We start from the raw sequence: 288358 nt of genomic DNA on the forward strand, positions 1-288358 counted from the left end.
AGTAAGAGAAAGGTGAAAATGTTTCATCATACCTATGATCAAGGAAGGTTCCAATGTGCAAAGGGACATCAGTATGATGGTGTGAGCATAGAAGTCTGTGCTGCCAGAATTGGGGCCTAAGTATCCTAGCAACAGTCACCAGCCCACCTGCCACACAGCCTTGGCTCTGATCTTTGGTGGCAGCAGACAACCATCTGCCCGTGGTTCCGACCCCTGGAGCAGCAGTTCACCCACAGCTCTAACCCGTAGTGCAGCAACCTGCCCACCTGTGGCTCTAATCCTCCAGCACTGGAACCCACCCATCATGTAGTGTGGCCCCCCAAAACGGCCCGAGGCCCATCCCCGCCCTACCCCAGCCTGCCATCTGGCGGCAGCTGGGGGAGCAGCCACACCGCTCACCTTCCAGATTCAGCAGGAAGGTGAGTATTGCTGCACGGCTCTGCGAAGGAGGTGGGGTGGCCTTAGAATTGTTTGTGCATGGCCACGCAGTCACACTCCTTAGAGGGAATACTGCAGTGGAGTAATATCCATTTATACCAGCGGGGCTTAATTTGGCTAGTACACATTGAACCTCTCTGGTCTGGCAACAGCCGTGATCCCATAGGACCAGATAGCTCCTGGATCAGAGAGCCCCAGTGGCAGAAGTTGTTGGTGGACAGGAGCAGAGTGAGTCTGGTGGGCCGGCAGCTTACAGAGCCAGTGGAGCCAGCAGTGGTGGGGCCCGGGAGGAGAACCCAGGGAGGAGGCAAGAGCCAGGAGGCCTGATCTTCCCTGGCCCGGCAAATGGTTCCAGACCAGGGAGGTGCAACCTGTAGCTTTTAATTCTCTTCATCTGACAGTAGGTCTCCACTTTGGGTTTTTCAGTGCAGATGTCTTAAAATGAACAACAAAGAAGAAAACAAAATGATTAAAGGTCTAGAAAACATGAGCTATGAGGGAAGACTGAAAGAATTGGGTTTGTTTAGTTTAGAAAAGAGAAGACTAAGGGCACATCATAGCTTTCAAGAATCTAAAAGGCTGTTACAAGGAGGAGAAAAATTCTTCTTAGCTTCTGATGATAGGACAAGAAGCAATGGGTTTAAATTGCAGCATGGGAGGTTTAGGTTGGACATTTGGAAAAATTTCCTGTCAGGGCAGTTAAGCACTGGAATAAATTGCCTAGGGCGGTTGTGGAATCTCCATCATTGGAGCTATTTAAAGATGACGGTAGATAAATATCAGGGATGATCTATGTGGTGGTGGTTGGTCCTACTGAGAGTGGTATAGGACTGGACTCAATGACCTCTCGAGTGCCCTTACAGTTCTAGTATTTTTTGAACATAAGAATGGCCACATTGTCTCGAACCAATAGTCCATCTAGGTCAGTATTCTGTCTTTTGACAGTGGCTAGTGCAAGATGTTTCAGGGGGCATGAACAGGCAATTTCTTGAATGATCATCCAGTCCCAACTTCTAGTAGTTGGAGGTTTAGGGACAACCGAAGTATAGAGTTGCATCTCTGACATTTTGGCTAATAAGTTCATTGTGGATAGGTCCAGCAATGGCTCATTATTTTTTTTAATCAGTTACACTTTGGGCCTTTACACCATCCATCCCCTGGCAATAATTTTGTGTTTTGATTTATTTATACAATGGCATTGTGATATTTTGTCTTCTGACCTATGCCTTTCCGAAGAGTTACTAAGATTGGATTTTTTTTTTTCTGCTACACGTTGAGCAGATGTATTCAGAGACCATCCATGAGGACTCCTAAGATCTTTCTTGGGTGGTAAAAGCTAATTTAGATCCCTATAATTTTCTGTGTATAACTTGGATTATGTTTTTTAATGTGCATTCCTTTGCATTTATCAAGATTGAATGTTATCTGCCATTTTGTTCTCCTTAACTATCTTGAGTAATTTTATATCTTCTATAAACTTGTAGGGATAACATATTAATGTATTGAAAATGATTCCTCCAAATGGAAGTGACTCCCCATAATTTGTTCCCCACAACTTAGTGTTTAGATTTATTATTAATTCTTCTTCTTCTTATTATTATTATTTGTTAAGATTGTTAAATGTTTAGATTTATGATTATTATTGTCCCTTTAGAATATAATGTATTAGGTCATGTAACTTAGAACTGTTAAGAATATAATCCTATGTAACCAGAAACAGCCCCCCCCTCTGTGCTCCAGGGCATACTCAAGCTTGTGCAAGGGGCTGCTTGAAATTGACATTGCAGAGATACATTGTAACAATGCATTGTCAAGCCACTAAATCTGCTATGGGAGCCAAGCCCTGTAATTGTCTAAGGGCATTGTTAACTTTACTTAGCAGTCAGAGAATGTTTTAAGCAATACCACCCAGAAACTTTCTGTAACTACAACTTTTATTATTATACAAAATACTGTATGAATGTATGAGAGAGTGCTTGGATGATGAATGAATGGCTCTGAGAGGTGTCAGCCTGAGAATACAGCAACAAAGGGCTGAAGAAGGCGTCAGGTGCCAGTGCAACCAAAAGGTGTCAAGTGGAGAAACTGGAGGTCCACCCGATGAGATCACTGATGAGCACCTGGCAGCCACCCTGGAGACATCAGCATGATACAGCAATTTCCATAGACTGGCATAGGAAAAAATTCCTATAAGAACTGGACTAAAAAACTATGGAATCAGAGTCCAAGGTTCTGCTGCCAGCCCACCAGGAGCTTCAGATGCGCATCTGATCAGGACTTTGCTCCCCACTACCATCACTTGTGTACAGAGTACCTGGCCAGTATTCTGTCACAAGCAACTTCCAGGCTGGTAACTATACACAGAACCTGAATGAATGGATGTATGAATGAATGGTTTATATATATATATATAAGTGTATAAGGGTTAAGTAGTGTTAGGAATAAGTAGTTAAACAACGTTGTTTGCTTCTATCTTTTCTTTATTTTTTATTATTATCTTTACAATAAATGTGGCTTTTTGCCTTATCCCCCTCATAAGATCCTGCTTGCTTTTATTTGGTACAACATTTTGGTGGAGAATGCGAAAGGGGGAATATTGGTAAAAAGCCTCAGGTATTGTGAACATTAGTGTGCACACAGCTGACTCTACAAAGAGCAGTTCTATTTTTTTTTTCTTTCTTTTTATTTTGGTTAACCAAAGCCTGCTGACCTCCAGAGGGTAGAGGCTTCACAAAAGAGCTCATAGTAAAAAGAAGCTACAATTATTGAAATAATTTAGGCTGTAAATAGAAGCTATGGTTATTCATTGAAATAATCTAGGCTGTGTAAGAAGCTACGATTATTCATTGGAATAATCTAGGCTGTGTAACTAGAAGCTACAATTATTGAAATAATTTAGGCTGTAAATAGAAGCTATGGTTATTCATTGAAATAATCTAGGCTGTGTAAGAAGCTACGATTATTCATTGGAATAATCTAGGCTGTGTAACTAGAAGCTACAATTATTGAAATAATTTAGGCTGTAAATAGAAGCTACGACTATTGTTGGAATAATCTAGGCTGTGTAAGAAGCTACGATTATTCATTGGAATAATCTAGGCTGTGTAACTAGAAGCTACAATTATTAAAATAATTTAGGCTGTAAAAAGAAGCTACGATTATTAATTAATAGTCTAGGCTGTGTCACTCGCTGCAAGGGTTCAGGGGTGATAAAGGAAACTACACAAGTATTAAAGATGTTTAAAAAAAGTCCAGGAAAAGCGGTCTCAGAGGGAGGAATAAAGTTTGAAGGAGCTCAAACCTCACCTTTTATAAAGAAATAACACTCTTTAAACAAATCCTTCAGAGATATGGGCACAAGTCCCTGGACTGGACAAGCCCTTGAAGATGTTTGTAATATTTTGGACCTAGAGGATAGATTGGCACAGTATATCCTCATGTACAGACCTTCTAATGCTGCCAAAGGATATGCAGCAGCAATTTGGCTATTATGGGAGGCATGTAATAACAGTTACCTCCACTTAGCTACCTGCAAAGAAAAAAAAAATCTCTCTCTGCAGAAAAAGCTAAACCCAAAAGAAAAAGGGAAAAGAAAACACAGATTCAGTTTGGCTCCTATAAAACCTGTAATAAGGTGTTCCTCAAATTAACTAATTATAAACATTCAAATAGGAAACTGCAAAATGTAAAAGCCTCTGCTGCAAAAGCAAAAAGTTGGAAATGTCTGTCCCTCAGTACCCAGACACAGCTAGATTCCCTTAAGGATGGGTACTGAGAGTTAAAGTAGCACTCTCAAAGTTTTCAGGAATATGCTTTAAAAAAAAAAAGGACCAGGAGGTGTGGGGTTTAGAGAACAAGGCCACCCTCCTTGCTAAACTGGTAATGGGACAAAGCCTGTGTCCATGGAAAAGGGCCATTCATCAAGAAAAAACAGGATCAGGCCCAGACAAGCAGGCAGGCAAAAGATAGATTGAAGGCCTTGTGGTAGAACTAAGAAAAAGTAGTAAGTACAGGTACTGTAAATCTAAATCCTTAAAACAATACTTACAAAAAGTAATATCTGAAACAATGCCAGTTCTCATTAAGAAATAAGAAAGTGTTTTAAGAAAGAAAAAAAAACCACAGAAAAGTTAACTCTACAGAGTCTGGAGGAAATTGAGCAGTTGTGAAAATGCTAAAATGTTATAGGAAAAGAATTCTTGGTTTCTTTGCAGCCATTCTGAAGGAAAAAGGGGCCCTTTTCCAAAAGAGTGTCTGTAAATAATCCAGGCAAATTTGACTAAAAAACTTCAAGAGGGTACTATTGGGAACTTAACTACCCCCAAATGAATAAAAGTGAATGTAATCTTTGTACAGGTATGTAAAAATAGTGTTAAAAATATTCAGAGAATATATGCATGTATCTGTGTGTAAATATAGTGTAGATAGTAGGTAAGGTTTTTAAGATCCAGAACTCCTGTTTTGTAGGTTAGTAAACTGTTTTGTATGCTTAAAATAAATTGGTTTGTTTTGTTTTTAGTAAAGCCATTTCATACCAAGTTGTTTAATAAAAGTATAGGAAAACTCAGTGAGCATAAAAGAAATAGTTATACCCGATGCAAAAATTAATATGGCTAAATAACATTATAAACAAAGAATGCACATTTTCCTGTAACATGCAATGTATATTGTAAAAGGAGGTAAAAACTGCAAACAAATCAAAATCCTGTGAAGGCTCCAGGAGCCACAACAGGTTGTAATTTCCTTTTCAGGTTGCTGTGTGAGAGAGCAGGACTTAAAGTAAAAACTCAAAACTGTAAATCTCTGGCAAAAGTTATTGTGTCCCTTTTTAAAACAAAGCTACAAACAGCTTTTAATCTAAAAGCAAGCCAGAAAGTGTCTGTGGTGCAAATGCCCTAGCTGGCAGCACAAACAAAAAAAAATGTTTGCAGGTAAATAAATAGTTTGATTAGCAAACTACCTGAGACCAGAACAAAAAGGGGTCTGCATATGGAAAAATTTCAAGATGGTTTTAAACACACTGGTCTCAAAGCTAAGTTGTCTAAATAAAAGGCATGCTATCACAGGATACTTAAACACCTATTGGTAAGATCCACAGGGCTACTTGTTATTTAATGCTAATGTTCATAATTAACCCTGTAATATGTACATGATTTTCTTTTTTTTTTTAAAAAAAAGAAAAACCTTTAAAATGTTAAAATAATCATTGGAAACACATCTCACACTTAAAACCCTCCCAGCATTATAGTAATAATGCTTCTTGGCTACTCTCTATTCATAAACCTAACACAGCAGAAACTTACTAACTTAGTCTGCTGTATAAGAGGAAAACTAAAGTACACCTCCTAAATTTAATAATTACACAGTGGGGTAATTCACCCACAAGAAGGGGTAAAAACCATTGAAACCTGTTTTGCCTACAAAACAAAAATATTTAACTATAGGAGTAATTGTAAGCAAAGAGAAATGAAAACATATTTGTAAAAGAGAAAGTATGTAAATAATAATGCCACCCCCAAAGGGGTAGAAGTATGTTCTTGTTTTGTCTTTCAGAAAATCAGGACAAGCTGGTACCAGCTAAATACCCTACAACACCATGGATGTATTGTTGCAACAAAGATTGTTTTATGTTTTGTGTTTGTCTCATGTCTGTCTGTCTAACTAGCTAGTATACTGTGTTAAAGATAATCTGCAGTAGGCAGGAAAGGTTCAATAAGCATTAAACATGTTAACTGCATTTAGAAAAACCCAGTGTAAATGGCTGTGGAGAAATCTCAGAGGAACTGAGGGTTGTTTCAGAAGAGGCAGAATCAGCCAGGGAATTGGAGCAGTCTGGCAACCAAGTAACTGAGTATGACCAGCTTGCTGGGAAGTCAGTGTATTTGGGACAGGAGTGTTCCCAGGGGAGGCACACCCAGCCAGGCCTTTTGTCTTTGAAAGAGGGAGCTTTGCATTTAAAACAACAGGGCAATGGGGCAAGACCTATGTGGCCAAAGAAGGCTGCAGATTTTTCAACCTAAAAACCCAAAATTGTCAGCGTACATTTGGGATGGATTTGTTCCTGCTACTTATGCTAACTTTCATGACCACTGTACTGCAGTTACTAAGAATGTAACAATGTTCAATGTGCAGGATTTTATACCAAAACCCTGGAAATGGTTAAAAAAAAATGTACCCAAGAGCACATTGTATGTTCAAAAGCCTTGTAACACTGGTATTTTACTGTTCGTACTTGTAATTAGTGTTGAAGCTTCTCACCTGAGAAAGGGGAATTCCAAAATTGGTGTGTGATGTAAAAAGGGAAACTGAGGCACACCACCAATTTTGTTTTCAGGGCTAAATGCAAAGATGCCTACACTATGTGGGATAAGAGCACATACATTCATGCACTGTTAATTGGGTTTCAAACTGTTGCCCAAGCTGCCCTGGATAAAATCACTATTTTCTCTCGCTCTGGGCAAGTCACCTAACCTGGATAAAAAAAGAACATTTGTTACATTACAATCAAACACATGTTGCCTCACGATACCTTCTCTTAAACAGATTAAATACAAAGTGACACTACGAGTATACCAGATATCGTAGTGTCAAAAGGGGGAGTATGTAGGGATAACATATTAATGTATTGAAAATGATTCCTCCAAATGGAAGTGACTCCCCATAATTTGTTCCCCACAACTTAGTGTTTAGATTTATTATTAATTCTTCTTCTTATTATTATTATTATTTGTTAAGATTGTTAAATGTTTAGATTTATGATTATTATTGTCCCTTTAGAATATAATGTATTAGGTCATGTAACTTAGAACTGTTAAGAATATAATCCTATGTAACCAGAAACAGCCCCCCCCTCTGTGCTCCAGGGCATACTCAAGCTTGTGCAAGGGGCTGCTTGAAATTGACATTGCAGAGATACATTGTAACAATGCATTGTCAAGCCACTAAATCTGCTATGGGAGCCAAGCCCTGTAATTGTCTAAGGGCATTGTTAACTTTACTTAGCAGTCAGAGAATGTTTTAAGCAATACCACCCAGAAACTTTCTGTAACTACAACTTTTATTATTATACAAAATACTGTATGAATGTATGAGAGAGTGCTTGGATGATGAATGAATGGCTCTGAGAGGTGCCAGCCTGAGAATACAGCAACAAAGGGCTGAAGAAGGCGTCAGGTGCCAGTGCAACCAAAAGGTGTCAAGTGGAGAAACTGGAGGTCCACCCGATGAGATCACTGATGAGCACCTGGCAGCCACCCTGGAGACATCAGCATGATACAGCAATTTCCATAGACTGGCATAGGAAAAAATTCCTATAAGAACTGGACTAAAAAACTATGGAATCAGAGTCCAAGGTTCTGCTGCCAGCCCACCAGGAGCTTCAGATGCGCATCTGATCAGGACTTTGCTCCCCACTACCATCACTTGTGTACAGAGTACCTGGCCAGTATTCTGTCACAAGCAACTTCCAGGCTGGTAACTATACACAGAACCTGAATGAATGGATGTATGAATGAATGGTTTATATATATATATATAAGTGTATAAGGGTTAAGTAGTGTTAGGAATAAGTAGTTAAACAACGTTGTTTGCTTCTATCTTTTCTTTATTTTTTATTATTATCTTTACAATAAATGTGGCTTTTTGCCTTATCCCCCTCATAAGATCCTGCTTGCTTTTATTTGGTACAACAAACTTTGCTATATCGCTATCACTTTTTCCAGATAACTTACGAATATGCTGAACAGCACAGATCCTAGTACAAAGCCTTGGGGAACCTTGCTATGTACTTCTCTCCATTGTGACAACTAGCTAGTTTTTCATACCCTTCATTTCCTGTCTTTTAAACAGTTATTTATCCCAGGCAGGATCTTCGCTTATTTCCCAGCCTTGGACACTTACGGCAGCATTTCCCTTTACAAAAGCCTTTTTGACTCTTCCCCCAACAGATCATATTAATCAGTCTGATCTGTACTGTAGCTTCAACATAGGCATGATTTGACTACTATATTTGGGGGGGTAGGGGGAGAACGACAGTGTGCATGCATATGCTAAGGTCTGTTTCACTGGCTCTCCACCCGTACCTGAAGTGGTAATGGGGCTGCTGGTGGTAGATGGGAGGCTGGATTGGCTTAACAGAGGAAGCCCCAACTGTTGTCCCGATGGTGACCTGAGCATGGGAGTTGCAGACACTCTGGTACCAGCTGCTGCTGCTGCCAAAGGGATTCTGCAGGCTGGGATCCTGTTTCCCTCTCTCCATTTCCCTGCTCTTCCCCATCCATGTTGCTCTCCCACTGTCCTCTTTCCCATCCTCCTCCCTCCTGTCCTATCTCATCCCTTTTCACCACATCCTTTCGTTGATTTCCCCACCCCATTGTCCTGTGTCTCACTGGGCACTCACCATTGTACAGGGAGGGAAAAGAGTGATGGCCATGCAGGGCACCTGTAAAAGCCAATAATGACAGGCACTAAGACCCAATGAGGGGCCGTGTCCAATTACAGCAGCCACCACTAAAAGCAGGACTATGTAGCACTTTAAAGACTAACGAGATGGTTTATTAGATGATGAGCTTTTGTGGGCCAGACCCACTTCCTCAGATCAGGGTCTGGCCCACGAAAGCTCATCATCTAATAAACCATCTCGTTAGTCTTTAAAGTGCTACATAGTCCTGTGTTTTGTTTCGGCCACACCAGACTAACACGGCTACATTTCTATCACTACACCACTAAAAGGTGAAGCATCTCTATTCTGCCAAGGAGAGTGGCCAAAAAGTGCTGGAGGGGGTGTAGTGTGGGAATGATGGAACTGCCCACCCCTCCCCCCGAACCACTCTTCCTGGCAAGCTGAACAGAGCTTGCAGAAATCCACATGGGATGGACAGTAGCGTGTGACCACATTTGCACATAGTATCCACATTTTGCCTGTTTGGGGAAGACAATGGCTCTCTGCCCCACCCTAATCATACCCATGAATTTCAACCACTTTGCCCTGAATTTAAGTTAGGCATACAGGCCTGTCGTTGCCAGGATCACCTCAGGATTGGTGTAGCATTAGCTATCCATTCACCTGGTACAGAAGCTGATTTAAGCAATAGGTTGCATACCACAGTTAGTTGTTCTTTAGGTTCATATCTGAGTTCCTTCAAAACTCTTGTGTGAATACCATCTGTTCCGGTGACTTAATTTAACCATTTGTTCCAAAACCACTTCTATTAACACCTCAGTCTGGGATAGTCGCTCAGATTTGTCACATAAAAGAATGGCTCAGGAGTGGGAATCTTCCTAAGTCCTCTGCAGTGAAGACCCATGTAAGTAAATCAGTTAGCTTTGCCTCTATAGTCTTGTCCTGAGTGTTCCAATAGCATCTTGATTATTCATTGGTCCCACTGATTGTTTGCAGGCTCCCTGCTTCTGATGTATATTTTTAAAAATTGCTGTTTAGTTTTTGTGTTTTCTGCTAATTATTCTTCACATGTTTTTTTAGCCTCCCTAATTATACTTATACACTTGACTTGCCAGAATGTATGCTCCTTTCTATTTTCCTCAGTAAAATTTACCTTCAAGTTTTAACAGCTGTCCTTTTTGTCTCTGACTGCCTCTTATCTGTTATGCCATGGTGGCATTTTTAGGTCCTTTAAAAAATGTGGTGTATGTGTTTAGTTTAAGCCTCTATTATGGTATCTTTATAATGATTCCATGAAGTTTGCAGGCATTTCATTCATATGACTATTCCTTTCTATTTCTGTTTAACTAGCCTCCTCATTTCCCTTGGCGGAAATTAAATGCAACTGTGATTGGTTTCTTTGGTATATCTTCCCCCCTCTCTCCCCCCCCCCCCCCCCCCCACACACGTGTTAAATTAATTACAGTATGGTGGTTATTACTGAACAGCTCAGCTCTTGGACCAGATCCTAAGCTCCACTTAGGACTTGATCAAGAATTGCTTCTCCTCTTGTAGGTTCCATGACTAGATGTTCCAAGAAGCAGTCATTAATGGTGTCTAGAAATTTTATTTCTACATCCCATCCTGAGGTGATGTAATCACAGTAAGTGCTTCCACAGCTTCCGTATTCCTGCTCTGTGCATCCATGTTAAGCTTTCCACAAATTCCTTCCACATTGTTTTAGGGGTGGACTTATTTTTGTTGGTTTTCACTGGCTTGATATTTCAGATAATCCCCTTGATGACTTTAACCCCTCAGGCCTGTTGACAGTTCTTCAGCTATTCTGCCAGCTTAAATTCACAGGAAATGTCCCAATCAGTTAACCTGACTTGCTTCTTCAAGTGCTGTCCCTGTGGGTATTCCATTTCAGGTGACCGTTTGTCCCAGCGCCGTTGATAGGAGGCTTTTCATTAGCCGTGCTGAACCAGGCCATGCACATGCCCCAGCTGTCTTGTGGCACCTATCTATCCCACTGAGTGTGCGCACATGGCCCGTCCTCCCTCCTCCCCTCCCAGTTCTCTCTCAACTTTACTTGACTGAAGATGGAGCTCTTGGCAGTGCATTCACTTTTTCTGGAGTTTAAAAAAATAGAAAATAGTTAATTAAGTTTTCCTTTGTTGTAGTTTCATAGCGAGTTTAAAAAATTATTCTTTGATACTTAGATTTGTTAGTTCTCCTTAGTTTATAGGTCACCCCACCTCCGGGCTCAAACATTAACCAGATTTCCCTGGCTTTAAGAGATGTGGTTCCTGCCATGTCAATATGTGAGATGCCTCAGAGAGATGCACATTCCTTCTAAGTGTATTCATTACCGCAACTTGAAGGCATGAGCCCGCTAAGAGCAGCACCTCTGCCTGAAGATGATTCTATTCAGAGAAATCACTTTTCCTAGTCTCTGAAAAAGATGACCAAAGGTCCTCCAGGAAGTGCTTATTAGCATAGTCTGAACCATCAAGGAGCATGGCTCCATCTTCCTCAGAAAAGTAGATGAAAGCCTTTTTCTCTCCAAAACAGGATCCATAAAAAATGAAAAGCGCCCCTCCCCCTCAACTGCCGATGGCTCTGAGAGTCAATGAAAATGATTCTCTCTACAACTCTGGCACCAGCCGTGCCACATATGTTAGGATTGAAAGTTTTATCCTTTTTATATTTGTATTTTTAGGTTTAATAATGTAGCAATGTAAGGTAACGCATTACTACATTTAAATTAAGCCCTTTAGTAAGATGTATATGTTTAGTAAGTAAAGAGACAGGATCTCATATTGTGTCTGTCAATGAGATTAGAGGAGTGTTGAAGGTCCAAACCTTCACTGTGAATTGTTTTAATTACAAAATTTAGTAAGGCAATTTACAATGCTGTTTGCTTTTGTTTAATATAAAACTTTGCTGTTTGTAACTCTGTGAAAGACTGTTTGTATGAATGAGATACAGTGCGAAGGTCATCGTTAGAGCCAGATGGTCAAGAGAGAAGGGGGAGAATGTGGGGTGAAGACAAACTGTAAAAGACAGACTGTGAAGAGACATATAGGCATCAGAAGAACCATTAGTGATTACCCACGGTCAAGAATTGATCAGATTGGCAGACTGACAGCTCTAAAGGTGAAGGCATCCCTAAAAACAACTGATTAACAATCCAGGACAGGATGAGCCTCTTGGAGATGTTTTGGGAATGATTAACATTAACAAGATAACAGGAACTGATCACAGACTGACACAGTGAAATCCATAGACTTCAACAGAGACAAGGTTTATAAAATCAGGGTGCCTTGCTATGGAACTTTGGGTTCGTCTTGCCACTAACTCCAGGAGCATGGGCTCTATCAACCGAGAGAGCCCAGCTCCCCCTCTGTGATCAATCTGGCTGGCTGGATTGATCCAGACTCTGGGCTGGTAACTATAATATCGTCTGGCAGGACTGTGCGTATGGTTTTTGTGTGTGAATGATTGAAAAGCATATGCAACTGTCGCATTCTCAATAAATGTGATGTACTGTCTTTTCCCCTATAAAAGATCTTGCGTGCTTTGTTTAAGCATAACATTTTTGGTGGAGAATGAGGGCATCCATCCCACTACCTCTCACCGAAAGCCAAAAAGGAGTCAAGACCTAAAACTCCACATCTTCTCCATGGAACTGGTACATATGGCACAGACAGTTAAGCTGCCACCCCCAGCACCGTCCACAAAGCAGAGTCAACACGACCAAGGATCCAGCACCAATCAAATTAGACCACACTTTCCTGTCGATAAAGTAATACAAAGGTTCCAACATCATTAGTACTACAAAATTCCTCATATATGCTGACATCACTATATCAACAGAACCACAAATACCCCTCCTTGGCACAGACAGATCACCAGTTTTAACAGTCAATCTCTCCAAGGGTATCAGCAGCACTTATGGATAACTAGTCAGAGGACCAAGATAAAGGAGTCTTCTTGCTACACCACTGAACCCCAAGGGAAAGGGGCACAGACCACACTAAAGAACAAAACAATCAAGTGAAACCATCCTTTTTCTGTCCTAGCATGGGTGTGCCCCTATGCCTTTCCCATTTCAGTGGCTTATGTTGGGCCCATGGGCACCATCTAAGGCCCAATACAACACATCCTCCTCACCACAAAGGAGAGAATTATGGTCCCCACTAAATCACTGGTAATCAACAGCACAAGAGTCCCAGGGGAAAATGGGCAATGAAGACACATCACCCACGTGTAACTAATATTCTTCCCCAGACAAAGCCATCATACCACTTCCTTCAGTGATGGAAGATGACTTCAAACAATTCCAAGATTCCAATACTTGTTTAAAAGGGTAGCTGCCAGTCAGGACATCCCCCTGGAGGAAGTCCAAGAAAACCAGCACAAATACTAAAGAGAATTATAACCCAAACCCAGTCAAAACTGATCTTTTTGGCAAAGCTGTTCTGTCTCTGAACACCTAGGCAGAGTAGATGTGCTGTGCAAATACAGTCTGCTCCTCCTTCCCCCAGTTCATTACTAGAAGTTCCAACAATACATTTAACCAAGGTTCCCTCTAAGCTGTGCGGCTGCTTAATCAGCCCCATCTAGCCAGCAGCTCAGGGCTCTGCACACGGAGCTACCTGGCTGAGGGGAGAGGCACTTCTCCCTCAGCAACAGAAGCAGTTCCCTGCTCAAATCTCTCCTTGCTGCTGATGTCCCTGAGGGAGAAGTGCCTCTATCCCAGCCAGGTAGCTCCATCCATGAAGCTCTGAGCCCCCTGGCTGTGCGGAGCTGATTAAGCAGCTGCGGGGTGCTACTACCATGCAGCTTAGAGGAACTTTGATTCAGATCTACTTACACAAGCACTACAGGTCAATACGTTTTAAATGGGGCCTTATGAGGCTTTTTACCAAACATGACTCAGGCTCGGAATTGTGTGTTTCCCTGAGGGGCTGGGGCCTCTATGACACTAAGGAACCGCACTTATGCATGACTCCAGCTAAAGTAAGTATGAAGTGCAGCTCTTACATGTTACAGCCCATCAGCAGGCATGGGGGCCAGATGGAATTAAAACCACCTTTTAAGACAGTGGTCACCAACCAGTAGATCGGGATCTACTGGTAGATCTTGGAGCCTCTGGCAGGTGATCCTGACTGGTTTGGCCAAGAGGCTATCAAGGACTGGCACTTCAGCTGCCCTTCCTCACACTGCTGCGCACCTCCTGCCCTTTGCCTTGGCAGGGCAGGGAAAGGAGAGGAGGGTGCTGATGTCAAGGTGCCCCCTCCCACTCTGTATCCTTTCTCCGTGGAGCAGAGAGGGGGCACAACAGGACTTAGGATGGAGAAAATTTGCCAGTTGCTTTTGAGAGTGGTGCAGGGCCAGGGGAGGAGTGAGCCTGCGTTAGCCCCACTGCACCATCACCCAGGAGCCACCTGAGATAAGCAGGGCCCTGCTGGAGCCCCCAGCTTGAACTCTTACCCCAATCATTAACCCCTCCTGCACTCCAAGCCCTGAGCACCCCTGCATCCAAACACTGTCTCAGAGCCTGAACCTAGAACCCTCCTCCTACATCCCAACTGCTTGCCCCAAGAGCAGCTCAGAGCCCCTCTCATACTCCAGATCCCTTAATCCAAGACCAGAGCCTGCACCCCAAGCCTCTGCCCTAGCCTGATGAAAGTGATGGAGGATGGGCAAGAGAGAGAGGATGGAGTGAGCAGGGGTGGGGCTTTGGAGAAGGGATAGGAGTGAGGCGGGACAAGGGTATTTATATTTGAGGTAGATCTGGGACTACACTTAAATTCAAAAAGTGATCTCATGCTTAAAATGGCTGGAGACCACTGTTTTAAGATGTTCTAATACTTGATTTTAAATACAGTTTGGCCCCTTCCTCATTGGTTGGCCAGTACCAATGGTAAATACGATTTCTAAAAAGAGTGTGAAGGGCAACAAATCAAAGCCAGGGCACATCATCATTCAGTGGGTGGAACCCTCCGCCTGATTCAGGTATGATGGATTTAATCAAGCACAGCAAGAAAATGGCAAATGCATTGTCGGTGGAGTTACTTAACTTTTTAGTGTGGAAAGACCAGCATCCATTTTCCTAGATTTGTATTGTGACTGTCACACATTGTACAATCATTTCTCTTTAAATGTCAAAGTTTATGAAAGTGAATGAATAAGAAGAAATACAGGAAAGGGGAAATGATTAATCACAGTCATAATCATCTGTCACCATTTCCTGTGTAAGTTTAAAAATGTCAAAATTAAATGCTTGTTTCTTGTTCAAAGCCCAAAGCACACCGAGATCTGCAGTGGAGATTTCTTTTCAGATAATGATAGTCTCACTCTTTTAATATAAACAAAAGCTAAGAATTGCTCTAAAACAGGTTTAACTTCTATTCACAAGGATTTTTTAGGCTAAGTAAACAGGTAATGTAAGGCAGTCTTTAAAAAAAATTCATTAAATTGGCGATAAAACTTCTTTCAGGTGAATTTGAACTTAGCACCCTCTTCTGCCCCAAGTAGGGTATACTGTACTTACAAAACACTTTTTACTAAGTGTGATGGGGCGGCTCTGCCCCGCACTCAAGCCCAGAGAAACCACCTGGAGCCGGGGGCGGAGAGGGCCCCACCCACACAGCCCTACTGGGCATGCTCCGAGGGGAGCCAAGGTATAAAAGGCTGCTGGCCTGCTCAGAAGGGGCAGACCATGGCCCGAGTGGGAGCTAGCACCCAGCTGCCAGAGAGGGAGTCGCCAGGACTGCTGAACGCGCTGCTGCCAGGCCCCAGCCGGGCTCGGCCCCAGCGACGGAGCCGCCGCCCGGCCCCCTGTGACCCAGGCACCGGACCAGACACTTCCGACCCCGGCGCGGACTGGGGAAGTGCCGCTACAGCCACTCGACCAACGCCAACAGGTGGGACTGCGACGGGCCGGGGGCAGGGGGTAGGAAGTGACCCAGGGCAGGGAGCTGGAAAAGCCCCTGAGGGGTCGGGGCGTTGCGGGGAGAACCCCCCGCCGAGCCAGTGGTGGGAGCCACCCGCTGCTCATAGGGCCCTGGGTCGGGGCCTGGTGGAGAGGGAGGACCCGGGCCCCCCTACCCCTCCTGCCCGGAACCCCGGCGAGTGGGGAGCTCAGCCCAAGGACTAGGCTGCAGAGCCAGCATACTTTGGGACTGGGCCAGTGGGCTGTATTTCCCCTGATACAGGGGAAGCCGACTTTGGGACTAGGCCAGTGGGCCGTATTTCCCCTAAAAGAGGGGCATTGCACTTTGGGGCTAGGCCCAGGTGAGCTGAACTATGCCCCGGATGGGGGCGGCGACCCCAAACCAGGGGGGGAGCCCCCCGACACTATGGCTGAATCAAAATACAGTAGAGTGAGGATCTTGGATACTGTGGGGAAGAGCCAGTTCTCTTCCTGAATCATAGCCAATGTTGGCAAGGTAAGACCCTACAAAGAAAGCAAGAGAGGTCTCTCTGAGAGGGGTCTGGCAGTGGTGGTTCACTACAACTCTTAGGGCGTAGATAAGGGGTTTGGAAACACTACTACTTCATACTTTTTTCTCGGGTAGGTCGAGTTGCCTCCCCATTTGACCCCCCTCATGTGCAAGAAGCAGCAAAAGGATAGTGCTTCAGTTTAGTGTAGTCTTATAGGATTCTGTAAGATTCTATTCTGTTGTACATAACATGGTATCATACTATAGAAAATTCAAACACGAGGGGAAACAGGACAGCCAGGTCCATTCCTCATCCCCACAAATCCTCAGTTCCTGTGCCTGCTAGATCTACTGACCCCCAGCACTGGTCTCACAGATAAAGCTGTTATATTGGGCAATGGGTGCCCTGCCCGCCTGGATATAGACCCACTGATCAATTACATGGTTGGTTAATCTTCCACTGCTTGGAGGGATTCTGAAATGTAAAGGCATCCCAGAAAATTGCTGTGCAGTCCTGTAAATCATCTCTTCTACAGCTCCTCTCCTGAGCATGCCACGTTGCCACTCCTTCACCTCCCTCCAAGAGCATCCCAAATGCCACAAAACCACTGTTCAAGGCAGATCGGAGTTGCTAGCAAGAAGGGGAGGAGTTGAGCAGTGAGGCTGCAGGTGGGCAAAAGGCACTGGAGGAGGGAGTGCTTGGCTGGGTGGGTGCTGAGCACCCACTAATTTTTCCCTGTGAGTGGTACCCATACTTTGTACTTATCAAAACTGCCATTTGGTTGTCTAATCACCCCCTTTTGTGAGACTCATTTGTAACTCTTCTCCATTAGTTCTGGACTTAACTAGCTTGAGTAATTTTTTATCATCTGTATATATTGTCGCCTCATTGCTCAGTGCACCTTCTCTTGTAGGTTACGTAAGAATATGCCAGTACCAAGGCATGGAGAATCCCACTATTTACCCCTCTCCATTGGGAAAACTGACTATTTATTCCAGTCTTTTCACTATTTCATGTAAAGACTCCCTTATGGAAGCCAGGACTACTGGAAACATCCTTAGATTCTATGCCGCATTTGTACACTGCCTTGATCACCCTGCCTTGCTGCCCTGATCACCAGCTCTTGTGCTAAAGGTCCACAGATCCCCAGGCAACACACCATTAGTTACTAAGACTATAAAAAGGCCCTACCTGTCAGAAGAAACTGTATGAGCCACAAACTTTTGCATTAGATCTTCCAGCTACTGACTACTGCAAGAACACTGGCTTTCCCCTGGTCTGCCCCTGAGACAGATTGACCTGTCAGCAACCCGACCACCCAGGCACACTTGAATACTGCTCCAGACTGTCCTCTGGCCCATCAAGCATTGTTGTTACTTCTCCATGAGAAAAGCTTCCCATTAATCCTATCACTGCCTACTTTACTTAAGAACCTTTGGTGAGAGGCCTCAACAAAGGCATTCTGGTAGTCTAAGTACACCATATCTATTGTATGTCTACACTACAGCGTTCTTTCGAAATACCTTATTTTGAAATAGTTAATTTGAAATAACGCATTAACACACAAAATGCATTTCAAAATAGCATTTTGCTATTTCGAAATAGCGCGTTCACACCGTGTGGACTGTGAATCGCATTTAAGGCTGGCTGGCCCAGTTCTGTCAGGCCACCAGGTCAGGACTTACTGTGTGGGGCTGCTGCCTGAAGCTAACTGTGGTCTGTGCTTAAAGGGCCTTCCCCCCTCCTGCCCCCCGGACAGCTGGTTCTCAGGTTTCGCTGCTTGCTTGTCTACCTCAGTGAGGGACAGCAAAGCATTTTGTCTCTGTGTGCTCTGGTTGCCCTCACTCGGGACATCACAGCACTCTGCAACATGGATCCAGAGCCGTCCCTGGGTGCTCTGGTGCTTCTCTTGGATGCGTTGCTGCAAGCCTGGCTAAACTTTCTGCAGGCTGCCATCTGGGAGGTCCATCGGGGGGCTGTCAGTATCCAGGAGGCCCTGCGGGAGAGCTTCCATCCTGAGGAGCACTAACAATCTCCCTGATCTGCCCCACTGGGGGCTTGTGCCTCATTCCTCCCTCATGTCCTTCCACTTACCCTCCCCCACTCCTGATGTAAAATAAAATACCCTTTTTTTCATAAACACGAACTATCTTTATTTAACAAAACTGGGGCGGGGGAATGAAACTCTGGTGAGACTGGGGAAAGGAGGTGGGAGAGGGGAGGGGAAAACCTGGGAGGGGGAAGCAAGGGGAAGAAGGGGGGGGAAGCTCAGGGCTCTGGGGTGGTGGTCTCACCAGGCCAACTGTCTCCCAGCACCGCGGATGCGGGGGCCTTGGCATCCCTGGGGGGATGGGGAGGGGGTGGAGGGAGAAGCAGGAGGGGCAGAAGGAGTCAGAGGAGTAGCAGTAGCTGGGGAGGCAGCAGGCGCTGGAGCGGTAGGAGGCAGCATGCTCAGCTGGCATGCTGGCAGATGGCACGGCCCTAGGCAAGCTGCTCCCGACGGAGCTGCAAATCTTCTTGCATCCAGTGCTGGAGGGTGCAGTGCAGGGCTCGCAGTGCCCCCAGGTGCTGCTATCGGTACCCCTCCACTGCACGGGAGGTCCTGCGGAGCCCTCGGGTACGGGAGCATGTCCCAGGCAGGGTGGTGCACCCTACACACGCGGCTGGTGTGGCTGTGGAGAAACAAGAGAAGTGGTCAGTTATCCCTGGGGGGACAGAGGGTGAAGCCCAGCTCCCCTGTGCAAGGTGAGGATGACCGTTTCCCGCACCATCAGAGCCAATGTGCTTGCACACAGGCCATGTTCGGAATGTCCTGCTATCCCCGGGAGTGGGAGCTGCCCCAAGACTGCACCCATGTCCCTGTGCTGTGTACAGTGGGGGTGAGGTGGGGGGAAGATGTCCCCTGCCTCTGTGTAGGATGGCCTTGTGGAGGGAGGGCGTCCTGCTCTGTCCCGCCCCAGGGTCAGAAGCATGTCATGTCTCTTCACACACACATGTGGCTAACAGGCCAAGGCCCCTGTGTGGCAGGCAACTGGGGCCACGTGCCCAGGGGTGTCATGGCACATGCATGCACATGCACAAATTGCTGCATGATCCGTGGTAAACAAGGCCCATGCACGCAGTCCTTGGTCTCCCTCCCCGCCCCCAATAAGGGGACAGTGATGGCACGCACATGTTGTTGCCTCCCCGGATGACATTGGTGACGGTCTGCTGGGATGGCTTCGGGGTCCTGGCTGTGTGGCACGCTCCCTCTGGGCTCCTGCAGCTCCTGGCGTTCCTCCCCCATGCCCTGGTCAGGGCCCTCTGCTCCAGGACCGATGACCCCCGGGGTGGCACAGACCATCCCGCCCCCCAGTATGCGGTCTAGGACGTCAAAATAGGGGCAAGTGTCTGCCCCTGTTTGGGAGCTTTCTCTTGTGGCCCCAGCATATGAATCAAATGAAATAAAAATATTAAGTGAATCAACATGTTCAATAGAATCGCTCTGGATAGTAATTCTATGCTCCAATAATAAGAAATTAGCAGTAGGGATATATTACCGACCACCTGACCAGGACAGCAATACTGACATTGAAATGCTAAGGGAGATTAGAGAGGCTACCAAAATAAAGAACTCTGTAATAATGGGGGATTTTAATTACCCCCATGTTGACTGGATACATGTCACCTCAGGAAGAGAAGCAGAGATAAAATTTCTCAGTGGCTTAAATGACTGCTTCTTGGAGCAGCTGGTGCAGGAACCCACAAGGGGAGAGGCAATTCTCGATTTAGTTCTGAGTGGAGCGCAGGATCAGATCCAGGATATAACTGTTACAGGACCACTTGGGAATAGTGACCATAATATAATAACATTCCTATGGTGGGAAGAACACCTCAGCAGTCCAGCACCCTGGCATTTAATTTCAAAAAGGGGAATTGCACAAAAATGAGGAGGTTTGTTAAACAGAAATTAAAAGGCACAGTGACTAGAGCCAAATCCCTGAAAGCTGCATGGAAACGTTTTAAAGACACCGTAATAGAGGCACAACTTAAATGTATACCCCAAATTAAAAAACATAGCAAGAGACCTAAAAAAGAGTCACCGTGGCTTAACCACCATGTAAAAGAAGCAGTGAGGGACAAAAAGGTATCTTTTAAGAAGTGGAAGTCCAATCCTAGTGAGATAAATAGAAAAGAGCATAAACACTGTCAAATCAAGTGTAAAAATGTAATAAGAAAAGCAAAAAAAGATTTTGAGGAACAGCTAGCCAAAAACTCAAAAAGAAATAACAAAATGTTTTTTAAGTACATTAGAAGCAGGAAGCCTGCTAAAAAATCTGTGGGTCCCCTAGATGATCGACCTATAAAAGGAGCAATCAAGGACGATAAAGCCATTGTGGAGAAACTAAATGATTTCTTTGCTTCAGTCTTCACGGCTGAGGACGTTGGGGAGATTCCTGAATCTGCACCGTCCTTTGTGGGTGATGAATCTGAGGAACTGTCCCGGATTGAAGTGTCATTAGAGGAGGTTTTGGAACAAATAGAAAAACTTAATGTTAACAAATCTCTGGGACCGGATGGCATTCATCCAAGGGTTCTAAAAGAACTCAAATGGGAAATTGCTGAGCTATTATCTGTGATTTGTAACATATCCTTTAAATCGGCTTCTGTACCTAATGACTGGAAGGTAGCCAATGTGACACCAATATTTAAAAAGGGCTGTAGAGGCGATCCTGGCAATTATAGACCGGTAAGTCTAACTTCATTACCGGGCAAATTAGTCGAAACAATAGTTAAGAATAAAATTGTGAAGCATGTAGAAGAACATAATTTGTTGGACAAAAGTCAACATGGTTTCTGTAAAGGGAAATCCTGTCTTACTAATCTGTTAGAGTTCTTTGAAGGGCTTCAAACATGCGGACAAGGGGGATCCAGTAGATATAGTATACTTAGATTTTCAGAAAGCCTTTGACAAGGTCCCTCACCAAAGGCTCTTGTGTAAATTACATGGCCATGGGATAAGAGGGAAGGTCCTTTCTTGGATTGAGAACTGGTTAAAAGACAGGAAACAAAGGGTAGGAATAAATGGTAAATTTTCAGATTGGAGAGGGGTAACTAGTGGTGTACCCCAAGGGTCAGTCCTGGGACCAATCCTTTTCAACTTATTCATAAATGATCTGGAGAAAGGGGTAAGCAGTGAGGTAGTAAAGTTTGCAGATGATACAAAACTGTTTAGGATAGTCAAGACAGAAGCAGACTGTGAGGGACTCCAAAAAGATCTCACCAAACTGAGTGATTGGACAACAAAATGGCAAATGAAATTTAATGTGGATAAGTGTAAAGTAATGCACATCGGGAAAAATAACCCCAGCTACACGTACAGTATGATGGGGGCTAATTTGGCTACGACAAATCAGGAAAGAGATCTTGGAGTTATCGTGGACAGTTCTCTGAAAACTTCCACACAGTATGCAGCGGCGGTCAAAAAGGCAAATAGGATGCTAGGAATTATTAAGAAAGGGATAGAAAATAAGACCCAGAATATCTTACTGCCCCTGTATAAAACTATGGTACGCCCACATCTTGAATACTGTGTACAGATGTGGTCTCCTCACCTCAAAAAAGATATTTTGGCCTTGGAAAGGGTTCAGAAAACGGCAACTAAAATGATTAGGGGTTTGGAACAGGTCCCATATGAGGAGAGGTTAAAGCGACTGGGACTTTTCAGTTTAGAAAAGAGGAGACTGATGGGGGATATGATAGAGGTCTATAAAATCATGAGCAGTGTGGAGAGGGCCGATAAAGAAAAGTTATTCATTAGTTCCCTAAATAGAAGAACTAGAGGACATCAAATGAAATTAATGGGGAGCAGGTTTAAAGCGAATAAAAGAAAGTTCTTCTTCACACAGTGTGTAGTCAACCTGTGGAACTCCTTGCCAGAGGAGGCTGTGAAGGCTAGGACTATAATAGAGTTTAAAGAGAAGCTAGATAATTTCATGGAGATTAGGTCCATAAAAGGCTATTAGCCAGGGGATAAAATGGTGTCCTTGCCCTCTGTCTGTCAGAGGCTGGAGAGGGATGGCAGGAGACAAATCGCTTGATCGTTGTCTTTGGTCCACCCTCTCTGGGGTACCTGGTGCTGGCCACTGTCGGTAGACAGGATACTGGGCTAGATGGACTTTTGGTCTGACCCAGTACAGCCGTTCTTATGTTATGTTCTTATGTTCATAGGCCTGCCACAGCTCCTTAATTTTCTTCCAAACCTGCTCCTGGGTACGCATGTGGCCTTTGATGGCCAGGCCGGCAGCCATCCATCTGTAGATGGCCACGTTCCTCTGACTAGTGTGGAGATCGTGGACATTGGGGCCTCCCCCCAAATTTCAATCAAGTCCACGATCTCCACACTAGACCAGGAAGGCACCCGCCTTTTTCAGCCCCTGGAAGGCTCCTGGGAGCTGGGGAACTGGGCCCGGGGAGCAGTGGAGGGCTGGTTGGCACTGGCTGCCTGGCTCATGGTGGGGCCTCTGGGTCAGGGGCAGCAACTGCTGGCTCTGTGCTGGCAGGCCTGGAGCTGGCATAGGCATTGTGGCCAGAGTCTACCCCTTTAACGGCTCCAGGGAAGGGAAAGAGGAGAGGAGTTTTCCTGGTTGTGCCCAGAGTGGCCACCAGGGCACCCTGGGAAGGGCTGGAGGCCTCCTATTTTGAATTAAGAATCTACACAGTGCTTATTTTGAATTAGCTATTTCAAATTTGGCGTTATTCCTCGTAGAATGAGGTTTACCAAATTTGAAATAAGCGCTCCACTATTTCGATTTAAATTCAAAATAGCGGTTTCGCTGTGTAGACGCTAGGAAATTTATTTCAAAATAACGGCTGTTATTTCAAAATAACTTTGCTATGTAGACATACCCTTGGATCATCCTTGTCCACGTGCTTGTTAACACCCTCTGAGAATGCTATTTGATTGTTAAGGTATGATAGCCCTTTACAAAAGCTATATTGACTCTACCCTTACATATCATGTTCATCTATGTGTCTGATAACTTTATTTTTTACTATAGTTTCAACCAATGTGCCTGGTACTGAAGTTAATAGTATTTGCCTACAAATTCCAGGATTGCCTCTGAAACCTCCTTTAAAAGTTGATGTCACATTAGCTATCCTCCAATCATCTGCTACAGAGGCTGCTTTAAGCAAAGGCTTACATACCATAGTTAGTAACATAAGACAAGTCATAGTGGATTAGACCAAAGATCCATCAAATCCAGCATTCTGTCTTCCAACAATGGCAAGTGTGAAATGCTTCAGAGAGAAAAGTGATCAAGTGCTCCATCCCCTGTCTGCCAGTTTCCAGCTTTCAGTAGTTCTACAATTTAACCTGTGAATTCCTTCAGAACTCTTGGGTGAGTAATATCTGTTCCTCATGATTTCTTGTGTAACCCTCTTTTTCCTCCCCAGGTTACTCGGGAGCAGGTCACACACACAGGTGCGCCTGGGAACCTGATGGTTTTAACATAAAAGGAGATCCTGAGTACCCCAGTGGTGATGTTGTTTAGTTGGGGAAACCCTATCCACCCCCTTGCTGCTGTCCCTTGCTCATAAAGAACATATAATGGTGATGCCTCCACCTGGCTGGCCCTGTATACACTTAATGGTGTGCCTTGGGAGCCTCCAGGAATAAAATTATTCCAGCAATAATCTGGATCATCTAGCTCCAGAACAACAATTACAAATCATACATAGTATACATCTGATAGATACAGTAGAAAGAACAGCCTTTACTTAACAACTTAAAGAAACAGAATTTAACAGAGTAACAGTGAATAACACTGACAAAGTACACAGAAAGATTTGGAACATATCTATCTGGCATTTGCACTGCCACTGTTTATCCTCTCTAGAGGGATGTAAAATTTAATTGTTGCTATTACAGGTTGAACCACTCTAATCCGGCATCCTCGGGACCTGACCCGAGCTGAATTTGCTGAAGCACAGGAGTTCAGTATTCTCTAGCAGCATTACCAACACTTCCATTGCTTATTGGGCTCTTAGAAGATATTTAGGGATAAATTAGAGCTAAATAACAGCACAGAACATAGCAAATATTATATTATTTCATAAAAAGGTTATAAAACTTTACTACTACTATTTGGTGCTCCCAGATCTGTAGATAAGTATGCTATGTTATTAATTATTATACCCAAACTTTTGAAAGATATGCAGAATATAGCTGAAATATATCAGAAGATAAATCAATTCATCCCAGCACTAGGAACAGTAAGTGAGGGAAAATGGATGACTACTATGAGAGTTTTGCCTGAACATATAATGCAGAATTGGGCACTTAACTGTGTCAATATCTTATTGCCTTTTGGTGACACAGTATAAGTAGTGGAAGTAAATATGCGTCTTTATTTATTCCTGGGAGTTCTTCTGATAATTATAAATAAATATGTCCCTTTTCTCCTTTTTATAGATAGGACAACGGGTGTTAGGAGGAATTAATTGTGAAGCCATTTTCAAAGTGCTGACACTGTGGGTTTTTCCAGTATTTTAAATTCCAGGATGCCACTTTTTATTCCAAAGATGAGGTTACACTATGAGCTTTTAGTTTGTTTTCCAAGAGTAGCGGCTTGGAGCATTTCAATGGGGACAAACAGTATCACCCTGCAACAACCAGCAAGATTCAAACATTACTTTCAGTTTGGTTGTAAACTTTTATAGGAATGTTTGCATTTGTCTCTCCCAGTCTAAAGGAACATTGCCTGTTCCCCATATAAGGAAAATGAGGCGAGAGGCAGATTACAGTCCTGCTATTGGAACCTACCAAAGATAATTTGGTAAGAATATTCACAACACTTAATAAATACAATATTAAAAATGCAAAGTTTTAAACTTGTGTATCAAGTTTAATATATTAAGAGGAAAATACTTGCTTTGTTTAAATGTTATTCTAAAAATCATGAAAATCTTTTTATTCATAATGAGCCTTTCCTGCAGCCACAGAAGTAAATAAAATTTATCACTGACAATAGAGGTAGCATAGGGGTCTTGCTTTTGTAAAAGCAATTTGAGTATGTTGGTATTGCAGCCATTAATCATGCACAAAGTCTCATTAATACACAAATAAGAAATCGTTGTGTTAACTTAAACAGTGCACTTACTATATTCAGAGTGCATTTCAAGGTGAGAGTTATCTGCAAAGATGATTTTTATAAAATCCTATTCTATCCATGAAAGCTCATGAGACCATCTACATGTTTTGTTAGTCTTTATGGTGCTGCTAGACTTATTCATTGTTTTAAGGTTTTCTTATTCAGAGAGGCTGATCTGATGGCATCTTGTAAAATTTGAGTTCCATCCAGAACTATCTACATTTCATACACTGCAGTACCTTAAAGCAGTGGTTTTCAAACTTTTTTTTTTTTGCATGACCCAATCGAAGAAAATTGTAGATACCCACTGTGACGTTATTGGGTTTTAATGTGAGCAGGCAGATCATTGTTGCGCCCGCTGTTGTGTGTTTGCCCCAAATTCTGTGCAAAGTGGACCAAGTGAGGTATCTAATGAAAGCTTATGCTATGCTAATTCTATTTGTGCTGCTCATATACATGTATGATTTCTGTATGTAAAGTTATGAATATGGGCTCTGGACTTGTATTTTAAATGTGTGCTGTTTGGGAGACAGCCACAGGCATTGACCACCTATTGTGAGGGGTGATTACTGAGGCTACGTCTACACTACAAGTTTTCTCGGCAAAAACTATGCTAATGAGGGACTCATTTGAATAGTGTCTGCCGATCCATTTTTGTTCTGGGTTTTTTGCGTAAAAACAAGCAGTATGGACATTTTCTTTTTGCACAAAAACCCCTTTTTCCACAAGATCAGTACACCTTTTTGGGGGGCATAAGGATCTTGCAGAAAAGGGATTTTTTGTGGAAAAAAGAAAATGTCTACACTGATTGTTTTTGTGCAAAAACCCCAGTGCAAAGAAGGATAGGCAGAAAATATGCAAATGAGATCGCAACTCATGCAAATGAGTCCCTTAGCATATTTTTTGCCGAGAAAACTCATAGTGTAGATGTAGCCTCAGTGAATAGCTGTGCTGCATGGACAATGGCTCTTAAGTGTTGCCAATAAACACCTGAGGAATTCTGCTGTGAACTTGCAGACCAGCAAGTACTTCATGGCTGTTTGCAAGAAAAGGGCATGGACAGAAAACTGATCACATGATCAACTAACATTTTCAGAGGTACCATCACTCAAGAAACAATGGAATTCCCTCTGCATAGGTAAGATTGTAAAAGGATAATGGGGGTTCCTCCATCTTTGTCTTCGATCCTGCCCTTCATTTCAGAAGCATCTTCACTATGTATAAAGGGCCCAGAAGGATCTGTTGACCCATCCTAACACAGGATGTACTTCAGAGACTTTTAAGAGAGCAGTGTATTATATCTCTGCTAACAGTCTGCATGAAGAACTTGGTGAATGGTGTATGTAAGGTTCTTTAACAATTCTACTCTCAACCTTTTCTTTCTTTTTATTAATAAACCTTTCGATTCTCACGGATTGACAGGGCTTGCTCTTTTGGGTAAGATCTGAGGCATTAATTGACCTGGGAATGTGGCTGGTCCTTTGGGCAGAGGCGGCAGGTTTGTATAATTTTGGTGATGTTCAGAATGGGTCTAGTCCCCCCCATGCGCCCACCCACCCGTCCTGTAAGCCGATATATAGTTTATTAAATAATGTAAAAACGGACTGGAAACTGTAAGCATTTAACAGTTTCCCTTTATTGCACAATATCACTATCGTAAGAAAAAATTATTTAACTAAGAATATCAATGGACCACTTTTTCACATCAAAGAATTTTTTTAAAATTTACTCTTTGACCCCCATTAGCCTCACCCCTGACCCCTGTTAACCACACCCCTGACTCCCATTAGCCAGGCATCTGAAGGAAACACTCTTGGGGCAAAATGGACGCATGACCAGAAGTAAAAGGTGTCATGTGACCCCCCTCTACGGACTTTTCCCACCATCCTCCTACCAATAGGGATTAGTTTGGCCCCCCACCAAATCCCCCTCATGCAAACTATCCTACAATAGGATTAACCCAATGTGTGTCACATTAACTCGAGGGCGGGGGGCGGGGAGGTAGAGAGGCTGGGGGAAGTGTTCCCTCTGGGTATGTCTACACTGCCACCCTAGTTCGAACTAGGGTGGCTAATGTAGGCATTCGAAGTTGCAAATGAAGCCCGGGATTTAAATATCCCAGGCTTCATTTGCATCTTGCCGGGCGCCGCCATTTTTAAATCCCCGTTAGTGCGGACTTGGTGCCTGCGGCTACATGCGACACAGAGTAGGTAGTTTGAATTAGGCTCTCTAATTCGAACTACCATTACTCCTCGTGGGCCGGGGCCCACTCCAGGCAGGACCAGGGGAGAGACCCAGCTCCAAATATTGGTGGAGCAAGGCCCCCGGCTCTGAATATGCTGGAGCATGGGCACCACGAGCCCATATAACTCTCCGGCCATGCCTCTGGGACCAGGAGAACCTGACTGGAGTTGGTGAGGTTGGTTTTATGACCTCTCATCTGTGGGAAGCGTGGTGCTGGTTGTGGCATAGCTAAAGCTGAAGTGTCTAAGACGACAGCTTGTGAGGCTTCTGGCTGGCCAGAGTGGTAACTAAAGTGCTCTGTGTGACTGCTTTGGTGCCTTATAAAAGAGGACCCCAGTCCTGAGCTGTAAGTAGCTCTGGTTCTAAGCAGTTCACCCAGATTTGACCCTCACCTGTTATATTACACCCATGACCCAACATAATTTGACTAGAGTGTGGGCTGCAGATGAGAGCTTTGGGATGTAGAAGGGAGCTCCAGCTTTGGGGGGAGAGATCAGGGCTGGGGCAGAAGGGGCTTACCTTGAGTGGCTCCCAGTCAGCAGTGCAGCAGAGGTGCTAAGCCAGGCTTTCTGCCTTTCCCCAAGCACCGTAGACCTTGCTGCCCCCAGTAGCAACCAGCAGCATGATCTGGTTCCCAGCCAATGGGAATGCAGAGCTAGTGCTTGGGGCAGAGGCAGTGCACAGAGCCCTGTGTGTTCTTCTCCTCCCCCCCTGGAGCTGGGCTTGCTGCCTGCTGCTTCTGCAGCGCAGCAGAGTTTGCGGCACCTGAAAGGCAGGTAGCCTGCCTTAGCACCCCTCAATGGTCACCTGGTCCCCCTGCAGCAACGAGAGGTGGTGCCTGATATTCCACACCCCAGTACTGAGTCAGGACCCACAGTTTGAAAACCACTGCCTTAAAGGAGTGTACAGTCATCATAAAACTGTGGGCTAAATGAGTGGCTCTCAATCTTTCCAGGTGACTGTACCCCTTTCAGGACTCTGATTTGTCTTGAATTACTCCAAGTTTCATCTCACTTAAAAACTACTTCCTTACAAAATCATACATCATATCAAAGTATCACAGCACACTATCACTGAAAAATTGCTTACTTTTTCATTTTTACCATTAATTATAAAATACATTGATTGGAATATAAATCCTGTACTTACATTTCAGTGTATCGCGTATAGAGTCATACGGACAAGTCATTGTCAGTGTGAAATTTTAGTTTGCACTGACTTTGTGAGTGCTTTTTATATAGCCTATCATGGCAAATCTCCAGATGGGTTGATGTATCCCTCAAAAGAGTTGTGTGTCCCCCTAGGGGTTTGCGTATCTCTGGTTGAGAAACACTGTACTAGATTATTCCCTCTGGTCAGAGTCAGAGGGGATAAACACCCGCTGGATCCCATGCAGAAACACAAGCTCTTTCCTCTATGGCCTTGTCTTTCCCAAGCCCCATGTAAGACTTTCCCTCAGGCTCTTTCAGAATCTACCATGTAAAGTCATGAGGAAATAAATTGGGAGTAGTGTTTGGGAGAAAGCTGCTCGTTAGGGGAAATCACACCTCAAATTAATGATGCCTGGGCAGCATTACTTAGAAACTATCCTCCTCCTGGGAACCACCATAAATGGGGCACCAGCTGCAGGGAGAGCACCTGTGGCAGCACATCTCAGTTGTACCTGTGCTCCCAAAAGGACAAGGAAAGGGCTGCAGCAGTAGGAAGCCAGTGTAGAACCATGAGCACTTGCTGAGGGTGTTCCTAATCTCTGGAACTCTTGTGATCTGCATAAGTCTTGGAGAACCACTGGGTTTGAGGGACCAAATCCCCAACTGGAAGCCCAGGTGTCCAAACCCTCCCTCCCCTAGGGAGCAACGCCACAGAAACACATGCTTTCCTGTCCCTATATGGTTTATTCCCATGTAAAGGATGCTCATCTAGCCCTATTCTAAAACAGTATTTATGAGACTCACAGCACACAAGTTTTTAAATAGGAGAATGTAAACATCTATGAGTCAGCAGTGTGATGCTGTTGCAAAAAAAGCAAATATGATTCTAGGATGCATTAACAGGTGTGTTATGAGCAAGACACGAGAAGTCATTCTTCCGCTCTACTCTGCACTAGTTAGGCCTCAATTGGAGTATTGTGTCCAGTTCTGGGCACCGCATTTCAAGAAAGATGTGGAGAAATTGGAGAGGGTCCAGAGAAGAGCAACGAGAATGATGAAAGGTCTAAAGAACATGACCTATGAGGGAAGGCTGAAGGAATTAGGTTTGTTTAGTTTAGAAAAGAGAAGATTGAGGGGGGACACGGTAGCAGTTTTCAGGTATCTAAAAGGGTGTCATAAGGAGGAGGGAGAAAACTTGTTCATCTTGGCCTCTGGGGATAGAACAAGAAGCAATGGGCTTAAACTGCAGCAAGGGAGGGTTAGGTTGGACATTAGGAAAAAGTTCCTAACTGACAGGGTAGTTAAACACTGGAATAAATTGCCCAGGGAGGCTGTGGAATCTCCATCTCTAAAGATATTTAAGAGTAGGTTAGATAAATGTCTATCAGGGATGGTCTAGACAGTATTTGGTCCTGCCATGGGGGCAGGGGACTGGACTCGATGACCTCTCGAGGTCTCTTCCAGTCCTAGTATCTATGATTATATGATCTAGTTGCCTTTTCCTGCATGTGTACAATTTGTGTGTGTATTTATTTATTTCCTTTGCATTTCACCTACTTACCTTGGATAGTGAAAACAAGCAGGTCATTCCCGATTTCACCTGCCCATGCTCTAATATGATGCAACTTCAGTGGGTTTCCAGAACCTAGAGGATTTGTTTAAAATAAAAGAGGTTCATTTACATTTTGAAAATCTATTAACATAACGGACCCCAGGCTGCTTCCACCGAAGTAAAACAGAAATGTACCGTACAAACATTTAAGGCAGCAACTCAGAATGGGCCAAGGGCTGTGTAATAATTATAATAATTTTCCCCTTTCCACTCGGGGTACTTTCATGTGGCCTTGTCTAATTGAAGGCTACTTAGTGTTTCTCAAATGCAGACATTCTGGATAACCTCAGCTCACTTTACACATGTAGCCCTTTTAAAATTAGTGGGATTGCTTAAGTGACAAAAAGGAGTAACAGTTGACCACATCGTTCTGTGCCTCACTTATGCCCCATTTTGCACTTTGGCTATTCTCCAGCTCATCCCACCTGGTCTCCCCATCTGTGCCACAACATCAAGGGAAGCTTGTGGGCCATATTCTGAGTCTTAGCCTCCTTTCTCTTCTGGCCTAAAGGAAAGGCTCCCATCTTAAAAAAAGGATCAATCATCTGAAATAAGAACATGTCAAACTACTTAGTAGGAATTTTAAAGGAAAAAGAGCTACTTTCTCCCAAGCCTCTGATATAACTCACTTCGGTAACTCACCAAATTACACTGGCTCCTATCCTGTTACCTTTGCTAGCATTGGTCAGCCTTATTCATTCACACCTGTTTCCACGAAACTCAATATCTAAATTATTCTGCACTTTGTTTAAAAAAACTGACTTTAAAAATATATCAGCACTCTGCCACCAAACAAGCATTGTCCTTCAGAGCACAGATTTGTTGCCACATGCTAGACTGCTACCATGTTCCTGAACTACATCTCTGTTTAATTAATAATCAGGATTAAGATTGTTTTCCAGAGAGCTACTTAAGTTATGCAAATGAGGTACTGATACAGAACTGCCTCTAGATGGCGCACACTGTCTATTTCTAGTTGTAGACCAGCATACAATTATGGTCCTGAATATTCAAAATCTACAGCCCAAAAGCCATTTTTGTCATATTTCTTGATGTGATCTAAAAAGAGTGAACAAAAGTTTGTGGAGAGGGGAAAAGAAGCGATCTTTCCCCTAAAATGTGTGTAAAAGCTTCTGATGTAGGAGAGAGAGATGGAACCCTATAAATTAAGTCCAAAGGAGGAAATGAGGAAACATTGTGTGTGTGTGTGTGTGTGTGTGTGTGTACTCACACACACACAAATATCTGTTATGTTCCAGACAGTTGCATAAAATGGCAATTCAACCAAAATATTTGTTTTCTGATGCTAAGGGAAATCAAGTCCTATGAAATACTTGCTGATGAAGTGAGGGAGATATGGAAATTGTCATTTCCCAGACATTCTCTGTTACACTCTGACCTATCAATTAAACACCATTATAAATCTTTCTTTATTACTTACCTTTCCTCTGCCGAGGAGATTTATATATTTTCCTCTTTCTCGACTGTTATCGAAGAGCAATTATTAGTGTCCTGGTCTTTGGGTGAATAATTCGGTCGTGCCGCTGTAAACAGTTGAGTTCGGGTTACTATGTGAAGCAATTTCTCTCTGCAAAACAAGAAGACAATTTGTCAAGCAAAACAGCAATTGTTAGATGTACGAGCTTGGTTTTGGGTAGCATGGGGGGGTTCTTAAAAAAACACGCTTTCCTTGTGGGCAGATTTTCACTGAACCACTGAAAAGGTGTAAATTTTTAAAAACGAAATTAGCGAGCTCTTAACTTAGCGCGGCATCTGAGCTGAAGGAAGACTCGGGGCTGATAATAATGAGCAGGGATTAGTTGTAACGAATCCTGAGAAATTTACGAAGCAACGGCCTTTGGCGAGTCAGCCTAAAAGCGATGTCTGGCGCCGACTTTCCGATGAGCTGCGGTGAATTTGCGTTACCGACAAGCGACCCCTCTCTCTCGCCTACCGGGTTGACTTTTTGCGCCTCCTTACTTTGCCTGGGCCCAGTAGGTCGCTCTGGGATAGCCGAGGAGCGGGGCAGGGATACTCAGGGCTGCCTGCTAGCCCCCCCGTCCAATACAGTCTCCCACCCGTTGCCCTCAACCCCCTTGAATGCTGAGGTCTGAGTGCGGGGAGCCAAGCCCCGAAGCCGGTATTTGCGCTCACAAATCATAAATGAGCCTCTGGCTGGCACCGCAAACACACGCAGCGGCTGCGGGGCTGGGGTGTCCTGCTACCTGCTGCCTGGCCGAGAGGCGGCGGCCCTGCGCCTGCGGCTCCCACCAGCGAGGAGCGCGGACCACCCAGATTGTCCCAAGCAGCTGCGAGCTGCCTCCGCTGCCTGCCTGGCCCGGCCTCAGGCTGCCTTTGCTGCCCCGCAAGCTCTGTCTCCCGTGCCCTGTTCCCGGGCGGCGCTCTCTGCCCGGCCTCCTCGCCACGGTCTGGCTCGGGGCTGGGAGAGGGCCCCGGGGCTGCGGCGGCCCCAGCAAAGGACAATCCCAGCCCGTGCGGGCCGAGCCCGGGGAGTTCCAGGGACTCCAAGGCATGTAAATCGAAGCAGCGGCGCTAGCCATGCCCTGCGCCTGGCCTGGGCGCTCCAGCGGGCGGCCACTCTCCGCTCCCAGTCCGCAAGCGGGCCCGAAAGCGCCAGGAAAGACCGGCCCCAGCCCGCTGCCTGCCCCGAAAGCGCCTCCACTGCTTCTGTCACCCCCTGGCCGCCACAAATCCCGCTCACCCTCGCGAAGTGCCTGAATCTCTTAGGCGGGGTGTGCCTCAAACCTCTCGGCGCCTGTGGGGCTCTATAAACGCGCGCATTAGGACTCAAGCAAATACTCCCAGCAGCTCTCAATAGTCCTGTTACCCCTACAGGCCCTGGCACAGTCATTATATACACACACAGCCCCCACGAGTCTTTGCATGTTCACACAGAGACACTTACATCTGCCCTGGGCTGTTTATTCTCCCCCCCCCCCCACACACACACATACTTCCTATATGTTTGTTACACTCTCCATCTCCCCACCACCACCCTAATTCCCTTCGCGTATCTATTGCGCACACCCATGCACCTAGTCACTACGTGCCAGAACTGAGAACTTACTCAGGAGTTAATGGGAAACACGAGGAGAAGGAAAAGACGAAGGAGAACCAATAATATTATTTAAATTGGCTTTGTTTGTTCCCTAACTTTAATCACACTCATTAGTCATATCAAAGACGCCTTTACCCCGCAAGGCAAAGCACTTTTTTGTGTGTGTGCCGGAAATACCGATGTTTTAGGAAATATTTTGAACGAGAATAGTTCCCAATTAATCGTTTTCTTGGCCAACTGTAGTCTGACGCTGCTGCAGACGACAAAATAAAAAAATGCTGACTGTTTATCTAGGTGTATAAAAGAGGCGAGGTTCTGTTCCTGCCTGTGTAATCGTGTATTTATTGCACGATAAAAACGCCAGTTTAGTAAGGAAAACTCTTGATATTAGTTTTCTCATTGTGTTGAACCGCATCAGCAATCCCCAAACTCAGAGCAGTAGCACTTGTATTCTAGTTTTCATTTACCTTTTTAATACTCCAGTCAGGATTATTCGATATTTTATTAGCGCAACAATATTTTACATTTGGGAAAATAAAATGTGAAACTCGAGAAGCATTTGTTGTGTATTTTAAATCAGTAACATTTATAAGATGCGTGTTGATATAATAATAGTTTCCAAGATGTTCCTGCTATAGAGAGTTACTTTCTTTCCGTCAAAGAGCGAGTTAGAAGTAAGAACCAGGTTTTAACTGCAGTAACAAAAAAAGATTTTAAAAGTCCCATTAGATTAAGAGAACCACTAATATAAAGCCATCAAATTTTAAATAACCAAAATAATAAAATCGCCGCCGCATCTTAGAAAATTGTTGAAGATGTTTTGAATTATCCCTATAAACCAAGCAATCAAAAGTCTGAAAGGTTTTTTTCCCCTCCCACAATAGAAAGCTAAAGAGCATATGCAGGTTTAATACAGACCCTAACAAAGTATGAAGAAAATAATGTTAAAGACTCTTCCTAAAGCGCCACATTACAGTCGTTCCCTAATTTCGAACGCTGTTTACGTTTCCATTGTCTGGTCCAACTTTTAATTAACCCATCTATTAAAAAGGGGTCACTATATCGATTTCTCAATTGTACCAGCACCGAGGAGGTTGGGGGAAGCGCCCGAAACGCTGCAAAAAGAACGATTCGGGTAAAGTACATTGTTTTTCGCACAAAACGGAAGCTTTGTTTGGGGTGGGTAAAATAAACCTTCATACAGCAAGTGAGCGATCCCATTATAAACGGAACAGCAGGCCGATCCTTTGAACCTCAGCGAGGTTAGAAGGAACAGTTGCAGGGCTGATAGATTTCTTTAAACCCCGTTGGGTTCTGGTACAGAAGATCGCTTGGTAGCGGATAGAAGCTCGAAGGGCGCCCACTGCATGGCTCGGTAGCCCCCGCCCCAGGGAGGAAAGGGTTAAGCAACCTACGTCTGACTCCCTACCACTCGCCCAGCTCGGTCGGAAGACTGACAGCTTCCAGCTGCGGCGCGCCAATCAACTCCCAGGCTGCGCGGGGCGCTGCCCAATGGCAGGGCGGCGGGCTGGGGCTGTCACTCATAGGTGAGGACTGACAGCGGGGCCGGGAGAAAAAGGAGCAGGAAAGAGCCAAGGCGCAGAGAGAGGCAGGGGAAAGGGCAGCGCCGCGAGGGATCCCGCGCCGCAGCGAGCGAGGCTCCGAAGCAGCCCGCAGGCCACGCAGCCATCCAGGCGCTTATGGGCGGGCGGCCCGGCCCCGGCGTGTTAAAGCGACCCCAGCTCCCCGCCGGCGCTCGCTCTCTCCAAGTCGGGGAGCAGGGGCTGCAGCCGCGGGCGGCGATGGAGTCTCCCAGCTGAAGGCTCCGCGCGGGGTCTGGTGCGGGGGCAGGCGGCGGCAGCGCTCGCTTCTGGGTCTCTTCCCCCGCTCCGGCCGGGCCGCGGGGCAGATGGCTGTCCGCAGCGGCAGCGCCCTGACGCCTTTCTCCATCCAGGCCATCCTCAACAAGAAGGAGGAGCGCGCTCACCCCCTGGCCGGCCGGCCGCCGGCCGCCCCCACCGCGCCCGCCTGCTGCTGGAGGCTCTTCGGCCCGCGGGCGGAGGCGGGCGCGGCGGACAAGGCGGTGCCCCGGGCGGCCCCGGCGGCGGCGGCGGGGAGGACGATGGTAGCCCCGGCGGGCTGGGACTCTGACTCGGCGCTCAGCGATGAGCACGAGGGCGGGAGGCGCTCGGAGGAGGAGGGCCCCGGGGTGCAGCAGGGCCCGCCCGGCAGCAGCGCCCGCTCCAGACAGGCCCCTGGTCGGGGTCGGGATGCTCAGCCCAGAGATCCGGAGGAAGAGCCCCCGGGACTCAGTGACAGCGAGATGTCGGCCGGCGTTTCAGGTACAGACGTGTGGGGAGTGGATGGGGCGGCCATGGACCGAGCGCGGCCCTCCAGTGGCAGGGAGGGTAGAGCCTCCCTCCGGCCCTAGTGCGGGCTGCTGAGCTGCGTGGGAGAGCGGGGACTCCCTGGGGCTTGCTGCTTTGCCCGGGTACCCCAAGCACTTGGCGAGGCTCGGGACTCGGGTGTTTGGTCCAGAGAACGCTGCGCCCTCGAGTCCCCAACTCTTGGTGGTGGCCATACCCCGGTATGACGTGGGCTGCGGAGCTGGGTGCGATCGGCCCCCTCTGGTCCCGGTCTCCCTTACGCCTCCTGTCCCCAAGGGCCAAGGACGATCGGTCCCACCAGAGAGCTCCCAGGGTGGCTTAGCTCAGGCATTTCCCAAGGAAGCGGAAGCAGAAGAGCAGTTTCTCTGGGGGGAGGTAGGTGCAGAAGGACTCGGAGAAAGCCCAGCATAGAGGGTGCTGAGCCTGTGCGCGAGTGGGACCCCTGCAAGCTCAGTCACAGTAGCTGGCCACCCGCACTGTGCTCTGGAAGTGCTGATCGGACCAAGGGATTGACCTGCCTGGGCACTGGGAGAACCTAGACAATCCCTTTGCCGAAGTAAATGTGAGGGAAGAAAAGCAGAGCAGACATAGCAGGGCTATTCCCCTCAGCCTTTGACCTTTATGGACTGGCTAATGGGGGGGAGGGAGCACACAGTTTTACTTGCTGTTTTAAGGAAATGGAAACCTGCCGAGCCTTGCATTTGGGGTCGCGCGCCCCGCTGGTGGCTGGAGGCCTCCCTGCAGATTGTGAGAAGTGACCTATTTTCTAGCTGCCTTTTTAATCCCACAGGCCTTGGATCAGAGGCGCCTTTCCCCCAGGGACTTAGTCTTAAAAAGAAGGGGCCAGACCACTGACAGCAAAGAATAATGATGCCAAAGGAGGGGGCCCCTCCGTGCCAGACAAGCCCAGGTGACAGAGGTGCAGAACAGGGCAGTGCAAGAGAGACATGCAAAACCCCAGGAGAAAGAGTCCCCGTTGCCCTCTGCACAAGGAGACCCTTCTCTCGCCCCAGGCTTCTCAGCCGTTGCTGCTCTCTGCTGTGCTCCCGAAAGACAAACGCCTGGCCACTAGTACTCCCAGGTTACTAGCGTGCGCTCAGGCCTTGGGAAAGAGACCTGTGCGGGACATGTGCTCGGAGCCCTGTCCCAGGGACGGTGGGAGCAGCACAGCAGGCGCTGTGCCACCCTGTGCCCTCCTCCCCGGATAGCTGAGTGCAGACGCTCCTCCCCTAAGTTATCCCTAGGCTGGGAAACGCAGTGTGGCCTCTTCCTGGCTGCGTCTTTTCTCACTGCCCCTGCCATGGTGAGACACTATGAAGCAAGCAGTCCAGAGTCTGAATTGTGCATCGATAAGGAGGGGGTCCGGGTGGCTTGGGAGCTGGGCCTGGCTGGGTGTGGGGGTGTGCAGGGTGGCCTACGGCCTGACTGGGTTGGGGAGGTGGAGTGCCAGATAGTCTCTCCCCCTAGCCTGCCCTGAGCTAGGCGGGGTTGGAGTGTGCAACCGTGCCGTGTGACCTTCCCCGGGAACGTGGCCTGCTTGGGCCTACGCTGCCCTCAGAGCGGTTCCTAGGAGACCTCCCGAGGGGAGGGGACGATCTCCCCTGGTCCTGCCGTCCCTGGGCTGGGGTCGGGGACTTGCTCTGGTGCAGCCTCCCTTGTCCCTGACCCTGCGGCTGTTCTCTCCCCGCAGATCGCAGCCCGCCCGACGGGGAGGACGGAGGCGGCAAGTGCGAGAAGCTGCTGGCCGGGGAGGAGGAGCCGGCGGCCCCCAAGCCGCGGAAGAAGCGCTCGCGGGCGGCCTTTTCCCACGCGCAGGTCTTCGAGCTGGAGCGGCGCTTCAACCACCAGCGCTACCTCTCGGGGCCCGAGCGCGCCGACCTGGCCGCCTCGCTCAAGCTCACCGAGACCCAGGTGAAGATCTGGTTCCAGAACCGCCGCTACAAGACCAAGAGGCGCCAGATGGCCGCGGACCTGCTGGCCTCGGCCCCGGCCGCCAAGAAGGTGGCGGTGAAAGTGCTGGTGCGGGACGATCAGAGACAGTATCACCCGGGAGAGGTGCTGCGGCCGCCCTCGCTGCTTTCCCTGCAGCCTTCCTACTACTACCCCTACTACTGCCTGCCCGGCTGGGCCCTCTCCACTTGCACCGCAGCCGCGGGGACTCAATGAGACTGGCCCGCGGGCCGCCAGGAAACTGACCAACCTCCCTTCTCCCCCATCCCAAGCAACCCCGAGTCCCAGCTGCAGGACTGAATGCACCGGACAGTATTTATTATTATTTTATTTGATTATTTTTATTATTATTGTTATTTGGGTAATTTCCCTTCCTCCCTTTCCAAATTGTGACTTTGGTAAACTCCCCTCCTCCCCACTTCAAGCCGAGGACTCTTGTAATTCGGCACAACTAGTTCATGGTATCCATGTGGTTACTCTCTCCGTGTAGACTCCTTTGTTGTTTCGCTGTATTGTTGCACCGGATTGATAGAGACCCGAATCTGGTGTGAAAGAAACGAAAAAGAAGCCCAGGTCAGAACAGAAGATCAAGACTCCCCCTTGGACTGAAAGGAAGATTGTTTTTCTGTTTGTTGGAGTCCTTGGTCTCCCACATTGTTGCAAACGGTGTGTGCCTTGTATGGTGCTGAATGTAAAGAAGCCTCTTTCAGATGTCCCATGCTCTTGTTGCCCATGTTATTCCTGTTCTCCATGGTCCATGGCAAAGGACAAATGTATCCCAAAAGGGTGAGATGTGTATCAATAAGCCAGACCTCTTTTCTCCCTCCGATCTTTCCTTGGTGGGGGCTAATGGGAGGGAGACGTGACGCGTTTTTAGCACTTTCCAGTTGTATTAAAGTTATTATTTTTTATATTCAATGTGAATATTTCTAGTCAGGCTTTTTTAAAAAAAATCGACGTAATGGGGAATTTAGTACCATTCAGTGCCTTTTCTTTTTTTTTCTTGTCTCTCTCTCTGAATCCATCAGCAAGCCTCTCCTTAAGGGAAGAGGGTTTGTGATAATTCGTGGCTTTTTCCTCTTTTAATGGCACTGTGCACTCAACTTAGATTATTTACTTTAATTGAATCGTGAATGTTTGTTTGTTTGTAAGCTCTCCGCTGTACTCTAATTTATAAACTTTAGTTTAAAACCTACTTCTGTCCGTTGAGTCCTTCCTACGTCTTAGGTAGAATTCTAAATATGCGCGGACATCTTTCGTTTAGAAATTCTCTCCTCTCCTACACGGGCGGTCCCTTTGCCATAACGTTTAATTTCCCTATGTGGAAGACAGTTTAGATTTTGGATGAATCTGAGGACCATGAATGTCAGAGCAATTGACATAGATTTGGCCAGATATATTCAGAACGGTAATCTATCTCTTTCTTTCCGAGTGTTTTATACCTTGACTAGTTAAATTACATTGGTTAGAGGGAGTATTCTGACTGCACCGCATTATAAAAGTCTCAAATATATAAATTCGGAAGTATTTGAGATTGCGAGTACAATTTGAATTTACACGAGACCCACTAAAGTGCAGTTTTTGCCGAATGTCCTTTTGTGCATTGGCTCGTTTAACAACCCAGTCAGCTCTTGAGGAAAGAGGGTGGGCAGCTTTCTATTGTTATTACGTTTGCTAGCCATAGTGAATCCTTCAGACACACAGGCCAAAATTGTTGGCTGAGGGGGAGCGTTTGTACTGAGCAAGCCGTCGGCAGCCCACTTAATAATTTCAACAGAATCATTATTCCAAGTCCACTGTATTTTTCCACTGACTCATTCCTGTGCGCGCTGCTCACGTAGCGTTCTAAGGTTACTGTGTATGTATTTGTCAATGCGTGTAAAACTGCAAGCCTGGATCGGGTAGGCGGACAACCGCCTTCCAAACTTCAAGCTCTTAATTAAACGACACAGCCCATATAAAAATGAAATAGCCCTTTGGGGCAGCCGCCCTCATTTGAACGGCTCCCCTAAAAGTTCCTGTAACAAATTATACAGACTACAACATGCTGGCAGCATCATTCTGCTAGTGTTTTATTTCCCCTGGAATTGTACACAAGGGAAAAATGCGGGGGGAGAATTTGTGGCTGCGTGAGTGGTGTGTGGGGATGACTGTGTGCTTTCCAGCTAAGGGTCATGGGTTTTCAGAGTATCAAGCGTAAATTAACCGTTTTTACGTGTAATAATTCCACCCACATTCCTATTGGAGTCGGGGACCGAATGCAAGAGAGCCGGGCTTTACTGTTTCATGCAGTAAGGTCTTTTGAAAGGCGGAGATTCTTGGACACGGGGCCGGGCACATGATAATGGGAAATTATTGCCAAGATCTCATCATCGTTTCCTATTCACCCCTGTCCGGGCTGATTAGAGAGACGCCTGTATTATGATTCGCTCAAAAAAGACTCGCTCGAAAGAACCGAAGCAGTGAAACCGATTTTGTAAACAGACCTGAACGCAACTTAATATATTCGTGCCTGTGGACTTGGGTGTGTGGGGACAGTCCCAGTGCTTTCTCCTGGCTCGTAATCCATAAAGCTAAATTGCTAATCAACCTTCCACCCCACCCCGGATTGTTATTATATTCTACAAAGGCTTCCAACATAAGTGTCTGATGTTGGGTTTATGTGCTCCCATTTAGGGCATATGCCCCACCCGCGGAATATACACAGACCTGCATACTCACACCCACGAGAGATTTATCTTCCTCCTTGAAAATACTCGGGGAAGGCCTCTCTTTTTCTGTCCCCATGGCAGGGAAAGGTTGGAATTCTCCACCGGCGAGTTCCTCGGGGGGAGGAGAGACATGGAGATCCACCGCTCGCCCCCAGCGGCTCCCCTGCTCGGAGGTACCTTTCGTCACCCCAGGGAGTAGTTTGCCTTGGCAAGTGGAGTCGGGGAGAGTTTTGTCCTTCCTTGTAAATATCATTTTTCACGAGATCTAGTTTGTAGATTTCTCACGGTAACTGCACAAATATTGCGCCCCCCAAGGAAAGCTCCAGGAGAGGCCGGCGGGGGAGCGATTTGGAAAGAGGGATGTTTTATTTCGAGTATGTCGCGGGAACGAAATTTCTTAGGCCTAAAGTATTTTCTCAGGCAAAACTCCCGTGGACTTCTGGGGTTGCACGTTCCGACTCGGAGCCCCTCTCTGCCACCTTTAAGGTCCCGAGAACTCTTAGTTCCTCTCGCCACACGCTTTAACATTTGTTTCCGATTTTCTTTTCGCGGCTTCAGTTTTTGCAGGAAGGCAGGCACAGGATTTTCTCTTCCTGCACCCAGCGTTGACTGCTAACGCTGTCAGCCCATCTCAAACGGTGTAAATGGTCAGAGCGCCATTAACGTCAGACGAGTGCTGATCATTTACACCAGAAGATCTGGCCCAAGAAGTCTATGCTAGAAACTAAAAGATGTGTTTGGGTTTCTAGGTTTTGTTTGCTTGTTTGTTTTGGGTTTCTTGTTTGTTTTTTGTAGTATTAGATTTGGTTATGAAGGGAAAGAGTTACTTTAAAACTTTATTTTGGTTATAATTTAACGTGTTTTTTACTGATTTTTTAAAATCCATACAATGTTGTAGGGAAATGTAAAATGAAAAGACAATGCAGTGTGTCTCTACAACCATAACAATTACACAAGGCTTTATTTTTGGGGAGCTGTATGATAAAGAGTCATGCTGGTTGTCTTTGTATGCAATACACCTAGTTTATGGTGCTTTTTAATACAGGTAAAATAATACCGAGGATGGTATATATGAACTTATTGTGACGTTTTGGCTTTTTTAAACATCCAGCTATCGAATAATTAAATACTAACATTTCCACCCCTTGTCTTTGATTGAATCTGCTGTTTGAGAAACAGTACATGTGTTTTAAACCAGAACAAAATGAAACTGATCATTCACAAACACCCCCCCCCCCCCCCCTCGTTTTTAAAGTAATGATTTTACGCTTTACTATGTGGAAACAATGTTCCGGCTTTTATTTTCCCTTAAAGGCCAAACTCCGTTATAAATCCAGCGTAACTTCACTGAAGTATATAGAGTTACTCTGGATTTACATCGGTGTAATTGAGAGCAGGACTGAAAATCAGTCCTACATTTCAAAACAAACTTCTTGTTGTCACCAACATTTCAGTGATTAAAGCCCGATGAAGTGTATCCGAAAGACGTGTCCTGCTTGAGATTTAATATCAAAAGCACGACATTTTGCAAAAAATACAATATAATAGTACAATAATACAATAGTGCAATCATTAGTGTGACTACATATCTATAAAGTTTCACTCGTTGACAGAAAACGGTTTTTAAATGACAACGACAGTCGTAATCAGTAAAACGAGACGCCACAACTCGAGAGATGAAAAATCAAATTAGTGTACAATCTATTATTTTATTTCTCTTTGCGTATCTCTCTCTATCCCTATTTCTGTATTGCGCATGGCCACGTGCATAACTGGATATGTTTCCCTGTGCCCATAGAAAGAGATGCAGAAGCATTCATGACAGAAGCTAATCTAACCTGCCAGCCTAAAATGCTAGCAAGAGATCAGCTCTTCTTCGACAAGAAAAAGACACTGACAACTAAATCTCTCCGTCCAACGGAGATTGTGTTTCAATCACATTGAGTCCGAGTTCTCCGCTTGGTTGGAACTCTGACCCGAGCACTGTCCCTTCGCTTATTGGGCCTGTGCTTAAGGCTTCGCTGGAAAACCTTGTGGACAAGAGACCGCACCTGCCATGCTTCCAGGGGGCTGCACGTGAACTGTGATAAGGAATTTTGGGAGCAAAGGTGATGAAAAGGTTAATGGCAGTAACGTGCCCTCTGCCGCTCTATTGACAGGCGAACGGCTAAACACACGGAGGGGGTTTCGCTGGGCTGGGAAGTGCTTTTGCAGGCAGGGAACAATGTACTCGGGGCAGGTTTGCGTTTCAGCTCAGCGGAGTCTCGGGTCACACACGCGTGTGTTTGCTAGCACGGGACAATAAACAGGGGACTTTGATTTCACCTGCGGCTCCTGCTTCCCTTGAGAAGCCTGCAGAGGGGAGACCACCTTTGTGTTGCACACTCAACGCGGCCTCTCCAGAAAGAGCGTATCACCGTTCGCTATCGCACACAGGCTCGCTGGAGTCAACATCTGCATTCCGAAGCTGAGTGAAGATGCGCCAGCGCAGATTACAAGACTGTGTTAATCTGTCCTGCCTCGGGTTCACTTGAATGGGAAAGTTGCCGGAGTGAGGACTGTAGGAGCGGTGGGTCTCCCGGATTCCAGAAACACCTCGATTTGCAGCGTCTCCCGAAGGGGGCATTTATCCGCAGCCTCGGCATGAAAGATTATAAATATGCCCTGTCACACATTGTTGAATCGGCACAACCGAGGAGTCACTGGGCGCTTGCAGCATTGAGCGCAAACGGGCTTAAATGTCGTGCTGAACATCGCCCTCACTGCAAAAGGGGGGATTGTTAACGGTTGTGGGGATAAAGCCCAGATGTAGTTTTCGTGCAGCTTATAAGTAACAAGGCACTTGGGTATCAATGCCAACCCTCCGGACACAGACTGGGGTATGGAACCAACCTGCCGGAGCAGAGGGAAGGGCACGTATCCACGTTAAGGGTTATTATTATGAGCACTATTTATCATTCCACTGCTGATTTGCACATCAGAAATAATAGCCGCCAAGTTATCGGGGCTTTTAAAATTAAATTACATTTGCCACGGGAATCTGTTGTACTAGCTGGGCGCATGTGTAAAACTTTTAAAAACAACACGGGGGGGGGGGCCTCCGCTAGTTCTAGCAGCGGGTCTCATTCAGGCACCTAGAAGCATGAGTAAACAGAGATGAACTGCGCCTTGTTCTCAGGCGCTCACCAAAAGTACACACTGCAGGACCCGCTCATTCCGGAGGGAAGGACTCTCGGCCACACGCTGCGGCCAGCCTGCCTCGTTCAAAGCCGGGACTGGCAGCAGCAGGGTCTCATCCGAACTCAGTGGTGGAGATGAAACATGGGAGGGGAACTGGTCTCCAAGATCAACTCGACCAGGGCCTGGACTGGAGCTTGGAAGTGAATGAGTAGCCCCCGCAGCACAGGTGTGATGTTTTCCACAGCAGCGGTCGCCGCGCAGTACACTGGCAGCCGCGCTCTGCGCTAGCTGATCTTGCTCGGCTTGCCAGGGGCGCTCCAGTCCCACAAAGAGCGATCGGGCCCGCAGCGCAGGATACCGCGGTGGGCTCACTCCGGCAAGGAAAGGGGGCAATCTGAGCACCGAACTCAGTTACAATCCAAAAGGAGACGGCAAATACACGGTCTCGGGGGGGGGGGGGGCGCTGTGAGAGGGGCAGGAAGGGTAGGCAGCCACCTCCTCGCCTGGGCACCAGCACCCTGTGTCCATTCGATGCGCTGTGAACGTCCACCGATTTGCTTTCACCCATGTTTCTGGCCTGGCCTGGGCACAGTGAAGCAAAACCCCCTCGCCTTTAACTTCAGGTGAGAGAGCCGGGCACACAGACCGCAGCGCACACTGCTCCGTTATCTTCCCCAGCAACCCCCGGGGCGTACAACGCTGGCCTCAGACCCCTACCAGAGAGAGCCCTCAGAGCCTTGTGCGCTGCGATCGTCTGCCAACAGTTGCCCGCAGGGAGGCGGTGTATGCCCCTGTATGCCCCTGGATGCCCCTGGAACCATCTGGGCTCACTCAGAGGAGCGCAGCCAGCCAATGGCTGGTCGTTGTGCTCGGGCCTATTCGAGTCCACGGGAGAGTCCTGCACAGCCGGTGGTGTCCGAACAGATCTAGGGATTTCGGCTGGCACAGAGTCCGCATGGGCACCTACTCCCTGCTCCTAGCTTGGAGGAAATCAGCGGCCCGCGTGTTGTACTACTCCCAAGCCGGATTGCAGGGGCCCAAGGACCCCTCACTGCCCAGACAGAATCAGGGCTACTTAGCTAGACCCTGCCCAATCTCTTCCCCCACCTCCAAAGGCTAGAGACCGTCAGTCATTTCAAGATCTCTCCTATTTCCGCCTTGCAATGATGCCTCCCACGGCCGGGCTCTGCTAGCAGTTATCTCAGCACAGAGACTGGACAGCGATATTCATTTTTTAGCCACAGTTGGGTTTCCTTGAAGATACAAGCCCCTTCCTTGCCTGGCTGGCAGACTGGGTGCCATTTCCTTGGGAACTCGCCAATATCGCCTCTTGCTTGCCTGGCAACAGAGGACAGCGGGAGAATGATCCAAGGCAAGCCCCGGTTCCTTCCCCCGGGCTCAGCACCTCTGACTTCCCCGGGCAGGGAAGTACTTGGTCTGGGAATAGCTCGGGTCTCCCATCTGAGGTGCAATGTGTTAAGCCCAAAGCCCTCTGCTCAGCCAGGAGACAGGCTTGTGACGATTTAAACCCCCTCGCCGCTGCCTCCTTACAAACCAGGGCGAAGTGACATATACACAGTTGTAGGCGACGGAGAGTTGCACTCCCGGGCGCGGTTTGTGGTTTTCATCGAAAATCTGATTCAGGAGCAGGGAGGCCAGTTGCCTTTAGGGCTCTTGCGTGACTCTCCTTATCTCCTATTTATCTCCTGCCGTTACATATACACTTGTGTGCGGGGCCTGGGAACATACCTCCCCTTCTTCGGCAGGAAGAGCTCAGATTTGGGATGGGGGGGGGGGGGGGGAGATCCCCAACAGATTTCCCCTGTCTCTCTGTTCCTGCGACTAAAATAATAAATAGCAATTGACGCCGATCAATTAGCTACCTGCAGCTGTAGAGCGCCCCTGTATTTACAGCTTGTAAGTGGCTGTAATAGACTCCGTGTGGACACCCCTGTGCCACACGTCCTATGGCCAGCCCCGGCTTGATGCCCCGCTGGCCAGACAAAGCGATCATTTATTAACGGAATGGTATAATCGGGGCAAGGTTTACAGAGCCAAACCAGGAAATGAAAACACGCTCAGAACTCCGGTGCTGGTTTTGAAACAAGGGGGCTGAGGCTGCGATCGGTACACTGCAGCCTTGTCATGGGCAGCTGATTGCAAAACAAAATGGCGATTTACAATTTAGGAAGAATATTAGTAATTAATGGCAATCACGCTAATTGCAAGGATTTCTTCGGACCCGAAATCCGAGCCAGGCAATGGCGAGGAGTCGGGAGCAGCAAACAGAAGTCTGATTTTCAGCTCCCTGCTTCTGGGGAGAGGAGCCCTAGGAGGTGGAAAATCCTGATGCAAATTTGACGAACAAAAATTAAGGGTGGCCACTGCAATAGTGGTAGTAGGAGAGAACCGATAAGTAGGGATGAAATGCTGTGGCAAGAACGATTATTTGTGACTTCTTGGTGAACAACCCAGATTTGAAAACGAAAAGAATCAAAACTAAAAAGTAAATATTTGTCCGTTGGATGGTCACTTGCCCGGAAGCTCATGTTCTAACGGAGAAGCTACCTGGTTTCCTAATCGTAATATCGAGGTAGGCTCCCTTTTCATTGGCTGCACAAGAGAATTCGCAAAAATAACGGTTGTATAGGGGCGTAACAGGCAGATGAAATTGTGGATTAGCCTTTAGACGGATCCCTGGGGGAATTGATAGTTGACTGGAGTTTTTTTAGCAAACAGAAATACGGACCAAGTCAGATCGTCTCATTTCGATTTCGAAAACGTTTAGAGAAGGAGAAGTATGTTACTTTTCCATCTGTGCAGCTATAATACACGCGGATTCCCTCCTTTCCCGCCCCCCCCCCCAAACTGGCTGGTTCTTCTTTTTTATGGGGTTGCAGAGTAATAGCAAATGAAAGAGAGAAAGATGCATTTTAGCTATTACAGAATTTCATAGAATCAAGCGTGATTTATAGTCACTAAATTAAACGTAAGAACAAAGTGGAAACAGCTGGATCTTTATACGGCTTTATATAAATATTTTCCAATAACTCGAGATGGAAAAAAAAGCTTGCCCTGATTTGCCTATTGTAAATACTAATATTTGTGTGTGTCATATCCCTTGGCATTCATTTTCATTTCCATTCACTGAGATTAGCATCTGAACTCTCAGTCTAGCTGTTTGTGCATACAACGAACAGGACGTGTTCTTTGCCTGTTTGTTCTCGTTCTACATTACAAACCAAAACCAAAAATCCTATCGATTTCCATTGCACAAACTGAAGCTCGGGCTATTGGTCTGATTTCAATGTGGGATCTTGCTTGAAAATCCATAGGAGAACTGAAGGCCTATACATTAAGAATGCGTCTATACTTGTAATGTTTCCAAAACATTCTTAAACATCAGGTTAATTGCAGTGCGATCAAGCGACCTATGTGAGGTATTTAGAGAAATGAAGGGGAGAGAAATATACAGCAATCGGACCGAAGTAATTGCATGATTAAAATAAACGAGCGTATCTCATGGTAACTGCACCTCGCTCTACTTTAAAAAATAGGTTAGTCTCTTTCTAAAAGAGACAATCATGGCTGTCGTTATTTCAGGCATATTTTCTACTAAGCGGGAGATCCTGGCGACTGAGTTTCAAACATTTTTCAATATGTTCCCGCAGAAGGAATGAGGAGGATGGGTGTGGGGGCGGAGGGTGAGGGGGAAGGGTGCCTGGCTGTAGCGCAGGGAAAGTAGTGACATTTTCTAAACGCACCTTTATTGCCACCAGTCAGAGGAAGGGGAGCGGATGTGAGCTCAGGCGATGGGGCGGGGAGGGGGAAATGAAGGTCTGTCAAAGACACCAGGTGGTGGTGATGTGCCCCGAAGAGGGCAGCTTCCCGCGTGTCCTCAGCCAGTCGGGGTCCGAGACCTTGTCTGTCTCCTTCCCTTCCTCTGTGTGGAAACCGCCCTGGAAGAAGGTGCAAGGCAGCCCGCCCTGTTAGCTACGCTGCCTGTCCCGCGAATGCTTGCCAGGATACAGCGCCCTTTCTCCCTCCTTGCAGTACTAGCTGTCCTGCGGTGTCCAGGACCCGCCCAGCCCTCCAGGTGATCCCCATCCCACAAGCGCAGGCCCTGAGCGATGCGACTGTGTCCTGTCCCAAGGGGGCGGGACACCCAAAGCTGCTGCCCAGACTGTCTGCAGCGTGGCCGGATCGAGCGCTAGAGGGGCACGTAGGAGCCCTAGAGGGGCAAGGCCACCGCCGGCCGCGCCTGGGCTGGGGGGCTGGCGCTGGCCCGGGCTTAGCTGCGCTGAGCGCCGCTCCGCAGTGAGCAAAGCCGCCCCCTCCCGCGGCCCGCCAAGCCTGTCGATTCGCAGTGTGATTTCGCACGTCAAGGGTAATTTCTTTATACAACTTAATGGGCGCGGCTTGACATCCATAATGAGCGCTAATCACTCAAATTATTTTCGCCAGCGCCCAGACATGTTCCAGTTGCGGTGACAGATCACGTTTCGCCTCTAATGACGGCCAATTACCATTTCTAATTCGCCGCCTTTTGACACCCAAATCCACCCGCCATATGTGGATAATGGGGCCATTGCAGCGGGCCGCTCTGCAGCCAGCGCACCCCTCGCTCCCCCCGCTGGGCCTGCAGCTGGGAAACCAGCCTGGAGCTGCTGCCACCGCAGGCTGAGCCGCGGCGCCAGAGGCCAGCGCGCAGTTTGCGTGGCACTGTTGTGCGCTCACCCCGCTGCGCGCCCCTTGCGCACGTGCGTGAGAAAGCGATGGGCGCGCGAGACCCCTGAGCCGCCGCGCTCCGGGCTGGGAAATACCTCTCGGCTCGTACCACTGGCAGTCACAGTGTCCCCTGCCAGTCTGCGGCTGTTCAGACTTAAGTGGAGGCGGCCCACGATAATTACCTGGGCTCACGGGGTTCTCGGCGCGGGTTTGTTTTGCTTGGGTCCCATTCCCATCCCAGCGATAAGTGAAGACTCATGGTGCCCTGCGTGCAGCAAAGGGCCTCTGGAAGCGGAGCAATTCCCCAGCATTAGACAGGCCCGGCGAGCAACAATAAAGGTGTGTGGAGGATAAACCCTGGAGTGATGGCTCGCCTTTCCTTCGGCTCCAGGCCCAGCACCGATCTGCTGCGGAGGCTTTGCTCTGTTCGCTGCCGGATGGACAGGGCTCCCTTCTGATAATCTAGAAAACCCGGACTAGGAAGTCAGCTCGAAATCGAAATTCGTTCGGATCCTTATTTTCTGAATGCACCATTATGCACTAGAGAACAAGCCATGCCCGCGTGCTTCCGGCGGGTGAGGAGAGAGAGTCCAAAACCCGAGTCAGAAACACGCTTGTCTTTCTGCTGATTAGCAGTGAGAACTCGTGGACACGGACTGTCAAAGAGCACAATAGCCCATGAAGGACTCAGCGCCACATTCCGTCATTCGCTATCCATTTTCTATTTTGCCCCTAGCTGTTAAGCGTGATCTTTGCTGGTGTGTATGTTTTTATCATATTCGTTTGTTTTGCAGTAGGCCTAGCAGCTCTAGTCATGGAGCAGGGCCCGCACACAGAACACAAACATGGCCATTGGCTCTGTTAGGCAACGATCAAAGTAAACTCAACAAACACAAAATAAAAGTGAGATCAGCCGCAGAAGTTAATGAGAGCAGGATCAGGTCCCTGCTTCAAGAGGATCAGTCTATACAGATTAGCAAACTGAAAACCACAGCAATGTGGTATCTTATAATTACACAGATCACTCACTCAGTGAAAGGTTATAAGTCGTAGACATCTTTCTAGAGACTGTAAAATATAAACAGGACCCGATCCTGCTCCTAAGTCAGTGTGAGTTTTGCCTGAATGAAGAGGGCGGGGTTCTGCCCAAGATTGCCATTTGGCTATATTTAATCTGTTTTCCCGGGGTTTCGGATTTCACTGTGTGGTTTCTGAACCCCTAACTGCCCGCGTGCATATACTGCATTTATTATTCAATATCTTAATGCCAGTAAGTGCAAAGATCTCTAAAATGACTCGATCACTTGAAAAGTTCCGTAGCAACTAAATCGCGCCAAATGTGTTTATATTTTAAACAATGTCTCTCAAGTTTAGGGGTATAGAAAGCATTAACGTTTAAGAAACTTGCCGTAACAGGAAAAATTTGAAAGTGTGGGTCCCAGTTCTTATTGTTAACACTTTTTAGACCGCAATCAGCTGAGGATATTACACTCCCACCGGGCAAAATCCTGCAATCCAGTCTCCGGCAAAATTATCTATTCACGTCAACCTCATCTCAAAAAATAGCACAGGGCCTAGCTGTACAGAAAAGAAGCCCAGACAGAGGCCAAAATAGATCGAAGAGTGAATGTGTTTCTATGTACACCGATGCATTTTAAAAAGGAGCCTACCATGTCACAGCATCGCTCGGGGTTTTTTTTTTTTAATTAAAGGATTTCGGTGTATTGCATTTGCTTCAGCGGCTGTAGCTCTTAAGGGGGGGGGGGGATTTTTGGAGCTATCGGGGCAGAGGGTAAAAAAAAGGGAAGTTTAAGTTGCTGCTTCACATTCAGCCGTCTTGCTAAATGTTTACCCGGATCGACTTTGACATTTGCTCCTTGGTGTCTCTTTTTATTGCACCCTCTTCAAAAGCACTGGTCAGAAACTTGTGAAACCATTAGAATCGCACGTTCAGTTTAGATGGAAACTAACCGAGGGCGCTACGGGAAGTGGAGAGGAGTCAGTGAGGGAAATCCATTTGACTGTAACAGCAGCGATGGATTAGAATCTCTCTGCGCCCCTGAAAGGACAACCCAGATACTCCAAAGTCACACTCAAAGAAAAGTTACGTGTACCAAAGCACCAACTACCTCCGCCTGGAATCAGCCTCTGCAATCCGGGAGCCCAGAGTGCCAGTTCCTAGATGCTGACAAACTGGATTTATAGTTTGTTTCTCCAGCTCATTCACTCTGTTTTCACATTCTTTTCCGTCACGTGACGCGAATTCCTACTTTTAGAGGTATCAAGGGTCTCATAGAGCTGAACAAACTAAAAGCCTCTTAAACATAATAGAAATCACATATATTACAGTTCATTACGCGCAGTTTTGTTGTAGAGCAGCGGGCAAACAATGACACCAGCCTTGCCTGACTCTCTGCGTATTACAATCGCGTGTGTGGACTTATGGGACTTCATTTGGGAGAAAGGAAGCAGAGGGATGTCGATTGTCAGGTCCCCCTTGAAAATAAATCCCACAGCTTCTGAATGCAAATAGAGAAATCTGGTGTTTCTCAAGCTGGGAGATGCCGGGGAGCCTGCAGTGGGCAGAGGACTTCCTCGCATAACATCTTGGGAGTTGAGACTGTTCTGAAGTTCAGCAGCAAGAAATGCCCGTTATGACATTCCGAATCACCCGGCAGTGCCCTCTACAAAGACAGAGAGAAAGAAAAGAATTTCTAGTTGTCTTCGCTTATGGAGTTCGTTTAAGTCATTCTGCATTATTTTCCTTGATTCAAAAGGGATCTAAGCATTCAGCCAAGACTCATTTACAGCGGGTGCAGGCGACAGAAATGTGCTCACAAAACAGTAGCTGATTATTGCCCGCTAAGGGAAAACCACTGTGGAAAATCCAGAATACTTGGAGTCATTATTCAACGGATTTAAGTAGTCGAAAGAAATTAAAAGCCGCATAGAAATATCGAGTCTCGATTTAGTGCCTCGTTTTGCATTGTCTATACCATCTAAATTTCAGTTGGCCCAGTTCCATAGCTCATGTGCAAGGAAATCTCCCATTGACTTCTTATAAAATCAGAAGAATGAAGATTTCCCAGATGATTATCGTAAAATGAAGATGCAAAGATCAAACAAGGCAAACTTTATATCAGACTCGTTACTATGGGGGAATTAGGTTCAGACTTATGGCAATGAGCGATGGCTATGTCCACTTATATACTTAAGGATTACAGGAATTGCTTGAGTAAAGTTTCTTCATTCCCGCAGCGATATTTTCATTAGAAGGTTTATTTCTAGTTAAACTTTCCCGGCATGTCGGAGGTGTTACTGCAATTGCCCCGAGAACTAAACAAAATACTTTCTCAGCCCTAGAGTTCGATATAAATGCGATGGAAAATCAGCCCCAGTACGTGTTAAAAATTATGGCACTTCAGGCAATTACTGCTAACTGGCTACCAGGAGCTCTGGCTTCCTGGCTCAGAAAGTTTGCGGCTCCATAGCGTCAAAAGAGGGCACGACGTGATCCTCCAGCAAGCAGTATACAGCAAGGAAGAGGCTGAAGTCAATCCCCCGGGACAGAAATCCCAGGGGTAGAGCTGTGCTAATAATAACTGATAGTTCCGTTTGCTGGCTAAACTGAAACACGGAGGGATGAGCGATAGTAAAGCCAATCCTATTTCTCAGTGGGAGAAAGGAATCTTAAGGGAGGAATAAAGCGACTTTTCTAATCCAGAACAAAATATTGCGTTTCAGTTTCTTATAACAACTTTTAGTTATATTATTAAAAGCTAAGAAAATGGGGAAACCACTTCTAAACTGGCTGAGGCTGAAGTACCTTCCTGTTTGGGACATTCAGATGGCCTGGAGACTCCGTGTCCAGTCCTCAGAACACCTCATTTGGAGCAGGAATATGAGCCTGGAATTTGTTCCCTGTTGTAAGGGAAGGCTTCCCAGGGTGCGTCTACACAATACCCTAAACTTGAAATAAGATATGCAATTTGTGCTATTCGAATTGCATATCTTATTTCAAATGTTTTGAAATTTGGCGCATCTACACAGTGCAAAATTTTGAAATAAATGAGGTTTATTGGAATGGTGAAATAGTGAGCCCGTTATTTCGAAAAATATTTTGAAATAATGGGCAGCATGTGTAGATGCAGAGTAGCTATTTGGAGATACCAGAAGTATCCCGAAATAGCCCCACAGCGTAAATGTACCTTCAGTCCCTCTCATTGAAGCTGTTTACTAAAGCAGTGACTGGATTCCTGGTGGGTCTCCGAACATCAGGCTGTAGAGTTGTTCTCCCTCTCTGACCCAATGTTTAATTCAGCAAACTAACTATGCAGGCACAAAACTTCCCCCAGCTCTACCCTGGTGATCTACCTGAGTCTCTCATTTCTAGTCTTGCTGAGAAGCCAATAAAGGAGGCTTCTTCATAGCACAGGGTGAGAAGCAATAACCTGGGTGTCTCTTAAATTACTGAAGCACCTAATGATTTGGGTGCAAATCCATTGACTTTCAGTGTGTTGTGTGCCCCTACAGCTCTTTGGCAGTTCTGAAAATCCCAACCTCAATGTTTACTCCAAATGGAGCTACCAGTTAATAAGCTGGTAGAATGTGTTTAGTCACATTAGCCAAGGCCAAGTTCTCCTTAGTCAGAAACACACACTCTTCCCTTGCATCCAAGAGAATGTCCTGCAATTGCACCTTCTGGGATTTGTCTTCCTCCGTAGATCCCCTGTCCCATGTTGGGAAATCATAGCGCCCATCCTGAAGCCCTCCTGAAGATTGGGTTCAGAAAGGAGTAACTGCAGTATCAGCAAGCACAGTCTGCAGCAGATAGACCCAGGAAGGCTCATCAGTACAGTGGGCCTGCAACAGGCTGCCTGATTGGCTGCAGAGCCTACAAGACAGCCCTTAAGCCTGCAGCTGCACCAACTATGGCTCTGATCCTAGCTACTAGGCTTGATGCCTGCTCTGACCACTAGGATCAACCACCTTCATCCCAGACAGCTAACAGACAGATGCTTTTGGACAGAAGAAGATATGTTTTTCAGGTACTTATCTTGCATACACATTATTTTTAAACTCTACAAAGAGATGGCTCCTTGGAACAAACACATTAAAACAAAAACCTTTGCATTTAGCATTCTGAAGAGCACGGACAGATATTTTCTAGAAACCTATTTCTATTTAATTTAATGGTGCTTCATTATTGTAAAGATTATTTAGTGTTTGTATATCATCTGTATTACATAGACACTCAAGAAAATACACTGTATTCCCATGTCTAAAATACTGGGAAGCAGATTTTGTTGTGTAAAATTAGTATCTGGTGGGGGTTTCTTTTTCTGTTACTTACGCATTTGGAACAAATCACTGGGATTATATTCAGGAGTGTAAAAATGATTCCCTTTAAAGTGCCTGTATTGAATAAATGGAATTCAGTGTAGGGTGACGATTAAGTGAGGATTGCAGAATTAAAAGTCCAGTTCAACATCCACTGACACCAACTGGCATATTGCCTTTGACTTCATTTGGACATAGACTGGGCCTCAGGGCCATGAAAGGGCTAGAAGGATAATGAAGTGAAACCAAGTGTTCATTGGAATGACACTTGTTAATTTCTTTTGCTTGTACTGAACTTCATGAAACAAGGACTAAAACTAAAATATGATGACTAAGAAATTGCAATATTTTTTTCCAAAATATTGTCTTTTCAGTTAATATACTTTGTTGTTCCTCTATTCTGGTAATGAAAATAGGGGACTTACTAAATACTAAAGGCTCCTTCTTCAAACAATATGGAAAAAGAGAGTGAGGATCTACCCACAGAATTTTCTTACACTTCTGTTGGTGAGAGGAGACTGTGGGGTTGAAGATTTTGGAAGACACATGTCCTCCCTAACCCTGTAGGGTCTGCATAGAAACCAGAGCTGTCCTGTAAGAAATACTCAGTTAGCCCACTCTTCTTTTGCAGGAGCCATCCTACAAATGATTGGGTACCCACTTGCAACTGCTCAGAGGGAAGCAATGTACCAGAGAACTGGACTACCTCTTAGCTAGATTTCCATGTAAGTAGCAAGGATAGTGTCATGCCCCTTGGAGCAGACAGCACTTTCCCTGTGCTGTCTGTTCCCATCTCTGTTCCTCAACTTTTGAACTAAACCAACTTCCACTACTTTGTCAAGTTGGCACTCGTCTTCTGAATTTGCCATCTTGTACGCTAGAATTTAAGCTGCTATTTAAAAATTGAAAATTTCTAGCCCTTTGTGTTACAGTGAAACACTTCAAAATGTGTAACATGCCTGAATCTGCAGGTAGCCCAAAACAATAGATGTCATAGAGGTGTTAAGTCATTCATTGCAAGGGAAGTTTATTCTGAAGCATTATGATGAAAACTTAAATAGAAACGTTAACTGTCTTTTTGCAATTTATGGTATGATGATATTCGTCCTTGCTCAGAAGGCCTATTCAAAGTCTGCTATACAACTTATAAAGCTCTGATACAGACCTGGCCAAGCTAAGTCTTTAGCATTTGAGAACCTGTTTAATAGACCAGCAACACAGTAAAATAGAATTACACTTTTGTTTGGGGAAGGGAGAATTAAAGACAATGATATAATAGCAGTAAGAGACTCTACTAGTCATCAGGAATGATTCACTAATGTACGCCTACATAGTCTGAAGCATGAAGACACAATGCATCCAGGTAGAACAGGCATATTTATGTGCTGTGACCATCATTCATGACTCATGAGCCAAGCATGTAATATCTAGCCTCCTTTGTGTAATGTATTAGGCTTCACATTAATCTATTGCACAGCTCTGTCTCCTTTGCCATTAAGTTTATCATTGAAGGTGCAATATTTACCACTGAGGAACTTGAGAAAACACATAGGCTACGTCTACACTGGCCCCTCTTCCGGAAGGGGCATGTAAATTTCACGAGTCATCGTAGGGAAATCCACGGGGGATTTAAATATCCCCCGCGGCATTTAAATAAAAATGTCCGCCGCTTTTTTCCGGCTTTTTTAAAAGCCGGAAAAAAGCGGCGGACATTTTTATTTAAATGCCGCGGGGGATATTTAAATCCCCCGCGGATTTCCCTACGACGACTCGTGAAATTTACATGCCCCTTCCGGAAGAGGGGCCAGTGTAGACGTAGCCATAGTATCCTTGCATAGGCAGCTGCTGCAGTTCATATGCTATGTAGTGAGTTGTGCCTTCAGAAAAGGACAGAGCTCTGAAGTTCTGTATACAAAGACCTTTTAAACAGTGTGAATATTTTTCTGGACAATTGCATTGAAAGGCTGTTCCCATGATTTAGACCACACATCTCTGGATAGGCTCCCATCTCTGGATAGGCTACCACAAATGGTCTGGTAGCACTTTATAGACTAACAAAACATATAGATGGTATCATGAGCTTTTGTGTTTTTTTTTTTCTATAAGGCTACATCTACACTGGCGCGTTCTCACACAAAAACTCTTTTGCAGAAGAGTTCTTCTGCAAAAGCTCTTCCAGAGGAGAGCTTCTATGCTAGCATGTGCTTTTGCGTCTTATAAAAGGTCATTCGTCAGCAGAAGTTTCCGAAATGCTGTGTGTTACCGCCCAGACATTCCTTCTCCTAGGTCTCCTCATCAATAAGGACAAATTGACACTTCAACCTACTCAAAATCTAGAGTTTATAGGAGCTTGCCTCGACTCCATCACCGCAAGAGCATACTTACCCATCTGCAGATTTCAGGCAATGCAACAACTACTAGACAAGCTCCTCTATAAGCGTTCAGTACAGGTTCTGACAGCACTCAAACTTATGGGACACATGGCCTCCACTATATACGTCATCCTTCATGCCAGACTGCAATTTCGTCCGTTGGAACACTGACTGATTACAATCTACAATCCTATGAAACACAACGTATGCAGATTGGTGCTCGTTGCCTCCACAGTCAGATCTTCTCTCCACTTGTGGACCAAAGACTGGAACTTGTTGTCAGGGACTCCATTTCATCAACCGCAACCTTGATGACATATTACCACAGATGCCTCCCTCATCAGATGGGATGCTCATGTCGGCAAACTCTCCATCCAAGGCCAAGGGTCACCCCAAGAGACTCTACTTCACATAAACCTCTTGGAGCTGAGAACTGTCACCAATGCTTGCAGACATTTCCACACGCAGATCCGCAACTGCACAGTGAGCATTCTCATGGACAACATAGCGACTATGTATTATATAATTGTCCGGGAAGTGCACGTTCCCAATCCCTATGCGTGGAGGCAATCCGTCTATGGAACTGGTGCATTGCCAATTCCAATACTTGTGGCATCTTATTTACCTGGCATCAGCAACACGATGGAGGATCTCCTCAGCAGGAATTTTGCGTTAGATCACAAGTAGGAGATCCACCTCAGAGTTCTCCATTCCCTCTTTTGCTGGTGGGGTATGCCTCTGATAGTCCTATTCGTCACTGACGACAATAAGAAATGTCACCTTTATTGTTCCAGAGCGGGCCACAATTCTCTAGGAGATGCTTTTCTCCTTGACTGGAGTGGGCCCCTCATGTACGCTTTTCTGCCTACACCTCTTATCCTGCAGAAAATCAAACTCAACGGAGCCACAGTAATATTGCTAGCACCTGCATGGGCATGACAGCATTGGTTTCCACTCCTCCTATGCTTGACGGTATACACCCCGTACTCTCTCCCGCTGATCCCGAACTTGCTAATGCAGAACCAAAGCTCTCTCCTGCGTCCACAACTATGCACCCTTTACCTCACAGCGTGGTACCTAGCTGGTTAAACACTTCCAAAACTCTGTGCTCTGATCACAGTGACTAACTTCGCTTACACAGGGACAAGGCCTTGTTCACAGTTTAGAAAAGAATTCCCATCTATGCTGCTAAAAATAGAACTCCCTTGCCCACACCAAAGTGGGAGTGCTAGAATTGTCTGGCCAATTGGCATGTTGCCCTAACTGGAGCAACTCAGATAACACAAGTTAAAATGCCAATAGCCACCTGTGGCCTGCCCACATTTGTAGCTCCCAACTTTGCTCCCGCAGTCAAGTTGCACCAATGAGAAGTGTTAAGAAAAACAGTCCTGCCTACAGTTGAAAAAGCCTGAGTATCAAAATATGCTACTCCTTATTCCCTACGTTCTTTTCCCAACCTGGTGCTGAACATGAGTGTTCATCAGTTGGATCAGGACAAGTTGAACTTGACACACATAACAAAACTAGACTCCTGTCCACACTATAATACAATAATATGTAACAGAATTAAAATGTATCTGTCCTTGAGATATGGTGCTTGTATCAGTTTTGAATGTAACAACTGTAATTGAGTGGAAATGTAACAACCTTGCTCAGATGAGTTCATAATATGTATGCCTATGCCTTAAACTGTGGAGACCCATTACTATAACATCTGTCAATCAAAGGGTAACTGTCAATCAATTGGGGAGCCATGGCTCAAGTAAGATATGTTACGTACCACACGTCTTGCATGTATAATGTTTACCTGTCTGTTCATATTTGAAATTTACCTGTTAAGTTCTATGTTAATTTGTTATGATCCCCTGACCAATAAGTTTAAAATTATGCATATGAGCATTCCAATTTGACCAATCATTTCAAAGTGGAATGCTCATGAATATTCATTAGCCCACCTTTTATAAGTCCACGCAATGGCAGTTGAAGCGTGACGTCGGGGCGTTGGGCTTAGCGTCGGGCTTAGTTAGGTTGAGCATCCCAGCCTAGGCTCTTCTCTTAAGGATAGACGGAAGGTCTATTCCTTTAGATAGGGTTAGTTAGGATAGCTATCATCGTCGAGTCTGTCCATCAGGTTCGCGTCGGTCCTCACACGTCGGCCGTCATCGAGCTTGTCCGGCGGGCGCGTCGCGACTTAGTTAGTTTTCCTTTTAGTTAGGTTAGGGTAGCTTAGAACAGGTATTTTACCATGGTCTGTTCCAGCGGCACCAAAGAGCCTGAAGAATCGTGCTTCGCGGAAGGTGAATTCAGCATTTCTTCTCAGCTCTTCATGGGACGCCTGGCTGTTCCTCTCCTGAGGCCTGAAGGACCAATGGATTGAGGTCGCCAGCTTCGACCCTGAGACATCTGTCGAGAGACTCCTGGCTGTTCCTCACCTGAGGCCCAAAAGGACCAAAGGCTCGTAGGTCGCCAGCACCTCAACAATCGTCCCTGCGCCGTAAGACTTTGTGTTTTCTTTCCTCTTTGGGACTTCCCCAAGGAGTGTATGTTCAATTATTATTTCTGTGTTAATATAGTCCTGTGGTTTTAAAATCTAACCAAATTGTAGGTTTTTTATTTCTGCGCCAGTTCCTGAGACTACCCGGTGACTAGATATGGGAGAGGGTCCGCATTTGCAATCTTCTTTAGAGTAATTAGGCTAATTGGCATTTAATTAATTAGCATACACCATTACCTTACGCGTGTCCAGGTAACAAATAATAATAATTAATAATAATATATAATAATTTTCAATACTTTCCCGCCTGTAGCTGGACCCACTCTGAAGTGAGGGAGCTGAAGTGTTCAATACCCATAGCAGCTTCTTTAGAACCTCAATGTGTTGGGAACCACAGAATGTCTTCAAAAACATTACTTTATCTATGTAATTTCACTTCATTTCAAATGTCAGGCCTAATGGTGTGTAAAGGATGGTGAACCAATGTTTATTTTACATTTCCTGATGGATTTTTTGGGGGGTGGGTGGGATGGGGCAGTTACAACCTCAAGGTTACTTAAACATTGTTTTGTTTTTAATTAAAATAAGTATAGACTGTAATTCATTGTATTCTTTTTTTAGAATACTATAACACTTTGTAATGAGAGAAAGTGCTGAAACGTTTTTGGTAGGGATTCCAAAATATATGAGATTGTTAGCGAAAACATGAGGAAAGTGTTGCAAATTGTGTTAATTAAAAAAGTCCATGTGTAGTCCCTTTGAGAGGAAATAATATCTAATAGAATTTCTATAGGGGTCTCCATTTATACTGAAAATGAGGAAGTCTGTATAATACATAACTACTAGGAATCCTTTATGAATGGTATTTCTCACGTTTCATCCTGGAAACCATTAAATAATCTGTTTTTATTATAGAGAGCCAAACATTTGGTTTAATATTTTGTTTTAGAAAAGACCACAAAATCATAGGAATACTAGCCATCTCATAATTTTTAGGGGTGTCTTAAAACCATGTATGTTTATTCCTGGCTTGAGAGTTTCCTAAAGTTACAATCTTTGATCCTTGTTCTCCAAAAAACATTACCCAAGATGCACATAAAACAGGCATTAAAGGGGTTTCCTACCCTATGTTTCTTCATTAACCATCTACCTTACCACCCACCATTGCTGTGGATTTAAGAGTCTACATAATTGAGTCCATAAATTAACAAAAACCCAGACAGCTGCCGAAATGAAGCAATAGTTGGACATTGGCTCAAATGTTCTCATATTAGCACATTAAATAAGGAAAAAGGTGCTCTTAATTACACATTACTTTATGGAAACCTGATAAATTCCTTTTGCTGACCTTACTGCAAAGTCAATGGATTTTTTTTGTGCTAGTGTTGAATTAATAGAGATAACAAAAGTGCTTGGTTGAAGGATTATTTTGAGTATCTGAGCAACATTATAAGTAGGTAGTAATGAACCTCAAGCACAACCCAAACTGCTGTTCTCCATTCTAAACTACTAGTTATTCAACATTTCAAACTGACAGCTTGTAAATGTACATTTTATTAAATGCACAGCAATAAAAATTTGTAGGTTTCTGTCACTTTGAATTTTAGTGGCTCAAAATGAGGCCTCTAGCCTTTTAAATTGAGTTTGTATAAGCACAGCTCTGAACCATTCAGCATTTTTAAACTGGTGCTTTTAAAGCTTCATTATTTACATTTGCTCACAAAATATCCTTGTCAGAACCCAGGTATGCATGTTTCATGTCACTGATGGGCTGACTGAGTGGTGTTTTTAGTTGCTTTTATATTATAGACTGTACATAGTTTTTCTCACAAAGTTGTAGAAAGTAAAAAATAAAATAAAATAAAGCAATCTGTGATGTCCAGTTTCTCTGCCTTGGAGCCAAATGAGGCTCTGCTGATCTCATTGGAACCACTTTTGTAAGTAAGGTGAAAAGGATTTGGTCCAAAGACTAACTGACTGAACTTGATATTGATGTTGAAAGTTGCAGGCTGAATGAAAATTTTGGCACATGGTAGTTAATACCACAGTACAGCAAGACGTGTTTTGGAAAAGTTCTTGTGGAATGAAACAACAGACTTTTGCTAACATTTGAATGGTGCTATCAGGTACAATAGCAGTTTTTCCTGAATGATGATTGCTGGAAATGGCCTAAAGAGTGCATACATTTATTTGCCAAGTTTTTCAAAAGAGCTTAGTTCCCACTTTGGCACCTGCCAAGTGACCAGATTTTCAAAACTGCACAGCATCCAGCACATTCCACTATTGTCAATGGCAGCTGCTGGGCATTGAGGATGAGCAAAAATCTAGCAGCTTCACTTAGGTGTCCAGATGGGAGCAGATAGTACTCTTTTGAAAATCTGGCCCTTATATACTAAATTCAGATATGGTTGTAGTGACTCCCTCGTCTTTTTGCCCTAAAACCATTGAATACATATAATTTCTCTAACACATAATAAATACAATGTTCATAAAAATGCAAAGGGGCTGATCTTTTGGATATTAAAATTTTTGCAAAAATGCTGTATGTTTATATGCATATACATACACACACACACCATAATTTTAACATACTGAAAAAAATCATTTAGCTATGGTGTAAAACCTAGTTCATGCCCAAGTGTGGACATTAATAATCCCATGAAAGATTTTGCCAGGGTAGGGTTGGTAATGGGCAGCTTGTGTAGATTCAGGGTAGCTATTTCAGGATATCTCTGGTATCCCAAAATAGCTATGCAGTGTAGACATAACCCTACACAGCTATTCCGTTATTTCAAAATAATTTCAAAACAACAGATGCCTTTTTCTGAGATCTGTAAACCACATTCTGCGAGGAATAATGCCTATTCTGAAATAGCTATTTCAAAATAAGGTGTGTGTAGACTTCTGCTATTTTGAAATAGCTCCTCACCAGGGTCATTCTAAGTTATTCCTCCCAATGCCTCCAGGGGCTCTAAATCGAGATAGCACATCTACATTAGGGAAGCCTGCCTCACACTAGTTTTGAGGCTTCCCTGCAGGGTAAATGCGCTATTTTGAAATAAGTGTGCAGTGTAGACTTACCCTCAGACATCTAACTTTGCAAATCATATTTGCTTAGGAAGTAACTACTCAAAATCCCTATTTTAATTTGTTCTATATAGCACAGAAAAATAATGGGAAATATGTCTTTAAATTCTAGCTCCCTACCATCCAAGCCAAGAAATTATACCAATTACATGGTGAGCTTTAATAATCAGAGTAAGAATTATTGTGCAAATGGTATCAATGTTGTGCAAATACAAAGTTTGTTCTTCTTCTTTGCCCTTATCTCCCAAGGGAGCATAGGTCATCAACAATTTCTTTCCAAGCCTCACAATGTTTGTTAGCAACACTGAATAGTGACAAAAATAAACATAAAATTTCAAAGCAGAGTATGACAAGTTACATACCTGCATCTAGTTATTGAATGTCTCTCCTGTCACTGACCATCTCCTGACAATGTACACTGACTTCTTTGATACTTCTGCCATCTGTGACTCATGTACTAGCATTTTGAGATGAAGCAGCTCAGCTGAAACACAGCCTCTTGGGATAGTGGAAAAACTACTGGAGCTTACTCTCCATCCCCCTACACCAGTGCACAGTGCTGAAGGAAAGGATATCAAATCAGAATGGAAACATTTCACATCCATTTCAAATTTACCTTACAGTAGGGTAAATGACCACACAAGAGATTCAGACCCATTGGGTGTCTATACTCAACGCATTTTTCCTCTCACTGACTGTCAGGATATACTGAATCCAGTGGAGTTGTTTCAGTTTGATGCATGTCAGTTAGACAAACAGATGGAGAGATAAAGCCTCAGTATTGCTTGGGAAGTATGAGGCATTACTGTCCAAACTTTTGGGGAACGGAGACTAGAGATTTAAGGAGCTATGACCCTGGTAGCAGATATTTTCCATAAGCTATGGGGTTCAACCTCAGCATACATTACATGGATTTGCTTCAGGAAAGCAGCTGCTTGGCCAAAGGTTCATTTATCCTTCCTCATCTATAGGCTATTTAAACAAAAGTGAGGTGTCTGGGGAGCTAATTAGGAAGGAACAAACCTTCGGAGTCTTTACTTTAACAACATTCAGCAAACATATGATTTACTGGACTCAAGTCAGGACTGAATTCAACAGCATGGTAGCATGCACTTGAGCAGAGATGGATTGGCTATGTATTGGGCCAGAAATAAAAAGAGTGCAAGATAGCATGTGACACTAGAGGCTGGCTGGTGGTGAGGGCTCCCACATGAGAGATGCAGAGTCTAGTCCCCATGCTGTATGTCTACAGTAAAACAATTTAAACAGAAGAGATTAAGGGATCTACACATCAGAATGCCCCAAGTGGTCTTGAGACCATCTTTAAAATCCTTTTGCCCCACATCAGGCAGAGGGGGGAAACTGAATTTGGGTCTTGAACATTCTGGCTGAATACTCGAAACACTGGATTAATAATCATAAGGTGGGTAGTGGCACCTCTTCTTCCATCCAGATATTGAGTGGGAATCAGTCTGGTAGGTAAGTTCAGAGCAAAAAGCCCCCTGGGTGAGACAGGTGCTACTTTACCTATCCTTCCCAAATTTGTGCATCACTTAGGGGTTAAGGTGGGAGACAGGTGTTTGGATGCACTGAGTGAGGCAGCAGCATGCATGATCAGAGCCTGATTCTTAGGGGCTGAGGGAACTTTTACAGTGGAAATTTTGGCACCAAGTGAGTTCAAGCAACTACAGGGTTAGGTGGCAGTTGAGCAGTGGTTTTGTGGATCACAATGACTCTTAATATTGAGACTTAGGTGCCCAAGTACCTTTGTGATTATGGAGTTTTGTCTCTATAAAAGAGGGATGATAGTTCTATGATTTCTTTCACAGGATGCTAGGCAAGTCAGTTAACTCATACCTGTTCAGTGCTCTGGATACAGAAATGATGAAGAATTGCTATTGCTGCTGTGACAGATATAGCACTTTCCTGCTATATCCTTGAGAGAGTTTTTAATAAGTATATTTGGAGTCTATTGTATTAAATTAATGGGTTATACATCTTGGCAGGGGGTTAGACTAGATGACCCTTGTGGTCCCTTCTAGCCCTGTGATTCTATGCCTTTTCGTGGGTCAGGATTGCATATAACTCCTTGTGGGTCGGTGTCTGACAGATGTGAGATTTAAGAGTTCAAACAACTATATTGAATATTGTGTCTGGAAAGAAGATACTTTTGGAACAAGAAGCCTCAAGTGTTTATCCTAAGGGTATATTAAATGGGAGATGTGCCCAAATTTCCCACTTCTGATTATGCAAAAACTTTGCCTAGCCTTTCACCTTGTAGAATGAGGATCACCAAAGCTGGAAAAAACCCTCTGTTCTTTCAATTTTCTTGACAAAGAACGCAATTGCAGTTTGGACATTCCTCAAGTTTTGTTGGAAAAAAGTCCGTTTTTCCAACAAAACTCTGTAGTGTAGATATATCCACTATATGATGAGACAGATCATGACTCCTTTGCTCTTTTCCTAATACTACTTGATTTAAATATATGTCTAAATATACAGCAATGACTGAAAATGAGGCCTAAATTGAGTAAGCTACAATTATTTAGGATAGCTCATTTAGTATGTAGAGGTGGGAGACTAGATATTGTAGGGGATTGGTATTAGCTCCTTCTTCCCTGGGTCCTCAGTTAAAATCCAGACAGGTCAGCAGTGACAGGCAGTCATTACTATTTGAAGGCTATGTGGTGACGTGTGAAATAAGTAGGTCTTAATTCAACTATTAGAAGAAAATGTGCATATAGCAAAATTAAAGATAATATTGACAAAGTACAGGGCAAAGACTGAATGGCAATGGAGACTAAACTACCTTCTCACATGGAGAACTGGTCACTCCAGGTTAAGACTAGGCACATTAGTGGAGTTTACACTTGTCTTTTCTGTTGATAGGGGTTTTCAGGACTATCAATGAAGCCCTTTTACAAGGAAAATCATATACAGTTTAAACAGAGAGTAAAATTTAAAAAAATGGAACATGTATCGCAATTAACACTGGATTGTACCATAAACAATACAAGTGAAAATAAAAACCCCAATTCAAGATCTCTCTTCTGAGATTCTTTCCTAGTGGTTGCAGAGGCATAAATAGAGTTTTGGATCATGAGGATTAGGTTTGCCTGCCAAACATGAGAAAACATTCTTTTACAAAATGTACTCAGGTTGTAAATTCCAGTACTTCTCAGTATGCCCTGTGTTATCCCCTTTGCCTTTACATTCCAGGCTTTTTGGGGTAGGCACTGACTTCATTTTGTGTGTTATGCAGCATTCTTGATGGATAGCAAATAATTAATAGAATAAAAGAGTAAAAAATGATAAAAACATTTTAGTTCCAAAGTTACCCTGAAAGGGAAACTTTGATAATAATGTCATGTATTGAAATACTTAATTAGGTTGAACAACTACGTTTTATTAGGATTTGGCGCTTGGTTCTCCGCTCAATTACACTGAAGTAAAATGTAAAAGGAGAATATCAGAGTGAAGAAAAAGCTTTTGATTTTATTCAAACTTGTTACAACTTTAAATTCCTAAGGCAACTTGGGCATTTGTAGGACATATTCTTTCCCAGAGCTACAATTTTTTTATTGTATGGACTTATTTTAAAGTATTTAAAGATGCATCGAACGCCTAAGTGTCTTTCACTTAGCTAATAATCAGAATGGAACTGTTGAGATTTGAGTCTAGTTGTGTGCTTCTTGGTGGTTGGTTTCCACAGCTGGCCCGAACATTCCCCTCTTGCAGCATGACCCTGGTGGACTGGAGCAGCCCCCCGCCACACAGTGCAGCACGACCACAGCAGGCCTTAGCAGCCACTTGCCCGCAGAGCCAATTTTTTTTGTTTTACCATTATATATTCATGATTTTGAAAAAAAATGCCTTTCTTTATGGTTGTTGTGTGAATGATCCAAACAAGGGAAGGTAGTTATAACCCTGAATCCATTGAGGCAGATTCCTGATATCTGTGTGATTTCAGGATTTAGACCTGACTATCCAGGAAGAATGGTGAGATTACAAAAAATGCTATCCAGTAAATAAAATAAAATAAAAATACTTGGGGAACACATTAAAGAATTGCACAAATGTGCCTCTTACAATGTACATGATGGCATTGTTGCCTCTTTGAATTTCAAACATACAGGCTGTGTCTAGACTGGCAAGTTTTTCCGCAAAATCATCTGCTTTTGCGGAAAAACTTGCCAGCTGTCTACACTGGCTGTTTGAATTTCCGCAAGAACACTGACGATCTCATGTAAGATTGTCAGTGTTCTTGCGGAAATACTGTGCTGCTCCCGTTCGGGCAAAAGCCCTCTTGCGCAAATCATTTGCGCAAGAGGGCCAGTGTAAACAGCACAGTACTGTTTTCTGCAAAAAAGCCCCGATCGCGAAAATGGCAATTGGGGCTTTTTTGCGGAAAAGCGCGTCTAGATTGGCCATGGACGCTTTTCCGCAAAAAGTGCTTTTGCGGAAAAGCGTCCTGTCAATCTAGATGCGATTTTCCAAAAATGCTTTAACGGAAAACTTTTCAGTTAAAAGCATTTTCAGAAAATCATGCCAGTGTAGACATAGCCACAAGGTATCTGCCTGCTATGGAAACTCAGAGGTTGAGAGAAGCAGGACAAATCCTTTATTTTGTTTGTACAGTGTTTAAAATAGTGGGTCTCTGGGCACTACCACAGTCTATATAAAAAGATTCCAGAACTGTTTCTCTGAAGCCTGAAATATCAGTTGTGTCCGTTTGAAGCAATGGAAACCCCTACAAGCGTAGCAGAGACATTTTTGTTTAGAATATCACCATGTTAAATAATCATTAGGATTCACAGTCTGCTAGCATACAATTTTTCAGCCTTTTTTTGGCTTTTTATACTTATATGATAGCACAGGCCTTTACTTAACTCATTAAAGAAAAGAATTAAAATGGATGTTTTGAGCATCTTCCTCATCCATGAAAAGATTCTCCAGTCAGAACTTAATGAGCAATGCACACAGCTGCTGGAAATGGGGATGAAGCAAAGGACTATTAGTCCCATTTTTAAACAGAACAGGCCATGCTACCACCAATTCTGAGAACCTACTCCAGGACAGTACTGTGAAGAGGGGCCAGGGTAGGATTCCTTTTGGCCTCTGACCAGAGTTGGGTGGCATGCTGGTAGAGTCCCTTCCCTGCTAGTATGTGTGTTGTTTGGGGGGTAAACCTGAGTGAGAGGCACTGGGACCTAGGACACAAGGTCGCCAATGGCTACAGCATTCAAATCTGACCCTGGCAGGGCTTCCTCCCCTCTGTCTCTCTTGCTCCCTGCACACAAGGAGGATTGAGGTCCAGCTCAGGCTCTTAGCTGCGATGCAGGGCAGACAGGTACCAAAAAGAAACAAGATCTGAGCCCAGGCCCTGGGGGAGCTGCTTCCTTTGGGGACAGAGGGGCTGCCCGTCGCCCTGGCCCGTGCCATGAATCACAGGGCCAAAAGGGGAGAGGCTCTGTTACGGCTCCAGCTCCGCAGCAGCACAGAGGGTGAGGGCGGGGCGAGAGACTTGCTTGACTTCGCCCTGGCAGCTCTAGCACCCGTCTCGTTCGGATCCGCTCCCCCGACGGCAGTAGCCTGGGGGCAGGGCTCTCCTCCCCAGGCCAAGGCTGCTTCCCGGGGCCGGCCGAAGCCGCAGGCCTCCACGCGGCCTAGGCAAGGGGCCCCCTGCCCGCCCACGGGTGAAGGGAAGCCAGCCTCGGTCCCATGACAACGGCGCCACTCGCGTAGCTTAGCAACAGCACCTCGACCAGCGCCAAGCCCGCTGCCGGCCCCAGCCCAGCTCCGCCTCTTGCGCGGAGAAGCAAGTCGATGCCACGCCCCTGAGGGGGGGGGCGGAGAATTCTCTTGCCCCGCCCCACCATCCCACCTCCTGCGCAGAGGGTAAAGAATCCCCGTAGGGCCTTGCTCGCTAGACAGAGCAGAGGGCGGGGAATCCCTTCTTACTCCGCCCACTGGGGGAAAGGAGAGGGAGGAGCCAATTGCGGCGCCCCCTGCCCTGTGACCTTTCACCCCACGGCCCTTAGTTACCGCGCAGAGCGTCAAGAAGGGACTGAACCATCAACGCTCTCAGAATTCCAGACGAAGCTATTATTGCGCAGGGACAGGGGTGGCTGGCAGGGCGCCGGGACAGATTGCCTAGCGAGCCTCCCCGTTGAGGAGCGGTCGCTGACTCCCCGCCCCATTTCTCTCTCGCTCTCCTCCCGTCCAGCCTCGCGGTGGTCTCGCCCAGACTCGGTCTTAGCGACAGCGGCCGCATCACGGGAAGATGGCGGCTCCGGCCCTTGTGCCGATACCGGCTTCGTGAGCGCGGCACCCGCATCCCGCCCCGCCGGGCGCAGGGATCATGTCGGACTCGGAAGAGGAGAGTCCGGACCGGCAGCTCAAGCTAGTAGTGTTGGGGGACGGCACCTCCGGCAAGGTCAGTGCCGGGGCCCGGCTGCTCCGGCTCCTTGGGGCCGGGCTGCACCCAGCGCTTCCCCGGGAGCTTCTCTGTCCCCTCCCGCCGCGGAATGTCCCGCCGGATGCAGCCCCCGCCCCGCCTTCTCATTCGGCCCCACTAGTCCCCGGGTAGCAGCGCGTGTGCGGATCGCCCAGCTCAAGCAGCCGAGCCGCCGCCCCCGTCGTCGCGACCTGTGGCCAGGGACTGACCCGGGGACCGGTGGCTGGCTCCTAGCAGCTGTCCTTAACCACGTCCCAGCAGGGAGACCAACCAGCTCGGACTCGAGGCCCACGGGGGGTGGCGGGGGTGGAACAATCACACCATAAGCTGTCTTGCCAGCTGGGTCTCCAAAGACCTCTGGGGGAAGCGAATTGCAGAGAGGAAGGTTCCTCGCTGTGCGCCGCAGGAGCGCAGCCCTCTGAGAAGGACAGCAGCAGGGGAGGCTGCTGTGGCCGACTGCATCTGTCATGTGGGGCGCAAGGAGTAGTGGTGCTGAGCAGCCTCCTATTCCCGTCTGTCCCAAGAGAATCGGCTCCAATGGGCAAACTAGGAATTTTAAGACTGGCTGACTAGTCCCTAATAAAGGCAAAATATGATAATGCAATCACTAATTGCCTTTGTGGTTTTTATTTTAACATTAAAGCCAATTTCCCTTATTGTTCCCACATTTTCAGCATGTTGCATGCTTTGTATTGACAGGGAATAGTTGCATCATAGAAGTTGGCAAAAGCGACAGGTTTTGGGATCTGGATAGGCATAGGGAGGAACTTGGGGTCTTGGCAAGGCATAAAGAGGGAATCTAGAGTTCTGGGACAAACACAGTAGCAGGATGTGGCTGCTGAAATAAGTTTTGTATGTTAATATTCAAATTGTATTCTTAAGGTTTCAAAACTACAACATTACTGACCAGAATGACTATCATGGTCAGAGCTGTTATTTCCGGGTATTGGAAGTCACCAGTGTGGTGTTTTATTTTGGTTCACATTTTCAAAGTTTTCTTTCTGTGAAGGCTAGGAATGTAATTAACAAGTGGAATGGTTACAGAATTGTGGATTACCTGAGATCCATAACCAGCCTTGAGCCAAATAAGGCAAAGCATAGGTGACTATGCACCACAGAGGATAAGAACTCTTATTTACTAGCAACAAAAAAGTGATCAGCGTGTACACTTGCATCTTACAAAATGATTTCTACCCATGGAAGCTTATGCCCAAATAAATCTGGTTCTCTTTAAGATGCCATGGGAGTCCTCATTTTTGCAGTGTATGTATTGTTATGCACCCATCTGAATGTGTTCATAAGATATGCCTGAAAATCTCCATCATGAATGTGAATTTCAAAAGTTCAACTTTTTCTTTGTTACTGACATTCTAGTAGGAAATTAAAGTTTGGACACAGAAACACTAGTTTACTTATGATTCAGGTGAAAAACCAAGACTTCATATAATTTGCAGGTGTTGGAAAATCTGCTTTTCATTGATAAGTATAAAAATTCTTTGTGGTGGGGGAAAAAAAGCATGTGACTAAATGCAGACTTTACTCTCGCATTTACAAAAAAAAAAAGAGTTTCTAGCTGTAGTGGTTGTAAAGAAAACCTTCTGTGCCCTGAAAGAAGTGTTATTTTTGAATCCGTGGACAAATAACTCCAAGTCACAATGTAATGAATGTATTATAAATGCTTGAGAGAGTTTTGCTTATAGCTATCCAAGTATACAAACCAAACAAAGTCCTTTTTACTGTTGCTATTCAGCATCTTATGGCAAGACCCCTTAACATATCTGGATTTACAAGCATTGGTACATTTTGATGTTGTTTTTCCCTGATTGCATCCTATATATGATTCCCTGGATCCTGTGCTGTGGCTGGAAATCCTATGAGTGACATTCAGATGTTTTTGCTTCTGTGAAAATTACATTGATGGGAGCACTTTCCTCACACTTTCTCTAGAGGGTGTTATTATAAGGGCTTCTTCAGCCATATCCAAAGGCTCAGTTGCAACTTTTGGCCTGGCAGGAAAATCTTGGAAAAGTAAAAGAGGTCTGATAGAATGAGGGGGAAAAATTACAGCAGTGAATCTAGTTAAGCCATCTCCAAATGCACCTGAAGACTAACCATTTGAGTTCCCTCTTCTGTGTTGTTACTTGTTCCTTCTGTTTCTTAAAACTGTGTGGCTACATCTACGCTGACGTGTTATCACGCAAAAACTCTTCCAAAAGAGAGCGTCTACACTGGCATATGCTTTTCCGCAAGAGAAGTGCTTTTGCGCAAGAGCATCCATGCCAGTGTAGACACTCTCTTGTGCAAGAAAGCTCTGATGGCCATTTTAACCATAGGGCTTTCTTGCACAAGAAATTCATGTTGCCTGTCTACGCTGGCCTCTTGCGCAAGAACAGTTGCGCAAAAGGACTTATTCCTGAACGGGGGTGTCAGAGTTCTGGTGCAAGAAGCCTTGATTTCATACATTAGAACGTCAGTTTACTTGCGCAAGAACACGTGGCCAGTGTAGACAGGCAGAAAGTTTTTGCGCAAGAGCAGCCGCTTTTGCGCAAGATCGCGCCAGTGTAGACACAGCCTGTGTTTATACATTTTTTCAGCTTCACCCAGCCACCCTCTTATGCATGTTTCTCATTCAGCCTCCTTTGTGCACAAACTCAGCCCACATTCACTGTGCACATTCCTCTCTCTGCAGGAACTATGCTCTTCAGTCAATGGAAATTGGAATGGGAATAGTGGCAGAAGATATTTCCTCATTCCCTCTTGAGAATCCAGAGCTTCATATTTTCTTTTTCTTCCTCTTGGACAGCAGTGGCAACACTGATTTCCTGCCCCTTGAGGATTGGTGATTCGGCCAGCTGATAAGAAGGCACCAAACTTACATGTGTCTTCTGGTGTCATGCCTGCGAGAGAGGGGGAAGATTTCAGACTCTGTGGAACTGCTGGCAGTAGCCTAAAAAGAAAACTTCAAACAGTTCTGTGACAGTTCCAGTCCATGTTTCCATTTCTCCTCCCAAGTAGTGGCCCAATTCATGAGGCAGAGAACAGTGACTTACTCCCATTCACTTGTATGTTTAAGGCTGTGATTTTTGGCACAGAAAAAATCTTATGGTAGAGGTATGGAAGGGGGCAAAAGACATGGGAAGGTCACTAAGTGTATTATTTTGCTACATAAACCTACACAAGAGTACAGTGAGACCTGGAATGGAAGGTTGGAGAGTGAGCCCACTAGCATTCAGCACACAGATTTGGCCCATCCATCCATCCCTCTGTCTCTCTATGGTATTGGGATGGGCTAAACCTGAGTGGCAAAGTGGCAGGGTAGCAAGGGAAATAGAAAAGATTCAGGATCGCTAGGGAATCTAAATCAGGTTGGATTGACAAGGAGTGGAATTGCTGCTGGAGGAGAGGATGGGCAACAGGATGATAGAAAGGGAGGAGCGAGTGATAGACATACAAAGACACAGACTAGAAGAAAAACCAAGTAATGGAGAAAATAAGGAAAGATTAAAATTTTAAACAAGTGCTAAGAAAACATTAAAATGAAAATATTAAGAAAACAGGGTAAACAATGCACCACATGAAGGGAAAAATGGTGATTAAAAAGGGTTGAAATTAATGAAACAAAATTTATGAAAGCAGATTAAACCAGATGACTGAAAAGAAATCTGAAAACAGAAGAGGAGATTTTGTGTTAGGCAAAAATACACAGTAGTATAAGGGTGCATTTACCTAGCACCCTTAGCTCAAACTAGCTTATTTTGTAATTTGGGGCTGTCTACACAGTACCAAATTTAAAAATAACTCGCTATTCTGAAATTCCCCTCAACCCTTGTGGAATGAAGGTTTCCGGGATGTCGGAATAAACTGCCTATTATTTTGAAATCTATTTCAAAATAATGGGCTGCTTTAATCAATGTGGAATAGCATTTCAAGATACTTCTGGTATCCTGATATAGCTCCGCAGTCTAGACGTATTCTGAGAGAAGACTTTTTTTTATAAGAAGGAAGAAGATGGAAAGAGAAAAAGGAGCAAAACTTAGCACCCATACAGTTTTTGTCAAAACCCTCTGGAAACTAAACCAAACTTTTTAAAGATTAGTGACATTAATATAGATTGGAAAAAACAGTATCAGTCTCTGGATGCTGCTTCTACATCTTGCTACACATTCATTGGTTTGCATGTTGAGAAATGTGACAATTGTGAAACTAACAAACACAGTAGGTGTGTTCTGCTGCTGCTTGGGAAAGATGTGTCTTTGGCTGTGTCTAGACTGCAGGATTTTTTCGAAAAAAATAGCCTTTTTTCGAAAAAACGTCACCTGCGTCTAGACTACAGCCGCGTTCTTTCGAAATTAAATAGAAAGAACGCGACTTTTCTTTTGATGGAGGCACTCCTCATTTCACGAGGAAGAATGCCTTTTTTCGAAAGTGCTCTTTTGAAAAAAGGCATTCTTGAATGCAAACATGGCTTTTTCGAAAGAGAGCATCCAGACTGCCTGGGTGCTCTCTTTCAAAAAAGCAGCTTGCTTTTTTGAAAGTACTGCTTGCAGTCTAGACGCTCTTTTTCGAAAGAGGCTTTTTCGAAAGTATCTTTCGAAAAAGCCTCTTTCGAAAGAGGCTTGCAGTCTAGGCGTAGCCTTTCTGTGGAACTAGGTCCTGGAACTATTCATAGGCAAGGAGGTCTCGGAAAAATAAAAGCCATGGGAGGGAATAGAGCAGCAGAAATCTACTTTCTCTTTCTTTACTAGGAGGATGGAGAAAGAATAAGGTAGTCTCAGCTATTCAAATGCTAGGAGGCTTCAGGGCTGAAGATAAAGTACACTACAGTTCTCTTTCTCCCTTACAGTTGGGTGGGACTTCAAATTATCTGACCTGTACTATCAATAGGTTGATACAAAAGATGGAGTACCTGAAATATGTCCTGCATAGGAATCCTAAAAGCCTCTTCCCCTACTTCAGTTCTGCAATGGGCTTCTCAACTTCATTGCTTTTTGATCTTTCTAGTGTGTCTATTTTTCCCTTCCTCTCTTTTTATTTTGAATTGGCCCATGGGTAGTGAGACTGTAGAATTTGAAAATATAGTCTTGGTGATTAACATAATTTTAGACTTCGTTGTTATTGATCTCTGAAAAAGTAAATATTGGTATACTCATCACATGACTCTTTTCAGCCAATAATGAACTAGAAATTCCTCCTTAGCTCTAAAAATGTTTAGCTTTTATTGCCTCACAACCCACCTAATACTTTATACTTATGTGGCGTTTTTCATTTCAAGATCTGAGTGTTTTATAAACATGAAATTTCACTCAACTACTATAATGTAAATTTCTATCATAGTCTCTATTTTGCAGATGGAGAAATTAACAGAGTCATATTCAGGTTGCGTACCTAGATAGTGAAAATAAATAGGTTGTCTATAAACATCTGCCATTTTTTTTCATTTAAGGGACAGTTTTTCATTCATGGGTCACAGTGGAATGGAAAGGCCATAAAATTCAAACTATAAAATGATTGGTAAATTATGAATAAACAAAATTTTAGATCAGTGCTTTTATAAGCTACATTGTTTTTCAATGAAAAGTTTTCCATATTTTAGTTACTCCATAACCATTTAAAAAACTAAGGTGTTTCCTGCCCTACAAGTTCTCTGACATTTTGTGCACTTAGCATGAAACTTAGTTATCTGGTACTGGCATAGAATGTGATCCAGATGGGATTGTTACTGTAAATAGAGAGCTGACATGATTAACTGGAAGGGTGAGATGAGAGTGGATACAAATTAATTTTTGGTTGATAATGAATTCTCAGTGGCTTTGGTAAAGTGGAAACTTTTAATATAAGACCTAATGGCTGGATCCAGAGATAACAGCCAAGTCCCATTGATTTTTCAAAAGCCAGGTTCACACTAAAGGGAAAGGTTGAATCAAGATACACAACTCCAACTCTGTTAATTATGTAGCTGCAGTCGACTTAACTTGTTTCGAGTTTCACTGTTGTCCCCATAGCAAGAGGCCAATGGGAGCAAATGCTCCCAACGGCTTTCCTTACTCCTTTCAGAAGCAGAACTAACAGCTACTGACGGAGACACCGTCTCAGTTTGGTTTAACAAATCTTAACTAGACTCACTAAATTGAACCCTTGTAAGATCAGTTGTGGCAGGGTCAATCTTCTGTTTAGTGAAGATATGGCCAAAGAGATTTAAAGTCTTAAGCCACATAGACACTTGTGAAAAATTTACCGTGTAGGACAGCCTTTGGAAAGTACCTGCTCTTTTCAAATGCCCACAAAATGCCTGGTAGGAATTCATGACTGACACTGTCTATATATCATTGCATAAACCATATGACCTAAACTATAAAGCTAACATTTGTCAGCCAACAACTTTTTTCAGACATAGTCTGATTTTTTTTGTTTGGTCTGTCTGTAAATGTATGTGTGGTTTTCTAGCTTTATTTGTCCCAGGATATGAAAAAGACAAAGTAATATCTTTTATTAGATCAAGTTCTGTTGCGAAAGAGACAAGCTTTTGAGTTGGAGAGTTGTTTTTTCAGGACAATTTATGGACAATTTCCAGCACAGGTCTTAAAACAGAGTTAGTAATTGATCTAAAATATATGCAGCCAATCCTCCCTCTCCTCTGCTTCACCTCTCACATTAAGCTGTATCTGTGTTGTAGGGAACTCTTCTCATCCATACCACACATTCTTAAAAATGCTGCTTTGGCTGTTAAACTCTTTGTGATTCTTACACTCTTTTGATTTTATTCTATGACTTATTAATTCAGCACCTTGAACTATAATTCAGATGCAGGGACTGAGCTTAATAAATATGATCAGGCATATGCATTAAGATCCAGATTTGGTCAGCTATCCCTGTCCAGCAAAGCACTTACTTAATCCTTATATTTAGGCAAGTGCTTAAATGCTTTGCTGAATTGGGGCCTAAACAGAGAGTGTCTCTCGCTCTTTAAAGAACAGACACTCTAGTTTGCAGTTATACTAGAGAGGTCATGGAATTTGGCCCAGTCTGTTACAAAATTGTTTTCCAGATTAACAAAACCTTTTGGAAGAGGCAAGTCTTGCTAAAAACAAGCTACAGAAAATTTTCATTGAGCTAAAATGGCTTTATCAACCACTGGAATGGAAAGTAATTTACCTTGATCACATAGGCTGCCAAAATTATTACCCAAAACTTTTCAAGAACCCCCTTTGAGAACAATTTTAGAATCATAGGGAGCTTTGCATTGTGGATGGACCTGAAATGGGCATGAAGACAACTTTTTCCCCATGTAGAGCACTTGAACTGCTGCTGTCAATATTCTTATGGATAAATACTTGTTCTGTGAATGAATAGAGAACTCCAGTCTTCAGGGCTGGCACTCCAACACCTTTCCTGAGCGCTGACATTCATTAAAAAAATTAAAAAAGGAGTTAGTCAATGATTTTCTGCTATAAATTCCTTTGCATTCAGGAGAGTGGAGGAAAGCTATTTAAAAGAACTTTGCTGTGCTGTTGATTACTTGTTGCTCTTATTGGTTGGCTGTTAATTGAATGTGTTGTTTATTTTTATTAACACCCCTAGAAACCTTTTGGGAATATCAAGTGTCACAGAGTGATAAAGTTAATATTTACAGTATCCTTAAAACAGGGGAGGGTTGCTTATTTACTATGGATCTAAATTAAAGTTTGGGAAAATATAAAATCGTATGATATAGACAGATTATATTCTGTTCTGCATCCCAGGTGCTAGTTGTTTTTCACTAATGAAAGGGGAAATTACAAGAGAAAAGTTCCTATTTTGTAATTAAACATTCAGTTTACAGGAAGAGAGGGCCTATATAATGCATGTCTTCACTGTGTTTATTCTTGCCTGCATCGGAGGTGGTGATGGATTTTAAAAAAAAGTTTGTGAAATGATTTCATGCTAAGTGTTAGATTACAAAATCAATGGGAAAGTGTTAGCGGTGCTCCAGTCAAAATTTTTATTTTGAATATGTACTTGAAAATAATTGCCAGGTAGCTTTGGAGGCAGATGGTTTCTCATCCTCTGTGATCCTCAGCGTTTTTACTGGCAACTCTGGTTTAAATGGCATGAATATGATTATTTAATTATAGTTTGCGGTTTTAATTTATTTTCTTAATTCTCTGAGTCCACTAAAGTAAATTACAAGATTCCCATTGATTTAGTTTTTGTATTAGCTCTAAAAATATCTTCTGAATTCAAGACCTCTATTAATGTTTGACTGTGATAGGAATATGAATGATACAATCAAGCAACTATTAAGTCTTGTTTATTTCCTTCAGAAATAACTTTCCAGATCAATATTTCCCTGTTCATGCTTTCTTCCTTAATTGTGGAGTTGTTTGGTGGTGGAAGTGCGTAAATGACTATTTGTGGAAAACAGTAGAAGCTGTTGAAGAAAAATAGCAAGCATTAAAGTGCCTTTATTTTTTAAACATTAGTAGAGTAATGTGTCTGTTTTCATTAACAGTAATATTTGTATTATTGTAATGTATGCTAACTGGATATCTTCTAATACCCATTTTTAATAACATTTGATGTCATTTAGTGTTTTATTTAAAGATTGGCTAGATTCTTATTGGTTCACTTTGGGTGTCTATCTGACAGTGCTGGGACTTTGTGAAGCTGCTATCTATTTTTATTTCCTTACAAAGATAGGCAGATTGAAATATGGCCAATTTTTCTGCAGTTTCTGTGTTTTCACATTTATAGATGTCATGATAATGAGAGAGAAATAAATGCTTGGCAATAACTTGAGACAGGATACATTCTTTTAGCAATACCACACTAATTTTTAAGGCATAACATTTTTTTCAGCTGTTCTAGGAATGCGTTTAACTGGTGTTTTCTAGTTTTTCTATCCTATTTACATTATATCATGTATACTTTTTTGCCTTGGATGAATGGATTACAACTGGTCATGAGAAAACAGAAAATACACGCTTGGTTACTTTCTGTATATTAAAGTCATTAAAAGGGCATGGTTCTTGGGGTTCATAGTAAAAATTAAGATATGTGTTATTCCAAAATGCAGCGCCGTCTACATTCACAATGATACTACTTTTGTTAAATTTAACAGTAGGAAAACAATTTCCAACATACTGTTTGACATAATACATGCAAAACTTCTTGTGTCATCTCAATAGGAATATAAATGTTTACGGGATTAGGACCAGGTTAGTCCACGTGTAGACCCTTATCCTGCAATTTATGTGCAAAAAGTGGATCCCTGCAACCATATAGAGCTGCTGTTTTTTAATCAGGACTTAAAAAAATGTTAGCCCTGTGGAGTAGGGATTATATCACTTTATGTTTGTATGGAGCAGAGCTCATCATGCTACTGGCACTCAATTAAAAATGTAATACAGTATCAGTATAATTTAAAAAAATGCTTCCTGTACATTGTGAATGTTTTACTCTTTTTTTGATTATTGCCTATTTTGCTTGCCATTATCACTTTTATCATATTAAGCTGTCTGGAATGCTTGTCTGGCTTTATTAATATTTGTTAGCTGGCATTGATTAAAAAGTTGCTTATTTTTGTTTTATCAGATTTAGGACTGTTAAAATTGGATTTGCAGCCTTTAAAATACCAAATAATTTGATATGATTCTGTTTTTAGACATCTCTAGCCACACGTTTTGCCCAAGAAGCTTTTGGGAAACAGTACAAACAGACTGTTGGACTGGACTTCTTTTTGAAAAGAATAACATTACCAGGTAAGAGACTAAAAAGACTTAAAATTGAATAGTTAAACTTGCAGAGACAAGGTCCTGAGAATGAAATACATAAAGTAAATTAGTGTTTTTCATGCAAATGTTTTTAAGCAGGACAGATCATTTGGCTATTGAGGGTTGTTTCAGATTTCTTATGCAGACTTCAAGTGAAAAAGGATTATGTATATACAGTTTATTTCTTTAAAGATAAAACATTAAGTTATTTTTCTAGAGCCATTATTAGCTATATTTTTAAAAAATACTACTTTTTTGGGATACCTATTAAGACTAACTCCTTCAAGTGCATAGTGAAATACACAACATCAATAAAATATAATTATGTATAACTAAAAATATCTTTGCCTTTTGAAATAAATCTAATTTTTTAGATAAAATACACTGAACTTGTATTTGGGTTGTGGGGGAGAAGTATAATGTACCTATGGAATTGCTGTGCTCTAATATGTGAATGCTGTTTTATGCAAGGCAGCATGAAATTGCTGGCATTTAATAGACCACTAAAATTTAAGGTCCCTCGGCACTCATAAAAATACAGTTTGAGCATTCAAGATGTTTCAGTTCACGACGGCAAAGAAACTATTTAGATGCCAGTTGCACACACTGCATGGAAAATGCAAAGAAATAATAAAAAAGAATGGTTAGTGGTTAAAGTTTGTTTCTGAACAATTGGGGGTATAAAAAGAACCATTCATTCATTGTGTCCGTTCAATTTGTAAGCATAAAAGTATTCCATTAAAAACAATTTACCCTGGTGAGCTTAATAAATGAAAGCTGGAAAAAGCACTTTTAAGTATTAAATTGCAGTCAGGTATGATATAGTTGATACAAGTTCCATCTTTATATTGGTAACATACAAGTAGCAAAGTGGAAATGAAATCTGAAGTCTTCTAGGAAAATATGCAGTTTTCTGAATGCTATGTAACAAAAATTATATTGCCAATAATTTCCAAATATTGTGATAATATTTACTAAGTGATAGAGAATGTGGCAATATAAAAAATAATCCTATCCTTCAAGATTATTTTATTGGTTGTTTTCACTGTTACACTTTTGTGTATGACTTGACTCAGATTTTTAACTCTGTGTGCTTATTCTCTGTCAAATGATAGAGTAATTTTTTATTGTCCTGCCTGCTCTTCTAAATACAAATATGCAGAATACTTACAGCAGCACTTGTAAATGGAATGTGTACGCAAATCATTCAGCGTGCATGCTGAGAACTTGTACTTTTTCAAGGCTTTTTCCAGCTGTTAAGCATACAGAAGCTATTAATACATTATTGGGTTTCTAAATATTCTTTTTGGTTGGAAAACTTGGAGAAGTATCAACCTTTTGTCCCTTTTCATAATTGTTTTCTTCCATAATTATTTTGTTTTAAAATAAACGTGTAGGTGTAAATCACACCCAAATATATAGAATAGCGACTAGTTGTGTATATTTTCTTATTTCTGTGTTTATAAAATAAAAATAAATTTTATATCAGCAGGGAGGCATTTTTACCTTTGTTTCTCACTGTATTCCTCTGTCTTTAGAGTGATAAATTTGTATGAAAGTCAGATTTGGGGGGGGAGGAGGGGACTTTTAAAGTTCAAAAAGTAACTATGGAATGGACTTCCTCAGTAGCTGGATTCCCTTAATTTATTGATTGAAAAAAATAGTTTTGCTTATGCACAGTTATTAATATTTCTCTAAAGATGAATTAATATAACTAGACAAAATATGCAACTATCACTGGAAAAACATGCAGTGGTTTATATCTGTGGTAGAACAGGTAGATAATTAACTTCAGAATTACTTATGTTTTGCTTTTAAATACAAGCAGATTTTTAAAAAATTGAAATTATAGTTTTAAAGCAAAACAGAAATTTGTACTTTTCTACCCTATAAATATATTAGGGTTTATTTAAAAAACAAATAGTAATTTAATATTAGTAGATATAAAGGAAATGTTTTGGAATGTTGTGGATATGCACTTATATTGTTATACTTTTTTAGTAACCGATATCCTTTTACAGTGAGAAGTGGACTAACATTTTATCAGTTGATGACTCAAACAAAATAACAATTTAATACACATTGCAAGTATTTTTGATTAGTTTAATTGTTGACAGTATGATTTTTAGTGTTCAGCTACTCAAATTATCTCAGTGAAATTCTTTCCAGGTAATTACTTTCCAAATACTGATTGATTTCAGTGTATTTCATGATCTAATATGTTGTAAAGTCTGGATGCAAGTGCTCTGTAGATTTTACAGCTTAAAATAGCGTATCTGCTGGCCAGAGGTGCTGCTGATGGCGCTTCTTAAGAAACATAGTCAAAATACTTTCAGGAAGATTGTGGGTGCAGTCCAGTAAACAGGATTCTACTGTGAAAAGGATTTTTTAAGACTTGAGCACAAGAAGTGGGCAGACATGTGTTTTTTAGTTTCATCATGACTGTGTATAGCACTTTAAATAAGGTTAACCAATGCACCAAGCACACCTTTTATAAAGGTCACGGTTGAATCTTCCTAGTGGCTTCATTTCAGACCAAAACTAACCTATATTCTTTATAATATATTGTCTCATTTACTCATTTTTTGAATCCCATGTATGCCATTTTCTACAAAATGTGTGTAAAACAAATGAATTAACAGAGAACCCTCCCCTTGAATTTTCTTTTTTGTCATCAGTGGACATTCTGGAGTTTCACTGGAATTCTTCAGCTATAATTGTTTACTTGTACATTAAATTTGTTGCATAGAGAAAGCATGCTACAGCTGTAAGAAGTGAGCTGTTGACGTTTTTCTTTATTATTTAACTTTATTATTGCCACTCATGTTAATAAACATTTCCTTTTTAAATTGGTCAGTAGATACAACTTAAAATGTATTCTATGACAAAAGTAAAATTAAATTTTGTTTCTATAGCTAATATTTGAATTTTAAATAGTCATATTGTTCAGATTTTTTTTCTACTGTCATAGCTATGCTAAAAAGTTGACCACAAAATAGAAACATGGAACAATCTGGCAGAAAACATATGAAGCAGTATAGGGTTAATACTAACTTATCACTCAAAATGATCAGTTTGAATTTCAGCAGTTGCTCTAGTTTAATTTAAGCCAGGAGTCACCGTAACATGAATGAGACAATCAAGCTTTATTTAGATAAACTAGCTTTTTTATTTTCTATTATATTAATAGAAGGGAAAAACTTTGTAATTTTTTAAGCTGGTAAGAGACCTAGATCATTTAGTCTGAGCTCACAAGCCAGTAACCCCTGTATTGAGCCCAATAACTTGTTTGGCTCCAACACTGGATAATAATCAATTTGGAAACTTTTTAACATAAAATTATTATTTTTAAATAAGGAGATTTTAGATATTGTATTGTTTTTAATGCATTTTCCCAAATATCTAGCATGAATGAAATGGCAAATTGGTAGTAGAATGAATACAACCAAGCTAGATATAGGACACTGTAGCATGGCTAGTTTGGGGGGCTTTCAAGTGTGTTTAGTTTGATTACCTACTGAAGAAGCATAGTTGCTTCCTAGTGCTGATTCATTAGTTTGTTTATGCTGCACATATGTTATGCAAGACTTATTTTTGTGTTATCTGTGATGACTATAGATTTATGTTCTAAGCTTTAAAAGCATCACTTAATAGTTGGTCAATGCGTTATGAAAAATTATACATTTCTTATTCAGATGAAATGTTACGTGTGAGTACTGAACATAAAGAAGCATTTCCATAAATATTCTTTGTTTTTAAAAAGGGATTTCATAATTATCAAAATAAATTAATATGTAAAGCTTGTTTTTAGTAAGCAACATGAGATTCATATACTGGATATCTGAAACATACATACCAGTTCTAAAAAAAAATTGGCTTTAAAAGTCTGAACAAAGTGAAACAAGATGTGTTATAAAAAAGTAATTGTTACACTTTGTAGCTCAAGCACAATATATCCAAGTATATATTTATCTACTGTTGCAAAGCACTAGAATAGAATAGATTTTCATTGATAAATGGGGTATTCATTTGTGTAGCTCATTTAATGCTGAAGGAAGTTTTTCTTGTAAATGCTCTGCTACTTTATGGGTGAATGGATAATATTTTGCTCAAGAACATCAAGATTTTAATATAATAATAAAAACCTAATTTAAAACTCTGTCTGTAGCACATAGTATTTTCTCTTTCCACTCTCAGGACCACCTACACCACTATTGGTATAAGTTAAGAAATTGTACATTTAAGTTTTATGACTTATGTGGAATTTGTAACTTTATAACATTTTTGTCTAGAAATAAAAATTAATTGGAAGTTATATTTTTATAAGTAAAAGTATTATTAATATATGAAGTGTAGTTTGGTGAAAATTTGCATTGAACTTTACTGTACTTTACTTTGCATTGAATCTTATGCTTACTGACATCCGTTTTGTTTTGTAGAAGTTGTCATCAGTGAACCATTAGGTTCTTTAGTGCACTGGATTTAACAACTATACAAGTGATTTAATTTGGCAGGTCTACATTGACTGTAGATGATTGTTTAACTTTCTATCATTCGTTTTGGTATTTATAATTTTAGGGTGTTGTGTGTGTGTGTGTGTGTGTAAGATGGTAAAATAACTGCTTTCTACAATATGCAATAATACATTCAAAACTGAATTTAAAGATGGTTTATTCATTTGTTTAAAAAAATAAAAAGAGGCTGAGAATTTGTAAGCTAAGGTTTATGGCTGAGTGTCTTTTTGGAGGTGGCAGGGCAGAGAAGAAAGTATTTTGTACTCTGAAAATAGAGTTGTGTTAGCATTTCCATTATAATCACTTAACTGTACAGTAGTTTTGGAAACACTTCTACCAGATCCATGTCTTGCAGTTTTAAATGCTTAAAATAGTTGAACAAGTACTCTGGAGATTAAATATGCGGTCAGATCAATATTACTAGCAATAAAGGACTATGCAACAATTGTAAAATATAGGTTTTTTTCTTAAGCTTCTTTTCAGATTGCTTAACTGAAATACATTAATAAACTCTGACTTAGAAAAACTGTATCTTATATTATCCCAGTTCTTTTCTTTTGAAGAACATTTTACAGTGAGATGTGGCTCATATCTAGCTATGTTTTCCCTTGATCTTAAGGAATATAAATTAATAGGAATTAACTTTTTTCCAGTTGATATGTTCATTTCTGTATTTTGGTGTGAGCAAATATTTATTTGCAAGAAAACATTTGTAAAAAGTATTTACTAATATGCCGGTATTGTATCAACTGATTTAATGTTACATTTTTAGTTTAGTTGAATTTAACTTCATCAAATTAGTGTCTTCAAAGAAATCAGCTTCTGCATGTTTTTTGTTTTTCAGGAAATTTGAATGTTACTCTTCAAGTGTGGGATATAGGGGGGCAAACAATAGGAGGCAAGATGTTGGATAAATATATCTATGGAGCTCAGGTATAGTAAAACAGTTATTAACTTTGCTTTCCTAATCATATTTTTTCAGGAAATGTTTTAGGTAACAAAATTAAACATCTGCTTAATTTAAAATTTATTTTAGGATTGACTTATGTGCACGTTTTATTTTTGGCTATCATGATGTTTTCGCTGGCTTAAAAAAGCAGCAAAGGTGCTAGTTTGTAGATCCCTAACAAGTCTAAAAAACAGATGTATGTTTCCATGCATTGTGGCTTGGACTGAGAAAAGAATCACAGTAAAGGCTGTTTGGGTATCCACATGGAAGGTAGATATACTGACTACTTTGAGAGCAGATACCCCCTGGGGAGGAAAATAGGAGGAGGAAATTAAGAGCAATCCTACACCATTATACAAGCAAGTAGGGTTATAAAAGGGCAAACAAAAGGAGGTAGCCACATAAATAAATATTTTTTACAGAACTTGAATACAGTGAATGTTAATTTTGCTTCAAAAGCTAATGAAGCAACTTTAAGTGACTGCTAGGACTAAAGAAAATATTGCAACAGCATATAGATGTTTGTGATGCAGTTTTGGAATGATGTGCACATGATTTTATCTTTGGCTTAATAACACCAGACCAATTACTGTATTGCAATAAGAACAACAGGCAATGTATGTGATAAAATGTATTGTTTTAATGTATTTTTTTCTGTTTGCTTCTATTTGCTGCTCTCTACTTTCACAGTAAAGGGTTGTATATGGTTCTTAGAACATGTACAAGAGCAGAAGTGTGGCATCACATGAATAAGTATAGTGCAAGGGCTGCTAAATAAAGTAGCTCTATGATTTGCAAATTGATAGGGTAAAAAAAAATCTGATCTCCTCGTTGACTTAAAATTTAGTCAGTTTTTTTTTAACTAAGTACTTGTAAGTATTACATCTGACTCTGAGCCAGCCTACTAATGTCTGTGGTTGTACAACCATGCATATCTTTTTTTTTTTTTTTTTTTTTTTAAGATTTTTCTCTCTACTATGAAAAACAGACCAACCAACAGGTGAAATTGACTGTAATGAAATAAGGAAATAGTAAACAAATTTGAAAGGAGGGAGTAAGACTCACACTTATTCTTTTATTGCTCTCACTGATAATTTTAGGAGTTTCTTGTAGCAACAATAGGTCCAAGAGTTCAGACTAAAGTGTGATTTTTTTTTTTTTTTTTTTTTAATAAAGTAGAGGGTGTTTCTTTAATCATAGTAATCTGTAATTTAGCAGCATTTATTGATGTGGTAACACTTCCATTAAAATAAGTAAGGAATGCAAGAATTACTTTTATTTGATAACTCTACATGCAACTTTCTAATTAGTGGCAATTTTCTTCTCCATCATTCTAGTAAGTGTTACTCCAAGATGCCTGTCTTCTCAGGGCTGGTCTGAAAACTTAGCATTAGTTTCCCAAACAGCCTTCTCTGAAGAGCAGATGAGACAGCATGGATCATACTGGAAGAAGCTGTAGTCTGTTCTCTTCGAGACTAAAAGTTGCTTCTGTGTAGGAAATCTTAAGATTTACTGGAAATGAAAAAGGGGCGGTCTAAATAGGTCACTATGTGGAATTTAAATGGAAGAATCCTAGAATAAATGCATAGAAAAATTCTTGGGTACAGCCAATATATTGAAGTACAAAGAAAGGCAGTAGGTAGGCAGAGCATATAGCTGCATACACCTGCAGTCCAGAACACAGCAGGCAGTTAAAATTGTTGGTGTAACTCATCTTGTAATCTACAGCTATAAGAAGTCACCTTAATTCAGATCCAAAACAAAATGCTCTTTAGAGATACGATCAGACTGTTCAGAGAGATGAAAGAATCCATTTGCACTCTGACTTGATTTGTTTTTTTCCTAAACAGGTTTTTGTACTTTGATAACTTGCTATGAGATACAGTGGAAGTCTAACTTAAAAATGCAAATGGGAATACTGTATCCTGATCAGTTGCTTTATTTGGACCTGTGTGTATATATTGGAATTAAGTAATGTGAATTGAATATTAAGATTACAGACCTGTAATCTGAAATAGAGAAAATTATTCCATCATTGAATAATGGCATTGGTCATTATAGTAAACCAAAGCTATATATTTAATTAAGATAAATATATGATGATATTCTTGATACAGAAATTTCTTAAAGAATTATTACTTTCTTAGTCTTTTGAAATATGACACTGTTCCAGTCTCCATTTAATAGAGGCACAGTAACAAAAGTATTTAAGTGCCTAAGAGTGCAGATAGACGTCTAGTAAAATTGACAGAAGTATATAAACAGATTAAATGCCAACATTATTTTTTAGCAATTGATTTAAATGCTTAAATTACCAATGTGGTCTTCAAAAGGTGGCCCTTAATTATTTTAATCTTTCCTCAAAAGTCATCCCCTCCACATCCAATCTCTTTTTTATGCATGAGTTCACAAATCCCAGATCATTAGGCATCAGATTTACAAAGGTATTTATTCATTTAAAGATGCACATAGGCATCCAATGAGATTTACAAGGCATCTATCTGCATCGTTAGGTGCCTAAATAACTTTGTAAATTTGGGCCTTAGTACCTTGTTATCTGTGAAACGAATGTATGACATAAGCAATCATATAGATATTTACACTGTATCTAGAATATTACATTAAGAGCCTATTAAGTATGCAAAAGGCAATTTCAGATCTTAAAGCAGATAATGTCATGTGTTATTTCCATAGAACTAATTAAGTACTGATAGTTTTCTTTTTGACTGAAAATTGAAGACGTGCTCCCAACCCAAATAATTTAACTATCTAGGGTTCTGATTCTGCAGCTTCTTGCACATGACTAAACTGTTGTGCTTGTTCAAGTCAAATTGACTCCCGTGTGGGTGCAGAGATCTACCTGCAGGCATAATTTTGCTTAATTGGGGCCTATGGCAGATACAGATTCCATACAAGTAATTGTAAACAATATATCCTGTACCTATATCATCTTATTATGTGATCTGGTCAGATGACAGGAAGGTATGATTAGCATTTGGATGAGGGACATCCAAAAAACTTCAGGTGCTACAGAAAATGGCATTAGTGGCTCCCTTCTTTGAGTCAGAATAGAATCAACTCTTCAGGATGGAGCTTTGGGTTATGGTATGGTTAGATTTGCCATCTTGTGGCAGTGGCATAAAACAGAACTACTGGCTTTGTGTCACTTTTTGTAGTGAGAGCGGTGTTAACCCTGGTGTTTCCAGCTTTGTCTACACTTTCACCATTAAAGTGCAGTCGCAGTAGTGCTTTAAGGCAATAGGGTGGTCATGGCATCAGCACTTGGGGGAGAGCTCTCCCAGCTCTTTAGGAAAACTTCCTTCACGAGGGGAGTAGTTCTAGTGCTTGAAACCTGTCTACACTGGCAGATTATTGCACTGAAATGTACGTGTGTGTGTGTGTGTCTGTCTGTCCATTTCTGAATGAGAGATTCAGCACAGTAACTTGCCCGTATAGAAAAGCCTTCAGTTTATCCATCTTATTTCCCATGTGTTTTCATCTGAATAAGTTTGCAATTTACTTCCCCTCTTAAAAATTGTAGTGTTGCTACTCAGAATGATGAAATACCACCTCAAAGGTGGCTGAATTTCATTAGTGACTAAAATAATTCTAGCCAACAGGTCCCAAAGCTGTTTACTTTCTGAATAAAAAATGCTAAGTAAATATTTAAAAGCCAGGTTTAAGCAACCTTTAAAAGCTTACTTAGATTTTTGTTTAATGTATTATTGTGATAATTATTAGTATAAGAAACTTTTTCCCATTGTTAACATAGACATATAAACTTATTAGAGCTTACAAAAGAAGATGCAAATAGATAAAGGTTATTAGCTTAGGATAATTGGCTGCTTTTTGTACTTTTGTGAGTTATGTACTTTGCAGCTAGTCCTTAGTGAGAATGATCTGTGATGTGAACACGGAGAGGTAGCCGTGTTAGTCTGGATCTGCAAAAGCGACAAGGAGTCCTGTAGCACCTATTGCATTGCTCCAATACATCTGTTAGTCTATAAGGTGCTACAGGACTCCCTGTCACTTTCACATCACAGAGTTGCCACTGTTAGCAGCCTTTCTGTCAGTCTCTCCAGAGACGCTGATGATTAATAGAGATAGACAGTGAACTGTCTTCGTACTTGAGAACATGGTACTCTCTGCATGTTTGTAAAAGGAAGTAGCCACTTATTGAGCATTTCTGTTCTGTGGCTAGAAGAGTTCAGTGTCTATTACTTTTAATCTGTGACTTTTTTCATGATCATTACATTTAATTTATAATTTTCAAATTAAAGTTTATTCAGCATTTGCATAATCACATCAATCATTTGGATAGGATGACAACATGATAAACATTGATAATAAAAATTTTAAAACTAAAAGTACCGCATTAATAAGTTCTTTAATCCTTTTAATATACTACTGTTATAATATTGATACTTCTTAAATGTTGGCTTTTCTAGTGATAAATTATGCATTCTGTTTAATACCCTCAGGAAATGTTCAAAATAGCATATCTTCCATTTAGGCTATGAATATGTTTTAGACCCACTCCCATCTCTGAGCTATAAAACTACAGCCCCTATCCATATCTCTAGTGTAAAATATCCTTCAGAGCAGGCATATGCTACTTCATAAATTAGCTTGTTAATAGAATAAGAGTAGTGCAGACCATATTTTCTCTAGAGAGCAGCAAATCACTTCTGCAGTACACTCAGTTTCCAGAGGAGTATTTTTGCAAATATTCTACAATTCAGAAACAAGAAGCACTGACATGTAAAGTAAAATAGGCATAAAGTCTCCATTGCCAAAGTATTGGTATGCAAGCAAGGAATATTTGTTGGAGACTAGAGAATTCACATCGTGGTATCCTCCAACAGTGCTCAGGTTTCTTTCTTTCTCATTGTGGGGAAATGTGCTATTTTTTAAAATTGTTTTTCTTTCTACATTTTTTATCCCTTAAAAATGCCTCATGTCTAAGTGTATTTCATGTGTATGTTGGGGAAATTACAATGATTGAATCTGCTCACTCTGTACTTAAAGCATTGTAAGCTTACTGAATTTGTAAAGAAAATGAAGGTTGGATCTTTGATTTCAGTAGAAAACAGAAATAAATCTTAAGTTGTGACCAGCAGCTCCATAATTGTAATGTTCCCAATCAGTTGTTGGTAGAGTATTGTGTTTTTATTGGGGCAAAAACAAAGATTACAGATTAGTTTTTAGTGTCAAGGCCCTAAAGTAGCCTGTCTTTGTCATCTAGTTCATCCCTGCCAGCCTACCTTTCAAATAATAGTAACAAAATAGAAAATCTGGGTAAGCCATTGTTGCAGTAAATCCAATTCTGTCTTCCAATACCAGACATCAATTTGTGGATATCCTGGGTTGCAACCAAAGTAAGCACCAAGAAACGAAAGGCGATAGTAAGTTCAGACATTAGCATTTGCTTCTGTTGTTTAATTAAGAAGAGGGTGGGGGGCTTATTATACTGACAGTGATCTTACAGTTCATGCATAAGGGATAACCTGGAAAGAAGTCTAGAGATTGGAGTGGAAGAAAGAGAAACAGCAGAAAGAGGTCAGTCTTGTTGGAGAGGAATGGGTGTGAGTGCGGGTGTAGGCAGGGGTGGCAGAATTGTGAAGGATCTTTGGGACAAACACCAAGAGTTTAAACTTGTTGTGTGGGACAACCTTTGTAGGGATTCAAAGAGAGGGAATGAGTGAGGAAATTACATAATTTTTAAGGCAGTGTTGGAAATGGGCTAGAAGCTGATAGTAAGGACACTGGGGAACTACAGTTGCTAACACTCACTTAGACTAAGTCTACACTGCAGGCTTCTTGCGCAAGAACTGTTTTACGCAAGAGTTCTTGCGCAAAAGGTCTTGTGCACGAGCACGTCCACACTGCCATGTGCTTTTGCACAGGAGATGTGCTTTTGTGCAAGAGCGTCCATGGCAGTGTGGATGCTCTCTTGTGGAAGAAAGCTCTGATGGCCATTTTAGCCATAGAGGTTTCTTGTGCAAGAAACCCCTGTTGCCCGTCCACACTGTCTCGTGGGGAGAGGAATAACTCTTGCTCAAGAAGCCCTCTGTTCTGACGCTTTACTCTAAAATTTACTTGTGAAAGAATGCATGTGCAGTGTAGACGCTCTGCAAGTTTTTACGCTGTTCTTGTGCAAGAAGCCTTCAGTGTAGCCATAGCCTTAGAGTTTCTTCCATGAAAACTCTGTGGTGGAGTTCATTTTCTCCTAAAGGGGAGAAGATGCTATTGTTTGTCTGGAAGCCCTTCAGAAGCACATTGTTAGTCTGAAGAGAGATCAGAGATAAACAGCCCATCAGGAGAGGTTTAACCATTTAAAAATGTTACCCTGCATTAGTTCCTACTGTGTAACTGATGTTAAAAGTTAGGAAAGTAGCTTTACTATATTCATGTTACTTCTCTTCTGCACTATGGGATATTTAGTTGGCTGGAACAATGGGAGAGAAGGGTAAAGGAGTCAATAACTGAAAAGCAAATGAAGGTGAGAGCTGATTATGGAATCCCTGGGGAAAAAAAGATGAGACAGCTTAGGCTAAAGAGTGCAGGAAAGTCAGGGATGTCAAAGCAAAATGCAGGACAATGTAACACTTTAAAGACTAACAAGATGGTTTATTAGATGATGAGCTTTCGTGGGCCAGACCCACTTCCTCAGATCAAATAGTGGAAGAAAATAGGGATGTCAAAGGACTTTTGCTACAAAGTAATGGACTTCACGGGAATAGGGTTGCCAGATGTCTCCCAAAAAATACCGGACACCTGGTATTTTTTGGTCGACCAAAAAAAAAGGGGGGGAGGGAATGCGGGATAAGCAGCGATCGCAGCCCCGCCTCCCAGCTGGGACTTCCCACCTGATAGTGCTCTGGGCACTTCAGAAGCCTTGTGGAGACAGGGGGAGTGGCTGGTACTTCCAGCCACTCTCCCTGCCCCGGCTAGACTTCTGAAGAGCCCAGAGCGGTGATCGCAGCCCCGCCTCCCAGCTGGGACTCCCAGGCTGGGAGGTGGGGCCGCCATCAGCGCTGGGAGCCTGTGATTGCACAGAACCCTGGTGGGAGTGGGGGGGGGGGGGGAGCGGCTGGGAGTCCCAACCACTTTCCCCACCCCCGCCAGACTTCTGCACAATCACAGGTTCCTAGCACCGATCGTGGCCCCACCTTTCAGTTGCTCCCCCTGCCCACGCCAGGCTTCCATCTGTGCAGCTGGAAAAATCAGAGAATACCGGACATTGCGCATGTCCGGTATTCTCTGATTTTTTTATTTTTTTTTAACTGGATGAAGAAAGCAAATACCAGACTCTTCGGTAGAATACCGGACACCTGGCAACCCTGGGAAACCTGATTAATATCTTTCTTTTGAATATTTCTCAATTAAGACATGACCTAAAGTCCATAGATATGAATGTGAGTCTGTCCATAGATTTATGCTGAGCTTTCGATCAGGCCCTTAGGCAGGGTTGACAGGTGTCCGGTATTCTACTAGACAGTCCGGTATTTATGCTCTTTGGTTAAAAAAAAAAATCAGAGAATACCGGACATGTGCAATGTCTGGTATTCTCTGATTTTTCCGGCTGCGCACCAGAAGGAAGCCTGGCGTGGGCGGGGGGAGCGGCTGGAAGGCGGGGCCATGATTGGCGCTAGGAGCCTGTGATTGCGCAGAAGCCTGGCGGGGGCAGGGGGAGTGGGAGACCATCTGGCAATCCTACCCTTAGGGTTTTGTTAGAAGCGTGCCAATATTACTTTCTTGTCTTCTACAACAGTAAAAAAAAGGATCTGTTTTTTTTCCTTAGCTGGGAGTCTAGAAGTAGCAGGCAGGCTATAAAAAATATGTGATTCACAATTAAAAAAAAAAATCAAATCTGGAAACCGGTGGTGAAAACTTGATAAGTAGCAGCTGTTTTACAATATTAACTTTCACTTTGAAAAGCTTTTGAATTTTTTAAAATAAATGTAAATATTAGACACTGATTTTCTACTATGGGTAGTGTACTATTTGCTGTTTTTCTGTACTAACTTTCCATTGTGTTTCTCTACCTACGATACAATTAATTTCTGAATAATAAAGTTTTGTGTACTACTGTGTTTTGGTTATCTCATAAAATATTTATTTAATGGAATCCTAACTGTTCAGTATGGATTGCAATAACAGTATATTTACTATTAATAGCCTCTCAGTTTTTGAAGAATCTCAAAACATAAATATAATACAAATTTAATAATAACTTACTACAATGAATTGTCATTGTATAATGTTTCAAATATTTTTTTCCCCTCAGGGTGTCCTTTTGGTATATGACATTACCAATTACCAGAGCTTTGAAAATTTAGAAGACTGGTATAATATGGTAAAGAAAGCAAATGAAGAATCAGAAATTCAGCCACTTGTGGCTTTGGTGGGCAATAAAAGTAAGTTGTTAATGCAAAAATGCTAGTTAACTGAAGTACTTCAGCTGCTTGTTTAATATAGAGAAATATCATAAAACACATCTTTAGTTACAATGGAACAACAAGTATGTTTCATGTGTTAGGTCTTTCTAAATTCTGTATTGTAAAATTGACTGTTTTTCTTTGCTAGGTGAAAAACATTTCCTAAAAGAATGTACTTCCATAATTTAAAAGCATGGAATCAAGCTTTACATGTAAAATAAGAATTTTTTTTCTGCAGCATTTTTATTTTCTTTCATACCATCTATAATTTAGAGGTGTATTATTCTCCACTGTTCTGTTGGTATTTTTTTTTTGCCATAAACTATGTACTGATGATAAAAAAGGGGTTTGTGCTTTTCTTACTCTGAAACATTAAAACTTTTCTTAAGAAATTATTTTGCATTCATAAATTCTAGTAGCTGATCTGGAGGTGTGAATTCCAAGAGAGGAGAAGGTGCTTTTGTAGTTAGCAAGCCATCTTTAACAAAGACTGTGAATGGTTTGCTAACTACAAAAACAGCTTCTCCTCTCTTGGAATTCACACCTCCAGATCAGCTACTAGAAGTGGGCCTCATCCTCCTTGATTGGATCCACCTCCTCATCTCCTGATTCTGGCCTGCATATTTATACCTGCCTCTGGAAATTTCCACTACATGTATCTGACGAAGTGGGTCTTTGTCCACGAAAGCTTATGCTCCTACACTTCAGGTATTTTAAACTGTTACATGCAACCTAAAGTAAAGTTGAGCATATACTTTCATTCCTAATCATTAGCTCTAGAATTGCTACTGCAATGCTGTAACTATATTTCTGATGTTCATTGTGAAAGACTACCTTTGTTTTTCTGGGAAGAACATAGAGAAATGCATATCTGCAATATATAAATAGCACTTCTGAAAATATAACTGTGACGTAGTGGGGGGGGTAACCTGCTAACTCTCTGGCTGCTGTCTGTAGCGCCACCGAGCAGACAAGCGATGAGTCACTATGCAAAGAGGGTATCCCAACTGGTTTGGCCAGCTGACCCCCATGGAGAGGAACAAAGGAAGGTGGAATGCTGCCCTGGCTGGGGGGCAGGGCTGGAGGAGAGTGAGTTAGTTCCGGGCTGGAAAGCAGGGAAGAAGGAACTGGGGAGGGGGCTGGGATCCCCCCATCTCAAAGGGGGTACTGAGGCCTCTTAGCCCCAGTTCCTGTAACCAGATTACATCTGTGCTATGCTGTATCCTGGAGGAGCAATAAACCACCCTCAATTCTACTGGCTGGTGGATTCTGTTTGTGCCATTTCGGGGTGCAGGAGACGGGGGGACCCCAATGTGTCGTCAAAATAACCTAGTCTGTTGTGCTGTAGCACATCAGAGCCCATAATACAGATTCTGTTGAAATCCAAATTAAAAATATTTTTCATTGATTTATATTCTACCTAGAAATTGGACTTCATACCTGGAGTTGTGCAAAGCTTGTAAAATATCTATGAGAGGATACACATAAGTAATGTTGTTTTGCTGGAATGACACCATCCTAGACAGAAAATCAGACACTGATGATTTGCTGTATCAGTTAGAGGAGAGAGCTGTACCTCAGTTATCTAGCCTGAGTCAAATTCTTTAAAGTATTGGATCTCATTAAGTACAACTAAAAGTAGAATATGGTTTTATGGATCTCGGTGCATTTTTGAATAGTAGACTGATGTTGACCAAAAAAAGGGGTTGTAGTTAATAAATATATCAGCTAGAGGAGTTGAGTACCTTTTATCTGTTTTGGAGAGCCTCTAACATATATCTGTTCTTTGGCCAGCTGGTTATGAAGATAAAGCAAAATACAACTTTCTTGTGATCCTAAAGAGTGTGGGTGCGTCTAGACTGGCATGATTTGCCTCCTGTCTACACTGGCTGCGAGAATTTGCGCAAGAACACTGACTTTGTAATGTACAAAATCAGTGCTTCTTGCAGAAATACTTTGATGCTCCCGCCCAGGCATAAGCCCTCTTGCGCAAGAATACAAGCGCAAGAGGGCCAGTGTAGATAGGAATGTTAATTTCTTGCGCAAGAAAGCCCGATGGCTAGAATGGCCATCGGAGCTTTCTTGCGCAAGAGAGCATCTATACTGGGCACGGATGCTTTTGCGCAAAGGCACATGCCAGTATAGATGCTCTCTTGCGCAAATACTTTTAACGGAAAAACTTTTCGGTTAAAAGTATTTGTGCAAAATCTTGCCAATCTAGTTGCAGCCTGTATGTATAGTGCTCTTACAGAAATCTCTTTATGTATGGCATTTCTGCAGAAGATCGGAGCAGAGAACACTACATACATTAGTCATTCTTTTTGATCCAAGTACCTTAGTGGTATTAAAGCAAGACAAGAATGAAGCATTTAGAAATTCATTACTTTTCCAAATTTTACAACTGGAAGTGGAAATAAAATCATTCTTTTATCTCAATATGTCCTGAGCACTTTACTGTACTCATGCTCCTGTTGTGAGTAAAGCAGGCACTTAAGATCAATTCTCACAGGAGAGGTATAGTTTTGATGCCTATGTCTCACAGGGTTAAAGCTAACACCAATGATGACTACCAAGTGGTTCTAAATAAATGCATAACACTCAGAATGGCTCAGCTTCTGCAATCAGTAGAGTAGATGATGATAGGATACTGTGTTGGGAGCTGTGACCTATTTGGAACATACAGAGTCATAGATTTAAAGGCACAAAGGGAGCATTATGATAATCTTATCTGGCCTCCTGCATAATATAAGGCATATACTCTTATCCAATAATTTCTGTCTCAAGACCATAATTTGTTTGAGCTACAGCATATCCTTTTCACCTAAAGAACACGAGTAATGGAGAATAAACTACATCTCTTGGTAAATTGCTGCAATGACTAATTACTCTGAAATGAAAATTGCAAAAAATGCTGAGCACCAAGCACTTTCCATTCAAGTCCGTACTTTTGAAAATCAGGCTGCTATCTAGGTGACTAAATATTGACTTAAGAGCCCAATTTTAACCTTGATTTTTGAAAATTGTGCATGTATTTAAAGGTGGTGGTGCCCCTTTTAAGTATCTTAATGTTACTTTGCTTTAAACTCCCATTTCCCATATCATTCTACATACTGATGCCACCTGTGAAAGAACAGGGATTTTTTTTTATGTCCATTAATCTACTTGTGAAAGTGTTTAACTGAAATGGAGAAATAATTCTAATTTAGATAATTTAAAAAGTGTGGAAAAGCTGGTATCTTACGTCTACATTTCCCTCCTTCATTTTAAACTCTATACATGTGCACTATGGTGGTTGAAAATAATTTTTCCAAATAAATGCCATTTTCAAATGGTGCAAGTTACTGTCAAGTTGCATAGTATATTAATGTAATTGTATACTGTAAGCATCCTAGGACAGTGTTTCTCAACCTTTTTATAAAGTACCCCTTTAAAAAAAAAAGTACGCCCAATACCTACAGTTTTCAGACATACATTTTTTCTATCATTGCAACACATTTGTTTAAACAACTTAATCGTAGCTGAGTGGGCAATTAAATGTTTGGGTGTAAAGAGTACAAAAATAATAAAACGCTGTAAAACTTAAAACAAAAATTCAGTTTTTTCCAAATTTCAGTTGTGTTGACATACCCCCTAGATTTCTCTCGAGTACCCCTAAAATTGTACTATTGTTTGAGAAATAATGTCCTACGAGATGCATGGCATAGAAGAAGACCATTAGAAAAAACAACTCTTTACTAACAAATATACTAAGAAATTCTTCCGTATTTGTACTACAAAATGATTTGGAAGTGGCAAAAGTCATCTTTTGAAATGACAAAGTGGATGAGGCATTGTCTTCAATTGGACGTGTTTCTCTTGGTGACAGATGCTTTTGAGCCACATAGAGCTCTTCTTCAGGGAAAGGTATTTCAGAACCTCACAGCTACATGCAAGATGGAACAGATTGTTTAGCATAAGTGAATACAGTGAGTAATCCTGTGGCACTTGAGAGACTAACCAAAATACATAGAATCATGAGCTTTCGTGGGTAAAACCCACTTCATCTGATGAATTAGAATGCAAATAGCAGAAACCAAGATATCTATGTACTTGCAGGTGAGGCTCGTCATTGACCAGGCAAAGTCATTTCGCATAGATTACACTTATAGGAAAGTTCAAGAAATTAAATATATTTATTTTTTAATGTAATGTGCTTGCAAAAGGGAAGTAAAAGAAGAGTTTTAAATTTGTAGGAGTTCAACTTCAAACATTATTAATTTATTGAATAATTACCATACATAGTACATTTGAACCAGAAACTTGTAAAACTTCCATTACTTTTTCTGTAACTAATTTGAATTATTTTGTGATTTGTAACAGTAATATTTTTCTTTGAACTAAAATGACAGTTGAATAAGTGACTTGATTTTAATTTTGTTGGCAAATATTTTTATGAACTCTAATCATAATAGTCATGACTTTTTTCCAGTAAAAAACAAAAATAATTTAAATCTTTGACCCAGCATATTCTGGTTTAAAACGTAGTGCATTCAGCTAATTTAAGTGTCAGGATTGTGTATGTAAAATTTGGTATCTGTACGTAATCACAAAGTATGACTTTATTTTGCACAAAAAAAATGTGCGTGTGTAGGAGCTTTGTAATGTGCCAGCTAGTTAATGTGTTTGTTCAAGCCCAGGGCAATGGTGTCAAATCTGTAGATAAATTTCAGTTCTGCAGACTTTCTCTGTAATTTGTTAGTGAAATTTCTTTGTTGAAGAATGGCTACTTTTAAATCCATGATTGAGTGACCAGGCAGGTTAAAATGTTCCCCTATGGGTTAATGTGTTACCATTTCTGATGCCTGATTTGTGCTCATTTATCCTCTGTCTTAAAGACTGTCTGGTTTGGCCAATATAATGGCAGAGGGGCATTGCTAGCACTTGATGGCTTATATTACAATAGAGAATGTGCAGTTGTATGAGCCCATTAACACTTCTGCAGTCTTAAGACAAAAAGACTGTGGGTTGAAGATTGTTGTAATAAATTGTAAATCTAGTGTGTATGTTCAGTCCATGATTTTTGGTATCTAGTAGAAATATGAGTGTTAGCTCAAATGCTTGTTTTTTGAAAGCGTTGTGTACATTTCATTTGAGGATGAGGTCGGATGTCAGACAGAGAGATCACTTTGTGAAATGTTCACCCCACTGATGATACTGGGTTAGGGCCACCATGTGGAGCTAGCCAGAGCCTTCCCATCCCCTCCCCTGCTCCCCATCCAAGGCTGGCCCAAGCTTCTTACCTACCCCCACTCTTTGGCATTGCTGCCTCAAGGCCCGCATCTTTCCCATCCAATTCTGACATTAATGCTTATCCTGCCCTCCCATTCCTCTGCACCCCACTTTTTGACAGAAGTGGGCATTTGTCCCGTTTTCTTGAGCAAACTGGGAAAATTCCCACTTTTGCCTAAAAAGTTGGGATGGCCAGGACAGGGCTTAAAAAAGGGATTGTCTTCACCAAAATGGTCACCCAAAATAGGGTGTGTTTTGTATCGTATTTTCCTGTGTGAGTTCATTTGAGAGTATAGTGATTGTCTGGTTTCACACACATAATTGCTATTGGGGAATTTAGTGCACTGTTCTCAGGCCCTCTCAGAGGTACAGAGAGGCCCACGCCACTTTCTGCTTTTGGGGTCTCTCGCCATAATAATAAAAAAAAATGAAACATGAAAATAAAGTAAGGCACCAAAAAAGAGAGATATAATTTGAATATTTTTTATTTAACAAATGCTTTTCTAGCCTGAGAGAATGTGTTATTTTGAGCCAATAGGAATGCGCATAAAAACAAATTGTTAAACTCATCAAATGCTAAAAAATTGACAAGTGTCTAATTTTTGAGGTCCCTTTTGAGCTTGAGGCCTAGGCCAAACGGCCCTCCTGGCTTCTCCCTCTGATTGGCCTTGAGTGTATTCTTGCATGAACTCATAGGGAAATGATAAAAGACAAAAACACCCATACATTATGTGCTAACTACTTACTTACACTAAATAATCTGTTACATTCAGAATATTTTCCCCAGACCTGAAGAAGAGCTCTGTGTGGCTCAAATGCTTGTTTCTGTCTCCAACAGAAGTTGGTTCAATAAAAGATATTATCATGCTCAGGCTCACCTTGTCTCTCTAATATCCTGGAACAGACATGGCTACAACTATATCTTTTGGAATGGGCAGGAAAGTTAGGTGAAACTTTTGTATCAATTGGTTTTCGTTCCCTGATTTTTGTAACAAGGTCTGTTAATAAATACTGTGTTACCCTTACTTCCAATGACCTCTATTAGTGATCTCAGATACTTCTCACTCTACAATTGGCTGCTGCAAAGAACATAGTTTTGGAGCTTGTTCTGAGTAAGTGGAACTCTTGTGCAAACTCATAATTATGATCACTGTGTATCAGACTCGTGGGGTTCTTCACTGAAATGACATCAGAAACTACACAGTGATGACTGCTAATTCCATGAAAGCTCAGTTTCCACTGTATATATAATATTACCTGGGATCCTAGTTTTTTGTGATTAAAATCCCCCAAATTCTCTGATTTTAAAAAAACCATAATCTATTTTTCCAATGATTAAAATGAAATGTTGAACTTAAATATATTCATCTGATTTAATTGGAGCCAGTGTCACATTGGTTAATCAAAAATATGGATAATCTGGAGCACTCTTGCCTCATGCTGTGCAGTGGGGCTCCTGTCAGTTCTGCATGGTAGAGCTCTGGCTTCAGCTGACAGCTTAAGCCCTAGCACCTGGGATTTGAGCTGTCAGCCCCTGTTTGGTTAATACAAAGGCTATGTCTACACTGGCAGTTCCTTGCGCAAGAACAGCTTGTGCAAGAGAATGTCCACACAGCCAGAAGCACAGTGCAAGAATGATGCCTTGCTTTGGCATCTCTTGGAGGGACCGAGAGCCACAGCTGCAACACATGGAGCTCTCACTGCAACGCCTAGGGCACCACAGCCCCTGGCTACTGGCCCTGGGCACCCTCGCTCTGCCATTCCAGGCATGGATCCAGAGGAGGACCCTGGCCACCAGTGTCCCCTCATGGCCATCATCGAGGCCGTGGAGCATCTGCACCAGGGAGCCACACTGCTCCAGCGGGAGCTGGAGACTGGGCAGCACCTGCAGGCCCTTGTGATCAATGCCACAGCTATGCTCGGGCACCCCCACCCCACCACCGACAGGTGCCTATGGAGGCACGACCCCAGCAGGGACTGGTGGGAGCACCTGGTGCTGGGACAATGGGGCGACTAGCACTGGGTGTAGAACTTCCGGATGCGCAGGGGGACCTTCCACGAGCTCTGCACCTGGCTCAACCCTGCACTCTGGAAGCAGGACACCCGCCTGTGCCCTGCCATCCCTGTGGACAAGACGGTCGTGATCGCCCTCTGGAAACTGGCCACCCCAGACAGCTACTGCACCATGGCAAACTAGTTCGGGGTAGGCAGGTCCACCCTCGGCACGGTTGTTGGGAAGGTAAGGCCTCTGGGGGCCTGCGGGCCTGCCCCGGGGGAGGGATGGGGCCATGCTGGGGAGTCTGTGGGGGTAAGCCCCACACCCAGCGGATCATGCCGTCCCTCCCTCAGGTAGTCCTGCTGGGGGGGAACCCCCAGGAGAGGGGGCCCTGGCGTGCATGGAGGGAGGGGGCATCAGAGGGAGGCGGGAGCGCTCCATGGGCCACTGTACCCACCGCGTCTCATTCTGTGCATCCCCTGTGCTCCCATGTGCCCCTCTGCAGGTCATCTGCGCCATCAATGACGTCCTGCTTCAGAGGGTCATCTGCCCCTGTGACCTGGAGGTAACCCTCACCAGCTTCGCTGCCCTGGGGTTCCCGAACTGCAGGGGAGCCGTAGACGGTATGCATGTTTCCATTCAGGTGCCGGAGCACCAGCTGGCCCGGTTCATCAACCACAAGGGCTGCTTCTCAGTGGTGCTTCAGGCCCTCGTGGACCACCTGGGCCGGTTCCAAGACATTTTTGTGGGGTGGTCTGGCCGAACCCATGATGCCCGCATATTCCGGCACTCAGGCCTGTGCCACAGGCTGGAGGAGAGGACCTACTTTCCCAGCGGGACCTAACTGTCCAGCCGTCAGCATTGCAGTGTGCATCGTGGGGGACGCGGCCCTACCCCCGATGGCTTGGCTCATGCGGCTGTACACAGGCCGACTGGACCACAGCCAGGCTGCCTTTAACACCAACCTGGACTGGGCCCGCAACCCCGTGGAGTGTGCCTTTGGGCACTTGAAGGCACGCTTGAGGTGCTTCCTGACCTGCCTGGACATGGGGGTGCAGCACGTCCCAGAGGTCATCGCGCCGTGCTGTGTCCTCCACAACATAATTAAGGGGAAGAGGGAGGCCTTCCTCCCGTGGTGGATGGCAGGTGAGGGCCAGGCCTACCAGTAGCCTCGGACGGCTGCCACCTGGCAGGCCAGCCACGACGGGGTGCAGATCTGGGAAGCCCTCTGGTTGCTGCTTGACCCGGCCCTACAGTAGGTCGCCCTTCGCCTCCAACCGCGGGGCTCCCCCCGTACCTCAACTTCCCGCTGCCATCACCAACTCTTCCCCCCACCCTTCCCTCACCTCCCAATAAATAGCATGCACTTGCATAACATGTGACGGTTGTTTATTTACAAGGGGAAGGAGGTGGGCTGTGGGGAGGGGCAAAGAGGGGGGCTATCAACTCGGAGGAGGGCCTCATGGGTGGGAGGGGCGTCCTCTCCCACCACCACGGGTGCAGGGTCCTGGTGCCCCTCATGCCAGGTCAGGACGGGGTGTATCGAGAGGTGCCGAGGTTGGGGGGCCGTGTGAGGGGACATGGGCATGCCAGGGGAGAAAAGGTAGGGGGAGCGCTGGGCACGCCAGGGAGGGCAGCGGGGGTGAGGGGGGGAGGCCAGGCCACGCTGTGCTGCGGTGCAGGGCCCGTGTGCTCCGCGATAGTGTCCAGGAGGGTTCCCATGCGGTCGCAGCACTCCAGGTACTGGCCCCACATCCGCTCCCGCCACGCCTCGTCTGCATGGATCTTAGCAGCAAGTGAGCGCTCAATGCGCTCAATAGCATAGATGTGGTGGTGGAGCAAGCGGTGGTGGTCACGGGAGTGCTGCAACGGGCCCTGGCTCCTCAGCACCGGCAGGACAGAGCTGGAGGGTCCCTCGCTGGCAGGGGTCCCACTGCAGGGGAAGCAGACGACAGCGAGACGGTCAGTGAACCCTGCCCCATGGTGTTCTGGGTGCCCTGTGCCCTCCTCCCTGCGCCACATGTGCCATGATGCCTGGGGATGGGTGTGGCCGGCGTGGGAGGATTCCCCTGGGTACAGTGAGGGGGGGGACCCGAGGCAGCCTGGGGGACACCTGGGGGGCTGCGGGGGTGGGGGCCCATTGTGCCTTCCCCTGGGGCAGCTACCATGTCCCATGGTCGGCCATGGTGGCGTGCTGTGTGCGGCACTCCTCAGGCTGTGTGGGGTCAGGACTGTTCCCTTAGGGCTGGGTTGCTCCTGGATGGAAACACACCTCGCCCCCGGGCTGGGCCCTAGAGATCCAGGAGGGCCTTGACCTCAGCGGTGCCCCAGCATGGGGCTCACCGCTTGGTGCCCCTGTGGGCCTGCTGAATGCTCTGGGGTGGCTCCTGGGTGGGACCTGCAGGACGTCACGGTGGCTGGGTGGCTGTCATGACTCCCTCTGACTGCTACTCAGGCTGCGTGTGCTGCGCGGCTCCGCAGGGTGCCTGTGCCTTTAAGGAGGGGCTGGCTAGGGGGAACTAGGGAGTTGTGTATGGAGTGTTAGAGTGGCCACCTGTGTTTTTTTTGCGGAGGCCAGTTCTTGTGCAAGAAGTCCCTGCCGTGTGTCCACACTGCCCTCTTGCGCAAGAGGGCTTACAGTTGTTAGAAAAGAGCATAGCTCTTGCTCAAGAAGCCCTGTCTTCTGACGCCGTACTGTAAATCTTCTTGCACAAGAACTCGCCAGTGTAGACAAAGCCAAAGAGCCAGATAATGGAAGCTCAGATAAACAGGGTCCTACTGTATATGTTTTTATTTTTTCACAAAATGTAAAAACCTGAAGATTCTCTGTAAAAATGCAAATTCTGCATTTTTTTTGTAGCAAATTGATTTCTTGGATTCCTGAACATCACTCATCACAAAATAACAAAAGGATATACTGGAGGAGTAGATGAGATACAATCTCCTTCCTATACACATCAGACATTCTGTAAATTGGTGTAGTTTTGAATGCACTGTTGCTACATAGGTGTTCCAAATAAGATTATTTTAATTTCAACTCACTTTAAATATTTTTTCTTCTTTAAAGACCTAATTTTTCAAGTGCGGAAGTTTGAATTTGACAGGAAAACCTGCATTTTTGTGTAAAATCCAGGTGTTTTAACTGTATGATATTTAGAATCTGATCTAGCAAAGCACTTAAACAAATAGTGAGATTACTTGTGTTCATTAAATTAGGAATGGATTGTGTGGTTTTTTTTTTTTGTTTTTTTTTTTTGTTTTTATTCTAGCCTTTTATGGCTTCTTTGGTTAATGTCTATAGAACTACTCCATTACAACAAATGTAGTTGGTTACCATCATCCAAATACCTGCCCTATAGAATGGTGTTTTTTCTAATCTGCTTTTTAGTTATCTTTTGGAGATTGTTCCAATAATACTTGTTTACAGTAGTGACATTACTCGAAGACTGCCATTAGACACAATTTTCACAGTGGTAATTCTGCATGTTTAACTGCAGTCCCATAAATTAGAAGTTTTCTTTTTGACTTCTGTGTTGAATCCAACATTTGATCATTTGGATAAGAAAGCCTTAATTTGGCCTGCCTCATACTACTTAGCCTATTATGAACTGTATGCATCCTCATTGTTGCATTTCTGTAATGACAAATTTAATGTTTTGGATATGTTGAAAAAGTTACAATATACATCTCTGTCTCTTTCTTTTTGTAAGAAGAATCTCAAATATTCATCTATTCTGCAGGATAGATAATGGGAAGAAACCCACTGTTCCATTCACTGAATTCTGATAAGGGAATCCATACAGATGAATTTAAGGAATTGATTGTTCCTGGGTTTCCTTGCAGGACTATTGTTATGAATGTGGGTATGGGTGTGGTGTTTGGGTTTTTTTAATCTAACAGTTTAAAAAAAGGTTGTTTAGCAGTGTATAAAGTTTTTCATCTAAATGTCTCCGGTATATTTTGCAGATTGGCGTCACATATAACATGTGCTCCTTTCAGCAACATATGTATTAGGCTTTTTCACCTATGGCACTTAGTTATGTATGCACAGTAGTCTGTGGTGGACACAAGTGTTTGTTTAAGGAATATCTGAATCATTAGTATTGGCAGCATTGCCTTGCTAAAAACTGTTTACGTAACTTTATTGTTTGTTTTACACTAATAGCCTGTTAGTGCAAAGACTTTAGGTAGACATTAAGATTCTCTCCATTGATATGTTAGTGTGAACTCTCTTCCCTTCTAGAATTTTGTTTTGCCTCCAGATGTGGATTCAGAATTGTGCTACCCAGAATATTGAATAGTAGATTAATATTTTCATCACATTTAAAAGAGCTACTTTTCATTTCTGACATAATCACATGTGGTAACTTTCACAGTTTCATGTATTTTCCATGGAGTAGGCTGCAGAAAGTATCTAAATTTGTCTTTTCAGTATAATACAAGATTATTAGTTGATAATCCCATGAGTTTTTCTTGTATAAGTGTCTGGAATATCTCTGCTTTATTCTGTAGAGATCAAAATTAGAAAAGATTTCATTAAAAATCTGCTTTAGTCTCTTGATATGATATGCTCCCTGTATAGTTAGATCCTACAAAGTCTTTCAAGCTTGTGTTCAGAAGCAAACCTTTAGGCAAGCAGGGTGACTTGACCTTGCATACTTTCCAGAAGATTAAACCACTCAGAAGTAAAAGAGACTGAAGAAATCCCAATGTTTAAGAGACAGTCCCTCCCTCTCTTGTCCCCCCTCCCCAGCTCACACCAATCTTTCTTTGAGAGAATTATACTAATAGTTAAATAAGAACTGGCTTTCTTATGAGTGCTTGTGTGAGTTGAGGTGCCTAAAGTTTTTCATGTGTTTTTGTTTTCCTCTTCTTACTTCTGGATTATATGTCTTCTCTGGGAAGCAGAGGAAAAGGACCTCACCCTGCAGATTAGAATGTTAGGAGCAGGAGACAGAAAAACATAATTTAGGGGACCCATCCTTCTATGAGAAAGCAGCATGGCTCTCTACAAAATATAGAGTGTCTTTTCTTCTAGTCTTCCATTTTCATGGATTTTTTTCCTTCCTCCCCACTTCCTCCTTTGCTTTCCCACACCCAGTCTCAGAGGTCTTATCAGGCTAAGTTTGAGGGCATGTTTACATTACAAACTTAAGTTGACCTATGGTAGGTTGACTAATAGTCTCCTCAGTAATTATTGTGGTAGTTCATGTCCACTCTACTTCCCCCTTCTAGTAGTGGGGCTCATCATCACCAGGAATGCTTACACTGATTTAAGAATGGCAATGTAGGGATCCCTTAAACTCCATTCATCAGAAGAAGTGGGTTGTGCCCCCAAAAGCTCATGATACCATCTATATTTTTTGTTAGTCTCTAAGGTGCTGCAAACACTATTTGTTGTTTTTAAAGTTTTTTTTTTCCTATTACAGACTAACATGGCTAACCCTCTAAAACTTTTGAATGTAGGGAGCTAAGAAGCTGGGCTATCAAGGCTGTGCAGCTCCTTTCCTGGAGCCCAGCTGCCTCCTAGCTCCCTGCTGGGAGCACAGTAACTGCCCAGACTTGCAGTGAGCCAGGCTTCCAGTGGAGGAGTGGGGAACTGGGTGCCTTGGTACAGCTAGGCTTCCAGTGGAAAGCTGAGTGCCTTGGGGCAGCCAGGCTCCCAGCGGGGAGCCTAGTGTGTTGAGCTCAGGAAACAGTTTGGCTGGGTGTGGGCAAACTGGAGTCTGAGCAGCGTTGTGTCTCCAAGTGGGGAGCCCAGAGAGTAACTGGGCTGTAGCTGGAGTCTCCACCTATCCTCTGGTGATAGCTCAAGCTGTGAGCGGCTTTCTTGTGATTTTCATGGCTCTAGCCATGACAGCCAACAACTGATTATAACCCACAGCGTCTACATAGAGTTTGGGTTGCAGTTAGAGTTGCCAGGTGTCTGGTATTGACCCGGATAGTCCGGTATTTTCACCTCCTGTATGATTAAAAAAAAACCAGAAAATACCGGACACCTAAAATGTCCGGTATTTTCTGGTTTTTTTCCCCTGCTAGGAGGTGAAAATACCGGACACCTGGCAACTCTACACACACTCAGCAACCGGGCCCAGTCCCCGAGCCCCCTCTCTCCCCGGGCCCTCGGACCCTCCCCTGCTTACCTGGTGCAGCAGGGAAGCTGTCTTCTGGCTTGATCAGGAAAATAAGATGGCCGCTGGCAAAAAGCTTCAATGGCCTTTTCTTAAAGGCACCATGTTGCTTTATTTTATTTTATTTTATTTTTTTTGCTTAATAGCTCTCGGGGTCCTTTTTTATTTTTGGCTCAACAACTTTGGTCTCCCCCCCCCCCCCTTTTTTTTCTCAACAGAATTTTTTCCCCAGTGGTTTTTTTTTTTTTTTTTTTTGGGGGGTGGTGGTGGGAGGTTGGTATTTTTAGTTAAACCATCTGGCAACCCAAGTTGCTGTAGCTACCTGGATATGAGCCCCTTGCCTCTCATCAAGGTATAGTTATTATGTCGGTGTTGTAGGGTACTTGCATTGGTGTGAGCAAAGCTGTGGTGTATTCACTGACATAATTATGTTAATACAAGATGCCCAATTAATTATTGTAACCAGGGACCACCCAAATCTGGGTCCTGCATTTGTTGCCCCTCATTAATTAAATCAGTTGCCCAATCGTATCAGCACTTCTCAAAGTTTTCTTTACTTATTCAGTAAGCAATAAAATAAAATTTCACATGTTTTTTGTGACAGCAAAATTAAATACTGAATTTGTTGTCAAATCTGCTATGACTGATAAAACAGACTTTCTGAAGCAGGAGTGTTAACAGCAGAAATAAAGAAATTGTTCAGTATAGGAATTGACTTTAGCAAAGTTTATATTGTGCTAAATATTAATCTGCACACCAGGGAATGGTGAGAGAAGCTCTGGTACTCAGCAAATATTTAAAAATAAAAAGCTGTGTTGTTTGACTTTACACTTTTACAATGATACTTTATATACTTGTAAAATACAGTATTATTACATTTTGTAAAATAAGTACATTTTGTTCAGTAAGGTCTTAGCTTTTTTTACGTTGTGATTTCACTTTCTAGCAATTCAATAAGGCACTGTAGACCTTCTAGTCATTAGCATGAGCTAGAGCGGTTCTACTGTATTTTATTTGACTGATGTTTTGTTTTATTTTACTCTGACTAGTTCTTTTATATTTTCTGTATCTGATCTATAAACAGACTCCTAAAGTGTCAAACCAACATTCTCTGTGGATATATTATAAACAAAAATTAACCCAGGCTGCATGGGAGCTACTCTCTTTTTGATTTATAGCTGCCTAGATAGTCTCAGGGCGGTGGTTATCTGTAAATTATATTGGGGGTAGGAATTATCAGGCACCAGTGTATGGTGGATGGATGAATGATTTCTACTCTTAGGGATATTAACCAGATACTCTCCCAATAAAGACTAATAACTCAGATTTTTAAACAGTCTTCATGACAGATGGGGGCATAGAGGAAAGTGCATCAACACTAATTAAGAATGTTGACTCTATGTTCACCTTACCTATGATTGATTGATCTTGGAGTGCTGTCTCTGAGCAGGAAATGATGTTTTGTTATATTGTGAAGTTAAAGGTTATATTTTAGGGTACTCTTTAACCTGCATTCACACAAAACATAATCTTATTATCTGTCTTATCTGACCACAAAAAGAAAACATTTTCCAGTTCACATATGAATGTTTGGCTTTATGGTGTTTCTGTATTCGGGCTTTCCTGATCTGCTTTGGGACCAGTTATTGCCTCAGTTTCCCATTTGTTCCCAGCTAATCAAACTTCAAAATATAGGTGTTTCTCTGAAACCTTCCTCTTCTGGGACTTTGGCTTGTTTAATATAAAGTTTGAGTGACCATGAATCTTCCACCAACTTTTCAAGCTGGCTCCTGCTCCCTGCACATTTGTTGCTCCCCAGATCGTCTGACTGGGAACTAAGGAGAGTCTATGTGTGGAGCAGTTCACACAAACCTCCTGTTCATTTGAGTTTCTCCTGACCAAATTCAGCCTGGTCTTATAACCCACAGCAGGCCTTTTCTTAGGCCAGGTCTACAATGACCCAATCTGTACCGATAAAGACTGGGATGCCAAAAACCCCACGTACCCCAGCCAGTGAGAACTATGCCAGCAAAACCCTCCAGTGTAGATGCAGCTATGGCAACAGAAGAGTGCTTCTGTTGGTGTTAGTAATGTTTCTTCTTTGAGAAGTGTCCCTGTGGATGTTCTACTGTAGGTGTTTTAGCGCCTTGCACTTATAATCAGAGATTTACAGCAGCAGTACACTGGTGGCAATGTATGTGCTGTGCCGTATCTACTACTTCCCCTGATTTTCATTAACCTATTATTTAAAAAAAGTCTTTTGGTTTTCTCTTTCTCTCCCCAGTAATTTCCCCTCACAGGATCTCCACTGTACTGGGCTCCCCTGATTTCAAAAGATCCCTCACTTGCAGGCTCTCCACTCCAGTTTGATGGCCATGCCCAGTGCATAGGGTGCTTTGGAAAAGCTCATGTCCCACAAAAATGCCCCAGTTGTGTAAAACTTTCAGCGAGGTCTCTTAAGGCATTGGACCTTCAATTAAAACTATTCCTCAGTCTCAGATCTTGTCTCCTCAAAACTCACCTACAGCAACCTCAGATCAGGATCCCTGTGCTCAGGACCCTCCAACTAAGAAAGACCATCAACAAAAAACAGTAATTGTTGCTGATGAGTGCTTTTATGAAGGGAAATCCTTCCCTGGCAAAGTCCAGCATGGCACCGTTAGCACCGTCCTCTTCAGACTGACTGGTGCTGATCACGTCTGGTACAGGCAGTCAAGACTGGGTAGAAATGGTGTTCCTAGTCTCTGTTTTCAGGGGCTGGAAATGGATGACAGGAGAGGGATCACTGTTTCTGTTCACTCCCTCGGGGGCATCTGATATTGGCCACTGTTGGAGGACAGGATACTGGACTAGATGGACCTTTGGTCTGACACAGTATGGTCGTTCTTATGTTCTAAGTCCTGAGTGTTTAAGGCTTGTAAGGCTCTTAGATTACTTAAAATCTAAGAACAAAATGGTCATTCCAGTGTCAAAGGAGCCAGCAGCACCAAAGGAACCTTCATTAGTACAGATGGTCACCAATCCGGTACCAACAGCAACAAGCTTCACCGTATTGCGCTTGCAACTTGGTGAGATCTCTAGTACCAGGCACTTGGCTTTTCAGTACCTATGCACCAGGGGTCTAGCAGACACCAACTATCTCTGCCTTGCCCTTTTCAAGATGAAGATGATGATGAGATCTTGTTCTCTCCCCATGATTCATCTCCCAAATATACAACACCACAGCCGCAAACACCTCAGATGCTAGTCTAGGTCTGGCAACAATTTCTATGGATGCCACCCATTACCCTCCCTACCACTTGGCCAGGTTGGGACTCAGGGGCCCTCTATAGTGCTCACCAATCTGCTGCTTCACAAGAAATTGCTCCACAGAAGAAAGAGCTCCCCACCCAGCTCCATTCGGACACACCTCAAAGGGACACCGAGAGCTTGGAGGATGCATAGGAGGATGACACTAAGCCTTCTACACACTGTCATCGTTAACCAGATAAGAATATCATGCCCCCATCTCCAACTATGGGAGACTATTTTAAATTGTTCAAAGACGTCTTTAAAAGAGTGGCAGATTCATTAGACATCTTTCTTGCAGAATTATCCAAAACACAGCATAATATTGACTGATATTCTTCAGGCCCCTCCTCCTTCAGAGAGAGCCTTACCAATAAATGAGGCCATAATGGAACCTGCAAGCCACCACATCCAACCCACTTTTTTCTAAGCAGACAGACTGAAAGTATTGTGTGCCAGTTAAAGGAGCTGAATTCTCCCCCCCTCCCACCCCAAATTCTCTAGTCATAGATGTGGTACATCATAAGGACAGGCAGATCTGATTCAAAACAACCCTCTATAACAAAGATTGGAAGAGATTGGATATCTTTGATAGGAAAGCATACTTGTCTGCCTCCTTGCAGTTCTGTATCATGAACTATTCTTCTCTGTTGGCAAAGTACACATACAAATAATTTGAGAAAATGAAGCCTTTTATTGATAAGTTCCCAGATTACAGCAAAGATGCATATAAGGCCAACATAGTAGAGAGATCACTTATAGCGCAAAGACAACTCTGCAAGCATCCCTTATCTTGGCTGACACTGCTGCAAGATCTGTAGGAACCGCTGTAGTTATGTACTGGATGTCCTGGCTTCACCTCTCGTGATTCTCTAAAGAGGTAATCAGAAGTAGAATATTTACCCTTTGAAGACCAGACGCTGTTCCCAGAGAATACTGATGCCTCTATGCTTACATTAAAAAAATTCAGGGCAACTCTTAAGATGCCAGGCATGTGCGTCCCTCAGTCCAGGAAAAAACAAGAGTGGTGTTATACCCAGCGATTCTGCCCATCATGTTTATAGTCAACAGCAACTAACATGTGACCAGAGATGTAGGCAGAATCAGGAACAGCCTCCATCTTCTCAACCATCTACTTCCCATCAGTCATTTTGAGATCTTGCTCAATGGTTTGACAACCCCATATGCAATGAGAGTGCCAACGTCACCACAAATTTACTTTCCACCTTCTTTCATATTATCTAGGTTGGGAGCAAATTAAAGTGATATGTGAGTGCTACAAATAATATCAAAGGATTATGCCATTCCTTTCCTATCCACCCCTCCTACTCAACCTCCTTCTTCCTCCCATGAGATCCTGTTGGAGAAACAGCACCTGCTTCAACTAAGAGCCATAGAACATATTCCCGGGGAATGGGGTTTTACTCCAGATACTTTCTGACCCTGAAAAAGACCAGAGGATGGAGGCCCATCTTGGACTTGCACCATCTAAACAAGTTCCTAAAGAAGCAACGTTTCAAAATGGTTATTTTAGCAAACGTAATTACGATACGTCAAAAAGAGGGTTGGTTGTCATCCCTTGAACTATAGATGCTTATTTCTATATTGCAATTCACCTAGCACACACAAGATTTCTGTGCTTCAATCCACACAACCAACATTACCAATATTGAGTGTTACTGTTGGGTCTGGCCATGGCTCCCAGATTTGTTTGTTTTTTTTATTTTAGGTGCTATCAGTACTGTTAGCTCATCTATGGAAGTTAGGAATCATGATTTTCCCATATCCAGATGATTGTCTAATAACTGCTCTATCGCTGCAAAAAGCAATATGAAATACAAGTCTCGCACTCAATCTCTTCAATTCCCTGGGATTCAAAATAAACAAAAGTCTCATTTACCTCTACAAAACATCTGGAGTTTATCGGTGCTGTCCTAAACTGCATACATGTGTACACCAAACTCTCACAGTATCGCTTCCTGGCTCTTACTACCCTGGCCTCTACCATCATCAACAGTCCTCAAGAGTCAGTCAAACAATGCTTGCAGCTTCTCGGACATATGTCAGCAACAACTTACGTAGTAAAATTTGGCAGACTCCATATGTGTTGCCTCCAAGGATGGCTCTGGATCTGTTTTATCCCATACAAATATCATTTAGGCAAGTCCCTCAGTGTTCCAAACAAAGTAAAATGCTCCCTTGAATAGTGGCAAAAGCCACAAAATCTATGCACCAGGGTATCTTTCCAATGCTTAACATCCACCCTTTGCATCTCTGGAGGACTTGAAGGCACATCTCAACAACCCATACCATCCAAGGCAGATGGCTGCCTCATGAGACATTATCTCAAATCAATGTGCTTGAGTTCTATGCTGTCAGATGTGCAGATGAGCATTTCCTCCTCCTTATTCACAACAGATTGATCAAGATACTTACAAAGAACACAGCATGTATGTTCTACATGAACCACCAGCGAGGAGAACAATCATACCACCTGTGTGTAGAAGTCATCAACCTATGGCAATGGTGCATAAAGCATCAAATAGAAATTTCCACCACTTACTTGCTGGGACATCAAAATATGATAGTAGGCCACCCAAGCAGACGTTTTCATCACAAATGCGAATGGCAGATTCACCCTCAGGTCATCCAATACATATTCCAGGCCTGGGGCTATCCAAAAATAGACTTATTTGTGACTCAAAACAAATCAAAATGTCCGAAATATTGCTCCAGAGCCAGAACTAGGAATGAACTCCAGGGGGTCATTCTTTTTGTCAAGTGAAACTATCCCCGACATGTACGCCTTTCCCATTATTCAGCAGAGTTCTTCAAAAAATCATATGGGACAAGGCACAAGTAATATTAATTGCACCAACTTGGCCAAGACAGACATGGTATCCTTACCTGAATCAATTTGCTATGAAACCTCCCCTTCAACTCCCTTACACTCATCATCATACCTAAGATACAGGCAAAAGCCTTCATCCTGAGATTCTGCTCCAACACCTCAAAGCTTGGTAGCTAAAGGGCTAGATACATCTGATCTATCCTTCTATGAAGAAGTAAAGCAAATAATCCTTAACAGTTGTAAACCCAGCACCAGATGTACTTACTTACAAAATTGGCATCACTTTCTTATCTAGGCAGAATCTCAATCCATTTCTTTGCATTCTGAACTTCTCTATAAGATTTTAGACAATATGCTTTCTCTAAAAAAACAGGGCCTGCCAACGCTTTGATCAAAGTACACCTGGCCATAATCTCACATGAACATAAGATAGACAACTAAATGGCATTCATGCACAATGAAACTGTTTTTTAAAGGACTGAATAACATCTTCCTTCCAATAAAGCAATGAGCACCATTATGGGATCTCAACCTTGTTCTCAGGACCCTCACAAGGGGCCCTTTGAATCCATGATCACTGGCTCATTACTACCTCTATCAATGAAGGTTGCTTTCTTCATCACCATCACAATGGTCAAAGGAGTCAGTGAAATAGTTGCTCTTATGGTGGATTCTGCCTTATACGTTAGTCCTAAAAGACACAGTCATTCTTCTTTGAGTGATGTCCCCACAGGTGCTCCACTGTTGGTGATGGTAGTCCTTGGAGCCACAAATCAGATTTTTTGAAGCAATTATCAGTTGTCAGTTTTTTTTTTTTGAAGCAGTTGTCAGCAAGTGTGAAAGGTACCTCATACCGTTTGTGCATTGGCTCCTCACGCATGTGGCCCGAACCCTTCTCGATTCCTCGTTTGCTGCCCTCGGTCGTGGACAAAGCTCATCTCTCGCCTCGGGGCGTTTCTCCATGTGCAGTTAGGTAGCATAGTTTGTTGTTTTCTTAGTTTAGAGTAGTTTATCATTCTGGTTACCTGTTTAAAAAAAATTTTTTTTTCATTGTGAGGGGAACTGCTGGGCAGTGGTGGTGCTCTGCCTGGGAAGACAGGCTGCTTGAGTTATTTCCCCCTCTACCCTTCTTGTTCTCTGTTTAACAAAAACAAAAACAAAACAAAAGTTAGAGAGAGGAAGGAAAAGGAAGGAAGGCAGCCACAGGCAGAGGACTGTCAATGATACCATGCCGAGCACACTGGGGTTCAAAAAGTGCCACTCCTGTTACAACCCTATACTGGTTTTGGATGGTCATGTATCCTGCATTTGGTGTCTCAGAGTAGCTCATGTACCCCAGAAATGTGAGTGCTGCTGTAGCCTGATGGCACGTGTTATAAAGGACAGGGAGCTTCAGCTCTGAATGATTTTATTTGAGAAGCGATTTTCTTCTTGGTGTCAACATGCACATGTCGATCCCCACACTGCTCCACTTCACTGTGTCCTTGAATATATTTTACATCTAAAGACTTGGGGTCTATCAGTTTCTTCCATCAAGTTGCATCTGGTAGCAATAATGGCCTTTCATGATGAGGTTGATGGATCATCTCTCTTTGCACACCCTACTATGAGGAGATTTCTCAGGGATCTCCTGAATCTCTAACCACTTCCTACAGGGTCCCAGAACCCTCATGGAGCTTGAATTTGATTCTCGATTGCCTTATGCGATCTCCCCCCACCCCCTTGAACCTATGGTAACATGCCCACTGCCTTTTCTTCTGTGATGAAGGTGTTGTTTTTGATCACCATAATCTCCACCAGGAGGGTCAGTGAGATAGGGGCTTTGATGGTCAACCCACCTTACACAGTCTTCTCAAAGGACAAAGTGACTTTATGGCCACATCCTACGTTTTTACCTAAAATTGGTACTTCATTCAACATCAATGAGCCCATAGTTTTGCCTGCTTTCTTTCCAAAGCCTCACGCATCCCCTGAGGGACACAATGCTTCATACTCTAGACATGCAATGGGCTTTGGCCTTTTACATAGGACTCATTTTTTCTGCAAATCTCCACATCTTTTTGTTTGTGTTGCGGAGCATTTGAGGGGTATGCTAATCTCGACCGAGCAGATTTCCAAATGGATATCGTCTTGCATAGCCTGCTGCTATTCCATCTGGAATAGGCCACTGACCTCTTCACCAAAAACACTCTCCACCCATGCAACTGCAACTTCTGCTGCTTTCTTGAACAATGTGCCCCTCAGAGACATCTACTGGCGGCCACTTGGTCATCTGACGGCACTTTTGCTAGGCATTATGCCATCATACCTCAGCTTGCAGCTCATACAGCACTGGCTGCCCTATCTTCAGCTGCCAAGCAGTGACTCAGAGTCCCACCATCCACACTGAGTGCTGCTTTGTAGTCACCAGCACCCATGGGGACATGACTTGAAGAAGAAAAGGAAGTTACTCACTCTGTGCTGTGACAACTGTTCTTTGTGAGCTGTGTTCCATGGGTACTCCATGACCCTCCTTCCCTCCTCTCTACTTGAAGACCTGGCTACTTGGACATATAGAAGGGACTGAAGGGGGAAGGGTTTGGGCTGCACATGAGGCACCAAGGCATGACTGGCACGAGGCCCCTTTCTCATATGTGCATCCCAACTGACAACTGCTTCAAAAGCTCCAATGTGTGGCTCCAGGGACTACCTGTCACCAACAGTGGAGCATCCCTAGGGGCAAACGTCTCAAAGAACAGTTATACAGGGTCTTTTCTAAGACCACACCTAAAATTCCTCCCCAAAGTTGTTTCTTCCACCTTAACCAACCATTCACCTGTGTTCTATACAAAACTTCATTCAGATGCCAGCGATGCTCATTTCCTTACCTTCAGTGTCTGCAGGGCACTAGCATTTTACTAGAAAGGACAAAACTTTCAGCAAATCTCCCAGACTTTTTCTCTGTAGCAGAGCATTTTGTAAGTCAAACCATATCTAATCAGAGACTAGCTCATCATGCACCCACTTCTTGTACTTGAAAAATGATATTCCTGCACCAGGCAAAATGCGAATACTCTCTTACCAGGGCAATGGCTATCCCTATAGCATTCCTAAACAATGTCCCAATTTCAGACATATGCAAAGCAGCAATATGGACTTTGATACACACATTTACTAAACATTATGACATACACAAATATACCAAACAGGACACACAGTTTGTCATGGCTATACTCTTTAATGTACATAGCCTCCAGAGCCCCTCCTTCCAGGCTAAGAAGTTACTGCTTAGTTGTCTCCTACAGTGGAACACCCACAGGGATGCTCCTTGTAGAAAAAGAGGTGATTATTCACCTGTGCAGTAACTGACATTCTTTTGAGATGGTTGTCCCTGTGGGTGCTCTCCAACCCTGCTTTGGAATCTGATGTAGTTCTCTGCTGTAGAGAATTACTGGAGGGATTGTTGATGACATGTCAGTTACTGCTCACAGCATTGCGAGATGGTACCACGTGCATGTTGCCATCCCAGATACTACTGCTGTAAATCTTCAGTTATAAGCTCAAATGCTGAAACATCTACAGTGGTAAACCCACAGGGATAGCCATCTCAAAGAACATCAGTTACTACCAGGTGCTTCTTTTCAGGGAGGTGGTATTACTGTACTGATGGAAAAAAGTCTTGTCTGCATATCATGTGTTTGCTCTATCTATCATCTATCTACCAGTGTTTATCACCAAAGCATGAATAATGTAGACAAGCCCCTATTCACTTGCTGCCATCGTATGACCCCTGGACTAAAAGAGAAACTAGTCAAAGGAGACTGAACCTGTGATTCCCTTAAAGGTTAAGCTTACTTGTTTATTTGACAAGTTGTGCAGATCTAGAATGCTTTAAATTTTGTTGAAATGCATCCTTACACAAACGCACAATTAATAAGCAAATCACACATTCCCTGCATGTTATTTTGTTTTGGTAATGAGTTAGCCTTTAACATCACATATGTAGTAGCCCAATCTCTGTGACACTGAAATGCTGGCTATTCCCTCTGGGCGGTGCTGTTGTCTTCCACCATGGCACTCAGCTGCGCCACTCAGCCGGGCTGCCGCGGGGGAGCAAGTGGCACAAACGGACGTTTGGGCCCCGTGCTCCCTGGCCGTGTACGTCCCCACCCTGTGGGGCCTGGCCGTGTACGTCACTGCCCCGCCCTCCCTTCACCTCCCGTCGTGGCGCTCGGCTGACTTCTGCACCACTCAGCTGGGGCACTGCGGGGAGCCCAAACGGCCGCTTGCTCCCCTGTGGCGGCCCGGCTGAGCAGCACAGAAGTCAGCCGAGCGCCATGGCAGGAGGCGAATGGGGATGGGGCGGTGACGTGAGGCGTGACGGTGGCTCCAGGCCCTGCCCCCTGGCTGTGAACATCACCGCCCCACCCCCCTTCGCCTCTCACAGTCGTGCTCAACTGACTTCTGCGCCGCTTAGCCAGGCTGCCGCATGGGAGCAAGTGGCGCAAGCGTCCATTTGGGCTCTGTGCTCCCCATGCAGCATGGGGAACGCGGAGCCCAAACGGTTGTCTGGGCTCCGCGGTCTCCTGAGTGAGAGGCAGGAGGTGGAGATGAGAAAGAGAGACAGAGAGAGAGGCAGGAGAAGGAGGAGAGCTGAGAGAGAGAGAGAGGGGAAGGCAGTAGGAGAAGAAGAGAGAGAGTGAGACGGAGCGAGAGACCAGAGGCTCAGGAGAGAAGACCGACGTGGAGGAGAGACTTGAAAATCCTATCTCGTGACAGGCTAATTGGCTAGTCTAAAAGAAACATTCGAGACAATGAATGAAAAAATGTCCAGTGAAAGTAGCTGTTTATGCAAAATTATAAAGTATTTGCAGCTCAACTTATGAATATATTCTTTGTTATGTTAAGGATGTGAGCAAATTAAAAACATATTTTTAAAACCAACTTCTTGAAATATGTTACCGAAAATGCATCAGAAGGAACACCTCAGTGGCCTGCTCCTGACCCTAATCTCTACTTGGTGCAACAAAGAGAAAGATGTTGAGGGACTGCTGGCTGACTGCCTTACCAAAGCTATCATAGGGACTACAACGGTTAGTTGCTGTTGCTGGCAGGGTGCAATATATAGAGATAATAGTTACCCTGATTTGAGCCACACCTTTTGGAGTGATTGGATGAAGTGCAGTCTGAACTTCAAGTTCATCCCTTCGTTAATTAGCCATGTATACAGCAGGCTATCATGTATCAGATAGAGGAAGTTGAGGGTATTGATGCATGGTTCTGTAATGTCTATATAGATATATTCCATGATCTGTGAAGTGGTAACAAGATAGGAAGAGGAGCATTTAGGATATATCAGATAACCTGGATGTGAGTATCAAAAGGGTAATTGGATCCTGGGCTTAATACCTATATGTTCATCTGTCTTTGCAAACATATCTGCTGTATCTGATCTCAAAGGGGAGATCAGGTTCTATGCATAGCCTCTATCCAGAGTCCTTCTTGAAGTTAGAATGGGAGACAATATCTGCTAAACCATCAAGTATACCAAACAGTGATTTCACTTACTTTTTAGTCCTTTCCAAGGTTGAAGATGATTCTAGGGTAGTTCGCTATGATGGCAGATCCCAGAGTTTTTGCAGTTTTTTGACTGTGGAGGCCCCATGATGTGGCAGCAGCCACAACAAGGAACAAAAGAACATAGGGAAGACCAAGACAAGACTAGCAGAACTCTTAAAAGTCACTGCTGAGATGCATTAACAGATTTAAGTGAAGAAGCTTGCACACTGCCCATCTGTGCTAAATTTCACTTCAGAATTTAAAAATAAATATATAGGCAGTAAAAAGAATGGAATTAAATGAGGCCCACTAGCAGACGACTACCATATTATAATTTTGTTTTCTTTCTGAGGACAGAAACTACAAACTTGATTTATTTTTTCCCCAGCTAAAATCTTTAGGTCAAAGTGTTTGTAGTGTTTTATTTGTGCATATGTTTTAGTTCCTCCAAAGAACAACAGAAATTAGATAAGTTCAAAATCTAACAAAATATTATTACTGTAAATGGGAGCTGAGAGAGTATTTTTGTAGCACTCACTGCAGTGTTAATAAATAAAAAAACCCATTATACCATACAATAATAGTTATGCTAAATGTAGAGACCATGCTATTAAAATTGCAAGTAGTAATAAATTATGTAAATTCAAAGGTTAAAAAGCTATAGGTATTGTATTTTTGTAATAATCTCTCTATATTTTAGAGTGTGTCTGTGTGTCTGTCTGCAAGTCCGTTTGTTCAAGAGCTCCTAAATGGTAAGAGCTAGGACCATCAAATTTCCTCTTCTCCTAATTTAAAGCAAAGTCAGGGTTTGGTTGTGCCAGGAGAACTAGGAGCCCTGGTAAAGGATCTTCTTTGAGAGAGATCCCTGTGAGTGCTCCACAGCAAGTGTTGGTTTGTTCCAGTGCTGTCGACCATAGTTTTCACAGCAGTGCTTGGGGGTGCTGCACCATGCTCAGCACCGATGGTGCATGGGTCCAGCACGTCACGACCGCACATGCGCAGCCTCCCTCCCTTCAGTTCCTTCTTACCATACCCAGCTTGAGACAGAGCTCAGCAGTGCTCTTTACTCATTGTAATTAATTCTGTAGATAAGTAGCTTGTTCCAGTTTTCCTTCTTCATTGACTTCCCATTTGATCCAAGTTCTTGCTCAACACCTCCTCCCTCCAAAAACAAACAAAAAACCCCCAAACTTTCCTCTCCAAAGTTTTTTCCCATTGTTGTTAGACTATCGAAGTTTCAGTTAACTGTTCAGGGTTCACCAAGTTTTAAACATTGTTCAAGCTGCAATGATGCCAGGCCCATATCTGATGGGCACTCTAAATGCATTAGGTGCCTGGGGAAATCCCATATCCGGCAGAATTGCCACCATTGTGCTAAACCGAAAGCACAAACCCACAGAGAGAGGATCTCTGCTCAAAATGATCATGCTGGAAAAATCCCAACTCCCAGTCTCTTTTGCAGGTCGGAGCAGAGAACTATTGGCAAGACACCTCAACAATCATCCACACCAGATGCCGGCACTGTGGTTACATTTGTTGGCACCAAAGCCACTGGCACTGGAGCATATATCAGCACTGATGAGGATACCAGCATCGGTACTGGCTATGGTGCAGACAACAATGGCACCGTTGACCCCAGCACCAAGGTACCTGCATCAGAGGGACTTACTCATCTCCTCCGCGTTCAATTCTCCTTTTCTTGGTACCAATACTAGACCTATAGCAGTACTGATACACCGCATGTCGGCTGTCGATTGATGATGATGATAGGGATATAACTTTTTCACCCCACTTGTCACCTGATACAGAGGTCTCCATTTCATCTGCTCATGCTAGTCTGAAACCCCCACTAGGCATGGATATCCCTCCATAGGGACCATATCTTTGGCTGCCACCACCCATGCCATACTCAACACATTGGCATTGCTGGAGCCAATGGGCCGACAACTATAGGAAAAAGCACACTAAGAAGTACACCATACAACCTGCTCCCTACCACCACGACAATCTACATCACCACAATGAATGGAAGACGAGGCACAGGAATCAGCAATTAGGACTGGATACACCACCTAATACCAACTCATCATCATCCCCCAATGAGGCAGTGATGCCACCACCAATGGCAGTGGACGATTTTACTACATTTTAAGATCCTTTTAAAAGAGTGGCAGCCAGTCTCAACATTGCCATGGAGGAAGTCATAGAGACTCAACACGAACTCGCCAACATCCTACAAACAGCCCCATTGGTGAAAATCGCCCTGCCCATAAAACTGGTGATCATGGACCTTGCAAAGATGATCTGGCAGACTTCAGCCACCATTCCGCTCACATGCAGACAGGCGGATAAAACTTAGTATGTCCCTCCTAAGGCTCCAAATTCCTTTTTACCCATCCACCCCTCAACTCTTTGGGTGGAGGAAGTGGCCCACCAGAGGAATAAACAGAAGCAAACTTGTTCTACCCTGGCTGATAGAGACAGTAAGAGATTAGACCTGTTTTGAAGGAAAGTATACATGTCATCCACTCTACAATTTAGAGTAGTGAACTATGTGGCATTACTCAGCAAATACGATTTTAACAACTATTACAAGTTTAACACTTTTATTGATGATATACCGGAGACAAAGAAACACCAATTTAAGGTGGTCATTGTGGAAGGCCACAGAATAGCTAAAACCGCTTTGCAAGCAGCTCTTGACGCTGTGGACATGGCTATAGGATCCACAGATACTGCAGTTGTCATGAGATGAGTCTAAGTGGTTCAACTCCGCAGTCTTTCCCTGTGAGATACAATCGACTGGGGAGGACCTCCCATTTGGGGGCGATAAACTTTTCCAATGAGGTCCTTCAGTCTATGAAAAACTCGAGAGCCACAGTTTGTTCTCTGGGAATACATACACCTGCAACCAGAAGAAGACAATACAGATATCAGCCATACCCCAGACCAAGGTACTCACAGTATACTTACCAGCACCAAAGGCAAATCATCACAGACAACAACAGCGTGGTTGCAATAGACAGCAATGTAGACGCATGCAAACAACTCCACAAACCAACCACGCTAGCAAAATAAGGAAATTTGAGGTTTCAGTCGAGGGACTAAAAACACTGTCACCCGCTTCTCCTCCTCCTCCTTCTCCATCATTTAATAATCATCTTCTGCCTTTTTACGCCGAATGGCAGTCTGTAACATCTGATAAATATGTTCTCCAAATGATATGATCAGGATATACCATCCCCTTTACCTCCATTCCTCCTCCCCAACCACCCACCCATCCCTCTTCAAGACCATTCTCATGATCTTATGCTGAGGCAGGAAGTCGAACACCTCCTTCAGTTGGGCACCGTAGAATCCGTCCCCCACGAATACAAAGGAAGAGGGTTTTACTCACATTACTTTCTCACACTGAAAAAGAATGGGGGTTGGTATCCAATTCTAGATCTCAGAGCCCTGAACAAATATGTAAAAAGGCAAAGATTTAAGATGGTTACACTAGCCACTATCATCCCACCACTAGAGTAAGGAAATTGTTTTTTGTCTTTCGACTTACAGGATGTTTATTTTCATGTAACGATTCATCCCGCTTACAGACACTTTCTCTGCTTTGTCCTAGGTACCAAACACTATTAGTATACGGTCCTGCCGTTTGGACTCTCCATGGCACTGAGAGTAGTCACCTAAGGAAGCAAGACCTTCTCATTTTTCCTTGCCTGGACGATTGCTTGATCAAAGCAAATTTCAAAATAGACTCACATTGCAGTCCCTCCCTGGTCAGAGTATGCTTCTACTGTCTGGGCCTGTTAATAAACAAGATGAAATCGGTGCTCACACCATTGCAGTCAATATAGTACATAGGAGCACAACTAAATGCAAAACCAACCATAGTGTCCCTAGCAGAGTAAGGGACCTAGTCAGCAAGGGTGTGTCTAGACTACATGCCTCCTTCGACGGAGGCATGTAGATTAGCCAGATCGGAAGAGGGAAATGAAGCCGCGATTAAAATAATCGCGGCTTCATTTAAATTTAAATGGCTGCCCCGATCTGCCGATCAGCTGTTTGTCGGCAGATCGGGGGAGTCTGGACGCGATGCCCCGACAAAGAAGCCTTTCTTCATCGACACAGGTAAGCCTGGTTTCACGAGGCTTACCTGTGTCGATGAAGAAAGGCTTCTTTGTCGGGGCATCGCGTCCAGACTCCCCCGATCTGCCGACAAACAGCTGATCGGCAGATCGGGGCAGCCATTTAAATTTAAATGAAGCCGCGATTATTTTAATCGCGGCTTCATTTCCCTCTTCCGATCTGGCTAATCTACATGCCTCCGTCGAAGGAGGCATGTAGTCTAGACACACCCCAAACTACTGGTCATACCTCAAGTCATGGCCCATGATTATCTTTAACTGTTGGGACACATGACATCATGTAATCCCATAGTACCAAACATGCACCGTCTCATTCATTGCCTCCAGAGATGGCTCAGGACAATATACAAACCAAACATCCACTCCTTGACCAAGACTCTTTCCATTCCCATAATGGTGAAAGGTGAGCAAATCCCCAAAATCTGTGCACAGGGATTCCTTTCCTAGTTCCAGAACCCTCTGTCATCATCACTGCAGACGCTTCCTTCATGGGATGGGGAGCGCACATGGCAAATACAGCTCAAGGTCTTTGGTCCCAGCAGAAAGGAGCCTTCAGACTCACGTGCCACCGTTTTCTTCCAGCATTGTCGGGCAGACATGTTAGAGTCTAACCGACAACATTGCATGCATGTTTATATAAAACAGGCAGGATGGTGCATGCTCCCATGCTCTCTATACAGAGGCTGTTACCCTCTGGGACTTGTGTCTCAAACATGAGATTATTATAAGTGCCTTTTGTCTTCTGGACATTCTAAACACCGCCGCAGATGCTCTTAGCAGAGCCTTACTTCAAGAGCACAAGTGACAGATGAACGACAGAGTACTGTTAACAATCTTCCATCATTGGGGTTATCCTTTGATAGACCTTTTTGCCACAAGCAACAACAAAAAGTACTCCCTATTTTGCTCTAGAGCGGGTATATGCAAAGGATCTCTGGAAAGGGCTCTGATATTCAAAAGAAGCCACCTTCTGCTGTATGCCTTGCCTCCTGCATGCCCCTTCTCAACAAAATCATATACAAAATAAGAACGGACAGACAGCCATGGTTCCTTTTCAACAGGAAGGTTGCATTTCTCCCAATCAGTCTACCACAGAGTCCAGACCTGCTATACCAACCAGGGCTCCACATTCAGTATCACCACTTACCTAGGCTTTACTTCATAGCTTGGTACCTAGATGCTCTTGGGGTTAGAACTACAATGCTCTAAACAAGTACAGAATGTGCTAATACGTAGCAGAGCCAAATCTATTAAAAAAATGTACTCCCACAAATGGGAACAATTTGTCCACTGGGACACATCCCAAAGCATTCCACCTGAGGTGGCTCCATTACCTTCCATCCTTGAATATCTCCTCCACTTGAAACAATCACATCTCTCAGTTAGCTCTATCAAGGTTCATCTGGCAGAGATTACAACCTTCCACATCAAAATTGATCACACCACCATGTTTGTCCACCCAGTGACAAAATAGTTCTCAAGGGTCTCCAGGCTCTATACCCTGACTTAGCTCCTATGACTGAACTCTGAAATTTGCACTTGGTCCTCAACGCACTCACCAAATGACCTTTTGAACCCATGGCCACATGCTCCCTACTTTACTTATTGATGAAGTCTGCCTTCTTAATGGCCATTATCTTAGCCAGGTGTGTGGGAGAAATAGCAGCAATAATGGCCAACCCCCATATACCATATTTTTAAGGTTAAAGTAATCATCCGAACGCATCCCAAATTTCTGCCTAAGATAGGTTCTTCTTTTCATATAAATCAAACAATTCACCTTCCTATATTTTTTCCAAGCCTCATGCCAATCAGTTTGAAGCAAACATGCACACCCTTGATGTCCGTAGGGCACTATCCTTTTACATACATAGAACAAGATCCTTCAGATCATCACCAAAACTGTTTGTTTCACTAGCAGAATGTAATAAGGGAAAGGCAATATCTTCCTAGCCTAGAGGTTCTTTCATTGGATTTTGGACTGAAGACTCTGCTACAAACACAGCCAAATAATTCCACTTATTTCAATATGTGCTCATTCCACCAGAACTGTGACCACATCAATGGTTTATCTTCACAAGGTTCCCATTGCGGACATATGTGCAGCACCCATGTGGGCCTCTGATCAGACATTTGCCAAACATTATGCACTCTTTCAAGGCCCTCTATCAACAACCAAAGTGGCCAAGGCTGTGTTATCTACAGTATACTTACCAGATCCGAAGTCCCTGCCTCCATAGGACATATTGCTCTGTAGTCATCTTCTGTGGAGCATCCACAGGGATGTCTCTCTCAAAGAAGAGATTACTCATCTTAGCAATAACTGACGTTCTTCGAGATGAGCGTCGTTGTGAGTGCTCCACTACCCTCCTCTTCCTCCCCTATACTATCTTATACAGGCTGTATTTCTGTCTAGAGGAAGAACTAAAGAGAGAGAGGCCGCACATGTATGGTACCAATGCATGGGATCTGCATGCCGTGGGTGCTGTGCATGAGCGGCCTCTCCAGGCACTGCAGTGCAAATGCTAGTCGATGATGCTTGGACACACTGACATCTGCTGTGGAGCACTAACAGGGACGCTCATCTCTAATGCCAATTACCGCTAAGGTGAATAACTTCCTCTTTTCCATAACATGCAAAGGGAGGGGCTGCTGTTCAGAGGGATGCAATATGAGAGTGGACATATGAGAGCTATCCTGCAGTGACCAATGGGGGCAGCTGTACCATCAAGTCAGTGTCCAGCAGGGCTGGGGCTCTACCATCTTGCCTGTGAGCACACTGAGAAAGTAGTCCCTCTGCCCCAAACCTTTTTCTTCCCTCCCAACCTGGAGGAGGTGGGGGAAGGCCCCTGTGGCTGGAGGTAGGGGCTGCGTGGTGTGTGTGAGAAAAGTTCCCTTGGCATCTGGGCTGGAGAGGGGGAGACAGGCCCATTTTGGATGGTACCTCCTGCCTGAGCCCTCCTTACCCCCCAACTCTCACTCTTGCACCCCCAGTCTTCTACACTCCCTCCACACATCCCCAAGGCTCTGTCCTGAGTCCTGCACCCCCACACCACCAGCCCCTACCCTGAAGGACATGGGCAGCGCTGGATAAGTCTGCTGGTACACAAATAAAATACTTAATGATCACGTACTATTGCCATGGATTCTGTCTGTAGTTTATTTAGCAATGTGGACATACGTTTAATAAAAAAAAAGATGCTGCATAAGCCATCGTTCAGGCTGAATGTGCTTCTGTTTTTGGTTTCAGTAGAAATGTTTTTTCTGGCTGCGTCCTTCATACTTAGGTCTTCTTACAACAAATGGAAAGCCCTTAATTGTACCTCAGGGAATAGTTAATGTACAGTGGACATATGGTGGACAAAAGCTGAGTCTAGTAAATGAAATAAAATTATAAACAGAAAATGTGTGAATGTCTGCAGTCTGACAGCTATGGAAGATATTGTGCTGTCGGACTAGCTTATTTAAAATTAATTTGCAGTTCTATCCTATTAGTAGGTTAGTGTAATCATGAAGTTTAAAATACATCAACATAACTACTAGAAATGAATTTTATATCTGTTCTACTTAATTAAAAGAAAAGCACTAAACAGTTTCTCAAAGGCACAGAGCCTGCACGTTCATTCTTTCTAAATTTTTGTCTTCCCTACCATGTGACATAAATACAGTGTGATTTCACCAATGGAGATTAGACTTCTTGCATTTATGAAAAAAGTTATAACATTTGATTGGGGGCAGCTAATCAGCATTAACCCTGAACAGCTCTTGGTCTTTATGGATTCAAGCATTATATGTGGTTGAACTGCTCTAGCAAAAGGTTAAGTATTAATGGAAAATGTTCACAGCTCTTTTACTCAAAGAAAACATGTTACTTGTAAGTTTTCTTTTGATTTTACTTTTACAGTTACATTGAATGTCTTCATTCATTTAGCCATCCATAAAGCAAATATTGTTGCACATGCAGTGGATAATAAGTCTTTTTAGGACTACTTGTGTGGTATGTCACAGATCATTAACTGCAAGTAACCACCTGACTTGAGGGAAGTCTGGAAGCATCATTACAGTGAAATAAGCTTTTATTTCAGTATCACTGCAGCACATTGATTTGTAGGAATGTCTCCATTAGCTACTGTGGAAATATATTCTCATATATTATCAGTGAAGAAAGTTGATGATAGAAGATAACCAATGTTCAAGTGTGAAAAGGACGTTAATATCAGACTTTTAGGCCAATAGGAAAAAAGAGTATTTTTTTATTCAAGACCTGGATATCAGTCAGTAAATAATTGCCTTTGTAATTATTTCTTAACCAGTGGTTAAAAATAAAGACTTGTAATAAACTATGAGGAATGGTACAGTGTTTATGCATATACTGTAACTTCATCTGATTTGTGTACACTAAATGTCTGTTTCCTATCCCTCTTCTCCTCCCCGCTATGCCCACCGCATAGTAAAGAAAATTACCATCCTGTTCAGCAACAAAAAACACAGATTTGACATGACTGAAAAATGTAAGTGGGAGATAGTTACACTCATGTTTCAGAATACCAAACTTCTAGCAATTGCATTCAATTGCATCTAAGCTTACATGAAAGAACATCTCAAATAAAAATCTTAACTGTTTAAATATTTTAAGCATACTTCCAATAAGTGGCGATTTTGTGGCAATTAAAATTAAGGTAACACCTTTTTCTGTTATCTTGCTATAGTTTACTACCATTTTGCAAAGTAAAACACAATTAACTGTTATAGCCTTAAGGAGCACAAGACAGCAGAATGGCAACAAAGCTAAAAGAAAATTGGAATTTGTTTCTGTCAGCTGCAAAATATGAACTACCGTAAGTTGTGCAGATTCAGGAAGGGGGGAGAAAGTGGAGAAGGAATAAAAAAATTAAAAAGGTTGGTAATTTGAGTTTTGTATGAGTTTTTTTTTTTAATGCAGAATTATATGAAATGGTTTACTTTTTAAAGAGAATTGCCATCACAAGCTCTGTATCAGTTAGTATGTATGTCACCAATGAGATATAGTGTGATTTATTATATAAACTTTTATTTGCTCCAGTGTGATATTTGTCCCTACTGTACACTACAAATTTTTAAATAATCTTATCATTTCAGGGTAAACTAACCTTTACAGTAAACATTTTTCAGGGTATGTTTTGAACTCTTCAAAATTTTTCTTGATTTTCTTTTACATATATTTTGTTACATGAATTGATAAGGGGCAAATTGCAGTTCATTTTTTTTACATTCTCAACGTACATGCATATCTGGTTTATTTTGTGGTTTCAGTTGCTAAGAGCCAAATTGTATAGGCAAATAGTAAATGTATTTTTGTTTTGATTTCTTTTCTTTAAAAGTGATAGACAAATCTCTCTCTCTAAATAAATAAATAAATAAATAAATAAATAAAAAAAGGGTGAACATTATTGTTCCAACCTTGAAATTTGGATCTGTATGGAGTCTCTTTGAGACTTGAACAGATCCAATTGTGGATCGGAACCTAGAGTTGTAGAGTTAAGCTTTCAATTCAGGAGCTGCACCATGTTACAATAATTCTTTGTTCCTTGTGTGTCTTACAGACCAATCTTTGATCCCTCTTACTTCAGTATACAGATTACGTGGTGTATAGTAGGGGTTCTAATGCAGGAAAAGGGGGAGGTTGTGGTGATGGTGAGTATTGGTATAGTTCCACACTCTGCTCCATCCACAGTGTACACCAAGATGAGACCTCAGTCTCAATATAGTGTGCATAACTTCAAAGTGTGATCATGAGTTCTTTTCTAAACTTTGCCTGGTTCCTCCTTGGTTGCTCTTGAATGAATCCCCTGGGTTTAATGAGTTTGGATCTCTTTGAGTGAGACTTTCATGCCCTAGTGAGTTCTCCATGTGTTGTGGGATGGGATTCTGCATAGGGGAGGCTCTGAGGCTCAGATGCGAACAAGAACTCCTCCTATCTTCTGCCTTGTTATATCACATGCCAGATGGAAGGGAAAAAGTAAGTAGTGCTGCTTGTGAATCAAACAAGAAAATATACTACTCTAGATTTTGCTAATCTCTGTAATATCATCCCTCTTCTCTTTTAACACTGCACTGAGATGATCGTGTCTTTTCACATCTCTCTGCTATTATTTCAGGATTACAAGCAGACAGTCTTATATCAGTTATGGTTTCTTTATATTTTTGAGGACATTTTCCCAATCTGAAGGGCTGGAAACTATTTTTTTTAAAGAGGGAGCTGAGATTCTTTAGTTCATGATAATCTCAAAAATAAATACCATTTCACCAAAGCTTCACAAGCTGGGCAAGTTTGATCTCTGGTGTGTAATGAATGAGGAAAAGGTCTGACTCTAATTTAAAATAATCTATTAAAACAGAAAAGAGGAACCATGCACATAGTGAAATTCCTGTTCCTTGAAGTATTAAAATATACTTTCTATATTGAAATTTCTTTATTTCTACAATTTGTTAATATATTTCTATATGTTTGGAAAATGTTACCTTATATATTTTTGGTTCTTGCGACTTTGAGTGCTCTTTGTCACATTTATGGTAAAATTCCTATTGGATATAAGTGATACTTAAACTTTGTGGTGGTCCTCTGCATGAGAGATTTCACCCTTGTTTCATGCTATTTCATATGAGAAGTAACCAGCCTGCCTCCTTCATTGTTGAGAGACTGTGATATACAGTAAACAGTCATCTGTTGTTCATTGCACAGCTTGGCCTTGTTCTCTGCATAGTTGTTGAGCTACCAATCTGAAAGACAATTTTTTTTAATCTTCATTATAGAGGTGTTAATTTGAAATAAAACCAGAGACTTAAATTACTTTAGATTACACTGATGTAATTAACAGAATTTGGCTCAGAATGATCCTTTGGATTCTTGACTCATGCTTCACATAGCCCTAGCTCATTTGCTGGGCATCATCCAATCTGTGTACCGAATGAGGCACAACTAATCCAATAATAGCATGTGGTGATGATACCTTTTGTAATAGGTATATACGTAAGGGGACAGAACTTTTGTTACTATTGCTGCTTTCTGAACGTTGGGTGTTCAACACTTCAACTTAAACATTCCTATTTGTATTAAATTATTACTTGGAAGCAAAAACCAAGATTGCTGCCTCATTGTGCTTGGTGCTATATAAACATGGGATAACAGTCCTTCCTAGTTTGAAAGAACATTACAATCTAAAGAGACTAGAAAGCTAAAAATGAGAGAAGACAGTCACAGTGAGATGAAATGATTTGCGGAAGGATTGCTTGTAGAAAAAGTAGTATGTTATCATGGAAATAAAGATTGTATCATAATACATATGCGGAAGGAGGTTGAATTAAGATTCCATGGGCAAACTTAATTTTGGCAATTTTAACTGTCACATTCCTTAACTTTTGAGTGCTCGAGTTTTCAACCTTAATTTTCTTTTAGTTTATTTATTTCCTTATGCATCTGATTGCCAGGGGCCTTTTTTTTTTTTCCTTCATCCTCTGCAGGATGGAGTGTGAATTGCCTGCTAGGATTAGCTGAGGATATCCCACGTAATCATTGCAGGGTCCTTGTGTGCTTTGGTCTCCCCTGCTCTATGCCTATGGCTCATAACAGTTTAGTCTCTTGAGGACTGAAACCCTTTAGTGTACCTCAAGTCAGTGGGCTCAGGGTAGGGGTACCCAGGTGAACTTTAATGATCTGTGATATACAGGAGGCCATGCTTTCTGACTTTAAATGGTATGAAATACTTTTTATGTCTGTGATAGAGACTTAGTTTAAAAAGTAAAATTATAGTATATATTATTTCTTTATCAACAGAAAAAAGTATTAAACATCTCTCTTTAAGAATTTGCTGAAGAGAACTCTTTGAAACTTTGCCACTACTCCATTCCTGAGGTGTTTGTAACTCAGAGGTTCTACTATAGTTGAAGTTCATAATCTTTCTGCCAAAACTTTTTCTGAAAATGAAAATGATCTGCCAAACTCTATGATGTGTGAGACAGATCACATGTAGCATGTGTTGGGGCTATATTGGCTCCTTGGTCTATGAGTGCTTTGGGTGCACTCTTTGGGTTTCAAATCCTAGCTGAGCCAAGTGGTATTGGTTTTAAAGCTTGAAAACCTCAAAAATTGTATTATAACGTTAATAGTATGAATATTCGCAGTACTTTGTACTAATACAGGAGATGTGTACTTATGTGTGAGAGCATTAAATCATCTATTGGACTGAATGATCATTAGAACGAGTAGTCAGTGTCTGTGGTAGAAACATTTCACTTAGATTCATTTAAAATATAATATTCTGGTTGTGGGTGTCAGAATCAAAATACCCTGTAATTACTGATAATGATGAAGGAGCAGGGGTAGGGAGAAGGAATCAGCATATCTTTAGCTGCTATAGAAACTCTGTGTTGTTAATGAAGATACTCTTTCAATTTATTAAGTATTGTCAATTTTATTATAATAGTATTTAGTAAATGTTCATGGTCCTCCAAAAAGATTTCTAGAAGCTAGGGATGTCATTGTGTAGATGACTGTACGATTAATTGACAAGCCTCGGCTTATCGGTTAATCTTGTTGACTACACGTATCCCAAGCAGAAACAGCCCTTTTCTGCCGGGGGGGCCAAGATCCCTGTGGATAGAGGCTGCTATGCATCTCATGGAAGTAGCGTGCATCAGAGGCAGTAGCGCAGTGTGTCAGGAGCTCCCTAGGAGTGGGACTGGGAGCACACTGGCTGCTGGTCCCACCCCAGGGGACTATCGAATAGTTGAGTAATCAGTAGGTTTTCATGCTGTTATAAAATCCCTATTAGAAGCCTTGCTTCTCAAGGTGCAAAAGGGTATTCATTTAATATATCATTGCACACATGCAGTCCCATGCTGTTTAAGGAAATCTGGATTTTACTGGAACTTGTTCATTCCACCTCTGACTTTATTAGTTGTAACTTTTGTAAAGAAAAAGGGGGGAAAAATTGAAATAACTCTTTTTGAAATAATAAACCTTAATCTTTGTCTGAGCCTATAAATTTGTACTCCACCACATTCTTCGTTTTGAATAATTGATCCTGATGGATACCCATAGTGATAAACTGTGAGGAGAAAATTGTAGTTTTATTTTTAAAGGGAATTAAATGTAGTAAAGGTATAGTCTTTGTAAAGCGAACTTTGAATTGCCAGATAGTATACCCATTACCAAATAATTAATTTTCTTATGTTGTCTTTCTAGTAATAATCAATAAACTACAGTTTAACAGGAGACTTCCAGTTTGAGAGTGGAGTCAGGCAAAACTGTTTACAGAGGACTGAATAGTTATTGGGGTAGTTGAATATTTCAAGTGGTTGATCACTAGAGCAATAATGTAGTTTTCTGAGCACAGCCAGTACTTTTTCCAACTGTTTTATAGTGATATCTTGAAGCTTAAAATGTAATCTATATGGGTAAGCCACAAAAGCCACTCTATATTAAAGTAGACTCTGACAGTAAATCAGTTGAACAGCTGGCAACAGTACTAACTCATAAACTTATTTATTAAAAAACTGAAGAGGGGAATTATATTAAAAAAAGAGAGGAATATGTTCTACCAGACCAATGGATACATCTTAAAACCTGGAAAGTGCTGTAGATTAAGGGCCCAATTTATGAACATCTGTTCTGGCATGAGAGTCTTGTGTTCTTTACAATAAAAGTGTGAAGCATGTCTCTCCCCCCATACTAATCATGCTTTTATGCAGTTCATAAAACTCCTATTCAGTCCTATGCAACTGGGCCTCTTTGCTTTATACACTTGCTAGAGTAATTACTCTGCCATTTACTGAAGAGTAAGTACAATAGCAACTTCATAATCCCATGATATGCAGTTATCCTCACTTGTTCCAGGAAGTCATATTTACATACAAAGAAGTAAATGAGCATTACATTTAAGCACATGAAGGAAAATTCAAAGGAAAATACTGAAATAATAATGTTCATGGGAGAGCAAGAGCAGCAGATACATGTTTTTGCGTAGACACAAAGTCCCTTAAAACATAAAATATTTAGAAATATATTTTCTTTGAATCATGGCATGCAATGCCTTAGACAAGGACTATTAACTTATTTTATATCTCATTCCTGTTGGTAAATTCTCACATCATGCATATTCAGGTTAATTTTCTAAACTTTGTATTTTAATGAAATCTATGCAGAACTTTTGTAACTATTGACACTCTGATTGCATTCTGTTTTTGGAGCAAACCCTGTGTCTTAGTGCATCAGTGGAATGAAGCTTTTCTTAGCTGCTCAGGTTCTACAACTCAAGAGGCCTACTTGTAATCTGATGGAGAACATCTTTTAGGCAGCCATATGGTGTTAAGCGCCTGCTTAATATTTCACTGTATCCCAGGGATGAGTAAGAGATTTTATTTTCTCTGAATGTTGGGAATACCTGTGAGGTACTGAGCATGCCCAGGGCCTCCCTCACTCAGGACACTGTGATTCATAGGGTGAAATCCTGGCCCCTTTGCAGTCATATTTGCCACTGGCTTTAGTGAAGACAAAATTTGACTTGCAGGGTGTTTTTAAAACAGTTTATTGAGAGAGTTTTTGAATGAGTTTACAGATCTGTGCTGTATGAATATAATATAATATAATTATAATATAATATAATTATAATTAAAAATAAAATAAAATAAAAAGTTTTCCTGCCGGGTGACAAAATGATATCATCATGCTCTCACACCAGAATGAAGTCATCATGCTTTCACATTCTCTGGCTGTGAAAGCGAAAGTGGCCTGAGAGGGGTGGGTGGGTGAGCATAGTGAACATGGGGCCCAGCCTGCTAGTAGTATTACAAAAGTGAGTTTTTGTTTAGAGAAATACAGTAATATACTATCAAATATCGCTGTTTGACAGGCAGTAACTGGGTTCCAGATGGATTATCTTCACACTATCCATGACATGTCATTTCTAGTAATTTTTATTACACTGAATCAAATATGCCATTACACATATTTAATAAACCAGGCATGTCAAATGATAATATTCCAAATCAATTGGACAAGGTGTGCTATGGCTTTTTGGTTTTGTTTATTTTTGTTTTTTTGCAGATTAATGTACTTTGAATAATGGTAACTAAAGTAGCTCCTTATCCGCTGTCTATTTTTTGGGTATGTTTTCAGTGCTTTAATTTTTCCATAACAACAACCACACAGAGATTTGCCATTCCTTTAAAATTTCACCTTCATATTTTAAGACCAAAAGGAACCACTGTGATCATGTAGTCAAGGGGTCTCGAACTCCTTGTCTGCAGGCCATCCCCGGCCAGAGCAGTTGCACAGCCTGGCCCAGGAGCCCCTGCAGGCCAGGGGAGGGTTGTTAATTACCATTGCCTCACCTCTCCCCCCCCCATAGTACCCTATAATCCAATGATGTAGTTTTGGGGATCACTGAGGGGCCTGGCGTGAGGCAGTAGTCGGCACCCTCCTTGTGATCCTTGCAGCAGCAGGAGCTGCAGGGAAGCGGAGCGTACTTGGTGGGTGCACTTGCTCTGCTGCGTTCCATTTCCCTGCGGCTCCTGCTGCTGCAGGGAGTGCAGGGGTGCCTGACTGCTGCTCCTGCTCTGTGCCAGGCCCTGTCTTCAAGATGACTTAGTCAGCTAGGGTGCATCTGCACAGCGGCATTATTTTGGAATAATGTCCGTTATTCCGAAATAATGCAAGCATCTACACATCAATTCTGTTATTTCAAAATAAATTTGAAATAACGGATGGCTTATTCTGACATCTGTAAGCCTCATTCTACGAGGTTATTATCTATTTTGGAATAACAGTAGTGTGGATGCTCCACTGCTGCTATTTCGAAATAGCTCCTCCCCCTGGTCATTCAAAGTAATTACTCTCTAGTGCCTGCTGGGACTCTAATTCAAGGTAGCACGTCCACATTAGGGAAGCCTACCTCGGGCTAATTTTGACACTTCCCTGTAGAGTAGATGTGCTATTTTGAAAAAAGCTATTTCATAGTATTTCTTCTGGAATAGCTTATTTCGAAATAAGTATGCAGTGTAGATGTAGCTCTCACAGTAGTAAGGATCTTCCATTTCTCTGACTGCCATGTATAGATGTGTTAGTAAGCTCTGCTTTTCCTTCTACCTTGAATGTTACCTCTCTAGATAACTTTTGTGTGCAATATTATAGAGCAAATGTTTACACAGGGAAACAAAGAATAATTTATTTTATGAGACATAATTATCTGGTGGAATTTCACTTCCTATAGTGCCTAATATTAGACTTATTTCAGACAGTCTGGCACAGTGTGAATCATTCAAAGTATCATTTTTGTTGTCACAGGTGAACTGCTGTGCAAATGGTTCTCAAACACCACAATATTGTATTCTCAGAAGCATGTTAGTTATATTTGCTTTTTTCAGTGTGTCTTTTTCTTTGATTAAATTGTTTTGTGAGTTCTGGTATACTGAGATGCTAAGATGCAATTTGTGTTGCTCTACATACAACAGTTGGCTCTTTGCCCTAAATTTCCCTTGCATGCAGAGCTGTGAATCACAGAAAAAAGATGCCATTCTAGAAGATCAAAATACAGTTAGCTAGCTGGAAGGTTATAATGGAAATGTGTCAATCTTATGGCAACAATATTTTAGCTGGTTTATTACTTTATATTAATGTGTGTTTTAGTACTGAACATGTCATCACATAAACCATTGTATCCTACCCTAGTGGGGATTGGTATTTTCATATTTCAGGACATTTGTGAGGATCAAGGTTGATGGAACCTTGTTTAGGAACTTCTGGATTCCTGATCCCAGATAAACAAGTAATCTTGCTTTCCTTCCTCATTCTGGACCTTCTCTGTTCTACTCCTTGGCCCCAAATTGTTCCTTTTTTTCATATGTATATGCATGTAATTACGTTATCCCCAAGAACTTTCTAGCTGCCTCCTTGCATTAATCACTGATCTCCTCCAGCATGGATCCCTCTTCTCTTACTACTTTTATTCTTCTTTCCCACCCAACCTGTGTTAGGCATAGTATAAGGAGAGTACTTTTAATGCTGTTAGCTTTGCTTTCCTTTCACAGATCTTCAGGGAACACTGTATTAACAGACCAGTGTGACTTTCAGTATTTTGTTCTTATTTTTTTAAATATCCTAGTTGTGTTTTGAGAAGTGTGGGTTACTCTACATGCACACATTTTTTTTTTTTTTGAACAGTAGAAATCTTATGAGGATTTTCAGCAGTTTCTTTGGCTGGATTAACTTGATGGATGAACCATTATGGTCTTTTGGTTTAAATAATATGTGCACTAGGAAGAATTTCCTTTGGAGCTCTTAGAATGCTGGGTAAATAATCCTTATGAATTAATGTAGAACCCTCTCCATAATCCTATCAAATTCAGCCTAATAAATGCTTTTTCGTGTTTTTGTTTCAAAATGTTTTAGTATCAAAGACTCTTAAGTACCCCGATGATATGTAGCACTACCATTGCATGCTTTCATACTCAAGTTGTACCTATACAAATATATTTGAATTGTAATTTCACCTTCCTTTTTAAGTTTTACTTTTCCTATCTTTAGTTCTATGCCTTAGAATAAATAAGAACTAGGGCCAGATTTCAAAATGATTTGGGCACCTAATGATGCAGATAAATATCTAGTGAGTTTTTCCAGAAGCACCTAACCTGTAGAGTCCTGTGCAGATGCAAAAATATGTGTCCCCAATCTGCACTCAATAAACATGGGCAGTAGAGATGGAGTGGATATGTGCAGATTTGTAGAACTTTAACTATAAAATTTGGATCTACATCAATGTTCCCTCTAATATTTTTCCATCTATATGTGGAATACATTTTGTTATATGCACTGAGGCATGTGTGAAGGTGCACCAGTAGGAGAAACACAAACCTAGCTGTGGATACTCTGTTAAACAGCTGGATGGCATTGGACTCTCGAGTGTCCTTACAAGAGAATACTGATCCACTTCCATCCATGACTGCAAGAATAGCCCATGACTATCCACAGATTTGTAGGGCTTTACTAATCAGGTTACGTGCCTAACTGCTATGGAATTAAAAGCATTTAAGCAGGTAAAATATTTTTTAAATACTGACATCTACAGGAGACCCTCGTGATTTGTGGAATCACTATCCACAATTTTTGCGTATTTGTGGGTGTCTCTTATATCCTATTACATCCCATCCCCCAGCCTATGGGACGTGGTCTGGTGGATGCTTGTTGCCAGAGGGCAGCAGCCAGAAGCCATGGTGAGTTCAGGAGATGTGGAGAGCTCCCAGTGGGGAGCCGGGAGCTGCTGTCCCCTCACTATTCACAGATTTTGCCATTTGCAGTGGTGCCAGGACTGCACCCACCATGAATGGTGAGGGTTTCCTGTAAATATCTTTGAAATCTTGTGTCTGAAGTTTGTTTATACATTAAGAATTTTTATAGAATAATATTGGAACCTATGAAACAGGAATTAATTCTGGTATGATCTGAATGGGGAGCACTATGATGTTAGGTTAGAGTACCACATATGTTAAGATTTGGCCAAATGATGATGAATTTCATTTTTGAGAATACATCTGAGATAAATCAAACAGGGTTTATTTTCTAGGAATTAAAATAAAATAGAAATTCATGGTACAAACTTAGTTTTGTAGAGCTATTATGAGTATTTACCTCGCTTCTTGCTCTGGATTTCTTTCCCCTGGCACAAGCACAGCTGCATCACCTCTTGCCATGGCCCTTTTAACCTCCCTTTTTAATTAAAAAACTTAACTCAGATGCTATTTAAAGCTTCTAGTTTAGTTTTGGAAAAACAGAAGTTTTAAATGTAGCTCAGGCATCAGTGAACAACTGTTAAAAGCCACACACAAAACAATACTTGTAAAAGGCGGAGAAAGTTTTAAAACTGTTTTAAAAGTGAAGTTGCCAGTTGTGCTGCATGTTTCAATAGCTCTTCGCTTTCAGTGGACGCTTTTAACTATTGTTTTCTATTAAAAAAGCTGTGTTTTATTGAAACAGCAATACAAACCATCAGACTGAAAATAATAGGAGGCACCTTGCCATTTCTCTTTAACTTTTTATGAAAATGTTTGGAGTCTAAGGAAATTGCTTGTTAGAGATGTATAAGAGGTTGAGAGAATGACAGGATGACAGTCCACTTGTGCCTTCTATTGGTGGGATAGGCCCATACCCATCTAACCCTAGGGTGATCCTGATCATTGCTTTTGAAGAAGGTGCTGCTTTCAAGGTTACAGAAGATGCATTCCTCACAACCCATTTTTAAAAAACATTTACTCTTGTGCATCCTTGTTTCCTGTACACCTATTATTTCCAAAGATACTGTTGGTTCCTAACTAATGGCACGTCTATAAGAACATAAGAATGGCCATACTGGGTCAGACCAAAGGTCCATCTAGCTCAGTATCCTGTCTGCAGACAGTGGTCAGCACCAGGTGCCCAAGAGGGGGTGGACCGAAGACAACGATCAAGCAGTTTGTCTCCTGCCATCCTTCTCTAGCCTTTGACAAACAGAGGCCAGGGGCACCATTCCTTACCCCCTGGCTAATAGCTTTTTATGGACCTAACCTCTGTGAATTTATCTAGCTTTTTTTAAACTCTGTTAGGGTACGTCTAAACGACATGGCTCCGTCGACGGAGCCATGTAGATTTGTTTGTTCGGCAAAGGGAAATGAAGCAGCGATTTAAATAATCGCGGTTTCATTTAAATTTACATGGCTGCCGCGCTGAGCCGACAAACAGCTGATCAGAGCCATGTAGTTTAGACACACCCTTATAGTCCTAACTTTCACAGCCTCCTCTGGCAAGGAGTTCCACAGGTTGATTGTGTGCTGTGTGAAGAAGAACTCTCTTTTAATAGCTTTAAACCAGCTACCCATTAATTTCATTTGGTGTCCTCTAGTTCTTATATTATGGAAACAAGTAAATAACTTTCATTTATTCACCCTTTACACATTTCTCATGATTTTATATACCTCTATCATATCCCCTCTGTCTCCTCTTTTCTAAACTGAAAAGTCTATCTCTTTAGCCTCTTCGCATATGGGACCCATTCCAAACCCCTAATCATTTTAGTTGCTCTTTTCTGAACCTTTTCTAATGCTAAAATATCTTTTCTGTAGTGAGAAGACCACATCTGTACGTAGTATTCAAGATGTGGGAGAACTATAGTTTTATATAGGGGCAATAAGATTTTCATCTTATTTTGTATCCCTTTTTTAATAATTCCTAGCATCCTATTTGCTTTTTCAACTGCCACTGCACACTGCGTGGACGTTTTCAGATAACTATCCACGATAACTCCAAGATTTCTTTCCTGATTAGTTGTAACTAAATTAGCCCCCATCATACTGTACGTATAGTTGGGGTTATTTTTCCCGATGTGCATTACTTTACACTTATCCACATTAAATTTCATTTGCCATTTTGTTGCCCAATCACTCAGTTTGGTGAGATCTTTTTGAAGTTCTTCACAGTCTGCTTTGGCCTTGACTATCTTGAACAGTTTAGTATCTATGTTATGAAATTAGGTGGAATTTATAGAGGTCGATGTTTAGCATGCAATTTTATAAAGTCAAAGGCACATGACCTCACATATATGTCGTTGACAAAGTGCGCCTCCACCCACTAATATCTATTCTAATAGTGATGCACTTTGGCCGGCCAGCCAACATTCCGGCTGCCCATTTGAATTCTGGGTTAGGCTCCCAATGCCTGATGGGATAAAAACTTTGTCACACATAGTTCTGGGTAGTTGTTGCCAACCTCCCATGACACACTTATCTCTTCCCTACCTCTCTTCTTGAAAGCAATGGCAAACAACTGTTTCATATCCTTTTTTCCCTTGGTTAACTGTGCAGATGCCATAGTATGGCAAGCATGGACTCTGTTCAGCTGCAAACTGCTATGGAAAGTATTGGAAAAGTTTCATTCTTTATCCTGCATTTTGTCCAGAGCTTAGCTTGGTGCCACCAAAGTGAGGAAGAATGTGAGGAGGCCATGCACATAGACGTGCAGGAACACACTGAATGGAGCAATTAGCATATGCTGGCAGCAGTCTGGTATGGTGACACAGTGGAATGCCAATTCTGGTCCCGGGAAGCAAGCAGACTGTGGGATCACATAGTTATGCAGCTATGGACTATGACCCATGGCTGCAAAATTTTCGAATGCATAAGGCTACTTTCATGGAACTTTCAGAATTGCTTTCCCCTCACCCTAATGTGCAGCAGTACCAGGATGAGACCCACTCTGACAGTGGAGAAGTCAGTGGCGATAGCCCTGTGAAAGTTTGCAGTACCAGACTGCTACTGGTCAGTTGGGAATCAGTTCAGAGTGGGTAAATCAACAATAGGGCTGCAGTGGTCCAAATAGCCAGGACAAGCAATAGCCTTCTAGTAGGAAGGAGAGCAGATTTGAGAAATGTGCAGGACATAGTGGATGTTTTTTTTCTGTGATAGGGTTCCTTAACTCTGTATGGGGGGGGGGGGGGGGGAGGAGGGTGGTAGGGATATCTGTTCCATTTACCTTGATACCCGACTACTGCCAAAGAGTACTCCTCAATGGTGTTGCACATGTTGGTGGATAGCAAGGGCCATTTCACTGATATCCGTATGGAATGGTTGGGAAAGGTACATGACACATGCATCTTTAGGGGCTCTGTTGTCTTCAGAAAGGTTCAAGATGAATTTTTTTCCCCCAGACCAGAAAATTACCATTGGAAATGGTGAAATGCCAATAGTTCTTCTTGGAGACCCATTGGCTCATGAAGCTGCCAGCCTGGACAGCAGTAAGGAGCAGTTCAACTTCAGGCTAAGCAAGTGCAGAATGGTGATAGAATGTGCCTTAAAGGATGCTGGCAAAGTTCACCAAGGTTGGACCTTGATGAAAGCAGTATTTCAGTTGTTGCTGCTGCTTGCTGTGTTCTGCATAATATCTGTGAAAGTAAAGGAAACGTTTCTGGTGGGATGGGGGTTTAAGGCAGTTCGTGTGGTGGCCAATTATGAGCAGCCAGACACCAGATCAATAAAGAGAGTACATTGAGATGCATTGCACATCAGAGGCTTTGAAAACCAGTTTCATGAATGACCTAACAATGATGTGACAGTTATTTATATAAGTTGCTTGTTACCACATGTTGTGTAGGTACTGCCCTGTAAATCCTCTCCCTTCCCCCATATGCAGTTGGCAAAATAAATAAAGACCCCGAAATTATGTTGTTCTGAAATTATGTACTTTTATTTAGAAAACACAAGGAACACAGACATTGACTGAATGGAAATGGGCATCGTTAGGGTCTGATAATGGAGGAGGGGGAGCACAAAGATATGTGGCTTATTGCAATCACCTTGTGTAGCAATCAAAGCTATGGGAATGATGGCCTTCTCCAGGACCCATCTCAGGGAGTTGAGTTAAAGGCTTCCCAAGCCTACCTCTTGCATTCTAGGATGTCTGGGAAAGAAGGATATGGAACTTGCAGATTAGAATGTGTTTGTTCAGCTACTTTGTGTGATGGCTGACAAAATATTGTGGAAAAATATACTTTCAGGATTTACCTTCTCCTGTAACACAAAAATGGCTAGAGAGATTTTTCTCAAATATATATATAAAAAAATCATGTTTGTAATGAAACCAAGCATGTGAAAAAGGAGGGAGGAGTTTTAATAGAAGTCCAAGCTTAGCCATAACTTTATTAGCTTTACAACTTCAAAACTTTTAAACTAATCCTCATAACAAATTATTTAGGACTGATAAATATTGGGATACATTTAAAAAAAAAATGAAAAATATCCATCCATCCTTGCTAGAAGAAAGACAGAAGGCCCTGGATACGGTTTAATGAGGCCACAACTTTATTCACTTATAATATTTGGGAATACCTAGTAACAAATTGTACAGTGAAGGGACAAGAGGTGTCAGTTCCTTTCTGCTCCAGATGTAGGAGTCTCAAGCCATCTTCCTCAGCTCTCTTAAAGGAGAGTCCGGAAAAGAAGAGGTTGGCGGTTCCCTATTGATGAAACATAGATCCGTTGCCCATCTCCTATAAGGATGTTTTAATTCAAGTCCTTTTCTAGTCCATTTTATTTGATAACTGTATTGCTTACATGCTGAGCATCTGTACTGGACATCTGCCACAAGTTTTACATGGAAGTTGTGACATCATAAGCGTACCACCCTGTTCTATTCTACCAGGCTCCAGACGAGCTTTGGGGGGAGACAAAAAAATCCATCCCACCTTGGCTAGTCTTGCGGTGAGGGATACATTTTTTCCCAGGTCTCCAAGGAAAAGGAACAACTAGTGTTCCTACAAGATGTCAAATGGGAAGTTGTCCTTTTGCCAAGTTCATGGGTATCTGGAGTGGGTGCTGCTAGCCCAAATCAGGTAAAAACAGCCTTTTTGTGGCTGCATGAAGTATGAAGGCTCTCCGACTCTTCTGGATGATAGGAAGGGGCATGCAGACACCTTGTTCTGATTAGGATGCAACTGCTTCTTGCCAAGCTTTCACCCTTTCCCTTACAGAAAATAAAGAGGCCTTTAAAGGGACAAAGCCCCTCTTCCAGCTATCTGGACAAATATCCACTCACATACAGGTTGCAGGGGGCACATTTCTGTCCACAATAATGGAAATTTACAGATAGTGAAAGTTAGAAAAAGGCACCTTGAGACCTTCTAAGAGTTTAAGGATATTTATTTTGTATATTTTGACGTGATCATGACAGTTTGTGTGTTAATGCTTATAAAGCAGTGCCTATTATCATTAAATAATTGTTTGATTTCCCCATGATTTCCTGCAGCTGTTAAAGTTTACATAAATAAAAAGTAGAAAAATGCTCAAAATAAACATCTATTATCTGTAAAAAATTATAAAAGAAAAATAATACATTGAATTCTATCAAGCCCTCCCTCTATATATAAATATTTAATTTGTACAACACTGTGAAAAAATGTTATTGTATCCTTCCATACTTCATATACCACTTGCCTTGTAAGGTTTGGAGAGTCCTCATATAACCTTCATATAGCTGGTCAATAATTTTTCTGGACTATTGGTAAATTTTTCAATATCATAAAAATATTTCAGTTCATGTAAACTTTATTCAGGCATTTTAACTTTGGTAATTTTAACACTTTTATTAAGTACTAGAAGATTTACCCATTGTTGCTTGGGTCCTCAACTCAAATTTTGTTTTTCTTCATTTAAATCATTGCTTGCGGTGGGGCTGGGGATGAAGTGTTTAGTATGCCGGCTTTCCTGGGAAGAGAGGATAGTCTCAGCCCCCTCTCTTACTGCAACCGTTTGAGGCCAGGTGAGAAGCGTCTGTCCTGATGCTGCAGTGGGCACAGCTGGGGGAGCAAACAGACAAATTCTCTGAAATATATAGTTGTCCCTTTCTCTACCCCCAACCCTCTGCTGGCCCAGTGGGATTATAGTTATCCAGGTCCCCATATTTGGCACCTCGCTGCCCCCTCTGGTCATTCTGTAGTATAACTCCATCCTACCAGACCGCTATCTTTCCAAGTTATGAAAAACAATTGAATTCTAGGGACATCCCATTGTCTTGGCACAACAAAACCCAGACCTTGCCTTAAGTTATGGTAGAAGGAAGCTGCATGCCAAATTTGGTGGTCCTAGTTCATACCATTTATTAGGAGTTCATGAACAAATGGACTCGTGGATGGACATACAGACAGATGCACATTTCTAAAATATATAGTAAATAGATAAACCTCGTACCTTTTGTATACTTGTTTATTTTCAGTAGATCAACTGCTCCTAGTCTTTAGCCTGTTTAGTGACTTTTCAAATTAAAGAACATTCTGTAAGAGAATGGATCGAAAGAAATAAAATATCCAGAACAAACAAACTGCACATCACTTGAAGGCAAGAAAACTCAACATACAGGCAGTCCCCGACTTACGCGGATCTGACTTACGTCGGATCTGCACTTACGAACGGGGCTTTCTCGCCCCGGAGGTCGAGGTGGCGGATTGCTGCCTGCGAGCTCCGGGGCGAGAAAGCCCCGTTCGTAAGCTGCTCCCGGTGCCCCTAGTCTGCTGGAGACCGTCTCCAGCAGACCAGGGGCACCGGGACTGAAGCCGCAGCAGCGGCAGGTTCCCGGGCTTCTGAGGCTTTGCCAGAGCAAAGCCTCAGAAGTGCGGGAACCCGCTGCTGCTGCGGCTTCAGTCCCGGTGCTTGTGGTCTGCTGGGGACGGTCCCCAGCAGACCACAGGCACCGGGATTGAAGCCGCAGCCGCGGCGGGGTCCCTCGCCTCTGAGACTTTGCCAGAGCAAAGTCTCAGAGGCGCGGCACCCCGCTGCTGCTGCGGCTCTGCTCCCCGTGTCCCTGGTCTGCTGGGGGGGGGGGGAGGCGCAGCTAGTGTGCCCCCCCCCCCCAGCAGACCAGGCTTTTGTTGTGGACCCTGGGGCAGAGCAGCTGGGGCGCTGCCGATTGGTCCTGCAGCGCCGCTCTGGGCACTACTGGACCCACCCGGCAGCACCCCAGCTGCTCTGCCCCAGGTCCTGATTCAGCCGCTGCTGGTCAGTTTCAGCAGTGGCTGAATCAGGACGCCTGGGGCAGAGCAGCTGGGGTGCTGCTGGGTTGGTCCAGTAGCGCCAAGGAGCAAGGAGCGGTGCTACTGGAGCAACCCAGCAGCACCCTAGCTGCTCTGCCCCAGGCGTCCCCAAGTCAGCCGCTGCTGAAACTGACCAGCGCTGACTACAGGAAGCCCGAGGCAGAGTTGCTCTGCCCCGGGCTTCCTGGAATCAGCTGCTGATCAGTTTCAGCAGCGGCTGACTTGGGGAGCTTGGGGTTCTTAAGTTGAATCTGTATGTAAGTCAGAACTGGCAGACAGTTTCAGCAGCGGCTGAATCTGGACGCCAGTTCCGACTTACATACAGATTCAACTTAAGAACAAACCTACAGTCCCTATCTTGTACGTAACCCGGGGACTGCCTGTATACATATTAGTCCAAATTCAGCTCTTCATGGTGGTTTCACACACATAATTGTGGGCAGAATATGGCTATGTGTGTGCCTACAAATGAGTGTTAGAAATATGTAGACTGTACATTAGTATATTCATTGTAGTGTATCTGAATGTGCTTATTTCAGAACATAGCTTCTCTACAGTCAATAAAAATGTGTTTTAATTTTTAGTGATAAGTCTTAGTGTTATGTATTTAAAAAAACCCCTATCATTTCAAAACAATTTGATTTGGTAATAATTAGTCACAGAAACTTTAAATTATCAGGAAAACCAGGCAGTTACGCAGTATTTGATGTACAGGCAGTCCCCGGGTTACATGGATCCGACTTACATCGGATCCCTATTTACAAACGGGGTGAGGCAACCCTGCACTAGCTGTTTCCCCCCAGCAGACCAGGGAGACGTGAAGCTAGCGCCCCCCCCCCCCCCCCCCCCCCCAGCAGACCAGGGAGATGCAGAGCAGCTTTTCTCAGCAGACACCTCAGCTTGAGAAGAAAGGACTGAGGGAAGTGAGGTGTGGGAGAATAAAACTGAGCTCTGGAGAAATGTTTGGCTAGAGTTTCTCCTACAATATGTACCAGTTCCGACTTACATACAAATTCAACTTAAGAACAAACCTACAGTCCCTATCTTGTACGTAACCCAGGGACTGCCTGTACATGGAATAATTAAGCAGCGGAACCTAATATACTGAGTAATTATATTCAGATATATGCCAATCTAGCATCTAAACTAAAAAACTGTATAAGAGGGATTGGTGTTTCCAATTACCTAATATTGGAGGCTTATTATAATAAGAAAAATACTACCTTGGCCTTATCTTTGAGCATCTGTAGCTTCTTTTTTTATACCCTAGATAACAAGCCTGTTTCATTTGTAGTTTTGTTGGGTTTTGTTACTATGTGACTTTGAAAAGTGATGTCAGCTCTCTGCAGCTCAGTTTCGGCTTCTGTATAATGTGGCTACTAATACTTACCTTTCTTTGTAGATTCCTTTGATATCTAATGGTAAGAAGTGTGATATGAATATTTTTTAGTATAGGAGTTTGTATGAGTAGTACTTTTCAAGAATCCATGGAATGTGTTCTCTGAGATTTCCTCTTAATCCATTTGTTTCAAGTGAACGTATATTAATAAATTAGTACGTAAGGACAAGATGTCTCTATAGTTTCAAATCCTATTTTACATTACGTTTGTGCTCAGGTACTTACAAGACACTGAGCAGGATGTTTGTATTTCAGCAGTTACAGCAGCTGCAGTCCTTTCAGAGAGGACACTTTTCACTCTTCTGTGATTTGCTTGAAGGGGATAGGAAGCCAGTTATCTAAACCTTAGTCCAGAAATACTATCTTTACTAACTTCAAAGATTTAATTAAATTCTTCATGTTAATTTAATAGTGAGATAATTCTAAGAGTCTGAATAAAGGCGCTCTTGAACTCTGAAGTTGAAATCCTAAGTTGAAATGAGGGAGTTTTACCATTGACTGCAGGGATTTGGGAGAAGCAGGATTTCACTGCTAAAGACTTAGGACATGTCTACACTACAGAGAAGATCAACTTTCCAGAGGTTGATCTTCTAACATTCTATTTAGCGGGTCTAGTGTAGATCCCTAAATCAAATGCTCAGAGCGGTCCCTGCCAGAATATGGTATTCCTCCTTCTGCGAGTGGATGGGTATTTAAGGTACGTCATCTCCAGCTACACAATTAATGTAGCTGGAGTTGTATATCTTAGGTTGACCTTCCCCTCCAGTGAAGACCAGGCCTTAGAGTTGAAATTAGTGCTTTGTGGTGTTATAAGGACATTTTTTCCCCTGATTTTCCTGTAAAATCATGAGATCCTGTCAAGTGATGAAATTCTAATGATCTTTATTTAGATAATATCCAGACAAATATTTCTAGATGAATTTTGTTATGCAACACTCATTAATAGGACAAGCTGATTACTTACATTTAACTTTTAATGAGTATGCCTCTTCTTTGTGCAAGTAAATTCAATTATATTGTTTTAGATGTATCTAAATAGTGAGAAAATATAGAGAGGGATGTTGAAAGAGAAGCTGATCAATTTTTGGCTTGTAGATATATTGGACTAGCACCATCTTCTGATTGTTTAGTACACTACATCTTACATGCCTTTTACAAGAGCAGAAAAAACTATGTAGTAAAATACTCGTTCAGTTTGGGTTAGTACCTTAATATATTCTTTTGAGCTATGCTGTTTATAAAATAGCTAAACATAGAATATACATTATTAGCTTTTGCATATGTTTATTGTAATAACTTGTAAATATTATTTAATTTGCACAATATAGAATAGCTTCTAATGTCAGTTCTTACAAAGAAACTTAGCTTTTTGCACCAAATTATTTCTTTAATTGTTTATCAGTATGTCATTAGTTGATTAATCAAACCAAATGTAAACTAATCCATTGTGTCTGTGATAGTTGAAATATTTTTTCATTGTATATTAAAGAGAGGATTCCGGTTCTTTTCAACAGCCAGCTGTGTTTCAAGGCACATGGGGATGGTATTCAAATAGGGAGCAAACCCAACAGAGCTGTGGAAACAGCTACAAAGTCTCTTCATTCTAGAGGAAAAAACTTTTTCTTGACTTTACTAGACTAGAGCATTTATTGTCCAACTGAGATGTCTCAGTTGGGGGCCACTGCAGTGAGAGTTGGGGGTTTTGGAGGAGGTTTTTTGCTTCTCACGTGTGTGGTCCCCAACTGATTTTTCTGAGGGTCAGTGATCCCCAACCAAAAAAGGTTCCCCACTCCTCCCATAAATTAAGAAAACATCGAATCCTTTTGTGTTGGACATACATTAATATTTTACTTAGTTTATCAAACTTCATTTTAAATAAACGTGAGAAAGTGAAAACACTTAATATGTTTAATAATTTAAATTAAACCATTCTCCCTAGCTGCAGCACTAGCAAAATGGCTGAGGCATAGTTATCTAATTACCAGTGAGTTTCCATTAGCAATTGGTGCTGAAAGGTTTGCATTGAGCTAGGTGGTCCACAGGCCAAAAAGTTTGAGAACCACTATACTAGATGATTTACCTGACGTTGCTTAGGTCCTTAACTGAAATATTTTTTTTATTTTTTAATTTAAGTCATTGCTCTGGGCCGGGGATGAAGAGTTCATTATGCAGGCTGCCCCAAGGAAAGAGGATAACCTCAGCCCTCTCTCACTGTAGCTACTTGGGGCCAGGTGAGAAGTTCCTCTCTATAGCTGCTGCAGCAGGCACAGCTAGGGAAGGAGTACATGTCTCCTGTCTGGAAGACAGAAAGACATACAATCAGAGAAAGTCTCTCAAATATATAGTGGATAGCTGTACATTTTCCTACCCCTGCCATGTGCTGGCCCAATTGAGTTATAGCTGTCCTGGTCCCCATCTCTGGCCCTTATGTTCATTCTACAGTATAACTGTTCCTGGTAGCTTACCCCTCCCTTTCCGTTTTATGAGAAACAGTGGCATTCCATGCACATCCCGTTATGATCAGAGGAAGTGCATACCAAATTTGGAGGTCCTAGCTCTTACCATTTAGGAGAAGTTCTTGAAGAAACAGACCCACAAAGAAAGAAAGACACACTCTCTCTCTCTAATATATAGTAGATAGTTATTACACTATGGTATCTGAGATGCTGCTACATTTCCTAACATTTGTTCTAGCATGATTATGATAGGTTAGATTGTATATAAATGGAGGACTGGAGCCCAAATTGTATAGGATGTATAATTGGTGGGTATCTTGGATTTGCATTTTTGTTTTGTTTCATTTCATTTAAATATGGCATAGAAAGTTGTTTTGCTGATCTTTTACATTTATACTGTGATAATCACACTGGCATCTTGAAAGCTCAGCAAAAAAAAAGTTATATTTGATTTTCTTCCCTTTATCTCCACCACAGATCATGTTTTCTTTCTCTTTCTTCCCTCCCTGCATACAAAAGGCACTCTACAGTGTCACAGGACTTTTAGTAAGGAACTAGATATAACCTGCAAATTAATTGTCTTTTGCCAGCCCTAGTCTTTTCCCAACTCTGGTGATGGTGGGCTTCAGATAATCAACTTCACTCAGGCAGTGTTTGTCTTCCCCTTTTTGCTGTTCTCTTGCTTGTGTCTTCAGGGTAGCCCTGACTATGGAATGCTTGTTCCCCTAGCTGACACTCAGGCCTTTCTGCTTCCCCTATGGGAAGGAGCACAGTCTCTATTCCTGGAGAAGATACTTCTCTACTGCTACTAGCCTGGTACGAACTAGTGTCCCTTTCTCACTTTCTCAACCTTCTCTCAACAAGGGAGGGGTTGTAAAAAGGTCTGACAGCCCTTAATTGGATTTGAGTGATCCCAATTGGCCTGTGGTAACTCAATTCCCCCCCCAGTTGATAGGGAAGAGTACCTGCCCTCCAGTACCTTCTTGCATTTGTTTTTCACACTATTTGTAAAGTTTGTTTTAAATAAATTACTAAGTTTTCTGTATTCATTCATTAAAAAAACCACACACCTTTTTGCAGCTGGCTGACCTGACTTTGTAACAATAAATTGATGTTTGAGACACAAATAACAGTTTTAATTAAGCTGTTGCTGATACAGGCAGTCGGATACAGGCAGTCGGATCCGTACTTACGAACGGGGCTTTTCTTGCCCCAGAGGACGTGGGTGGTGGGACTGCCCAGATGCGCCGCGGTCCCGCCACCCGCGTCCTCCGGGGCGAGAAAAGCTGCTCCGTGTCTCCCTGGTCTGCTGGGGGAGGGGGAGACGCGGACCTCCCAGATACGCCGCAGTCCCACTGCCCGGGTCCTCCCCGGCTTTGCTCCGCGTCTCCCTGGTCTGCAGACCAGGGAGACGCGGAGCAAAGCCGGGGAGGACCCGGGCGGCGGGACTGTGGTGCCCCGCTGCCCGCGTCTCCACGGTCTGCTGGGGGGGCGGCGCAGCTAGTGCGTCCCCCCCCCAGCAGACCAGGCTTTTCTCACGGACGCCTGTGGTAGAGCAGCTGGGGCGCTGCCGGTTGGTCCCGCAGCGCCGCTCCTGGGCGCTACTGGACCAACCCGGCAGCACCCCAGCTGCTCTGCCCCAGGCGTCCTGATTCAGCTGCTGCTGGTCGGTTTCAGCAGCAGCTGAATCAGGACGCCTGGGGCAGAGCAGCTGGGTGCTTCCGGGTTGGTCCAGTAGCGCCTAGGAGCGGCGCTACTGGACCAACCCAGCAGTACCCCAGCTGCTCTGCCCCAGGCGTCCCCAAGTCAGCCGCTACTGAAACTGACCAGCGGCTGACTACAGGAAGCCCGAGGCAGAGTTGCTCTGCCCTGGGCTTCCTGGAATCAGCTGCTGATAAGTTTCAGCAGCAGCTGACTTGGGGACACCTAGGGTAGAGCAGCTGGGGTGCTGCCGGGTTGGTCCATGTAGCGCCGAGGTGCGGCGCTGCGGTGACCTACCCGGCAGCGCCCCAGCTGCTCTGTCCCAGGTGTCCAGATTCAGCCGCTGTTGAAACTGATCAGCGTCTGATTCCAGGAACCCCGGGGCAGAGAAACTCTGCCTCGGGCTTCCTGTAGTCAGCCGCTGGTCAGTTTCAGCAGCGGCTGAATCTGGACGCCAGTTCCGACTTAGGGACTGTAGGTTTGTACAGTACTTATCTTGTACGTAACCCGGGGACTGCCTGTACTGTCCTTATGGATGTTGATTAGTCTTGCTACCTTAGAAGTCTGCTGTCCTCCAGTATAAACATTGATGATGATGTAACTGCTTGACTCGCAAAGCCAGTGTTGCCTTTGGGAAGATTGACCAAATGATTATGGAATGACCATGGTGTTAAGCTATTACTTTGTATGAAGTTTATCAGGCAGTTGTCCTTAATATCGTGCTTTATGGCTCAGAGTCATGGAACATATATTAATGCCAGATTTTGAAACTTGATAAGTTCCATAATCTCCGCCTTGGGAAGACTGCCCATGTGAATTGGTGGGACAAAAATCCAAACACGGAGGTCCTTAAGCTGTTTGGTGTCATAGGCAAGTAAGCAATGCTAATGAACAAACAGTTTCACTGGATTGGTCATGTTATAAGGATAGATGATCACAAATAATGAGGATGGTCTTCTATGGCATAAGAATGGCCTAGACTAGAGCGTCAGACCAAAGGTCCATCTAGCTCAGTATCCTGTCATCCTACAGTGGCCAATGCTAGGTGCCCCAAAGGAATGAACAGAACAAGTAATCATCAAAGATTACTCCCCTCTCACTCCTTCCCAGCTTTTAACAACAGAGGTAAGGGACACCATTCCTACCCATCCTTAGGTAGCCATCTATTGGTAGTCAGTATAAGTGTTATAAATATATCTTAAATGCCTCATGACTTCACGTGGACATATCTCCCAGGGACCTGGGGATCCTATCTCCAGACAGATTGTTCTGGTGGTAAACCATTGCACAGGTCTGAACTGTTTTGATAGTCAATGTATCCAGACATTACAAGAAAGCATAGAATCTGAATAGAGTGCACAACACCTTCAGAGAGTGGATTATTATGTGCTATCTGTAATCAGATTTTGCCAGTCAGGTATTAGCTTAGTTGCTCACCAATGGCATCATAGAAGATGAAATCCATTGATCAACAGCTCACTCCACATACATCCCCTCCCAAAAGAAGCACAGGTGACACTTGATACGGATTTAATCGGGGTTACCTGCATTGTACACTGCAAAATTTCATGGAATCATAAGAGATTAGTGTTGTAAGAGACTGCAGGAGGTCATCTAGATCAGCCCCTGCTCAAAGCAGGACCAATCCCAAGTAAAACCATCTCATCCAGGGCTTTGTCAAGTCTTGCCTTAAAAACCGCTAAGGATGGAGATTCCACCACCTCCATAGCTATGCCTTTCCAATGCTTTACACCACCCTCCTAGTGAGATGGATATTAGGCAAAATTAACCTAGACCTCCCCACTGTAGTTTGAGACCGTTGCTGTTTCTGTCATCTGCTTCTACTGAGAGCCTAGCTCCATCCTCCTTCCAGTAGCTGAAGGCTGCTCTCATATCCCCACTCACTGTTCTCTTCTGCAGACTAAATAAGCCCAGTTTCCTCAGCCTTTTCTCATAAATCATGTGCTTCAGCCCCCTAATCATTTTTGTGGCCCTTCACTGGACTCTCCAATTTGACCACATGCTTTCTGTGGTGGGGGACCCAAAACTGGAAGCAGTACTTCAGATAGTGGCCATTACCAGTGCTGAATAAAGGGAAAAAAACACTTTCCTTGATCTGCTGGCAAAACTCTTACTAATGTCTGAGACTACCTGGCAGATAACAGTATATAGTGCAGGCAACACCCTGTTTGTTGTGTAAGTCCCTGTGAGGCTTCCACCAGCTTTTTTCATTAAAGTCCTTCCAGAATATCTATTGCCAGGACCTTAGCATAGCCAGGGGCTTTTAACAGTTCCTCCTCATTTTCCGTCCAGGTCCCACTAGCAAATCCCATTGCCAGCATTTTACCATATATCTTCCCTCGTGGGAGGGTAAAGTGGGTTATAAGAAAGGGGGAAAGGGGTTTGGCAACCAATCGTTGCAACCGTAGGTGCCCCAAACCCCACACCATTCCTTTAACCAGCAGGTCCTTTTTAAGTCCTTTACCATGCCAAGAGTACTTGCACTGAATATTGGCCGTACACTTACCAAATAAGTTGCAACATATGGTCTAACACACCTTTTGTGTTCACCATAATATGTGTTCCCTAACACCCGCTGGGAACCTCGTTCCACCAAAGCCAATATGGTGGTGAGGTAAAATTTCTTCCGAGATCCCCCTAAAAAAGAGTAGCTAGCACAATGTCCACAGAAGGTTCAAACTGCAACTGATAATTACATCTCAAGGGGGAAGGAAGTGCTGTTGTGTGATGCTGCTTTGTCTGCTGTGTGTAAAGAGGAATTTCCCATGCCAGGGCTTGCACCTATAAAGCCTTGTACACTTACATTCCCAGGGGGTGAATCAGTGCTGCAAAGCTAACCATTACCCACCTTTATGCAGACGTTTCTGGCCTTGTACCACCTGCTACAAAGCATCACTGCTGCCTTCTGGCAAGCCTGGGCAATGATCCCCCTGTTTTCACTGCAGGGTAGTCCTTCTAATAAGCTTCACCACAGGCTGTTCCCCACTCTGGTACTCAGAGTGCAGAAGGTGGGGGCCCACAAAAGACCTTAAAAATACCTTTCCTCTGTAGATTTCTGCTTAAAAGCTCCCCAAGATCACAGATTCCCTGGCGTTAGGAAGTAGCTGCCACCACCAAGTGAAACAAAAAAACCCTTTCTTCTTGAACCCAGGAAGAAAGCACTTGGACTTCTTCCAGAGGGTACCCCAAGCTTTTTTTTTTTTACCACAAGAAACTTAAAAAAAAAAAGAGAGAGAGAGAACAAACTGCAAACTCTGATAACTGACCTCTCTGTCTAGGCATGCATACACAGACCTATTACCTTTGAGGACACAAAAATCAAATCATCGCCTTAACAAAGGTAATTTTATTAACAAAACAAAAAGATATACTTGAAAGCCAACTTGGTTGGTAGGTGTGTTAAAGCAACTGAGAAAAGAACATTTTAAAAACAGAAATTCCATCCCTGGGATACAACTTAAAAGTACCGTGTATAGGTGAGGGGGACACATGGACTTAGCACAGAGAAGTTTAACCAAACAACAAAACAAAGAACATAATCTGATCTCATCTAACAAGAAAAACCAACCCATTCCTTATGTACTCACATATCCGTGTTTCAACGTCTAGTCCATTTTCATGCCCAGTATTATTTGTAGGTTTGGTAGTGCTGCCTCGTTCAATTCATCTTGTTCACCCAAATCCTGGGTTAAAACTCACACAAAGTGGAAAAGCAAGGAGGGTTTCTTTTATATCAGATCTCAACACCTATCTCCATTGGCTCTCTTAGCTCCCTGCCAACACCTCTTAGCTACCTGAGTTTAACCCTTTGGTTACTGAATGCTGAGATGTTCAGAAAAGGCCAGCACTCTTCCTATCCATCACATGCCCCCCTTCTGCCTCCCAAATCAAAGACAGTGGTGGACAGTCTGGTCCACATTGGCTGTGATTTCTTCCTGGAGATTTAGGAGAAAACAAAGTTAATAATATACCTGCATACACTAAATCTATTTGTCATAGTGCACATTACTTGTTTTAGGAGCAAAAGTAATCAGCATAGTTTTTATACATTTATGCTGGTGCCATGCTCAGGAGTTGTATGTACAAAAGGAAGCTTGCACACAAAATCACACAGATCTCACCTCTGCTCTCAGAACATCCTTTTGCAGCTCCTGTTATTAAATCTTTCCTGTTTTAGAGGAGCCAGGGATGAAAAATTTCCACCTTACATTGCCTCCATGGGGCATGAATTTTCTTGCACCTAACTCTAGAACTTTGCTAGAATTTATTCCTTGGTTTAAAAGGAATTAAAATTATAAATAAGCTGTTTTTCTCGAATTGTTGTGAAATGCGTATTTTTAATACTTGTGGCTTTCTGCTGAGAAGGAAGCTTTTAAAATATATTGTGTACTTACTGGAGTTTTTGGGCTATCAATCCAGTTTTTTGGGAATGTAATTCCTAACTACTTTCATGGTTTTGTAGGAGAAAGTGTCAAAGTAATAATTTATTTCTAAAATGCTAAAAAATTGGCACTGGCTATTATTATTCACCCGTTAACATTTCTTCTAATACAGTATCTGATTTGTGACTATGTCCTCATAAAGAAACATCAGCATTAGAGTGTATATGACAGCGAGAAAGTAAACACATGCTTGCAATCAAATTAATGTATTTCATCTGTCTCCAACTAATAACAATCTGTCATGCTATCTATCTGAGCAGGGGCATAAACAGTTTATTTTGTGTTTGGAATAACTTCCTGGAGGTAGTTAATGTGACACGCAGTTTGTCTGAAATGAGTATAACCAGAGCAACACGCTAGATGTTTTCTTGATAACCTAAAAAATTACTGAGAAAATCCTGTACTGGAATTGTATTTATATTTCCCTTTCAGCTTCCTTAAGTCAGAATCATCGTGTATGTTTCATCAGGACTTCACTAAAAGTGTATTCCTTTCTTGGCATCTGATACAGTTTTAGTGTGAGAAAAGGATTACAAGCATTAATAGAAATTTAAGTATAAAAGGTTGCACTTCCCATTCTGACACTAAGGTTCCATTGTTTACCTTGTAAAGGAGAGTGTATTATATTGACCGTAATTTACAAGTGTCAAGTCCAAGCTGGTTTTTGAAAAGCCGTCTCTCTCTCTGTAGGTGAAACAGTGTATAATAGCAATGAGAAAATGATTGAATACTGAAATAACACAACTAGGTGATTGATTAATGCATATGATACCTGCATATGTTGTTTACTTTTTATCTAAATATCTTAGATAAGTTTTGTTTTTTAAATGAAAAATTATTGAAAATGACAGTATACGCAGCCTGGAAATCTAACAAAATACTATTCCTACCTGGAACATCCAAATAAACTTTAAGGGTTAATGAAAAGCTCCTGGACTTAGCTGGGGAGCAATAGGCACAGAGTAATAGACTTAGGCAGAAGAGAGCCATAACTTTGGGGTTTTGGGAAATACAAGGGGAGGAAACAGCACTACAGGTTGAACCTCCCTGGGTCCAGCACCCCCTTGGCGTGGTCCCTATTGAAGGGATTTGCTTGACTGGGGAGCTCTCTGCTGTGCCACTGGACCCACTCTTGCTGGGGTGGGGGCAGGGCTGGAGTGCCCCACTTTACAGCTAGGGCTGGAGTTTCTCCGCAGCCAGGGCCAGAGCCCCCTGCTGCATTGCTAGTCCTGCTGCTACTGGGGCTGGAGTTCTCTGCTGCACCACTGGCTGTCTCCAGGATCAGAGCTCCCCAGCTACCAGAGCCAGAGCTCCCCGCTGAGCCACCGGACCTGCAACTCTCTGGTGGCTGGGCCTGGAGCTCCAAACTGTGCCTCCAGACCTCCTTGCCATGGCATTTCAAAGGGGCAGTTCTGCATGGAGCCTGGGATCAGCTGTGTGGCACTGCCCCTTTGAAACGCCGACACCGTGTTTCAAAGCGGCAGTGACACATGGAGCCCTTAGTGGGCTCCCCCTTCCCCCCCTTTGCTGCCTCTATCTGATAGCATTTGCTTATCAGATAGTCGATTAGTCCTTAACATCCTTGATACAACCTGTACTGGTATAGGTGAGACTGTATCTTGCCAGAACTGCGGACCCTGCCAATCAACAGCCTGGTAGGATATGGCTAAAGAGCATACCAGGTAAACAGGCATAGAAAATCCTGTTGCCTTGCATCTATCTCCTACTATTCCAGTGGCAAAATGTCTTAAGTCATGATATATTAAAACACTTCTGCTTTGGTGGTGCCTTTCCTCCTTCTCCCTAGTGCGTCAGTACCTAAGCACAAACAAAACTTGAATCTTAAATATCAGAAGTGAAGTTAAAATGATTGTAGTGTTTGAACTATATTGTTTCCTTACATTGTTTTCCCATACAAACCAGTATGAAAACAATTCCCTTCATTTGCTTACTGTGACCGAGTTAAAGATTTCTAGTGAAACAGGTCATCTAATGCTATAGTAAGCAAATAAGATGAAAAAGAGAAATTGTTATATGTTGCACATTTATATAATGACCCAGGAGTATTTTAGAAGAGAAAATATGTACATAATATTAAGCACATGTAAATGAAATTAATAAATTATGAATGCATTTTACTTGTCATGTCTGTGTGGGCTAATTTTGATAGCTCATTATTTATACTTTGTGTAATTTTATAACTTGTATGAACAGCTGCAAATACTTTGGTGAAAGATTATATTTCATTTTCCATAGCGTACTCTATAGTACTGCTTATAACTATAGTCTTTTATAGAGTAAACTACCCTTAATTACATTTAAATATGAAATTGTCCATTTTAATTATAAAAATGGATAATTGTAAATGTATGTACATGTATAATACATGTATACGACAAAAAAAGTAACATTTATTTATGAAGTTTAAGTGTAAACATGAGAACTATTAATGGTGGATGTCCTCACAACACAGCTAGCACGACTGTACATTTTTAAATTAAAGGGGTACCAGATTTAAATTGGGAAGCCCTTGTGAAATTATCTGTGTCAAATGTGTTAATTTAATGTGGTTTTAAAAATGGGTAATTTAGCAATTAGTGGTAGATACAATACCTTACCATAAGCATAATTCAGGTTCTCGATATCACAGTGGTGCCATGTTGGTTAGATGAATAATCTGGAGATTCTTGAGAAACCCCGGCAAACCACTGAACATACACAGACATTGGTCTTATCTAATATGCATTGCATAGTGCCTGCCCCTCTCCACCTCTCCCACCTCACAACACAAGCTTCCATGGCTGCTTCCTGATGTGACTTTAAATTGCCTTGTGAGCTGTATGCGCCCATTCTCCCGACTGTTGTGCAGCATTCATGCAGAATTGTAATCTGACTTGCTATTAATCCAGCAAACTCTCATTCTTTCTGGAGTTGTCAGTGGTGTTGGTACAGAATGCTGGAAGCCACTGGGTGTGTGGCAATGACTACTATATGTAGATACCTTTCTCCTGCCTGAGTGTTTTGGACCCTATTTCTTCATAATTGCTGCTCTCTCTCTAGCAGAGCTCCATTTGAAAGTATGTGTAATTATTTGATTTTGTTACTTTTTTTGGAATTTTTGATGTTATTCTCAGAATTTGTCATTTATTGGCCATGAAGTGACTGACTATTTATTTTTGAAATATCTTAACCATAACATACAGCATTTTGTTGATTACCCAATAAAACATCTTTTGGCACTTATTAGCCTGCCATAGTAGTTACCAGCTTTATTACAGCTTTATATAGTAAGTTACATTAAACATGTTTTATTACCAAGTCTTATTTTGAGACAATAAAAATGTGCCTAATGGGACTTGGTGTCACATTTTTATTTGTTAAAATCAATTTCTGCTAAGCTAATAAAATTAGTACCTGTTTTATTTTATAGAAATCAATGGGCTACAGCTAATTAAACAGTTTTGATTATTAATTTTTTCCATGTTTACTGTGGATCGGAATGAAAATGATCACATATCCCTGCCTTTAAAAAGACGTTTGATAAGTAGTCTGATGCAAGCTTTTTTTATTTTGTTATATGTGGGTTGCCATCTTAATGGTGCAAATTAAAAAGTTTAGGATCACTTCTGAGATCTAAATCACTTCTTAGCCAATATCGTCACCATGATAAGGTAGCACAGTAAATTGTTAACTGGCCTCTCGTCTGCTCTGTTTCTGTTGCTGTTTCTGTTGCTTCAAAGAAAGATACAGTCTCAAGATAAAGAATTCTGGACCAGATTCTGCAGTCTACTGATAGATTATATCTGACCTTCATATGGACATAAGAGGCTGCAAAAAGTAGTGTTAATATACACCTCTTAATCTGATCAAGACTAGACCTGTGTGTAATCCATTTATGTAGTTTGTTCCTGTCAACTATAACTTTAAAAGATATTTAAACAAAAAATGGTCTCGCTCTGCTTTCTTGGTTTTCTAAATCCATATGCCATATGTTTTCATTAGAACCAGAATTTTGCATGCCTCAAAATGCAGGTTTAGTGGCATTTATTCTACCTGGTTTTTGGTTGAAACTTTGGACCGAATCTCTCTTATACAACAGGTAGGCCATTCTTTGTGTCCAAAATGGGTTTTGCACAGCAAAATATTATCTTTGTATATAAAAATTCAGAAGCATTGTTTGAATTCCATTTTCCTATTGTAAATTTTAAGAAATGATCTGTCTTGAAGTATTTTTAGTTAATCTAACACTGTATGATATATGGCAGGGATGGGGAACTTGTTTTCAGAGGTCTTTGACTCAGAGGAAAATCAGTTGGGGTCACACACAAGCAAAAAAAAAACCCATCTTAACTCATCTGTATTTAGAGCTGGATGTCCTCTTTTGGGGAGCTGGACAATTATACTTTTTGGGAGTCAGTAGTCTCAGGGTGAGGTCAGATGAGGGGTTCAGAGTGCCAGATGGAGCTGCAAGTTGAGGCAGGACAGTGGGTGTGGGAGGTGGTCAGGGCTCCGACTGAGGGTGGGGATGTGGGATCTAGGAAGGAATTAGGATGCTATGCTGGGTTTCAGGGTTGGGATGTAGGGTGTAGAAGGGAATTGACTTAACATGCAGGAGGGGGATCAGGAGGGGGTTTGGGTGCAGGGTCTGGGATGGAGTTAGGGCATGGGAAGGGCTCAGGCATGGACCAGAGGTTTGGGGCCCAGGGCTTTTACCTGGAACATCTCCCTGTTGATGTGGAGGGAAGCAGTTGTCGCAGTGCCATCAGTGCTGTCCTGTGCTTGCCTATAGGCACTACCTCTTGCAACTCCCATTAGCCAGGAATCTCAGCCAGGAGCTGCAGGAGTGGAGCCTGCAGGTGAGGATAGTGTGGGGATGGAGCTTCTCCCCCCGCACCTCCCTCCCCTCGCCCCCCATGCTCCAGTACAATGGGGCGGATGGCAGTGTGTGGAAATGCCTTCCTGCCCTGCAGCAGGCAGGACCAGATAATATTCAGGGGCTTTAGTAGCTGCAGCCTGAGTCCCAGTCTTAAGCTACGTCTACACTGTAGCCTTCTTCCGGAAAAGTTTATGTAAATGAAGTGTGGAGTGGAATATCACCGCACTTCATTTCATAGAATCATAGAATCATAGAATAATAGGACTGGAAGGGACCTCAAGAGGTCATCGAGTCCAGCCCCCCGCCCTCAAGGCAGGACCAAGCTCCGTCTACACCATCCCTGACAGATGTCTATCCAACCTGTTCTTAAATATCTCCAGAGAGGGAGATTCCACCACCTCCCTTGGCAATTTATTCCAATATTTGACCACCCTGACAGTTAGGAATTTTTTCCTAATGTCCAATCTAAACCTCCCCTGCTGCACTTTAAGCCCATTACTCCTTGTCCTGTCCTCAGAAACCAAGAGGAACAATTTTTCTCCTTCCTCCTTGTGACACCCTTTTAGATATTTGAAAACCACTATCATGTCCCCCCTTAATCTTCTCTTTTCCAAACTAAACAAGCCCAGTTCATGAAGCCTGGCTTCATAGGTCATGTTCTCTAAACCTTTAATCATTCTTGTCGCTCTTCTCTGCACCCTTTCCAATTTCTCCACATCTTTCTTGAAATGTGGCGCCCAGAACTGGACACAGTACTCCAGCTGAGGCCTAACTAGTGCAGAGTAGAGCGGCAGAATGACTTCACGAGTTTTGCTTACAACACACCTGTTGATACAACCTAGAATCATATTTGCTTTTTTTGCAACAGCATCACACTGTTGACTCATATTCAACTTGTGGTCCACTATGACCCCTAGATCCCTTTCCGCCATACTCCTTCCTAGACAGTCGCTTCCCATCTTGTATGTATGGAACTGATTGTTCCTTCCTAAGTGGAGCATTTTGCATTTCTCTTTATTAAACCTCATCCTCATCCAATTTGCATAATTGATTAGCAGATGTTTTTGCACAAGAGGCTTTTGCGCAAAAAGGAGATGTGTAGACAACTCCTTTTTGTGCAATAACCTCCTCTTACACAAGAGCCGTTCTTCCTCATTTTTTCAGAAAGAACGGCTCTTGCGCAAGAGGGATTTGCGCAAAAAGGAGTCGTCTACACATCTCCTTGTGCAAAAATGCAAATGAAGTGCAGTGATATTCCACTCCGCGCTTCATTTGCATAAGCTTTTCCAGAAGAAGTCTACAGTGTAGACATATCTTTAGGGAGCCCTGCAAAACAATCTGAACTTTTGGCAAGCTGGAAATCTTTTTTCAGGGCCCCCTTAACCCAAGTTCCGGTGCTACAGCTCCTAAAGCCCCTTTTAAATCTTCTATTAACATATTCCACTTTTTGTGGCTGTGCATTTGATTTTTTTCCTTCTGAAGAATAGTATTTTGCACTCAACTTTATGGGATTTCATCTTTCTGATTTCTCACCAATACTCCCAATTTGTCTAGGCTGTTTTGAATTCCAAACCTGTCTTCCAAAGTGTTTGAAGCTCTTCTCAGGTTGGTGTTATCTGCAGATTTTGTAAGCATACTCCCAAATTGGTTATCCAAGTAATTAACAAACATATTGACTAGTACCAGCTATATGTGTCAAAAACCTTACTAAAACAAAGGTATTGCATCTCTGCTGTGTGCATCCCACATCCAGTAGGTTATCCTGTGCCTCATACTGACTGGGAAATTGTCCATATGAAAAAACAGGTTAATACATTCTTAAATAACTTGGTTTTGGAATCAAATCAGTTGTAGAGAGATTATGAATTTTGATTGTGCAACTTATTTCGCGCTCTGGTGCGGTGTAGACACACCCTTATTTGATATGTACTGATGAAGTAAGGTTGTTGCATTTGTTACAATTTGAGCTACGCAAATTGTGTACCTTATTTCGAGTCAATTTTGAAATATCTTATTTTGAAATTTGACACGGTCTAAACTTATTTCAAAATAAATCTGTATTCCGAAATGTCCCTTACTCCTCGTGGAATGAGGTTTACAGGGACGTCAGAATAGTAAGTCAGTTATATTTCAAAATAACAAGCACACGCAAAAGACGCAGAATAGCTATTTCGGGATACCTGAGCATAGAGTAAGACAGTAAATGAGCAAATAGTTACCCACAAGCCCCATTAACAGTATGGAATGCATCACTGATTGAAACTGTCTTTGGTAGTTACCACAACCTCTAGTTTCAGGGTCCCATTTCCTGCCCTCTCCCCATTGCGGGGAGATGGCCACCATCTCATCTTGTCTCTTAATTTGTCACTGAATGTGTTTCAGTTAGGCATTATCTTTTTTCTGTTCAATTAATTTCACTTCAGGGACTTTGGATACACTTTCTCAATGTTTTAGCTACCTGGATTAAATGAATGGATTAGCCAACTTTCACAGCCATGGATGATAGTGTCCTACTACCAATCAGGTTAATAGAATTTTAAAAAAAAGAAATTTAGTGTGTGAGAGAGAGACAGAAAGAGAGAGAGAGAAAAAAAACTCAAAAATTTAGAAAATAAAATTGGTGGGGATAATCTGCTCTTAACTGGCATTCTGGAAGGTAGACAGAGTTAAACCCGTGGCCTTTTTTGAATGTTGGATATCCCAAAATGGGCCTGAATATAGTTAATGGTAATAATGTGGTTGATAGAGCGTTCAGTGACCACCTTTGAAGTTGCCTCTTCTAAGACTGAGGAAATACAACTTGCAGAAAGATGAGGGAGAGTAAGATTGACAATGGCATGGTTTTGGGTTTTCCATGATTCATGGCTGGCGTAATAGCCAAGTGTAGGAAATTTAATTACGTTTGCAGAAAAGTATGAACTCATTATTGACTATACTTCTGCTTTGAAAGTATTGGGACTCACCACTATTGCACCTTCATTTCTGTATTTGCATGAGAAGCAGGCCAATATCTGCTGGAGGATTATTCAAATAGTTCTGGTTACTGTTTTTTGTTTTTGTTCTTGTTTTCAGCATATTATGTTCTGTTAGATTACATTGCTTACTGGTTGCTAGCAACCTCCTGTTATGGATCTATTGGCACTGCTTTTCCATTTTTTCTCTCTGTGGCTACGTCTAAACTATGGGCTTTTTCTGGGATACCGGAAGGTATCCCGGAAAAACTGCTCTGTGTCCAGGGAATGCGTCTGCTCTTCTGCTTTTTTTTGAGGAAGAGCAGACGCGCTCTTTTAGAAGCTTTGCCTTCCTCCTTCCACGAGGAAGAAGGGCTCTTCCGAAGGAGGAGCATTTTCTGAAATTTGGCCCAGTGTAGATGGGCCAAATTTTGGGAAAGTTTTTTCAGAAGAGGCTATCGGAAAAAGGTACACAACTTGCAGAGTGCAATTTGCGTACCTTTTTCTAATAGATCATTGTAGTCTAGACATAGCCTGTTACATACAATTATTCCCATTCCTCTTTCTTTCCCATGTTATTACTCTGTCAATCTTCCTCTTTCTCATTTGTTTAACCTGTGATGATGTTCTATTTTTCGTTTTGGGACTTCATACCATGCCACTATAGTGCTATTCTTCTATTCAAGTAAAGCTTTATGAAGCGTATGTTACATCCTTACCCTAAGATCTGCATAGGCTTTCACATAGTTTTAGTGTGGATTTTAAGGTGGTGTTAAGTTGTGACTACTGATGTGCTTGAAGTTAGGTCTGTGCCTAAAAAACATGCTGGATCAGGGCCTTAGACCTCTTACCCAATACCTTGCATTTTCTGCTGAAACTAATTCAAAACCAATGTAGAAGTATCTTGCTGAACTGAGGCTTAAATGACTTGGGTTTGGCTACCTGAAGGAACTTCTCTTTGATGGATACCATCACGGTTGCAATCAGTGGAACTTCTTGAAAGATCATCTCTTGGTTTAAAAGGGAGAGGGGACTGCAACGGTAATTTTAATGAGAGGGCTGCCACTTGGACCAACAGATCTGGAATTTGTCAAAGCATGCTGTGGAGCATCTCTGTTCTTTTAATATTTTTTCTGGGGGAGAGAGGTTGTGCAATTTTGGGAGTCATTGGTGGGATTAAATGGTATCAGTGGCAGACTCTTTTGTATTAATCACATTTATCTTGTGTGTTCTGTATTAGTATAGGTGCATAGTTAGCTTATGCACTTTTACTAATACGTGTAAAAAAACATAATAAAATTGGAGGCTGTGTTGAGCCCTCTCTAAAAGTTTGGCCTAATAATGTTGAATGTAAAAAATAAAATAAAAATTCTTCTCCTTCTCCCACTCAAAATAGTTCTCCACCAGGTGTGGTGATATAGTTTTCTCCCACACAGCAATGTTAAGCCTAAAAATAGTAAAAGTATTCTGTATTTTCAATCAAAAAGATTTCTTGACATAAGCTTTCTCTTATAGTATATGTTATTTTCAAGAGAAAAAAAAACACTTGGTATTTTTTATAAGCGGTTCAGGTTTTTTTTAATTGGTTATTGACTTCATTTGAGACTTACCTTCACTGTATTTGTTCTTCCTATTTTTGTTAAATAACTATTCTAGCTTCAATATTACAATAAACCACTACCGTAAACATTACTGTTACTAACTTAGTATTTTAGTCCTCCGCAATATTAATGCCTATTATGGTAGGTGGATGATTTTAGGCCTCTTCTTGTAAACAAGGCATCAGTGATATGCAAGGAAATGCAACATATGGCAAAAAGCTCTGTATTGAACAATGTACACAGTATAAATGGAATATAGGAATCTCATCGTTAGATAAAAAATGTTGCAAAAAACCCCTCCAGAAGCCTGCAAATAAAAGACCTCCAATATCATTTTTAAATAAAGCCTTTTATGTAGTATAAGACCATTTTTTAAGTCAAATGACACTATTATGCAGACTTACTAGATTTGCAAATTTACAAGTTTTTACAAGTCAGTTGGGTCCCTTCCTCAGGAAATCAGTTTAAGTTTTTTTTCCTGTATTGACTCAAAGAGCCTAGTTGTCCTTAAATCCTTGTGAATATATTTGCCTTATAATTTGATGGCATTGAGTCAACACCCTTATAGGGACTGTAATGCAATAAAAAGAGAAACTGTTCAATATAGCTCCCAGTTACTCTAGGATCAGATTTGCAGAAATTGGAATGTACACAATAAAACCTGTACAAGACTTGAGATCCATGTTGTATTTTAAGCACCCAGGGCTTTTCAATGAAACATATTGTTTAAAAGTTTTGCTCTGCTTCCAGTGGGTATATAAGGGTAAAAATGAAAATAATGCTCACCACTCTAAAATATGCATTTTATGTTGTTTAATACAGCTTTCTGAAGTATATCTTTGTGGAATTTAAAACTCCACTTACAAATAAACTAATGTCAATATTTTCAGTGGATTTTAATGTAATGGATATGTTTGTTGCACCGCTCTTTATTAAAAATCTTTATAATTTACATTTTAACTTGGATTCAAACTGTATAGAAGCAGATATGTATCTGTAAGCTTAACCTTTACCTGTAACAGTATTTGAATTGTATTAGAATTTTCATAGTGTATCACATTTTCATGCGGAGCATTTTACTCTGACTCATGGACATGGCTCCTAATAGAGACAGCAGGAGCTCCATGTATTCATCTGAGCATAGAAGGAGGCTCTTATTTTAAATGTTTGTTGCATTTCAAAGTTCAACGTTTATTGTAATTTATTTTTAGATGTACACATAGAAATTTAAGTATTAGGTTATTTTTCCTAAAGGAAGGATTTTATCTGTTGTAAACATTTTCAAGGAGTAACTGATGCCACTATGGGCTCCATTATAGTAATTTCTCCTTTGAACCTTTTATAGTTGATTTGGAGCATATGCGAACAGTGAAAGCTGACAAACACCAACGATTTTGCCAGGAAAATGGTTTCAGTAGCCATTTTGTGTCAGCCAAGACAGGCGATTCTGTAAGTAAGACAAAACAAATTGTTACAGATTTTTTTAAAAACTATAATTTTGGATTGTGATGTGGTAATTTCACTGTACTCCATGATCAAGCTATACAGAATTTCAGTCATTACAGGATGCACCTGCTTGCCTAGTAGTGTGGATCATTATTATAGTGTGTTATAATTATGCTTTGTTAATTATAGTGACGTCTTGTTTGCTTTGAAATTCCACATATTGTTTCTAATCTATAAATAGTTTGATATCTGGCTAGTTTGCACACTGTCTCTTTCTTTCTCTGTGCATATAATGACAGATACAATAAGCTTTTTGCTGATAGTCTAGTCTCTGGGGGTATGTTTACACTACAGAGTTTTGCCATACTGCAATTGCGTTCTTTTGAAAGTAAATCGAAAGAACAGAGGGGTTTTTCTGGAGTTGGTAATCCTCTTTCTACGAGAGAGAAGCCTTTTTCCAAAAGAGCTCTCTTGCAAAAAGGCATGAGAGGTGAAGAGGGAGTACTTTCAAAAGAAGAGGAAAGAGGAAAAAGCACAGGTGCCCTGGGGGCCATTCTTCCATAGCAATCACAGCTTACATGCGAGATGGCGTCCATTCAGTGTGGACGCTATCTGTCAAAAAAGCATATAGCTTTTTCAGTGCTCTTTTGCAGTGTGGACGCTGTCTTCTGGAAGAAGTTTTTTTGGAAGATCTCTTCCGGAAAAGCTTCTTCCAAAAGAAGCCTGCAGTCTAGACATAGCCTAAAGTATTGTCATTTCGGTGGAGGGTCCCCAGCCAAGTAACATGCTCAATTTGGTGGTTCATGGAAGTTTAATTTACTGATTTTCAGAACACAGATAAAAACACGTTTTTGATTAATTATTTGACTATGAACCATAACTGGGGCTAGTATGATTGGTTGGATGAGAAAGGAAGAACTTTTGTTTGTGCTAACAATAACAGGCAGTTTACATGGTGTCGTGTTTAACTTTTGTTACATACATTGATGTGGCAATGGGCATGAAAAGCCATTAAATCAATCTCACTGTCTTCTTAATGGAAGTCATTATTTAATAAATGATTTACTACCCTGGCTACATCATTGAATAATCAAAATACCTTTTAATGTACAAAATAAATTGTTTTAAAAATGGAGTAATCAATGATTGCGTGTTAAGATCTTTATTAAAATATAGACTTATAATACAATTATAATAAAATTACAATTAGCATAAATTATAATAATATTATAATACTTAACTTCTATCACAAATCTATAAGATTATGTGATGTCTGTCAACATTGCTGTTATAAAGTCATTACCAGGGGTTTCTAAATCGGCCATAACACTTGGTTCTCCTTAATTTTTGTATAAAAGTCTGTACTCCAAACACTTTGTCAGATTTAGTTAATTTTTTAAGTGTAACTTATTGTTTATTAGAACAAACAAAACGAATACTCTTTATAGTAGGCCCATTCTATATGCCCTTTTTACCAATAGGCAGTGTCTCCTTTTCAAATTGATTTGATTCACTGTTAGTGATCAGCAAATTAACAGTTCCTTTCTTTGTAGTTGATGATAATGTTAAAATCTGTGAAAGTGTTTTTAGCTTTCTTTTTCACTAATCGCCTAACTATGTAAGTGTTTCATAGATTTTTGTTGAGTTTTTTAATTTGTTGGCTAAAAACTGTAAAGATATTTTAACCTAAAAGAATACATTACACTGAAGTATCATCTCTTGTGAGCAGCTACTTATAAAGTTAAAGCTTCTACTCCATTCTTAAATCTCCCGGATGAGTGTATTCAATCTAAGAGTTCAGTATTACTCACCTTAATGCCCGTGTAGATATGGACTAGCTGAAATAGTTTCATTCATTCTCAGATGAGAAAGTTAAGCGGGTGTGCCCTGGTGAAGGCTCTGGCAAGAACTGGCTGAGCTGTGGCAAAAGCCAGCTGGGAGCTATTTAAAGAACTGGCAGGGACCTGGGTTACAATAGGACAGTACCTGTAAGAAATTTTAAATTACTTCCACCACTGCTAATTCTTATGCTACTGTCTCACAGTAGAGCAGAGGACTTTCAGTTCTTTTGGGAGCTGTGCTGGGAAGGGGAAATAGATATCCATAGCGCATTGCAATGGAAATTGTTTAGATTCAGGGATTTTTGGTAGCAGGGTAAAAATGCAAGGATTTTTAAACTGACTCAGTATGGATGTGATTAATTTTGTTTAACTGTCTGTATCCAACTAATTCAAGGACAAAAGAAAAATCTTATAGCTTAGGTACAGCCCAAGTATCATTCTAGGGAATAATTTCATTTTTAAAAGGGGTTTTATGCAACATGTCCATCTTGTTTTATTGTCTAAATCTGATTCAGTGCCAGGCTGCCACATATTTTAAATGCAGCATGTTAGTAATGAGATAATGTTGTTTCTTAAAACCTTTGTGGATTTAGGATACTATTTTACAAATGCATGTTTGCCTAACTTTAAGTGCAGAACTAATCATATGCAGAATAGGGTCCCAGTGGTGTATCTCTAAACCTTATTGTTCTAAGGTACGGAAACCGTATTTCTGCTGCACAATGCAATGGTAAAATATTTTTCAAGCAAACATTAGTGAATACCCATGTCCATACTTTGCAAAGCTAACCATCATATTTGAGAGGGGTTTAGTATAAGCAATTGTTTAAATTTAAGTCTCTGGAGATAAAGTAGAAGTGTTGCTTAACAATCCAGAGTGCTGTTCTACCTTTATATCATTGCTGAATTATTTTAAACAGTATTGAATTTACAAGATGAAGTTATTTTCAGATCTGCTTTGCACAGATCATATTTTTGCATATCTCATTGTTTACAGTTCAGGAAAGGTCTGATGTATTTAAAAGTAACTGGAGGATGTCTGTTTTTAATCATTTAAGCTCTATTTTTTTATGTAGGTCTTCCTGTGTTTTCAGAGAATTGCTGCTGACATACTTGGCATCAAATTAAACAAAGCAGAAATGGAACAATCACAGGTAATTGTCTTGCATATGTCGCTTTTACTAAAATATTTTCTTGGTGTTAAAAAAAATCTGAAATGAATAATAAATTTTCCTTCAAGGTAAGCTGCATCTCATTCATGCTTGAGTCAGTTGTATGTACGGTTACAGCCTTCCATGTATGTTCTTTATTTATGCATAGATTTAAAACATTCTACACTTACAAAATTTGTGTTCTACTAAATTAGAAAAAAGACGAACTCAGAAGATTTTTCTGGTTAAAAATAATGTAAGTATATTTATATACATTCAAGTGTATGTTTATATGGCTATATATAGTTTTATTGTATTTTAAAATTATGGTGCCGGTACACTAATATTTCATTTTCAGTGTGCTCGTTAATTTACATGGTGTAAAAAATGTAGCGCTCCCGTCCTCAAAAACACAAGTCAGAATACATTGACAATTCTGAAAGCAGGAACAAATTTGAAGGGTTTAATTAGATATACATAGAAATAGATAATTATTGATTTGATATATATACAAAAAAGGGACATTATCAAATGTATATATGCTTTCATTAAACACCAGGTATGATTTTATTGCATTTATATTCTTGTTTGTAATTCTGTACATTTTTAAAATAACATTAATTTTAAAGAATTATGAGTTAAAAGAAAATAAAGAAAGAGTGTAAGTCTATGTGGGTAGAAATGTTTCATATTTATATAATGTAAACAATATATTGTCAAAGTGGAGAATGAGCACATGGTTAGAAAAAATATCCCTCCATATGCTACAGTAGGGTAAGGCAAGATTTGATTCATTCGTTGTATCTACACAAGGAAGTGAGGGGGCTCCTTTTTGCTTCTGTGCTGACTGCCGATAACAAGGAGAGAAAAGAAGCCCGTGTAAAGTAACTATTCCCCTCTATACAACGGTGGGTGGATGGGGAGTAGTTGGTGTTTTGACTCCAGAGCCTCTACTGCCAATGCTTTAGGCAGCCTAGTTGTACTAGCACCCCTTGTAGGATTGCCACCTATTCAGCTTTTCTATGGATCATCCCTTTTTGAGGTAACATCATAAGGATGTTCAGTCTGCACCGTCAACTGTCCTGTTTTATGGGTTTAGGGTCATCCCAGAGGGTCTGGTCTTTTGTACCTGAGTGGTTTCAACACTAACTGTGCTGTGCTAGGTATAGCATAGTGTTACTGACTTTAGAAAATGAACATAATTCCATTAATATGGCACAGATTTATATCTGGTGAGAATAAAGCCCATCATATTGAAAAAGGCTGTGAAGAAATTGCTTCTTTTATTAGTGATAGAAATGTAGCCGTGTTAGTCTGGGGTAGCTGAAGCAAAATGCAGGACAATGTAGCACTTTAAAGACTAACTAGATGGTTTATTAGATGATGAGCTTTCGTGGGCCAGACCCACTTCCTCAGATCAAATAGTGGAAGAAAATAGTCACAACCATATATACCAAAGGATACAATTAAAAAAAATGAACACATATGAAAAGGACATCACATTTCAGAACAGGAGGGGGATGCGGGGGGGGGGGGGGAAGGAAGGTAAGTGTCTGTGAATTGATGATATTAGAGGTGGGGAGAGTGGGATGTTTGTGAGCTAATGGTATTAGTGGTATTAGCTCACAAACATCCCACTCTCCCCACCTCTAATATCATCAATTCACAGACACTTACCTTCCTTCCTTTCCGCCCCCTGCATCCCCCTCCTGTTCTGAAATGTGATTTGTCCTTTTCATATGTGTTCATTTTTTTTAATTGTATCCTTTGGTATATATGGTTGTGACTATTTTCTTCCACTATTTGATCTGAGGAAGTGGGTCTGGCCCACGAAAGCTCATCATCTAATAAACCATTTAGTTATTCTTTAAAGTGCTACATTGTCCTGCATTTTGCTTCTTTTATTAAGAATTTGTATTATGCATTTTAATTACCTTCCTGGAAGTACCAATTCTAAAATATCTTCTGTTTCTTCCAGTTTCAATAGGGACTGAAGGGGAAAGAGTTGTTCCAAACAACAGTTTTAAGATTGACCTCCTAAGGAAGCCTTTGTTAGGGATGTGACTATGGTGACTTCTGTATAAGTACATAGTTGACCTGCTGTATTCCTCTTTGGACTATGACTGTATTTAAACAATAAGATGAACATTTTGTGTCATTCAGTGTTTGACACATGCAAAATAGAACTAATTGAGAAAAAATAAATTTCGTCTTCATATTTTCGTCCCCAGAATAGGAAAAGTAGTTAGTTCACATTAATGAATACAAACTCTTTAGGATAAAAACTTGAAAGACTGTCAATACTCTCATTAAAAACATTCCTATTTTTTCTAAATTCAGTTAAAAAAAAGTAATTTCCCTTTCCACTTGACTGTGTGCACAAACATTGAGCCCATAAGGATTTTGTACACACCCTTTCAGAAACACTAGAAAATAAGGATTAAAATACAGAGTCTAACTTGTATTGTATCGTGATTTTATAATTTTATAATACATATATTTTTAATGTACTTATTCTATGCAAAGGATTCTCTTCTAACAGTTCAAGGGGTGGCATTGTTGGCCACTGTTGACTTAGTAATTATTAAAAAATAAAAATCAGTTAAATATGTTTGTAAAAATTTTTACACTTTTATGGACAGTCTGCTCTTCAGTTTCCTAAATATATAATAAATCTATTTTCTAATCTTATAATAAGAAAATAAGTCTTTCCCAATGCAATATTTACAATTTGTGTTGAAATATATAGCTAGCTTTTTTAACAATAGAAGTGGAAAATACATTGTGCAGTACACACTTTAACAAGCCAAGCAGAATGGCTATGAAAAACTTTCGTATGCTACACAAATTTAGCAATTTTTTTTGCCTTTATATATGAGAGAAAGAGAGGTGTTTGCTATGTGCTTTTCACAATTGCATAATGATTTGTGTGTAAATCAAGGCTGGACAAAATACGACTCGCGGGCCAGATCTGGCACACCAAACCAGTGGATCTGGCCTGTATGGATGTTAAATTTTCATTAATTAACTAATCAAATAGTTAAGGGCACCTCCGCCTTTGAAGTGTAGCAACAGCCCCAGGTCTGTTGCTATGCTTCAAAGGTGAAAGCACTGCATGGAGCATGGGGCTGGGGGATGGGAGCGGGGGGACTCAAACAGTCCCCCACTGGCTCCCTGCTACTGCGGCGGTTCAAAGCGGCAGTGCTGCATGGAGCCTGGGCTCCATGCAACGCTGCTGCTTTGAAGCCCCCCCTCCTCTTCTGATACAGGCAGCAAAACAGGGATAGTTGACTAGTCATTCACATCTCTACTGGCTTATGGACACAGCGACAGCTTCAGTCAGGCTCCCTGCAGTGCCCCACCCCTACATGTTGCTCAGATCTGCAGGCTGCAGGGCCCCGTTTGTTTGTAAACAGCTGCAAATCCGGCCATAGGGAGATGCCTATTTGAAGATGTTCGCAGCTGTTTACAGATGCACATGACCCTGCATCTGGCTGTTCTGAGCTGCCTGCCGCGGCATGGAAGGCAGGTAACCTGCTGGGCTGCTGGCTGTGAGTTGCCCAGATAAGTATTCTGATCAGAGCCTGCCTCTGGCACCTAGCCCCTCCCTCTCCCGAAACCTCTGCCCCCTCTCCTGCCCCTCTACCCCACATAATACAATCTCTCTGCCTCCCTTCTGCATCCCTAACCCTTCCCAGCACTGCATTCAAATCCCTTGTCACAGGTCATAACCCCCTCCTGCCCTTGGTCACAACCCAAATACCTGCCTCCCAGGGCCAGCTTTAGGAAGTGCAGGGCCCAGTTCGAACAATTTCGACGGGGCCCCACAGCAATTCTGATTGATCCCCAGCTACCTCCCCTGCCTAGCCCTGGAGGTAGCTAACACCCCCCCATACCCGCCCCCTGCAGTGCAGGGAAACCCTGGGCTCAACTCACACCTCCTCCGGCATACTTCCGGGCAAAGGTGGCAGGTTTGTATAATTTTTGATGGTGCCCCATTAGCCACACTCCCTGACCCACATAAGCCAAGCCTCTGGAGGTAACATGCTCAGGGAAAGATGGACACATGATCAGAAGTAAAAGGTGTCATGTCACCCCTCTTGAAGGACTTTTCCCACCATCCTCCTACCAACAGGGATGAGTTTGGCCCTCACCAACCCCCGCTCTTGCAACTATCCTGCAATTGCATTAACCCAATGTGTGTGACATTAACTCGGGGGCAGAGAGGCTGGGGGAGGTGTTTCCTCTAAGGCTATGTCTACACTCGCGGCTTCTTGCGCAAGTACAGCCGTTCTTGCACAAGAGCCCACAGAGTATCCACACTGCCCGCCTGCTCTTGCGCAAGAGTATTTACAGTACGGTGTGGTAAGAGAGGGCATCTTGCACAAGAGCTATGTTCTTTTTTAACAGGTGTAAGCTCTCTTGTGCACGAGGGCCGTGTGGATGCTCGGCAGGGATTTCTTGCGCAAGAAACCCCTATGGCTAAAATGGCCATCAGAGCTTTCTTGTGCAAGAGCGTCCACACTGCCATGGATGCTCTTGTGCAAAAGCACAGCTCGCATATGGCAATGTGGACGTGTTCTTGCACAAGAACCCTTGCGCAAAAAAGAAGCTGCCAGTGTAGACATAGCCTAAGAGTTTCCTCCCAAGAGCAGAATGAATTTTGTGTTGTGCACCAGTACTGAGTTTATGTGGCTTATTTGGATGTGCCACTGTGGCACCCAAGTTATTAACCTTTACCTATCTCCTGATATCTGAGGAAGCGCTGGTAAATATAGAGGTGGGGGTGGTCAGGGACTAACCTTGTGGACCAGAATTTGCCCACCCTTGGGCTAATGCCTCCGTCTCATATCTTGAAATCTGTAAGTCTAGGAGACAGAATACTTTGACCACAGCGTTGGAGTGAGGAAAGGAGAAGCCTCAACCTTGTGTCTGAAAAACAATTGGAAGGAAATTTCATAGCAGGAAAACCGTAGATTTTTCTAGTTCTTACATTGAAAAACTCTCATGGACTACATCTAACTGCACCCTTACCTCGAAATAAGCTATGCAATTTGTGCTACACAAATTGTGTAACTTATTTCCAGGTAATTTCAAAATAGGTTATTTGAAACATCCCTTAACTCTCATGGAACAAGGGCTACAGAGATGCTGAAATAGCACACCCATTATTTCAAAATCTATTTAGAAATAACGGACCACTTTAAAGATGTGGAATCGCTATTTTGGGATACTTCCAGTATCCCAAAGTAGCTCCGCAGTGTAGACGTAGCCATGGAGTAGCATATGGCTTCATAATTTTTAGAAGCATGGAACTGTGTTCTTGCCAGGGAGGAAGGATCATCTTGATATTGCATCACTGGATGGGGAGTCAGGAGGAGCTGTAGTTCTCTTTCATGGTCTGCCAAGGATTACCTGTGTGACCCTGGGCAAGTCCCTTACTCTCCTGTATTTCCTATCTCCACCTGTAATGTGAGTATGAAACTTCCCTATTTCACAAGAGGGTTGTGAGAATACATTCTTTCAAGTTTCTGAATCACCCAGATTCAAGTAGCATCAGGCCAAAGTTAGGTTGCACTTATAGCAACCAGACGCTATTTGTATTTTTAAACAAAGATCAGAACTGGGTTCTATTTATAAAAATGTTCATTGTTTAAATACTGAACTGATGCCTTTGGAATTAGTCCAGTGAGTAGAATATCTGCTTAGGTACATAGTGAAAAGAGCACGAGAGTGGAACTGCTGTTTTATCTTTCTAACTCTCATAGAAATAAAGATTTTTTTAAAGTTATAGCTCCAGTCTTTGATGTAACTGCATGTGTATATTGAGCCCAACATTGAATTCACATAACCACCAAAATTGAAAAATCTATATGTCTGAGAAACACAAACCAGAACAGAATCATGAGATCTGAAAAGCCGTCTGATTTCTTAACACTCTGGCACTTTACAGAAATAACATTGTGGACTTCCATGATTTTATGCATGACAATCTCAGCTTCCATTTAAAAAGTTTATTATTCTTATGGAGAAAAACCTGAAAATGTGACTCAAGTGCATCCACTAGGTAAATAAAAGCAACTTTAAACTTACTTATTTATTTTTGGGAAAATAGTTTCTAAGTTAATATCATGATTTTGCAGGCCTTCACACTCAAATGTTCAAAGATTAGCCATATAAAACCTTGTGCCATGATGGAAGGAGCTCTTGGTCCCGTTAAAATCAACAGCAACTTTCTTGTTGTTGACTTTATTAGGTACAAGTGCAGTCTTTTAGAACATGGTGCCTCCTAATCAAACCTCAAGTCAAACACCAGATAAAACAAAAGTAGACAGCTATCTACATAAGCCTGCCTGAAACTTGAGCACGTTTTCAAGGCGAAAGAGCCCCAAAACAAAGAATTTACACATTACATCTTATTTTCAGCCCTCAAATTCCGTACTCTTAAAACACAAGGGGCTTTTGAAACTTAAGGAAATGGCTTTTTTACTAATTAAATGTTTTTCTTTCAATATTTTTTACTTCCAGCATAGAAACTGCATGAGGTACAACTTTGTTTTTGTGCACTGGCAAGAATTAACATTTTTCTAAGTGATACATGTTTTTTTCTTTAACCAAATGCCAATTCAGCATAGTAGTATTAGAGTGGCAGCCTGCTACAGTAAAGTGTTTGGCATTAAAGCAAGATCTGGAATTCTGCACACCTGCAGCAAATAAACATACGGATCTGATTTTTGATAGAAATTGGAGCCTTGGCTAATACTTCCAATCTTATATAGAGATGAGAGAGAGTATGTGTGTAGCTAGTGGGAAAAAATTGTGCATGCTGTTTCTTCACTTATTTAGCTGAAATGTCTTTAGAAAATCCAAGTCATTTATGTTAGTCAGTCTCTTGCCACAAAGTGACTTAAACATAGATCACTAACCTAGCTATGTTTACATGATGGGATTTAAACCAACATTTGGGGGAGCAATTAATTGCGTACTGATTGTAAGGATCCTTTTTCTTCAGTCTAGCAGAGGGCTTGGTATGAAATTGGGTCCTCTGAGGTCAGATAACACTGTTTAATGCTGAATCCCTGCTAGCGCCTTGCATGGGATTTGACAACCCTTTCATTGATAACATCAGGCCAGAAGTGTAGTGAATCATGACTCTTGTCCACTAGATAAGATATGAAGTTGATCAATTAAAACTTAAGCAGAGTACTTCAGCAGCTAATAAATCTAGACCCTCAACCACCTAGTTCAATTACTATTGCTTGTTTTACATATTTTCTTTATTTACAGAGGTTATCTTCAACAATGTTTATATATTCATGTCCATATTAAATGATGTTTCCTTAAAAAATATAAAACCATGTTCCTCCATTTTTGCCTTGTTTGTAACAAACATATATTTTAATTATGTCAGAACTAAAATATTAGGACAGAGATAGTCCAGTAGTCTCAGTCCAAATAATAACTATCTGTAGGTTTCCCCTGCCATTTTGCATTACTGTTTTATTTGTATATTTGTATTTTTCTCCTGTTAGCATAAATATATTTTTTTATTCTGAAGACTTTTTAATTAACATTTTTGTAAAGGGTAACATGTTTTGGCAGAGGATTGATTGTTTTTACTATAGGCAAATATTTGACAAAGAACATTGAAGGAATTCTTTTATTAAGCCTGAGTGAAATTTTCATTTAGAGTCATTGGAGTTCAACCATAAAATGCAGATAAGCACATCCTCTACTTTTCCTTTTGCAAATTGCTTCAGGAAAACTTGCAGGTGAAGAACAGTTGACAAGTAAAACATGTTCTAACTGAAAGCGTAAGCTTTCACTTTGTCATTTTGGAAATGTTTTTAATTGTACTACATTTTTGTAGTGGGAATTTTGCATGCATATTTTTAATTCAATTGTTACAATTGTGAATAGAAGTGGATTTATGTAGCATTTACATTATTTAGAGGCAAAAACAATATCTGTCCTCTTTCTCCCCTCACCCCCTTTTTCAATCCTTTTTTGTGTCTCAGCTGTAAAACATTTTTATTGGGTGCTTAACCTGATTATTTTGTATTGTTTGTGGGGGGAGAGCATGACTGGTGATGAATTTGAAGACTTACTCCAACTCCAGCTATAAAACTTTCTGCTAGGTATATCTCTGTCTCTTATTCAGCACAGCATTTTTGTTTTGGTTAATTGGCTTAACTTTTGCACTGACATTTGTGTTATTCATTCCTTCTTTTCAGCTATTGATCTGTCTCTCCATTGTCTTCTTTTTGTTTTTCATTCTCCTCCTTGCTATTTGTCCATTATATTGACATGTGGTTGACAGCATGTTGTCAGGGCAGAACTAGTGAAGTATCCTGAAGAAGATAACCAACACTCCAGCACTGCCAACTGTCAGAGTAAAGTCTGTTCAGTGCAATAGTTAAGGTATCATGGTAAAAATTAATGTTTTTTATTACTTTGCTTTTCTATGAAGTAGTAAGTATGACAATGAATGACACTCTGAAATATTTTGTACTGTATGTATCTACTAAAAGTAAATGTGTTGTACATATTTTTACAACATGTACCCAGATTAAATCAAATTTCAAATACTGATTCATTCCAAGCAGCTTTGTAGTAATATCATCTATTAATATTTTGGTGGCAATTTTCAAAGCTGAGCAGTCAAACTGACAAATACTAGTTCAACATGGACACCTTATTCCTTATTTGAGCACTGCATGTGGAATTGCATCCTCTAGATTTGTTGTCCAGATTTGAAAACTGGGTAAGCTCATTTCATGTTTATGTTCTAACGGGCTATATGTCACAAATAGTAATATACAAAAGTGTAGCTTATGGGCCAGTTAAAATAGGATGATGTTCAAAAGTTAAAGTTTTAGGTAGCTTATTAGTTATTTGGTAGAAGTCATTACTAATAGCAAACACATTGATAACAAACTGAAACTAATTTTGTAGAGATCTGGTCTTCGATAAAATACTCATGTGTTTTAAATCTTTTCTGCAACAATACAGAATGAGATCCCTATAGAAATTCTTTTGTAAAGTGGAAGGCTCACACAGTATACAGAACACACCAAAGTACTCCCATCAAAAGTTTATTAAGTTCTTAATGAATAGATTCACAAATAGATATGTAGAGTACATAATATGGAAGATATCTAGACTTTGTATTTGTTTTGCTCTTTAATTTTTCTGCCTGTTACAGCTTTGCTGAAAGGTCATTTTGTTAAACTCAATTTTGTTTTGGTTTTAAATTTCCTATGAGGGCAATGAGGGTATGTCTAGATTACATGCCTCTGCCGACAGAGGCATGTAAAATAGGCTACCCAACATAGTCAATGAAGCGGGAATTTAAATATCCCCAGCTTCATTAAAATAAAAATGGCCACCATGCTGTGCTAGCTCAACTGATCGTCAGTACATCATGTGAGTCGATGTGGATCGGTCAACAAGGGAAACCTTTGTCGACCGCTGCCTTATGCCTCATGAAATGAGGTTTACAGGAGCGGTCGACAAAGGCTTCCCTTGTCGACCGATCCATGTCTTGACTTGCGCGCTGTGCCAACAATCAGCTGAGCTGGCACAGCGTAGCGGCCATTTTTATTTTAATGAAGCCGGGGATATTTAAATCCCCGCTTCATTGACTATGTCGGGTAGCCTATTTTACATGCCTCTGTTGGCAGAGGCATGTAATCTAGACGTACCCCAAGAGTGAAAAATTTCCATTTCATACGAACAATAAATACTAAATAATTTCCAGTTCAACCAATAGAGTGTTATTCAAAAATTCCACATACAATGCTCTTATTAAACACAAACTGTTTATTATTATCCACTACCAACACTTAAAACAAAAAAACTCATGAAAAAAAATACCGTTTACTGATTGTAAAGAGTTATGTTAATACAAATATCAGCCTTACACAATTGTCATGAAAATTTAGCAACAAATGCACTCTTTTTCTATCTAGTATCAAGAAATCAATATCTAGAATGAGAATGCATACCTAGGCAAGTCTTTCTGCTTCATTTCGAGGAAAAGAGTACTACAGTATATGTCTACTCAGACTGATTGTTTATTAGCCGAAACATTTATGTTCCTAGGTTCATTAAAATAATTGCCACGTTAAAAGTTTTTAACGTACTTTGAACAATATCTGCTTCTGATATATTGATAACTGTTGTGTTTTCTTTTTATGACAGAGGGTGGTGAAGGCAGATATTGTAAACTACAGTCAAGAGCCTGTGGCAAGAACTGTTAACCCTCCTAGAAGCTCAATGTGTGCAATTCAGTGAAGATATTTTTCTTTGTATTGATACTGTTGGAAGCCTTTCTTCCCTTACACAGGCCTAGAAGTTGCCAGGAACTTTGTTTGAACAGTGACCATCACTGTAGTGCAGTTAGAGGTTTTGAAAGCTTGCTATGCCATTGTGTGTTGAAAAGCAGCAGGCATTTTGTTTGATTGGCCAAGATTCAAACATTGGACCACACACTTTGAAAAATTAAGTATGTATACTTATGAATTATATTCCCATAAAGCAATGTTACTGTGTATATATATGCCCTCCTATCTTTTTAATTGATGTTGAAGTAAAATTGGATTAGAATTTCTGTATTCGAAATTGTTTTAAAGACATTACAGCTGTAAGGTATTTTACCAAGGCATTTTGTCTTTTTTTCCTGTGATCTAAACTGACGCTCAACAAAATGTAACTTGGAGAAGCTATTGTGAGGTTAACATTTGAACCAGTAATATATTTTATGTAGGAATAATTTGGAAGATATTCCATTGTTATATAGTGCAAAAATGTATAAATTGTATTTAATGAGAAACAGTCCTTGAAATAAACCTATGATAAGAACATACTTTATTTTTTCTTAAGACCCCAAATTGTCCCCATCACTACTTGCAGGATGCCAGTAATGAATATTAGTGTACTATATCAATGTCCTGTTTATATTAGATGCAATGCATGTGTGTGTTCAGGAATTTGGATGAACCTTGGTAGTTTGGACTTTATGATGAGCAACGTATTCAGCATGTATTAGAAACTGTTGTTTAGTTAATTAGGATCAGTCAGTTTTAGTTGGTTCATGGTCCCCAGGGATGTTAAGTTCCTTGGCAAGATGGGCTGGATTGGGTTTGGCCCGGCACCTTTTTCTTTCCTTATAACCCAATTTCAACAGCAATTCTTGCCAATACTGTTCAGAGTAAAAGCCACACATAAAAAGTTAAGTCACTCAGTCTTATCCTTTCTGTGACCAAGAAATTTCTTCTCAGTTCCAATGAATATTACTTATTTCTGGAGAATATTTCACACATAGTGTACTCGGGAGCACATCTAAATGGGAAGCCCAAAAGAAATGAGATTTAAGACAGACTGCTCGCTTTCAGTCTTTCTTAGCCTTCTGAAGTGGGGGAAATCCAGTAGAATTGGGCAGGAGAATCTTGTTAATGTTATAGGGTGAACAATATGAGAGAGGGAGGAAATGAAGCAAGTAATGGGAGCGGACAATCCCAGTGCCTTGGAACCAGTCTGTGAGAGGTAAGATTCCAAAAGAGTGTTACAAATAGCATGTGTGTCTGGTGTTTTAATAATTTGGGGCAGGAGGGGGGGGGGGGGGGAAGAGGTAGGGATTCCTGTACTATTTTGATCAATATGCAGTATGAATGGTAGCTACAACTGGATGGTAGAAAGTGAAAAAGGGCTATGATTTATTATTTATGAGTGCTCACCAGTGTGCTAGGTACTCCACAGAAACAAGCTGAGTACACAATAGGCAGATTTGCAGCATGAACACGCTCTATTTAGGGTTAAATTGAATATAAATTGTTTGTTTTCCAGGCTGAAGAGGGGCAGTTTAGGAATCTCAGTTCCCCTCGCCCAACAAGTGTACTTTTGAAGTTGTACCATCATATTATGACGTAGATGCTGAAAGGAGATTTTGTTGAATTGTCCCCTTTACGGAAATATTAGCTTTATTTTAAATAATGGTCTCTGTGGTTATTAATCCTGTTACTGCTGGGTTTCCATATCACTTGCTGTTCAGTTAGAGGAGGAGGAATGGTCATGTGGCTGAAGCACAAGCCTGGGAATCAGGAGATCTGGGTTTAAATTCACAGTCTACCACAAACATTTTGGACAAGTTATTGATGTTTCATTTGTTGAATTTATTTCATTTTTTCTGCTGTTTTCCTATGTTTCAAGTGGGATTAATATTTCAAAGTGGCTTCTTTGTATTCCTGCCTTTGGGATGCCCCTCTTTTCATGGTGTCAAAGCATTTCAGAAAATTCTGAACCCATGCAATGGACAATGAATGCGCTTTGACCCTCCGCACTTGTAATAACAAACATCCAGTAGGCAGATTTATTAAAAGGGATATGTGGCCGCAATTGCCTCAATTCCTTATACTAAATTTGAGTCCTTCATACTTCCAGAAAGATATGAGGGCAGGTGGGGATTGTTAAGATGCAGAGGACAACACACACAAAGAACTACAATTTCTGCTTGTAAGTAATCTCTCCCTCCTCCCCCTGTACCTCTGAATCTAATGGGATACTGAATAAGTTCCTACTTTACTGCACTAGGCCTTGCTGCTCTTACAAGAGCTAATCCAATGATTGTTGAAGTCAGTACCACCTCCCGTTGATGTCAGTGGGAGCTGGATTTGTTGTTTTTCTATACACTTAATATTTTCATGGCTTGTGATAGCAATATTGACCTCCAGATTGGTCCTTTCTTGTGTCTGATATGGGGCACAAGAGTGAACTACTGGCCTCACTGAGTTCACCTCTAGAGTTTAGCACTTCCAGTTGCTCGTAGAAAAATACAAAGAAATGTCTAGTCATCTAGTCATGGCATTTAATTAGCAAACATATATAAATGTTAATTCTTCTCCCCACATCCTCCAAAAGTTATGTAATACACTTTGCTTATTTGTTAGTATTGTTAGTCCTTTCTGTATAAATTGGATAAACAATAAAAACTAACCCTTCTTCGCGCCTGTTTAAAACCTCTGCTGACTTGTTCTTCTTTTCCCAATTTTGCTCTCTGTTGAGTCCCTCACTCCCTGCTGCCAAACAATTAAAACAACAAAGCAAACCTTTACCTGCCCTTTTCACAAATGAAAGGGACATTGCCAGTTGTGCTCATGTTACTACTTAGCATATGTGTAACATGGCTCCTGGTGTTATATGACCAGGATACATCACCAAATTTGGTCCACTGATTGGATTATTAGCTTTCCTGGCCCACGGAAGAGAAAATAGTTATTAATTAGAAATAATTTATGCGTTTAAGCATTAAAGTTTAATGCTTTAACTTTTCCATCTAGAAAAATCCGTAACAGTAATGCTATGAAAATGATGATTGTATAGTTCAAACTTTTTAGCTGCTGGATACAGCCACTCTTTCATAGTACTCTTGTGTTCTGCATTTTTCTGAGAGTCTTGGTCCTCCTTTTTGCCTCTCTCTTCTTTTTTGGTCCTTTCTCGGTGTTGAAGTTTTTTTCCTCCATTCTGTTTTTTCTTCCATTTGTTACTTTTAGTCTTTATTGTCTCAATAGCATGGGTTTTTTTTAGATTTGTAAAATGTGTCCAATTATGCATTATAAGGCCCATACATATTATTTACATAACCTATGCATCTCTTATGTATGCATCCCCTTCCCTTCCTTATCTTGCCCCTCTTAACCTTTCCATATTTGTCTTTGTTGTGTATTGACTCTTACTCCCTCCTACCTCTGCCCAGCCTAGCAATACCATCTAGCTCCATTACCTGTCTCTACTTTTTAATCCTTACAAATGAGCTTTGCTCTTTTCACTCCCCCGCCCTCCCCCCGAGGCCCCACCTTGAGCCTTCAGATTCCAGATGCAGTTCTAAATCCTTAGCTGTGGTAACTTCCTTTGAAGTACTACAGCAGCTGGTGTTAAGGATTTGGGGTGCATTTGGAATCTTTATAGCCAGTGTTCCACAAGCCTGAGCTAAGAGGTCAGAGATAATTCTTGAGGATTAAAGGACACACAGAGGGGAATTGGGGTGAATGGTGTGCTATATAGAAATCAAAGGCTATCCAGCGTTTGAGGGGATATAGAAACACATTGTTCAGCAGAAGTGTGTGGTGGGAGAAGGAGCTGGAGACTGATTGCATTGTAGGTGCCTGCATGCAAATGCATATCATTTACTGTCACTCAACATGACAACTTTAGCACAGTTCAGTGTAAGTGATGGATTCCTTGGCCTTCTTTCTAAACCAAGGCCCAAATTCAGAAAAAACAAGTAAGCACATGCGTATCTTCCATTGACATCAGTGGTAGTTCATGTGCATTCCTGAACAGTGGCACATTCCTAATAGGGGCCCTATAAGGGGGGAAACACACTCTATGCTAGTGCAGAGATCTGTCTGCTCTGAACCTCGCCCAGGATAGAGCCTTTTGCTGTATGTGATCATTTTGATTATAGCTCTGTAGCTTAAAATCACTAAATTGTTCTGTTTGTTTAAATCAGCCTCTCACTATGTCCTATAAATCAATACACTTACATGTCTGTTTTATATTTAACCAAGCCAGTGTGTCTTCTAAAAATATTTGAGTAATTTAAATTTTACAGCTTCTTTGTTTTATAAGGTTAACATTTTATTGGGGCCAGTTCTGCTTTTTTCACAAACATACTGTTAATACCTTGATTTTCTCATGACCACCTGAACTTCAAGTGCTTGCCCATGGCCATTCTATGTTAGGTATGCATGCACCTTGTGCACAGTCACTGAACATTTTTTTCACTCAGCAGTGTCTCTGTTGGCGCTAGTGCCCGCTGGTGCCACATGCTGATACTGAGCCCGTGCTCTCTTAGACCTTCTTTACTACCCCTGTGATGATCACTGGAACTGCTGCTCCTGCTTTGGCAAACACCGTTCCCTTTGTTTCTGTTGTCCCAGTACTTTATTTCCTGTTTAGATTGTTGTCAATTTTTTTTTATATACATAGTTAGCTGGCATTTTTTTACTGTGCTGGTGCTGGGGCATGCCTTGGTTTCTGGGCTGGACTCTGCACTAAGCTGGTTGGACTCTGCACTAAGTACTTTTGAGTTTGTACAGAGTGCTCCTTATGTCATGTGTCTCCCAGCACCATTCCGCTTCACTAATGCTGTTCCCCTTAACTAGTGCAGAGGAAAAAACCATAAGCAGCTGGCTGAGCAGGGGCATTCCTCAACTTTAAAGAAAGCCAAGTAAAATGGAGTACAACCTCTGGCTACTGCTTTGCCCCTTCTGACTACAGTACCATTAACTTCAGCCTGTTCCCAGACTCCATTGAGTCTGGTCCCAAACCAGCTATTGGCACCGAGGGACAATGCTGCATCAGTTGGACCATTGTACTGTCAACTTCTGAGACATTAGTTACAGCCAAGGACTTTCTGGTATTTTTGGTACCACTGCTGCCACGCCAAGTGTTAGCAACAGTGAGCACAAAAGAGCAAGTTGACTCTAGTTTCCATTTGTTACTGGAACCCTCAGTACCATTTGGAGGGAAACTGGCCTTGATGCAGATCTTCCAACCTAAGTGCTATTCCCCAGCAGCATCAAGTACCTTCATTGTCCCCAGAGGAAGGCTCATTATTGGATTTGGAAGTAGAATTGTACCCTCATCCAAGTAACCAATGCCAATACCCTTCCTCCCCCCCCCCCCACACACACCATCAGCCCTATCTCGTTGTGGAGTCAGGTGCACAGGCACTCCTTAGTGCTTGGCTCAGTGTGCGTTGGCCTTCGCCATGTAGAGGACATTTGAGAACCAATAGGGTGCTTCATCCCCTTTCCAAGAGCCCATATTTGGTGGTTTTAGAGAGGCAAGCACTTCCATACCTTTGACCAGCTAGCTGGCCCACTCAGGTACCCAGGGGCAGCCGAACAAAACTTTTGAAGGAAAGCCTTTGGGTATACCATGTCACAGGATTCTGTTCTCCCCCTCCTCCCCCCGATTTTGTTTTTAGACTGCTCAACATGGACCACTTTGGGCTGAACACTGGAAAGTAGTTATATTCCATTTTATTTCTCTCCCTTCCTCCCACACATGCACCTCTCCCTCTCAGAGACCCTTCTCATGATCAATTTTTGGAGGAGGAGGAGGTGCAAGCCCTCCTCCAAATGGGATTGTGGTGGAGGCTCCTGGGACTTCAGAGGAAAGGGGTTTTACTCCTAATACTTACCCTTGGCCTTGGCCTTTGGAATTGGGCTCTGGCCATTTTAGATGAGCACTGTCTCAACAGCTACCTCAGAAAGCTAAAGTTCTACATGGGCTCCCAGGTCTCCATCATCCCTTCCCTTGATTTGGGACACCGGTTTGCTGCCCTCAACTTGAGAGACTCTTATTTCCATGTCTTGATTCACAAAGGCCACATGAGGTTCTCGGGGTTCATTATAAACCAGACTCACTACCAGTTCAAGGTTCTCTCATTGTCCTGTCAGTAGCCTCAAGGGGTTGCATGAAATGCATAGTGGTAGTGGCAACCTTCCTTTGAAGAAGAGGGGTACAAGTCTATCTTGATGATTGGCTGGTCAAGGGCCAATCCCAGGCCCTAGTGGAGACCATATCGGCCATTCAGGTGCTGGGCCTGCTTATAAATGAGTATCAGAGGGATAGCCGTGTTAGTCTGAATCTGCATAAACAATGAGAACTCCTTTGTCACCTTATAGACTCTCAGATTTATTGGAGCATAAGCTTTCGTGGGCAAAGACCCACTTCGTCAGGTGCATTTTACAAAGTGGGTCTTTGCCCGTGAAAGCTTATGCTCCAATAAATCTGTTAGTCTATAAGGTACCACAGGACTTATAAATGAGTGGAAGTCTACCTACAGGATCGGGTTTATTGGAGCAGTGCTTGATTCTTTGCAGATCAGGATTTCCTCCCAGAAGCACATTTCCAGACAATAGTGCAATTCAAGGCCCATCCTGTCATAATAGCCCATTTCTGCCTCTGTCATGACCACTTGCACTGTATGTACTACATGACCATTTCAAGCTTGGTTGGCCTCACTGAGCCACCTGGACTTGATGCTTGCAGTTCCTGCCCTGGTCCTTGCCTTCCTTAACTTGTGGAGGGATCTACAGTTGATCTGTTCAGGCTTGCCCTTGCCAGATTCCAGTCCTTGTTATCCCTAGTTTTGGATACATCAAATCTAGAATGGAGGGCTCATCCTAGGGCACCTTAGGACGCAGGTCCTGTGGTACCTGGAAGAGCTCTTCCTCCATATAAATGTCAGGGAGTTAAGAGTAGTCCACTTGGCCTTTCATGTGTTCTTACCTCACACTGTGAACAAGAATGTGCTATGCTCATGGGCTATATGGCAACCATGTTTTACTTCAACAGGCAGGGAAGGGCTTGCTCTTGTCCCCTGTGCCAGGAAACTATCCACCTACGGGAATTCTGCACAAGGCACTTTATCCATTTCAAACTTCTCACCTTCCAGAAGCCCAGAATGAGCTGATATGACACCTCAGCAGGTATTTCTTCAGTCACCACTAATGGAACCTTTGTGCCAATGTAACACGGGCAATTTTATTTTTGCCACCAGGCATGGTGACCAGGAATTGTCACCAGTTCTACTCCCTGCAAGGCCACACCCCAGGCTCACTCAAGGATGCTTTCTTGCTCCCTTAGACAAGGCACCTGTTCTATGACTTCTCCCAACACTCCTCTTGTGCACAAGCTCCTGCTAAAGCTCAAGTGTGATAAAGTGAGAGTCATTCTTGTAGCTCCAGCCTGATACTGCCAGTATTGGTTTGCTAAACTACTAGGGCTTTTGGTAGAGGGCACCCACCTGGTCATCTCTACAGACCATTTTGGAGTATTTGCTATAGCTGAAAGAGCAAAATTCAACCATTTCATCAGTTAAACACCATCTAGCAGTGATTTCAGCAGTCCTGATGGATAGTCAATCCATTTTCTTCCATGAAAGGACCATTTGTTTTCTCAATGTCCGAGAGACTCACAGATACCCACAGATTTGGGAGCCCATTCCTCTTTGGTGCCTAAACCTGGTCTTATCAAGACTTACAGGCCCCCCATTTGACTACTGACATCATGCTCTTTGTTGTAGCTTTCCTGGAAGGTGGCCTCTGTAGTGGCTATCACTTCAGCCAGGAAGGTCTCAGAAATCAGGACCCTTATGTCAGAACTCCCAAACATGGTCTTCTTTAAAGACAAGGGATAGCTTCATCCTCACCCTGCATTCCTGTGGTGGTTTCATAATTTCACAGTAATCAGGCTGTTGCCCTGCTGGTTTTCTTCCTAAAACCACAGGCAGCTAGGGAGGAGCAATGTCTTCACACTGAACATTAGTAGCGTCCTAGTTTTCTATGTAGAGGATAAGACTGTAAATCCAAGCAGCTCTTTATGATAGTAGCAGACAGGATGAAGAGCCTCCCTAATTTAGCTCAGAGGATTTCATTCTGGATCATCCACATATTCCGTGAACAGGCAGCTGTTGACTTCAATGGGTATTGTATCAAGCCCCTCAAAATTAATTCGGACTGTCTAAGCATTTTATTTGTATACACTATAAATCTGATCTTGCGTCATTACAGTCAGTGAGAGTTTTGTTGCTGATTTGAGAGAGAAAGGGGTCAAGCCTTAAGGGGGAAAGAATGCAGGTCCCTTAAACACCTTTGTAGATTAATGCTAAAAATTATCTGCAGAATATTGGATTTTTTTGTATGAAAGATTGTATAAACTTTGTCACATTTATATTATACATGTACTTGGCATATAGCAAGTTAAACAGCAGTGCTTATTGGGATTGTACCAATAGCAGGGAACATATAATTTTCTATACTTTAAAACACACAAAATCTCTGATGCTGGGTTTAAGGTTTGATCTTATCTCTTAAGATACTGAATACTTCATTTTCACTGGCTCCAGTCTTGAAAGGAAGATTGTGAAGCACTTCAGAGGGACTTAAAGCTAAGTGATGAAGCAGCACAATGGCACAAGTAATTCAGTCTCAACAAATGCAAGATGATGTACTGAAAAGAGCAATTTGAGCTATCCATACACTGCTGGATTCTAAATTAGCTATAGACTCAAATGGTGAAAAAAGTAAACCAGTTTCACTGTGTAGAGCCACTTATATTGGCCACCGCCAAGAGACCTAAGGAAGAGGATGGACCGCTGGCCTGATCCAGTTTGGCAAATTATGTTTGCATTTAAAAAATGAACACACAAACCTTAATCCGTTTCCCTGGTCTGCCAGAATACACTCTGTATTGGATTTGGGAAGAGGACAAATCAGAGATTCATTACATGCCTTTATAAAACAATAATGCAACAAAGCCAACTGACCAAAAATCTCAAGTTACCTAGTGAGAATTGTGCGTCACTATTTGTTTTGGCATCAACATAAGATGTAATTACTGTATCATAAGATAGTGACCCTTTTCTACTAACTAATAGGACTGGTCAGCTAATGTACAGGTTGAACCTCTCTAGTTCAGCACACTCTGGTCTAGCAACATCCATGGTCCAGCATGATTTTAGTTAGCTGGATGACCACTTTTGATGGGGGTGGTCAAGATTCCCATAGTCCCGTAAAGTTTGTTTACAGCCACCAATCCTGGATCTCAGTTTTCTGTGCTATTATTTAGCTCCAGTAAACAGTGGGAATGTTGATGATAATGCTGCTAGACAATGTTGACATCCTATGGTTTGGCAAATTCTCTGGTCCTGAGGGTGCCAAAGTAGAGAGATTCAACCTGTGTGTTTAAAATACTTACCTTCATTGTCTCATAATATGTTACAAGCATAATACTGTAGGTGTTAGGCTTGTATACTGAAGTAGTAATGTAAACATTGTTTACCTAACTACTCTGATAAAATATTTTCTATTTTTCAGATCTCTAGTACCATTTCCCAACAAGAGAGATTATTTTCTAGTGCTTTTCTTGCATTCTTATTGGTCTCAGTCCAGCAGTCCGTATATAGCTTTAACAAAGCAACTGTGGTGCAGTCTGTATTGTGTGAAACACAACAAATGATCAGATAGTGTCAAAACCTTGGAATGTTGCTAAAAGAAGGAAATCTAAAGTTTTCCTATGTTTGTAAGAGAGAAACCACATAACTATTAGGTGATTAAAACACAAGTTCAGTTATTTACCTCTAGAAAGCAAGGGTTGTACTCTAGCTTCAGATCCTATGAACAGAATGTGATTAGAATTTAGTGCAGTTAAGTTTTGTTTGTAAAATACATGGGGTGTATATAAAACCTTTTTTGTAACCTATTTCCCACGTTCCTTAGGTATCCCAATTTAACTTGCAAATTTGGAAGTTTGATCTTCCCCAGATAGAAGATAGGGAAGCTCCTGAGTTCTACCGGCTGCTTTCTATTTTCAGCTTCCCATAGAAAGCAGACTTTTCAGCCAATTTAAACTTTTTTTTCTACCCTACTTCATCTTTGTTCATTTTGGCCCTGATGGGATTTTTAAACTGGAAGGTTTCCAGTTAACTAATTGGCCGCCTGCCTTGTTTTGTATGGGGGTAATGTCAAGAGCTGAAATAACCAATTGATTGAAAGCAATGTTGTTTCAGAGGCTTTCTAGAACTAAAACTGAGGAGGTACCAATTCAGGTTTGTTTTGTATCTTACCACTACACAGAGTCCCCTATCATGGTGCACAAACCTCTGAGAAGAATATAGAGTTGAGGTCAAGAGCTGGTGTTTGCTCACATTCCACATACAAAGCACTGAATTCTGGAGGAAATAGCTAGGAATTTAATGATTTTTAAATTTTACTTTTAAGACTTCTCCCTCCCCCCCAAAGACAAATTGCTATTTTTATACACATATCACTTACAAATACTTTGTCTCCCCTTTAAAAATATTATTAATTTACACATTTATTAGAGAAAATATTTTCTTTCATAACATATGCCACATTTTGCTCTCAAATCTACAATATCTCATCCTTCAGGTTTTTGCAAGTTATTGCCTACTGGATATTTTTCCTATTTGTCTTGTGATTCCAGTCAATAATGGACATTACCAGTATGTGTAAAAACTGACTATAGCACATCTGTGCGCCAAAACCTTGATGTTGCTAACTGCTCGAGGCAGATACTTCTGCCTGCAAAGAATAGTGTTGTGGTCCATGTCTAAGATAAAGTAGTTTAAAATCATGGTCTACATATGTAATTCTCCTACAAATTCTAGCAAGCATCCAAGAGTAAAGGAAACAGAAACAAGGAAGGAAATTGTAAAAACTCACAATTAACTCTGAAAAACAAACATGGACCTATCCAACATGAATTTCTTCAGTTCTTTTTTGAACCCTGCCCTGGTCTTCATAACATCCTTTGACAAGGAGTTCCCAGGTTGACTTCATTGTATGAATAAATACTTCCTTCTGTTTGTTTTAAACCTGCAACCTATTAGTTTCATTTGGTGACCTCTAGCTGCACATTGAGTGGATGTTTTCAGAAAACTATCCACAATGATTCCAAGATCTCTCTCTGGAGTGATAATAGCTAATTTAGTCCCCATCATTTTGTATGTATAGTTGGGATTATGTTTTCCAATATGCATTACTTTGCATTCATCAACATTAAAATACATTTGCCATTTTGTTTCCCAGTCACCTACTTTTGTGAGATCCTTTTGACGCTCTTCACAGTCTGCTTTGGATTTCACTATTTTGAGCAGTTGTATATCATCTGCTAATTTTGCCACCTCACTGTTTAAACCTCTCTCATTTATGAATATGTTAAATAGGATTATTCCAAGTGCAGACCCCATGGGATACCACTAGTTACATCTCTCCATTCTGAAAATGGATCATTTATTCCTTCCCTTTGTTTTCTATCCTTTAACAAGTTATCAGTCCATGAGAGGACCTCCACTTTTATCCCATAATACCTTACTTTACTTAAGAGTCTTTTGTAAGGGACCTTGTTAGATTTTTCAGAAAGCCTTTAAGTACACTACATCCCTGGATCCCTCTTGTCCACATGCTTGTTGGCCCCCTTCAAATAATTCTAGTAGATTAGTGAGGCGTGATTTTTCTTTTCAGAAATCATAGTGACTTTTCCCTCCAACAAATTATGTGCATCTATGTGTCTGACAATTCTGTTCTTTACTATAGTATCTACTGATTTGCCCGGTACTGATGTTAGACTTACCAGTCTGTAGTTGCTAGGATTGCCTATGGAGCCCTTTTTAAATATTGGTATCACATTAGCTATCTTCTAGTCATTTGGTACAAAAGATGTTTTAAAGGATAGGTTACAAAACATAGTAGTTTTGCAATTTCATGTTTGACGATCTGAACACTGGATGATCAAGATGCTAAAGGAGCACTCAAGGATGATAACTCTTTCAGAACTCTTGGGTGAATGCCATCTAGTCCTGGTGACTTGTTACTGTTTAGTTTATCAATTTGTTCCAAAACCTCCTCTAATGACACTTCAATCTGGGAGTCTTCAATTCCTCAGATTTGTCACCTAAAAAGAATGGTTCAGGTTTGGGAATCTCCTTAACATCCTCATCTGAAAGAACTCAAATGGGAAATTGTGGAACTATTAACCATGGTTTATTATAACCTGTCCTTTAAATTGGCTTCCGTACCAAATGATTGGAAGATAGCTAATACAACACCAATATTTAAAAAGGGCTCTAGAGGTGATTCTGGCGATTACAGACGGGTAAGTCTACGTCAGTACTGGGCAAATTAGTTGAAACTATAGTAAAGAATAAAATTGTCAGACACATGGATGAATATAATTTGTTGGGGGAAAGTCAACATGGTTTCTGTAAAGGGAAATAATACCGTACTAATCTGCTAGAGTTCTTTGAGGGGGGTCAATAAACATGTGGATAAGGGGGATCCAGTGGATATAGTATACTTAGATTTCCAGAAAGCCACACTTTGACAAGGTCCCTCACCACAGGCTCTTAAGTAAAGTAAGTTGTCATGGGATAAGGGGGAAGGTCCTTTCGTAGATTGATAACTGGTTAAAAGACCAGAAAGAAAGGATAGGAATAAATGGTAAGTTTTCCAAGTGGAGAGAGGTAACTAGTGGGGTCCTCCAAGGTTCTGTCCTGAGACCCATCCTATTCAACTTATTTATAAATGATCTAGAGGAAAGGGTAAACCGTGAGATGGCAAAATTTGCAGATGATACCAAACTGATCAAGATAGTTAAGACCAAAGCATACTGTGAAGAGTTTCAAAAAGATCTCTCTAAGTGATTGGGCAACAAAATGGCAAATGAAATTTAATATTGATAAATGTAAAGTAATACACATTGGAAAAAATAATCCCAACTATATATATACAACTAGCCAATTAACCCATCATAAGATGGGATTTTCAGGTCTCTCCTCCATGTTGGTCTTCTCTTCTGATCCTCCGGTCTCTCATGTTCTCTCTCTCTCTCCCCTCCTCTTTCTGCCTTCCCCCCTCTCTCTCTCAGCTCTCCTCCACCTCCTGCCTCTCTCTCTGTCTTTCTTGTTCTCTTCTCCTCCCCCTCCTGCCTCTCACTCGGAGGACCGTGGAGCCCAAACAGTCGCTTGCACCACTTGCTCCCCCGTGGCAGCTCAGCTGAGTAGCGCAGAAGTCAGCCGAGCACCATGGTGGGAAGTGAAAGATGTGACTCAGGCAAAAGCGCTGCCCGGAGGGAACAGCCAGGGAGACAACAGCGTGCCGCCCAGAGTCACAGTGTTACAGAGTGTTACAGTCACAGTGCTGCTCAGTGTTACAGAGTCACAGACATTGGGCTACTATATATATGATATGATGGGGACTAATTTGGCTGTAACTACTCAAGATAAAGGTCTTGGAGATATTGTGGATATCTGAAAAACTTCCACTCAGTGTGCCATGGCAGTCAAAAAAACAAACAAACCCCAAAACAAATAGAATGTTAGGAGTCATTAAAAAAGGGATAGAGAATAAGACAGAAAATATCTTATTGCCTCTATATAATACCATAGTACGCCCACATCTTGGATACTGCATACAGATGTGGTCGTCTCATCTAAAAAAAGATATATTGGCATTGGAAAAGGTTCAGAAAAGGGCAACAAAAATGATAGGGGGGTTGGAATGGGTCTCGTATGAAGAGAGATTAAAAAGACTTGGACTTTTCATCTTAGAAAATAGGAGACTAAGGGGGGATATAATAGAGGTCTATAAAATCATGACTGGTATAGAAAAAGTGAATAAGGAAAAGTTATTTACTTATTCCCACAATAAAATAACTAGTGGTCACTAAATGAAATTAATAGGCAGCAGGTTTAAAACAAGCAAAAGGAAGTTTTTCTTCACTCAGCATACAGTCAACCTGTGGAACTCCTTGCCAGAGGATGTAGTGAAGGCTAGAACTTTAATAGGGTTTAAAAAAAAGAGCTAGATAGATTCATGGAGGCTAGGTCCATCAATGGCTATTAGGCAGGATTGGTAGTAATGGTATTCCTAGCCTCTGTTTCTCTGGAGGTGGGTGACAGGGGTGGGATCATGTGAGGATTACCTGTTGTGACCCCTCCCTCTGGGGTATCTGGTATTGGCCACTGTTGGCAGACAGGATAATGGGCTAGATGGACCTTTAGTCTGATCCAGTATGGATGTTCTTATGTTTTTATGTTCTCAGCCGTAAAGACCAATGCAAAGACTTAATTTAGTTTTTCTGCAAAGACCTTATCATCCTTGAGTTCTGCTTTACCATCTTGACCATCCAATGTCTAGATCATCTTATGTTCTATTTTCTTAAGATTACTGTAATCCTGAATAATATAGAAGTTGATAATGGTGAAGTACACTTCAGCTTCATTTGCATGTTCATAAACTTTGCTTATTTGTGGGGGGTCTTTTTGGAACACATGTACGGAGCCTTAATGAAGTAGAAACAGAGAGAAATGTGCTTAGCTAGCTGGAATATTACTAGTTAGTTAAGATCTGAATACCAGACTGATAGAGCAAAACATATCATAATCTCATTTGTATTGTCTGGATCAGAGCCCTGACATGGAAGATAAGCAAGAACTGGTTCATCTTGCAGGGATTTGGGGAGGTATTTGATCACCATCTAGGAAAAAATGAAGTGTGATTTCTGGATATATTCCAGTGTTTGTCAAAGAATGGTGAGGCAATGTTAAACTGCTTAATGGAAACTTTAGAGACATTTTTGACATCCCACTCAATCCAATAGCTTTTTTATCTCCCCACTGTCTTGGAAAGAGAGCGAAACATAAACCAAAGTTTGGCACAAATGGGCTGCCTGTGCCATTTAGCAGCAATTTGCATGTAATTGGTAACAATTGTACAGACAACCCATTTATAACAGTGAGTGAGCCCACAAGCTAGCATAAACTACAGAAAAGTTAAGCACATCTCCTAAGAATCACTCCTTGATGTAAGGAAAGAAAATTTAAGCCTTTTGGCTTGACCTCTTTCCTAGCATTGCCACCCGTAAATTCACAGATGCAAAACAAGTCATATCAGACAATTAAGCCTCTCAAAGTGAAACTCAACAATTTGTGTAGCAGTTGCCATTTTTAATCAGTTTTAAAGGACAGTAAGATAACACTCAGATTGGGAGAATTATTAGAAACCACAGTCAGAAAAATATTTTAAAACTCTTTGGTTTCTATCCCCACCTTGGGAAGGTCAAACTTAGATCTGTTTCCATACAGTTACCAAAATAGAGATTAGGTAGATAGTGTTCTCAGGATGACGAGAACAAGGCCCATATCAAGATTTGGAATTGCACCCAGGACTGATACCAAAGTGCAGCAGGGTCTGCTCCAGTATGAGTCAGATTCTGAGCTCACAAGTTGTAACTCTGGAGAAACTCAGTTGACTGCAGAGGAATTACTTTGATTTATACAACTGTCACAGAGCAGATTCTGTTCCAGTGTCATTTGAACGAGATGTGACACCCAGTTCCTTTTGGCCAGGCAGTGAGACTAGCACAGTTTTTATCGAGGAGGGTGCTGAGAGTCATTGAACCCAACTGTAACTCCTTTATATAACGGAAACCACTTCAAATCAGGGAGTGCTGCAGCATCCCCCGTACCTCTTGTTCTAGGACTTGTGTGTCCAGATATAAAATTACCATATTTGCTCATGAAGGCTGTGTCTCGGCTACAGAGTCGGAAAAACTGGAGTTACGTCCACACTGCAAGTGCATTCTTTCGACAGTAAATTGAAAGAACAGAGGGCTTTTTGCGCAATTGGTAGTCCTCATTCTATGAGGAAGAAGCCTTTTTGCAAAAAAGCTCTTTCACAAAAAGGCGTGTGTGGACAGGGAAGAAGGAGTTTTTTTGGAAGAAGAGGGAAGAGGGAAAAGCACAGGTGCCCTGGTAGCCATTCTGTTCATAGCAATCACTGCTTACATGCAAGATAGCGTCTAGACAGTCTGGACGCTATCTTTTGAAAAAGCGCATAGCTTTTTCAATACGCTTTTGCAGTGTGGACGCTCTCTTGCACAAGAAGGTTTTTTGGAAGATCTCTTCTGAAAAAAAGCTTCTTGCGCAAGAAGCCTGTAGTCTAGACATAGCCAAAGATAGCAGATTATCTGTACTATTCAGGGTCCTTGAAGGCCTATATTTTTGTTCAGTCAGTCGTGGCATAGGTACAGGAAGGTGACAGGGCCAGAGTATACTGCATTCTGGCATTCCTCCGCTGGCAGCTAGTCCTGGGGTCATCCACTTTTGTCAGAGTTTAGAGCAGCCCCCAGTTGGCTGTAAATATCACCAGGATTGTGGTAAGTTTTAACATCACAAGAGACTCAAGGAGCCATAAGCAGCTCTTGCACTGGGCAAGCAGAGGAGCTGGGACTGCATCCCTCTCTTTGTCAGTTTATTAATGGCCAACAGGAAGAGAGTGGCTGCTGAAGCCCAGTCATGGTATGTCTACACTGCAGTTCAAAACCTGCCATTAGCCCATGTCAGCTGCTTCAGGCTATGAGGCTGGTTAATTGTGGTGTAGATTTTTATGTTCATACACTTCGGGGTCTTTGTACCCAGGCTCTAACCTGAGCCCTAAACAACAGTTCTTTAGCACTTGCCCCATGAACCAGAGTCACATGTAGACATACCCTCATCCACCTGCTGGCCTTGCTCTCTCTGTACCATTTTTATTGAGCACTAACAATTTTACATTCATTTATCTACTCTAGGGAGCAAATTCAATTTTATTAAACCCGTGTAAATCTATTGTGACTCCAGTGTAGTCAGTGGAACTGCACTTTTCTTACATCAGCTATTTAAACTGATATGCCCAGTTTATGCCAGCTGTTCTCTGAGAGCTAGAAGTGTTCTTGATAAAGTAAATTCAATTTATATACAAGAATATTGGAGTCTAGGCATCAACAAGAGAAAATGTTGTTAGAAGAAACAGGTTAATACAATCCCCTTGCCCTTCCAAGATCAGATGTTTTCCTTTAAAAGAACAGCTCTTATCAACCATTTTACTTCTAAACTCACAAGACAAGAACAATGTGAGTTTTTTGTACGATGAGTTTTAAAGAGAGCTGTTGGGAAATCCTCTGGAAACTTTCCTGACAGAAACTATACAGGTAATAAGCACAACTCCCATGCAGCTCATAATAATAAATCTTATGCAGTCTGCTTGTGTTACTAACTCTGACATGATCCAGAAAGACTGAATACTGTATATTACATTTAACATAATGCAGCAGTTTGCAAAGAGGAATGCTGTGCTCCATCAAAAATAGCGAATATTGTGGGACCCCCTGACCCCCAAAACCCAAACAACCTAGCTCCTTAGCAACATCATCACCCTAAAGGAAAAGGAAACCATTCCAAATGAAAATACAGGATTTATTTGTCTAACTATGCAGATAGATTTGTGAATCTGCACAGTGCAAAAAATAATAAACCATAATCCTTGTACAGAGATGGCCCTTCATTTCCCAGAAAGCCTGTATAGCCAAACTGTGTTTGAATAAGAAGGGTGGTTACCATGGGTCAGCTATTGCGGAATGGGCAATTGATTCGGTGGTCCAATCCCCTTTGTACATGGTAGGGAGGGGAGACAGAGTACTGCCCAAGGTAGACACCATCCTATGCAACTCAGGTACTATGTTCACTGAAGATCTTTTGGCAGGAAAAATTTAACTTGCAATACTGAATATATAGCTTTAGTAAACTACAGTTCACATTTTCAAATTCTGCAAATGGTGGTTTCATTTTTAAAAGGGTTGGAATATCAGGATGAGTCCAAATTGTGCAAAACTCAGTAGACCAGAATTTTAGGCCTAGAGGGGGACACAGAACTAAATCAGATTTAATATGCTTTCAGACCATATTAAATAACTAATTGACTAGAATATACAGTTAGCATCTGCTAGAGAGTGGTATTGGGAACCAACATAAGATGCAGCATAATAATTAACATTACTAATAAATAAAAAGTAATAGATAAGCCATTTTCCCCATGAGTGAACAAATGCTTATGCCTACGAAATGGTAAAAATATTCTTGATTGTGGCAACCTTGGTGTATATGAATCCCCAAAATCACCATTTGCTTTAGCTACAGCCATACATTCTCTCTGTCAAATTGAGCACATGGAAACTAAGCTCTCAATGGTTCTGGAGAGGGCTAGGAGCAACCTCTTAGGAGCTCCAGTGTCTTTACTGGATTTAAACAAAACCACTACATGCCATCTAAGGTTGGATCTCCCACAGTTAATTGAACTGCAACGAAATCAGAAAGCAAAACAGTTATTGGCTATTAATTGACATATTGATACCATGTTTTGTAGATTGTACATCTTATTTCTTGAAAGATTTCCAGCACTTTAGCTGGAGTCCCCTTACCAGAGCTGAAGCAGAGCCAAGATCCTTGTTAAATATTTACCATTAAAGCTCAGCTCATGACTAGAGGAAGGTTTTAAACAGACCACTACATGTGACCTACCACCGACTTTGAGTAAATTTGAGTTGAGATCCTTACCTCGGCATTTCCACACAGGCTCTTCTCACCTTATAAAATCATGGCCATTTTGATTAGCCCCACATACACAGTGGTCTGACTGACTTTGGCAATGTCTAGTAAATTGCAAAGTATTTGTCCCCTGAAAATAGATTTTCTAACTCCCTTTTAAAAATGAATAAAGGTACCAACTCTTATTACTATTAGCCATCTGAAATCAGGGATTTAATACCTAATTTTTTATGATTATGTAGACTTGTACTGAGCAGATTGGGATTTCAAATGCAAAGAGTTAGGTATTATTGTTCCTGTGCCAAAATCTTTATAGGCTCAAAGTAAAGGTTCTAGTTTCACAGGAGGGAAAATTGGTCTTTGGGAGAGTAGGACTCAAGGGAGTTGATTTCAGCTAATATAAGAAATACAGGAAATCAGTGGCGTAGCTAAGTCACTTGCCTTGTTCGTGTGTTATACTTCTTTACCTGAGTGGGCCTGCATCATAATTAGTCCATTCATATTTCTATAGCACTCATATTATGGCTCTCAGAACCATAAAAATACCTATGTAGATGCATTTTAATTTTGATAAAACACAGGTAGATTGAAATCAAGTTACTTTGGATCATTATTTTTTAGTTTTTCTGCTGCCAATTATGCAGTGGATTCATAAATCAGTTTTAATTTATAGCATCTGAGATCAGTCATGTGTCACATCACAAGCAGTTGTATATTCCTAATCCTTGGAAGTTGGATGTTTGCATCACATAATCACTGCAAACAATTTTAAAATTATTGTCCTAGTCTCCTTGAGAGGCATAAATGGAATCCAAAGGCTAATGCAGGTGATGACTGAGTGACTTTGCAAAGCAATATGGGGAGGATTGCACAGCATCTGGATAAAGTCCGTCCTAGATCCTCAGAGGTATTTAGGACTAAATTTCCATTGAAATCACTGTCATTTAGGTACGTAAATACCTGATTATCTAAGCTACTGTGCCATTCTGTAGCTAATGATACAGTGTTAGTTCTGTCCACACTACACAAAGTCATATTGCCAAAATGAGGGGGTTTTCTCTGATATTCAAACTGGAGTATTCAGAGCTCTTGAGCTCCGAGATCTTTAAGCTCTTTCTTAGGTAATATATGGTAGCTATCATCTTTCTGGCAAATATACGATGCGACTCATTCCCTTTGGGGCCCAGCAGCCCTATTCCTCAGTCAACCATAGGAGCTGTAGCCAAGTAGCATCCAGAATAAATGATGTTATATGAATCATGTACGGATGTGCACCACCAGTAGAAACACATGTTGCCGGTTATAGACACTCTGGTAATCAGGTGGACAGCATTTGAATCTGTCCTGTGGAGCTGTCCAAGCACTCAGCTTAGTCAGAACACTAATCCAAAGCCTTTGATAACTGGAAGGTAAAACCTAAGGCTCCAACTTTGGTTTTCCCAGGCCAGCTTCATTTCTGGGAGTTAAAAAACCGCTATTTTGTACTAAGTCATTTCAGTACATAACTGAACCTGATGTTCTTTTCCTTATTCAGGTTACATTTGGGAAATTTTCAGAAGGGTAATTATGTCAGTCTGTAACAGAAAACTTTAAAAGATAACAAATAGTCTTGCAGCACCTTAGAGACTAGGAAAAATGTGGATGGTATCATGAGCTTTTGTATGGCTCTCAAAAATAAGGATTTGTGGGCTTCAAAATGCTTGAGAGTGATGGGAGCTTTCCCCCACACTTCTCTGGAACTATCCTAATTGCAAACAACTCTAATATTTCAGTGCTGTTGAATGCATGTATCACAATATGCAGCTTCAAGCCAGGCATACCTATTCTTAGTGGTTCCAAGGTTGGCACAGCAGGTACGATGCCTCTGGGATCCATTATTATGCATTCGACATCTTCAGTTGTTGATACTCTAGCTTTTTATATTGCTGCTGGGGTCCCCGTAGGCTATATTGAGACTTATTACCTATGACTTAAACATGATAGGAACCTAGACTAATAGATATTCTGGCTTATATTTTACTTATAGTATCGCACAAAACCCATGGTAGACATAAAGGAGAGCAAAATCTTGACCCAAAGAGCTTGCATCTTAGTGGTAGTGATGATCACAATGGAGAGCTACAATAAGAAGTAGGGAAGTGGGAGGATGGATAAATCAAGGTTACAAAAATAAGGTTACACAGTTATTAGTTATTATGTGGTTTGTTACCATATGTATTCCCCAATATTCCCAGACTCTCTTACCTAATCAAATTACTCTGAAGGACAAAGTGCCTCCTTTCTGTCTTCCAATACATGCATTCCACCCTTCCTGACTTTCATCCATTCTGAACGTCCAACCTCAGCTTTATCCTAACTCCAGATAGTGACCCCTGACAAGTCAATCTGTGAATACTCCACACTCTCTCCCTAAAGTTTGGCACAGGTCCCCTTCCTTTCACATCACTCTTAGGCTATGTCTACACTGCAGGATTTTTGTGGAAGAAGTCTTTTTCAGAAGAGTTCTTGCACAAAAACTTCTTGCGCAAAAGCACATCCACACCTCAAAGCGCATCGCTTTTGCGATGTGCTTTTGCAGAAGAAAGTGTCCACACTGCATGGACTCTCTTGCACCTGTGCTTTTTTGAATAGGCTCTATTTGCACAAGAAACCCCTGCGGAGTGTCCACACATGCCTTTTTGCACAACAGCTGTAACACAAAAAGGAGTTATGCCTTGTAGAAGGAGGTTTACCTACATTAGAAAAAGCTCTCTGTTCTGCCATTTTACTGTTGATTTACTTGCACAAAAGTGCACTTGAGGTGTGGATGCTCTGCGGGTTTTTGTGCAAAAACCTTGTAGTGTAGACGTAGCTTTAATGTCACTAGCTGTCAGGGTTATGGAAGGCATTCCCATGCTGTCATGTCAACCCTTCATGGAAAAGCTGCTTTCCTGAACAGAGCATTGGCAATATGTCCCAGGCAACAGCTGTCTTTTCTCCTTTTGTGCCTTCTGATGACAATTGAGGCTTGGAGGCAGGAAGTGCGCTAATGCCAACACACTTCTTCTGAGCCGAATTAGAATTTGGCACATACATTTCCTTTCACCAACCAAGAAGGCTCTTATCTGATAAACATTTGCACCTGATACACATGGGCGAGAATTTATAGAAACCAATGAAGTTACACTTACATATACCCAGATCTGATGTTAGTCTAGTGTCTAGAAATTAGAACCCCACTCAGTGCCTGTTAAGTGACACTAAGCTGATTTTGTGCTTTACACTAAAATAACGTACAGCTGAGGGCACTGTGCCCCTCAAGAAGTACTCAGCACCTGGCAAGGCAGACAACCCACTCACTTCAAGAAGTAAAGTGTTGTAAGAAATCATATAAACAATAAGTGACCATTTCCTTCTGGAATACACTGGCAACAAAATAACTGGTCTGAATTTACTTCATCTAAGTATCTCAAATCCGAGTGCCTTTTCACAACATTTATTCAGCTGGAGTGGATAAAAAGTAACGTCCAAAATATTTTGAAGTGTCTTCACATATAAGACTCTCTTGCAAATTACAAATTGAAAGGTCAATGGCTTTACTAACGTAAATGGCAACTAATTAGTAATAGAGGGCAGGAGTCCAGAGTTTTATGAATTCCATTTCTTGACCACATTAAGTTAAATAAAAGTGCTGTACAACTACACAAAAAAAAGCCTTTAGTCCTTCAAATGTGTGTTGTTAATAATTTGAGAGTGTTTTGAAGGCCTTACCAGTTCTTATCATATCCACGTTTTTGCCACTGTATCTTGCAGTGGTTCAGAGGTGCTAAATTGTTGTAATACAGAGCCATAACATCCATTTGCTGGCTCAGGAGAGTGTCCCAGGCCCTGTACTTTGGGGGGTCCCATGGGGTCCAGAGTGGCCTGGGGAATAATTGGGGAGGCCTGGTGCCAGCAGCAGGGACTGGTCCTGGTCCCCTCTACCCTGCACTCACCAGGGCAGTGGGAAGTGGAGCAGCCCAGGCCCAGCCCACTCTGCTGCCTCAAGTGATGTGGCTGGAAGCGGGGCTCGAGGGACTACTCTGCTTCCCACCACCACAGTGAGTGCAGGAGAGGCCTGATCTCTGCTGCCAGGGCCAGGCTTCCCAGTAATCCCCTGGTTGCACCACTCGGGGAAGTCCACTGAACTCAGTCTTAAACGCAATTACAGTAAAGTTTAACTTTACTCATTACAGTCATCTCCGTGGCTACATCCATACAGCCTGTGGATGACAGGCTTGGCTTTGTGGGGCTCCACCTGGGATGACAGGCATGGCTTTGTGGGGCTCACACCACTTTGCTAAAAATAGCTGTGTAGACAGTGATTTGATATTGCAGCTGGGACAGGAAGTGGGGCTCTGAAACCCTCCCCTATCTCTCCCTGCCTTTCAGGATACAAGTCCCAACATCTTCCACACAACTATTTTTAGTGCAAGTAACAGGAGTCTGAGGCTGTCCACTGGGGTTGGGAAGCTTGCTGCTGTGGTCTATGGAGATATACCCAGTAAAGACAATGTGCCAAATTGTTTTAAAAGAAAGTTAACCCAGATGTGTAAACTTTGGTCATCTATGGGATTCAAGCATAAAGAACACAGGTGACAGGATTTTAAATGAGGCATCTATACTTCAAATAAACTTAAATGCTCTCAGGATCATTGTCCAAGATGATTTGAAATTCCTGAATATTCAGTAATGATCACACTTAGACAGTAAGAGAGTCATTCTCTATGAATGCCACTTTATCAATATGGAATCTTAATTTAGATGGTAGGTAACAACAGTTATATAAACGCAGATAACTTTGTAATGGTACAAATAAAGCCATCTGCTGCCCTTGATCCATGCACAAAGCTCCAGCTCTTCTATAGTACTTTTCATCAGTTGATTTCAAAGTGCTTAGCAAAGGAGTTATGTGCATTTTTTCCTTTTTGCTGATAAGTAACTCGAGGCATAAAGTGGGCAATGACTTTCTAAAGGTCATGCAGCAGACCAGTGGCTTAGTGGGAAAGAGAATTCAAGTTTCCTGAGTCCCACCCTAGTTTTTGGTATGACCAGTAGCTGCTGGTTTTATTATATAACTTTGCTTTCATGGAAAGTTTTTTTTGTTTGTTTTTTGTTTTTGTTTTTTTGCAAAGGCAGGCTATAACAAATAATGCTAGCATGAAATATGACTAGATAAAATCCATGGAAGCATTCCTTTATAACCATTTGAGCCTTACTACTAGCCCATACTTCTGGATTGACCTTTAATAGGATTTTGTTTCCCCCAGAATGTTTTACTGGGAATTGTCCCTTTAAACTCTGCACAATGAAACACCTGTAACTCTAAAGAAGCCATTTTGCAATTGATTGTTGCTGCAGTTTCCTGTCTTCTAACAGGTAAGCGCTTCTAAATCTGGACAAGAATTCTTCCAGTTTCTTGATTCTTAAGGACTAGTGTATTTTACATAATATTACAAGCAATGTTGATAGCACTGTCTATTCTTAAAATTGCCTGATACTTCGTATGATCAGATCCTGTTTTCAATTCCTTGTAACTTGGCAAAATGTAACCATTTGGGTTAATATTTTCTGTGCTGGATAGCTGCCTCAGGCTGATTTTCGTGAGAAAGTTTCAGCAAAAATTCTTCTGCAATTTCCAGGAATGACATTAGGTTAAAATATGTTTGGGTTTGTGTGTGAGACAGTGAGAAACTGAGATCAGCCAGCCAGTTGAAAGGGGGTGAACTGAGACTGGCAATAGTCAGGTAATTCAGCTAAGGAGATGCAAATACCCTCACAGGGTGTTGTGAAATATCCTATAATGCATTCAGATACCATCGTGATGATCAGGCCTACCTACAGGGGGGAGCAAAAGGGAGCAGTTGCCCTGGGGCCTGATGATTCTTAACAGTGATGGCAGTTGGAGCCCTGGGCCCCTTTGATTTGCTTCTGGAAGACAGTGGCTTCATGACACTATGCACTTCACGGTGTGTGTGTTTGTTTGTTTGTTTGTTTGTTTACTGAGTCCAGGTGGCACTGTGGGCTGGCTGCTCCCATTCTCACCCCTTCTGGAGGCATGCAGCAGCCACCCCCTCACAGCTTACCCCGGGCCCTCAGTGGCTGTAGGCCACACTTGTGATGAGCATCATAGAAAAGCTCACAAGGAAAATAATAATAGTACTAATTTTCTAACATAGTGGGGGGTTTTATGTGCCACAGTCTAGAAAGCAGCTTCAGACACAATTTGACCAGTTAACATGGCTTCAAACACGTTAACCTGCCTCTTAACAGGTCATGCTGTGCTCCCTTGATTTAACTAACACATTTGAAATATATCTTTTTGCCTGTAGAGACATCTCATGTGCACAGTACGCACTGTTCATGAAAAGATTTTTTGGGGAGGGGGTATCCATTTTCCCTAACTGTTAAATCAGTAATTTGTGAAAACTCATTTTAACCTATGTTCTCTCACAAATTGGTTGCCACAGGTGTCTGCTATTTGTTATGCAGGGCATGTGACTGGATGTCATTCTTTTTGTTTCCTAGTTTTAATATTTAAATATGTAATCCCATTCTCTGCTTGCTGATTGTGAACATTTGGAATAATTCAAATCTACTATGTAATATAATAGTTTTTTCTATGCATAAGTAGAACACTCTAAGTATTCTCACATACATATTTCACATTTCTCTTCATAAACCTTGCAAATAAAATGTTGCTAACACAAACAGTGGGACAACAACCTTGATCCTGAAGACGCACGAGCTGATTTTAAACTTGTGAGTAATCCCATTGACTTCATGTGAGCAATGGTAAACTCATGTACAAGTGCCTGCAGGATCAAGGCCTAAAGAAACAAATGGTGGTGAACAGCAGTGAAATGAATCAGCAGAAGAAATAATTGGCAAGAGAATTTTTAAAATAAATCTTGCTATAGTTGCCCAGCATTATTAAATAAAAGGACTGGAAAAATTAACCAGTCTGATTATCTGACAAGCATGTGAAACTGCCCACAGTCAGTAACATTTAAGCTTAGAATTTGTTAGTCATAGCAGCATCATTAAAGGAAAAAAATTAGAATACTATCATGAAAAGCCAAAAATAACTGCAGAAAAAAATCCTTAATGCTCCATCATCTCTCCCAGGCCACTTTTGCCCCTTTCCACCTGGTATTAATCTGATTTTTATTTTATATAATCTTAGGAACACTATTGGCTTTATGACCTTGTAGTGCAAGTTCTGCTTTCTCCATTGGCAGTCCCTTTGAAGCAGGCAGGCGGCTCAGAAGGGAATAAAGTATTTTTTCTTTTTTTTTAAATATTACAGCCAAGTTTAAATGTATTTAAATATTGTTTCCAATACCCTAATGAAGTCTTAATATGCCTTGGAACAGCTCTGTTCCCTTCTTAGGCTCATGTCAGCTTTAAGGGGGATGCTGCTGACTCAGATATGGAAACATACAAATTAAGAAAAGAAATATTGAAATGAATTGCTCCCATCCAGTTCCACACTGAGCATACTGGATTGCATTGCTGCAAACCTGCTCCCACTGCAGCCAAAAAAACTCCTGTCAATTTGTGTGGGAACAGAACCATGTCCAGAAAGAAAAAAAAATCTCACACCAAGTGACTAAATTTTCCTATAGGGCAGGCTTTGCTTCTCAACTGGTTTCTTTTGCTGATGGTGGTTTAGGAAGGAGTATGCAATGCTGTCATTCAGATAGAGCTCGTCTGAAATTAAAACCATATTCCTGCATTAGCACAGTAGAAGACTATAAATCAGCAAATAATTGTATTTGCATAAATTCTAATAGCAGGAGGAATGACTATGACCATTTTGTCTGATCTCCAGCATAGTCCAGGCCATAGGACTTCCCTGCATGAGTCCCTGCTTGTTTAAAAGATAAACATGCAATTTTATGAGGACAATTAGACACTTAAAATGTTGTATTAATTCAATAGTGAGATAGTGTTTTATTGAGGACCAGGTTAAACTAGGTGCCAGAATTCATCCTGTACATGGGGACCACAGTGTAACTGCAGTTCCCTGATTTGAAGGCTGGGTCTCCACTGCTCCAGCATAGATTAGAACAGCTTGAAGACCCCTGTAAAATATACTGCTGGGCTGTGTTTTCTGAAGGGCCACCTGACTTATATAACACTCCAGCTAGACCTGGTAGCTCTCAATTGGGTCAAGATTCAATTAGTACAATAGATTTCACCATGGAACTAACTACAAAAATAGAATGGATTTTACAAAATCTTTTTGTTTGTTTGTTTTTTGCCTTTCTCGCTCCTTCATCTACTCTCCACTGCTATTTTATCTTATCTCTTATATCACAGCCATCACTCTGGCATCTGGGCTTTTCTTAAATCCATGTCTGTAAGTTTCCTAATGGGAGTTTAGAGCACAAAGATCCTTGAGTCTCTCTCTTGTCCTTACTCTGTAGAGACTTTTTCACATGTAGTTTGGTTACTGAGGACAGATTAGGTTGAAGACATGAGTTTACATTTTCTGCTGAAGTGTTTTCAAATCTCTGTCCATTCTGATCTAACCCTTTCTGTGCTATATCAACTACAGTAAGTCCTGGCCTACACTAGGGAGTTATTTCAAAATAACCCCTCTTAGGTCAAATTTATAAGCAGAGCGTCCACACAACCAAGCCTGCTATTTCAAAATAACGGGCTGCTTATTTCAAAATCTGTACTTCTGCTTTCCACAGGGAGTAATGCTAATTTCAGAGTAGTTCAAAATAGCATTAATGTGAAAGTGCTGGTGCTGCTATTTCAAAATAACTACTCTCCAGAGTAATTCAAACAAATTACTCCCCACTGTTTCTTGGGGCAATAAGTCAAGGTAGTGTGTCCACATTAACAGAGCCTACCTCATACCAATTTTGAGGCTTCCCCATAGTGGGAACAAGTTAGTTAAATTCTGTAAAATCAGGACTTAAGTTGAATTTAGTTATTTAGAAATCATTGTTCTTTACATGAATAAAATAAAATGGTTAAATAGGATTAATGTTTCCTTTGATCGCTGAGGTTGCTGCAGCACAGATAGTTAATCGCTGCCCATTCAACTTTCAGCCCTAACTGATGTTGGGGAGTGATTACTTACAGTTGGGTGGTAATTACTGGGCTAATGCGACCACTGGCTTAGTACATGGGAGGACATATAATAGGCAGGAACAGGAAGCAGCAGAATTTGGAAGAAAGAAAACTGTATGTAACAGCTGGTGTACACTCATTGGTATAGCCATGTCTCTCGTGAGTGTGAAATAGTCACAGTCCTGAGAGTTAGGCCACGGTCCTGAGAGTTAGGCCAGCTTAACCCGAGGTGTAGACAGTGCTAAGCCACTGGAAGAATTCTGTCAATCTAGCCACTGCTTCTTGAGTATGCAGATTAACTACAGCAATGGATGGATTGCGTGGGTCACTATTGTGAGTATCTATGCTGAAGTGCTACAGTGGTTCATCTGTGGTGTTTTAAGTGTGGATGTGCCCTGCTGTATACATGGGTCATCTTCTGCTTTCCTTGGGAATTAAAGACTGTATATTTGATGAAAGAGAAACAGCTTGGCAGTGTGCATCACTAAGAGACCATAAAAACAAGTGTGATGGTACTGCTAACTGGGTAGCACGTGGTGGTGCCATCCTTTCTTTGTCATGGATTAGAACTGTGCACCACTGATGTTCCTTTTACAGTAGATAGCTTTATAAGTAACAGGTATTATTACAATCATAGGCTGGGTAATCCCTTTGCCTGACTTTGTGAAACAATCTCAAGTTCTCAGGCTACTGCCTAAAATAAAACATGTCACTGTTGAGTTATAGCCTCTGGTCAAATACTCACATTGAGTTTGATCCATCTGCTAGATTGTACAAAGTTGTGGGAAAGATTAATTGGAGTATGTAAGCTATATCTTGTCAAGGTCTTTCCCTGTCAAAGAAATAATTACACTGATTAAAATTGCGAGAGAAAAGGAATACTAACCAGATATATGATTAAATAAATTGTACTGTTATAATAATTAAAAGCTTTAGTTGAGGTACTTCTTAAGGAAGGGTTAAATTTATTATCTGATAAAGAATGGATGTGGCGATGTTTATACGGCACATGATATTTTATAGAAATCAAGTGATCTTAATTTGAAATATAACAATTACCCTGAAAAGTCTCATGTATTCTATAAATTTGTTGTTTCCATAGAAATGGCAAGGCTTAACCAGAAGCATATTCGATTGCTGTCATGCTGGTTTTTGCAGGTATGACACATCAATCCAAGTTGTTTCAGCATTGACCTTGTATCTAAAGCTGAATCTGTGGTAGAGACTGTTATACCCATTGACATTGTCGTGTTAGCTACCAAAGTCAGATTTATTGACTGATTCAGTATTGGTCTATTAAGATTATAAAAAGGAACAAGAATAGGCCCAGTGTAGTTTAAATGAAATATCTTTAAATAACATATGCATTGTGTGACTGATAGAAGACTATGAAACTTTGGAATTGCTCTACTGGGTATCTAGGTTCATTTCATCTGGTATCAGTGTCCACAGCCTGATACTCCACAGGAAGATAGAGAAGTATAAGAGCCTTTGAGTAGGCCAGTGTAGGGTAATCTGTTCCCCCAAAAGTTCTCATTGTGCTCCCCACCAAAGATTGTATTACACCATAAAGCACAATATCCTTCCCAGTTAAATTTATACAACCCTAATAATTTTTGAGAGTTACAGTCTACAGAATAATCTGTATTGCTTCAAACTAGCCCCTATAGTTATGGACTGAGTTGTGACAACCTAAGGTAATTTTCAGTCTTGGGAATTTAATGTTAACAGTTACAGATTCTAGGGAAATAGATTGCACAAAAGCAGGCATGGTGAGTTCAAGCTCAAGGAGTGAGTGCAACATGCAATCAATAAGAGCCAGATCTTCACAGGTACCTGAGACCACCCGTAAGCTGCCCCCGGCAGTCGCAGAACCAGCACTCTCTTGCCACTTACTATGGAAGACTAGGACATTAACAGGGTTCAGAAAAGAGCTACATAGATTCATGGAGGTTAGGTCCATCAATGGCTATTAGCCAGGATGGGTAGGAATGGTTTCCCTCGCCTCTGTTTGTCAGAGTTGGGAAAGGGATCATAGAACCATAGACCCATAGAGCTGGAAGAGACCTCAGAAGGAGATGACAGGAGAGACTTCACTTGATGATGACCTGTTCTGTAAATTCCTTTTGGGACACCAGGCATTGGCCACTGTCCCAAACAGGATACTGGGCTAGATGGACCTTTGGTCTGACTCAGTATGGCCATTCTTATGTTCTTAATTTTCTGCCAATAGGCAACTTTACAAGTGCCTTGGTACTGACATCGCCCACAACTCAGAGCCCTTCCAGATGCTGGATTCACACACTAGACATTTTCCTGCCTATGTAACCAGCAGGGCCCAATGCTACAGGCATTCTGGGAGCACCCGAAGTCCTGATATTTGTCACAACAGCTAGTCAGGGATGAGCAGTCTGAGACTGTGCATGTCCTGTACTAGTTGTTTGGACACTTACCTGGGTTGTGGGGAACCCAAGTTCACATCTTTGTTCGGTCTGATTCAGGACAGACTTGACTCTAGGTGGTTCATAGCTTAGATGAGTGTCCTGATGGCAGACTGCTTGCAGCTCACTGCTCAGGAGTCTGGTTTCTGAGGATCCCTTCCACAGCACTGCCCTCCCTCTCTACAATGCCTGTGGAGGGTGGATGTCTATGTTGGGGCTGAGGATTCAATCAGGTGGCAGGGTTCTTAGAGCTTAGACCAGGGGTGGGCAAAATATGGCCTGTGAGCTAGATCTGACCCACCAAGCTGCTGTATCCAGCCCACGGGAGCCTCAACCAGGCACCCTGCCTGCTTTAACCCTGCACACTGCTTAGGCCACCTCTCTGAACACTGCAAGTCCAGGGGGAGGGGTGGGAGGCTTTGTGCACTGCCCCCGTCCCCAGCATAATCTCACAGCGCCCATTGGCTGGTTTCTAGCCTGTGGGAACTGCTTGCTTGCAGGACAGGCAGTGTGCAAAGTAGGGATGTAAAATCCTGGTTAATTAGTTAACCAGCTAAATGTTCGTTTTAACTATTTTTGTGGGATCAGAGAAGAGACTGTTCTAGCCCAGCTAAAGCAGCTCCTAGCCTGTGGGTCTGACAGTTCCTGGCATGGTGCAGGGCTCCCAGCTCCTGTTGCTGACCACCCACACTAGGGGGGCCGGCTTCTGCTGCTGGCCCCCTGCATACGTAAGCCTTGCTCTGCCTTCCTCTCCCTCCCCCCCCCCCCACAGGGCTGGGTGCTCCCTGCAATGAGGTAACCAGTTACCTGTTCACATCCCTACTGCAAAATGCCCCTCCCACTCTGGGCTCACAGCATTTAGAGCTGCACATGGCCCCTGCAACTGGTCCAGAGGCATGGAAGGCAGGGACCCTGGCTGAGGAACCTGCTAGGCTGCTGGCTGGGAGCCACCCAGGTAAGTGCTTCCTGGCCAGACTCTGCCTCTGGCTCCTCACCACATTCCTCCCTACCAACCCTCTACCCCCATCCTGCATACCTTCCCTATCCCACACCCTGCACTCCAATCCCCTGTACCTCTGCTCCAGGTCACAATATGCTTCCAGACTCTGCACCCCTCCTTCCAGGTCACATTTCCTTCTCAGACCTTGCACCCCTACCCCGATCACAATCCAGATCCCTGCCCCTACTCAAAAACCCCTCCCAGACTCTGCACTTTTTCCTACAGGTCACAACCCCTCCTGCAAACGCAAACTCCCTCCCAGACTTCACTGACCTCCTGCATCCTAATCCCTTACCACACGCTCCTTTCTGCACCCAGCCTTTCTTCATATCATGGAAGAGTGCAGCCCTTACCACTTATGAAATTCTTTGAGTGGCCCCCATAAAAAATTATTGCCCATCCCTAGCTTAGATGCTGAAATCCCTAAGTATTTTGGTGATCTGGTCCTGGGAATCAGCTCTTTCATCAGTTAAATAAATCTGAGTTTTGCTTTTGACTTCAATGTGGTAAGGTCTTAAAAAACTATTGGTGATGATAAAGCTCAGCGGTAGAAATCAATATTGACAAGTATGCCTGTTAATGAATTACATCTCTTAGTTCCATTCCCTGCAGGAGAGGGAGGAGCTGGAGATCTCTGTTTTAGAATTAGAGTAGTTAATCTTGACTGTGATACCCAGTATACTCCAGCATTAGCATCATCTTTTTGCATGTCGCAGGGTGGCTGGCCCTTTAAGGGGAGCTGGTTCCAGTCTGACCTGGGATGTAGCTGATCCATCACATCTGAGACTGATCAGATGGAGATTAGGGGATTATAAAAGACAGGCAGTGGCTCAGTTGGGGGTAGAGAGCTGCAGGGAAATTGAGCAACAGAAAGCAGGTGACTCAAGTGGCTGAGTGGGAATGTTGGGGCTAGATAGGCTCCTGCAGAAGGTCGGGGGTGGAAGATGACAGATGTGCTGAATTTGTATTATTTGGAGGAAATGAAGCTGAAGCCCTGAGGAAAAAGGGCCTGACCAAGACTCTGGGGGTGGTGTGTAGCTTTCCTTGGCTGGAGAAACTGGCTAGCAGACTTCAATGTACTAAGCAGATGTAAATTTGGTCTTACAGTGAACATCTATTTTCAACTTCAACATAACTGAATTAAAATCTCAGTCTGCGGAGTGCCAGAAAAGCCAGGCAACACAATTGTTGTGAGAGATGGATAGTTACCTGCTAATTGCATAGGCTTCAATTCTGCAAATGCTTACATATGTGTTTCAAGGTTACTAGTGTGAATAGCTCCACAGATTTCAGCAAGACTACTCCTATAGTAAAGTTTAACATGTGTGTAAGTGTTTCCAAGACTGGGACCATATTTATTAGTCCACCTACTGTGCTTTTATAGTTCAGATAAGATACAGGAAATGAAGATATATCTACTCTGTAATAATCCTTCTCTCTTCAGGGGCTGTGCTCATTACAAAAGGTAAATGCTCCAAAAACTTGTTTAAATGTTTATCTATAAAACCCCTGATTCTCCATCAGTGCAATTCAGTTCAGCCCAATCTCTGTTTCCATTGTCCCTTGATAAAAAGGGGATTACATTTTCTTACTTTATGGGGGTGTGGTGAGGATAAATTCATAAATACTTGGGAGACTAAGGTCCAGATTCCCCAAAATATTTAGGTGCTTAACTTCTATCAAAATCAATGGGAGTGAGACACCTAATTTCCGCCTAGGCCTTTATTGTAGTAATGGAGGGAACCCATAGAAGTATCTAGATCAGTGGTTTTCTAGTTGTGGCCCAATTAGCCTGCAACTGCAGCCCAGTTGTGTGCTAAAGGCTGCTAGACCTCCATAGGCTCCAGTGTTAGAGGGTGCTGGTGGGCGGGTAAGCTCCATGAGCTTGCTGGGCCAAGGTAGCCACACAGCTGTGGTTGGAGGCTCAGGACTCCTGGCCAGCCTGGCTGGGTGAGTGGGCCAGGGCTGTCACCCCACCCCAGAAATATCAGGGCTGCTGCCTGGTTCCACACAGCTGGTGGTATGGGGCTGCTGTCTGGCTTGGCAGAGTCCCAGATTTGGCCCCACAAGCTCTGTGATGTACAGGGTCAAGGGTTGGGAGCTGCTGCCCAGCCATCTCTGGGGTCTGGGACTACCATTTGGCCCCATGAGCTCTGGGGCAACCAACAAGCTCTGCACTGTTGGCAGCCTGAGGTTGACAGGGCAGCTACTGGGCCCTGTGTGGTCAGGGATTCTGGGTTGACAGGGAAACTGGCTGACTCAGTGGAGCTGAGGTCCAGCAATACCACATGGCCCTGCAGAGTTGGGAGTCTGGGACAGCCAGATGGCTCCATGATGGGGAAGAAGGGGAAACTGATGACTGACAAAAAAGGGAAAAAAGTGTCATAGGAATGACTTTATGGTGAACTTCAGTTTGGATATATGCACAATTTGATGGCTGCGTCAAAAGTAATTTTTATTCTTATTAAACTATTTCTTGTGTTCTCGTCCTGGAAGGGGAATGCAAGGGTGAGATTTGTTTATATTTATAATTGACTGATTAAAACATAGATTACAGATCCTAAAGACAATAATACCCAAATCCCTCTTTATTACAAATGTCAGATCCTTGTTTTCCCTTTTCTTAAAACTGTTTGTACCATGACAGAGTGTTGGGATACTGTATTGTGGTGATGTGCTTTCCAGTGATTGTTGAATAAAGCTATTAAAATCCTGTACCTATTTTTTTTTTCTTGTAACCTGCTGTTGTTGAGCTTTGTTCACCATCTTCATTCTAGTGTGATACTTCTCTGACTCCATCTCTTACAGCATAATTATTAGTTGTATTTTTCTCTTGTCACATTGTGGCTAAAATTTAGTCTTGTTGGAATCGGACAGCAGGAATGAATGTGACCCAAAATGAACCATATGTACATGTGTGTAATAAATACATACCTATATATTCATGTATGAATTCCTACACAATTATTTTATTTATTCTTTGTACCAAATTCAAAAGTTTGCAAGCAACTTTACTACGGTCTCTGACATATTGAAATAAGTTTTATGTTCAATAGCCCCTGAATGGAAACTTCCTCTAGTACTATTTTAGGATAGACAGTCATAAGAACTGAATTCTATTGGCTTATATAGCATAATTTTAGAAGCACACAGTTCCTGATAAAATAGAAAATGCAACCAGACTCTTTCAGTGTTTAACAATACACTTAAAACGAAGTAGGTTTGTTTTAGTCCATCTACAGGTTGATGAGGCAGAAATTGCCATTCTTCAGTAAAACTGAGATGACCTTTCCTTGTCTACATTCTTCATAGTCCCCTTTATTAATCTGACAGCTCAACAAAAGTGACCAGCTTCTTTTGCTTTTAGAAAAGTTCAAGTGATCTTTGTGAAACAGCTGACGGTCTTCTGCCATTAACAACTGGCAATCACTGTGGTATGTATTGTTGTGCATCTTTTTGCAGGTGTGCTGAGAGCACCTTAGAGCTACTACATAGCCAAAGTTTATTTTGAGTCGTCAACTAGTTAGGACTTGAAGTTATGTATTTGTAGTTTATTCATGTCAAGAGAGCTTACACAGTTGTTTTGATGTTATAGTGCAAAGATGAAAATCTAGACATGGCAGCAACAATTGGATCAGAGTTTTCCCCACATCTTTAATGTGTTTGTCAGCTTGGGCTGTAGTAGATCATTTTGTATAAAAGAGCATACTATGGTATCAGCATTATAGGTAGGTTAGGAGAAAGTATTATGTACACTTAATCTTGGTGAGTTTCATATTAATGTGCTGAAGTACTTTATACATGATTTGTAGTTTTGAATATTCTTCAGCAGTCTACTGAAAACATTATTGATAGTCTTTGCCCAGACATTTACACTCTGTTATTTCAAAGCTATGACATACTAAGAACACATGGATGAACCAACTGGTTCCAATGGTGTTCCGTGTCTGTGAAGAGAACTTCCTACTTGGAGCTCATTTCAGTATCAGGGCTTTGGTTTTCACCTTGGGAGTGTGTTGGGTGGCTGGTTATTGGAAGAGAAGCTTTTCCTCACCCGGGTGTCTCAGTGAATCTAGGCAACCATTATAATTCAGAAAGATTTCCTACCCAACAGTTTGCTCCAGGAGTTCCAGATTTAACAGACTTTTAAAAAGTTGCCACTTTCTTGCCTTGTTGGTAACATCAAAGGATTACTAAAAATGGAATAGTTAACAATCATTTGTAATCTCCACAAAGGCAGAGGCTTGTGTGAGTATAAACAATGAATTATGCTTTTAGCCCTATACATTATTCCTGCAGAATGTTAAATCATAAAAATATGTTGATGGGTCATTGAGGGGAAACAAGCAATCTGCTTTGTCCCAGTATAGAATTTAGCAATGGATACTTGAGATGACACATGCTATTATTAGCATTATTATTTCTTATTTTAAGTGATAAGAATATGCTCAATTCTGTACAAGACACAAACTGCAGACAGTCCCTATCCCAGAGAAATGAAGATCTTAAAATGATAGAAGCAGAAGATGTAAGGGTTAACTCTGACTTAATATATTTGGGTGTGTTCATGTTTAATTTTTGTGGAGATAATTAGTCATAAGGATGGATTTGAATGTTGAGCAGGCTGTGGCTTGGCAAATCAAGATGTTGTATTCTTGAAAAGTTTCAGCATGGGAGCTGGGAGAAAGAGGGGAAAGTGTGGAGATGGCAGTGGGAGAATATGAACATAGCATTGTGGGTGGCAACATTGCTATTTATCATGTACTCTTTTGTTTCTTACTCGTGAAGTGTGACATGTACTATTCAGTAGGGAAACCATAGCAGTCATGTCGTCCAGGGAACCTCATACAAAAGTTCACACACAATCTGGAACAGAAAAAGTCAGTTCAGTACAATATAAAAACATGCAAGGAGCTGGTCATTTTAAGGAGTTTTTCACATGTTAGGGGGTTGCTTCAGGTGCTTGCAGTTGCGTCAAAGAAGCCCAGAAATAAGTAGAGGGAACAGTGTGGTAAATACTAATTGTTGAGTGGAGGAAAAAAGAAGATGAGTGTTGAGGAGTGGGCTGGGGATGCTGTGCAGTGCCTTCGAGGTACAGAAAAGTTTGTTGATAAAAGATTGTATTGGTCAGCGAAGTGAGGGAAAGGGGTTGGCATCTGTGTATGAATGGGAGGGTAGAATTGTGCATGTTTTTAAAAGCTGACGAAAAATAGTTTTGTATTGCATTGTTCTCATGCTTTCAAAACTGTTACCCAGTCAATGAGGTACGTAATCCTTAGGGAAGATATGTAATGCACACAGCTAACTCAATATTTAGATCTCTCTGCTTCTGGAAAATAGAAGCAATGGTTTAATTTCAGTTGCACACTCTGATTTGTAAGCTCTGTGAAGCAGGGACTTATCTCTTTGTTAAATGATTGTACACTCCCTAGCACAATGGACCCTGGGTTGTATGTGCTACTGTAATACAAATAAAAACTGGGTAAATGTGTAGCTACAAAAAATTCCCACTTTGTCACAGAGCTTCACCACGTTTTATCTAAAGATGTGAAGTAAAAACTTCAATGGCATTCATATGTGCTTCCTAAGCAACCTTAATAAAAGTAGGAATTGTCCTTTCAGAGGCACTTGGACGAGCTCCACTCTGATATTATGCTTTCCCTACTTGTGCAGAAATGCCACTGACATCAACAGATTTACCTCTGTACGGGGAAACAAACTACATCAGAGTCAAAACCCGTCATGCATGTGTAAGGGAATTTTGCCTATGGCATCTGGCATTGTCATGATAGGCTTAAGATAAAAGTTGTTTTTGTTTTGGAAGTGCAGCTGTGAGAATACCTGACCTAAGGCCCAAATACTAGCAGGGACTTCCAATATCATCGTTCAGTGGTCTAAAATTTCAAACACAAATTCTGCATGTGTAAGATTTCTTTAGTGCAGACATAATTGAAACAGACTGTGTGTGCATTTTCTTTTGGGGCTGGGTATGAATGTAGATGCAAAAGCTCTAGGGCGTTCCTCCTCACTTTACACTTTATGGAAGATTGACACCAGTACAATATGGGGAAGCACCATAAGCAAGCCCTTCTTAAAATTCTCCTTTGTTACGGTGCCTACAGAAAACTTGACAGCAGTTAAGCTTAAGCAGCTGGTGTACTGAGACCGCTGCCAATCATGCTGACCAATATCATCACACTCTTTACTTGTACTCCCCCATCTAGCTGCCTGTATCCATCTGTTGTCTCCTGTCTTATGTTTAGTTTGTGAAGTCTTTGGGACAGGGAATCATATTTTTTTCTCCTGGATTTGTACAGATCCTTGTACAATGGGTTCTGGTCCTTCGCTGGGGCTCCTGAGCCATTCCCCAATGCAAATATCAGGGAGGTTGATAACCTTTTCCACCAATTGCTGTAGAGATACACCTGCTTTAAGTATACACACAGTCATTGACATCCATGGACCTACTTCCGTCCTGAAAATTAAGTACGTGTTAAGCTAAATATGAGTCTGCAGCGTATCTGTTGTGAAAAAAGCAAACATTTTTGGGGGGATGGATAAGTAGGAGTGTTGTAAGCAAGGTACACAATATAATTCTTCTGCTTTACTCGGTGCTGACTAGGCCTTAACTAGAGTGTTGTGTCCAGTTGCGGGCACCACATTTCAGGAAACATGTAGACAAACTGAAGAAAGTCCAGAGGACCCCTACAGAAATAATTAAAGGTGAAGAAAACATGACTTATAAAAGAAGATTGAAAAGAGATGGGTTTGCTTAGTCTGAGAAGATGATTTATGTTGTCACTGGAATAAATTGACAAGGGAGGTTCCAGAATCTCCATCACCGGAGATTTTTAAGAGCAGGTTAGACACCTGCCTATGATGATCTAAATAATACTAAGTTCTACCAAGAGTTCAGAGGACTGAACATTCAAAGTCCCATCCAGTCCAATGATTATATGTATAAATGTTTATAGGATCAGAGTCTAAATTTGCAGAAGTAGCTTATACTATTTTGTTTACTGTTTGTTGTCTTCTTATGTAATGACTCCATTACTAGAGGTTTGCAACCTTGGTAGCCTATTCTGTACAGTTCTCAGCTAACATGTCTGGATGGATAGTCTTTTTACTTCCACTCTCCCTGGATAACACATTCTCCATTTGAGAGTTTCTTTTTCTCATTTTTTTTTTCCGCCATCAATTTTCATTTTCAGCTCCTGTAAATATGCATTGCCTGCTGAACCTCTTAAAATGTGTTCTGCAAATCTAATTAATCGATTCATAAATCTGTAATGCTAGCTGAGTTCCAGTAATCCCCATACACTTTCATTGGTTACACATGTTTAACCCTGATATTTTCAGAATTCTTTTCTATTATAATTCAAAGGATTGTAGGCTCTTTATTGATAGTTTGAATGTCCATGTTTTACAGCCGTGACTTAACACAGTCCAAATGTATATTCTTATTAATCATAATTTAGGTTTTAGATTTATGTCTCTTTTTATCATATGTTCTTCCTGAATGGATCTTACAATCTTGCTATTCTGGTGCTGACTTCAGCATTTGATCATCTATCTTCTGAAACAATATGTTCTAGGTATCAGTAAGTTCTCACTTGCTGTACAGCTGTAGAGTTCACTGGAATCTTGCATGTTTTCCCAGGATCCTAGCATTCCATTCTAGTTTTTGTGTTGTCTAAAGATGAACAGACCATACTCTTTGCCGTATTTATATATACTCTACACTAACGTTATCAGACGACCATCTGAATCAGCCAGTAGCACTGTGTTACGTACATAATGTTATTCATCCATTCTCTGTTCCTCTTAATATCTTGGGTCCTGCAGTGAGGGCAGGGGACTGAACTCGATGACCTCTTGAGGTCCAGTTCTAGTGTTCTACGATTCTATTATCTTCTGTTTCTTGAATTACATTAAGCAATTGCTATAAATGTTCAATAAATTCAGAGAAACTGTGCAATTTTGTCTCATTTCTCCTTGATCTCTTTTAGACTTTCATGTTCATCTCCTACTATGAGTCCAGTATACTCGTTGTACTATGCAGAGTTCATAATTATCAGTCCTCACAGATCTATATATTAGGGATGTGACTAATCAACTAGTCACTTCTCCCCCTTGCTGCCTCTGTCAGAAAGAGGCAGCAAGGGTGGGGGAAGAGACAAAGATGCTGGGGGGAGCCAGCTTATGAGCCGATTCCCCCCCAGCTCCAGCTCTGTGGGAGGGGGCAGGAGCGTAGTGGTGGTGTTCCACCTTTGAAATGTACAAAAGTCCCCACTGGTGTTCTTGTACATTTCAGAGGCAGAATGCCAAGTAACACTTTCACCTTTGAAATGTAACAACAGCTGGGTGGGTTCTTTCTACATTTCACAGCGGAAGCCCCTTATCAACTAATCGAATAGTCAATGGAAATTCCATTGACTACTCGATTAGTTAATCTAATTTTAACATCCCTTCCATATAGTGAAATATTTGGTAGATTCTGTCAACAGTTTTTTGGAAGTCATTGAACCCAAATATATTATTTTTCCCTATTTCAATTGATCTTCCTAATATGAGCTTTGAATTCATAATTGCATTCCTTGTGCCATTTCCATATTTAAAGCTGTAATTTGTGTCAATACACTGCCACAGTCAGTGATGGGAGAAGAGACGTGTGTTTTACCTTGTAGACTGATTGCTGTATTCAGAGCTGATGCTGATTAGAAACTTGGGCACAGAATATGTTATCAATCAGCCTTGTCAGCACTCATGGTGAGGTTCTGCAGTCAATGAATTTGGACAAACTTCATTGACTTGTAATAGAGTAGAATCCTAATTATTATTTCCTTGTCAATCAATCTTTCTTTGTATTCCATCTTGAACAATGTACTAAAATATCTTAGAGGCATATGGTACTAGGCTGATTTGTAGTTTTTGCAATCTATAGAATCATAGGGCTGGAAGAGACCTCAGGAGGTCGAGTCCAGATCCCTGCCCGTAGCAGGACCAACCCCAACTAAATCCTCCCAGCCAGGGCTTTGTCAAGCCAAGATTTAAAAACCTCTAGGGATGGAGATTCCACCACTTCCCTAGGTAACCCATTCCAGTGCTTCGCCACCCTCCTAGTGAAATAGTTTTTCCTAATATCCAACCTAGACCTCCCCCACTGTAACTTGAGACATTGCTCTGCACTTGTCCTTGTTGAAGCTCATCAGATTTCTTTTGGCCCAATCCTCTAATCTGTCTAGGTCGCTCTGGACCCTATCCCTGTCCTACAATGTATTTACACCTCTCTCAAGCTTAGTGTCATCCTCAAACTTGCTGAGGGTGCAATACATCCCCTCATCCAGGTCATTAATGTGATGCTGTTGCAAAAAAAAGAAACATGATTCTGGGATGCATTAACAGGTGTATTGTGAGCAATACACGAGAAGTCATTCTTCTGCTCTTCTAGGCCTCAGTTCGAGTATTGTGTCCAGTTCTGGGCATCGCATTTCAAGAAAGATGTGGAGAAATTGGAGAGGGTCTAGAGAAGGGCAACAAGAATGATTAAAGGTCTAGAGAACATGACCTATGAAGGAAGGCTGAAAGAATTGGGTTTGTTTAGCTTAGAAAAGAGAAGACTGGGGGGGGGGGGGGGGGGGCATGATAGCCATTTTAAGGAATCTAAAAGGGTGTCATAAGGAGGAGGCAGAAAACTTATTCATTTTGGCCTCTGAGGATAGAACAAGAAGCAATGGGCTTAAATTGCATCAATGGAGGTTTAGGTTGGACATTAGGAAAAAGTTCCTAACTGTGAGGGTAGTTAAACTGGAATAAATTGCCCAGGGAGGTTGTGGAATCCCCATTTCTGGAGATATTTAAGAGTAGGTTAGATAAATGTCTATCAGGGATGGTCTAGACAGTATTTGGTCCTGCCATGGGGGCAGGATACTGGACTCGATGATCTCTCGAGGTCCCTTCCAGTCCTAGTATTCTATGATTAATAAAGATGTTGAACAAAACTGGCCCTAGAACCGATCCTTGGGGCACTCTGCTTGATACCTACTGCCAACCTGACATCGAGTCATTGATAACTACCCGTTGGGCCCAACAATCTAGCCAGCTTTCCATCCGTCTTGCAGTCTATATCCAATCCATATTTCCTTAACTTTCTGGCAAGAATATTGTGGGAGACTATATCAAACGCTTTGCTAAAGTCAAGGTGTATCTCACCCACTGACTTCCCCATTTTCACAGAACCAGTTACCTCATCATAGAAGCTAATCAGATTGGTCAGGTATGACTTGCCCTTGGTGAATCCATGTTGACTATTCCTGATCACATTCCCCTCTTCCAAGTGCTTCAAAATGGGTTCTTTGAGGATCTCCTCTATGATTTTTCTGGGGACTAAGGAAAGGCTGACTGCTCTGTAATTCCCTGGATTGCCCTTCTTCCCCTCTTTTAAAAAAAAAAAAAAAAAAAAAAAAAAGATGGGCACTACATTTGCCTTTTTCCAGTTATCCAGGATCTCTCCTGGTGGCCACGACTTTTCAAATATAATGACCAAAGGCTCTGCAATGACAATTTCCAACTCTCTCAGTACCCTCGGATGCATTAAATCTGGACCCATGGATTTGTGTATGTCTAGCTTTTCTAAGTATCAAAGGGGTAGCCGTGTTAGTCTGAATCTGAAAAAGCAACGAGGAATCCTGTTGCATCTTATAGACTAACAGATTTATTGGAGCATAAGCTTTCATGGGCAAAGGCCCACTTCGTCAGATGCATGTGGTGGAAATTCCAGAGGCAGGTATAAATATACAGGCATAAGAAAAGAGTTCCAATCAAGAGTAAGGCTAGAGATAACAAGGTCAATTCAGTCAGGAAAGATGAGGCCCACTTCTAGCAGCTGATGTGGAGGTGTGAACACCAAGAGAGGAGAAATTGCTTTTGTAGTTGGCTAGCCATTCACAGACTTTGTTTAATCCTAAAATGATAGTGTCAAATTTGCAGATGAACTGTAGCTCAGCAGTTTCTCTTTGAAGTCTGTTCTTAAAGTTTTGTTGTTTGTTGAAGGACAGCTACCTTTAAATCTGCTACTGTGTGTCCGTGGAGATTGAAGTGTTCTCCTACAGGTTTTTGTATATTACCATTCCTGATATCTGACTGGTGTCCATTTATTCTTTTACGTAGGGACAGTCCAGTTTGGCTGATAAATACTATTTAGAAAAGCTATACAACCCGTTCTTTCTCTACCGAGGGCTGCCAACCTCCTTCCCATACTGCATCGCATAGTGCAATAGTATGGGAGCTGACCTTCTCTCTGAAGACCGAGGTAAAAAAAGCATTTTGTACTTCTGCTTTTCCCACATTATCTGTCACCAGGTTACCTCCCTCATCCAGTAAAGGCCCCACACCTTCTCTGATCACCCTCTTATTGTTAACATGCCTGTAGAAACCTTTCTTGTTACCCTTCACATCCCTTGCTAGCTGCAATTCCAATTGTGCTTTCACTTTCCTGATTACTCCCCTGCATTCTCGAGCAATATATTTATACTCCTCCCTAGTCATCTGTCCAAGTTTCCATTTCTTATCAGCTTCCTTTTTTAGTTTAAGTTCACCAAGGATTTCCCCGGTAAGCCAATCTGGTCGCCTAACATGTTTGCTTTTCTTACTGCACATTGAGATGGTTTCTTCCTGTGCCTTCAAAAAGGCTTCTTTAAAATACTGCAAGCTCTCCTGGACTCCTTTCCCCTTCATGTTAGCATCCCCACTAATCCTGCCCATCAGTTCTCTGGGGAGGCAAAGTCTGCTTTTCTGAAGTCCAGAGTGTGCATTTTGCTGCTTTCCTTTCTTCCTTTGGTCAGGATCCTGAAATCTACCATCTCATGATCACTGCTTCCCAGGTTGCTAACCACATCTACTTCCCTTACTAGTTCCTCCCTGTTTGTGAGCAGCAGGTCAAGCTGTGCATGGCCCCAGTTGGTTCCTATAGCACTTGTACCAGGAAGTTATCCCCAACAGTCTCAAAAAACTTCCTTCATTGTCTGTGTAGCATTGTTCTTTTTGGGAGATTCAGATGTATAGAAGCATTGTAAATTCAGGCAGTTTCACCTGTCTCAAACATTCTTCATTATTGCTGATGGAATTTTTGGGAATTCATTCCTTATGCTTTTTAACAATTCAGCCATCACAACTTAGTGCTTTTCTATTGAGAAATATTTTTACTTCAGCCATAATGTATTTATTTGCCTTTGGAAGGTTTATTTGATTGATCTCTAGTTAAGCTTTCTCAGTACTGTTACCACTATATAATTCCTTGATATCTTGTCATCAACTCTTGTTCTTCATGGTCTGTCAACTATTGTCATTTTGATGCTTTGATCCTATTCTCTGGGTGTCCTTAAGCCTCTGACCACCAGAGGATAATGGGATGAAGTACTTGAGATATGCCATGTTCTCCTTTTTCCCCTCTGATGCATCTGACAGAAGGCAGGATACTGAACTAAATGGACCATTGGTTTGACCCAATATGGCCATACTGATACTCTTAGCTTGATCATATTTTTTCTGCAATTAATGTCTCTTATCTTTTGATATATTTCAATTTGGCTTCTTTATTCAACTGTTCAGTTTTAGACTTTGCTAATGTGATGATTTTAAATCTAGATTGGACATTTTTTTTTTCTAAACGACTATTCCAGACACTCCACAGCTACTTGTAATTGCATAACTGTGTGGTTTCAAAATATAACCCAGTCCCCATATCTGCGTAAACAGCTTGACACCTTCTTCCAACCATTTCAGTTAGGGAAGAGAACTTGTTTTGTTTAAATTCAAACCCACTCAGATATTGTGGGTTTCAAAGTTCAGCTCAGGCTACAACATTATTAGGTTCATGTTTCATTTGGAGACTGTGGTAAAGGGGCAGAGAGGGAAAAATCCAATGAAAATATAAAGAGAACAAGGGAGCATGCAGTTTTTCCCTCTGGAAGAAAAAATATAGGGTTAGTGGGGAACAAAGAAGCAGGGCTGAAAGCGAGTTAAATTCATATGAAAAAAAGATGCTGTCTAATATACTAGCCAGTCACGTGTGAATGGGGAGTGCAATTCTTCTACCCTTACTTTGTAATTTGTTTCCCGTTCACTAGGAACCTAAGAAGATGAACTCCCTGGGAAGGGTAAAAATTTTAAATCATAGGAAGAGACTGTAGTTTAAGTCTTTTTTTTTTTTTTTTTTTTTTTTTTTAACGTCTGAGAACCCTGTGAATCCCAAAAGATCATCTAAGACATTTCATACCCTTCACTTGGGTTTTTCCATCTTACCTAAAATCCTTCATCTGGAACAAACTATCTTTAATCATCCTAAGCAGTATATCCATGAAACATCATTCAACGCACTTCAAACATGATTAAATCACTCCGTCTATCCCTCATGTATTCAGAAGCATGTATTCATTCAAAGTATCTTTGGCCATAGTTTGCAACTCATTGCTGATATGATATAGTTCAGCTAAATCCAGGGGGCAGGCTGGAAATGGTAGTGGAGTCTGAAGGCAAGAAAACTCCCCTTTTCCTCAATCTCTGCTTTAATCTGAATTCTGTCCAGATTCATTGCAAAAAGGGAATGTGGAAGCTTTTGAAACAGGGTTGGAAAACTCATATTCATGCATTCAGCTCTTTTCTCCAAGCAGTTCCATCCTCTGGGCTTAAATATGTCATGTCTACTGTGTCTGTTTTGTAAACTGTAAGTCTTTTTGAGGCAGGGGCAGTCACCAATTTGTATCAGTACATGTTGCCTGTACACCACTGCCACTGTCAGTGAGGGAAGAGAGAGAGTGAGAACTCCCTGTAGATTATGATTTCTGTATTCAGAGCCGATGCTGATTAGAATCTTGATATACACTCTGTGCCCAACCAACCTTATCAGTACTTATGGCAAGGTTTTGTGTTCAGTGAATTTGAAGAAATGCCATTGACTTGTAATAGAGCAGAACCCAGCCCCCTTATATTGAATCTATATATCAACATGAGGCAATGAGTGCTCTTCCTGGATGCCAGAGTGATTAATTCCCTACTTTCTTTAAACTACAGCTCTTGAGATCACTGCTGATTTTCGTCCAAGCTTCTTCATCAGACAGGTCCTTATTCTAACACCTGGACCTGGCAATGGGTTCCATGAATGAACAAGCAAGAGCTGTGTTAGAGCCACTTGCCACTTTCAACTGAAAATACAACACAATCTAAAGCAGAGTTCTTGCCTCCCCTATTCCCTCAAATAGTGTAAAAATAACCCTCAATGTAGACTAGCCATGGGCAGTTTGGCCCGAGGACAGTTTATTTATTGATTAAAAAATCAGTGTTTTACTGAGACTAGTGTGAACAACTGCCTAGAACTGGCACTGACTTCTCTTGGAAACCTTAATAGTGCTCTACTTGAAATTGGCCAGTAGGTGTCAAAGTAATCTCCCATTTGAACATTACAGTATGTTACTGAAGGGAACCTGGTGATGTTTTGTCTCATGAATAACCTACCAAGAGTCCTGAATCAGCCAATACCTTGTTTCGTTCTTCCCAAGAACAAAATGCAGGCAAGTAGAGCCTGTCAAGTTTGGCCTTGCCAGCAAGGGACCATATGAAAGTTATTGTCCCACTTTGGATGTTGATTTTCATTTTATGTATTATGAAACCAGTAGCTATTGTGAGCCTGGACCCAGAGACTCAGCAGAAAGCCTGTGCTCATACTTCTAAAAGTTTTCATTGAGAGCAGAATTATTTTAACTGATCAATTTCTTTCCCTTTTACTTGCTTCCCTAGGTTTAGCTCAACACAACCTTCAGTTGTCCCATTACTGCTCTCCACCACTCACTTGCTCTCGTCAGGATCTCCTGCACTTACTTCAGTGGGCTATGGAGCAGGGTTCAAAAGACATTTCAGCCTCAGGGGCACATGCATGTCTTCTGTTGGTTTCAAGGGCCAGTCTCTGCCCTTTTGGCTTTAACTGTTTACGGCCCTGTGTATGTATGTGTGTGCATGCGCAAAGAGGGCAGCTGCCTTGGGGCCTAGTGATTCAAGAAGGCCTGGGACTCCGGGCTGCTGCTTCTGAAGCAGGGTCAACACCAAGAGCCCTGGGCCCTTTAAATCAGAGCTTGAGTGCCATGCATCATGGTTCACAGTGTTAGGGCTGGGGAAGCGGTGCACCGCCATCTGAATAAAAGAATCATAGAGCTGGAAGAGACCTCAGAAGGTCATCAAGTCCAGCCCCCTGCCCTAGGCAGGACCAATCCCAACTAAATCAAACTAGCCAGGGCTTTGCCAAGCCAAGACTTAAAAATCTCTAGGGATGGAAACTCCACTACTTCCCTACGTAACCCATTCCAGTGTTTCACCACTCTCCTAGTGAAATAGTTTTTCCTAATATCCAACCTGGACCTCTCCCACCACAACTTGAGACCCTTGTTCTGCCATCTGTCACTACTGAGAACAGCCTTTCTCCAGCCTCTTTGGAACCTCCCTTCAGGAAGTTGAAGGCTGCTATCAAATCGCCCCTCACTCTTCGCTTCTGCAGACTAAACAGACCTAACTCCCTCAGCCTCTCCTTGTAGGTCATATGCTCCAGCCCCCTAATCATTTTGGTTGCCCTCCGCTGAACCCTCTCCAGTGCGTCCACATCCTTTTTGTAGAGGTGGGCCCAGAACTGGACACATTATTCCAGATGCAGCCTCACAAGAGCCAAATAAAGGGGATTAATCACATCTCTGGATCTGCTGGCAATGCTGCTCCTAATGCAACCTAATATGCCATTAGCCTTCTTGGCTACAAGGGCACACTGTTGACTCATATCCAGCTTCTCATCCACTGTAATTCCCGGGTCCTTTTCTGCACTACTACTACTTAGCTGGTAGTACTTAGTACTACTACCAGCCTGTAACATTGCTTGGGATTTTTCCGTCCCAAGTGCAGGACTCTGCACTTGTCCTTGTTGAACCTCATCAGATTTCTTTTGACCCAATCCTCCAATTTGTCTGTCACTCTGGACCCTATACCTGCCCTCTAGCATATCTACCTCTCCCCCTAGCTTAGTGTCATCTGCAAACTTGCTGAGGGTACAATTCATCCCCTCATCCAGGTCATTAATAAAGATATTGAACAAAACCGGTCCTAGAACCGAACCTTGGGGCACTCTGCTAGAAACCGACCGACATCCTGACATTGAGCCATTGATCACTACCCGCTGGGCCCAACCTTCTAGCCAGCTTTCTATCCATCTTACCATCCATTTATCCAATCCACATTCCCTTAACTTGCTGGCAAGAATATTGTGGGAGACTGTATCAAAAGCCTTGCTAAAGTCAAGATATATCACATCCACTGACTTTCCCATGTCTACAGAGCCAGTTACTTCATCATAGATGCTAATCAGACTGGTCAGGCAAAACTTGCCCTTTGTGAATCCATGTTGACTATTCCTGATCACTTTCCCCTCTTCCAAGTGCCTCAAAATGGATTCCTTAAGGATCCCTTCCATTATTTTTCCTGGGACCGAGGTAAGACTGACCGGCTTATAGTTCCCTGGATTGTCCTTCTTCCCTTTTTTAAAGATGGGCACTACATTTGCCTTTTTCCAGTCATCCGGGATCTCTCCCAATCTCCATGACTTTTCAAAGATAATGGCCAAAGTCTCCTCGATGACATTTACCAACTCCCTCAGTACCCTTGGATGCATTAAATCCGGGCTCATGATTTGTGTATGTTTAGCTTTTCTAAATAGTTCCTAACTTGTTCTTTCCCCACCAAGGGCTGTCCATCTTCTTCCCATCTTGCGTCACTTAGCGCATTAGTCTGGGAGCTGACCTTGTCCATGAAGACAGAGGCAAGGAAAGCATTGAGTACTTCAGCTTTCCCCACATCATCTGTCACTAAGGGTGTGTCTAGACTACATGCCTCCTTCGACGGAGGCATGTAGATTAGCGAGATCGGAAGAGGGAAATGAAGCCGCGATTAAAATAATCGCGGCTTCATTTAAATTTAAATGGCTGCCCCGATCTGCCGATCAGCTGTTTGTCGGCAGATCGGGGGAGTCTGGACGCGATGCCCCGACAAAGAAGCCTTTCTTCATCGACACAGGTAAACCTGGTTTCACGAGGCTTACCTGTGTCGATGAAGAAAGGCTTCTTTGTCGGGGCATCGCGTCCAGACTCCCCCGATCTGCCGACAAACAGCTGATCGGCAGATCGGGGCAGCCATTTAAATTTAAATGAAGCCGCGATTATTTTAATCGCGGCTTCATTTCCCTCTTCCGATCTCGCTAATCTACATGCCTCCGTCGAAGGAGGCATGTAGTCTAGACACACCCTAAGTTACCTCCTTCATCCAGTAGGGGCCCCACACCCTCTCTGATCACCTTCTTGCTAACATGCCTGTAGAAACCTTTCTTGTTATCCTTCACATCCTTTGCCAGTCGCAATTCCAATTTCGCTTTTCCCTTCCTGATACCCCCCCGGCATTCTCGAGTTATATGTTTATAGCTCTCCCTGGTCATTTGTCCAAGTTTCTACTTTTTGTAAGCTCCCTTTTTGTGCTTAAGTTCACCAAGGATTTCCCCTATAAGCCAATCTCGTCTCCTACCCATGTTTGCTTCTCTTGTACGCATCGAGATGGTTTCTTTCAGTGCCTTCAATAAGGCTTCTTTAAAATACTGCCAGCTCTCCTGAACTCCTTTCACCTTTATGTTAGCAACCCAGGGGATTCTGCCCATCAGGTCTCTGAGGGAGTCAAAGTCTGCTTTTCTGAAGTCTAAGGTGTGTATTTTACTACTCTCTTTTCTTCCTTTGGTCAGGATCCTGAAATCTACCATCTCATGATCACTGTTTCCGAGGTGGTCACCCACCTCTACTTCCCCTACTAGTTCCTCCCTGTTTGTGAGCAGAAGGTCAAGCTGCGCATGGCCTCTGGTTGGATCCTTCAGCACTTGTACCAAGAAGTTAACCCCAGCATTCTTCAAAAATGTCCTGGATTGCCTGTGTACTGATGTATTGGTCCCCCAACAGATGTCAGGGTGATTAAAGTCCCCCACAAGAACCAGGGCCTGCGATCTGGAAGCTTCTCTCAGTTGTCTGAAGAAAGCCTCATCTACCTGCGGTGGCCTGTAGTAGACATCAACCACGAGGGTATGTCTACACTAGCTCGTTAGTTCGAGCTAGGTAGGCAAATGAGGGCAAACAGAGTTGCAAATGAAGCCCAGGATTTAAATATCCCGGGCTTCATTTGCATGTTCCTGGGCGCAGCCATTTTTAAATCCCCCTAGTCTGAACTACCTACCTGCAACTAGACGCAGCAGTTAAACGTTAATTCAAACTAACTCCTTATTTCAAATTAACTGTTACAGTTCGAACTGTTACAGAAGTAACAGTTAATTCGAAATGAGTTAGTTTGAATTAACGTTTAACTGCCGCGTCTAGTCACAGGCAGTTAGTTCAGACTAAGGGGGATTTAAAAATGGCGGCGCCCGGGAACATGCAAATGAAGCCCGGGATATTTAAATCCTGGGCTTCATTTGCAACTCCGTTTGCCCTCATTTGCCTACCTAGCTCGAACTAACGAGCTAGTGTAGACATACCTCAAGATCACTGCTGTTGTTTGCACCTCTAAACTTAAGCGATAGACTCTCAGCAGGCTTTTCTCCCTCTATATCCTGACTAGGCAAATACAACTTAGATGGGGCTACTATAAGGTGGGTGCATAACTGGCAAGAAAAGATTTTCTGGAGCCATATGTCTAGCTCTTATAGTCCAGCATTTTCATTTCAGTTGCTGAAGTGCAATGTTGGTAGTGCAGAAGAAATACATGAATGAAGAATGGACCTATTATTCTGAGAGTGGAAGTTTGCTTTGTTTGCTGTTTTCCTTGACATTTTGCATGCAGTTGTGTAAACTAAAGATCTGATTTTTATAAAGTGCTAAGGATCTGCATCTGCTATTGATTAAAGTTCATTTTGCACTTGGTCAGTTTAAATATGTGCATCCCTTTGACTTCAAGGGGAATTCCATGCACAGAACTGCTTGGCGGCTTAGGCTTCTGCACATCATCCCCAAGAGCTGTCATCATAGGGCTGACTGAATTACCATGAGTTTTAGAGGACAGAGCCATGCTCTCCCTTTGCTACTTCCTTTTTTTGTTAGGGCCTTCATGCCTTGTTTGATGCAGGGAGTTGAATAAAGTAGCAAGTTCCCAGCTTGCAGTTCTAAATAAAGTGGTGTTTTTAGTTTAGTGTGGAGTCCCTTTTCATTGCAGACATACATAGTTTCTGTCATTCTCCAGTCTTTATACTACAAAAGATAGACTGCTTTGTTCCTTGTGAGGATATTTATCATTCTATAGGCCCTCTGGATCCAGGAGATGTAGTGGGTGCCATTTTGGATTGTGAGTATGTTGGCAAGCTCTGTATTGTATGTATTTACATAGCATCACACAGTGGCAGGAATGCAGAATTAACACTGCTCTTTGATATGATGACTAAATTGCCAGCTTCTGTTTTGTAGTTTGACTTGCTGAATTTATTTGGTTTGTGTGTTTCTGGGTGACTGGTGTTTTGGTGGCCCCCATGTTCTTCCTTTTCAAAGACAAATTTGTCTTCACTGATGACAAAATAAAATAAAGTGTGTAATTGTCTGAGAGGCAAGAGAGAGGTGTACAAGAAGTTATAATGCAGGTCACTAGCCCTCTATATGAAGTTTGGCTTAAACTAAAGTTCTCTAATCAACTGGGTCTTTAGACAATAATAATCTGATTTGGTGATATTTAAACATTTTGCTATCTTAGCTTTTAAAGCCAAATGTAACCTAGTATAATGAAGTTTTAAATTAAAGTTCTGTGCTTTCATATGTAATGGACTCCTTACTTCCTCTCTGCCCTCACAGTTTTGGAAGGAATCTCTGATCCATAATGCCAGCATACAGCAATGATAAAAGCAAGTGTTGTACTAGTTCCCTGGTATTAACAGTCTGTAATAACACTGGCTTACAATGATGCCAATGGATACTGAAAACTGAACATTTTGTGAAGTCAGTAGAAAACATTCAGCCACATGGTAAAGTACATGGGCTTCTCTTCTGAAGCAATTAATTGTCTTATAACATGCAGATGAAATCTTTCAAACCAACAGGAAGTACGTGTGTGGGTTGCACAGTAGGACTCATTCATTTGTGAAGGAAACATCTCCTCTTGCTATACTCATCCAAGGTATTTGTTCAGTATTACTCCAGCAGAGTTTTTACTTCAAAAAGAGAAGTGTCAGAGACTCCATCCTAGTCCACTAGGAACTTTGCTAATGCTATTGATTGTATATGGAATATGCCCAGATACAAGGGTGACACACACAACTATACAACCCTAAAAGACAAGAATGCTGACTGAAGCCAGAAGAGTGCCTGCTAGTTATTTTAAAAAGTCACTATCTGGGTGGTTTCTTCTCTTGCTCTCCATCCACATATTGATCTAGATTAATACTGGTTAGCTTAGCTATTCTATTTATCCTGATAGGAATGCCTATGGGGCAGTAGTTTCTCTAGTTTTTTCCCTCCTCCAAGGAGCTCAGGAGCCAGGATAAGAACAAAGGGCATAGCCCTTCTAAAGGAGGAGAAAACCACTGTTTATATTTTTTTCCCCCTCTGGTGAAAAAGATACAGTAGCCTCAAGCAGAGCTCCATGCAAGTCCCTTCATGATGCTCCTAAAAGCCTGGAAGAAGATATGTACAGCTTGGGGGTGTTTTCTGCTGGAAATTGGAATTGGCGTAGACAGCTCCTCCTCTTCCTCGTGGTCCCCGCCAAAACGGGGCCTGCCAAAAGTGATTCAGTGATGAGAATGGGCAGATAGTTTGCAAGGGAACTGAACTAAACTGAATTAAGGCCACTTTAAGTCTTAATAACAGCATCTACCCAGGGGTTCAATGTGGGTTAACTAATCCACTTTAGAGTTTCACCTTTAATTTGGATTAACAATCCCGAGTGTCTCTGTGTAGATTAATCCTGAAACGTACATTATTTTATAGATGTGTAAGTTCTGGATCTCTTCAATTCACTACATTAATAAGTGCATGCCTCTAAAATCATTCCAGTTATTTTATTCTAAGTGCCCCAGGTGGGAGCCCTATTGTGCTAAGTGCTTTACAAATGCAGAATGGGCAATATCCAAGTATTTTACAGCTTCAGACCGGCAAGAAAATAGTGACAAACAACAAAAAAAGTTACTTGTCAAAATTACCACTGTTAATAGTAATTAGTTAGTTCTAATCCATGTTCCCATATCAGAATTCTGTTTCATAATCACAAATAGTAATTTAACATTTTAAAGTTCATAATTGACTTGGAAGGCTGCCATTCAAAAACTTTTCAGGCTTTTATTAAACAATTCTAGTTTAATAAAGCTAATCCCCTAGACAGACAATATTTCTCATGTTATAAATGGCTATTTACCACTTGTTTGTCAATTTGTCATTTGAATAAGACTTTGGCATTTTTTAATTAGTCTTTTAACCTTGATAGTGGTGTTTGTTTTCCTTGTGTTTTAATCATGACCCCAGTCAAGTGGTGATGAATAAGGAGTAGATAACAATGACAAATGAATCTGAGTATCGTTTCAACAAGGGGCCTGATTCAGCTCTCACTAAAGTTGGTGAAGACTCCTATTCACCTCAGTGGTAGCTGGAGTGACTCCTAGCAGAGCAGGAGCAGAGACAAAATGATCCGATTAGAATTTGCTACAGAGACTATATGAGGAACCAGTCTGAAGAATAACCCCCCCTTGAATTGAATACCATAAAAAAGCTCAAACTGGTTTCTGTGGGTTTCAGGCACTACTAATCTATACTTTGGGAACTGAAGAAGTCAATAGCTAACCCTTGCTTTTTTAGTTCCTTGATTGTAGCCACGGAACAGATCTATGATGATCATGGTGGTTCAGGGAAAAGAACAAACTTTTATTACAGAATAATAACATTTTACAAATGGACATGATATTCTGCAATAGGGTGCGTTGAGGAAAGAATAAGAGAAGAATAAACATTTTTTTCTAGAGGCTGTTGATAATCAACATCTAGCTATGTATAAGAATCTTTGTTTATTTTACACTTTGTATGGAAGTGGTATTATTGTGCATCAGGTTTCTTTGTTTACTAAACACTAGTTTTCATTTTCATTTTGATACGACTGTTGGGAAGTGCCTCTTCCTAATCATAATACACCTTATATTCTACAAAGGAAAAAAGCATTGTAGAATTAACTGTGTTTTCTTTCTTTGTATAGCCTTTTTCAAAGTTAAATTACTGAACCATTGTTGCTGTGTTGAAGTGAATGATGTATTGCACTCCACCTTACTCCTGAATCTTAATAGTCCCATTTATAGTAGTGATGTTATTTGTTTTTTCTGACTCTTAGGCAAGAGCTACACTAGGGGGCAATGTCGAACTAAGGTATGCAACTCCAGCTACATGAATAGCACAGTTGGAGTCGACATACCGTAGATCGAGTTACTATGGCAACGCCACTGGGGGGTATTGAAGGGAGAAACTTTCCCATTGACTCCCCTTGCTCTTATCAATCTGGTGGATTATTGGAGTTGACAGGAGCATGGTCAGCAATCAGTTTAGTGAGTCTTTACTAGACCTGCTAAATCAACCCCCCAGGAGATTGATCCCTGTAGTGCTGATCTCTGAGTAAGTGCGGAAAAGGCCTTATTTAGGTGCCAAATCTTTCACCACCAACTTAGGTAACCCATGATGGTACTTCTCCACCCTCCTAGGCTATGTTTACACTGGCATGATCTTGCACAAGAACTCTTTTGCAGAAGAGTTCTTGCGCAAAACCTCTTCCAGAAGAGAGCATCTACACTGGCATGTGCGTTTGTGCAAGAGCATCCATGCCAGTGTAGACGCTCTCTTGAGCAAGAAAGCTCTGATGGCCATTTTAACCATAGGGCTTTCTTGCACAAGAAATTCATGTTGCCTGTCTACACTGGCCTCTTGCTCAAGAACAGTTGCACAAGAAGGCTTATTCCTGAGTGGGAGCATCATAGTTCTTGCGCAAAAAGCACTGATTTCATACATTAGAACGTCAGTGTACTTGCACAAGAACTCATGGCCAATGCAGACAGGCAGCAAGTTTTTGCACAAAAGCAACTGCTTTTGCGCAAGATCTCACAATGTAGACACAGCCCTAGTGATATAATCTTTCCTAATATCCAACCTAGACCTCCTCCACTGCAACTTGAGACCATTGCAGCTGCTAATGTCATCTGCCACCACTGAGAATAGCCTAGGTCCATCCTCTTTGGAATCCCCCCTCAGGTAGTTGAAGGCTATTAAATCTCCCCTCGGTCTTCTCTTCTGCAGATTAAATAAGCAACAGCCTCTTTCCCTCAAAAAGAAAATACTAGTTATCTCATTTTCTCAGACCAATGAGTATAGTGTCACAGTGTTCGTTTCTACACAGATTGCAGATAACCAACAACTGCATCCATATGTGACATATGGAGGCGGGGTTCCATGTTGTATGCCCCCTCACCTGTTGACACTGCATTTGCTATACTTACAGAAGTATGACGAAATTCTGTGGCTTTTTTTAAAAACATGGTAAAGTAGAAGCAATAAAAATGACCTCACCTGACACACTTGAGGAGTTCACTGCTCTGACATGCTAACCTAGTGGCACATGCAGCAAAGCCATTCTGTCAGAGCTTTGCAGTATTGAGGCTCACAAGTTTTAACTCTACCTCTTTCTCTCTCTCTCTCTAACCCCAGAAGAGAAAATCTGACAAAGGACTGGTCTTTCTTTCTGTATAGCATCTCTGAGATGAGTTGGGAAAGGAGATCTATATGACCATCTTTTCCCATCTTCTTCTCTTTAGGTACCCATAGAGGGTACCTTAATTCCTCTTCATGTCTAATTTGAATGGGGTAAAAAGAGGATGCCACTGAGATATTCAAATTCAATTTGAATGTCATAAGAAGGGACACAAAATGTGTATTCCACCAGAAGGAAGGTTAGTCCAATAAAAATGTTATTTCACCTAGCTTGTGTCTCTAATATCCCGGGTCCAATATGGGTATGAATGACAACCCAGCAAGCATAAAGACAGCAAATTTTGCCATTTCAAATTGAAACCACATAATATGAAAGGACTAGACTCTGAGCAAATGCAAGAAATGAAATACCATCCATAACCCTTCAATCAAAAAAGATTAGGGTCGAAAGAGACCTCAGGAGGTCATCTAGTTCAACCCTTGGCCTGGCCTTAAAAACCTTCAAGGATGGAGATTCTATCACCTCCCTAGGTAACCCATTGCAGTACTTCTCCATCCTCATAGTTAAATAGTGTTTCCTAATGTCCAACCTAGACCTCCCACACTGCAACTTGAGACCACTGCAGATGCTTCTGTCATCTGTCACCACTGAGAACAGCCTCTCACTATCCTCTTTAGAACCCTCTTTCAGTTAGTTGAAGGCTGCTATCACATTCTCCCTCTTTCTTCTTTTCAGCAAATTAAATAAGCCCAGTTCCCTCAGCCTTTCCACAGAAGTCATGTGCCCTAGTCCCCTAATCATTTTCATTGCCCTCCACTGTACTTTATCCAATTTGTTCACATTGTTTCTGTAGTGGAGGGCCCAAAACTGGAAGCAGTACTCTGGATGTGGCCTCACTAGCCTGAATAGAAGGGAATAATCACTTATCTCAATCTGCTGGCAGTACTCTAACTTATATGCCATTAGCTTTCTTGGCAGCAAGTGCACACTGTTGATTAATATTCAGCTTCTCATCTACTGTAATTCCCAGGTCCTTTTCTGTTGAACTGCCATTGAGCAAGTTGGTCCCTATATACTACTCCAAAGCTACGTATACACTGCCCTCTCTTGTGCACACACAAAAAAAAAATGCAAATGAGGCAAAGCACGTAATATTGCTGTGCCTCATTTGCATAATTAATGAGGCTCCATTTTTTGCACAAGAGACTTTTGTGCAAAAAGGAGCTGTCTACACAGCTGCTGTTCCACTTTTTTCATGGTTCCCAAAATATACAAACAAGGGAAGCCAAGCAGATCCATCTTATCTTGCAATGAAATGCTTACTGAAGGAATATCAGGACTCATAGGCTACATCTATTTTTGGATACCGGAAGTATCCCAAAATAGTAATTCCGTATCTTTGAATGTGCCTATTATTTCTAAATATATTTTGAAATGATGGGAGCGCTATTCCGGCATCCCTGTAGCTCTGATTTCACGAGGATTAAGGGACATTTTGGAATAGTTCTTTATTTTGAAATTTGGCACTGTGTAGACAATTTGTGTAGCTTATTTTGACATAAGGGTGCTGTGCTGACGCACCCATAAAAACCATCCTTTGATTACTCATCAAACAAAACCCCAGTTTCCTCCAAGACATTCCTGACTTCCTACAGCAACTCACAATATCAGTAATCTTCCTCAGAATGCATAGGTAGTAAAATGATAGCCCTTGCCAAGATGGTCAGAGAGGCAACACCAAGATCTAGGTGTTCTTAAGCCTCTGAGTGCCAGAAGCTGGGACTTGAACACTCAATCATTTCTTTATTTTCAAGTGGTGAGGTTGCAGTAATTGATGTGAACTAATGGAAACCTGAATGAGAGTTTCAGTATGTGGCCCTGGAGAAAAAGAAAGATAATTCAAAGCTGTAGAAAAAGATAATCAAGAACAGTCTGAGTATGGAGTTTAGAAAGAGGGATACACTGAAGGAGATATCCAGATGACTGGTCTGAAAAGGATTCAGTTGTCCAGGAAGACAGAGAAAGAGGAGAGGGGGTTGGGGCTTGGTGAGAAAGACAAAAGGTTTATTTTTGGTCATGTTAAATTTACTTCGATACCTGGACATCTACAAAGAGATGTTGGAAAAAGTCAGATATTCTGGTTTAGGCAGATGATATGGAAATAGGTATGGAATGTAGAGGTAGATTTGAGAGCCCTCCATATAAAAATGTTAGTGTAAGCAGATGATGATATTCAGGGAAAAGACTCAGCGGGAAAAGGAGTAGGAAAAGAATGGAGTCTTGCAAGTCTTTCACTGTAAGTGGGATGTGGAAGAGGAAGGCCTGTTAATAAATAAATCAAAAGACTAAGTAAGTGGTAGGAGAACCAGGAAAGAATGAAAGCATGAGAGCCAAAGGAGGACAAGATTTCAGAATCATGATTGATGATGCCTAAGATGACAACACCATCATGCTGATAGAACAGTTGGCTAAGACCCTTGGGTTTGGATTGGAAGAGATCTTCGATGAAACCATTTCAGAGTAGAAGATGGACTGGAGAGAGAATCAAGTTGGAAGCTGAAGAGGGGTTGTATGTGGCATGCAAAGCTGGAGTGAGAGAGTGGGCAGTAGGTTGAAAGAACTGTTTTTTTTCCCAATACGGATGATGAACACTTGTTTGTCTTAAGATGGGAAGGAATTTGATGAGTTAGAGATTAAGAGGGACTTAGAGAAGGAAGCATGAGGGAAGCAAGGTTGCAGGAGAGGGGATGGGGTCATTGTATGATGTGGAGGGTTCGTGGTAGGGAACAGGCAATAAGTCGTGTTTTGCTAGGGGAAGAAGGAATAAATATTAGTAGCCTTTGCTTTAGAATAATCCAGTCCTTGAATGTGCATTCATTTCTTTAATGGATTTCCTTTATGATATTGTTGATGGGCACCTGACTCTTCCCTATGACATTGCCAGAAGTATGAATGGTCTCTGGTACACACACAATACAGACTCTGTTTCAGTGCTGTGTCAAAGACTAAAGCTAAAGGAAGGGTCTGCTTTTTATTTTCAAGAACTCAAGCCTTCAAGGCTTTGGAGGGGGTGCCAAAAGCCATTAATCAGGAACACTTTACAACTCAGCAATACAAAACCTGTTAGGATGCAGATCATCCACAAGCCGGAGTTTGGGGAGGAAATATGTAAAGCACTGGTTGACCTCAACATGATTAATGATTTTTAACACAGGGATCTCTGACTTCAGTGGGAAATTTTACATTGACTTGCCCATGTTTGTTTGTTTGGTTTTTCTGAGGGAGAGGGGAGATGTTCATGATATCGTAAAATATATTTTGATAGCATAGTTAAAGTCGGTTCACGTACCATGGAGAAATATTTACATTCTGACATGATTGCCACCACCAGAACCTACTCCTTTTCAGGGGAAAAAAGCTCTTCCTCACAAAAAGCTGCCCCAACCACTGCAGTCTTAGCTGTGTGTGTGTCAATTATCTTTCTCCAAATGATCATTTACTGGATTCTTCTAAAACTTCTAAAGAAGAGTACAAAGAATATGAGGTCATGTCTACAGCTAGGAAAGCAACCTCCCTTAGTCTTGGGCTTATAATTTTTTAAGGTCAACAGGGCCCTAATACGATTATCTTGTCTGATCTCCTGTGTAACATAGATTACATAATTTCTCCAGGTTAATCCTGCATCAAGCCTGTAATTTATGGCCTTGCTCAGTCAGATCTACCATCCTCCAGACTCCATCCTCAATTGGTGGCAGCCTCCTTGCCTGCAGAAGTTTACATTCAGCTTGAGTAAACACCATTTAATTTGCATTATGTAAAAATAGAATTGGGCCCATTTCATCCACATCAATTCAATGGCATGAAGAGTAATTAATTTGGCCCATTTATTATTAGCACGTCTCTTGTATTGGTAATGCTTTGCACAGGTGTATAACCTTCCATTAATAAATTTCACAGTTCTTCTCAAGACCTTGATATATCAAGCCTCAATGTCCGGCACCCCAATGCAGAAACCGAGGCAAAGAGAAGTTACCCTTGCAAGCTTCTACCACAAGAACATAGCAGTGTCAGGAATACTGCCCCGGTATGATGACTCCCAAGCCTCTGCTTTAATGACTTGGTCACTCTCTTAACTATCAGTCAGGATCTAGAAGGGAATGATAACAACCAGGAATATGTATATGCCCTCAGGGGGCTAGGGACAAGAGAAGAAAAGACCAGAAATCATTAGACCTACAGCAGACTGTTTTCCCTAGCAGCAAGATGAAGCATATGAAAGCTCCTGAGCATTAGCACGTGCCTTCTGCCATGCTCTCAGTAGGATTGTCTTGCATTGCATGCTTGAGTGCAACCTTCAGGCTAAAATCTAAAGAAAACATGGAAAATGTACATGGACACAGGGGAAATGGTGAGAAACTAAAACTTCTGCAGTGTGGAAGCTAATGGAGGTGCTGAAATGAAAGGTCACAGTCAGGATGAGATCACTGCCAAGTGGGATGTTTCTTGGGAGGGTAAGACGAGAAGAAGGGAGCAAATAGAATGTGAGAAGAGGGGCGGAGAGGGGGTTTGGATTGAGCCTCCTTTTAGAACCATTAACAGCTTGAAAAGCCAAGTCCTCAGCCTGCTGTAGCTTTGGAGTGTGGCTCAAGCACCATGGTGAGGCAAAGGGAGGGTCTGTCACCCCAGCTGTGATTGGGATAGTCCCTTCAGAAGTGGTCATTGAGGTGCTTTGTGAGTTCGTCTGCCTTCAAAAGTCTCATCTTCAGGAGTGTGTGTGTGTGTGTGTGAGAGAGAGAGAGAGAGAGAGAGGGTTTTGTCATGCATGGCTTATTCCCAGAAATAATTCACAAAGACAGGGGAATACAATGGGGAAACTGAGTAGCAGCATCTGTGAACTTGGAGTGCTTTCTCTCTCTCTCTCCTTGTACTAGCCCAGGGGCTATCTTGGGACTACGGAGAATTGGCTTCAATTCTCTGCTCCATGACAGACCTCTTGCATGACCTTCAGTGAGTCACTTAGGGGATGTCTACGCTTCACCTGAATGTGTGCCTTGCTGCCCAGGTAGCTAGCTCTGCTAGAGCGATGCTAGTATGCTAAAAATAGTAGCATGGAGCTTGCAGCACAGACTAATTTCCTGGGTCACTGCATCCACTTTGCTATTTTTAACACACTTACTTGATCAGAGCTAGCTGGTGTCTGTTTTCCTGGTCTAGAGTGCTACAGTGTAGACATATCAGAGTGTGTCTTTACTTCTGTTAGGGGCACAGGGAGGAGCACAAAGGTAATAGTCTATATAACTGTATACTCGATCCCCTTCTTCCTGAACCTCAGCTTAACTCTTCGCTGAAACAGGCCAGAGTTCTGTCATTTCAGGACTTGTGCAGATGTAAACCTTAGGCCTATTGTGTACACAAACTCTGAGAAATGGATGTTTATAGTTCCCAGTTAATTTTCAAAGAGGGCGCATCATATATTTTCTTAGTAAAACCACCATTTAATGCACAGAAAACTGCATGTTGTGAATAGTATTAAAATATTGTGAATAGAGTTTGGAGTACTATGCATAATTTTTAAACAAAGGCTATTAGACAGTAAATTTACAGATGTTCCTAAGACAGACTTCCTCCTTCTTACAAACATTCAAATAAAAGGTTTAATGATAACTTTCTTTAATACTCTAGCACACTCACCAAAACACAATCCACTCTGATTTTCTCTCACAGATGAGTTTTCTGTATTTAGTGTGACCATAGTGTCTGAGAGAGCCACATGGACTCTTCAGAACTTTAGAAATGGCAGCATCTCTAACCTTTCCTACCTTTAGAATCCTGTCAACAGACAATTTGCAGACCTCCACAGTCAGCAGCAGTCTGGCCCTTGACTTAAGAGGTGATTGGTCCTCTTGGTTGCTGATGAAACAGAAATCTGTAGTCTACATCCAAATTGGTAAAGGGATTGCGATAGGCATATAAAATATCGATTTCCTTTATAAAGTGCTCATTGTAAAGGACACCATCTTCTCCCCAGAAAGCTAGCTAAATCAGGCAAGAGTTCACAAGCTAATACTTCACTATGCACGACCCCCATTCATTCTATTTAACTGAGAGACAGTCCCAGTTTTGAGTGCTTGGCTGAGAGCTCTAAGTTCTGCAGTCTCTGTTACCTATCAGGAAAAAATGCTTCTCACCAACTCACCCTCTACGTCTATAAAACACACCATGATGGACAAGACATGATCCTAATAAAGGACTTTTCTAGTAAGTAAAGTTGGAACAGCACAGACTTGTGTCCAAAGTGCTGAGATGTATTAATTATGAACAAAAGCTGCTTTCGATTAATAAATGTTAAAGGTGAAAAAGATCTGTGTCTGATCTAGGTTCCATTATAGTCAATGTTAATATTCCTAATTGACTTCAGTTATGCTGAATCTGGCACTGATAAGTTATCTAGCCCTTCTCCTTGCTAATGTAGGGTTGCAAATGGAAACAAGAGCTGGTTAGAAGTTTTTTGATGAAATGGGTTTTTGTCAGAAGATGTCAGTTCACTGAAAGGGAACCGTTCTGGGAGAGGATTGGTTTTGATGACTCTCTTGATTATATATTTTTAAAAAGTTTCCACATTATCAAAGTCTTTGAGATTTACAAAATGAAAAATTTCAGTTAGAAATAACATAAAATTAAATAAAATTTTAAAATTAAAACTTAAGAGAAAAAGCCAACCAAACAAAATAAACCCAAGGCTGAAATAGAAATTAAACGTTTAGAAGTTATAAAAATGAAATATTTTGACTCAGTCCTTTTAGATTATTTGTTTATGAAAATTTTCAAAGTTTCTATTTTTCATCCCAATTCAGGGTGGTGGTTTTTTATAATTATAAATCTTTTGGAATTGGAAAACTCCTCCTGCTCACCTCTAGTTTTAACTTGTGCTATACCTGAAAATAGTTACCCACAGGGTGAATATTTTAGAAATAACTTGTTTCCCATCCAGTCTGTCAGTGAAGAGTAATGGAGGAGATTTCAATCTACCTACATTCTTTAAGTTAAAAAAGCATGTAATGATTATTTTAACCATAATTCAATAATCAAACTCAAAAAAACTATTTTAACTCGAGTTAAGCTCATGAACCTGGCATAGGTAGAGAGGTGATTTAAATATTATATGTGTGTGTTTCTCAGCTCGACATGCTGGCGTCTGTATTATTTCTGAAGAGAAATGTGTAAGTAAGCCAAAATGCCTAGTATGTATGCACTCTGTTTGTTTTTGTTATATATGTGAAGCACTTCAGGAGATGAATGGCAAGTGAAAATGTGTTCTGTTTTAGTTTACCTGAAGTTCATAACTTGTATGTATTTGCTACTTTTGTTTAAAATGGCATTTTAGCCTCTGGTGTTCAAACCCTTATAAAACAAAACAAACCCAAACACTGAACAGTGAAACATTCTTACTGATTATAGTGCAAATATTTATGTGTAAGGGGCACAGTAGCACAGGGGGATGGGTTGGAACATATAACCTCTGGGTTAGAAGGCCCTCAAGTACTATAGAGATGCTTGGCACAAATTCTTTGTTCGTCTGCTTTGAACTCTGCATTGAAGTTAGTGAGACAGCAACATATCCCCTCTGGTTGGTTTCCAGATCATGTCAACACTATTGGAGTATTTGAATTGGATTCAAATCTGAACTTTCCCAAAGGTCAGAGGTTGGGTGCTGGTGAGTATTTGTAGTAGTGCTAGGATCTTGGTTCATTCTTCGTTCCTGGGTGTTCTGCTATTGGCTCTAATGAGAGTAGGATTGAACTCTAAGGTCAGAACTCTACCTCCTGTAGGATCCTGGACTCTTCCTGCATGCTTCCCCTCCTAGCTGAATAGTTTCAATGTAAAGTTAAAATGAAGTCATGTCCCATTCTATCTGCATCTGGAAAAGAGAGGCAAAGGGGTTAAAATGAGGAGCCTGTATCAGGCCAGTTATGTAACTGCATAATGATGATGGGTGCCATATAAACCTAGCTAGGTGAGTATAACTTTGATTGTGAGAACAGATGCAATTGCAACCCTGATCTTTGGTGCCCCCTTATTTTGGAATGAGATTGGACTCTGGAGTATACAAAGGATGCATACAGATTCTACTTTTTATTTGTTAACCTGGGGACTCTATGATGTCATAAAACCAAAATATGTAGTTTTCAATTGTGGACATGTATGACTTCTCCATATTTGTTATGGGGCAATTAAAAATACTTGTGGGATTTTTTTTACTTGAGAGCTATCGGTGAATTAAAAGCAGGTTTCATAAGCCTAAACTAAACTAGTAAAATTGTCCGCTTTATTGTATTAAGAATTTGAAGATTATTATGCTGTTCCCTTCAGTGCAAGTCATGTACTCAGCAAAGAATAAATATGAATGTCTTTCCCATATAAACCACATAGTAAGTGCTGCAGGAATGTGTACCTGTCATAAGCATAACTGCTATACAGAAAGCAGAACAGGAATGTGAATTAAATGTCCTTGCAAAGGACATCATTTTCCTCTTTGGTTCTCTCATAGGCCATATATGGGCATCTTCTACCAAACAAGCCTGCAATAAAAACTCTGCATTAGAAGGTCACCTTTAAAGCAACCAAAAGATAATGCTTGTATAATTTAGGTGAGAGCTCTTATTTATTATCCTGAAATTATAGTTCATTTTAAAGTACTCCATATGTGCAGATGGGAGTAAAGATTCTTAAGTTGTTAACATTTGATCTCCTGTTATAATTAATCAGATCCAGAATATAACTTAAATAATATGTTTACATAGAGTTGCCTAAGGGCTTTACTGTGTCTTGCTTTGAAACTTTCTATATCGAATGGGACTAAATATAGATGCACTGTTTTTTTTTTCTTTTGACAAAACACATTCCCACTGGATGTTCCTTTTATTTTAAGAACTGACAATTTCAGTAGAGTTAAAACTAATTCAAAAATCCTGTAAGTATTTTATCAGTTTAATTCCCTTAATTCATTCACTAGGGTCCTGAAATGTTGCATAATGGGAATTTGGTTCTTGGATTAAGAAGCTCCCATTAAAATAAACAGAGGTGAGAGAGAGTACAACTTGTTTAACATTTAACAAGCCTCCTGATCAATTTTGTAATGGGACAAATTCAGACTGGCTATAAGGTACAGTTTCATAACCGCGAGGGTAATTTAACCACTGGGACAATTTACCAATGGTTGTGATAAATTCTCAATCAATGGTAATTTTAAAATCAAGATTGGATATTCTTTTCTAAAAGATATGCTCAATTTCAAACTTGAATTAATTGAAGGAGTATTATGGCCTATGCTATACTGAATGTTACAGATGATCACAGTGGTCCTTTCTGGCCTTGGAATTTATGAAGTTTCTGGGACAGTTGCTACCCTTTTGAGAATTAAACAAATTATACTGAACATTTGAGTATTTCTTTATGCATTTTAAAGAGAGCAGAATTTTGGTCCTGTTCTTCCTTTCCACAAACAGAAACCGGATAGGCATCTATATACATGTTTCAGGAGCACATCTGGTCAAACCAAAGCCCCACTGAAGGCAATGGGAGTTTTGACTTCAATGGGGCCAGGATTTCAGCCATAAATGCTCCAGTTAAGTTTTCAGTCATTAGCTAGCTCCAGATATGGGGCTCAATTTACACTTTTGTATATGTTTATGAAATTTGCCTCATTTTATTTCAGACTTTGAAAGGACTTGTTAGAAATCTTTCTGAAAAGTATGTTGGTACTGATCTCCACATGCAGACTCATGAGCAGAAGTATATGGATGTTTGTGTTGATGGAGGAGTGTCCCAATAGTGAAATCTTAATATTTACTGCACAGTGGATTGCAGCAATGTAATATGAGAGGCTGGATGCTGCTTGGGGCCAGCAAGCACTACTGTAATAAATATTGATAATAATGTGTTATATAGATAAGTTGAATTGGATTGTGGAGCAATATGAATTGCTTATAGAATCATATTTGTAACCTTCATTTTTACTGAAGTCACTTTAAAAAAGGAACACAGCAAAGTGATAACATAACAGGCACATTATGTATTTGCATTGTGTCAGAAGAATACTGCCTGGAATATTGTATACTGTCCTTAAAAATATACCGTAATTATTGCTCACAAAATGAAGTTGTGCTTTATTTTACATCAGCAAAGACTCTAAGCAATATGTGTATAGGTTCTTTTATGTTTCTATAATGCGTTTATCTGGAGAATAAAAGTGCTTGCTTGGAAAGAACCTTGTGATACCTAATAACTGTAGCAATTATACAGTGTACTGTCTCTGAGGAGAGAAATGAAGCAGGCCTGCTGAGACAATTTGTCTTTTGCTGGGGATATCACTGTACAGTGAGGGAATTGTGCAACATGGAAATACCTTGGTTAGGAGGGAGATAGAAGCATGTCTCCACCCAAGAGCAGTGATGACTGAGAAGCCTGGAGCCTAGAGTGGGTGCCCTTGCTGGGCCATAGAGGGAGAATACAGGTGCAGTTGCCCTGAACTGTGTCACCCAGTCCTATGGAACATGGCCACAGCATATTGTGCAGCAGAACAAGGAGGTGGAACTGGCTGCAATATTTGAGCAGGTCAAATGGAGTTAAAAATAAGGTTTAATGGAAATTCACCTTCCTGTGCTAAATTCTTGGTCTTCTCCCCATTTCACACATGTCGCTCTCCCCCACATCAACTTCCTTTCATGCCTGGGGTGGTGAGAGCTCGCCTTCCTGTTTCACTCTCCTTTAACTACTGTGCATGAAATCCCATGTAACACAGTCTCTGAGAACTCTGCTAGAAGTGACTGGAAAGGTGATTGATTGAAATTAATGTTTGGTAACTTGTATCACATTTTAAAAAAGAATTTAAGAAACTCATCCCATTTGGAAGACAGTATGTAATCTCAGACATTCCAGGTTTCTTCTTAATATTGTATAGGGTTCTTCATTACTATTTATTTTGTATCTCCTTTCTTCAAAGTGTTTATTTAGAGTAAGGCAAAACAAAAATTGCTGTCTGTCTCAGTTATATGATAAATGCATACAGTTGGACCAAGTTCAGCTGAAGTTCGCATATTGAATAAATAGAGTTCTGACCATCAAGTTGACATATAATAGATCTTTAATGACTATTGTCATGAAAAAGTAGTTAATATAATCTCCATCAAAAAAGGTATAGCCTTGCTGGAGTCAGTTACATATCAAAATGTATGTGTGTGTGGTGGTGGAGGGAGGGAGGGAATTGGAAGGGTTTGAAGAATTAAGGTATGTGGCATGGAAAAGATGAGTATTGGAGAGAGTCTTATCTGTGTGTTAAATGAAGGGGGAAATTTGAGTGCATGGGGGAGCAAATGTGTCACCATAGACTGATGAAGTTGTATAGAAAGCTAATATGTAAGTATCACTTTGAGGTGCAGTCTAGTCTAGTGAGGTGGTTGTGTCACTACTTACTCTGCAACCTTGAGCTCTGCAACCTGGCATTCAAATAAGTTATATGTACCATCCCCTATAGTTGCTGCTGGGAGAGATGGCTATAGGGGGTGGGAAAAGCCATATTTTGGACAGGGAGGGGCTAAGGGTTTTGCAAGCTCCTCTCTAGTGCCGTCTCTGGTTACAAGATAAATGCTTTCTGGTAAATGAAACTTAACAAATGAGACACAGTTCAAGGTACAATCCTTACCACGTGTTCCTAAAGACAGGACTGACCAAATTCTCAGGTCAGAACCCCTCCTGAAATCCAACAACAGTTTCCTTTGTGTATGTGTATGTGAGAGAGAGAGTGTGTGTATGTGTGTGTGTGTGTGTGTGAGAGAGAGAGAAATACAGAATATTTCGGGTGTTTTTGTCACTCACTTTTATTGTCCAGCCCCGCTTTGAAATGAATTTCACTTGAGTCACCACTACATGAAGTTCATTTCCGCTGTGAGGACAGCGACATGGAATCTTGTGGTGAAAGAAGTTCCATGCCGTTGCCGATAAAATGAAGATGGATTTGTTCCCATTCCCCTCTGTTGCCAAAGAATGGAAACTTGACCCACTCAAGTTTGAAGACATTTGGCTAGAGGTGTTAGCCCTACCTTTGTATTTGAGGAACAGGTTTAGTCTGTCGCAAGATTTGCCTGGTAAACACATTTCAGTCATAGTTTCTGCTCCTGTTCATAACATTACATTTAATATTGTTCACAGATTTCATCATGATATTATTGATGAATGAGTTGTTAGTTTTCACAGCACATATTTTGTACAAGGATTATTACAATGTGAACACGTAAGAGGAAATTGTCTGATGCAAGGGGGTAGTATAATGATGCAAAGTGAATGTGCTCTTACTATTCAGATTATCATTAGACTCATGCTTTAATCTTGTGGTGAAGCCATTGTGAATACAATATTCCTGAATGCTGTGAGGAATCTCTCATATACTGGTAGACTTCATAGGGTTAGCATTTCTGTAAGTGGAGTTAAAGAGCAAAGAGATGCATTCAATATAGTTTTGCAGGGCCTGAGATAAAGCAGATATGTTTTCATTACCTCCCATGATTGTATGACTTCTAGGGTAACACTTGGCAGACGACAAATGCTGTATGCAGTTCTTATCACTTTACAGCAGGGAGAAGAACTGCTGACCTTGAAAAGGTGCAGACAAAACCAAGCAAAATGTAAGGCATTTATGTTAGAGAGAGAGCGATCAATCTGATTTGGCCTAGAAAGCTCAGGGAAAAAATGGGGACAATGGTATGTTTCACATGTTGTAATTAATAAATGACCAGAGAAAGTCCTTAGAGGCCTTGGGCCAAATTCAAAGATGAGGAGTTAGGAGAGGTAGCTATTATTGTTGTTCATTATTTTGTTTCTGGTAGATAGGGTCTCTGCTACTGATGAGTTAGTACTTTGTAAGTTGAAGCTAGGATATCTGAGTATGAAAGTGGTGTAATTTACACAATAATGTCATTTAGAAAGGGTTGTAGTAGGAAAAAGATGTTGAAAAATGTTTAAAAGTGTAAGTTAAAACATCTCCTTAAATGTGAATTGCAGCTACAGGTTCTCTTTTCTAGCCTGTTGCTTAAACTCTTTTAGGCTCCCTTATACCCATGTTTTGTTGTGTAACTTACAGTAGTACCCTGTCCATCCCTACTGAATTTGGCTCTTTAACTCTTGTTAGGGCAGGTTTGATTGGAATTTCTCAACAATAGTACACCATTGCTTAGCTAAGAAAAGGCCTGGTAAGAACTGTGGCTCAAACTCTTTGGGCCAGTACAAAAAGAACTCTGTTCCTTGAAAGAACCAGAGTAGCCAGGAGAGCTCTGACTCTTCTTCTTTTCATCCCCTGCAAGTGGCGAAGGCTCTTTATCCTCCACTGGTTCTAATTTCTCTCCCATCAAAGACACTCTGTCTAACTTGAAAATGGTCTATTATACCATGCCTATCACTGTGCTATCTAGATTATATTGGTAGGTTAAGGAGAGAGACATGCTACAATTTCTGTATCCCTTGCTGCCTCTGAAAGAAACCTTCCCCTTTGAAGTAGTCAGAGCCACCACTCCCGGAAGGAGTAGGAGAGGAATAAAACTCCTTTCCACTAGCAGGAAAACATTCAAAGATGATCTGAGTGTACTGAATGTTTTATTGACCCACCCTCATAGGTAATTAGCATTAACCACAGTGAGATGAGCCATCTGCAGAAGTCTTGAGCAGAAGCAATCGCAAACATGGATCGTTCATGAAAATTGGACAAAAGTGAGTTAAAATAATATTTACATTCAGTAGCCTTAAGTATATCTACTTGTTAGTGGTGTGGGGTCAAACTGCCTAAAAAACCTTTTAAAAGAGAGTGACCAACCAACAGAAGGCCAATTAACTCCAACAGCTTTCCATAGCTGCCAAGAGAGCTATTTTTAAAAACATTGCAAGACTTTCGCTCTCTCCTCGTATATGTTTGAGTACCAAAGAGGCATACTTCTGATTACCAGGTTGTAAGGAAGTTTCAGTTCCAACCCCTTATCAGTGCTTTACAGTATACTAATAGTCTGGGCATGAAATCTGTTCTCTCTCTCATACATATCACATACACACACCTAATTTTCAGATGTTCCGAGCATCTGCAACACTAACTGAAATCTAGGGAAGCTGTGGATGATCAGTATTTTTGAAAAATTAAGGTCTGAGTATACACATGAGAGTCCTTATCCTGACGGATCAAAAACCTAGTCATAATACCATAATAACTCTCATGTGGTGCTTTCTGATTGAGACATGCCCATTTTATATATGAGAAAAAAAGTGAGATGAAGAGAGTCCTGTCTTCACCTGGTGTAAATCACTGTAACTGAATTGGACATTATTTTGATATCCATAAATAGGGCCCTATCAAATTCACAGTCTTGAAAAATGCGTCATGGACCATGAAATGTGGTTTCCCCCTGTGAAATCTGGTCTTCTGTGTGCTTTTACCCTATACTATACAGATTTCATGGGGGAGACGAGTATTTCTCATTTGGGGGGAAGGGCTGACCAAAAGGGACTTACGGGCTGGTTGCCAGGTTATTTTAGAGGGATCATGGTGTTCAGGGCTGGATTTGGGGGGGGGGGGGAGGGGCTAGCCGGGCAGCTGCCCAGGGTGACAACCTCTGGGGGGCACCTGATTGCAGCTGTAAGGTGTGCAGCGTGCCAGGGAGCGGGGTCGCGCATGCGCTGTGCGCCCAGGGGCAGAGCCGTGCATGAGTCGCGCACCCGCTGCCCAGGGAACAGGAATGGCCTGATGGTGTTGCCAGGCTTATTTCTGCTCTGCCTTCAAAACTCAGGCTGTGTCTAGACTGCAGGGTTTTTTCGAAAAAAGTAGCCTTTTTTCAAAAAAACTTCACCTGCGTCTAGACAACAGCCGCGTTCTTTCGAAATTAAATCGAAAGAACGCGGCTTTTCTTTCGACGGTGGTACTCCTCATTTCATGAGGAAGAACGCCTTTTTTTGAAAGTGCTCTTTCGAAAAAAGGCGTTCTTGAATGCAAACAGGGCTTTTTCGAAAGAGAGCATCCAGACTGCCAGGGTGCTCTCTTTTGAAAGAGCGGCTTACTTTTTCGAAAGAAGAGGTTGCAATCTCGACGCTCTCTTTCGAAAGAGGCTTGTAGTCTAGACGTACCCACAGTGTCCAGATGGTGGCTAGGCATCCAGATCCGAAGGCAGTGCACCATTAGCAGCGGTCCAGAAGTAAGGGTGGCCATCCTATCCCATCCCGTCCTTACTTCTGCACTGCTGCTTTCAGAGCTGGGTAGCTGGAGTGTGGCAGCTGCTGAAAGAGGGCCGAGCTCTGCAGGCAGCAGTGCAGGAGTAAGGGTGGCAACACCATACCAGGCCATTCTTACTTCTGTGCTGCTGCTGGTGGCAGTTCTGCCTTCAGAGCTGGGCTTCCAGCCAACAGCCGCAATTCTCCAGCTGCCCAGCTCTGAAGGCAGCACCACTAGCAGTAGTGCAGAAGTAAGGATCGCCGTACTGAGCCTCCTTTTGCACCCCTGTCAGCATGCCTGTTCAGGATTCCTACAATTACAATAGCTGAAATCATGGCATTTCTGAATTTGACAATCCCTTTGTGACCATGTAATTGACCAAAGTGGACTGTGAATTTGACAGGGCCCTACCCATAAGCATAAGTACCTAATTGCTAACCATGATAGGTGATTTCAACAGAGCTTTGCTGATTTACATTCTCCGGACATATTACTTGGTTTCACATAAGAATTCTGTAACATAGCCAACAACTGAACTGAAAGCTTCCAGTCCTGTGCTTTAATGGCAAAACCTGCGAGCATGTCTGTCTGAGTGTATAAAAGCAATGTTAGAAAGGGAGGATGGTCTTCTAGTGTATGCCCTAGGCTGAAACTTAGGAAAATGGAATCTACTAGATTCCTTACATGAACTTGAGTAAGCGGCACTGTGTCTCATTTCCTATCGTAAAATGGTAAAACCTGCGAGCATGTCTGTCTGAGTGTATAAAAGCAATGTTAGAAAGGGAGGATGGTCTTCTAGTGTATGCCCTAGGCTGAAACTTAGGAAAATGGAATCTACTAGATTCCTTACATGAACTTGAGTAAGCGGCACTGTGTCTCATTTCCTATCGTAAAATGGTAACAACTATATTTCCTTTCTTTCACTGTTAATTTGCTTGCCTATTCAGATGTGAGATCTTGGAGTGGGTGGAAGAGCTCTCTTACTGCCTTTTGCATAACATTGAGATGACGTATGTGCATATGCAAAGTCCTACTTCTATTCTCATCTCTTTCTATTTCGCTGTGCCAAAACCACAACTTGTATCCTTCTCTCACTCCTACCAGAGAGAGAGATTCAATGGGGTGCAAAGGCTACTTTTGCACAGCCTCTCTTGAGCTGTGTTGTGCTCTCCTTGGCTGGGGCCAAGATGTAGCCCATTTTGCATAGGTGTTAAATGACTACACAAAGCCTTCATTTTTGTGCCACCTCTGGGCCACTGTGTTGAGAAAATACTGTTCCTTCGGAAATGGGCCAGCTGTTTAGTCATTCAAAATCTATGGTCCTAAATTGTAATTTGAATGGTTATAAGTAACAGTCCTGCAATGAGATGTCAAGTTCCTCTCCTGGGCAGGAGAGGAGCATGGAATACCATTCCATGGGCTTGACTTGGTCATGTTTAGAGATGTGTTCAACATGTAATCTCCACTCTAATGCAATGGGTTTATCTGGCTGAGTGAGCTTTGAAGAATTTGGCGCAGTGTTTCAAAACCTGGTGAGAAAAATAAAGAAAAGGTCCCATAATAGAATCACAAACAATTGAATTGTCAAAAAAATAAAGATTGAGAATTCTGGATTAAACAAGGAAGATCATTGTATCCACGTATATGATATGCTATTGGAAGGCATGACCATAATGACTGTAAGTCATACCTGTTGGGTTAAAGGAAGTTTCCAAAAACGCTAACATTTTGGCTTGTGGTTTAGTTTCTCTCTCTCTCCCACACACACAAAAAACCTGAAGGGAGAAAAAACCTTTCATTTCAAAATGTTTCATGGAAAATACCATTTTCTGACTAACTCTATCATTCTGCAGTTGATTCACCCTGGCTTCTAACAGCCTGTCCCTAGAGTCTTCCATAGCTATAACTGGCTCATTCACAACTACTTTCCTAGCTGTAAGTGCTGGATGAACAATTTTGAAATTCAGGCTTGTTCCATTGACCGCTATTTGAAGAGAACTTGTCCTAAGAGAATCATCTCTTCAAAATAGACCCCTTAAATTGCTTTCTGTTTATTTGCAGAACAGAAGAACTTAGTGAGTAACTGCCAACATAAGTTTGTGAAGCATAGATTGTGCCAAACTAAGTTGATAGCCTTTTTGTGTATAGTAACAGTCTGGAGTATGGGGGAGGGAAAGCTATAAAAGGAAGATGGTTGGCACCTAACATTTAGAAAGGCCTTTGACACAGAACTGCAAAGGAAGTTCAAATGCATATCAGAGAAGCATTGCTTGGATGATAATACAAGGTGGGCAAAAGTAGCTGACCATAATAAATGGTATTCATCAGAGTGGGAAAAATTCTTGTAGAGGTTAGCATGGAACATAGTATAAATATTACAGCCATCAAACATAGATGCTTCAGAGCTGGGAGGTGTAGCAAATACAGAATGTGATTCAGCTAGATCTTGGCAGCTGTGAGATGAGATTTAATGGAAAGAAGAGTGAAATATCACACTGGTGGAATAATATACAACATAAATAAAATAAATCAAGGGGCTGTGAGCTTTAACTTATCTCCTGGTTCAGCTGAACGCTGGTTAAACCCTTTCCTTTTGCTCTGTGCATCTAATTAAGGTTGTGAATAGCTTCTTTTTCTGAGAAGTTTAATCAAGAGTTCCAGGTGTTACATTTGCACTTACTGACTTGTGTAAGTTGTATCACTTAGGTTTTTACAGGAAAGCCTAGTGACTGGAGTGTTAGAGACTTGGATACTCTTCCTACTGATTTCTGTTAGATCTCTTAATTTCTGCAGGTATCAGACCCTGGTCATTTGCAGGCAGAATCAAACCTGGAATGTCTAGAGCTTGGTTCATGAGCCTCTACTGCATGAGCTGACTATTAGCTAAGGCTGTAGAGTAGACTCATTATTCCCTTTGTAAGTGGTGTTGGTGCCACTAGATGGGGCAGTGAAACAAACACAGAGGTGTGTGGGTTACACAGGGATTGATTTTCCCATCTGTAAAAAGACCATATTTAACTATCTACAAAATGTGCTTTGAGATAACTGGGTGATGGGCATTGTACAAGCCTTCTAGTGTTCAAATCTGTGTGCTGGTGTCGCATTTCAAGCTACAATCCAGAATAGTGAGGGGTTGTGTCCCCATCTGCTCTGCTACCTGGGGTTATATTTTGCTGTTGTAACTCCCAACTTGGACCTCCTTCAGACAGCCTACAAGAGACACCCTGAACGTCTGTGCCTAGCAACAGCCCTGGTCCGGCAGCTCTGACTCCAGCAGCCTGTCAGTAACACTCCAGTCACACTTTGGCTTCCACCAGCCTTGGTACTTCTTGCAGAGTGGCCCCAGCCACTCCCAGTACTGAATTTTCCCCAAAACATGTGTTCTGCACTATTCAGCTGTCTCTTGGGCAGTTCAGATATTCAAGGTCAATAAAGAGTCAATATGTCACAGTTTGTTACTTTAACAGAAGTTACCATATAGTTTAGTTTAAACAAAACTCTGGATTAGTGTAGATTAGGGCTGTCCAAAGATTAACCATTAATTGTAAGATTAAAAAATAATTGAGTTTTAATGGTACTGTTAAAAATAACAGAATACCATTTATTAGTGTTTTTGGATTTTTTTTACGTTTTCAGCTACACTGATTTCAGTTACAACACAATTCAAAGTGTACAGTGCTCATTTTCTATTTTTGATTAAAATATTTGCATTGTAAAAAGATAAAAGAAATTGTATTTTTCAATTTACCTCATACGAGTACCGTAGTGCAGCTTCTCAATCATGAATGGCAACTTGAAAATTGTAGCTTTTTTTTTTTTTGCATAACTACACTCAAAAATAAAATAATGTAAAATTTTAGCACCTACAAGTTTGACCTCCCTGGTTCAGCACCCTTGGGACCTGACCAGTCCTGGACCAGGGAAGGTTCCCTACCACAGCCACCAGCTGCCAACTCTCAGCACTGCCAGCTTGGGGCAGGGAGAAGTAGACGGGAAGCCCTGCTTCCAGCCTCAGCTGGACTGCCTGCTGGGTAGCTGGCCCTGCTGCTGTGCCTAGCTGGGCTGCCACAAGGTCCAACTTTGGCTCTGTGCTGTTGTGGGTCCGACCCTAGCCCCACTGCCGTGGGCTGTCAAAAGCCCTGGTTGGGATGCTGAAGGCTCAGGCTCTGGTCCCAAGCCCCCTGGCAGCTTGTGGGCTCTGGCCCTGCTACTGCAGGCTGCCCAGAGCTCTGGCCCCACGCTGCCATGAGCTGCTGTCACCCTGGGTCCCGGATCCTCTGCCATGGGCTGCTGAGGGTTTGGGTTCCTGGCCTATGGCAGCCCACAGGCTCTGGCACCACTTCCATGCTGCCATGAGCTGTTGCTGGCCCAGTTTTGCACTGCCGGGAGCTGCCCCCGACCCAGTCCCAGTGCCACAGGCTACTAGGGGCTGCTGCTGGCTCCAGTCCCACTGCTACGATCTGCTGGGGGCTCTCACCAGCTCTAGCCCCTGCCTCTCCCACTGCTTCAGCCCAGCCAACTCCTGCATTGCCCTCCTGCCAAGAGCCTACCATGGCTTTCTGATGCAGGAAATCTGTCAGGGTCCTGCTGGACCAGAGAGTGCTGGTTTTGGGAGGTGGAACCTGGACAAACCCACAGAGATATTGTTCAGCCAAGTGCTAAGACAAATTTATTTACATTTGTGGGAGATAATTCTGCCTGTTTCTTGTTTACAATGTCCCCTGAAAGTGAGCACCAGTGTTTACATGGCACTTTGGTTGTCAACATTGCAAAGTATTTACATGTCAAATATGTTAAACATTTGTATGTCCCTTAATGCTTCAACCACCATTTCAGAGGACACCTAGTTATGACCAGCCATGTAAATATATGTTTGGACAGATGCTCGTGCTCCAACTCCTAGCTTTTCTTCTGTTTTTTAAGAGAGTCAGCCATCCAAATGGGAATCAATCACAGCATGCCTAGGAAATTACAAAGAGTGAATTCTTACAGCCAGAATTATAACTGAACCAAGGAAGAGAGTATTAATGCACAGGCAATGAATTGTTGAATGTGATGGGGTCACTAGCTACTTTGGAAGGATCTGGACAAACCAATGATCTGCTGCAATTCCAAAGCTCCATGCAGGCATTATCTCCCACATTTTCCAGACTTTTATCTCCTTGAATATTGGGCTAATCAATGTTTCAAAATTCTGACATGAGTTTCAAATAAAAATATTCAGACAGAGAATTAAAGGGGATGTCTGAGCCCTTGGGAGTCCCCAAGCCCTCCCGCACCCTTCCCCCTACAAACACCCTAGCAGCTACCCCCTTTGAAGTCCCCTTTTACAGGGGTGTGTGAGGGCAGGACTGCAGAGCCCCCCCAGGGACAGGGCTTCCCCACCCCCCCCAATCCCAGCACCCCTTTTCCCTACGGTCCCCCTTTCCAGTACTCTCCCACCCCCCCAGAGCGCCATACCTGCATGAAGAGGGCCCTGATGTTCAACTTTCCCGTGCTGAACTGGTTGCCTATGGACCAGTAACTGTCTGGTGTGGCGAGCTTCTAGACGGCGATGGCGACGGCGACCTGCTTCTCCAGGAGGTGGTGGGTGGCATCTGGGTGTCACGTCATTGGAGGGGTGAGTCAGGCATACAGCTTCAAGAATGTCTCCTTCGTCATGCAGAAGTTTTGGAGCCACTGCTGGTCATCCCACTGCTCCATCCTCAGCCAGTCCCACCAGTCGGAACTGGTGTCCAGTCTCCAAAAGCATCGCTCCACCTTGGGCATTGCTCCTGAACACAGGCAGAGGCTCTCAGTGATGAGCTCGGGGTCACACTCGTGCAGGGCCATGAAGGCAGCCTGCAGAAACTGCAGCATGGCAGTGTGGAGCCATCACATGCCCAGAGGCAGCTCTGGCTCCATGGAAGGGAGTGTTGTGGTGTCCAAAGGCAGGGCAACCAGACCATGTAGAGGAAATGCTTTGCTGTCCCTCAGAGAGGTAGGCAAGCAAGCAGCAGAACCTGAGAAATGGCTGTCCAGGGAGGTCCCTTTAAGCATGCGTTTCAGATCGCCTTAGGCAGCAGCTACCAGAAGCAACTGCTGACCTAATGCCCTGCCTGAACTGGTTCCGGGTGGCTTTAAATGTGAAGTAGTGTCCCATCAGTATGGACACTATATTTTGAAATAGCACATTGCTATTTCATTGCACCTTTTGCATGTAGACGTGCAATTTCAAAATAAGCTCTTCTGGAAAAGCTTCTTCCAAAAGAAGTTTGCAGTCTAGACGTACCCTAAGTAGTAAACATGTCCTTGAGACAGCAGGGAAAAGAGATGACAGGAGACAATGCAATTTTGCATTTCTGAAAAGACAGGTCAAAAGAAGGAACATGGAATCTCCTTAACCACTAACCTCCATGTCACCTTCTTTACTGTTTGAATAAACTTTCCGTAGTCAAATGTTTCTAAAAATGGAGCCCAGATTTCTTCAAATTTCTGCTGTTGATCCAAGTGGTGGAAACTGTAGTCAGTCAATGCCTGTCTCTCTTTCTCTCTCCCTCCCTTCCCATTCTCACCATATGTTTGATTGGTTTCCAGTCTGTCAGTGAGAATTACCCAACAAAGACTTTTGTATGATGTTGGAAATGAAAACAGACTCTATTGGCCAAAACAGGGTGAACAATAAATAAATAAATAAATAAATAAATAAAAACATCTTATTTTAAAAAATGTTCATTAATACACATTTATGGGGAAAAAAACTATTTAAAATTAAATGAGATGAAAACAAAATCTTTAAGGGCTAGATTTACTATAATATTAAAAAAAATTAGATAGAAATTTGAAATTGAAATTTTAAAGAAAATAAAACCACTGAACGAATGGACATTATAGGCTATGCATCTCGAACCAGAATTTGTTGAAAAACGAAGACAATTTTTGATTGCAGTAGTTCTTCTGTAGTTACAAAGAGAGTATTTTCTTCATTTTAGTTTAACTCGTTCCGTTTAATTACTAAGCCATTCAAAGTTAAGAAACCAACTGTGCATTGAAAAAGTAGGAAAGCTTGTTTTCCTCTTCCAATCTGTGAATAAATGGAAATGTGAGAGGGAGTGGTATCCCAGGAAGCTGGGCCCTAAACTGCACTTTCCTGGGACCTAAAGAGGTTCAGTGTCTGCACTGCTTCTCAGGGAGGGAGCATGGAACTCAGCTTGGGGCCTTGGCTGGGGGAGACCAGCAGAGCTGGCCCAGTAGGACTAGGCGGTGAGAAGCCCCAGGGGGCAGGAAGGTGAGTGGTGGTGGCTTTGCCAGCACTCCGGGAGACACTCCCAAGGGGTCTTCTGCGACTGCACCCCATCACATACATATGCCACATGTTAAGTTGTCTAGGGCAGCCCTGGCAAAATCCTACAGATTGAAAGCCACCACTGTGCAGTAAAGATTAAAAACATGATATATAGCACACTTTATCTCGGAGATTTTCAAATCACTTTACAGGCTATGTATTTATTAGAGCATTGCTTATCTTGCAGCCAAGCCTGTGTTAAAACATGGGTGTTATTTAAGGGCATACAGCAAAACTATATCGCAGGTCAGGACAAGAGCAAAAACGTACAAATAAAAGCTGCAGGAGAATTTTAAGTATGCAAAATACACAGTACTTACCAAATTTGGTAATGATACATTTTTTAAATCTCAATTCTTCTTTAACATCAAAGCCTGGCAAACTCTACAGAAAAATCTCTTTTCCCCTGCCCTTAGTTACTTGGGCAAAATACTTAATCATTTTCTTTGCCTTTCTATGAATTTCAGCCTTTATTTTATTGTCACATTTTTGGTTCTGAAGTGACTGGTATGATACATAGTGTATTAAGTGCAGGCTTGCCTGTGCCTTATAGAGAGGGAAAGCTGTTTGCCTGCTCATCACACGCTGCTTTTACACAAGGCTTAAATTCAGCTGGAGCTGTCCAGAGCAGAGCTCCAGTAAATATTTTCAACCCCTCTGAAGTTTTCTTAGCATGTTGGGTCAGGGTGCTGGGAAATACTTGGAGAATTTAAGCCCTGCTTTTACATGTCTCCAAAAAACATTGGCCTTTGTTGACATCAACACACACCGCAAGCTGTTTACGAATTTGCTGTTCACTATCACCCCCATAGGCCTTATTTTACATTCCTCTTTACCTCAAGTGCCTTCATGTGCCTTTGTTCAGTTCAAGTCTCACCTTGCTATATCTTTTGGCCCTACATTCTTATCTCTTTTGGTTCTTTTGCATTTTTTGGACCTCCCTTTCAATAGAATATCAGTCATGATGTCTTCTGCATTGATTTTTTTTTTGTTTTGTAAATGTTTGAATCATTCAACTGGTAGGTGAACATCATAATTCATAATTCTTCAAAGCCACATGCAGGAGATCTAATATTTTTATTCTGTGTTCCCTGAAACCAAATTTCAGTATTTCAAATTCAAGTACCATAGAGTCTCAAGTTTCTTTGATATCAAGTGTTAATTGTTATTGTCCAATCTAGAAGAGATTGATAGAAAAAGGACATGAAACCTAGTTCTTATAAAATGAAGTATTGGATTCTGGGGGAGAAGGAGCAAAGAATGCAGAAAGACCTCGAAACATGAAGCAATATTTTCCTCGTCAGTTTTCCTGTGTCCATAGTTATAACAAGATAGATTCACTGATAATGCTCAAATGTATAGCACTGATTATCATCCAGAAAGAATATGGATTCCTAGTTCTGATGTAATAGAAAGATACTAATTCCAGCTTCAGCAGTTTTAAGCTATAACAGTGTTTTTCACTGAAAGTCTAATGACTCTCTTGGAGGAACTACTGTGTGGTCAGTGGAAACGAATGAACCTCTAAAGCTCTGCAAGTGTGGAAATGTTCAGTTGCTTCAAAATGCTTGGATTCTTCTAAAAAAATTCTCTTAGCATATATAAATTTACCATGCAGCTATCCTCCCCCTAGGAATTAGCAAAAAACGTATTTTTAGGACAAATGGATTGGCTGGTGGAGAGAAATATGTTAGCAACATTTTTGATTTGCATTTAAAAGTAGACTATTTCTTCCATTGGAGTCAAAAGTCAGCACTGCAAGTATGTTCTTTCCAACAAACTTATAAAAGACTTTTTCTTCCTGCAGGCATCCAGCCACACCACCAAGGGCTGTGATCTTGTCAGTTCTTATAAGCTAGCAACACCCTAAAGGTAACAAAATACATTCCCGAGTTGTAGGACATAGATTTCCCTGAATCAACTTGGTTCATCTCTTATATGCAGTATTTGATATTTTTTAAGGACTGAAAAGAAATTTGAATAGTTTTCTCAATGTTAAACCTAGTCATAAAAAATATGCAATTTCACACAACCTGCCTTTCTTGGCTCAGTATTTTCAAGAGTATTTATTGCAATCTTAATCAGAAAATCTGAATAGTACCTTACTCTGTGAGTAGTCCTGGTCAGTCAACCTGACCCAAGGACACAGCACAGACCCAAACCATGTTAAAGGTTGGCAATTAATGATACAGGCATTTGGAGTTTTCTGTAAAATAACTTACACCTAAGTACACAAAGATGAATAAACTAAAGTACACATGACAACTAAACATGCACCAAGACAATGAACTAAATGAGGATAGTCTGACATGCTGTTGGATTTAAAAAAGGGATTTATGAACATGGTAATTGGTGCCATTCATTAATGTCACGTCCCCAACAGTTCAAATCCAGCCACAGGTGGAGGGAACTATGGCAACCATTAGACAGCAAACAGCTACATTCTACAACAATAACAGCACCGAGGGAAGAAAACTATCTCCAACTGAAATTACACAGCAAGTGTATGGAGGTAGAATAATATTCAGGGCTAGGTCTACACTACAGAGTTTTTGCGCAGAACCAGCCATTTTTGCACAAAAACTCACAGAGTGTCCACACTTCAAGGGTGTTTTTGTGCAAGTAAAACAAAAGAACAGAGGGGTTTTTCTGGTGTAGGTATTCCTCCTTCTACGAGGAATAACTCCTTTCTGCGCAAGAGCTCTTGCGCAAAAAATTGCATAGGGACAGGCAACAGGGTTTTTTTGTGCAAAAACAGGAAAGAGGAAAAAGCACAGGTGCCTTGGTGGCCATTCTGTAGGTAGTTATCAGCACTTTCTTTTGAGAGAGCATCCATGCAGTGTGGACGCTCTCTTGCGCAAAATCACATCGCTTTTTTGATGAGCTTTTGCAGCGTGCATGCTCTCTTGAGCAAAAGCCTGCAGTGTAGACGTAGCTCAGGTTGCATTTATCCAGTTCCTCAGACTTTGGCTATGAAATCATTAGTAACTACCATTGGTCACAAGCTTGGCTTGGTGTGATTTAAAAGATGGCATCTGGGGCATTGCAGTGCCCCCATCACCATGCTGGGGTACTGAATTGTTATTACTGATTCAAAGGGAAAATAACTGATTTTTTTTTACATCATCACCACCATTGCTAGATGAATCATCTATCTTTTCCCATAGATATCTCTCCCCTAAATACTGCTGAATCCCAAAATTGCTCAGCATTTCAGATTTGATTATCATTTTGCATGAAAGAGTATGATTTTTCAAGCTTTAAAATTCCCTAGAACAAATTATTCATATGGTGCTATACTAATTTTCGGTTATGCTGCAGCAGCAGATATTTATTTATATACAAGGAAAGCATTATGAATGCAAAAGATTTTTCTTGCTAGCACTGTTGAGAGGATGCAAATTCTGGTGGGAATTCTTCCAAGTGAAACTTTGGCTTCACTCAACTGGAATGACACAGTCTCCTTACTAACAGCACCTTTTTTTTTTTTTTTTTTTTTTTTTAAACACCACAAACTTCCTAGTGTCACAGCTCTGTGCAAATACTTCCCACATGTCAGCTAGCTCACCTAGTAATCACTTAGAGCTTGAGTGTAAATTACACAAGCAGCAGTGCGCACACACAAATAGGATGCTGTAATATGCTGCAATTCAGCTAAATTTGCCGAGAAGGGATCTGACTTAGATTTTTTTTAAATGCTTTTTTGATTATAAATGTTAGATCAGAAGAGATCATTAGATCATCCAGCCTGATTTATTGCATAGCACAGACTGATACTGGAGATTAGATAAGATGATCTAATGGTCCTTTTCCTCTGTATACTTGTCATTACATATGGATCTCCTTTGAGGAGGGATTGACCCTCTTTGAGCATCAGGAAAGTGCCTAGTGTAATGCTGATAGACAGAATAAAACCTGGGACTTCTGGATCTTCGTGCATGAGCCTCTACCACATGAGCTAAAAGTCAGCTGACTCTTAGTTAACCTCTAGCTCATTAGAACAGACTCATTACTCTCACTGTAAGGGGTCTCAGGGCTAGATGGGACAGTACACCATACCCAGCAGGTGTGTGGGTTACACTAGCATTCTTTGGACAAATCATCTGCTTGTGACTGACTTCTTGAAGCCTTATCACAATATAAATATAATGATCACCATCCTAAAATTAGCTGGCCTATAGACAACCAGAGAAAGCTCTTTAGAATGGAAATCCTTATGCAAACTTAAGTATGTGTTTTGCTAGGTGCTTCCTCTACAATTTTGTCACACATGACTAGATTTCTCTCTGGCATCTGAGTTGTCTTCTGTACAGGGGTAAGGTCTGGTTAAGACTCCTTGATCCTGGTTGTCAGTCTTTACTTGCCCTGCCAATAAATGTTTCTTCAGCTTTTGACATTGACCAGTAGGAAGTTCAGAATAGCAGAGTGGAGTTCCCCTACATTTCCTTGGTGTGCTCCCTCTCCGCAGTGTAGAGAGAAGCATGGGCCATTGGAATCCTCCCAAAACTGGGTGGGACTGATTAACAAATGGCAAATTAAATGTGGTGTTAATAAATGCAAAGTAATGCATATTGGAAACAATCCAAACTATACATACACAATGATGGAGGCTAAATTAGTTGTTTCCACTTGGGAGAGATCTTGGAGTCTTTGTGGAGAGTTCTCTGAAAACATCCACTCATTGTGCAGTGGCAGTCAAAAAAGCAAAGAGAATGTTAGGAATAATTAATAAAGGGATAGATAATACAATAGAGAATCTCCTATTGCCTCTATAAATTCATGGTATGTCCACATCTTGAATACTGTGTGCAGATGTGGTTGCCTCATCCCCCCAAAAAATATTGGAATGGGTTAAAAAAGGGCAACAAAATGATCAGGGGTAAGAAACAGCTGCCATTTGAAAAGAGATTAATAAGAGTGGGATGTGTCAGCTTGGAAAAGAGATAACAAAGGGGGGATATGTTAATATTATGACTGGTGTGAAGAAAGTAAATAAGGAAATGTTATTTACTCATAACACAAGAACTCAGGGTCATCGAATGAAATTAATAGGCAGCTTGATTAAAACAAATAAAAAGAAGTATTTCTTCACACACCACAGTCAATCCACGGGATTCCTTGCCGGGGGATGTTGTGAAGGCCAAGAATATAACGGAGTTAAATAAAGAATGAGATAAGTTCATGGAGGAGAGGTCCATCAATGGCTATTAGCCAGAATGGACAGGGATGGTGTCATTAGTCTCTGTTTGCCAGAAGCTGAGAAGGGTGACAGGAATGGATCACTTAATGATTACCTGTTCTGTTCATTCCCTCTGAGACATCTGGCATTGGCCACTATCTGAAGAAAAAATAATGGGCTAGATGGACCTTTGGTTTGACTCAGTATGGCCGTTCTTATGTTCTTATCCTGAATCTGGCCTCCTTACCCCACTTGTACAGAGCAAAGACTTGCTCATAATGGACCATCATTCTTAGAGCCAGCCCTTTTTAATACTGCTTATCTACCTTTTCCTTCAGACCTAAATTATTTACACTGAATATAGCTCTTCAATATCCCCTGCTTTAAGTTGCACATTAAAACAGTCTTTTCCTCTACCACCTGTTTTTTTTCTCCTGAGCTTTCTATTATTTTTTCAGTTTTCTGCACTTGCATTTTCTCAATGGCCTACTCTTGTTCTTAGTCTATTACCCCTCTTACCCTTCTTCCCCAAGTCTCTTGTTATTTGTGTTACCAGAGTTCTTAGACACCTGAGTCATGAACTAAGCCCCACAGTGTGCTAGGTAGTGTACATGCACACTAGTAAAAAAGCTGGTTCCCCCTTCAAAGAGTTTCCAATGCTCCCCAGCTTACTTTCTTTAATCTATTCATTCATTCCCTTTGAATATGAAAAAATAATTTGCAGAGAATAATGTACTGAATTAAGTTAGCCTAGGGAATAGCCACGGGCAGATCACAATTTCCTTTTTGTTGCTCATATGTACTGAAAATAGACTGTGAATAGGTGCAACTTGAGCTAAGTTGCTTACTTATTATTGGTTTGATTCTATTTTATAGAGGCTTTTGTACAGTGCTCATCACTGTAGTAGCTGAGGGCCTTTCAGTAGTTCATTAAGGAAGGGGAAGACACATCCGTTGCATGTTGTTCATTCTCTCAGTCTGTCTCCAGAGGGAGAATCGTGTGCAGTGGGGTGTCCTGTTTGTTTCTTTATTAAATAAATAGACCTTCTGTCATGCATTTAAATGAGAGAGGGCAAAGTCAAAGAAATGTGACCGGCATTTGGAATGGAATGTGGTGATCAGGGGCAGCAAAAGTGTTGGTGTTGCCTAAAATTCCCTTAGCCTACACATCCTTCTCCCAATCAAATTCTCCCCCTGCCTGCCCTCAGGCTTTTGGAGGGAGTTTGGGTGAGGGAGAGGCCAGGCTCTGGGAAGCTGGGTGCAGGCTCTGGGATGGAGCAGGAGACAGTGTTTCCATGCTGCATACTGCTCCAGCTGCTGGGAATAGCACATGAAGACACCCCTACCTCTGGACCTCAGAGACATGTGTGCTAACAGCCATGGGAAGACATGTTAGTGCTGGCAGCAGGGGCCCCTAGGGCATTTTAAGTCACCCAGGGGCAGCAAGCTGGGCTAGGGGGTGCATGGGGGAGTGCTCAGGGTAGAAGGAGGCTGGGGCATTAATCACAGAATCATAGAACACTAAAACTGGAAGGGACCTTGAGAGTCATCGAGTCCAGTCCTCTGCCCTCACGGCAGGATCAAGCACTGTCTAGATCATCTCTGACAGGTGTCTGTCTAACTTGCTCTTAAATATTTCCAGTGATAGAGATTCCACAACCTCCCTGGGCAACTTATTCCAGTGTTTGACTACCCTGACAGTTAGGAAGTTTTTCCTAATGTCCAACCTAAACCTCCCTTGCTGCAATTTAAGCCCATTGCTTCTTGTCCTATCCTCAGAGGTTAAGGAGAACAATTTTTTCTCCCTCCTCCTTATAATACCCTTTAGATACTTGAAAACTGCTAACATGTCCCTTCTCAGTCTTCTCTTTTCTAAACTAAACAAGCCCAATTCTTTCAGTTTTCCTTCATAGGTCATGTTTTCTAGAACTTTAATAGTTTTTGTTGCTCTTCTCTGGACCTTCTCCAATATCTCCACATCTTTCTTGAAATGTCATGCCCAAAACTTGACACACTACTCCAATTGAGGCAATACGTGACACAATACTCTAACTCAGCGCAGAGTAGAGTGGAAGAATGACTTATTCGGTGCGTCTAGACTACATTCCTCTTTCAAATGAGGAATGTAAATGAAGGAAATTGAAAATGCAAAGGAAGTGCAGATTTACAAATCTTGTGTTTCATTTGCATAATCGGGTCCCATCGCTTTTTCGAAAAAGGTTATTTTGCCAAAAAAAAAAAAAAAAAGCAGTCTAGATGCTTTTTCTGAAAAAACCCTGTAAACCTCATTTTTTCAGGAATAAGGGTTCTTTTGAAACAGGTTTTTTTTTTCCCCCTAAAAGAACCGGGTCTAGCCTGCTTGTTTTTTTTTTTTTTTTTTCAAAATAACCTTTTTCAAAAAAGCGATAGGACATGATTATGCAAATGAAGTGCAAGATTTGTAAATCTGAGCTTCATTTGCATTTTTTATTTCCTTCATTTACATTCCTCTTTCGAAAGAGGAATGTAGTCTAGATGCACCCGTTGTGTCTTGCTCACAACACTCCTGTTAATGCATCCAAGAATCATGTTTGCTTTTTTTGCAACAGTGTCACATTGTTGACTCATGTTTGACTTAACATCCATTATGACCCCTAAATCCCTTTTAGGAGTACTCCTTTCTAGACAATCACTTCCCATTCTGTATATGTGAAATTGATTGTTCCTTCCTAAGTGGAGTACTTTGCTTTTCTCCTTATTAAACTTCATCTGTTTACCTCAGACTATTTCTCTAGTTTGTCCAGATCATTTTGAATTATGACCATATCCTCCATAGCACTTGCAACCCCTCCCAGCTTGGTATCATCTGCAAACTTAATAATCATGCTCTCTATGCCATCATCTAAATCATTGATGAAGATATTGAACAGAACAGGCCCCAAAACAGATGGGGAAGGGAACATAGGGAGCAGCAGCTTGCGAGCTTTGGTGGAGCCTGGCCCCAAACCAGGAATATTCTGGTGTCAGAGCACTATGGCCCATGTAACTTACTGCTTATGGTGATAAGGTTTGTGGTACTTGTCATCTCCTGGAAGAGTTTCATTACTCAGCCTTCGACCACACCCCCGAAAAAGTTCTGTCTCCCGCACAGATTAGTTTTACTCTTATTGCTAAGAGTTTCATTGTGCAACAGGAGCAGGGTCCTTGGCCCAGAGCTTTAGGCAGTCTTTTTGTTATCAGACTGTGGAGTGCTTTGAAGATAAGGACAAAGATCTTCAGTTTAATTCAGAATTACATGAGAAGCCAGTATAGCAAGTGGAGGATAGGCATGATGCGCTCAGAGTAGCCTGTGTTCTTGAGAAATGCTGCTGCATTTTGTACAAATAGGAGTTTCTTAAAACCATGTCTATTCTTACCATGCCAGAGAGAGATCTTCTGGCATTTGATTTAGTGGGTATAGTTAAGACCCACTAAACTGAACACTGAAGGTAGCTCTGGTTGGTGCCAGTACTCCTTACAGTCATGAGGAGTAAGGGAAGCAAATGGGAATGTTGGCTTCCTCTCTGTGAAGATAATGGCAAGCTCGGCTTAAGGTAAGCTGACTCCAGCTACGTATTTTACATAGCTAGAACTGAATACCTTAACCTGACCTTCCAGGTCTAGTGTAGACCTGGCCTCCATCTCGAAGGTGTCATGACCAGGAATGTAGATCATTCAGGTACAAAGTGTTTGCAGTGCTGACACTCAAACAGGACCTCTTGAAAAATCGCAGGCAATGTTTTCATAAATCACGCAAAGAAATTGGTCACTCATAGAAACACACCAAACTCATCCTTGATCTGAAATCAAGAATAAGAATAAACCAAGAATCCCAGCAGGTTGATGGAATACAGTTCCCTTATTCCCCCGTTGCTTTTAATTTGAACCAGTTCAGCAAATGACCGACAAGAGAACACTGATTTCAATGTATTCATGTTTGCCATGATACATTAGGTGCACCGTTGAAAAGTACAAAGGAGGCTGCAAACTTTCCTCCACTAGGAAGCTGGCATAACCCCAAATATGGGCAACATTATGCTAAATCCCCATGGTAGCGTCTGTCAGTGGATGTGGAGCCTGTGGTAGAAACCTACCACTTTCTGTCATCAGTGGGACTCCCAGGAGGGAATGTTGATTGAAACTCCATCTGTCCTTCCTTGGATAGACAGGGAAAATCCCCACAAAGTGCAGCAGCCCTTGCAGCTTGTGCCTTCACATACCAGCATCTCCTTGCATTTGTAGGTGTGAACCTGGCTTGAGACTCTCTTTTGTATCTCTTTAGCAATACAGTGGGAAGCAACTATGAAAAATAACAGCTTTGTTCTCATCAGCAGTGGGAGTGCAGAGCCTGTAATTTGCTATAGGGACTTCATAGTAATTTTAGATGTGTGTGTTTTTCTGGCAAAACCCCATACAGATACATGGGGCCCACATTGAAATGATACAGTGGCAACTACTGCCAAACAAAGCACTCCCCTGAGAGATGAAAATCAGCCATTTCCTACTGAGTGCTGGACCCAGCTGTGGATGGAGGAGGAATAAAAGGTGATCTGAGTTAGATTTATGCTGAGGTATGAGGCGAGTGTAGATTTTTTGCATAGACGTTGCTGGAAGGTCATGGTGTTTTACCAGCTGAGATTTATACATTGAAAATGAACCTCCAAATGGGAACTTTTCCAGAGTCTAATAAAGCAGGGCTATGCTCACACACTGACCTTGGCAAGTCTACAGGTAAGTTCCACAACTTCTACCACCTTATAAACACTAAGATGGGTTATATAGAAAAAACTATAGAGGCTCTATTTAGAGACTTACGATAGCAAGTAGGCAGAAAAACTTCAAAACCACCAATTTAATTTACTGAAGGTCTCTACAGGAATATATAGGAAAGAATTCTGTCTTCCACTGCAAATATTCCTCTAGCAACCCCATCGACCAGCCAAAAGTACCCATAAAGTATGAAAAAAAACCCTCAATATGCTAAAGCTGTTCCGTAATACCACCAAATAAACCTAAAGGACAAATATGGAGTGGAGGATGTATTTTTGCTCATGAGCTGGGGAGGGGAACATACTGCCAGTGAGATGTTTCACACTGTAAAAATACTTACCCACCTATGTCATTATAGTTCTTTGCAACAGAACAGCAACAGTGATTAAAATATAAGTTCTAGGGGCTCACAGACCATAAAGCCAGAAAGGACCACTAGATCTCCTAGTCTGCCTTCCTGTGTGCCACAAGTCGCCAATAACACTCAGCACCCACACACTTAATCAAACAATGGAAATGAGACCAAAGCAAATGAAACCCATGGAAAACTAGACTATTATGTGCCACAGGTCAAGTACAGGAGGAATGATGGTGCACTAGTTCTTGAGGCTCCTAGGAAGGCAGACAAATGATTAAATGAGATACATTCAGTTTATCCCAACAAATGACTTGCACCCACACACTGAAGAGGAAGGCAATCTTCATCATGGCCTCTATCAGTGGATCTGGAGCCCACCCAAGTGTCACTGCCTATCTGCTAATAGGGAAATATCCTTCCTGACTCCACACAGGTTGACCAGTGAGACCATAAGCAGGTGAACAAGAACCCAAGAGAAAGAATGCAGGTTGACAACACAGAGCCCTGCCTCCCCCATATTGCATCTCCAGCTATGGCCATCACTGACGCTTTAGAGGAAGGAGATTAAAAATACTATCTCAATATGCATAATAGGGAAGGGCAAAGGGAAATCCCATTCTGACCCCTTCTGGTGGCTGGCTGAAACCCTGAAGCATGAGCTGTGGGAACATAGGACATAAACCAGAAAATCTAGGCGCTTGAGCTCCGTCCCCTACTAGCACCAAAAAACCCTGCTGTACAGTCGCACTCATAACTGTTGTCCGGCTCGCTCTTAAAATTGTTTGCTCCCACAACTTCTGCTGGGAGGCAGTTCCATAATCACACCCTCCAGTGGTTAGAAACTTTGATTTGCAGCCTGAATTTGGTTGTGGACACTTTTTCTTGTGCTAACATTGTCCTTTAGTGGAAGTAGTTCTTCACTTTTCCTGATATATACACCCTCCTAATACAGTATATTTATAGAAAACACTCATATCCTTTTTCAACCTTCTTTTTGCAAGACTAAACAAGCCAAGCTTTTTTGGTCTCTTCTCATAAGGTAGGTCCCCTATTTCCGTGATCGTCCTAGTAGTTCTTCTTTGCACTTGTACCAGTTCAAATTCATTTTTATTAGACACAAATGATCAGAATTAGAAACACTAGTAGTCTTACAAGTACCTTGTACAAAGGCACCAATATTCCTCTAGCTCTACTGGGAATACTTTGCCTAATGCACTTTTAGATGGCATTCTCAAAAGTCTGTTTGACACCAAGTATCAGAAGGGGGTGAGACGTGAGAGCAAGGGGTTCTATTTGGTTTCACACATCATGTGAATAAGAGCCCTTTGAGCCACATTCTGTGCTCTGCCTCTCAGGAGGTACAGCAGAAATGGGGCAGTCTAAGGGTAGATTCTGAGCTCTACTGAGACTTAGACCTTGGCATGAAAAAGAGTAGCCTCATGAGTTGGCCAATCTCCCAGAATGGCCCTACAGCAGGGGTTGTATGAGAGAGGCACTGCAGTTCTGCTGAAGTTGGCTTTATGCTGCCTCTGAGTTGGAGGAACTCACCAGGGGCCAATTCCACCTATTTCGTGGCTCCTCTAGAGCAGCATAAAGGGGCCCTACTGGCTGACAGAATATGCCCCTATAATTCCAGAAAATAATAAGAAAGAGAAACCTAGGCATCCTATTCTTACAAGCAGCTGAAAGATGGTTTGGAATCATTTGTAATAAATCTATTTATCAGCTATGAGCATGGCTTAATAATAATACATGTGTGAACTATTTTCTTTGTATGCTGCTGTGTAGCATTTTGAGGAATTCTAATTTACAGTATTTTGAGACTGATAGCAAGAATGGGGTTGACTGTTGAGCTGACATACCTGAGCTGGCCTAAATCTAAGTTCCGTAGCAGTGAACCTGTAGCAGGGCAAGATAGCACTGCAGGTGGTTATTCTGTGCGTTTTGAGTGGGTTTGTATAGCTCACACTGAAATTCACATTTTCACAGCCTCACACAGCTAGATAAAAAACTAGCTCAGATATGCCATTTTGAAATGTATTCACACACTCTGTGACTGCAGTATAAATACACCCTAAAAAGTACATAGTATACAATGGGAAGATGTTGCTTTGAATTTTACTGTGTCCTGTGCTGGAAATGCGTGGAGGTTTTTTTGTGTTTTAAGGCTTGTGGTGATTCCTGACAGAAAAGCAATATCATTCAGAAGGGCACTCTGTACAGAGATAAAAATGGCAGCTTCTGCAATAACTTCTTAATAAGGGAGCTAATTATTTGTTTTACCTATATGCACTCTCTGTGAATAACTGAGGATCTACTGTCCTGGGTGCTTAATGTTTCTCCTGGCTTGTGAGAAAGGAGTGTCTTTTTTTCCACAAGAACACAATATTTTTCTTTGGAAGTCACCTTTCAGGAAAGAAATCTCCTGTTGTGCAAATTTACAGCAGTCAAAGATTTAGGTGATAGGTTTCTGGGGTGATTTAGAACCCAAAACACAAAGCATACAAATAGCTATCTACACCATGACACTCTGTACTGTCTTATCACCTTTGTTGACATTACAGGGTTATAGATATAGGTATGGTGCCAAGTATAATTAGTGCATTAAATAAACGTTCATAGTCAGTTTGAAGATTTTGTATTTTTAAAAATTTAAAGGTTACTTTTTGTTATTACTTTAACTTAATCAAGATGTTATTTATTAGGTTCTGTTCAGCTTAGAAGTATATCCATTTCATAACTTTGACATTTCGGTTCACATTTCTGGTTTGGGGTTTAATTTCCAGCGTATGTTCCAAAATGGGAGACTGATATGAGCTGTGGACTATTGCCAATGCTACTCATAAAATGAACTTCCTCCTAACAAACTATTTAGGCTAATCCCACATCTGCAAGTAGTGATTTGTGGAACACACGCACGCCATGGGCTGCAGGATGCGTGGAACTGTCAGCTAGATTCTTTTTATACGGTATCCTGTTCAGAAAGGAAAGTACATTGTGTGTTGGTCTGTTCAGTGAGTGTTTGTGTGTTTAAAATGATTTGAGCATTTGTAACAGGAGATTTCTGAATTGGCAGGATTTAGCCCTGAGAACCCTTCTTTAAAATGTATTTTCATGTGTTATATCATGTTACATAAAAGATTCAGAGACCTACCAGTCCTAGAAAACAAATCACAATGGACCAGTGTAATGAGCCTCATGAAAACGCTGGCCATATATTTTGCCACATATAAAATTGACTACAATACAAATAAAGGTGTGAACTCCTATTAGTTATAATAACTTACTAGAATATTATAGTTGTTTAAAATAAAATAAAACCTCTAATCAGTAGAGCCTGGAAATCCAAAGTGACAGTTAAATCAGCAAGGCTAGATGTGAAGTCAGGAAAATTATGTAAGAAGAACATAAGAATGGCCATATTCAGTCAGACCAATGGTCCATCTTGCCCAGTATCCTGACTTTTGCCAAGTGCTTCAGAGTGAATGACTAGAACAGGGCAATTATCAAATGACCCATCCTTTGTCATCCGCTCTTAGCTTCTGGCAACCAGATGTTTAAGGACACCCAGAATGTGGGGCTGCATCCGTGACCATCTTGGCTAATAGTCATTGATGGACCTCTCCTATTTGAACTTAGCTAATTATTTTTAAAACCCAGTTATACTTTTAGCTTTCACGATATCCTCTGGAAACAAGTTCCACAAGTTGACGGTGTCTGGTGTGAAGAGTAATAGAGAGGTAGCTGTGTTAGTCAAATATTGCTAAAACAAAAGGAAAAACTATGTAGTACTTTAAAGACTAACAAGATGATTTAATAGGTGATGAGCTTTCGTGGGCCAGACCCACTTCCTCAGATCATATCCTGGAAGAGAATTGGCATGACCATATATACGAAAGGAATACAATGAAAAAAGTGAACACATTATTAAACTGACATATCAGATTTAGTACAGAAGGTGGGGTGAGGGAGAGGGAGGAAGGGAAGGAATAGCTATTTATGAGTCAATGAATGGCTAATTAGGGGTGATAAATGGGGAAGCTATCTTTGTAATGGATAAGGTAATTAGCATCTTTGTTAAGGCCCATTTGTAAAGTGTCAAATTTAAGCATGAATGAAAATTCTGAAGTTTTCCTCTGTAAACTGGTGTTGAAGTCTCTTTGAAGTAAGATTCATGTAGTAAGACTATGTCCAGATAGGTTGAAATGAAAAGCAACTGGTTTTTCCTTATGAAGATGTTTGATGTCTAATTAGTGGGCATTAATTCTTTGGCGAAGTGTCTGTGAAGTCTGTCCAATATACATAGCAGAAGGACACTGTTGGCACATGATGGCATAAATTATATTTCTGGATGAACAGGAATATGGGTTCTTGATCATATAACTGACATGGTTAGATCCAGTGATGGTGTCACCAGAGTAAATATGTGGACAAAGTTGGCAACGGGGTTTGTTGCAAGGGAAAGAAAGAAGTACTGCCTTGCCTTTTTAAAAAACCTACTTCCTATCAATTTCATTGGCTGACACCCCAGTCCATGTGTTACATAAAAGAGTAAATAACAGTTCCTTATTTGCTTTCTCCACACCAGTCATGATCTTATAGACCTGTATCCTATCTCTCCTTAGTCATCTCTATTTCAAGCTGAACATTCTGAATCTTTTTAGTCTATCCTCATTTGAAAGCTATTCTTGACCCTTAATCATTTTTGTTACCCTTTTTTATACTTTTTCCATTTCTAATGTTTTTTTAGATGGCTTGACCAGAACTTCATGCTGTATTCACAATGTAGAAATGCCATGGATTTACCCCAGGGGCATTATGATATTTTATCTATCCTTTTCCTAATGGTTCTTAACATTGTTATATTTTTTTGTCTGCTGCTGCAGAGAGCTAGAGAGCCATAATGACTCTAAAATCTCATTCTTAAGTGGTATCAACTAATTTGGACCCCAACATTTGGTATTATTTTTTCCAATGTGTATTACTTTCCATTTACCAATATTAAATTTCATCTGCTATTTTGTTGCCCTGTCACCCAGTTTTGTGACACTCCTTTGTAACTGTTTGCAATCTGTTTTGGACTTCACAAGCTTGAGTACTTTTGTATCATCTGCAAACTTTGTCATTTCACGAAGTACCTTTTTACAGATTGTTTATGAATATGTTGAACAGCAGTAGTTCCAAATACATTTCCCCAGGGGACGCTGGTATCTACCTATGATTTCCCTTTACCAAAGCCATGTTGACTGTTCCCCAACAAATCATCATATATATAGTAGCGCAGTGTCTGTGAATCTGTAATGCCAAAATGCTGGCTGTTCCCTCTGGGTGGCGCTGTTGCCTGAAATGCTGGCTGTTCTCTCTGGGCAGCACTGTTACCTGAAATGCTGGCTGTTCCCTCTGGGCGGAGCTGTTGCCTGAAATGCTGGCTGTTCCCTTTGGGCAGCCTGTGCTGCATGGGGAGTGCGGGGCCCAAATGGCTGCTTGCTCCCCCGCAGTGGCCCGGCTGAGCGGCACAGAACTCAGCCGAGTGCCACGGCAGAAAGAAGGGAGGCGGGGAGGTGATGTACATGCCCGGGGAGGTGGGGCCTGGCCATGTATGTCACTGCCTCGACCCCCTTCACCTCCTGCTGTGGTGCTCGACTAACTTCTGCGCCGCTCATCTGGGCCACCACGGGGAAGCCCAAACGGCTGCTTGCTGCCCCGCGGCGGCCCGGCTGAGTGGGGCAGAAGTCAGCCAAGCGCCACGGTGGGAGGAGAAGGGGGGCAGGGAGGTGATGTGCAGTGTGACAGCAGCTCAAGGCACCGCCCCCTGGCCGTGAACATCACTGCCCCCCTTTGCCACCTGCCGTGGTGCTCGGCTGACTTCTGCACCGCTCAGTCAGGATGCCGCATGGGAGCAAGTGGTGCAAGTGACTGTTTGGACTCCACAGTCCCCCGAGTGAGAGGCAGGAGTGGGAGGAGAAGAGAGAGATGGAGAGAGAGGCAGGAGGCGGAGGAGAGCTGAGAGGGGGGAGGTAGTAGTAGTAGGAGGAGAGAAAGAGAGAGAGAGAGAGAGAGAGAGAGACACCAGAGGCTCAGGAGAGAAAACTGACGTGGAGGAGAGACCTGAAAATCCCATCTTATGACGGGCTACTTGGCTAGTATATTCATATATGTGTCTAATATTTCTGGTCTTTACTAGATCTTCAATCAATTTACCTGGGGCTGAAGTTAGACTTCTCAGCCTGTAATTTCCAATATAATCTGTAGTCTTGTCAGTGTGTTCATCTGGACTGTGATATTAAAAGGATGATCAGAGCATTCTATATTGTTTTGGCTCTCTCCCATAAAATCCATGAATCCTGACTATAACAATGCAGGATTTTATATGCATTGCATGTCTCATTCAGTTCCTTGGTGTCATATATTCAACAGCTTGGACCACTAGTGTATAATTATATCCAAAATACCAGTATAATGCCATAGCTCCTATTTTTTGTTGGCCTGGTCATGCAAGTGGCTGAGAACTGCTGGGAGATGCTAAAATGCCTTTGATTTTTCATGATTCCTTTTATTTTCTTAACTGCTTAATCTAAATGTATTCCCATTGGCTTTGAACTGAGTGCAGCTCACTGGTCCACACAGAATAGAGAGTCACATGTGGCAGAAGCCCACTGATATAACTCACCTATAATTAAAAGTAATATAATCAGGCCCAATTCTTACCTTCTCAGCCCTCGATTACCATGCTCCATGGTGATATCCTCACCAATCCCTGGGATGCATCCATAAATCTGCAGAGATGTAGATTTCTCGGTGATATGTGACCATGGAGACAGCACTCACTAGTACAGAATAGTGGGTAATATGAGTGATGAAAGTGGGGCTGGTGCAGTGCATAACCTCCTTGCACTGAAGCAATTCAACTGACTCAACTTGAAAATTTAGCAGTCTCTGGTGGTTGAGTATATAACGTTGTTGAACCACAGATTTCCTTATATTTCCTACAGCACAGCCATCTGCTTGCTGAGCTTATATACTTCAGCAGAGTTAATGAAATTCGTAAATGCTCAAACTTTCATACTGAATAATTCCAGAAATTCCCAATCAGTCACGAGAAAAAGACTAAGAGATAGTTGTCAATAAACACTTGTGAATAAACCACATTTAAAATTTGTGGTTTTCAAGATATTATTTTTCCAAAGATATTTTTTTCACATTCTCATGTCTCCAAAATGCCATGTCTAACTAACCTAGATCTTTCCCTAAACCTCAGTTAAGAGATGAGAAATGAGAAATTTCATGTGTGGAAACAAGTTACTTTATGAAGAAATTGGTGGGATAGATCAACTGTATATATAGTGGAAAGTTTAGATTCTGAACTATGAAGTCACAACTGTAGCTGTCTTTCTCCTTCCTCCCATGTCAAGTCTGGCATGTAGCTTTTACAGCACACTGATCAATTCTTTAGTCAACATTTCCCATAATGCGTACAGCTCTACTTTAAAGGTGGAATTCTCAGACTGAAGATGAAAATCCTTCAACATGTAAAATGACCAAGCTGTAATAGGATCTTCTTGTAGGGTGCAAATTTGTTACTCTGGGTCAGCCTGCAGGCCTGGGTCATTCACCAGCTGTGATACTGCACAGGTTGTGTTTTTTTGCAACATTTGGTGGAACATTTCAGGACTGAGGAATTATCTGAACCAGATGTGAAAAGTTCTCTCTCTGACACAAGTGTGCAGCCAGTCATAAGTGATTAACCATGTGATCACTCAGGGATATTGACCTGTTGTGTACAAGGGGAGTGAGAGTTAGGGTTAACTGCTGTCTGCACCTTAACTGAAGAGGAATACAAAGGTTCCTGTAATTTTGTTTTGTTCTTTTTGTGTGTCACCCAGGCTTCAGTTTTGTGGGATTTGTAGTCACTAGAGAGAGTGAATATCCTAGAGATCTGAGCCCACAGCTGGGAGATGTGATGCAGCAAGTGAGTGATTCTCAATAGCCCTGCACTTTGTGTCATGAGTTAAACCCATGGAAAGAGCAGTAAAAATATATTCAGTCAGAACGGTGAGTAGACAGAACTTATTGCAGCACAAGTGAGTGAAACAAGTTGAGGAATGATCATGAGAACACCTGGCCTGGCCAGCAGCCTCTCTGGTATGCTGAGTGGGCTTCAGCTTGATTACCTCAGCTGCCCACAGCTGCACAGTCTGACCTGGGGAGAGGCAATCAATGAGGTAGCAGGTCCCTTGAGATTTAGGGCTTTATATGTCATAATCAACACCTGAGATCCCCCTAGAAGTCAATAAGCAGTCAGTGCAGTTCACGGAGCACTGGGGCTGTAATATATTAGCTGGGAGATTCACTGCTTGAACAATCAAGCTGGTTTGACGTCTGGATGGATTTAAACTTCAGTCCCAGCTGTATGTTTGTACAGTGCCTAGCACAATGGAGCACAGATCTCAGCTGGGATCTGTAGGCACTGTGGTAGTGCAGATTATTTTAAGATAATGCTGAGTGATCTAATCTAGAGGACACATGTAGGCATGATTGAGGGTAGCAAAGTCTGTACCTGAAAGGAAGGGGTCACAACCTTGACAAAGGCAATCATGCTCCTCTGACATCCATTCAGTGCTGCTGCTAAGATAATTTATCTAGCTTACAGCTTTAACCAAGTCACCTCTCTCTCTGAATCCCTTGATTGGCTGCACATTCTCTAACACCTCAGACAGAAACTACCTCTTTGCTTGTAAGGTCATTCACAGCCACTCTCACCCTATGACCACTCATTCAGTACCAGTGGACTCTTGCTTCTGATTGACCCATGTCAGCCTTCATTGCCCATGTGTTAATTTTTCAAACAAGACCCTTTTTGCCTACTCCCATGCTCCCCCTCATACTTGAGAGGAGCTGTGAACATTCACAGAACTAACTCATTATCCTCGTTCAAAATCTTCCTTAATGCTTTAGCTGGCTGTGAAGCCAAAGAACTTGACAATAGTTAGGCTGCTGCTGTGCTGCATCATATGACCACTGCCTGTCATGCTGACTGATAGTCTCATGGTTTCTGTGTATCCTCTGTGTATCTGTATCTAGCCGTTTCCACTTCTCTTTGGGGCAGGAACCATCTTTTTGTTCTGTGCAACACCTAGCACGGGGAGGTCCTACTTCATCACAAGGGAATCCTCAGGGTGATGATGATGATGATAATAATAAAACCAGTTTCCACCAGACACTGAATCAGGAAATCAAAAGCTTTGACTGGGTTAAATGATATGGATGTATAGAGCTGTGACAGACTCTGTCAGGGGATCCATGTAAACTCTGGCCTGGAAGAGAAATATGACACCTCTCCTGAGTATTTCCTCAGTGGCAAGCAATGTTTGCCCACCACTAGGCTTTGGCTACGTGTAGACTGCAGGCTTCTTTTGGAAGAAGCTTTTCAGGAAGAGATCTTCTGAAAAACTTCTTCCGAAAGACAGCATCCACACTGCCAAAGCAATCTGCTTTTTCCAAAGATAGCATCCACACTGAATAGATGCTTTCTTGCATTTAAGCTGTGATTACTATGGACAAAGTGGTCACCAGGGCACCTGTTCTCTTTCTTCCTTCGAAAGAACTCCCTCTTCCCCATCCACACACGCCTTTTTGCGAAAGAGCTTTTTCAGAAAAAGGCTTCTTCCTCTTAGAGATTTACTGATGTTGGGAAATCTCCTCTGTTCTTTTGATTTTTTTTTTCTCGAAAGAACATGATGTAAGTGAACTTTTTTTCGGAATTTTTCCGAAAAAACTCTGTAGTGTAGACATAGCCTTTGGCAGCACTTCGGAAGAGCATCCTGGTCAGTCTTACTATGGTCTGCACACCTGTACCAACACTAGTAGTGAGTGTTGTTGAAGCCATGATAGACCCTGGATTTTTTACCCACAGTCAAGAGGAGATCTGCCAGTGAAAACAGAGCAGAATCCATGTCATTCTCAGACTGCAAAAGCTCAAGAGGGACTAAAGAAAATATAGTCTGTGAAACTAGATTGTCTTACCTCCGCCTTTTCAGTTATCTCTGGTGACAAGGGAAGATAAGTTACGAGATGGGAGTTAGTCAGGTTGTTAGCATCTGGTGATAGATGTTTTTTTGTGTGTAGGTTCTACTTTAAGGGAAGCTGATATGTAGCCTTCCCTCAACGAGGCATCTAAAATCTCAGCCAGTGATGAAATTTTACCCCTTTTGCCTCCATCAGTTAGGAAGATTGGGCAGAGATGCATTTCCAACATCTTCAGCATGTCAAACAATGACACTGATCAGTACTCCTACAAAGAAAAATTGGCATTTGCCCTCTCAAGAAAGCTCTTTTCCCTCCAGGCACAGACAGCTGTGCCTGAATCTGCATGATGATAAGTAAGGAGATGAAGTTTATGCCTTCCATCATCTCTCTCCAAGGGGGAGTAAAGCTTTTAAGTTCTTACCATTGAGATTAGCCTGCATAAAACACATGTAGTTCTGATTTTTCAGACACTGGTTGCACTGTTACATTTAATAGACATCAAGGGAAGAGTATTTGTTGGTTAAACAACATTTTGTGTGATTTATAGGCTCTATCACTCCTGCATATAACCTTCCCCTGACCCCATGACCTTTCTCAGCAGGAAGCTTATTTTTTTCCAGTTTCATAATATACTTGGCCCTGGTCTATGCTATGGAGTTATTTTGAAATAATCCCCCTTATTTCAAAATAACAAGTGGCGCATCCACACTACCAGCCCATGATTTTGCAATAAAGGGCTGGTTATTTTGAAATAATAACTACTGCTTTCCGCACAGAATAATGCTTATTTTGAAATAATAGCATTGGTGTGGATGCGTCACTGCTGCTATTTTGAAATAATTACTCACTAGAGTCAAAGTAATTACTCCCTAGTGCTTCCTGGGCTCTAAGTTGAGATACAGCATCCACGTTAAGGAAGCCTCCCTCAGACTAATTTTGAGGCTTCCCTGGGGTGCGGATACACTATTTCAAAATAGTTATTTCAGGAGTTATTTACTTAGAAATAATTTCTTAATGTAGACATGCCCTGGTAGTCCCTGAGAATTCTGTAACAAAGAGCTGAGTGATCAGCTGAATATTCTAATGAATATGGGACAGTAACACTGTCCTCTGTCAATAGACAAAACAAAACAAACAAACATGGAGACTGAATCTTGTGGGGTCCATGAACCTAAGTTCTCTAATTTGAATGCATGCCTTTGGTAACAGCCCTATATTGCTCTTATCTATAGTGCAGCTAGCTGCAGCAGAATGATCACTTTATGCACTGCCCCACACCAACGTAAGGCATGAGGTAGGGGACTGTGGGTGGCAATACAGAATTAACTGGGGGGAAAGGAGTAGTGATAGCCATGGCTGTTTGGAAGGTGTGTATACGAATACCCTCAGTGCACGACCCCTGACCTCTATACTCCTTTTCCCCTAAATACCCGCCTTACAGGATTAGAGATGGCATAGGAGATATCACTAAGCAATCCCTCTACCCCTTTCCATTGGTCCTGTTCTATCTCTAGGGAAGTTGTAAATCACTGGCTAGTTCCCTATACCAGATCCAAGCTAATTTTATTTTGTTTATTTTTCCCACTCATCTCTGTTCATTTTTTCCCTCTAGAGCTTGACTCTCTGTTTCTGCCCCTCTTTGTTGTTAACTGCTCAGTTTGTGACCACCAAGAATATGGAATGATTGTTGTTTCTATTTGTTGCCCCCCTCATTCCTCACTGTGGAATAGCTAGGGGTATGTCTACATAGCAGGGCTAAAGTCGAATTAAGCTATGCAGCTTCAGCTATGTCAATTGCGTAGCTGAGTTGAAATACCAGAATTCAGCTTTAGGCACTGTCTACACAGCAGGAAGTGAAAGGAAGAACACTCTTCCTTCGACTTCTCTTACTCCTCGTGAAATGAGCCAGTGAGTGAACTGGCTGCTGGCCTCACCTCTGGGGACTATAGAATAGTCAAGTAAGTGATGAGAATTCATGAGGTTAATTGCCTATTCAATTAATCAATATTTAACATCCCTATTTGTAATTGGCCTCTAATGGTCTGAATTAAATCTGCTGATCAGAATACTACTGAGATTTTGGGAAATCTCAGAGCTGTAGCCAAACTGAGATTTGGGAAATCTCAGAGCTGTGAAGTCTTAGCCATGTACTTCAATTTAGATATGAACCGTCCAACTCATATCAGTGTATTACTTGCAAATGTAACATTAAGCAGGTGCTTAAGCCTTTAGCAACTTCTGGACCTTTGTGTTTTAGGCTCACCTCTAATTTAGAGAGAATGTTTATTGGGCAATAGCACAATCTGATGTAGGAGGGGCTGTTTTCTATAAATATAACAATTAGTAGTTAACGCTAGAGTGATTTAGTAAAATCTGAAGTCAAAGAACTAAGAAGAATTGTCATTTATTAGATTGAAAATGGGAAATATTATTTCTCTTTGCTATCCTTTTGATTACTCTAGCTGCAGAAAATTTCCATAGGATGCAACTACGATAGTGCTGGTGTCTTAAAACAAAGATAGTGGCATGTTTTACATGTAACTATTAACAATCCCAAGTAGAAAATTCACTATGGCTGAAACACATAGGTAGCTTATAATAAAGCAGAATCAAAAGTGCAGCAGTATTTTCTGTGAATTGCTTTCAGGATAAAGGTTTTTTTTCTTGTTACTTTTACTTTCTGTTCCCAAGAACTATTACAATTTTTCAGTTTAGGTTGCAAACATAGCAAGGGAAGGTTTACATGTAAATAAAACACAACAATTGTTCTTTTAATTCAAAAGAACAATGACTCACGAGTATTTGTAGTATTGAGTTCTATAAAGCCACTGAACATAAACTGACACTAAATCACCTCAGACAACCTCTTTGATGGATTTCTGAGTCTCCTATTTCTGGGTGTCTGGGATGGTTATATTTCCTACAATAGATCTTCCATTTTGCCTCAGTGAGTTTATTTTTCATTCCATTTATTTTGTTTAGGTAGGTGTTTAGGCAATAATGGTTTTTACAGCACTGTCAGCTGGAAACATTGTCAGTTGGCTTCCCTGCTTGTCTCATCCTTATTTCAAAATTAGGAGTTGCCTTTGTATGGCATAGCCTTGAATTTCTACAAAGTGGACCACTTTATATTGTAGATTAGCTTTCATGAAAATATAATTTTTCCTCCTATAGCTAGAAAGACAAATATTAAAAATGGCTGACCTTTAATCTTTGGTGTTCAAGATTATCTGTTTTTGGCTGGAGATGGGCAATGGAGGAAGTTCTTTGATCTTGCTTTGCTGCCCTGCGTCTGGCAGGGGTTTCTGAAGATGTACCAGAGTAAGATTATGTTCCTTCATGTCCCAAACAAGCTTTTTGTTTGTTTATCATGGCTTTTGTGCAGCTTTCAAGCCTGAATCTCTGAGAGGGCTTAGGTAAATTTCTGTTCTCTTTGAAGTTGACCAGTACAGGTAATCTGCTTAAAACATACCAATTCTTGTTGTGTAGCCACTAATCTACAAAACAATGATACCGCAAATGCTTGTTGAACAGACAATAAGAATAATTTGTGAAAAATAGGTAAAAGTAGGTAAGTAATATGAAAAAAATAAGAATTAAAAAGCTGAGCTCATTTTCCACTGCATAACAAACCTCGGGAAAATGTTTTCTGAACACTGTATGTATGTACGTTATATGTATATGTAGGTATGTATTAATTGTGAGAGCAGCAGAACTGTTAAAAGAATATTTTCTCTTTCTATCCAGGGTACTTATATGTCTCCCCTGACTATAGAATGTTAATTCCTTACACTCATTAATGTATTAATCCTGCAACATCCATATGAGATAAAGTTGTGTTATCCTCATTATACAAGTGGGGAACTCTCTCACAGAGAAATTAAGTGACTTAGCCAAAGTCACATAGGAAGTTTGTGACAGAGCAGAAAATTGAACCCAAATCTTCCAACCCCTCTAGGTTAGTGCCCTAACTATTGGGTTGACGATTTAACAATCTTTGTATAAGTTTATCCCTATGTAAAATCTAGATAAAATGTAATGTGCCGTAGATTAATCTAATGGAATCTGAGTTCATTTAGCTTAAGGTAAATCCTGAGTAACCCTCTTTACAGGACACATCACTGACAGCAGAATCCAGCCTACTGCCTTTACTTTGGGAATTGTGATGATGGTTTGCTTGACACATGCTTCCTGCTAGTGGTAAAAGGACTTGCCCAGGTAGTGCACATAGCAGTGTCCACCATTATTTTGCATGAGTTGTGCTAAAGGATTCAAAATGTTGAGTAAATACTAATGTATAACTAATTTTACAAGCTGTTTTGTGAATGTACCTTTTTGGAGAGAGAACATGTAAAGCATTCCAAATATTTAAATATTGGTCTTTGAAAAGGTTTCTTTTGATTTCCCTTCCAAGTTTTCCTTTATCTACAAATTCTTCAGGTGGAAACTGACATTCGCATCAAAAGCTTTTATTTCTTTTACTCTGACAGATTGTCACCTTAAAACCGATGGAAGTTCTACAATTCCTTGATTCCTTGCTGGGGAAACATATGAAAGGTGATATCTAGGATTAGAAATCCCAGCTGAAGTATCACCATGTCATTGTTTACTTAGATTAATCTAAAAACATTTGTCATTAGAAACACAAGAGCTAATTTCCTGCCAGAACACCCAAACCTTTGACATTTTTCCTTCAAAAATCCTTAAATGTTTGGTAGAGTATCAAAGCTTTCTTCCTACCATCATCAGGGAAGGTCAATGGTTTCTGACAGATGCATATTAGATCTGACTTAATTATGACTGAGTGCCACAATATGTTTTCAACATCTGGTACCCAGTCACTAAAAAGTGCCTATATTTTTAATTTTATTTTTAAAAGGACTAGCAGATGAAAATGACAATTACAATGGGGAAATCTGGACTGGCAGCATAAAAAGGCTTTCCCGCCCCCCTCGGAATATTTTTAGTAATTGCTATAATTTTGAAGCAAGTCAAACTTTTTAAAATTCCCACACGTGGCCTTGACAAGGTCAGTGAGGCCCCAGTAACTTTTATGTTTCCTGTATGATCCCTGCAGGTTACAGAGGGTGGCAGGGATGACGGTGGGGTGGGCGGGATTCATGAAGGGCAGCCTAGAAAATAAATGCTTTCCTATTGCCCCAGAGAGCAGCTGTGCCTGATATAAGCACTCTCCAGAAAGTTCCTGCTCAAAACTTAGGCAAAAAACTACCTGTTACATAACCAGAATGTCAGATGGCTCAAGTCATTAACACCATTTCTTATGTAAACGTTGATGGATGACCTTTACCATGGATGTTTTGCTGTATGTATCAACGTTGCTCGGGCGTAGCATCACTGCAACTTTCCTTTATTATATTCTTTCTAGTGGTCTTACGGTTTTATACTGCTTCTTGCCACCTTAGCTTCTGAGTACCTACCACATAAAATCAGCAATAGTAAAATGCCTACTGAACTTTGTGGAGTTTCCAGTATTTATTCTCTTTTTGGAATAAAAGCTTTGCTCGGAGTCATGTTTTTATTGTTTTGTTTAAGATCTTATTAATCTCCTTTCCTTTCTGTAAGGGGTTAGAAGGTGAAAGTCATGAATAATATGAATGCCATTCTTATGATGGAAAGACCTTTCTCAGGTTATTTTAACAGTAAAATGTAAGAATGAAAACGTTAACACTTGCTATTATATTAACTTTTTCTCTCTTCTTTGCTTGTATTAGTCAAAGTATTTAGATTTGATACTGAGAAACACTGTAGGCTTTTGCAAAACAATTGCATCTTCTTTTTTTCTATGAAGATTTTTTTTATGGGAATGCTATTGCTCCATGGTTCAATAGTCTATTTATTTGATGATTGAGCTCCAATACTGTATTTCCAATATACACTGCCCAATAAGTTTTGTAGTTAAGGCACAGGACGGAAAGACTGGAAATAAGGAATGATATGTTGGCTTCATACAAGTTTTGCTATTCATTTCAGTAGGGCCGGGACAACTTCATTCCTAATTTCTATTTTTGGCGTTCCCCAGGGTATGTCTACACTACCCCGCTAGTTCGAACTAGCGGGGTAATGTATGCATACCGCACTTGCTAATGAAGCCCGGGATTTGAATTTCCCGGGCTTCATTAGCATAAGCGGGGAGCCGCCATTTTTAAATCCCCGCTGCTTCGAACCCCGTGCAGCGCGGCTACACGGGGCTCGAACTAGGTAGTTCGGACTAGGTGCCTATTCCGAACTACCGTTACTCCTCGTGAAACGAGGTGTACCGGTAGTTCAGAATAGGCACCCTAGTCCGAACTACCTAGTTCGAGCCCCGTGTAGCCGCGCTGCACGGGGTTCGAAGCAGCGGGGATTTAAAAATGGCGGCTCCCCGCTTATGCTAATGAAGCCCGGGAAATTCAAATCCCGGGCTTCATTAGCAAGTGCGGTATGCATACATTACCCTCCTAGTTCGAACTAGGAGGGTAGTGTAGACATACCCCCAGAGTTTCTCTGTGATCCTGGATACTTAATTTTTTTCCACTTCATTTTACTTCACCTATGAAACAAGATAATTATTTGTTATTTATATTTTGATAGTATTAAAGGTTACAATCAGGTTGGGTCCCATTATGTTAGTTAGGTGACAGAAACTACAGCCTGTGAAATTGTTTTCCATGCACCGGTAAGGATAAATCAGTACAATACTTAGGTATTAAACAAGAGATTAAATGTATATGCCCTCTCTTTTTTGAATAGCATGCTAGTAATAGGGGCTGGAATCCAAGAGGAATTTTTCTAAATAGCACAAAGAATCTTGCTAGTGGAAATTACCGTATTTTGTTGTCTCTGAAGAAACTCAATATGAAATTGCGGAACTCAACTGTGACATGCAACTTATCAATTCTGCTTCTATGCCAGAATATGACTGGAGAATAGGTAGTGTGATGCCAAATTTTAATAAAAGTTCCAGAGGTGATCCTGGCAATCACAGCTGGGTTAGCCTAACTTCAGTACCAGGAAAATTGGCTGAAATTGTAGCAAAGCATAGAATTATCAGACACATTGTTGAATACAATTTGTTGAAGTTAACTGGCATTTTCAGTTCACCATCACCTTTCATTCCTATAGCTTGCTGGATAAAAGGGCTTTGCTGTCATAGGCAGCAGGTTTAAAACAAGGACTAGGAAAAACTTCTTAACGCAGATGGATGGTCAACTTGTGGAACTCATTGGTATGGAATGTTGTGAAGGCCAAAAGTATAATTGGGTTAAAAAAAGAATTAGATAAACTCATGGAGGAGAGGTCCTTTAATGTCTATGATCTCCATGTACCTCCATGGTCTGGCTGTCCAAAAGGCCTCTGACTGCTAGATATTGGGATTGCGACAGGGGACAGATCACTTCGTAATTGCCTTGTTCTCTTCACCCTTTAAAGCATCTCATCAGGCTTTGGCCACTCTTTGAAGACAGAATACTCAGCTAGATAGGTAGTGACCCAGTATGGTTGTTCTTATGTTGTTTTACTGGCAAACCTTGAAGTTGTTACTCAGTTTTTACTTAAATCTTTTTTCAGGCAACTCTTCCGTTTTCTGCTGCAGAAAGATGAACAAATAAAAACTTCAGAATTTGATCACAGTGAGATAGAATGGAAACAGCTGAAATAGTGCTCACTCAGGATTGCATAAGTGCTATAAGTTCAAAGTCTAATGGTGATAACACCATGTATTCCTCAAGGAAAAAACTGTATTCAAAATATTTTTGTCATTGTAGCGATATCTTAAGAAGTCATTATTCAGCCATCTCTATAATTCTGCATATTAGTTTATGAATATTTTCATTACTGTAATAAGAGTCTGACACATGAGGCCTGGTAATATTGGACTTGTTATTGCTTGCCCTAGTCATGTGATCCTAAGGTCAATATTCTGTCATATGACAAAATCTATAATCATAGGTTCATCTAGGTACTTCTGCAATTATTCATATAAGGTAAAATCCTGGCCTCAATTAAATCAATTGCAAAAAATCTTAGGCTGTGTCTACGCAGCAGAATTATTTTATTATTTGGAATAAATATTATTCCAAAATAACAAAAGAGCGTGTCTACACTGTAAGCCATTATTTTGAAATAATGACAAGATGGAGGACTTCTTACTCTGACTCCTGGAATACTCATTTTATGAGGAGTAAGGGAAATAGAAGGAAGAGTGTTCTTCCTTTGACTGTGTTGAGTAGACAGTGCCAAAAGCTGAATTAAGCTATTGTGACTTAAGCTTCGCAATTGACATAGCTCAAATTGCATAGCTTAATTCAACTTTTGGCCTGCTGTGTAGACATGCTCTCATAGACAACACTGGGGCCAGGATTACACCCATGAATTTTAAGATACTGATTATTTTTATTTTTCTCTCATCTTTACTTTCTATTGTTTTCACTTCTGTTTTCAGTTCTGTCTCTACTGACTGTGTTGGATTGCTGATGTTCAGTCTGATGAGATTTGTTTTAGAAAACTGGCATCTATGCATGTCCTGTGAACAGAAATATAAGTGAAAGAATGCATTATCCTACAGGTGGCATGGGCTGTGTATGTCAGACCTCTATTCTTACTACCAAGGTCATAATTGAGGTTGTAGAATAATTGTGTAACAAGGTGTCAGAAAATATTCCACAAATAAACAGTGTTGGGTTAACCCAACACTTTGAATTTATAGAAAGTCTAATTTAGATCCTTAAAACAACATGATTATTACTAAGGTTGAGCCTGAAGCTAAACTTGGGTTCTACTTTGAATGAAGGAGCTTCAAACTGGCAAGAACTTAAAAGGTAACCTAATATGCTACAGTAACAGAAATATAACAGACTGCTTATTGGGACATGTTTGAAAGGAGAATGTATAAATGTTTTCTGATGTCACTGATACATATTTCTACAAATAACACTAGAGACAAGTGAAACCTGTTTTATAGTTCACAAAAAATCAACTGAACGAAACCTGAGTTTCAGTGTGAGCTGTTCCTCATATGCAGAGGAATCCCAGCAGAATCTTTTAAAATAAGCATATGTTTCCCCAATGACATCATATTCCTGTTATCTGTATTGTACCACAGTCCCTTTTTTCTAAATAAAAGAAAAAGAGAACCAGAGAAAAGTTAGAGCCTGACATTTCAGTTTAGTTCTGTTTATTCCTACTATTTGGTTAAAAATATGTGGCTGTGGAAACAAGAACAATGGACACTTTTCAGTGGGATACAGAGGATGTAAATAGAGCAGAATTTGGCCTTAATACTTTCCCCTCTCACAGAACTATCAAGAAGAGATTGATATGTTTGCTAACTAGAGGAGATAAGCAGCAATAAATAGAGAGTTGTTCTTTTAGTTCTCATTTGAACCTTTAGTTTTGTTTTTAATCTAACTTCAGTAGTTGGGATTTGATAAAGGGTTTCGGGTTTGTTAATACAATATGTCCCATTCAATCAAAATACAAGTACACAACTAAAATACAGTGCACAAGCATACACATTTGTGCACACACTTGCGTGCACGCGCGCACATGCGCGCACACACACATTGAACCACTGTACAACATTCTGAGTTGATTATTATAGTACTTACATCTGATCCTACAGTCTTCATGTGTGCATACACTAACTGCCATTGAAGTTAATTGGAATTTAGCATCTGGAATGTCTGCAGGGTTATTAGTGGGCACCTGGGAAGTTGACACATCTCTCCAGCAATAGAGACATTGAATTTATCTGTTCTATAGTTGACAGACAGGAACTGCTCCTTTCGTTTCAGTTGCAAGCTATTTCTAATAAAAATCCTTATGAAAGAAATTTGGTATTAATACTGAAACCACAATTTCTCATCTGTTTTAGCTTTTCTTTTCCAAATGCCAAGAGAAATTAGACTGTGTGAAGGATTAATCAGTTGCCAAATTCCGTTTTTAAAAACCAAGCTGTTTCTGGGTTAGGTGAGTACAGAAGAGTGTTTGAACCTGAATTCATTTTTACTGGCTTTTAGCAGGGAGAATTTCTAAATCAGTTTTCAAAACAAGGGATTTGGAATGGAAATGCTGCCGTAGTTTGAAAGAAATATGCGTAAGAGGCATCACTAAAATATTCCATCCAGGAGGAAATTCACCTCTAGTGCAGAGTACAAGACTCTCTGTACCACTAAAGTGTCACGTCAGGGCTACTGAGTACAGGGATATCCTCTCGAGCCCTACACACTATGAAACGAGACTCCATGGAGGACCCATAGAGTCCATTACAGAAGACAATGATGGAGGTGGTTTTCAGATCCATATAAAGAAGGGGTGGCAGATTTATAGTCATGCAGACCATGCATTGCTGTTTACTAGTACTGGACAATTATTTTTAAAAAGAGTCGTTTTATCAGAGAAAAATGCATTTGCTGAATTCCGGTTAAATTGATAGATAGTTTCTATTGGGAAAAAAAATCAGAAGTCAAAATGTTTCATTTAAACTATCCTGAAATATTTGTTCTGGCTGTTTTGTTGTTAAAAAAAAAAAAAAAAAACCCACGCAACATGTTCAAAAATGAACATTCAGAAAAACAATTTCATGACCAAAATGTTTGTCAGCTCAAACTGAATGCTAATTAATTTTTTCTAGATCAACAGAAATTTGTAATGTTTTGATTCAAAATGAAGTTTTTTGATTCAAAGGAAAACTTCTGGGAAAAAAACCTGTTTTGATTTGAATCAAACTGTATTTTTAATTTCATTTAATTTTTCAATTGTGCTTATTTGCTGAAAAATCTTTCTCTCAGATTGTACATGTATCAACTTGTGGGTGAGGGAGGGGAAATATTGCTCTTAGGTATGCATATGTGAGCCCAAACACATTCACTGAGAACTGCATGCATGTATCTGAAGCAGAATTTGCTATCTTGTGAGTTGCGTACAATAGCATGACCTTAAACAAACTGGTATAATATTGCAGGGAAAAACAGGGAGACACAGTACACCTAAATCAGCAATCACTGCTATATTCATGATCAAAACCATATCATTGGCCAGAATAACAGCATATTCCATCGCCTGCTTTTACTGAAAGTTGTCCTTGGCCTGACTGCACTCTTAGAGGGTTTGGACAAATAAACAGCATCCCTCTTCATTATGTATTTGCTTTCAAATATTTATTAATATTCATATAATCAGTAATAATTTATTGAATTTCTGTTCACAGAAATTGGCACAACACACATAGATAATAGCCTAATCTTGTTGCTTTAAATAACAGGTTCTCTATATCCATAAATTCAGCAAATAAATTGAAATATTCAACTTTGGAGGTGAATAATTAATAGGAATATGCCTGTTTGAGCATTGACTCATAAGCATTTGCACTTACCATTTTACTTTTGGGTGCAAAATTTATAAAAGACTTTTCATGAGAAAATGCTAAGGCCTTACTCAGCCTGCTTAAAAAGCACTATTTGGGTGAAGAGTCAGAGTCTCTCTCTTTGACTGGTCTTGCTTCCAGATAAAACAGTTGAACCAAATAGAGTATAAAAATACTGATAGTTTTTAACCTTGCTTAAGTGTGTGTGGTGTGTGAAGAAGGTGGGGTCGGAGAAGCATATTCATCTGAATTTGCATTGAGTTGAGCAAGGCAGCTGCTGCTCTACACCTAAGCCAAACAGACAGAAGTCTTTATACAGTGGTTTGTTAGAAGAGGGAACAAAATGCCAAAGTCAGCAACAGAAGTAAGTAGAGTAAATCAAGTTAAGAGGGAATAGGACAACATTTTGGAACAGGAGGGAATATAGGGGTAAAACCAATAACTAGACTTTCGGGGTTAAGATGATGAGATATAAATTGATTGGTATTTCCTGGATTTATGAGAATAAGCCCTGATGGATTGCATCATCATCTTCTGGCCTATAATGTTTCTGTGTGCCTATTTGTACCGCCAGGATTTTACCAGTCCTGCTCTCCTTAATTTGGTAAAATTCCTGTTGAATTCAATGGGATTTTTAGCTGATTAATGACACCAGGATCAGGCCCATGATGAGAACTTTTTAGCAAGCTGCTGAAACATGTGAATGTGGTTCTGTATCTATAATGTATTTATTTCTAAATTTATTTGCACCACTGCTATTTTAACCTGCACTGTTAAGCCTTGTCCATACACAAACTTTCACCAGTTTAATTATAGCAGTTTCACTAAATCAGTGCAAATCCTATCTAGATGCTTTCATTTCTGTTTGAGCAACTTATTTCAGATCAGCTTAAGCCTCTTCTAAACAACTTAAACTGAACCAACATAAATCTGGTTTGAACCAAAACAAGAGCATCCACATAGTCTTTTGCATCAAGTTAACTGTCCTGTTTCCAGTCTCACCTTAAACTAAATTAGTGTAGCTCTTACAAATATTTAGGCAGGTGTTCATTCTACATGCAGTTTGAAATGTATGTTAAGCCCATTTACAGAGAAGGACTTTAAGACAGTATAGCATTAACAAGGAGAGATGTGTTAGAATGTTAAAAATGGGGATAGATTTACGAGGAAAGGAGGTACTTAGAAGAGAGCATTGCTAAGGGACCAGAGAACTTTTCATCTTCAGATTGCTGATTCAGATTAGGGCAGTAGTACTGATATGGCTAGTCAGTGTCAACTGGACTCTGGAGCTTCCTTACCAACCATGTGATAAGAAGTAAAGGGCCCTAGTTAAGAATGTGTATTTTTGAAGGATCCTGCAGGGTCTCCTACTTCAATGTATTAATCCTTCTGGGGTGCTCTTTTCCTTGAGGTTTAGCTTCTTAGCAAATGCTGTAGTGGAGAAAGTTTCTCTCTCCCACTTCTACATGTTGGGACTGCAGGAAGCAGGCCACTCCCTCCTCCCAGAAGTTCCTTGCAATAGCTCTGTCTTATAATTCTCCCCCAGCCAAGAAACAAAAGGTGGAAGGGCAGACATTTGATGCAAGAGCTAAAGATGCAGTCCCAAAAGATAGGGGGAGATAGTACGCAGTTTTCTAGGACTGTCTGGAAGGACAGAGGTGGAGTGAGGGAGCGATCTTAGGTTTATATGCTGTACAAATTTTCTTTCCTCCAGGTTCATCAGACCTGGAGTCCAGGCTTGGAAGGAGTTGGTTTGGGCTTCAATACAAATGCTTATATTAACGCTAATGTTCTATTAGCCCAAACATTCAAAGACACTTGCCAAGAGAAAGTCACTGTTTTGTTAGCTGCCATGAATCCTTCATTAGAGTATTTCAGAGTCGTAATAGTTCAACCTCATGCTCTTGGACAAAGATTGTTTTAGCTGGAGAAATATTCCCAGCTATGAAGTAAGTTATTTTACATGCATGCCCTTACACATTGCAACATACCTCAAGTTCCAAAGCCCTCTGCCACTGAATATGTGGAATTAGGTATTTTATCCCATCAACAGATGTATCTGAAATATATAGCAAGAAAGATCTATTTCTTTCTTGCATATATCTTTCTTGCTTGCGTTGTTTTGAAATGTGAACAGTTGTACATATTAGGGTTATCAAAATATTTGCATGCAATATGTTTCACATTACTAGTCACTGAAAAGTTGTCATAACTAGTCATTACAACGAGGCTACATTTACACTGCAGTGCTATTTCAGAAGACC

At 41.7% G+C, this 288358-nt stretch overlaps 2 protein-coding genes and 1 long non-coding RNA gene across 13 annotated transcripts; 2 read left to right on the forward strand and 1 right to left on the reverse strand.

Moving 5' to 3' along the window:
- Positions 1–18422: 18422 nt before the first annotated feature.
- On the reverse strand, positions 18423–67778 carry LOC102450793 (uncharacterized). Of its 2 annotated transcripts, XR_001368639.3 has the most exons (5): positions 67627–67760; positions 62105–62301; positions 31856–32002; positions 30364–30447; positions 18423–18945 (listed from the first exon to the last, which is right to left on the reverse strand). It is a non-coding gene; the product is annotated as an uncharacterized LOC102450793 (long non-coding RNA). The 2 variants fall into 2 exon arrangements; XR_012904371.1 differs by lacking the exons at positions 18423–18945; positions 30364–30447; positions 31856–32002 and adding an exon at positions 50768–51133 and having other exon boundaries at positions 67627–67778.
- On the forward strand, positions 35068–39111 carry NKX3-2 (NK3 homeobox 2). The gene is made up of 2 exons (XM_075930723.1): positions 35068–35835; positions 37571–39111. Exons 1-2 carry the CDS (start codon positions 35403–35405, stop codon positions 38044–38046), a joined length of 909 nt encoding a protein of 302 aa, XP_075786838.1. The 5' UTR covers positions 35068–35402; the 3' UTR covers positions 38047–39111.
- RAB28 (RAB28, member RAS oncogene family) lies at positions 67499–177400 on the forward strand. 10 transcript variants are annotated; one of them, XM_006128170.4, is made up of 8 exons: positions 67807–68178; positions 77840–77936; positions 83307–83395; positions 91702–91831; positions 163443–163546; positions 166479–166538; positions 174856–174956; positions 176739–177400. In XM_006128170.4, the coding sequence occupies exons 1-7, from the start codon at positions 68104–68106 to the stop codon at positions 174949–174951; spliced, it is 651 nt and encodes a 216-aa protein (XP_006128232.1). In that variant the 5' UTR covers positions 67807–68103; the 3' UTR covers positions 174952–174956; positions 176739–177400. The 10 variants fall into 10 exon arrangements, with proteins under 10 accessions (XP_075786839.1, XP_006128228.2, XP_006128232.1 ...); XM_075930726.1 differs by lacking the exons at positions 174856–174956; positions 176739–177400 and adding exons at positions 166751–166791; positions 168514–168544 and having other exon boundaries at positions 67808–68178; XM_006128172.4 differs by lacking the exon at positions 174856–174956 and adding an exon at positions 166751–166791 and having other exon boundaries at positions 67809–68178; positions 166461–166538.
- Positions 177401–288358: the final 110958 nt, after the last annotated feature.

Source organism: Pelodiscus sinensis, chromosome 5, assembly GCF_049634645.1.
Source record: "Pelodiscus sinensis isolate JC-2024 chromosome 5, ASM4963464v1, whole genome shotgun sequence".
NCBI lineage: Eukaryota > Metazoa > Chordata > Testudines > Trionychidae > Pelodiscus > Pelodiscus sinensis.

Coding starts and splice junctions, on each gene's coding strand:
- NKX3-2 (XM_075930723.1), top strand. CDS start 35,403: ATGGCTGTCCGCAGCGGCAGCGCCCTGACGCCTTTCTCCATCCAGGCC. Junction 35,836..37,570: donor GATGTCGGCCGGCGTTTCAG/GTACAGACGTGT, acceptor CTCTCCCCGCAG/ATCGCAGCCCGCCCGACGGG.
- RAB28 (XM_075930724.1), top strand. CDS start 68,104: ATGTCGGACTCGGAAGAGGAGAGTCCGGACCGGCAGCTCAAGCTAGTA. Junction 68,179..77,839: donor GGGACGGCACCTCCGGCAAG/GTCAGTGCCGGG, acceptor TTCTGTTTTTAG/ACATCTCTAGCCACACGTTT. Junction 77,937..83,306: donor GAAAAGAATAACATTACCAG/GTAAGAGACTAA, acceptor TTTGTTTTTCAG/GAAATTTGAATGTTACTCTT.